Source organism: Mus caroli, unplaced genomic scaffold (assembly GCF_978045245.1).
Source record: "Mus caroli unplaced genomic scaffold, Mus_caroli_1 scaffold_18, whole genome shotgun sequence".
NCBI lineage: Eukaryota > Metazoa > Chordata > Mammalia > Rodentia > Muridae > Mus > Mus caroli.
The window spans coordinates 87518962-87762754 of NW_028227273.1; the positions used below are offsets into that span (position 1 = coordinate 87518962).

Genomic DNA, 243793 nt, shown 5'->3' on the forward strand with positions numbered 1-243793 from the left:
CTCGAGACACGACTAGTCAACACCAGCTCAGAGAAGAAAGCACTGGCTTTTATGATCTGATAAGGCCTCTTGCTTCCCTGGAGTCTGCCAGAGACATTGAGTTATGTCTCTGGGACAATAAGGGACCCAGAGTCAGTCACTCTATGGGCCCATGTGGGATCATGTTAACCAATATACAGGAGCACTCGTGTGTGAGCACGAGCACATACACACACACACACACACACAGATGGGAGTGCTCATCCTTCCAAGGGTGAGATGTGAAGGTGGCCACTCTTCACATCTGTATTTACCACTGCACTGGAGCCCCCACACAGTATAGTAAGGCAAGACACAAAATAAAGAGATTTGAAGCCAGCTGCTCCCTAGGTGGCTGCTCACCATGTTGACCTAAAGCAACAGCAGCAACTATCAAACAGCTTTTATCCTCTAAAGTCTCTTTCCTGCTGACTAGGCAACTTTGATTCACAGTGTCTCCTTCCCCAAACATTCCGAGCCAAGCCTTACTCTCTACCATGCAGGATCATGTATAAGCTGCAGAGTCTGGTCACTCCCTTGAGTCTCATAATTCTGTGGGACTCCCCACAATGCATAACTATGTCATTGAAACGATGTTTTTCCTGTTAATCTGTCTTTTGCCATTTCAATTCTTTCGCCAGCCACAGAACCTGTAAGGGACAGAGGGAGCATTTTTTTTTTCATGTCCCACACAGGAGAGGGATGTAAAAAATACTTATTTAGAGATGATATGATTATGGAAATAAAAAATAAGTCACAATCAGGATTAATGAATAAATTCAGAGAGATAAATAAAGGCTAGAGAGAAGGCTAGTGGTTAAGAGTTCCTGTTGCTCTTACAGAAGACCTGGGTTCAGTTCCCAGCACCCACATAGTGGCTCACCACACTTCAGAACTCCAGTTCCAGAGAATCGATTTTATTCTGACCTTCTCAAGCACCACACATATATGTGGTACACACACACACACAGATACAACATTCATACACATAAAATGAATCTATCTAAAGAAATTTTAAATAAATAAATAAATAAATAAGTAAATAAATGCATCAAAGCCACAAGCTACACAATGTTTAAAAGAATAACTTGTATTTCACATACCAATAACAAAAACTTTAAATGAAAAATAAGTATAATTACCATATACAATAGGATCAAAACCATAAATATCTGGAAGTAAGTCTAAGAAAGCAACATACCCAGTCTCTCTGCTGAGAAGTGCAACGTTTCTCAGAAGGACTGAAAGCCCAACTGAGGAAGGCATTCCTGTAAGCCTGTGAGGCCACCTAACTAGACCACCCTGTAGGCAGAAAGTAAAGTTTATTAAGGGACCAAACTGCTGGGCTGCCCAAAAGAGCAAAGGACAGCAACTGGAGAGAAAACAGCATTAGGAGGCAGGATATAGATCAGAAGAGCCTTGGGGGCTAGCCCCGGACTCTGATCAGGGGTAGGCTGTTTGGCTTAATCAGAAACTACATGCTATGCATTCCCGCCCCCATGGGCCATTGTGCACCAGTGGTCTCAGGATGCAGAGGAGCTGGGAGCAGGAGCTCTCTTGGATATGAACAACTCGAGGGCAGCTCGTTTGCCAAGCTATCTAGTACAGCTCAAGTGGGGGCTGGGGGGGGGGAGGAAAAGGACAGGGAAGAGGTACTGCAGTGAATGCAGGGACCTTCCAAAGGTACCAGCCAGATTAGCAGACTTCGGGTCACAGGATTTCTAAGAAGCCCGTTCTCTGGCAGAGAAATAGAAGTTTAACTGGCTTTTTCATGATGTGGCCTTTGTCTCTATGGGTGTAGAAGCTCACAAACAACCATTGGGCTGAGCACTGTGTCCCCAATGGAGGAGTTGGAGAAGGGACTAAAGGAGCTGACTGGTTTGCAGTTCCATGGAGGGAGCAACAGTGTCAACCAGCTAGATCCCCCCCCCCCCCGGAGCTCCCAGGAACTGGACCACCAACCAAAGAGCACACATGGAGGGACCCAATGGCTCTGGCTGAAAATGTGGCAGAGGATGGCGTTTTTGGATGTAAGTGGGAAGAGTGGACCTTGGGCCTGAAGAGGTTCGATGCCCTAGTGTAGGGGAATGCCAGGATGGGAAGTTGGGAGTGAGAAGTTGGGTGTGTGAGTATTCTCATAGAGGCAAGGGGAAGGGGCATGGAATAGGGGGTCCTGGATGGGAGACCTGTAAAGGGGATAACATTTGAAATGTAAATAAAGAAAATATCCAATAAAAGAAAGAAAGAAAGAATAGCATAAAAATAACCTAAATTGAACATACCAACAACTAAACATTGCTGGCATATGCAGGAATTATAATTTTTGTTTGGAGGGCCAGATAGTAAATACTGTGAATTTTGTCAGGCATATGGTCTCTGGCACAATCATGTTCACTTCTGCTTTTGGAGCAGAAAGTAGCCAAAATAATACATAAGCAAACAAACATGATTTCTAAAAAGATTTGCCTTCTAAACCTTTCTACAAAGATCTGTTTATTGTTATCGTACGAAGGTGTTTTGCCTACATGTATTTAAGTGTACCGTGTATATGAGGTGCCTTTGGATCCAGAGTACAGTATCAGAGTCCCCTGAAGCAGGAGTTCTAAACAATTGTTAGCACCATACCAGTGCTGGGAATTGAGCCCCTGGGTCCTCTGGAAGAACAGCAAGGGTTCTTAAGCCCAGAGCCACCTCTCCTGTCCCAATATGATTGATTGTCTTTTGATAAAACTTTGCTTATAAAATAGCCAAGTAGCCAGGCATAGTTTGATAAGCTTTGATCTAAACTTACCAATCAAAGTAAATAAAAAAATATAATGCCAAATTATATGCTATGTCTAAAACAACCACTCACAAGCACATACACATAACCCACCTTAAATATTATATAGGCAGTTTAAAAATGAAAAGATAGAAAAGATATACCACACAAATACTAACCAAGAAAACTTCAAATAGCTACAGGTAATGCTTTGTATATAAAATGTCCCCCACAAATCCGACGTTTGCTTTTGTTTTGTTTTATATGATTTATTTTATTTTTAAGCATGTGTATGTGTGTCTATGTAGGTATGTGCATATGAGTGCAGTTCTCCTGGAGGCCAGTGATGTCAGATGCTCCTGAAGCAAGACTTACAGTTCTTGTGGGCCATCCTGTATGGATGCTGGAAACAGAATCCAGGTCCTTTGCAAGAACAGTGCCTTGAAACTCAGTACACTGAGACTCACACTCTGAATGCTTGGTCTCTAGCTGATCAGGCGATAGAAACCAGGGCGTGGGACCCAGCTGCACAAAGCAGGTCGCTGAGAGCATGTTTTAGAAGTTACACCTGGTCCCTTGTCCCTTTTGTCCACTATGAGGGGAGGAGTCCCTACCACATCCTCTTGCCTCACCACTGGCCCAGAACCAACAGAGCAACGACAGAGAGAACTGGGACTCCCTCTAGCTTGTTCTCTCAAGTATTCGGTCAGTGCTGTGGAAAGCTGACCAACACTGTGTTCACATCCAAGAGGATTTCTAGGCAAGAAAGATTACCAGAGCTAAAAAGCAGCGTTGCTGTTGAAAGCTGTTTTCCAATGTCCCTCTCATTTCCGAGTGTCTTGTGACTCACTGTGGTCATGAGTTCCTTGGAACTTGAGTATCTTTTCAAGGATGTTTATTCAGTCCACACCACAAAAAAAAAAATAGACACACGGCTTCTCTCCAGCAAAGAGCAGGTTTGTCTTCAATTCAGTTATGATGACCTTTTGCCTGCCATAAAAGTTTGTATGGGCTCCCTAGCCCCAGGAGTCCTCCCCTACAATGAACTATTACATGCAGGTGTTGGTTTGTCTCCTCTTGGGGAACTCAAGGAACTGATACAAAGCTGACATCATAGTTGATCTCTTGTGGCTGATTAAGACCACAAGAGATCAACTTTTCCCAGACTACTGGTGTCTTTTCCAGAGGAGAGCCCCACACCTTCACTGTTCACACAAGTGTTAAAGTCACCAATGTGCTAATAGCTACTGGAACCCACTTGTGCCTAAGACAGCAGAGCTTTAAATGTGTCTGACAAAGGACAGAAAGGAGAGTGGATAGTTCAACACCCCTGTCTGAAAGTTGGTAAGGACACCAAACTGAAAGCCTCAAGTCACCTAATGTGACATTTGTATAGTTTTTCAGCCAACCCTTTCTTCCCAAGAAACATTATCCAGGACAGACCATTAGACAAGAGCCATACTGTATTTCAAAAGAATTGAAGTTTTAGGAAATGTGCCAAGAGAAAGACCACTTGAAAATCTCCAAACAAAGTTTAAGCTGTCCTAGGACATCTTAGAGGTACCTGCACCGTGTGTGGGTTTAATCTGCACAAACTTTACAAGGGCTGTAGGCATGGGCAAGAAATCACACTGACACTAAGAAAGAGGGTTCTCTGTACACAGGCCTGTCTGCTAAGACAAACTACTTTACTAGAGACTTGTCCCATGTGGAGGAATCACACACACACACACACACTAACTTTCCCTTTTCAGTCTTAAAAACATTCAAAGAGAACAAGCTAAGAAATTCAAAGGAGGAAGGAAGAGAGGGAAGAAAAGGACAGATGAAGAGAAGAAAAGGAGAGAGGGAGGGTCGGTCATATTTTGAAGGTTATATCTACCTCTGGCCTCATTCTCTCTGGTCCCTCCCCCCCCTTAAAATTATTTTTTACAGTGTGTGTGTGTGTTTGTGTATGTGTGTATATGTGGTGCATGTGTATGCATATGTGTGCATGTGTGTATGTGTACATAAGTGTGTGCATGTGTATATGTGTGTATGTGGGGTGTGTGTGTGTGTGTGTGTGTGTGTGTGTATGTGTATGTATGTAGATCAGAGAACAACTAGTGGCAGTTCTCTCTTTCCACTGTGTGGGGGCTAGGCTCAAACCCAAGTCATCATGCTTAGTGGCAAGTGCCTTTCTTCAATGGCAATCCAGTGGGCCATACTTTCTGTTTTCCAATCGACTAGTGGCTATGGGAACAGCCACTAACTCCCACAAACTACCTCTTCATAGACTAAGCAGCTCTACCTTGCTATCCCTGGTACTAAAACCATCTGAAGCAGTGGGCAAAATAACCCTCTCCTCTCTGGTTGTTTTTATTTTTGTTTTTGGTTGGTTAGTTCATTTGGATTTTTGAGACATGGTTTCTCTGTGTAGCCCTGGCTGTCCTGGAACTTACTCTGTAGTCCAGACTGGCCTCAAACTCACAGAGAACCTCCTGCCTCTGCTTCCCAGGTGCTGGGATTAAAGGTGTGTACACCACCACATGGCAATCTTTTTTTCTTCAGTTGTCCTGGCTTGATGATACAAATAAAAATCAGATAAAGTGTAAGACAGAAATAGTCTTATGTATCAGTAGCCCTCGTGAGCACAGATGCGAAAGGCAAATTAAATACAACAACATAAAGAATTATATGTTAAGTGGGATTTATTTCAGAGCAATATCTGAGAACCAATAAATATCTGCACAAAGACTCTTATCAATAACTTATGCAAAAGAGACTTTTGACGGGGTTTAACACGTGATCCTTAGTGGGAACTAGAAAGGAACTAAGCCCAATAACCACATCAATGTGTTGGAAGTTTGGTCCTCTTCGTTTTTATTTTGACAGGTGGGATCTTTAAGCGGGAGGGTCTTAGATTCATTGAGGCTGAAGCCTCAGAGGGCTTTTGGGCAGATGACCTCTGCTCGGTGAAATATTCAGTGGTGATGTTTGAAGGTCATCATCACCTCAGGCCAAGCCAACACAGCCTCCCAAAAGGTGAGTTAAATCAACCCCTTTTCTTTATAAAGCTAACTACCTCTGGTATTTCATTATAGTAATAAAAAACAGACTAGTTAAAAAGAAAAACCAAAGATCAGACTAATACACACAGTTACATAGACCTATAACTAACATACTAAATGTGAAGGCTGCATGTTTTACTCTCCATAAAAGCAGGAAGGACAGATGTCCAAGTCACCTCTCCTAGTCAACATCACAACGTGTTCTATGATGAAATAAGACACTAAAAGTGAATATAATTTATAGAGATCAGAAAGTAAGAAATAACACATCCCATTCACAAACAATGTAATTGTGTAAGTGGCAAGTTCCCTGGATCCCAAAATCCTTCCAGAATGAACTAATCAGTCAGTCAAGTTTGGAATCTACATTAAGGCCAACACTGAGAAAATAGCTGGAGAGATGGCTCAGAGGTTAAGAGAATTGGCTGCTCTTCCAGAGGTCTCGAGTTCAATTCCCAGCAATCACATGGTGGCTCACAACCATCTATAATGGGATCTGGTGCCCTCTTCAGGCAGGTATGATTGTATACAGACAGCACTCATACATTAAAAAAAAAAAAAGTAAAAATGCATAAATAAAATAAAATGACCCAATGTAGTTAAGACACTAATTCTTGGACTAAGAGTGTAGGTCTGCAATGATGTGTGCTAGAACCAGTGTCTCTCAACCTGAGGGTCACAATCCTTTGTGGGTTAAAGGATCCTTTCACAAGGGTTGCCTAAGACCATTGGCAAACAGAGGTATTTACGTTGTGATTCATAACAGTAGCAAAATTACAGTTATGAAGTAGCAAAAATAATTGTATGGTTGGTGGTCCCACAGCATGAGGAACTGTATTAAAGGGTCACAGCCTTAGGAAGGCTGAAGATGATTGGCTTAGATGAAAGATACCTTGGGCTCAATCTCCAGAACACAAAGAAAAAGATGTTGGTTCCCATCTAATTGATCTATAAACCAAGAACTTCTACAAGGTAGGCCTATATTTTCTATGGAACGTTGAAGGAAGCAAAATATACAAATAACTGAGAAGAAAACCCAATGGAACTCAAGATGATGTGGTGCTGGAAAGGGGCAGATACACAGATTAATGGAACAGAGCAAAAATCCCCCAAGTAAATACACACAAGACGGAGTCAATGGAGTTTTCACAAAGACACAGTCAATTCGATGGAAGGATGATTTAATTAACTAAGAACGTATCCAGAATAGACAAAGAACTCTCAATTCACACACACACACACACACACACACACACACACACACACAAAATAAAAAACAGTGAGTTAATTTGATTTCTGTTGCTGGGTTAAAATCAAAACCACTTAGGGGGGGAAAGGTTTATTTCATCTTGTGGTTTGCAGTCCATCACAAAGGGAAACCAAGGCAGAAACTCAAGGCAGGAACCTGATAGTAGGACCTGAAGTGGAGACCATGGAGAGATGCTGCTTACAGGCTTGCTCTCCAGGCCCCCATTCAGTTTGCTTTCTCATACCTCCCAGAACCACCTGCCCAGGGATAGTACCACTCAGTGGGCTGGGCCCTTCCACATCAAGCAACAATCAAGAAGCTGCACCCACAGACTTGCCTACAGGCCAATCTGATGGAGCTACTTTCTCAACTGAGATTCCCTCTCCTCAGATGACCCAATCTGTGTCAAGTTGGAAAAAAAAAGTGTACATATACAACAACAACAAACAAGCAAACGAACAAACAACTCTAACCAGCCCAGCCAGTTTTTTTGTTTTGTTTTGTTTTGTTTTTGGGCAGGGTTAGAGTGTGGGGGTGGGTTTGCTATGTTAGTGACAGAGCCCAGGCCTTTGCCCATGCTGGCATGAACCCTACTACTGGATGACACCAAAAGCTCTCAACTTGACATATTTTTAAATAATGTAAAAGGCTCAGGCAGGCCCCTCACGAGTGAGAATAAGTCCATGGTGAATAAGCACGTGACCTAGTACTGAACACCATCAATGTTTCTCAAAGTCAAGAGATTCCAGTGTCAGTCATCAAACTGTTGAGGTTTGGTCTGTTGCTCTGTATGCGAGACCTGGAGGTATAGGCCTAGAGTGACTTAGCAAATGCTTTCAAGCTTTTTTGTTGTGGTGTAAATCTTGTTCCTTGGTTTAAGACTATTGGCTAAATAAAGTTGACTATAGCCAATTACTGGAGGGATTAGAGGTAGATGAGTTTGAAATAATCTGGCTGGGGAAAGAGTTGAGGAGAGGAGGAAGAAGAAGTGGTGTGAGGGAAGCTGCCATGAGGGGAGATGGACCGTGAGCACATGGCCAGGAGAAACAGCAAGTCAAGTGTCTGGGGTACTCTGCTGAGGAAGTAGCCTGGCTAGCTCATACTCTTTTTTTTTTTTTTTTTTTTTTTTTGGTTTTTCGAGACAGGGTTTCTCTGTATAGCCCTGGCTGTCCTGGAACTCATTCTGTAGACCAGGCTGGCCTCGAACTCAGAAATCCGCCTGCTCTAGCTCAGACTCTTTTTTTTTTTTTTTTTAAAGATTTATTTATTATATGTAAGTACACTGTAGCTGTCTTCAGACACTCCAGAAGAGGGCGCCAGATCTCGTTGCGGATGGTTGTGAGCCACCATGTGGTTGCTGGGATTTGAACTCTGGACCTTCGGAAGAGCAGTCGGGTGCTCTTACCCACTGAGCCATCTCACCAGCCCTAGCTCAGACTCTTAATCTCAGGGTTGTGAGTTCGACCTCACATTGGGCACCAAGTAGTAATATGACCAATATAAGCTTATCCCAGACTTGCTTACAAATAAATGAGACTCACGCTATGGCTATTGTATTTGGCTTTGACTATTATTGTGGGGTCACCCCTAATCTACCCTTCTAACTGCTGGCTTGGCTACCTCCCCAGCAGTGTTCCACAGATACTTGCTGTTTCTCCTGGCCATGTGCTCATGGTCCATCTCCCCTTATGGCAGCTTCCCTCACACCACTTCTTCTTCCTCCCCTTCTCTAACAGTTAAAAATAGTTGCTAGTGAGGACCCAGAGTGCAAGTGTTATAGCTCTGAGGGGAAAGGTATCCTTGCAGCCAAGAGCTAAAAAATACCACAAAATCACAGCACACAACAAACCTCACCCAGTAGATTTCCTGGGAGGGAAAACCCCTGGAGGGTGGCTGCCTCTGCTCAGGTGAGAAGCAGCAGAGAATTGAGCAGAAGACAGGGTCTATGTAGGATTCCTGGGGAAGGAGGGTGAGACTTTCAAGGGTGGAGATTTCCAGGACGGTGATTGGTGGAATTTCAAGTTTTGAGCTCAGGGCAAGCCCAGGGACTGATAGGATTTCAAGCTCAGGGACTGCTGGCTTTTCAAGTCCTGAGTTTGGGCTTTTTTCTCCATAGGGTGTGGAGCTTGGCTACCTGCATCTGGAGGGGCTTGGTCTGTAGTGCTCCGGTGATTGGAGGGAGGGAGGGAGGGAGGGAGAGAGAGAGAGAGAGAGAGAGAGAGAGAGAGAGAGAGAGAGAGAGAGAGAAAGAGAGAGAGAGAGAGAGAGAGATTCAAATTTCCTTCCAAAAGGGAATAAGCAGTTATAATCACACTGTAGGATATTACTAAGCAAATGGAAGGACTATTGAAACAAGAAACAGTTTAGGCAGATCTCACAGGTATGAACAAAGGCAGATTCGAAGTAGGCACTGTAGATACTTTAGAAATATACTTTGTAAGTAACTGGAAAGGGGCAAAACAAAGCAACAAACAATTGATGAGTGGTTTCCAAGGGTTACAGGTAGGAATGTCCACAAAACCATGGCACTAAGGAGTTCTGAGTGAGGGAATGTTCTGAATTCTGATTTGGTAATGGCCACACTGTTTTAGGTGTATATGAAATTTCATAGAACTGTACATTTCTCTTTTCTTGTTTGTTTGGAGACAGGATTTCTCTGTGTAGTCCTGCCTGTCCTGGAACTCACTCTGTAGATCAGGCTGGCCTTGAACTCACAGAGATCCACCTGCTTCTGCCTTTTTTGGGTTCAGGGTGGAAGCTGAGAAAACTCCCTTCAAAGACAGAAACTCAAAAACGAAACCTTTATTTTCTGCACACTGGCAGGGAGGCAGCCAGTTTGGGATCTGAACTGCATCTCCAAAGGGGGTCTGTACAACATTTTTATAGAATGGGATTCTATCAGGGTTGATCAGGGTGGGTTGTTGCATTGCATTGATCAATCATATTTTGACCCAAGGGGTTAAACAAGGAAGTTAACATTGGTGACTTGGCCTTATCTGGTTCACCTGGTTTCAGGGTCCTTGAGTCAGTGTTTGCAGTCAGGTCCCCTCCTGGACTCTGGCCCTGGAATTTAGAATGATAAGGGAACAAAGGAGCGGGCAAGCTGCGTGTAGTCAGTTAAGTCAAGACATGCAGCACACTTACGACTTTGTATGCCTTAGTTTAGACACTAGGGATAACAGCAACTTCCCCTTCAGACATGAAACACCTGGGGCTGGTGAGATGGCTCAGTGGTTAAGAGCACTGACTGCTCTTCCGGAGGTCATGAGTTGTTCAAATCCCAGCAACCACATGGTGGCTCACAACCATCCGTAATGAGAAACAATCAAAAACTATGGGCCTGAGCAAGTGGGACTAGAGCAAGAGGGAGAAAGGGAAGAGGGTTAAAACACAAACAAACAAACATGAAACACCTGAAGAAACGGGATAAAAGAGTTGGGGTCTGACACCTGGGAACACCAACTCAGTTTTGATCCTGCCAGAAAGATGAAACTCGCTCCTAGATGACTGATGGTAGTAACCTAGCTCCCCACACTTTCTAAGTGCTAGGACTAAAGTCTGTGCACCACCAGCTGACTGTGTGTTTTCCAAAGTCAGTGTTATTGTAAAGTTTCAGAAACAAGGTTAGGCATGCGTGGACTGGGACAGTTCCGTGTGTAAAGAGATTGCTCTCCAAGCACGAGACTCTGAATTCAGGTCCCTAGAACCCATGTAAAATGTGGGTACGGTGGTGCATGAATGCAAGTTCAAATCCCCAGCACTACATAAGAAGCAGACCTGATACTCTAGCACTAGTGGGATCTGAGACAAGAGGGTCATTAGGGCTTCCTGGATACCTGCCTAGCTCCAGGCTCAGTGCGAGACTCTTATCTCAAGGGAATAAGGCAGACGGTAACTGCACTGAGACAAGACAACAGTGTCCTCTGGCTTCCAGCCACACAAACACTCCAAAAACACCTAAAGACACACTCACTCCCTGTAGTAACTTTTAAAATCTGTACTTTCACCAAAAGACTAGATGAATGTTCACAGTACCTTTATTAACAGCTCCAAACTGAATATAGTTCATCAAGTTCATCAATGGTACAATGAATTAACTGTAGAATGTTCACATAATAGAATCAGCAATAATCAACAAAGTAGGGGCATATAAAACATGGCTGATTTTAACAGGCAGGCTTACTGAGTAAAAAAGTGAATAAAGCATATGGCTTGGCTATAATTACTTAACATTTAAGGATGTACAAATAAGAAGGCAGGGCGGAATAATGGTTAGCTCTGGGTGATGGTACTGGCTGGAAACAATCAAAGGGGAACGTGGAATGTTTTAATGGTCCAGATACTGGCCTGACGTTTACACAGCTGTCTTAAGATCTGTTCAGTTTAAATTGTGTGTCAAAATACATAAATAAATAAAGATGGGTGAGTGGGTTTGTTGCCCGACATCCTGTTCCTAAGTATTTCAAAGCCTCTCTTACAGAACAAACTTAAGTGTTCAATAGGTAGCTGAGAGGGTGGGAAGTCGGAGGGTAGACTATAACTGAAGTGAGGGAGAGGTAAAGGCGATGGGCACGGCCTGCTATGTGGCATGACGTCACAGGCTGGAGGAGAATGAAGTCAGGTGTGAGATGTGCAGGGGCCCAAGGCCTCTGTCCGTTCACGCTCTGGAGCTCGAGCCTCCTAGAAAGGCCTGGAATAGCGAGCCGGCCGGGCCGCTCCCAGGGTGGGGAAGGGCTCGTCCTTCCGGCACCCGGGCGGGGCACGATCCCACCGGAAGTGCGGCTCCACCCGCGCTACAAGGCGGCCTGGATGACGCAAGGCTGCCGGCGGCCTACTGTCTGAAGAGAAGCCCGGGAGGCGGGAGTCCCGCCGAGCACGAGCCCAGTTCTGCGCTTGTTACTCACTGACAAACCAAATTGCCGCCAGAGTTTGCAGCGGCGGCTAACAACTTCCGGACCCACGTCGGGCGGAAGCAGGTGTGCAGTGGGCGGGGCGGAGGACCATCACCTGCGCGCGCAACCCCGCCCGGCGCAGGAGCGGAACGGCCCGAGTCCTCCCGCCAGCATTTATACTGCGCTATTTTAGTCGCGCGCTCTGATTGGCCAGCCATGGTGACGACACGCCTGGACGCCGAAAGGTGGAGGAGAGATTGGGCGGATGTGGGCTTCCGGCTGCCGGGTAGGGGCGGCCATGCGGCACCACGGTACCTTTCTGGAATGTGGTGCGGAACGGTCTCTGTGTGAATGTGTTTTGATGAGAAAAATCCTGTGTGTCGCCTGGCCCTGGCAAGAGCCACCCTCGCCCTGCTGGGAGCAAACAGCCAGGTGGCAGAGACAGGAGACAAAACCTAACCCAGACCTGAGCCCAGAGCTTCCTTAAATCGCCTGCCCGCGGTTTTCTGCCATCCTGACTTGGCTCTGTGGTAAACCAGCCGTCTAGTTTCTTGGCCTCAGCGTGAGCAGTTGCAATTGCGAGTCATTCCTCATTTCCCTGGCTTGACATGATGCTTCCCTTAGACATCACATGGTTCTCATTTCCATCCCGTTCTCTTACTGTGCTAAGAGCAACCAGGGACGTTTGGTGAAGCTCTGATAGGGCCTGTCTATCAATAGGAGGCATTCTCAGGGTACAAGGCATGTGACTACCTTTCTCGGACATGTGGTTATGAAAGAAGTGAAGTACCCGTGTGAGTCACCAAGTATTCTTTTTTTTTTTTTTGGTTTTTCGAGACAGGGTTTCTCTGTGTAGCCCTGGCTGTCCTGGAACTCACTTTGTAGACCAGGCTGGCCTCGAACTCAGAAATCCACCTGCCTCTGCCTCCGGAGTGCTGGGATTAAAGGCGTGCGCCACCACGCCCGGCTAGTCACCAAGTATTCTTAGGATACTTTAAAAGAGCTGGCGAGATGGCTCAGTGGGTAAAACCCTTGATGCCCAGCCAGGAAGACCTATGTGAATCTCTAAATTCCATGTCACTGTTAACTGTATTTGTATTCCAGGGCTCTAAGGGCAAGACAGAAGAATCCTGAAAAACCCCAGAAGCAGCTAGTTGAAGGCGCATAGAGCCTGCATATTTTGGCACAATTCTTAGGGTAGTGTGAAGGCAGTGTCAAGTTATATATACTAAGACCTTTTGACTTCATGTGCCTTCAACTACTACAATGTCGTTTCTTCCCTTGTTTGGTTGGTTTTGTTTTTTGTGGTTGTTTGTTTTCATTTTTTGAGACAAGGGCTTTCTAGTAAGCAGTGCAGGCTAGTCTTGAACTAACGGAGCTTCACCTGCCTCTGCTTCCCAAAAGGTAGGATTAAAGGCGAGTACCAACATGCTCATTGTTGCCTTACTTTTCTGTGTCATTTCTTGGATTACAAAATACCTAGTTGCAGGCTGTGGAGATAATTAAGATTTAGGTGCCAGCACCCTCATTGGGCAGCTCACAGCAGCACCACTGTACCTCTAGTTACAGGGGATACAGTTGCCCTCATTTGGCCTCTATTGGCACATGCATACAGTGGTCCATGTGCATGCAGATAAAAAAAATTTTTTTAAGATTTATTTGTTATATGTAAGTACACTGTAGCTGTCTTCAGACACTTTTTCTTCTCGCTCCACCCCTCTGGCCCCTTATATGTAGCTGTTTTCAGACACCCCAGAAGAGGACATCAGATCCTATTACAATTGGTTGTGAGCCACCATGTGGTTGTTGGGATTTGAACTCAGGACCTTCCGAAGAGCAGTCAATCCTCTTAACTGCTGAGCCATCTCTCCAACCCCAATAAAAATGTTTTTAAACTTAAAAACAAACAAACAATTTTAAGTAGTTTTGCTATGAGTTTAAAACTTTGATCTGTGTTGTAAAGACATTGTATCCCTTGAAATAGTCTGTTTAAAAAATTTTTTGCATGTTATGTGTATTAGTATTTTACCTGCACGTGTGTATGTGGACCACATATATGCCTGATTGCCTCACAGCCCACAAGGCATCAGATCCCTTGGAACTGGACCTACAGATGACTGTGAGCTGCTATGTAAGTTCTGGGAACTGAACCTAGGTTCTTTGAAAGAGGAGTAAGTGTTCTTAACCACTGAGCCATCATCATCTCTGCAGCCCATCTTGAGGCATTCTTCCTACCTACTTAATGAATAAATAAAAGCATCCTTTGTAATAGTAATTTAGTAATAAAATAGTAATTTTCTGTGCCTGTGCTAGCTCTCAAATACTGACACAGAGACCTTATATTTATTAACAAGCTTCAGGCACTAATAGCTGGCCAGATACTTACCTATTCTAACCTTAATCTCACCTGACTAGGCTACCTACTACCCACTCACGTGCCCTGTTACTTGCCATCTTAGTCTTGTCCTGGCTACTCCTGCTCCATCAGTGTCCTTATAGCCACTGCCCTGTCGACTTCCTTATGCCAATGCTATGGTGAATTCTCATGTTCAATCGCTCTCTCCCTGTGGTCCTCACCAGAGACCCCTTTCACTGGGATCGAAAGTCCCACCTCCTACCTCTCCTGCCCAGCTATTGGCTGATCAGATCTTTAGCTCTTAAGGAAGTTGGTGTCTGGGTTTGGTTTGGTAAAGCAAATCCAAATCCAAAATAGTAGGTCATCTTCAGTGTTCACTTATTTTCCACGGAAAATGACAAATTCATCACCACCCTCTTCAGTGACTGTTGCTACCACAGAGGTTACAGACCTTCCTGTGTTCTCTCTAGCCAGTATAGCACTGTCTCTGTGAACGTCAGAGATTGAAGCCAGGGGGTAGAAAATGGCCTCACCATGGGGCATCTTCTTTTTCTCTGGTCAGTGTTCTGTGTTCCCTTGTCTTACTTGGAAACAGTCTAAGGCTGGCACAACAAGAGCTGAGGTCAAGAAGATATTGTTTTGCTGTTGATTTAAGACAGAAACTGAGTGGCCATACCATATTAAGTCTATAGAACAAAGTTTTTTTTTTTTTTTTTTTTTTTTAAAGATCTTGGTTTCTTGTGTGCTTTGGAGACAGAGCTGTTTGCTGAGAGTGATCTCAGATCTGCTTAGGATTAGGAACTAGGAAACAAATGGCTTGTAATAATAACTTTCAAATATTCTGCTGTGCTTTCCTCCCGAGAGCTACCTGACAGAAGTTACAGGCTCAACTACAAAAAAGCAAGCTGAGGTGGGAGCTGCCTGGAGTAAGGCCTGTGTTCAACCCCAGCCTCCTTCTGTCTGATAATGTGTGGGTTTCCCAACCCCTGAATTTCCATTTCCTTACCCATAACTTACTTTACAGAAAAGACTGACTGAGCCATTTGATGTTCCCAGATTAGTGAATGACATGAGTCGGCATTCAAAAAACTGTGAGGTCTTTCTTGTCCCTTCCCCTGAATCATCAAGAAGAGAACACATTGAATCATGATGATCACATCTTTATTGCTCCTTCCCAGAGATACAGTCATTAATTGTGCTGGTTCAGAGTCAGGCAGCAATTTGTGTTGACATAGTTACCATCCATCAGTTCAAATGTCCTGTCTGAGAATTTAACAATGATCAACCCAAGAACCAAATAGCAGCTTCAGGCTTAAATGTCTGTCATTCCTTTGACAAATGACTTTAGAAAAATCTATCCAGCATTAAACATTTGCTATTTTAAATTAAAAATGATCTTGCCATTGTCTTAGTGTTCTGTTGCTGTGAAGAGATTCCGTGACCACAGCAACTGTTATAAAAGAAAGCATTTAATTGGAGCTGACTTACAGTTTTAGGGATTTAGTCCATGGTCATCATGGTGGGAAGCATGGCGTCACACAGGCAGCATGGTACTGAGAAGTAGCTGAGAGTTCTAAATCCAGATCTGAAGGCAGCAGGATGAGAAAGCAATGCTGGGCTGGCTTGGGCGTTTGAAACCTCAAAGCCCACCCTCAGTGACACACTTCCTGCTGCAGAGCCACACCCACTCCATCAAAGCTATATCTCCTAATCCTTCCCAAGTAACGCCGCTCCCTAAAGACCAGGCACTCAAATATGTGAGCTTAGGGGGCTATTCTTAGTCATATTACCACAGCCGTTATTCCTTGATTTGTGTCTGGATGCTATCATGACCTGGTAATAACTTGGGAATTGCCGTTTTTCTTTCACTGTGTGGATCCCAAAGATAGAACTCAGATGTTGGGGCAGTACCTTTGCCTGCTGAGCCCTCTCACATGCCATATTTGTTATTTTTTAGTAGAACTTTTTGAAAACATTTTAGCCAAAGAGCCTGGTTGACAAACTGTCATGAGGAAAATCAAGGCTACCTTTATGGTAGTAAGTATGTTTTCTTTCTGGTCTGTGGTTCCAGCCCTAAAAGCCTCATGAATGTTACTCAGTCTGACAAGATAAGTACAGACAGAAGGAAACAAAAATGTCCTAAAACAACACAAAGCAACAGACAACAGGAAGCCGGTGTTTGTTTGTTTGTTTGTTTGTTTGTTTGTTTGTTTAGACAATTTTTTTTCCTGTGTCACCTTGCCTATCCTGGAACTCACTCTGTAGACCAGGCTGGCCTCGAACTCACAGATCCACCTGCCTCTGCCTCTGGAATCCTGGGACTGAAGGCATGCCCCATCACCGCCCAGCCAGAAAGCAGATTTTAACAAAAAAGATGTTCTTTTTTAGTATAAATATAAACACACACACACACTTCAGAGGATATTTTTCCCCTTCAAAGCTATTGAAATTTCTTGTCAAAAGATTTTTGCATAAGAGATATAAAAGATTATTTTCAACGCTGCTAATCAAGGAGACTGAAGTAGCAGATTGTAAAGCATGCAGTATATGAATGGGCAGAATGAACAACGGGCGGTAGTAGAAGTTACTAGCAAACGTGACAAACTGGAGATCAAGTTATACCTTATTCTTAGTTACTCCATACTCACAGATCTTTCAGACTGTGTCTTGTCCTAAGTGACTCCATTTCGTAAGAGCAGTTGGCTCCATTGTGAGAATGAATGCAGAGGCCTAGTAACTGCATCTGGCTTGTGTATATTAACAGTCACTGTCCAGCACAAACCCTGAGGCACAAACTGATAACATGTTTACACAAATAAAGATAGTACCAACTATTAACAGAGTAAATCAAGAACACACAGGTATATCAACACCATATCAAAAAAGCCTGGCCAGTGAGTTTATTGAACATATCAGGCCAATCAATACGTAACTCCCTCAACGTATGAAAGGAAACACAGCTAATATTGGTTTTGTTGGCATCCTTAACCTATTGTCAGACCATCTGATAACAAGTCATTGGATCAACAGGTGGCAAACTTCCTGATTCTGCCCTTGGGGCTTCAGCTAAACACACCCAACCCCTCAGCCCCCATTTGATCTAAGACTACTTGAATTGTGGTTGGTGTATGTGGTGGTTTGAATAAGGTTGGCCCAGGGAGTGGCACTATTAGGAAGTGTGACCTTATTGGAGTAGGTGTGGCCCTGTTGGAGGAAGTGTGTCTCTGTAGGGGTAGCTTTGAGATCCTCCTCCTAGCTGCTGGTGAAACAGTCTTCTCATGGGTGCGTTTGGAACAAGATGTAGAACTCTCAACTCCTTCTCCAGCACCATGCCTGCCTAGTCCCTGCCATGCTTCCACCTTGATGATAATGGACTGAACCTCTGAACCCGTAAGCCAGCCCCAATTAAATGTTGTCCTTTATAAGAGTAGCCTTGGTCATGGTGTCTATTCACAACAAACCCTAAGACAGTAGATCCAGAAAGCTATGTGGTTGGATCTCATGTTACCATCCCAACTAACCAACTGTAGCGGCCCTCTGCTCTCTATTCTTGTCTTCAGTCAGCCCATGAACCTCACAACAGTGTTTGTTTTTACAATCTTGCTTTGTAGTTCCAGCTAGTCTGGAATTCACTATGTAGACCAAGTTGGCCTCAAACTTAATGAAGATCCTTGTACCTGATTAGAGGTATGTACCGCCATATCTGTCCTGAAAGAGTTTTAATTAACCTTTTTGTAAAGCCATTTTGTGACCTACTTCTCATTGTGTGGAGTTTGTGTAATCTCAGAGTTAGTGTTAGGATTAGAATTATTGTCAAGTCAGGAGTACATAGTGAGTTAAAGTCAACAAAATTGATGCATCTTTTGAATTTTTTATTGTTCTGATACAGGGGAAAGACAGATGTGCTCATCTATGTTCCTGACATTGCTCAGCCCAGAACACAAACCATTAGCCTCCTGTGACAGTTAATCTTGGTTGTCAACTTGATTGAATCTAGGGTTAACTGTGGGAAGGTCTAGGGGTTTCTGGAAGATCTGATTGGGTAATTACAGGGAAGATTAAGGGTGAATGTTAGGTACCCCAGAATAAAGAGATCAGAGGGAAAGGGGGAAGCGTTTTCCTGCCCATCTTTGCTCCCTTCTGGTAAGTGCATCTACCTTGTTGCTGTATCCTTTGCTGCTATGGAGATCCAGTTTCTTAGGTCTTATAATGTGGGCTAAAGATCTGGAGCTTCAGAGCCAAAGTGTGACAGAGGCATCCATGAGCTGAATAACTACGGAGTCTCAGCTTCTCTGGCATATAGGCCAATCAAAGGAATATCATTTTCATAATAAATATACTATAAACCAATCTAATAAATTCTCCCATGTATGTATACTCAGTCTACAAATTCTGTCCCTCTAGAGAAACCTGACTTGTGCATTATCCAACTATGTTTTAAGTGAACTGAATAGAGACATATAAAATATTAACTAAGCGGTCTGAATGCAAGTGAAATAATTTTTCATGACTCAGCCGTGGAACTTATGTAACATATATTTAACACCCAAATGCTTATTTGGATCAGTTGATTCCACCAGATGAGCAGTCAATTGAATAGAAAAGAAATGAGACAGGGTCACTTTCTCTACTCCAAATGCATACTTTTGGTTTTGGCCATCATGCACAAAATTTTTATTTTAGTGATGAGAAACTAGCATCCACCATATAATAACTGACCAATTATTAGCCATAAGAATAGCAACACAAACAGGGTGTGAAATAAAGAAGATGCCCAATGCCCATATATCTGAATGTACTAATCTTTATTTTCCTTTTGACTCCTGTCATTGTAGGTGGTAATTAGGGTACGGTTGACTAGGGTTATTTGGTTGTCATTACTCCAACCAAGGACTGCTGTTGAATACCCTATACTGTTACCCCCCAAAAGCATTGCTTATTGACAAAACTGAGAGGACACATTGTAGCTAGAGCTTGATTTATTTTTCCTAAGCAAAAGGACACAGCTGTCACCTCAGTGCCCAATCTACGTTTTTTTTTTTTTTTTCAAAGTTCATGTGTCTGTGTATGTGTGTACAACTTGCAGGACTTGCTCTTCTTGTTCTACTATGAGGGTCTTTGGGTTCAATCTCTTGTTATCAGGCCTAATGACAGTGTTCTCATTGGGTCATTGAGTCATCTTGTCAATTTCTCTGATCTACATTTTAAGTGGACCCCTTAGAAGTATCCATTCATCCTACAAAGGATTCTTGGTCTTGTCTTTTCCTATTTCCCTGGTACATTCAAACAATGTGACTTGAGGCTCATGCTATAGAAGGGGGAGGATTGTGTTCTACCAGAGATGAGAGAGATAAATAATAACACATGGAAGAATGTAAGTATATGTACAAAGTTGAAAGGATGAAGGCAACAAATGGAGATTATAGGCAACACCACTCACAAGGCCTTAGGATCCTGGAGTGTCTCCAATGAAGCAACCCAACAAAAAATGGCTTCAGGCCTTCACTAAAAGTCATTTGACCTAATCCTGAAGGCAATGTGTTATCAGAAAGGCCACTTCCTGGAGACTGGCTTTTATGGTGAAGGAGCGGATATGATATGTCTTCAGAGCAGTGCTGTTCTCTCTAATGCCTTCCCTATGGGATTTTGTTTCTTTGGTTTTTTCCATAATGTCCTTTTCTCTCTACCTTAGGACTAGAACTTGAGGTAATTTTGTGGGGCTTGAGGAAAATCATTTGATAGAAATCATTATTCCTGAAGAGCAAGCAAATGGGCCAGCAGCACTGGGGAGAGGTACCACATTAAATATGGGCAGTTCTAACACTACTGTCTAAGAACTTCAAGTTGAAGTTTCTTATTTTTACAGACATTACAAACGGCAAGACGATGCTCTCTGTTGGCACCTATCCAGGAACATCACTGAAGGTTTTAGCTGTAGAGGTGACATTCCATAATACCACAGTCACTGAGGGAGCACATTCTAATACTAACACTATTGGTTATACAAAGACAGGGTTCCTTTTAAAAAATAACAGTGGAGCCTGAGAGATGCAAATTATGGAATGAACACCTGACGAGGATTTGAAGGGAAACATTTATGTCGCATACAGATTCTCTAAGGACAACTGCCTGTGAAGAATATATGACCCATAACCCATCGCAGTGAAAGTCAGAAATGCTCAAGAACACTCATGTGCCTGGCTGGTTATGCCTTTAGGAAATTGTCTTAGCAGTTCATTGATAGGGAGAGTCCATCCCATAGTGGGTGGTACCATGCCTGGATAGGTAGTCCTAGGCTGTGTGAGAAAACTAGGTAAACTTGGGAGGGAGAAAATGCATCAGCAAGCAGTGTTTCCCCATGGTTTCAGCTTCAAGTCCTGTTCTGATTTCCCTCAATAAGGGACTGTGACCTGGAGTTGTAAATTGAAATAAACCCTCCCCTCCTCTTAGTTGCTTTTAGTCATGGTGGTTTTTTGTCATGGTGGTTTTTTTTTTTTTAATTTATTTTTTTTATTAGGTATTTTCCTCGTTTACATTTTCAATGATATCCCAAAAGCCCCCCATACCCACCCCCCCAATCCCCTACCCACCCACTCCCCCTTTTTGGCCCTGGGGTTCCCCTGTACTGGGGCATATAAAGTTTGCAAGTCCAATGGGCCTCTCTTTCCATTGATGGCCGACTAGGCCATCTTTTGATACATATGCAGCTAGAGACAAGAGCTCCGGGGTTCTGGTTAGTACATCATGTTGTTCCAACAATAGGGTTGCAGATCCCTTTAGCTCCTTGGGTAATTTCTCTATCTTCTCCATTGGGAGCCCTGTGATACATCCAATAGCTGACTGTGAACATCCACTCCTGTGTTTGCTAGGCCCCGGCATCGTCTCACAAGAGACAGCTATATCTGGGTCCTTTCAGCAAAATCTTGCTAGTGTATGCAATGGTGTCAGCGTTTGGAAGCTGATTATGGGATGGATCCCTGCATATGGCAATCACTAGATGGTCCATCCTAGTCATGGTGTTTTAACACAGCAACAGAGATGAAACCATAACAACCAGGAAAAGTACAAGATAAACTTAGAATATCTTGTAGAGCTAGAACATCAGAAAGCTACCAAGTGATGGAGATGAATCAGGGGACACAGAAGCCAACTTAAACAATGTGAGTTCACTAGCCAAATCTGAAATGGTCCAAACGTTAAAATATATCATGGGGACTGGAAAGATGGTGCAGCGGTTGAAAGCACTTGGTGCTCTTGCAGAGGACCCAGGTTCTGTTGCCAACACCCACTTGTGTGCTCACAACCATCTGTAATGTTACTTCCAGAGGGTCTAATGCCATCTTCTAGCCTCGATGGGCACTGTATAAAACATACATACAGGCAACACTGATAGACATAGAGTAAGAATAAATAAATATAAAATATAAACAAATATTTATATATGCAGCAAGAAACTATAAAAACATTTAATAAAATTGGAATCTATGAGTCCATAGTAAGATGATGATAACAGATAGATAGATAGATAGATAGATAGATAGATAGATAGATAGATAGATGATAGGTAGATGATAGAAAAATAGATGGTAGATAGATGGGTAATAGATGATAAATAAATAAATAAATAGATGATAGATGGAAGATAGATTAATAGATGACAGGTAGAAAGTAGATAGATGCTAGATGGATGAAAGATAATAAATAGACAATAGATTATAGATGGATGATAGATAATAAGTAGATGATAGGTAAATAGATAATAGATAGCTCAATCTTACAGTAGCATGCCAATCAATGTAGATAAAAACTGTCCAGCTACTGGGTAGACACAGCACAGTCCCTCGATAGCACAGAAATCATAGATGAAGCAGAACTCTGGAAACCATAAAGCAGCTTCTGACAAACACACGGTTTGCCAAGAACCAGAAGGAAGGAGCGTTACAGAAGCTGCAGCCCCACCTATGGCGACAGTGCTAGGCATAGCCCCTCCTGGCCCTGGTCAATCCCGTGGACGTCACAATTCCCAGTGTTTCAGGAGCGTTAAAGTTCAATTTGTCCACATTACCCATGCTGAAATACAGAAGCCCATCACATCCCGGTGCTTCGGTGCCCACCTCACAAATGTCTCGGGCTCTCTGGCCAGTGCCAAGGCCAAGAATCCTGAGTCCCGAGAAGACTCTGGGACAGAGGGCTTCAGCTTTCCATGTGAGGGCAGAAAGACTGGTGTTTTCCTGGGCTGCTGTCTACACAGAGTTGCTATCCTGAAGTGCTTGCTATGTGTGTAGATAAACCTGCGCCAGGACCTGTCAGGAAAAAGCTATGAGTAGTACTGATAACCGGGTGGATGGAGTCCTGGTCCATCTGACAAGCTACAATAACAACACGAACCCTGCCTGGGACGTTTCCACTCAAACACCTCACTTCAACCTAGGAGGAGACGTCAGACAAGCCCAAAGTGAGGCATGGTCTACAAAAATCACTATTTAATGAGTCTCAAAGATGCTAGTGTTCTGAAAAACAAGGGGAGATCGAGGGTCCTGGTAGGCTGAATGATGCATTCGGTGAAAAGCCAGGGGTCTGGTGGTTTCATTAAGCAGTTAGACCCATTGATTAGGGGATCATGTTATACATGCAGAGAACACAGAGTCAAGAGAAAAACAGTGGGAAAAGCTGTGGACTTCTACACTGGAGCCCGTGCAGTCATTAGGAGATGGTAGCAAGATGACTGGCTTATCAAGCATTGAGGGCAGTGGTTCCCTTATCTGTACAGTGGCGAGTATCACCTATGACCCCCAGTGGATGACACACTTGGGTGGGTGGGTGCCACTGATCTGGGCATTCCATAAATTCTCTCCAGGGAGTCCCTGAACTCTTGCCCTGATGTTTCCTGATCATAGTCCCCTTCAGATCCTGCCTCAGTTCCTATTGCTGGTGTCACCGTGGCCCACAAAGACAACTGGCCCATTAGTTCCTGGTGCTCTTGTTCCTGCGTGGTTGTGTGGTGCCAAGCAATGGACGTTCCCCAGCTGACCCCATTGTACCTTTTTTCCTTCAGTCTTCCCTCTCATCTCCATTCCAGCCAAGCTAGACTATGCCACGCCCCAAGGAGGTCTTGTTCTTCTCACCTCTCTGCCTTCACAAGATCCTCTCTTCCATGATGTCCCTTCCTCTCATCTCTCTCTGGAGAGAGCAGCTCAAGTCACCTTCTTGCTTTCTCCCTTCTCATAGCCTGTCCCTTAGGCCCTCTCTGGGAGCAGAGTCCTCTGCTCCCACACTCAGTTCCAACACCCTTTCTGTGATATGCTCCCTGCCGATCATTTCAGAGTGACCAGAAGGCCGCCAGAGGCAGGACTCACATCCTGCTCAAGCCTGTGAACCCAGCACACGGTGCTGTGTCTGCTGTGTCTGGCTCTCTGTTGTTTCTATTGGTCACCCTGAAGACACTGACAGTAGCAATAGGTCTTCTATTTACAGATTGCCAGTCCCTTGTGGTTTGCTAAATGTATCACCACACTCCGGGTGAGAGGAGGAACCGAGGGAATCCCCTTCCTTCAGTGAGATGACATAGTTTTTGGGTACAAGTCTTGAGGGACTAGAGATGAGGAAGTTCACAGGTGGGAGGGGCCCCAGTAAACTTTCTTTTCTGAAGCTACTGTGGGAGTGTGTACAGGGAGTGTTCTCTTAGGCAGGACTCCCCAGGAGGGTGAGGCAGGTGTGGGCTCTCTAGGAAGGCACCAGACCAGGAACAACCACTGACAGAGGGTAGGGCTCTGTGCTCAGCAGGGAAGAGTGTAGGCTGCTCCAGCTACTCTGTCTGTCTTTCACTTGGGAAACCTCAGTGTGCCTGGCCAGTTACTGAAAGGGGTCAGATAAAGAACAGGAGCGTCAAGTAGAGAGAGAGCACAGTGATCAAAGCATCAGCAAAGCTCTAGCATGAGGGCTTGCGTTCCATCCCCAGAGCCCCTGTCAAAAGCCAGACATGATGGTGCATGCCCGCCATCCAAGTGCTGGGGAGATAGTGACAGGAGGAGCCCTGGGCCTCCCTGGCCAGCTAGCTTAACCAAATCAGTGAGTCCCGGGTTCCAGCAAGAGTCTATCTCAAAGGACAAGGTGCATTAAGGTTTCAATCCTACACGGAGAACTAAGGGATGCTGAAGTGAGGAGAAACAAGTCTTTCCCAGGAAAGAGAACAATTGGGTGTCCAACACCGGGTGGTCAGCCCTGAAAATACACATACAGATAGTGTTATACAGACTGGGCAAGTTGTAAGAATACACTTACACACACACACACACACACACACACACACACACACACACACACATATGCGCGCACGCACACATGCAACAACAATAAAGACGGCATGAATTTGAGAGAGAACAAGAAGAGATATGGAACAAGGAGTGTTTGGGGACAAGAAAGGGAAACAGGAAATTATATTACAATCTCAAACAATAAAGTAACTAAATCCAGGAGTGGTTATGCACACCCTTAACTCTAGCACCCAGAAGGCAGAGGAAGGTGGATCTCTTAGTTCAAAGCCAGGCTGGATTCCATGATGAGTTCCAGAACAGTCAGGAATATGTAGAGAGACCCTGTTCTCAAAAAAAAAAAAAACAAAAAAAACCAAAAAACAAAATATATATATGTGTGTGTGTGTGTATGTATATATAATTAAAGTGTAACATTTTAAAAACTTAACAAAATATAATTTGTACTTTTATTTTTACATCCATTAAAAATTTAAAACCTATTAAGCATTATATTACCTATTTGGTTTTCAACATCAAAATAAATATCAACAATTAAACAGGTGAATGGCCCCCAAGGCAGGACATCCAAGGTTAACCTCTAACCTCCACGTGCACACACATACAGACACAATCAAAGAATAAAAGAAGGAGAAATTTTGGACACTGCCATCCACCCAACAGACTCACAGTTTCAGGTACAAATACATTAAAAAAAAAAAATGGAACATTGCCAAGTGACTGAAAGATCATTTGCCTTGCCCTCCTGAACAGGAAGAAAAATGTAAGGATGAAAACATGCCAGCAAGTTGGGGAGATAAATCACTTCTGTTTAGATTCCTGTCGTGCCTTCAACTGTCTGGCTGCTCCTCCCCGGCAGGGCCCAGCTGGTACTCGGTGTTGCCTGATACCTTCTGGGCTGGTTATCTGTCAGAGGGAATGTTTGTGAGATTGCATCTGTCCGCCTGCCCTTCTGTTGCCAGCCCCTCAGCACCCTAGTCATGTAGCTAGCTAGTTCTTGCTGTCTTGCAGAAGGGTCAAGCTGGGAAAAGACATTAGATAGCTAAAGAGTCCTGTCCAGGACAGAGCAACTTAGATTGTTCTGTGGCCTTTTGTTCTGTGTGTATTGGTTGGTTGATTTGTTTTGATTTTGTTTTTTAAGGCAGTGTCTCAGGCAGCTCAAGCTGGCCTCAAACCTACTACACAGGATAGCCATCTCTCCAGCCCTCTTTATCCAGTCTTATAGCAGGGTGCAACACAAACCCTCCTGTGGAAGCCTTCCGAGCCACCATGGTACTCACTGATCAAACCTCCCATGCCCTCCTTGAGCCCTTTTGATACTCAAAGATGAGTCCAAGGTGCAAAGCCTTGGCATTGCATGGTGGAGTTACTAGACCCTCTGTGAAATACATATATCTTGGTATGTACATACATGTATGTGTACATGTGTACACGCGTGTGTATGGAGGCCACAGGTCAGTCTCCAATATCTCCTTTAATTGTTGTCCATTTTGTTCCTTAAAGATTTGTGTTACTATTGATGGTTTGAGACAGGATCTCACTATGTCCCTGCCTCAAAATCTGTATTTGCTTGCATCTGCCTCCTGAGAGTTGGGATAAATGTGTGTGTGTGTGTGTGTGTGTGTGTGTGTATAGGTGCACCCAGAGGCCAGAGGTGTTAGATCCCCTGGAGCTGGAATTACAGGCAGTTGTGAGCCAGCCAACATAGGTGCTAGAAACCTAACTCAGGTCTTCTGTTAGAACAACGTCTTAACTACTAAGCCATCTCTCCATCCCTTCTGCCTTGTGTCTTAAGACATGGCCTTTCACATTTACCTGGAGCTAGCCCATTAGACTAGGCTGGCTGAGCCCTATAGATCTCACTGTCCCCACTTCCCCAGCCCCTGAGTTGCATGCATGGCACCGAATGTTGCTTTTCACACAGGTTCTGGGGCTCATGCTCTGGTTCTCATGCTTGCCCAACAAGCAGTTTACTGCATAAGCCATCTCCCCAGCCCTGAAACCCACATTTTAACAGGACTCCAGAAGGGACCGACGCACCTCATACACAGAAGTCTGTTTTCCTATACACCAGAGCCCTGAACTACCAATCCTCTGGTTCTGAAACCATTTGCTTGTAGCTTCTTGGGTTTTTGTTTGTTTGTTTGCTTTTGTTTTTAAGGAACCCTAAGTGGAAATTCTTTTTCTGTGAATCCTAAGTGTTCCATGATTGCACACTGGCTAGAGCAGCAGGAGGTCCTCACCCTCAGAGTGATAGATCCCAAATCCATAGATGGTGGCATGCTGTCAACCAGGCCTCTCAGGTCCCACTTTACTCTATGTCCTGAAGGCACAGCTCAGAGACCAGCCGTTTTTATTATTATTAGTAGTAGTATTTTTGTTTGTTTGTTTGTTTGTTTGTTTATGGCCAGGGCCCTCTGAAGTACAACCCCAGGTTCATGGAAGATGTCACACTCTGATTTTCTTAAAGCCAAAGGAACCCAGGCCTTATCCTGGAATCTTCCCTAGGGTTAACCTTCCTGACCCACAGCTCAGGTGTCCCAAGGGCACTGAAGGCACCTCAGTACTTCTTGGCAGCACAGCCCCACTGAACCGAAGAGGGAGCCACCTCCTGCGGGCTCTGGAATTTCAGAGCTTTGTATAAAAGACTTTATGGGAATCCTGTGGTCTCTGCCAGGCTGCTGCCTGGTCCCTGCCCCATTGTGCTTCTCCAGAGCTGTCACTACCTCTTAAACAGCTCTCTCTCTCTCTCTCTCCTTTTAATCACTTATTTAACATGTGCACTACCTCTTAAAGAAAAACTATTTGCTCTTTCTCACTTCCTGAGAGAAGGGTGGGGCCCACCGACTGCTCTTTGGCAGTTGCTGTGATTTAGTGTGGGAGTTAAGCCTTCTGCAGGCAGGGGAGCAAGTTGTGCTCTCTCTGGAATGCTGGTGTCCATGCCTCCAGAAGGGTTTGCTGATAAAGGAAAGTGATGGGGGGCATAGAGTGTGTGAGCGTGTGAGTGTGTGATATACCCAGTGCACCTGGAGAGAGAGTGTGCTGTAATGTTAATGGTGTGTGTAAGTGTGTGTTTTGGGGGGATATATTATGTGCCTGACCACTCCCCAATCCCCCAGTCCCCCATGCCTCCAACGCCCCACCCCCTCCTTCCCTTGCAGTAGGATCTTCTGTATTTCTGGCAGTCTTCAGCAAGGGCAGAGAATAGAATGCTCCCTTTAATGATTGCCAGTTCCTCTCCTCGGGTGCAGCCTGGGGCTTGCCCTTCCAGGAGCTGGACTCTTGGTAGTTACAGTTGGCTTCACAGTACCTTTTATGGCGCCTGATGAAGTTCAATCCCAGGCTTTTGAGGATATGCAGGGGTGGGTCTCAAGTCAAGCCCAGAGAAGGTAATATCCACCTTGGTACCATTTCAGATCAAGACAAGGTGAGTTCTGGGGCTGAGCTGGGCATCTGCGCTGCTTTGTGGTTGCAAGACCTTTGAGCCTTGGGTCATGTGAACCATCAGGCTCATCCCTGGACAAAGCCAAGGAGAGCACAGTTACAAAAGGCGGTGTCTTGATGACCATTCTGAGTCAGTACTTCTTTTTCCTTCTTGACTGGAGAGGCAAAGACCTAAAAGTGTTAGGAATTTAAATTCTGGACCTTGCCAGTCTAGAACCCAAACTCAGCTACCACATACAGTGTGTATAAGAACTTATTATTTGTTCTTCATATATAAAAATATAGTAGAAGTACACACATACACACACACACACACACACACACCCTGTGGTACGTAGTGAGAGTCAGAAGGATTCAGGAAAGAGCTTAGAACCGTCTATGACTGTTAACCTTCACTCTTGGGAGATATAAACCCAAGTCCCACAGTCCACTGATACCCTGTCAGAGCAGGTATTTTCATTCTCTGAGGCCCAGAAGGCAAAGTTCATCCACAGATTTCCCTCCACAGTGGAAAGGAAGTAAGAGCTGCTCACATCTTCCTTCCTGCTGTGCTGGCATCTTTCCAGATGACGAGCAGCATGGCTAAGCTCTGCTCCAGGAAACACACACAGGGCCTGAGGGAAAGATGGCGACCCTTGGGGGCCTGCATGCTTCCCTTATGTGTGTGTGGTGCTGGGAATGGAACCCAGGGCTTGCACGTTAGCTGAGTAGGTAGTCTATCACTGCAATATATCCATAGCCTAAAACTTCCTACTTACAAATTAATTTCATAAACCTAAACCTAAGAAGATATCCATGTTCTGAATACCTGAGATGTTTCTACTGATATTTCTATTTAAATATATGGTTTCATGAAGGCAGAGTAAGACAGGACCCTAAATTAAGTCTGTGGAAAGATTTGTCTTCTTGTAATACCAATCACCCACTTAGAGTCTCGGATCAATTAAAACAAATTCTTGGAACTGGAACACACACATCATATTAATCATTTGTGCTTCCTCTCTTTTAGCTCTCCAATAATTATACTACTTCTCTATGTGTCAATTGTTATGTTAGAGGATGTAAGGATTTGAAGATGTAGTACAGAGATTAACAATAGTATGTACCATTTTATATTGAGATAAAAATCATCAAAGAGGATTCCAAGAGATGGTTCAGTGAGAGAGGATGCCAAGGCTGGTGATGTGAATCCAATCCCTGGAACTATGTGGTAGGTGGAGAGGATGCATGCCTGCAAATTATCCTCTGCTGCACATGTGAACACAACCAACATAGATAAGTAGGTAGATAGATAGGTAGATAGATAGATGATAGATAGATAGATAAATAGATAGATAGATAGACACAAACACACGCATAGATAGATGATAGATAGATAGATAGATAGATAGATAGATAGATAGATAGATAGACAGATAGTTACACAGTCACACACAAAATTAAAAAATAACTACACACGCAAACACATACAGCATAAATAAAGGAAGAAAGAAATGAATAAATAACTATACACCCGAACACACACAAAATAAATAAATAAACACACAAACACACATAGTAAATAAATAACCACACACACAAATGCACACAAAATAAACAAGCAACTACACATATGGACATACATGAAATAAATATATAAACAAACAAATAAATATAATTTAAAAGCAACAAAAGAAGAAGTTAGTGGCAGCAGAGAGACATAGCCCAGCACAGATACCAGCAGCTTGAAGAATCTCCATCCCCCTTAGGGATCTTCACTCAGAAAAAGATAAGAGCGTTTGTTGTTTAGACAGGGTGACATATAGGGGATGGATAATAAACAACCCCAAGAAATGGGTGTGAGCTTCGAGAGAGTCATGCTTAGGTGTCTTTACGATGGCTGTAATTTATTGTGGTGTTTCATTCTTCCAAATGAAATTCTCTACTAGGTATCTAGTTACCTTTGTTTGTTTACTTACATAGTTAGTTAGTTGTGTGTATGTTTGAGTACAGCCCTGCCACGTGTGGAGGTCAGAGGACACTTGCAGAACACAGATCCCTCCTTCCACACTATATATGGGACTTGGGGATGAAACTCAGGTCTCTGGGGTTAGCAGCAAGAGCCATTATCTCCTGACCCATCTCACCACTCTGATCCTGTGGCTTTCAAAGTTACATTCCTCCAAGGATGTAAATTACAAGGCTTAAAGATTAAGCCAAGTTTAAAGTTTAAAGACTAAGTGAAAATAATAAGAGCTGTCTTAACTATGTTTCTTCCCTCAGTTCCTTTCTGTAAATGAAACTGTAAAGTGGTTTTCGTGAAGAGTACTGTTTACGTTTAGTGATGTAACCCTAACCTTGAGCACATAGCACTAATACAATAAAACTTGAAGCCACAAACATTCTCCCCTGAAGTAGGAATAGCTCCAGTGTTTTTAACAGCCTCCTTTGAGATACCCTTAGGCAAACACACATTATCTCTGTAGGCTGGCCTTAGTTAGGGTTCCCATTGCTGTGATGAAACACCATGACCCAAAGCAACTTAGGGTGGAAAGAATTTGTTTCATCTTATAGTTTATAAATCCATTGTCAAGGGAAGTCAGGGCAGGAACCTGGAGGCAGAAGCTGATGCAGAGGCCATGGAGGAGTGCTGCTTAATGGCTTGCTCAATCTGCTTGCTTATAGCATGCAGGACCACCAGCCTGGGGTGGCACCACACACAGTGAGCTGGACCTGCCCACACCAATCATTAATCAAGACAAATGCCCCACAGATTGCTGTGAGGCCAGTCTGGTGGGAAGACTTCCCGACTGAGGTTCCTTCTTCCTAAGTGACTCTGGGTCATGGTACAAGAGGTACACGCACCCTGATCCCAGGGTGAGGGGCTTCACTGTCATCTCCTAAGATAAGCTCGCCCTCACTGTCCAGAGGCTCAAGGCAATGCAGATTCGGTGATTTAAAAGCTCGGAGAAAAATCTATCCCATGCAGGCCACAGCCAGACAAGACAAACAAGGGGGAAGAGGTAGCCTGTCTCCTCTAGCAGATAATTTCTATGGTGGTGATGTGAATCAAACAGAAGAATTCAAGAATAGAATAGTATTCCCTTTCATAGACCCTGTTTACTATCGAAAATTCGTGTAAACTGCATGTACTTCTTGTACCAAGAAAACGCACTCCGCTTTCATTAAGCAGAATGAGCACTCTAGTTCTTTAGAGGAAAGGAATTGTTGCCACATAAAACCCATCGCCTAGCAACCAAACAGGGACTCACTCATCACACCTAGTTTCCAGCCAGAGTCCCACTGCCCCACCCTCTTACAGGCCCATTCCTGTTAACTTAAAGTACTAAGGAAGCTCTTTTAATTGGATCTGTGGCTGCTGTTAGGTTTTAGTTTAAAGCGCCAACCAGCACAATATCCTGCGAGTTTCTCAGCACGCAGTCACACAGGGCCTCTGGAAAAGCCAAGGCATAACCAGGAAGGAGGACCTTTGGGCTGGATTCCTTTCTCTGTCTTTTTCCTGTTCCCAAAGCCTGTTGGGTGGTTTCACACTTTGCTCTTCAGCCTTGGGGCAAGGGGAAGAGTCCTTCCTCTGGCTTCCTTGCTTGGTGTGAGAGTGGAATCCCACCATAAACTGGGATCCTATTCAGAGGCAAAGCCCAAGTCCCTTTGGGTATGGCATACACATCATCACCTGGTGCTAAGTCAAAATGAGTAGGCTGCCTCTCCCTTTACAATGTTATAGGTAACAGCCATTAGATACGATGTTTGCTAGCAAGTTGCTAACCAACATTCTATAGAACAGAGTGTATCCAGCGATGTGAGTCACAGATAACTTGCTTCACCCCGTGAACCTCACACTGGGTGTGCTATTTGCTGTAGGTTGACTCAGGCCTTAACCCTTCCAAGCCTGGGAAATTCCACTCATCTTCTCTTTCCACGAAGTCTCACACCCGGCTGAGTGGCCCCGCAGATATCCGTAGGAGGCAGAAACTCCCAGCCAGGCAGTGCACAGCTTCCTACCTCAGAGGGCTTCAGCTTTTAACAGGGGCCGTGATGGAGAGAAAATGCACGTTAGTGGTTCAGCCATCAGTCCCAGCAACTGAACATTAAAGAAAGCATGACTTCCAATCTAGCCGTGTAGGCAGTTTTAGATTCAAGAAGAGTTCAGTATTCCCTGAGATTAAATGACCTTCCCCACCCATTTATGATCTCTTTGCTGTGCTTTTCCTCGTGATAGGCAAGAACTCTACCACTAGTATACCTTCAGCTTTAATTGATGTTCTTATCACCATGGCGTCATCATTGTCACGTGTGTGCATGCACACCCGTGTGTGCACGTGAGTGCAGGATGTGAGTGTGCAAGTGAGCATGCCTGTGTATAAACGTGCAGAGACCATAGGTAGGCATCAGATGTATTCCTTTGTTGCTCTACGCCTTATTACCTCAAGACGAGAACTCTCACTGAACTAGAAGCCAGCCGCTTTGGTTAGGTCTTCCGACCAGCAAGTGTCTGGGTTAATAGACACGGATAGCTATGCTCAGCCTTTTTATGTAGGTGGTAGGATTCAAACTCAGGCCTCATGATTGCAACACAAGATGCTCTTATCCACTGAGCCATCTCCCCAGCTGCTATTAATGTTTTGGTTTTGATGTTGCCAGTTGTTTGTTGAGCCTGTTGAGTCAGGCTGACCTAGATGAAACTCACAGAGCCCTGCCTGCCTGTGCCTCCTGAGCACTGGAATTAAACGCATGAGCCACCATGCCTGGCCACCATGCCTGGTCCAGTTTTTAAAACAGATGCTGGTGTGCAATTTTCTTGTCAGCTCCTAAGGTCTCAAGGCCTGACTGTCAGTTGAGGCTGTGAGGCCTGTACATTCCAGTCTGCATATATTCCATCAGAGGGTGAATGAAGGCTCTCCTGTGTAAACAGACGCAGCCTCAATATGAACGCTCCCAGCCCTAGTCACTGAAGACAGATTCCCCAGCTTCTTTGTGATGTAACACCTTGGGATTTTCTTGCAATCTTAGGTTCCCTGTGAAATATCAGATTGTCTGTCTGTCTGTCTGTCTGCCCGTTTCCTTGTTTGTTTACCACAGTGTTTCTCTATGGAGTCCTGGCTGTTCTGGAGTTTGCTATGTAGTCCAGGCTGGCCAAAAATTCACAAAGATCTGCTTCGGCCTTCCGTGTGCTGGGACTACTGGCGTGTGCTCCCACACTCAGATGCTTTTTTGTTGAAGAATACAACTCAACCCATAAAGGTTTGGAAAATCTTTCTATTTTGGTTGAGCCTTTTCCAGAAAATGAACAAAGCTCTGAGCATAGTCAGAGGGGATTCTCTGGTCACACTCCATTTTCCAGAGTGTAGCATACAGGGAGCTAACTTTTGCTACTAACTAGATCCCTCTGGTACCCACTGCTGTCACCAGTGTGCATAGCTGCTCCCTACCCCTCTTATGAAACAAACTGTGTCCCACCAAACCCCACTAGGCCTATGCTAAAAGTCCTACTACCAATTTACCTCCAAATGCGACCTGTTAAGAGATGGGGTCTTTCTAGAACTCATGGAGTTTAAAGCGAGGTCATAAGAGTGATTCTAATCCAATACGGCTGCTGTCACAGAAGGATGACTTTGGACCTGGAGTCACAGAGGGACGAGAACGTGAGGAAACAGGGAGAAGACATCCATCTCCAAGGTAAGAAGAGGGACTTGGGAAAGACCGTTCCCTCAGGAAGAGACACTGCTATCCATCTTGGACTCCAGAGTGGTGGAACAAATCTCTGATACTTCAGCTAGCTAGCCTGTGGTACTCGGTCACAGGAAACGCCAGCAAATGAGCACCCCACACATCCTGTGTTTGTTTGAATTCATTTATTCAGCAGCTATGGTATGCCGTGGTATATCTGAGCATACAGAGAGAAATAAAATGTTTGCCCTGCCCTTAGGATGAGATGGGGTGGAGGAATATTGATCCTGGACTCTAGGCAAGAGTTAGAGTAGCCAAAAAAAACGGTACAGTATCAGTGAACTTGGGCAGGGTCAATACACGAGTGTCATTGTAGAAACAAACTTTTCTTGGTTTAAATTTTTATTTGGAGAGAGGGGAGGCACCGGTTTCACAGTGCATAGTAGGTGTCAGAGGACAGCTTGTGGGAAATTGGGTGTCTCATTCTACCATGTGGGTCTGGGAGGCTGGGCTCGGATCATTAGGCAGTAGACCTCTTTACCCACTGAACCAGCTCATTGCCCCCAGCTCCAAAACGTTCACAGAATTCTTTTATTGTTGTTGTTGTTGTTGTTGTTGGGTTTTTGAGACAGGGATTCTCTGTGTAGTCCTGGCTGTCCTAGACCTCTCCCTCTCTCTGTAGACCAGGGTGTCCTCAAACACAGGGATCCACCTGTCTCTGCCTGCAAAGCTCTGGAATTAAAGGTTTGCACCATCATCCTTTGCTGGAGTTGTTTACTATTATGAAAGTCTCTCTGTGCAAATTAAATTTCTTCACTCACTGTCTGGATGTTTCCTGAATATTCTATTCACTACAAAAATCTCTTATACTTGTCTTTAAGAAACTCAGGCCTTTCTTTTAGGTAACTAGACCCTACTTGACTGGTGACAAACTTCCCTGTTACAGGCTAAACGAAGGATCTTCAAAGCCTTAGTTTTTACGTTTTAATTCACTGACTACTGAATGGCACTGTTCTAGCTTTTGTTTCTATTGCTGTGATAAACCCTTCTAGCCTTTGAAAGCAAGAGAGGAAAAGGTTTATTTGGCTTACTCTTCTGGACACAGTTAGTCCATCACGGATGGGAGCCAGGACAGGAATTTGAGAATGAACCTGAAGGCAGAAACCATGAAAGAATGTTGCTTGCTGGCTAGGACCTCCTATGGCAACCAACAGTGAAGGACAGCCCCACCCCCATCCCCTCACCCCATATCTATCCACAGGCCAACCTGATGCAGAAAATTCTTCAGTTGAGCTTCCCTGTTTAGGTGCTTCTAAATTCTAGCAAGTTGGTATTTAAAGCCAGCTTCAATCATCACAGGCTTTGAAGGGACTGCAAAAGTGCACCTTTCTACAAGGTCTTTAATTGACACCCCAAATGTTTAGCTTGCTGTGCTCAGATAAGGAGAATTATGAGTCCAGAGGCCCTGGCCTAGAAGCATTCCCATTCTACCATAGCACACACATAAGTGTAAACAAAGACTACAGGCAGCGAGAGAAGTAGGTAGGAGCAGAGGAATGGGCAAAATGCTTATCATCTGCACACAACCAATGAAAATTGATGACTTACACAGTTACCCCAACTCCCCACCTCTCAGAAAAGCCTACAACAGGAGAAGGAAGTAGAACGAGACTTAATCTACCAGTTGTCCAGTAGCAGAACAATAAATTTGATATTGGGTCTTTCTGACCTTTGAAGAAGATATGAACTGGCAGCTCGGGAACAAATAGCGTCCCCATCTTGTCATGCCCGAGTACTCGATTCTCTTCTGCTCACCAGCGTCTCCGCCGGGGTATAATTCTTCTTGCACTGGACAGATGGTCTTTTACATTCATTTCGGCATTGAGAGATGAGCTGGAGTTCCCTAAGTTCTGCCTTGATTGAATCTGCCCTGGTTTCTAACTTTCTTAAAACTACAAAAACAAACCATAAAAGTAGGGGTTTTGTTGTAGTTATTGTTTTTGTTTGTTTTTTAAACAATGTTTAAACTTTGTAGGGGTTAAGGCATGTTTAGAGTTTGTAGCCAGTCAGAAAACTATGACAAAAAGCTAAACTTTTTGCTTGGCTTTGGTGTCCATATAAAGCAGTTATTTAGAAAAATCTAGAAAGCAAGGCATGGTGGCAGAGACCTGTAATCCTGATACATGGGAGGCAGAGGTGGGAGCATCGAGAGCCACCCTTGGCAGATTAGAGGCCAACCTGAGACACATCAGGCCCGCTTAATGTTCAACTGAGCTTTCCACCATATGGCATTCCTTGGCATCAACAGGCTGACAGCTTACTAGTTAGGAGGCCGTTTTTTTGGAAAAACAAAACAACAGCAGAAGTGAGTCTCTCTGGAATAGCTAAGGAAAGCCACTCGTCTGTGGAGGAGGGATCCCATTGACCTTCTCATTGGCCAAAACTGGATCACTTGTCCAAAATTAGAGCTGATCTTGTCTTCAGCCCACAGAGTCCTTGGAGAGAGACTGGTGGGTAGACAGTCCAAAGCAAACACTATTTCAGAAGAAGGAAAGAATGTTGGTCAGTGAAAAGCAAGAACATCCATGCATAGCAATGAGGACTCAGGACCTCTGTGGTTTGCCATTTTCTCCTCCTCTTCCCCATCCATTGTAAATTCCTTGAAAGAAGAGGATGGTCTCCTCTCTCAGTTCTCTGTGTTGAGCAATACCTTCCAAGCACTTAGCTGGCTCTGTTTGACAGGCTCTGGAATGAATGCTGGTTAATACCAGCAGGAACAATTACTCACAGCAGTGGAGAGATGTGTTCTATTTAGAGGCCACTCACTTTCAATTGAAACCACTTCTAAGGCCCTTGGTTCTCTTCAAGGAAGAATGAGTGCCTTAAGTGTGGTCTTAGCGTAATCTCATATCTGTAAGTTATAAGGCTTGTCCATCTAAACTTGTCTGTAGTTAGCACCCACCAAAGCACAGGGCAATTAAATATGCCTGTTTCGGCATTTCACAGCAAAAAACAAAGAAAATAACAATTAACATTAGGGAATGATTTATTTATGTAAAAAAGTATACAACACAAAATGTATCATCTTAATTATTTCTCTGTGTGTGTGCACATGCACACATCAGCACATGTGAATGCATGCATGTTGTGATGGTTTGCATATGCTTGGCCCAGGGAGTGGCACTGTTGGGAGGTGTGGCCTTGTTGGAGTAGGTGTGTCCCTGTGGGTGTGGGCTTTAATACCCATGTCCTAGCAGCCTGGGAGTCAGTACTCTGCTAGTAGCCTTCAAATAAAAATGCAAAACTCTCAGCTTCATGCACCATGCCTGCCTGGATGCTGCCATGCTCCCACCTTGATGATAATGGACTGAACCTCTGAACCTGTAAGCCAGCCCCAATTAAATGTTGTCCTTATAACACTTGCCTTGGTCATGGTGTCTGTTCACAGCAGTAAAACCCTAACTACAGAGGTCAGCCTTGAGTGCTGTTCCTTGGGCACTGTCTTCCATTTTTTTTAAATACAGGATCTCATTTCTTACCAAATGGTCTAGGCTAATGTCCAATAATCCCCAAGGATCCTCCTGTCTTTTTCTCCCCAGGGTTGGGTTGCAAGTGTGTACAACCAACCACACATAGCTTTGGGTCTGAGGAATCAACTCAAGTCCCTGTGTGTAAAGCAAACACTTTACCCATCTTCCAGGTACCATGGTCTGACTTTTAAATGTGGATCCTGGAATCAAATTCAGTTCCTCCAGAACAAGCTAAGAACTTTCCCAGAGGAGCTATCGCCCCAGCATCCTAGTGTGTCAGCCTAATTATTTTAAGTGCACATAACAGCAAGAATCAGCATTCACATACTGTGTTGCCCAGATTTGTAGGACTTTTCATCCTACAAGATTGATTCACCATTAATCAATCCCTTTCTCCTGCACACCCCTAGCCCCTGTAGACAACCAATCATCAGAGAGTTTCACTATGTCAGATACTGAAGTGGACTGGGAAGTAACAGAATTCATTCCCTTTTTATGTCTGAAGTGTAGAGAAAATATCTGGTGTCTGGATGGATGTGGCACCTGTCAGTAACAAATTAGATGGTATATGGCTTAGGCAAGAAATAGGAGGTGGGATATCCAGGAGGCAGAGAGGATTCTGGAGTAGTGCCAGGTGTGGAAGATTCTCTCAGGGAAGATGTGATGAGCTGGACACATGGTACCTGAACACAGGTAACCATCCACGTGGCAAAATGCAGGTCAGTCAGAATAAATGGTTATTTTAAATTATGATCTAGTCAGAGAAGAGTCTAGCTATATGGTCAAGGTATTTGTAAATATATTTTGAGTCTGAGTCTTATTTATGGGAACCTGGGGCTGAGATGAAGAATAATATTCTCTCTCTCTCTCTTTCTTACCCCCCCCATTTATTTAATCCATTTAGATATTAAAGGACATTTTGATCATCTCAAACTCTAGTTATTATCGTATTTCAGCTATTTTTCTATTGCTATGATAAAACTCCATGACCAAGGCAGCTTATAGGAGTTTATTTGAGCTTATGGTTCCAAAGGGTTAAGAGTCCATCATAGCAGGGAAGCATAGTAGCAACCAGCAGGTGTGGTGGCTGGACCTGAAACAAAGGGCTCATATCTTGAAATGTAAGCAGGAAGCAGAGAGCAAACTAGGAGTAGTTGAGACCTTTTACTCTCAAATCCCAGCCCCATTGACATACTATCTCCAACAATACCACTCTTCCCAAATCTTTGTCTTAGTTGGTGTTCTATTGCAATGAAGAGACACCATGACCATAGCAACTCTTATAAGCGAAAGCATTTATCTGGGGCTTGCTTACAGTTTCAGAGATATAGTCCATTATCATCATGGTGGGGAACATGATAGCATGCAGGCAGACAGGTGCTGGAGAACTAGCTGAGAGTTTTACATTCAGATTCACAGAGAGCAGGCAGAGAAAGAGAGACACTGGGACTGGCTTAAGCATTTGAAACCTCAACACACATCTCCAGTGACACACTTTCTCCATCAAGGCCACACCTACTCCAACTAGGCCACACCTCCTAATCCTTCTCAAGTAGTGCCATTCCCTCATGACCAAGTATTCAAAGATGCAAACCTATGGTGGCCATTATTATTCAACTACCACAGCTTTTCTAGACAGCAACACCAACTAGATACCAAGTATTCAAATGCTCAAGACCTCATTTAGACCAAGATACTTGGGGATTATATAAAATATTTTATGGCAATTTAAAAAAAATGTTTATGGGGAGATACATATTGTGGAGGTCAGAGAACAACTTGTAGGGACTGGTTTTGTTCTTTTACCACATGAGTTCCGGGATCAAACTCAATTTATTAGGCTTGGTGGCAAATAGCTTTACCCACTGGACCATCCTTCCAGTGTATATCTATATAAAACTGATAGCTACTTAACTTCAACCATATACAAAGGCTCTGTCCCTGTATATCTCTCCTCCCCACTACTGTTCATATCACAAATTATATATTCTCTTATTTTGTACTTATTAACTTACCTTTATAGAGCTATATTCTAATGTTTAAACTTCATTTTTTTGACTACCACAAAAGTTTATTTAGTAAAAAACTTCATATGAAAATGTACATGACTCAGTTCTACGCCAAGTTAAACAGGCTCTTGGGGGAGAGATGTGGCCTCCCCTGCTGAACAGCTATTGTTTAGACTCTTTCAGAGGCTTCTGGCATGATGGTGCTGTTTCTTTGCACCCATGGTCATTCTGCTGCCCACAGTTACCATCTCCTCACACTCACAAGTCACGAGATTCACAAACAGATCAAAGCCCCCACCCCATCCCCTATCCCATCCCTCATTCACATCTGCCACCATTTAACTTCAATGCTAAGTTCTTGTCAGGAGGGCGAACCTTGCTCATGGCAACTCCCCAGAGGGCTCAGCATGGCAGTGGCAAGGGGTGTTTTAACTTTTAAATTCTATACCAGAGGCAAGAGTGGTTTGTATGTCACTGTTGCAGTCTTGCAGTGTGTGGTTTGGTATCAAAGTATAATATTTATCCTTACCAGAGAACTTCATAATTCACATGATTTCCCATTGTTCTGCAAGTTTTTCTTTTACAAGAAAAGAATTGACATTTTCGCTGGGTGGTGGTGGTGCACACCTTTAATCCCAGTGCTTGGGAGGCAGAGGCAGGTGGATTCCTGAGTTCGAGGCCAGCCTGGTATACAACGTGAGTTCCAGGACAGCCAGGGCTACACAGAGAAACCCTGTCTCGAAAAACCAAAAGAGAGAGAGAGAGAGAGAGAGAGAGAGAGAGAGAGAGAGAGGAAGGAAGAAAGAAAGAAAGAAAGAAAGAAAGAAAGAAAGAAAGAAAGAAAGAAAGAAAGAAGAAAGAAAGAAAGAAAGAAAGAAAGAAAGAAAGAAAGAAAGAAAGAAAGAAAGAAAGAAAGGATTAATTGGCATTTTCTGTCAACCTTTGCAGTACTCACAGTCCCAGTATTTGGTAACAGAATGGAGGGTGGGCTGGGGTGGAGGTCGGGGGGGGGGGGGAGGGGGATGGAGGTATTTTAATTGATGCTGTTATCACTGTCACAAGGGTCTAACCTTTTCTTTCAATGTGCATCATGGAGGCTCTTGCTAGATTTTTCCAGAACTTGAAGCCTCACAAACTTAGTCCCTGAACTCAGCAGGGACAAACACCAGCCTTTGCATATTCAAAAGGCGGAATTGCTCAGAACCTCAAATGAGCTGTTGGCTCTCTGTGGCCACAGGCATCTGAGTCCTGTCCAAATTTGCAGTACTCACAGTCCCAGTATTTGGTAACAGGATGGAGGGTGGGCTGGGGTGGAGGTTTGGTGTGGGGGGTGGAGGTATTTTAATTGATGCTGTTATCACTGTCACAAGGGTCTAACTTTTTCTTTCAATGTAGAAAGTGAGCTTGGCTGGAGCAACCCTGGCATAGGTCTCGGCACCAGCTCATTCACTCCAGAAACCACTCGGAAGACTTAGACAGGAGGCTTGCTTGCTTGAGTTCTTGAGTTGGAGGTTGGCGTAGATAAAACAGTAAAATTCAATCTCAAAAACAAATAAGTTAAATAAACAGAAAGAGAAGAGAAGGAAGAAGGAAAGGAGAAAACAGAAAGAAAGAAGGGAAAGGAAGCCAAGGATGTATTGTGGCCCAGTTGGTAGAGTGGAGCTCAAATGGAAAACCCAACTTTCTCAAAGCTGAAAGCAACTGTGTTATGCAGACAATACAAAAATTTGTGAGTGATTTTCACTTTAGTTTGTTTCAGACTTCGGTGTTATGAACAATATAAGGTTTGATGATTTAAAAAAATGTATTGAAACAGTTTTTATAAGAAGTATCCAGGTCCACTTGAAATACCTCCATGGAGCTGGGGAAATAACTCCCGGGTCCATTGCTCGCCTAAGATGGAAGAGGCCCTATGTTCAATCCTTGACACCAAAGTTTGAATACGGCACTGAGACATTATGAACTTTACAAGTGTGGGAACCTACTAAAAGTTATACTCAACCCTGGATGCCATCCAAAGCACAACTGAAGACTAAGGTATTTCTTAATCTACAAACGAAATGCTCCCTCCCCAGCGCCTCTGCGCTTATCATCCCATCGATGAAATTATGGGATGACTTTTGCCCAAATTATTCAAGCTTCTGACCTTAGAATCCGACATTTTTACAATGCTCTGTTATGACTGTATAGATTCTGTAGTTCACTAGACCAGATAACAGTGTGCCCTGTAATGAGGCTCTGCCTTATCTTGAAAAATGCAAACACAACAAATAGGCATGGAGTTAGAACATGGACATTTTATCTTTTGTTTTTATTGAGGTCTCCATGTATAGACCACCCTGTTCTCTACTCCCGTGCTCAAGAGATCCTCCTGCTTCAGACACTAAACAGCTGGCGCTCTAGGAGGCTGGAAGCTGACGGCCGCCATCAGCATGTGAGGGACCTGCTGGCGCTGGCTTTCCTCCCAAGCTGCTTGCCTAAACTTTGTCCCTTTCTCCTTATCCGGCTGCATCTCTCTCACAACAGAAGGGGACTTGGAGTGCACTCTTTATTGCCCTCAGGAATGTCAGCTCTTTACTCTCTGACCTCATCATACTTTGGACCTCTCTCAGGTTGTTTATGTACATCTGATTCCCAGCCCTTGCACCGGATGGAAAATTTAAATTCAGTAATAAACTTCCCACATCTCCAGATGTATTTATTTTGCTGTATAGTAGTATTTGGGAAATCTGTGGTTCCCAGGACCATATTCTTGCCTCTGGTGTGTGTACATTTTTATTACATTTACTTATGGAGGAACACAATCACCCCAAGCGTGTGGAGGTCCAAGGACAACTTCGGGTTCTTAGTTCTCTTCTTCTACCCTGTAAACCCCAGGAGACCCTCAGGTGACCCGGCTTGTAGCAAGCACCCTCACTGCTGAGCCATCTTTCCAGCCCCCCGTATAAGACCATTGCTACCACAGGAAAGTGTCTTCGCCAAGGTGTAAGAAGAATCTATGTAGGGTCAGAGTCTGTGCTTAGGGAAGGAAAAGCCTTCAAGGAAAGTGAGGATCCTGGGTATTAAGGAAGCTCGCCCAGCTAAGGGTGGCCCGTAGCAGATGGACACTGAGGTAAGGGTGGTCTGTAGCAGATAGACATTGAGCTAAGGGTGGCCAGTGGCAGATGGACAGACATTGAGCTAAGGGTGGCCAGTAGCAGGTGGACAGACATTGAGCTAAGGGTGGCCAGTGGCAGATGGACAGACATTGAGCTAAGGGTGGCCAGTGGCAGATGGACAGACATTGAGCTAAGGGTGGCCAGTGGCAGATGGACAGACATTGAGCTAAGGGTGGCCAGTGGCAGATGGACAGACATTGAGCTAAGGGTGGCCAGTGGCAGATGGACAGACATTGAGCTAAGGGTGGCCAGTGGCAGATGGACAGACATTGAGCTAAGGGTGGCCAGTGGCAGATGGACAGACATTGAGCTAAGGGTGGCCAGTGGCAGATGGACAGACATTGAGCTAAGGGTGGCCAGTGGCAGATGGACAGACATTGAACTAAGGGTGGCCAGTAGCAGATGGACACTGAGCTAAGAGTGGCCAGTAGCAGGTGAACAGACATTGAGCTAAGAGTGGCCAGTGGCAGATGGACAGACATTGAGCTAAGAGTGGCCAGTGGCAGATGGACAGACATTGAGCTAAGGGTGGCCAGTGGCAGATGGACAGACATTGAGCTAAGGGTGACCAGTGGCAGATGACAGACATTGAGCTAAGGGTGGCCAGTGGCAGATGGACAGACATTGAGCTAAGGGTGGCCAGTAGCAGATGGACACTGAGCTAAGAGTGGCCAGTAGCAGGTGGACAGACATTGAGGTTTACCCCCTTTCTTCAAGCAGTAATTAGTAAATCTGCAGGTTACCCACCCCCTTCTGGCTGTATCAGTAAAAACCGAAGTGAAGCAGGACAGGGCTCTGAGCACACTTTGGAAACGTACCGTCAGGGTTGGCAACCAGTGAACACAAATATTAACAGCTGGCATTTGCATTGGGTTCTCTGATAGGGCAGATTTTATCACCCCACTCAACAGAACAGGACTGTAGTGGAGGTCACCCAGCCACTCAACGACAGACTCAGGTTTCTGATTCTCTGATGCTAGGCTGTATCCATCTCTTACCCCTTTCTGCAGGAGAAATTCTGTCTCCTTGGAGAGCCAGGATGGCTGCAGAGCTGGAGAGTATACTTTGGTACCATCTTGAAGTACAACCCTGAGACACATTCCATCAGAAGAATACCTGGTTCTCTTGCCTCAGTTTCACACACACACACACACACACACACACACACACACACACACACAGGAGCACACAGACACACACATACGCAAATACACACACAGGAGCACACACACAAACACACACACAGGAGCACACAGACACACACATATGCAAATACACACACAGGAGCACACAGACACACACATACGCAAATACACACACAGGAGCACACACACACACACAAACACACACACAGGAGCACACAGACACACACATATGCAAATACACACACAGGAGCACACAGACACACACATACGCAAATACACACACAGGAGCACACAGACACACACATGCACATGCAAGCACACACATGTACACACTCACATGCACACATGCACATGCAGGTGCACACACACAGGAACACAATACACTCACATGCACACACATGCACACCTATCTCACCTCTGAGAATAGACTGTAGGGTGTGTAGTTCCTGCTTGTCCCGCCTTCACATTCCCACAGAGCCGGCCAGGATTCCATTCTGTGGGAGTGAGAACCAGAACCTCACTGCTGTCAGAGTAGGGACAAGCCTGTCACAACCTTGGGGATGAGAAACCATCTCTGGGGCTTGCTGGCCACTATTGTTTTCTCTGGGAAAGCCTAGCAGCTCAGGTATTCTACAGCTGCCTATTTAGTATCTATTAGAGGGAGTGACAAATTTACTCACTGACACGTTGTGACCAGCCGTACGATATTAGCAAACATTATTCACGTCAAACAATGGATTCTAATCAATGCTACAATAACTCCAGGCATTAGGTGGTAGAAAAGACTGCTTAGGGACCCCCGCTCAAGTGTATCCAGCAAGAAGGCAACTCTACATCTGTCTCGTTCCAAACCCACCTCGATGCTCAGAAGGCCCTAGACTTACAGAGCACAGCAAACTAAAACCAGACTGTGCGGTGGTGAGGGGTGGATGGGGAGACAGCTCAGCCAGTAAACCTGACTTCAGCCCCTAGAAGTCACACACAAAGGAGCTGGGCATGGTGGCACACACTCAGAATCCCAGTGGCAGGGAGGAAGAGACAGCCCTGAGGCTTCCAGGTCAACCAACCTAGTCTTCTTGGTGAGTTCCAGGCCAGTGAGACACCTGGTCCAAAATCAAGGTGGATGGAGGCTGAGAAATGACACCCAAAATTGTCCTTTAGCTTCTACACACACGTGTATACATGTATACAGACAAATACATACACATATATACACACATACAAATGAGTAACTATCAGATGTGGGTTTGTGTTGATGGTGTTACCTCCAGGACATCAAGATATGAGTGTATTTGGAAACAGGGTCACTGCAGATGCTAATGTACGGTAAAGTCACACTAAACTGAGTTCAGTCTGTAGTCCAACTGTGCTGACATGCAGAGACACATATCACAGTGAGCCACACCGGCAGTGAGTGATCGGCGTGTGGTTGGCAGAGGCCAAGCGACTTCTGGGATTCCCAGAAGCCTGAGGAAGCGAGGGGAATTCTCTCCTTCGAGTTTCAGAGGGAGTGTAGCAGATACACCGACTCCAGACAACAAATGTCTGTTGATGAAGACTTTCTGCTTGTGGTGCTCTGTTGTAGCTACCCTTGGAAAACAGACGGGAGGCAAACACGAAAGAGGTACATAGAGCAGCAGGAACTTGGGGTGAACAGGAGGACAGGCTAAAGTGGGTGGCAAGATCTGGAAGGGAGGAAAGTTTTTTCTTAGTACTCGTCTCAAAGAACAAGCCAGATCCTGGATAGGAAGAGGCCAGGTCCCAGGAGACGCAGAGCACCTCTAGGTAGGAGAAAGGCCCAGAAAGAGTAGAGCAGCTAGACTTTCACAGTGGCTGATGAGAGGGAAGTTTGTGTGACTCCGACAGAGGAGGGTCGTGAGGCTGAGAGACAGAGGGTGACAGTGGTCACAGAAGGCCTTGGGCTTCCCACAGAGGACTCTGGTCAGGACTAGGGAGCCAGTGGGTAGTTGTAAAGCTGACTGCTCCTCAGCACGGCCTGGTACCTCCTCTGGCACCTGCTCACTGTTATCAGCTGCATACTAAACTGCCTCCTCTGTTTGCAGGGCCTGTCTTCCTCTTCCTCCTCCCCCTCCTCTTCCTTTTCCTCCTTCTCTTCCTCCCCATCCCCTTCTTCCTCCTTTGCTTCCTCCTTTCCTCTTCCCCTTCCCCTCCTCCTCCCCCTCCTCTTCCCTATCCCTTCTCCTTCCCTCTCCTCCTCCTTTCTCTTCTTTCTCTTTCCCCGGCTCCTCCTTCCCTGCTTCCCTTCATTAGGGGTTGAATCCAGCACCTCACGTTTGTTGGTCAAGCAGTCTATCACTGAGCTATAAGTCCCAACAGTAGGGCCTGTCCTTCTTGAAGCTTCTGTCCTCCTCTGCTAGACACAATGAAAATGACTAAGTTTAATTCCAGGAGGACTAGGCTCCCTGCCTCTGCTGTGTTGCAGTATGGTCCAGGGGAGGGCACTCCAGTTATTCCACCAGTCTTCTTCGAGGGACCACATAGAGTCCTGCCTCTGCATTGGAAGGTTTGACCTTGGCCCTGAGCCTATACATTCAGCCCAAGGGACTCAGTGCCCCCATCATTGAGCCTCTAGCCACATGCTTCCATGTCTGTGCCCTTTGCATACTGAGGAGGCCTCCTTTCTAGGACTCTCTCCTTCCCGCAGCTCTGCCAGCCCTGGGCCTCTCTAGCTCCAGGGGGCAGGCTTCATAGCAGGTCCCATCTCTCCCCAGCATTGCCCTGCTAGCCTGCCCCAGCAGCCACTGGCCAGTGAGATGTTACTGGAGGTCTGGTAGACACACTGACAGATCCAAACCACAGCTCTGCCTGCTGAGTCCAGGGTGTTCTCAATAATATGTCACATGGAAGCCATGCCTGACCTAAGTGAGACACGGAAGGAATAGCTGTGGGGTTAAATGAATCGATCAAGAAGAGGTATGTGAAAATGAACATGATTGCCCAGGGCAGAGGGACCAAGAATCTCAACATATCCTGTTGTACCCTGTCGCCTTGGAGACACAGACGGGGTGAAGTGGGAACTTAAGAGGCTGGCTCTGTCTGTGATGGTGAAATACGGAGGGCTTTGCTGATTGACAGGTGAGCTCCCATCTTGGCTCACTTGCCCCGACCATGTGTCTAGCATAAGTTACTTAACCTCTGAGCTCCAAGAGATAGTTACTATCCACCTCATAGAGTGTTGGAGGAGAGCAAATGAGGAACAGGTGACCTTCTGAAAGGTCGCGCTGATCTGCAATCAGGGCATGAGTCATGAGGCACAGGGCCCTTACGCTGTCCTGATTCCTGGAAGAAGGAATAAAAAGTAAGCCAGCATTGCCCAGGTTCTCAAAGCCCCAGGGCACCTGGGGACTGGAGCTACCTGGCACACATCCTTGTGTGAACAAGAAAATAAAGTTCCCATAACCAGGACCATCCAGTGCCATGCTCAGAGCTGGCACTTAATAGGAATGAGGGGTAAGAACAGGAGTGGGAACGTAAAGCCAAAGCTGGGTGGCCCTGATGCATGTCACAGTGCTAAATCCCAGGTGTCCGGTCCAGGGTGGCTGGCCAGGGGTCAACATGGCTCAAGGTAAGCGGTTGGGGTTGGGTCTATGGCAGTCCAGAGGAAGAGCAGTGGGGGCGGGACTGGAAAAGCAGAGATAGACAGGAGTCTCACATACACAGGCGAGTCTTCAAACCCACAGCTGGAAATGAATGTGCACGTCTGTCTTCCTGCCCACATCTGTGCTGGGAGTAGAACCAGAAGCCCACAAATGTGTTTTTCACACTTACTTAATAAAAGTTAAAAGCTACCAGGGAATCAGTTTGTCCCGGACCTCCCCCCGCAGGGGTCTGAGAGGTTTGTTTAAACAGGACCTCCAGAGGATCTCTATTGAAAAGGAGGAACTCATGAGGAAGAAATTCTCCCAAACAGCTTCAGACAACCCTCAGCAGAGCCACGTGCTGAAGATGTGAGAGCAGAGATGGAGAGCCGGAGGGCAGACACAGGGGAACTTCAGATGCCGTGGGGGGGGGGGGGAGACACTAGAGCTGGATGGGGTGACCTAAAGGACACACAAAACCCATTGCCATTACCATTTATACAACCCAAAATACGTGCATAGAATACAATCTGTACAAAGTATTTATCAACAAAAGCGCAGTGAATGATCACAACACAAAGAGCTCAATTCAATCTGAATAGGTGGGCTCTTTGAGAAGATATCCATGGAGATAAACATTCATAGGTTAGTCATATTTTGTGGTTGTCGGATCTGTTTCTCAGAGGTGGGTCTTGCTAGGTAGCCCAGGCTTGTCTCCGACACCCGTCTGCCTCAGCCTTCCACATTTGACTGCAACATCTGCTGTTTGCTGAAAATTCTTCGTGCTATGAGGAGTCCCAAAGGAAAAGTGACCAGTGGTGGGCTAGACATGCTGCCTGGACATTCTCTGTGTCAGACACACATCTGCCTTGACTTAGAGCATCTCTGATGTCACTAACAACAAACAGAAAGACTTGAACCAAGTGAATCTGGCCTTGTAGGATTTGAGAGCAGGTACTGTGTTTACAGAAGCGTCCAGTGGACAGAAGGTTGGTTCCTGAGTGGTATTTTAAGAATGGAAAGGCAGAAGAACTGGAGGTGCTCATCCTAATTAAACATAGAAGATGACAGAGAACACAGAGGTATGGAAGGGCCCTGGGAAGACAAGTTTAGATAAATCAGAGATAGGAGACTCCGACATACCAGAATATCTGGGTGAGAAGCCTTATTGTTAGAGAAAGCCTTCGAATCTTGGCACATGCCGGTAGGATTTGCTGAAGGTGGCAGAGGCAGGAGGATCACGGGTTTGAGGCCAACCTGGGCTACACAATTTTGGGGGCTGGAGAGATGGCTCAGCAGTTAAGAGCCCTGACTGCTCTTCCAAAGGTCCTGAGTTCAAATCCCAGGAACCACATGGTGGTTCACAACCATCCGTAATGAGATCTAACGCCCTCTTCTGGTGTGTCTGAAGACAACTACAGTGTACATACATATAATAATAAATAAATCTTAGAAGAAAGAAGAAGAAGAAGAAGAAGAAGAAGAAGAAGAAGAAGAAGAAGAAGAAGAAGAAGAAGAAGAAGAAGTTGAAGTTTCCATTTTTTTTTTGGAAAACCTTGGTTGAGCTATGACCTGGACACAACACTTGATGGGTTCTTTTCTTCCAGCTCCTGTGTGACAAGCCAGACAGAGTGTGTGTTGCAGTTTGAAGAGGCCTCATAACTAACACCTCCCCCCTGACATCTCCTTTTCCATCCCTGCTCTGAGACATGGCCCTAAGGCTGTACTGCTGATAAGGCTGCCATGGGGAATTCGTGCAAAGGGACAGCCTCGAACTGAATGGCAGAGCAGATGAGGGTTCCTCCTACACAGCAGCAGCCTCCATCTCCTGCATTGCCTGGCCAGATGTGGCAGAGGGCTGGCGCTATGGCAGGTAAGGCTTGGGGCCAAGCAGTGCTGGAAGGGGCTAAGTTGGTGCTGGCTTCTATGGGTGCCTGGTGAATCCTTCATATAGCATCAGGAGAGGTCCAGCATGCTGTCCTGTTAGGTTTTTTCACAGTAAACAGTTCATGTCTCTGACAGGAGTGAGGTCTCCCTCAACTACAGGGTCTTCTCTGTTGTGAGTTCTGGGAGATGATAACCAGGCTATAGAAACTCTGGAAAGACTCAAGGCTGTCAAGTCCCAGGACCCAGTCTGCCCACATTCCTATAGGCTTCTCCACCTATCAGTTGCACAGGTCCTATCTATGTCCAGAAGGCAGAACAGTAGGATATTTGGGGAAACCATTCTGAGATGTAAAATAGCCTTTTGATTGTGAGTGAGTGGCTCTTTCTTTTTAAATATGCACATATATCATATCTACATATATATCACTCATAAACATATATATGAGAGTAAGCAATTTCTTTCTTTCTCTCTTTTTCTCTTTCTTCCTTTCTTTCCTTTCTTTTACTTAAGCAGTCTTTAATGAAAGCTGTGTATGAGATGTCTCTACTCCTGCATCTTCTCGATCATTTCTTCCTTGTATTTGCCCTTCTCCTTTCCTGTTTGTCAGGACTTGGCTTTCTTCTCCAGGATCTTCTTGCAGTCCTTGTCCAGCTTTAGCCTGGTGATGCCCACCTTGCTGGGGTGGATGCCCACATGGACAGTTGTGCCATTAGCCTTCTCTCATTGGACTCATTCAATGAAGATGATGTATCTCTTCTTGTACACCTAGACCACCTTGCCAATCTGCTGGCCTTTGTAGTGTCCACAAACACCCTGAACTACATCATCCTCTCCTTCCCTTCTTTCTTTCTTTCCATCTTTCTTTCCTTCTCTCTCTCTCTTTCTTTCTTTCTTTCTTTCTTTCTTTCTTTCTTTCTTTCTTTCTTTCTTTCTTTCTGTTTTTTTCAAGACAGTGTTTCTCTGTGCTAGCCCTGGCTGTCCTGGAACTCACTCTTTAGATCACTAGACTGGCCTCGAACTCAAAAATCAGCCTGTCTCTGCCTCCCAAGTGCTGGGATTAAAGGTGTGCGCCACCACTGCCCGGCTTCATCATCCTTTCAAATGGGCATAGACTGAACATTATACTTCTTTGTCTCAGCTCTTTGGAAAGAAGGGAAGATATGATCTTCCTCTGAATGTGAGAAGGTGCATTGAAATACTGTCTGTGGTTCTTGCTTCAGTCAGAAGTCATGAGGGGATTGAACTTCATTTTGGCTGCTGTAATCCAGCCATTTCCACAGAAGGAAAGATATATATATATATATATATATATATATATATATATGTGTGTGTGTGTGTATGTATGTATATGTGTATATATGTATACACACATATATACATATATGTACATATATACATATATTTCACTCATTCACACATATATGGTGTCTAGTGTGTGCACCACATGCATGCCACAAGTATGCATAGTGAGAAGGTGTCAGGTCCCCTGGAACTACAGTTACAGGTAGTTGTAAGCCACCATGTGGGTACTTGGAACCAGAACCCGGGTCCTCTGCAAGAGCAACAAGTGTTCTTAACCACTGAGCCATCTCTCCAGCCCCAACTTTTATCTTTAAAACAAACAAAACAAAACAAAACAATTTTCAAAATTAAAGCCAGTCTCAGGAAATGTATACCTATGGGCCCCAGTCTGCTTTGGGTGGGTCTAGAAGGAAAACATGCAGGTTCTAAAAAGCCTTGAGACGAAGCAAGCTGCCCCAGTGTGGTGGAGGCCCTGCCATCAAGCTGGAGTACTGGGTAATCATTCCATCATTCCGTTGGCTCTTTGAGCAGGTTTCTTCACTCTGCAATGAGACAGATGTGTGGAATGTGCAGCAGACATGGGAACAATACCCACTGCTGCCAGTCGGAGGATACCAATCTATCTGTTGGCAAGGTACTCTTCCTTTTGTAGAGCAAATGAGGGGTTTGGGCTGACAGCCAAGGTGGAACCTGCTAGGTTGGAAGACCCATGGGCAACAATTCAGGCTACTGTAGATCACAGATGAGGGGAAATTCCGTCCGTGGATATCCCTGGTTCTAAGGCCTAGAATTACCAACAGTCTTTATTCATGCAGAGAACGGAGAGTCTATGTGGATAGGCCAGCAGCCAGCCTGTCGTATCCCTACCTCCCCAAGTCCCATGAGGAACAACCCCTGCTAGTGGTGTTGCCTGGGAGTACCAAGCATGCCCTGAGAGACAAATGTTGGACCCAGTTCATACAACAGATGCTAAATCTGGGCTGTGGAGCATAAGGCAAAGGATGTACATGCACATGTCTGTGCACATGCTTCATCTGGCCTGAAGAGCATCGTGATGGAAAAACAAAACCAAACAAGAAGGTTCAACTCACTGCCAATATTTAACAATTGAGAGATTTCATATATAAAAAATTATAATTTGGGGCTTTTTGACTTGGGTTATCATCAGCAAGACAGGGCCCACATTCCAGCTGGACCACAGCCCTCCCAGTTATCCTGATTGCCCAAGTCCCAAGGGCCTTCAGTCTGCCACATCCTTGTCTGTCACTAGGCCAGGGTCTGAAGTGACTGCCAACACTCACAGTTAATGCTGGGGCAAGGGCCAGCCCCAGTTCCTGGACTCTTTGGGCTCCACCACCCACTGTTCTGCATTCCTGAATAAGATCCCCAGGGTCACCTGAGGGCCCAGTCTGAGGAATTGGTTTGGAAATAGAAATCAGCCAAGTGACTGAGCCAATTTCTTAGAAATGCAGGGGGAAACCTGGTAAATGCCAAACAGCCAAAGTCCAAATTGCAATGAAGCATTAACTTCAGGGTCTTCTCCTTGCAGCCCATTGCTTAAGGAGAGACCATGTAGCTCAAGAAACTGTCGTCAATGAAATATGCGGTCATATGTAGTCCTGTTGCAGCCTAGGCCAAAGCATCACTTAAGAGGTCATGAAGATGAAGGGAGTCATGGCACACTCAGTACACCCCTCAGAATTCTATTTGCTGACGTGTCAAAAAGATTTCATTTTAAATTAAAAAAAAAAGGAAACTGGAAATCTCCAAGTGTATATGTATATCTCAGGATCCAGACAGCTGCAGGGTTAATGAGCCATCGTCGCTGCCAGGAAGAACACTCACGGCTCTGTGTTTGATTCCTATAACAGATCTTTACTATGCTCTATCTCATACGAGGCTCCATCCTAGGCGTTGAGAAACCAGGGCTTGGATGGCCTTACCTTGGGGGTAGGGCAGACAGACAGAAGAGACTCATGATTTAGAAATGCTTAATTTTTTTTGTTTTCAACTAAACAATAAATAACATTTTAAAAATCTGGCAAATAGTGTATTTCACCACATAAATTCAGATTTCCCCACATAAATTCTGAATCTGCACAGTAAAGACATGACATCTTTAGAATATTAATCGTCCTTGTGAGGGCTAAGTAGGCTTTATCTAGACTGCCCCTTTTCTTAAAATCTGAAGATAATGGGATGAAATATTAATGTTCGTTAAACCTATAAATAGTGGGTACCTATCTGTTGACTGACTTTCCTCCTGAAAATTTAAAACATCAAACAGGGTTTCTCTGTATAGCCCTGGCTGTCCTGGAACTCACACTGTAGACCAGGCTGGCTTTGAACTCAGAAATCTGCCTGCCTCTGACTCCCAAGTGCTGGGATTAAAGGCATGTGCCACCACCGCCCAGCAAAACATCAAAATCTTGAAATGGCAGAATAGGGGCTGGAGCCATAGCTCAGCAGTTAAAATGCTGGGTGCTTTTCTGAAGGCTCTGGGTTTGATCCCTAGCGCTGTGTATAACTCCAGTCCCTGGAGGTCCAACATCTCCTTCTGACCTCCAAGGGCCCTACCTGCACACAGAGTACAAACATGCATGCAGCAGAACACCACCCATGCACACAACAACAAAAATAGAAAAAAATATCTTTAAAGGTGAAGTAATACATTTTCTGATACAGAGAGGGTCTATACCTTTGTCCTGGGATGTCACCGCTGTGACTGTTGATCCAGTCCCAGACTGTGCTGCAAGCCCCAAGGAAGAACAGGCTGTGTATATGAGCCCAGGCATTGTTTTCTTAATTGGTATCTGCTCTGCATCAACTTCTGCCTCTTCATGACCAGCTGTCCCGCCTTTTACCTGGTCTTCTAGTCTGCTGTGCCCCGGGGAAAGCAGAGCACCAAGCCTATTAGAACTCAGTGATGGGGCTGGGACTATAGTTAAGTTGGTCGAGTGCTTGGCTAGTACACCTGAAGCCCTGGGTTTAATCTCTAGCACTTCATAAAACCAAGTATGGTGGCAGAAGCCTGCAGTGTTAGCACCTGAGATGGTGGGGGGTGGGGGTGGGGGCTGGACAATCAAAAACTCCAAGTCAATCTCAGCTGTACAGCGAGATTAAGGGAAGTCTGAGCCTCAAAACAACAGCAAAACAGACAAAACACAAAATAAGGGAGGAGGTGGCTTAATGGGTAAAGCACTTGCATGGATGTACAAAGGCCTGGGTTTGGATCCTCAGAACCCATGTAGAACTGGACAGAGTAACACACATCTATGACCGCAGTGCTTCATGGAAAGATGAGATGGAGAGAGGGGAGCCCGGGAAGCTCACAGGCTAGCCAGCCTGACACAGGCAGTGATGAACAAGGTGAGGCTCAACCTCTGATAGAGATTGTCTTTCCTTCTTCATGTGTGAAACATGGCACAGGAGAACACAAAACCACATACATGTTCACACACAAAGGCACAAAAAAGAAGTAAAGAACTCAATGAGAATTGTGACGCGTGGACTTTAAGGGGAACCTAGAAAACCTCTAAACACACATGTAAATTACTGTTAATATTTTGGTTTGGGGCAGTGCCTTGGGAAGTCAAGGTGGTTAAGGGGAAAGATTTCTAGGTAAACCATGCCATGACTAGTCGTCTTCCTAGCAGACAGACAGGATGGGGCAAGGTCTGGGAACCCAGCGTTGGCAGTGTCTGCTCATTTGCTTATGATGCATTGCTTGAACATCTACAGAGCCCCAGGCGCTGCCCTAGCCAGCAAACCAGACAGACAGGAGGGCTGGCCTTTGTGGGGCTCCAGCAAATAGGAGCCAGTAAAGCAAAGCAACTTCTAAGCAACTGTGGGCTGGAAGGGGACACTGTGGATAGGAAGCTCGCTGGGAAATGCTCCCAATATCCAGGCCTTTGGATGAAGACCTAGAGGACCAAACACACAGAGCTGCTAGACATGGCTGTTTGCTGAGAAAGGGTAGGGGAAGGCTTGAGGAAAGAGGACCCCTTTGAAACAATTAAGAGGGGAATTAACACTGAGGAAACCAGGTCAGAGCTGGAGATATGGCTGAAGGCGTGGGAACAGAGGAGATGACCTAGGAAGGCAATGTACTCAGATAAGAACCTGATCTGTGTGTGTGTGTGTGTGTGTTTGGGGCTCAAATGTGTCCAGGGTGAGGTAGGGAAGTGTGTCCCCTGGAATCAGCAAGCCAGAAGTAAATGGCAGTCTTGACAAGAGAAATCTGCTAGAAGAATGAGCAGTTTTCGTCCAATGGCTCCAGCTTGCCTTCTTGTAAACTGAGGGTATCCAAACAGGTACAACTTGGGATTCCTTCCTTCTTCTAGTTGACCCACAGGTTGAGAAGCTAGAAGTGTTTCTTTAATACAAGGGGACAATGATTAAAAGACAAAAAAAAATATTTACTATTGGAAGATATGCTATCTGGGAGTTATTAGCCATTATCAATACTCTTTTACATAAAAGATATTTATGTAAACTGTTAAAACAGCTATGCACAACGTTCTTCTTAGTGAGCGGTGCTGTCAAAGCTGACCCCAACGCGCCTTGGCTCACTATCCTGGAGAACTCCTTACCGAGCTTTTTAGATGTCGCACACACTTGGACAGAGTCAAGGGTCACCCACCCTCTCACCCAATTATTTAGAATGGACCCATCACCCTTCCAGAGGCAGGGAAGGAAATCCCAATGCTATCAGGAATTTAAGAGCAGTTCAGGGGACTCTATAAGACGTGTTTCTCCATGGCACATGTTAGCTAATGAAACGCTTACCCTGGGGTTATATTTGAAAGAAATATTTCAGTCCTAGAGAGGAGGCAATAAAAGACCTGGGGTAGGCCACCTTGACAAAGTTTTAACACTGTTGGATTTCCCTAAATGCCTCATCTCCTTATCCCCAGAGTCCCCTGTCCTGAATTTTTATCCAAGGTTAACCAAGGTTGGCCAAGGGCACTCTATAGGACTTTGTTTCTCAATTGCTTATTGACTGTCCTTTCAAAGCTAGAGATTGCCATACTCTTTGATGACTTGGTTTAATTGGTTCAGATAACCTGGCACCTGTGTGGAGACAGGCTTTCAAGGGGGTTGATAGACTAGAGGAAATGACTTTCTCAAAGTGCCCGTGGCCAGGGCAGTCCCTGTCTGCTTTGGGTTTAACCTTGTCCCAAGAACTCCGAGCAAGGTGTGAAGAGCCTGGTTCCTGAGGAAGACACGTGATCATGCTCCCCAGCCTGAAAAGCAGACAACCTAAGATATGGATTCAGCTAGAGTAAATGACCAGACAAATAGCTACTGGGACAGTATCCGTGAGTCCTGGCCACACTGCTTTCTCTTTGCCTTCAGAGGTACCTGTTATCCTGATATCAAAACAGTGCTTTCAGATAGAGGTAAGAGCCTCACAAAAGGTAAAGAGACGTGCAAGGTATGTAAGACTCGTCAGGGTCCTTCTAGTAATATATCCTAAGTCAGAGGTTCTCAGACTCACATGTGTATCACAATCACCTGGAATGGGGGTATGGGATGGCATGTCAAGGGCACAGATTTCCAGGCCACTGTCCTATGACAGTCTCATAGACTGCCTTGGAATTCAGACTCCAGAAAGTGCTGAGTTGAGGGGGATTAGGTCAGATTAAAAAACAGATGACACAGACTGGAGAGATGGCTCAGCAGTTAAGAGCACTGACTGCTCTTCCAGAGGTCCTGAGTTCAATTCCCAGCAACCACATGGTGGCTTGCAACCGTCTGTAATGGAGTCCGATGCACTCTTCTGGTGTGTGTCTGAAAACAGCTACAGTGTACTCATCTAAATAAAAATAAATAAATCTTTTAAAAAAATGACACTTCCCCTCTCCTGAAAAATCCTTCTAAAATACTTTTAGGTGTAATATCTGTGGCTTTATTGGAAAGAGGTTTTACCCTGCACAGTAACATCTAAGTGTAAGTTTTAGGGTTTATAGTATGGGAAAAGTACATATATGGCTTTGTAATGTTAATTTATGCAACAAATAATATACATATGATGAATATGCATAAGTGTTCTGCAAGTTACTCCAGGGAGAAGATGGCAGCCAGGACTGTATGGCTCAGCCAGTAACCAGCTGGGAAGTGGTGGCGACGGAATGCAGCTTTTGTTTGCTTCTAAACCCTGTCATCTTTTTATTTTTTACTACACTACACAGGCTATTTTTCAAAACTTCCTTTGGAGGGTAAGGTTCAGGAAAGGAAGGCCCCAGGCCACTGCTATTTCAAACATCCACTCAAGAAGACAGTGTACTGTAAACGGAGCTCAGCGCTGGACGGAGCGAGGCCAGCGCTGGATCAGACACATGGAATTCTCCAGGCATCTGAGGAATACAGCAGCCCAGGGTATGTTCAGAGTATGTCCGGTGTGGGATGCTCTTGCTGTAGGTGATGTGAGTCTCTTCCATAATTTCCTTCCTATCCACTATATAGTTTATTTTAATAAAAAAGAAGTGTATCTTTCAAGGGAATAGATTCTGCTGATGAGAGGTCACTTCATCCATGGCCTTTGCCAGGCCCTTGAAGCACCTAGACAAGCAGACTGGAACCACGTGACCCACAGCAGGCTGGGTTAGTATTTACCTAGCACGGCACTAATTTCACGTGTGTATTTCATTGAAGTCTACATCTGTGTAGATGTTGCTCCTTGGATCCCTGTTCTACAAATTAGGATTACCGGATCCCAAAGGAACTTTTCCCATCCTGGAATGGATATACTCAGTCCCGGAATGGAGTTGTGTGCATGTCACATTCAGTACATCTAATCCTCATTACAACTCGTGGAACAGGTGTCATAAGATGGGGCAATTTTGCAAGTAAGAAAACTAAGGAATCAACCCTTCCAGTGCAGTTCCCCAAAAGAAATTCAGGAGCAGCTCGTATCTCAACCCTCACCCAACTTCAACCACCTGAGGCTTTCAACCCCCAGGTGGGGCTTTGAGAACCAAGACTTTAATTATACCCCAACAGATTCCACCAGTGCTACAGGAAAACATTGGACTGTTCCGCGGGGAGGGGGAGGACTTTTAGAATTAGTTTTTAGGCAGACTTCAGAGACCACTACCTGTGGAGCCTTTTGCTACAAATTAGTTCTTTTAACTAAGGCATCCCGGGCAGGGGTCTTCCACGCGCATGCCTGTTTCAGAGGCCGCGCAGGCCACGTGCACGGAGACCCGGGGCTGTGACCAGGGTGAGACCCGGCAGCCCCACCCACGAACCTGCCCCGTGGCCGCCGCTCCAGCACGTGGGAGTAGCATTTCGGCGACTCCGCTCCGTGCAGCGCGGGGCACTTGCACCTTCCCTGCGCGCTCGCCTGCCGCAGCACCGGACTCCACGGAGTCCTGAGCTAGGGCTCGCGGAAGGAGAGAGGTCCCGGGTCCCGTCCGGTCCGGGTCCCGCGGAGCCGCGGCCATCTTGGCGGGCTCACCTCGCGGGTCGTGCGCTCAGGCTAGGGACAGGGTGCGGCCCTGGGACCCTACCTCGCTGGGGATCGGGCTGGGGGGCGGGGGGGGCACGCACCGGAGGAGTGCTCCGTGTGCCGCCACGTGCGCTCCAAGGAGGGGAGTGATGGAGGGGGCGACCGCCTGTGCGCGGACTTGGGAGTCCCCACGCGTGGGGGACAGTGGAGCTGAGCCTCCAGTGCAGCTCGAGCCGCTGCGTGATCCTCCGTCCCGGGGTGGGGCACCCTTCCCGAAGCCAAGGCGGAGCGCGGGCTGCGTGGACGCGCGCCCCCCCTCCCGGCCGATCCCAGTTTGTGAAGAAAAGGGGCAAAAAGAAGTGTTCAAAGATCCCGGAATTGCGGTTTGGCTCTGGGGCAACGGTTGCTACACGAAGTGAAACCTGCGGAGCGCCCGGGCGCGCGCGCCGCGCCCCGCCCCGATCGGGCGTGACTCATCTTGGGACCGCCCGGTCGGTTCTTATACTCGGGACTGCGGAGCGCGCGCAGGGCTTCCCTCCGCCTGCTGGTCCCGACGCGTCTCCGCCGTCGCCTCCGCCGTACAGCCGAATAGCCGAGGACCCACGCAGAGCCACCAGCCAGCCAAGATGCCCAAGCCAGTAAGTTGTCCCTGTTTCGGAGCGGCTGTGTGCCAGGCCGGGTGTCCCCAGGGAATCACCTTGCACTGGCTGCTGGGCAGCTTCTGTAGAACCCAGTTCGTTTTCTGGTGAAGGGCCTCTTCTTACCTGTCGACGCCTTTGTGGCACTCTCTAGTCCCCTTTGTGGGTGGTTCTTTTTCGGTCGCTAACCAACCCCCTACCGGGTTTTGGGACTGCTTTAAAAGTGCTTAGTGCGACCTCCAAGTTTCTTAACTGGTGCAAGTCGCACTGAAGCTTTGGTGGCTTCTCACACGACCGACACCTGCTCGCCCAGTTCCTTCGAGCGACCGAAACCACTTGCAGCCCACACCTTCCTGGGCGGTTTGAAGGGCATTTGGGAGAAGAGAGGCTTTGTGCCTGGGATAGCCTGGTCTCAGCCCCTTTCGCGGCGGCTGGAGAGGCGCGGCCGGTCTAAACAGGGTTTTTTGCTGGTTGCAGCAGGATCCCTATCTCGGGGAGGGTTAGCCGTGGACTTGAATTGCAGATGAGGCAGTACCAGAGGCTTGATAAGGAGGCTCACTGGGCACTGGTCGTGAACTTGGGCTAATTAACGTGCAGCGAGAGCTCGCCTCTCTGTTCTTGAATCTGATTCTGTTGAGATTGCTGGCGGGACAGAGTTGGGGGGGGGGCAACTACAAGGCAGGTCCTCAGTATATGTATTCCACCCGCCTTTACAATGTGGAGGGGTTTGGTGATTAGGTGGAGGGAGAAATTATGATGTCTTGTTTAACTTTTAAATAGAGATGGAGAAAACAAGACTAATAAAACTACAAAGAGTTTTCTTAATAAACTACAGAGTTCATGTCTAGTTCTTAGAGCATATATCTGTTTTTACTACTTTTACGTTTTTGTGTTCTCTGAAAGGACGTGCTTCTCTAGAAATTGTGTTTCTGTTTCTATCAGTCTTAAGCCATTTTCTGTCATGTCAAAGAACTTACTCTAAAAATGATAATAGACCCAGACATCAGTACAGTTTTTGGCCTAAGTTATTCATGGGAGGGTATTTTAACCTCACACAAATGCATTTCAAACTCAAAAGTGACTCATCCTAGTTCCACTATGCCTGTGGTATAAAACTGGCCCAGGATGTGTTACGGTGGCGATGCAGCAGATGCTGGGGGTGGTCAGTACATTAGTTCCGGGTGTGGGTTTTTTTTTATTATTATTATTAAAATATTCCGAGGTGGTGGTCAGGTGCTGGCACTGTCTTCAGTTGCTCCTTGTTTCTCCCCTCTTTACAAACTGTAACTTCTTTATTCTTAGTTTTTAAAATTATAAGCTATACACAGCTTATAATTCATCTTTATAATCCAGTTTTAAATGTGTAGGTTAGTGGCATAAAATATGTTGTTGATCAACCATCACCGTCGTCCATTTCTCCAACATCACTATTCTACACTGATTCTCAGTACTCGTACAGCACAAATCTGTTTCCCCAGACTCTGGTGGTGACCAGACTCATCTTCTTCTGTGTATTGAGTAGGGACCTCACGAGGACAGAATCTGGATATTTGTTCCTTCCGGTTTCCACTAGTATAGAGTGTTCTAATCCCAGACACTCCACTATGTCAAAATTGCCTCAGTTTTAAGGCTCCCCCCCCCCCCCCATGGCTGGTATGTTTTGATTTCCTCCCGTTTTAAAGGTCTTCTGTGGTAAGAACTTTGTTAGGAAAAAGTAAAGAACTCTTCAGGTGTTAAGGAAGAAGGGTAGCCATGGTCTGTGTGCCTGTCAGCTTCAGTAACAGAGTAACTTTTTTGAAGTCTGTTCTACAATAGCCAGAGTTAACAATTTCCAGACTTTGCTGAGAGGACTCCTCTTAGGTGCAAGGTGCATACCTGCGGGAGGAAATCCCCAGCTGCCCCTCTGCCGGTGGGAGGAGTGAGAGGTGGCCTGCTAGATTGAGCACTGGAAATAGCCATATTGGCCACCTCTACCACTGTTACTTGGAAACTGAATTTGTTTGTTGTTGTTGTATGTGTGTGTATATTTTTTTTGGGGGGGGGGCTAATTGGGGTTTGTTTATTCCCTGCCTGGATAAATGTTAAATGAAGCGTCCACCAGCAAACTCCTTAGGTATGTCCTTTAAACAAAAGGTTATTGATTCTATTTAAGCCTGAAGTGAGAATTTCCTTGTGGTCTGCATGGGTGGGATGCTTCATTGGACTAAGGGGCAATCCCAGCTAACCACAGATACACCTAGATTTTGGCTTTTGTTTTTGTTGTTGTTGTTGTTTTTAATTAATTAATTAATTTACTTATTTTGGCCTTTCATGTGGTGGTTGGTTTCTTCTCCGGGCCCAGTTAGATGACTTTGTTCATAAGACAGCAGGTAGAAATGACATGACATTTAGACCCCGAGTATTAAAATGTCGGATGTTTTTCATTCAGCAAGCAGTGTGCCTGGTGCAGAGGGGCAATGTGGTTCTTTCCCGGTGGAGACTCACAGTCTGGTTCTTCAACCAAGACACAGAGCTTAGCACATTAATGTGCCTTCAAAGAAGGAAATGTCTCCCAGAAAGAGCAGAGGTTAAGAGACCCCTGGGTGTGGTGTGGTGGTAAGGAAACCGGTTGGTGGCCCTCTGGAGAAGCCTAAATTTTGTCTTAATCGTGCTGGGAGGAATTGGGGTGGGGGTGTCTGTCACATGAGGAGGGACAGCGGTGGCCTGTGACTGCTCTTGATTTCCGTGGTCACTTTGACACTCCATCTGATAGGAGTAATGGACTTCCAAGGAAGACATGGGTGCTCTGGAGGGCACCTTGGCCTCTGCTCATACGGTGCCCGGATTGGGGGCCTCCTTGGGGACACGGGTGGGGTTAGCACGAGGAGCTGGTGCAGGAAGCAATTGCACAATCCTTTCAGGCAAGGTAGCCCGGAGCTCCTCTCCCCCTCCCTTCCCGCTGCTCTCCAGAACCTGCTGTCCTGGTCTGGTGGGAAGCTGCAGGCAAGCCTTAAGAGAGAAGGGTGTTGCCTTTCAAGCCACTGTGATCTCAGATGTCTCCCAGCTTCACCGGAGAACTGCCTGTCTGCCGCATGCATACACGCACACACACTCACACAAAAATGCTTTAACCAGGCTCACGTCCAAAGTGGTGCACTGTGAACTAAAACTTTTCATTTTGCCCTGCTAAGGACTGGACTTGGGGCTCCGTGCATGCTAGGCAAGTGAGTCAAGTTAATTTCTGAGACAACCTTTGGGAATTCTCTTTGGGAATGTTGCCTTTCACTTGAGATTTTAATAGGGACAGATTTTAATAAATATACCCATAGGTATTATTTATTAAGTGCACGCACGCACGCACCCCTTCATTGAGAAGAACACGTGGACATACTGCTCCTCTCCCCCCTTCACCCAGGGGCAGATGGTGAATTAGGTGGCTAAGGTTTTGTCTCATGGCAGCGGGAGAAATGCTGGCTAGGGTTACCGATGGGCCACCATCACACAATAAGGCATGATGAATATTTATAGCTCATCCCGGAGTTCAGCAGACATTTGCTTGAGTTCCTGTGAGAGGTGTTGAGGCGCCGGATGGTAGGCAGAGAAGTAGCCCCTGTCGTTAGGATTCCCAGACTGGTTCAGGGCAGACAGTAATCGCAGTAAATGCTGAGCTGTGGCTCTGGCTGTTGTGGGAAGGAGTGCTGAGCAGTCAGGAATTCAGAGCAGTTCAGGAAGAGGGAGGTTCCAGTTGGAGCCTGCTCGGCTGTAGAGGCAATCAGGATGCTGTGCCGAGTCAGCCACGCTCTGGCATTTTAGGCTTAACTCGGATTTTGACCTGGAAGGAGCAACAGGATGGTAAAAGTGGGGAAAGAAATCCCCCCCCACCCCCCCCACCCCACCCCCGTGATAGATTGGACACACTGGGCGCCAAGGGCTGGGTCAGGTGGCCTTCCGGTTTCTGCCTTGCACAGATGAACGGGTGCTGCAGAGCAATGATGGGGGGGGGGCGGGGGCAGTGGCTGAGAACCTGTACATGTTAATAAAGTTGAAAAGCAGTTTTTATTTTTTTTTATAGTCTGACCTCAGCCTTACTTTGCCATTTTGGACTCTGGCTTGTCACCAAGGTGGGAAAGGAGGCTAGTAGGAACTCCTAGTTCCAGGAAGACAATGCTAGCTAGCCCAACAAGGCTGTAAAGCAGCACCAGAGATGGCTTCTCTCTGCATGGGGTTCAGGGGCTGAGTGAGCTTAATTTGGTAGTGGCTCTTGGTTTTCAGAGGCGGGGAAAGCCCTTATCCCTGTGAAACTTTTCTCTGGCTATTTCTTCTTCCGCTTCTGTCTGTTGCCACCCTAAACAGTAACATTGTGATTTCTTAACAAAGTGCGGACTAACTTGACTAATGATGTTTAGACCCAGAGGGAGGAAAACAGCACCACCTAGCGAATTGTAACACCTTTTCTTCATTTTTTTTTTTTTTTTTGAGATGGAAACTTCTGTGACTCTTTGACCTTTTAGAGAGCGACTTTTCTTCCTTTTTAACATTAGTTACGAGACAGATTCTTGACTCTTCATTTTTAACTTGCACTATCACTTTTGAAATAAGAACCGCTTATGGAAGAGACCAGAAGTTTGTAGCATCCTTCCTAACGTGCTTACTCTCCTTTACTTTTGACTTCCGGAGTAAAGATTACTGCTACATCAGTCAGATAATGATGGAGAGTCCTCTTGTAGCCCAGGCTGCCTCACTGTGTAGCAGAAGACAACCTTGAATTTTTGCTCTTCCTACCTCCAGCTCCCAGGAATTGGGGTTTCAGGTTGGTGCCAGCGCATCCAGTCTGTGATGTGCTGGGGACCAAGCCCAGAAATCTGGGATTGGTAGGCAAGCACTCTACCAATTACGCTTTGTCTAGAGTGCTTGTTTGAAGAACCAAGCGGTAGTGCTGGCGATGCATGGCACCGTGGTTTAGAGCACTTGCTGCTCGTGGGGAGCACCTGGAGATCTTTCCCAGCATCCACCACGGCAGCTCAAGTCTTACAGGAAATGTGACCCTCCCCCTCTTCCGGACCCCTCCAGTATTGTGTGATATGCAGGCAAAACACTCATTTATATAAAATAAAGTTACAGGACCAAATAAAACCATTGTTATAATGTGACTTAGAAACTTTGACTAAGATATTTGTTATATTTTTTAATAAAACTGCAGAGAACCACAACAGTCTTGTGATGTATACTGCTTGCTGTTAGAGAAGCCATTTAGTACCTGGGGACCTCAGTTTGTCATCCAGACCGGAAAAAGTGCAAAAGATGCTACCTGGGGTAAACTGAGGCAAGGCTTTGTGACGTGCAGACAGCTAATCTTAACATACCATAAGCCTTGTTAATCCTGTGTGCACTTCTCCGTGTAAACTGTCAGCAGAACTGACCGCTCAGTTAAGCACAGCCCTGACCCTCGTGGGGAAAGAGCCACAGAAAATGCCCAGTTGTCTCCCACATCTGCGGTTGTCAGGATCCCCTGGGAATTCTGCTTCCTGTCTGAGTAGTGAGTGGGCTTGGTGCTGGGGTGTGCCTGGGAGGAGTTCTGTTGGAGAAGGTGAGTATAGGCAAAGGTCACAGTGAGGTAGGACAGCCAGCGGGGCCAGGGCAGTTCCCCATGTTGGCTGCTTGCTAGGGGGAGGGCTAGGAGCATTTCTGGCCACAGGCTGGTTCCGTTTTTATTTTATTTCATTTTTTCATTCACTAAGGAGCTTTTATTTCCTACAGATAGATGGCAATGCTGTTTCAGAGGAGAGGAAAACTTTAGGAACACCCTTTTATTTAGTATATCTGAGAGAACAAAGTTTAAAATTCTAACTTCAGCTTCAACTCTCTCTGATGCAAATAAGCGTGGGGTGGGGTGTCACGGGGTGGGGGGGCACACAGCTCAGTTTGGGCTTAGCTTATTTTCTCTTTTTGTGAACTTGAGGTCCCTTTCCGCAGACAACTTCTTTCTGTTGTTGTTGGTTTTTTTTCCTTTTGCCTGGGAGAAGGTACTGCAACAGTACTGGGAAGGTGGGAAGGTGGGGTGGGGCTATGCTTGTCCGGAGGATGGTGGAGGTCTTTCTTTGTCTGTAAGGAAGGGACAGGTTCTTTTCTTCCTATGGTCTCCCAGCTGAGATTTTTTTTTAGGTTTTTGAAGCCTTGTTTTAAAACACCAAATAAGGCCCTTAAAGCCTGAGCTATTTACCCTCCAGCCCTTTACAGAAAGAAGGGCCAGGCCCTTGCCTCCAGGCTAAAGGTAACTATTGTGAGGGTTTCCTTAGACTTGTGTCGATTTTATGACTTGGCCAATATTTGGAAGGTGAACCACTCCTTTGTCTCTAGTTTTTACAAAACCATTCTCATAAAACAAAGAAGCTGTTCCTGGTCGGTTCATTCTAAGTCCATCCTGTGTCCTGAGCAGAAACTCCTAATGGGAAAAGTGTCACAGGGCGCAAGCAGGGTTGAGGTTTAACAAGGCTGGTGCCAGCAGCTGCCCTTTGTTTCCTAGGGAAAGTGGCAGTATCTTGTGTCACCTCCTAAGCCATTGTCTAATGGCAGATCTTTGGCACACACTGAGAGCAATTTGTACCTGATATTTGAGTTGGAAAGAGACTGCCGATAAATTAGTTGCTTTTTTTAATCATTGAAAATTTAAAAATTAAACCTAGCAGGAGTGACCCCGACCCCTCACCCGCCTTATTTATTATATTTCACAGACCTTGGCTATCCCTTTTTGATGTTTGATAAACTGTGTATTTGTGCCTTTCCTGGCTTTACAGTGAGGTCACACGGTTCAAACATCAACAACAAAACACCCAAAACATCATCTGCTTCCAGAAAGACCTTTAAATGCTTGCATTGTTAGCTGATTCATAGAGGGTGGTAGAAGGTACAAAGTTGCCTCTCTGGGTGATTCTACTCTCTCTGTGCCTTTAAACAAGAATGTGCCTCCTACTTGTAAGGGCTGAAGAGATAGAGAAGTGCGTGTCTGTGTGTGTGCGAGTGCATGTGTGTGTTTATGTTTCCCATGCTCGTCCTTGTGCCTGGCCCTGGTTGGTGGGTTCTACTTGCAACTACAGAATTCTCATCTAATTGAAAGTTTTCCCATCCCATGATGGTCTTCTTTTTTTTTTTTTTTTTTTCCGTCTGATTTAGACAGCCCGATGAACTAGAAAGCAAATCATGTTCACTGTTTTGGCTCTCATGGTGAATACTGCTCACACCCCTCCAACACACAGTGCTGGCGTTTCGGGTCCTGGGAACACACTGGCCGACAACAGAGGGCCTTCTAAGATCGGATGGTTGTTGCCTCCGTGGTTGTCATGGTTACCACATCATGGCCGACCGGTTTCCATTTGATGTGCAAACTCTCATTTCCTGAATGTGCTCCCACCAACCCTTAGTGGCCAAAGTCTGAGGAAAGTTAGCACGGCCCAAAACAGCCTCTGCAGTGGTTCCCTCTGCTCCCCCCTAGGGAAGCATCTGTCTGCTCTCAAGGTTGATACGTTGGGGGTTGGAGGGACAGAGATGTGGAAAAGCAGACGGCCATTGCATATAATCAAGCATTGCCAAGGTGTAGAGTTAACTTTTGTTTTGTTTTCTTCCCGAGACAGGGTTTCTCTGTATAGCCCTGGCTGTCCTGGAACTCACTTTGTAGACCAGGCTGGCCTCGAACTCAGAAATCCGCCTGCCTCTGCCTCCCGAGTGCTGGGATTAAAGGTGTGTGCCACCACGCCCGGCTTAGAGTTAACTTTTATTATTAGTTTATTCTTGGGTGAAGAGTTAAATCGTGGGGCAGAAGGAGCAGAGTGGGCGAGGTGTGGTCGGTCGGCTCGTGCTGTCAATGAGCCCTTACAGAGAGAACCCTGTCTTGATTGACATGCCTCTAACTTGGTCTTCACATAGATTTGGTGGTGAGTGTTCGTCAGTATCTTCCTGGTCCGCTGAGACATGGCCATCATTTCTCAAGTGCTTTAGGTCAGGGATGTTGGTTGAGAAATGTTTGCCTGTGTCTCCATGATGGTGTCTGCAGATATCTTCTTCAGTGTGTCTTGGCACAGGATCCAGCCTTCTTCGTCTTTATGTTTGTGAAGAGAAAACTGATCTAGAGGCGACATGGTCAGCACAGTTTAGCTTGGTCTGTCTTTATGGAACAGGATGCTGTTAGCGATCTCACTGAGATGCTGAGGTATTGGGCATGCATACTGCATCGCTGTTTGGATGAACCTCCTCAGTGGCCTTAGCCAGGGAGGGAAGGTTGGGACCACTGTGTGCCTTCCTAAGAAGCGGGCTGGAGAGGAAGTAGTGAGTAGCAAAATGTATTAGATGGATTTGGACAGACCAACCATTAAAGGACCTGTGGGGCTATGTGCTGAAGTTTGTGGGTGGATGGGCTTTGAGATCCTTAAAATATACGAAGTTCATACCCCCCCCTCGCTGTCTCTCTGTCTCTCGTTCTTTTTCATTCTCTCATTCATAGTTTCTCTCTCCCCTCCCCCCTCCCCAATAGATAAGGCATTAAGTGGTAAAGGGAGTAGGTGGTATTAAAATAGAAGGGAAGTGTGCTCAGAGTCTCTGTGCAGCTTCCCTTCTTTCTATTGTGTGACTGTGCCTATTGGAAAGTTTAGTTCAATGGCTCGGTGCGTAAAGGAGCTTTACCATCGAGTCTGAGGATCTGCATTGAGTTCCATCCCCAGAGCTCATGTGGTGGAAGGAGAGGATGCCCTCGGATGGCCATATCCAAAGCACACACATGAGCACGCACATGCATACACGCAGACACATGTGTAGACACTGGCATACAATATAAAATGTATTACAGGTGTGGGAAAGGGGAGAATGATTCATTCACCCTGTCTCCTCACAGGATGTATGCAAAGTCCAGTTGGAAACCAGGTGAAGCCCCTGATTTGGGGAGCCTGTGCAGAGTCTTAGTATGCTGAGGCAGGGGTTCTCCACGCGGCCCTGAAGTGGCGTCACAGTGCCGTAGGTCACCTGTTTATGGCCGATGAAATGAACAGTTGATGGCATTGCAGCTGGGCCTCCGCCCTCCCCTCAGCACACCTGCTTTTAAGGCACTCCACATGGAAACCTACAAACGAACTCTTGGGTCCCGAAAGCTAGCCCACGGCTAGTCTATCCTTACGGGATTTGGGGTGGGGAGGAGGTGTTGTGGCCCAGGACGGTATCTCACTAGCAAGTCTGTGGGCCTTGAACATTGGAAAGGAACATAATAAGGTAGGAGGTATCTCCTGAGTGGAGAGCTTATGCGGCCATTTTAGGAGGTGTGTGTCCTGGTGCTGTTGGCAGGGTGGGCAGGAAAGGGGCGGGGAACACAACTGACAGGGGTTGGGAGTGGTTAGTGGTAACAAGAGCTGAAAAGTACCTCCTATCTTCTTACCCCCAGTTAAATACTTGTGTACAGAGTTTGGTTTAACCTAATAGAACCTCAAAAACAGAGACATTTTAAAAACAGAAGGCTTTTGGGTTGTTTGTTTGCATGCCGATTGTTTGTTTGTTTGGAAGAAAGTTAAACTTGGACTGGAGAGATGGCTCAAAGGATAAGAGCACTGGCTGCTCTTTCAGAACTCCCCGGTTCAATTCCCAGCACCCATGTGGTAGCTCACAACCGTCTGTAATTATAATACTGGGAGATCTAATGCTCTCTTCTGGTGTGCATGCTTACATGCAGACAAAACACCCATATTAAATAAATAAACAACAAACAAAAGCAAAAACTGTTGGAGGTCAGACTGTAATTGCTGAAGGCAAAAGGAAAGACTTTATCGGCTAAGATTAAAGATCTCGTATCTAAGTCTCTCATGGGAAAATGTTCCTTAAACTGCAGAATAGTCCTGCTTGTAATGGCCTTACCTGTGGGCAGCTTTGTCTCAGAAGTCAGTGGGTCTGTATTCGAGGCGTGTCCCTAGAACAAGGCGGTCTGACCTTCTCCTCCCATTCCTAGCTCCTCCTCCTCCTCCCCTCCGTTGGAAAAAGGAATAACTTCACAGACTTCTAATTTTACAAAGAAAATAAAGCAGTCCAGGTGGGTTTAGTCTACAGGCCTTTCATTTCCTACGTGCTGTGAGCTGAGAACCAAAAACCAGTGTAGCATGTAGCAGCCATCTTGTCTGTCCCTACGTCTGTCTTTATGGGGATCTCCTCGGTGTGTATAATTATGCAGGTATTTCAGTGAGCTACATCCTAGCTGAAGTGTGTGCAACACAGCTCCTGAAACCAAAAGCCGATGTCTCCACTTCCAGACTCCACTAAAGAGAAAGTGACCTTGAATAAGCAGTTATTTATTTAGTCTGCCTTGGTGGACTGAGGGTGTATGTTGGGTTATCTGTGTTTCTCCTTAGTACAGGTAAACTCCTTTGGCTTTTTCTCTCTCCTAGTCTGTATGAAGTAGTCTCTGAGAATTCTTGTTTGATTTCTTTGGAAATCCCGGGCTGAAAGAAATGGGTACCACCGTACAAGCACACACACAAAGTGTGAGAAGTTACAGATGCCAGGCACCAGGAGCAGCGGCCTACGATTGTTAGCAGCCCAGAAAGTGTCCTTCCCTTCTGTGGGTTCTGCCCACAGGCCCTCCTGCTCTGGTAATGGGCCGGGGGGAGCAGTCTCTCTGCTACCCAAAGGTCTGTGGGAAGGGCTCAGCACACCCTGTTCCCAGCCAGGTTTGGAATAGAGAGGTTCAGAACGGACCCTCTTCTTACCGCTCAGTAAGTTCCCTTCTGTTTGTAAGGTCAGATTTTTTTTCCCCCTGATCATAATGAGTACAAACAGGACTGGTTTGTCCACTCTTTGTGTATGTTAAGTAGCCTTGGTCTGACAGGAAGTGGGTCTGGGGGCAGGAAGTAGCTTACTTTCTGAGGCAGAAAGGCGCTATTGAGAAGAACTTGAGACTTCATTGCGTGTCCTCAAAGTTACGGGGAAGCATTAGCCCTTCCAAGCCCTTAGCCGCTCTCTGGGATTTACTAATGGGCTTTTCTGTCCATTGACTTAGATCCAGCCTTAGAAATCAAACACGGGTTATACAGAGAGAAGAGCGTCAGAAGTTGAGAGCGTTGCCTAAGGCATCTGGGTCTCACTGCCCTCAGTCACTAAAAAGATTTGACTCTCAATCCAGGAAGGAGATGCCTGCCTGCTGCCCAGGAGGCTGAGGCAAGTGGATTGGGACCTCAAGGCTCAACTATGTACTTAAATAGACTATTTTCTCAAGTGAAGAGACAGGTGGAGCAGTGCGTGCAGATGCAGAGATACATGCAAGTGATCATGCACGTGCATGGGGTGGGCTGACACACACGCGTGCACACACACACACACACACACACACACACACACACGAAGGCTAGGAATGCCCAGGCAAGAAGCAGTAGCAGTTACAGTCACCTATAGAGTAATTAACCTGGTCTCTGTGATAGTGAAAACATATGCATTATGTTACAGGGATTAAAACTGCCTTGGAATAGTTAACAGGTAGTTTTCAGGCCCAGCATCTGTGCCAGTATATTAAGAATTTAGTGTTTATATTTAGTCTGGTGGCGGTGGTGTCGTAGTGAGGACAGTTTGGCAAGAGGCTCAAGGAGAATGTTGTACTAACTTTCATAATTAAAGATACCCACTGAGTTCCTTCAGAGTGCACCTGCCATCTATAAAGTGAGGTGAACGCCCACCATGTTTCTGGGAAGCCAGATCAGCCTGGCTGCGCGCAGCCGGGCACACGTGTACAAGATGGTTTATTATGCTTTAAAATATTGGGGGTTAGCCGGGCAGTGGTGGAGCACACCTTTAATCCCAGCACTTGGGAGGCAGAGGCAGGCAGATTTCTGAGTTCGAGGCCAGCCTGGTCTACAGAGTGAGTTCCAGGACAGCCAGGGCTACACAGAGAAACCCTGTCTTGAAAGACCAAAAAACAAAACATATATATTGGGGGTTGGAGGGTGCCCATCCTAGTTATGCTGAAATAAACCATAAATATCCAAGTATCCCAGAGTGAAGGTGTAAGGTGTTTATAGACAGCCATGAATGTGAACATTAGCAGACATGAATCATGAAAAAAAAAAAAAAACAAACCTTAAATTTGACAACTTCCATTCAGCTAGACCTGCTTGCAATTAAAAGTCAAAACGATGACTTGAGACTCTTATTTGATTTAAAATTGATGGCCAACATTTTCTGAACACCGAGGAAGGCAGGGCATAGCGTGAACTGGAATCCCACAGAAAGAGCTGCTTGCTTTTTCATGGAGTCAAGCTGGCTCCTTTGGCTTTGACTTCTGAGGTCACCTCCTTGCTCTTCCTTACTGGTTGATGCTGGGGCAGACTCTAACAGGACTGGCTGCACTAAGACAGAAGACAGAGAGAGGCAGGAGCATGGTGACGTTGGTCTTAATTCATGCTGCCATTAGGAGTTCTTCTCACAGCCTTGCTCCTTGACCTTCTTGCTGGTGAGCCACAACTGTCCCCAAGAACAGAGTCTTCAGCGGAATAGCTGATGCTGGCCTGTGCTCCAAACATTGCTACCAGGTCTCCATGGTCAGTGGTGGTTCCTGGGAGAGCTGAGGAGAGAACAGAGCTGCAGAGCACGGCTTTGGCCTCTGGAGCTGCTCTCTGCTTGTGTGACAAATGGATTCTTGTCAGCTCTGACATTATTATTATTACTACTACTACTTAGGCAGTAAGAGATACATGTCCAAGAATTGTGCCATCATGTGGAAACTTTATTATTTTGAGACCATGCATCCTAGCCAGACGCCTTTATAGGCTTGCTGTAGAGACCATGATGAGCAGATTTTACTGCTTGCCTGACTGACAGTTTTGTGGTAACGGACCTACGGCTGAGTGAGCTTCCTTTTACATCTGGCCGTCTTCCTACGCGTGCTGATCAAGCTGCTCTGAACACTGTTAGGCAAGCAGTACGCTGGTGACCAGATCTGACTTAGAGCTCCAGGGAGCCTGGTGTCCATGACCAGGCCAGCTGTGTGTGTTCATCATCATCCTGGAACTTCGGGTTCTTCTCAGGGCTAGTTCATCCCTACTGTGTGCTTATCCTGTTATTTCCACCTTCTCCACACACCAGCAAGAATGTTCCGGAAGCCTGGCAGAAGGGCTTGTGCTTAGATGTATACCAGCCTGCCTTTGAATGCCCAGAGACAGCTGTAGCTGTGGTTGGGAGCCCTAGGGGAGAGCCTCATTTGCTAATGTAGGAGTGACAGACCTTATGTGAATATGATAACTGATAAGTTCCGGAAATAAAGGAGCCCTTGGCGTGGAACTTCTCTCTGAGATACCCTTAATATTTTGGTTAACTCTGGTTTAGCATAGACTACAACTGCTTAGACTACTGCTTGCTTTGGCCCTCTTCAGAAGGAGGGATAGTTTGGTAAATTTTTTTTAAAGAGTCACTACAAATGAATGCTTTCTAGAAACAGTGACAGTATAAAACATGGTCCTGGGAGTTGGCCTTGCAGCGATTTTCTAGACTTTATGAGTATATAAACGGTAGTCAGCCCCGGTGCAGATGTAGGCAGTCATCTTGTTACAAATGGAGGCTTTGGGGGCTGGGGTCCCAGGTCAGGGGCCAGGGGTGACTCAGCAGGTCTAGAGGTCCTTGTCTACAAGCTTGGCTGTGTAAGATCACACTCTAAAACCTCCATAAAGGTGGGTAGGGAGAGCCAGTGTCAGCATCCTATGACACTGTGCTGGGTCCAGGCACACAGATGTACACACTAAAAGAAAAAAAAATTAAATTTTAGTTAGCCTTTGCTGCGACAGCTTCCAAAGGGGCAGAAAGACCTTCAGAAGAAAAATCCAGCAGACGCCAAGGCCACAGACGCCATTCACCTTCTGCGGGCTGCCTTTGCCCACCTTAGCTGAGTCCCAGAGTCAGGCTTTTCAGGCAGGGTGGTTAAAGTCTGCTAAGTTGCTGGGGTGACTTTACAGAGTTCAGTTATTTGCTAGCATTGTGCACAGTGGCCACTGTGTCTTAGCAGATGCTACAGGATGGCAGTCAGTGGTTTGTGTCAGAGATTACAAGGGACCGGGATTCCTAGGCCTAGACTGTGGGCCCCTCTGTTACTCCCAGGGCCAGGCTTTCCAAGCAGGTCATGATTAGCAGGCGCTTTAGTCCCAGTTAAAGGATTTGTGGCCTTCACTGTGTGGGGCTCTTTCCCATGGCCACGTGTTGTCATTGGCTTCACCCCTGAGCTTGGCAGAGTAAATTTACACATAGCCCTGCTATATCTGGAGCCTGGGAAGCAAGTGCCTTATTTATTGGGCTAACACAGGCTACAAGGTGGCTTACATCCCAGAGGAACACCACAGTGTTGAGGTGTAGCTGGCCATACTTCTTAGACCATTAGGAAAGGTTATAGTTCCTCTTCAGGTCAGATAGCATAAGACGTGTATTTCTGATATCTCCTTCAGCAGGAACAGGCCCTTAGGGTTGAGGATCTGTTAACATGAGAGAGTGGTTCGGAGTGAGATTCAGAATAGGACTGAATTCCTGCTTCTGTTTAGGGGGAAAACCAGAACCCAGGGAGAACCTGGTCCTCATTCTGCCCTGGGGCTGCAAACCACAGCTTAACAGCTCGAAGCTCAGCCCTCAACCCTGTTCTGCCACATAGGGTAAAACCAGGTCATGGTGGAGTGACCTCACACATTGTCATGGTCAGGCCAGGCTGTGTGCCGGCTAGAGCCCTGCCTTCCCAAGGACATGGAATATTTCCATTTAAAACTCAAAACAAAAACGTAGGCTTAGTTACATGTTGAGTTTTTGAAAATTAGTCTCCTTTAATCTTTGTCCCATCAACTGACCATACATAGTGGGCTTGAGTGACATTGCTTCTTAGCTGCCCTGTTTGAGATCATCAAAGCAACAGCGAACAAACTGACAAAATGTTTACCCAATAATTGCAGTGGATTAAGGAAGCGATGGTATTTGGCACTAGGAGAGGATGAAGTACTAATGCAGGTACAACAGATGATTTGAAAATATGCTAACTGACAGACAGATTTCTTTTCTCTGAGACGCCCAGGATAGGAAATCCTAGAGCCTAAAACGTAGGCTGTGGGTCATCAAGACTTGGGAGTTTAAGAATGGGGGTGATGCTGACAGGCACAGTGGTTTTCCTTTAGGTGGTTGAGAACATTCTAAAGCTAGTGCACACCTGGAATCCTAAGACAGGAGGATTGTAAATTGAAGCCGGCTGGGCTATGTAGCAATATTGCTCTATCTCAGAAAGAAAGGAAAACAAAAATCTAAAACTTGACGGCAATGTTTGTTGTGTAATTCTGCGAATGATAGAAATCCCAAATTGCACATTACAAATGGGTGAATCTTACGGCATGTAAATTATATCTCTTTAAAACTCCTAAAACACAGACTTAACGTGAAAATGAAGGTAAACACTTGTCTCAGTTTTCCAGGCCCGAAACAGCAGGCCAGTGTTTGTCTGAGGGAGAATGGTACTATGTCCACTCCCTATGTCGAGCATTTCCCGGCCTTTCAGAGGTCATCCCCAGTGTTTGAAGGTTGTTAGAAGTTGCTGATGGGTCACCCTCAGCGGGGCTGTGGGCAAACAGCACCTACATTTGCCTTGATAAGGGGAGCTGGGCTCTCAGCACAATCCTGGGCCCAGACTGAGCTTTGAGCCCAGGCAGGTGTGATAACCAGGCACAATCTTATCACTGCATCCCCTGCCTGAAATCCAAACATTCCAGTGCCACTGATTGTATTTCCTCTTCATTCCTGATACGTGAATATAGAAGAAAAATCACTGGAGATGTTTGACCCGCAGTGGCTTTGTGTGTGTGTAAGCTCAGTCTAGAATGTACTCCTCTGTCAGAAGTTACAGTGATATTTGCGCTAACTCTAATAAGAGTGAGTGAGCGCAGACATGAGTGCTGCACATTGAGACTACGCATGGCACACAGCCTTAATCCCAGCACTCGGGAGGCAGAGGCAGGTGTGGATCTCTGCAGTTGAGGCCAGCCTGGTCTACATACGGAGTTCCAGGACAGCCAGGGCTACGTAATAGAGAGACCCTGTCTCAAACAGAACCAAACAAGCAAAAAAGTGAACAGCTGTGGGAGGAATCTTAAGCTAAGGTAAGTCTCTCAGTGACATTACCCAAAGGAAACTCGAGTGACAAGACGGATTTACCAGAGAAAGCTGGGAGATAACTTTGCTAAGTCAGCCTCAGCATTTACACTCAGAGGGAGTGGATGGTTAAGGTTTCCTTGTCAAGTCTGTCTTTTTTCTTTTTCTTCCTTAGACCCTTAGACGTTTTAGATGACATTTTGATAAGCAAACTATAAAGACCCAGAAGTGTGTGTCTTGAGAGTGCATTCTGAAAAGCCATGCATCTTTGAGATGCCTCTGACCAGCAGAGCCTGGGAATTCTAGCCTGCAGGGTCATGGAATCTCACAGCTTGCTTTATTTAGCTAAACAAAGGAACGAAAAACTTACTCCAGACTCACGTGACCCTGGCACAAGGTCCCACCCCATGGATTCCTGTTCTCTTTAAAAGTCACATACTGTCTGGAGAATCACACAGCCACTGACATGGCCAGAAGACTCAAGACAGATTGCAGACCTTATACCTGGTGAAAGTCAGGGACTCCCACTCTGGCTGGAAAGTGGGGTGTGTCAGAACAGAGATGCTGACTTTTCTGCCCAGTGACTGGGGCACCGGCAAGGATGAGGCTGGGTTTATTTACCTTAACAGGGTAGCTGCTACTGGTTTTACTCAAAACAAAACCAAGTTGGCTGTTTAGGTTTTTAATCTCCATGGCACAGAAGCAGTTTGGCCTGCCCTGTGCTGTGTCTGCCCAGAAAGATCATCCTGAAAATTGAAGGAGGTGTTCTCACTGCCTGCTTCTGGCCTCCATTGTTACTTCCTTATGGTCAGGTGATATTATTGGCTGTCCTGTGCTCTATCTGCATGCCCCTAAGAAAGAAGGCAGGCCATCTGCACCCTTACTTTCCACCCCACATTTCTAGACAGACCCCATTCCTCTGGACCAGCCAGCTGAGAACATTGACCTAACTTGCATGTAGCCTTTCAGACCTGAAAGGGGGCAAGGCTCAGGGCTGTCCTTTTGCAGCTCAAGTGACTGAGGCCAAGGACAGGGAGAGAGCATCCTCTGCTCTGAGATAAAGGACAGTCTTTGACATCTTCATTCTTGCCAGTGTCCCAGTGATGCCTTTATTTAAGCTGTGCTCAGAAACTCTTAGCTTGATTTTAAGAACTAAGAATGCCTGAGCCAAGCCCAGTGGTGCACACCTGTAACCTCCAGCACTCTGAGGGTCAAAGCAGGAGGACTGTGAGTTCTAGACTGACCTAGGCTATATACCTAGACCTTTTCTCAAAATAACAAAAGGAAGAAACAAGTTCCTAGACTCTTGGGACTAACAGGGGGGCATCTAAGAATTGATTCCAGGGACGTTGCTGAGGCCCAAGGGAGAGGAAGGGGCCGAGGACACAGGATAGTGGAAGGTCTAACTGTGCTGTCCTCATGGTGACCACAGATCCCTGAATGAGCCCAAAACATGGGAGATGCCCACCATAGGGCCAGGCCTGGAAACTCCTCAGTTTTGGGAACAGTAGATTTAAGCCAAGTGACCCAGTGCTTTGAGAAGATTTATTCAGCAAAGGTGGGCGGAGTCAGGGTGACCAGGCTACTGTTCAGTCCTGATACTAAACAATGTGTGCATTTTGCAGTTGCAGTGTGAATGCTTGTGAAATGCTAGTTGTTGCTTTTCATTAAAAGCAAAAACAAAACAAATAGCTAATTTTTTTACTGGCCGGTTTCATTCTTGTTTCTTAGAAATAAAAAAAAAAATTAGTTCATCCCCATTTTTGGTTTTAGGCAGTCTGTTTTTTAAAAAACAAACAAACAGACATACCTCCGGCACCATGTTTGTGCCGGAAATGAGAAACTGGCCCTTGCCACCAAAATAAAAACCATTCACCTAAGTTGTGCTACTGCCCGGGCATGAAACGTACACATGTTTATTAGAAACTCTCTTTCCTCAAGGGGCCCGGATACCGCAGCACCCCACTAACTTGGCTTGTATCCAAGATAACTTCCTTTAGAAAGGATTTTTAGGTGACAGACATTTATTGGGTTGGTGAGGGTATGCTGGTGCCCCTGCTGTGCATATGGAGGTCAGAGTCCATTTGGGGGGAGTCTGTCCTTTCCTTCCGTCATGTGAGTATGAGAGATCAAACTGAAGTCAGGCTTGGTGGCCCTCGCCCTAACCTGCCAAGCCATCTCAAGTCAAGATAAGTTATTTTGAAGTTCTGACATTAAGTAGCTGTGGGAAGACTCCATTGTTATTAACCTGAAGAATGCTACACATCTGCATAGATCTGTATGTTTCTGTTTTAAGTTGCGTAAGTTTATGAGTGCCTGCTTGGGAATTTTACCATCTTAGAACCCTAGTCTGAATTGTCTTACATGAGCCTCAGTCACCATTGTGAGAGGCCGGAGAGGCACATGTGTAACTTTACTCTCCACTGTCTGTCCATCTGCCCTCCCCTCGATAAGGACGAATGCTTTATGGTATTTTGGCAAGTCTGAGATAAATCCTACTTTTGGGGGGTGGTTGTTGGGGTTGGATTTTAAATGACTAACTGGTACTTGTGTGTGTGTGTGTGTGAAATGCACATGTACACAAGTGTATGTGCTAAAGTCAGTATTGGCAAAGCTAGGCTAAATATCCAGGACCCCCAGCAGTAAAAGCTCTGAGCTACACCCAGCCCTTCAACATTGCTACTGACATGCAAATTATCAAGACCATAAGAACTGCCACTCTTCCTTCTCGGTGGCAGTTTGGATTTTGAATTTGTGAGTCAACTCTCCTCCTGTCAACAGGGCCACTTAGCTCTCCTTTATTTGTGTGCCACTGTTGCCATTCAGGCACCAGATGTATCCAGATCCTCCAATTTCATTAAAAACCATCATTTACCATGGAAACCCAGCACCGGGGCAGCACAGGGAAGCTGGGTTTACATGTGTGTCCTCAGTTGAGGTCTGATTTCTCCCAGGCTCCTGACTGTGGATATAAAGTCTCGCTATGGCTAGTGAAGGTTGCACTAAATTTGATGAAGTTTATGCTGCATCGCAATATGTTCATTATTAAGGATTTATAAACTGAAACCCACCCTGGTGGTCTTTCTAAACACAGAAACAGTTTAGTGTGCGGTAGAGTAAGGTGGTATGTGCTGTATTTGGAAACTGGTCGGTGGTGCTTTTAGATCTTTTGGGTGATTTGTAACACTTGTGCTTAGGAACTGGCTGGCTCTGAGGGATACTGAAATGTAAGGGTCTGGAAATCGCTGAAGGAAGACCCCAGACTCAGCATGCAAAAACAAAGAATATTTATTCTGCAGAAACAACCAGCATGCGGGGGTCAACCATGTTTTGAAATGGCGACCCCAGACAAAGATGTGCAAGCCTTCTTATAGGGAACCAGGAGAACTCTCTAGAAGGATTCAATAGTGTAAAATTTCATTGGTAGATGCTAGGGGGGTCATAGGTGTTCAGTAGTCTGCATTCCCATGTCATGCATGTTTAACCATAGCATGAGCTAGGGCTGCCCAGTGCAGATGGCCCCTTCTGAGATAAGATGTTTCCCCATTTTTGTGATTATTCCCAGGCTGTTCTTTGGGAAGGGGTTTCATGATCTTGTTCTGGATTTTATGGCCTATCCCTGGGGCTGGTGTCTTATGGCCTAGTTTGAAACTTATGGTCTGTTCCTGGAGCTGGTGCCTTATGGCCTTTTTTTCGAAATCAGGCCTGGTCCTTAAGTGGAGACAAATGGGGTTTATGCTGCCCTTTCAAAGGCTTTGTGGGATGCTTTGGCGTGGTCTTGTGGAATGATCGCTGTGTGTCTGGATGGCAGCAACACCCTTGGTGGAAACATTGGTACATCTGTCGGTCTTTAGTATCAAGATTGTGGAGACAACACTGTGTGTGTGTGTGTGTGTGTGTGTGTGTGTGTGTTACTATTGACTTGGTGGATTTTGGTTGGTTGGTTTGGTTTGGTTTGGTTTTGGTCTTTTGAGACACTGTTTCTGTATCCATGGCTGTCCTGGAACTTGCTCTATAGACAACACTGGCCTTTAACTCAGAGATCTACCTGCTTTAGCCTCACAAGTGCTGGGATTAAAGGTGTGTACCACCACATGTGGCTTAGGGAAGATTCTTAAAAACCTGGTGTATGCCCAGATCAGAGCTAGGGATTGTCCTTTTGAACTGAACAAATATAGCCTACATTAGCAGAAGTATTTATAAAGCTACTTGCTTACCTTCCAGAGCTGTCTGAACTTTGGCTTGAATAAAACCTAATCAGAACCCTAATATGACACATCACTGGGTGTGGTGGCATACGCCTATAGAGCTGGCAGAGGCAGGAGGATTGCCCATGAGTTAGAGGCCTGACTGGTTTGCATGAGTTCTGGGCCAGTCAGGGCTATATAGTGAGACCATCTCAAAACAGCCTCCAAGAGGAGGTGGGTATTACATCTTAAATTCTTAAATAGTGTGCTTCATGTAGTTTTCAGAATGGTTGATATCAACAGTGTGTGTGTGTGTGTGTGTGTGTCTGTGTGTGTGTGTCTGTGTGTGTAGATATGGATCCACATATTTGAGCAGATGTGTATGTGTGCGTGTGCCTGCTAAGGCTTGGAGTTGATGTTGATAGTCCTTCCTTCATTGATGTTTACCAAGGCAAGGTCTCTCATATAATTCTTCACCCATTGAACCATCTCCACAGCCCTTGCAGCATCTTTTTTGTGGTAATCACTGGCTTTGGCATCTGCAGATTCCCTACATTTAGAAGGCTTGGCCCCGGATATTCTCTCTCTGCCTCTGTCCTGCTCTGTTTGTTATGCCAGGGGGTAACTGAAGACCTGCCAACCTGATATAGGGATATTTCTCCAGATTATGCTTTTTGTTTGTTTGGTTGGTTTGGTTTGGTTTGTTTTTTCTTGACAGGGTTTCTCTGTGTAGCCCTGGCTGTCCTGGAACTCACTTTGTAGACCAGGCTAGCCTTGAACTCAGAAATCCGCCTGCCTCTGCCTCTGAGTGCTAGGATTAAAGGCGTGCGCCACCACGCCCGGCTTAGATTATGCTTTCTTACTGGCCTTTTTTTTTTTTCTTTAAATTAAGAGTATGGCTGTCAGGAAATGACTACCATTTTAAGTTTTAAAAATCGTATTAAGACATAACAGCAAGTTTCTTTGGAGTAAATTCCAGTTCTTCAACTTGTAGATAGGCAGAGTCAGTTTGGGCATTCTGGAGACTCCTGCCTCCTGTGCACTAGTGATTCCAGCTAGCAAGCCTCCTGATCTGGGATGGGTGCTAGAGAATCCCTTGGCTTGCCCAACCTTTCACATTAGGGGCAAATCTTTTATTTTTCCTTCTCTTCCTTCTTCTTGGATCTGAGATGGGGGTCAGATGGGGGTGGGAGGGTTGGATGGGTCCTCACTGTATAGCCCTGGATAGTGAAGCTGATAGTGGCACTTGCTCTGTAGACCAGGCTGGTCTCAAACTCAGAGATCTGCCTGCCTCTGCCTCTCTAGTGTTGGGATCACATTTGGTGCCTGCTCCCTGCTGTTGTGTCCTGGCTGGATACTCTGCCCCGTGGGCTAAGAACTGGTTCACTCGGTCCTGTCGTCATGACACGTCACCTGTGCTGGAAAGAGACCCCTCTGGTCCTGTCGTTGTCACCCATCTCTAAGCATCACAGCTGCTGTGGGCTCTGGTCCTTCTCTGTGGGAGGGTGATACAGAAGAGCCAGTGAGAGGTTTCCTATACATAGTAAGCCTAGGTTTCTCAAGCATGAGATATAAGAACTATCTTGACTTTTTTATTGAAAAAAATTTTAAAACTATATATAATATAATGTATTATATAATTTTTATATAAACTATAATTTTTGTATAATTTAACTTAAATTTATTATGTAAATATATATTTGTTATATAAATATATATTATATGCCCTCTGTAATACATAATTTATATTTATATAACATATAATATATGTGTATTATATATTTATATATAATATATATAGTGTACATATAGTGTGTATTTATATGATATATTATACTACATATCATATATAGTATTTATATCCTGCATGTATGTATGTGCACCACATGTGTGCCTGGTGTGTATGGAGGTCAGAAAAGGCCATCAGATCCCCCAGGACAGGTTCTAGATGGTTTTGAACCACCATGTGGGTGCCGGGGAACTGAACCTGGGTCCTCTGCAACTGCCACGAATGCTCTTAACTGGTGGCCAACTCTCTAGCTCCAACTAATTCTAAACAAAAAACAAAACCAAAAGAGCCAGAGTAGGAAAGTTCTAAGGCTCTCTGAGGCACTGCCTCACCTCGGTGTATCCTTGAGGGAAGAGGAGGGGGGGTGGGAGTAGGGGGGCTAGGCACCATTCTAATGTGGTGTCCCCTGCCGGCCTCTTAAGTCTGTCTGAGCTGGTGTTGATGGACCATCTCCATTTATGCTTGTCGCAGTTTTATTTTTAGATGTCCTTTTCTTTGTTTCTGCTGTATAATTAGCATTTTAAATGGCTGCCCGTTGCCCTGTCCTCTTTTGATTTTGAAGTTTATTCATTGCACCGTTTTTTTTTTTTAATATCAGTTACTAATGTCCCCAGACTGCCAGGCACATAGCCCCTCCCCCCTCCTTGGCGTGGCCCTCCTGCTGGTACCTCAGCTGTCCTGTCTCCCTCCCCTGGCTTTTGTGTGTGTGGGGGGGGGTCATGAAATGGTGTACGGGAAAATGTATTATTCAGGATCCACACAGATGTGCTTTGTTGACATGGCGAGACTGCTTTTGAACCCCAGACCCTGTACTTGCTGAGGCTTTGTGATTCCCAGTGAAAACAGATGTTACCCTACTCCTGAGCAGCTCTGAGTCTAAGTGGGAGGGTGAGGAGGCCACCATGGGAAGATGCAGTAAATTCAAGTTTCTTTTCCCGTTTTCCAGATCAACGTCCGGGTGACCACCATGGATGCCGAGCTGGAGTTTGCCATCCAGCCGAACACCACTGGGAAACAGCTCTTTGATCAGGTCAGCCTGACTCTGGGAAGGGAACTGACCAAGCCCTTAGGAGTCTGTAATGGACCAATCCTTTTGTCTTCTAAGCAAGTTACCTTGTTTTGTTACAAGGGCCTTTGAGAAAGCAGAAACACCTGTGAAGTCAGATCTTTCTGTTAAATATTCTTTGTTGATAGCATTCACTTGATGCTGGGCTATTCACAGCACCACTCCTTACCCCAATACAATTTTGTCAAATGGCTCAGCCCTTCCCAAAGTGGACTAGAAAACTTTTCTAGCATTAGCAGCTGCGTGTCACAAGTCAACAAACCCTTTCTGCGGAGGGCCACACAGTTAGTCTTTCAGGTTGGAAGGTCTGTGCTCTGTTACTGAAAAGCGGCCACAAATCCATGAATTGAGTGAGCTTGATGTTGTCAAATAAAAGCTATACGGGTTACCGAATTTCCCCAACCTTCCAAAACAAAACAAAGAGAACGGAATACTTGCCCTGTGGCCACACAGATCGTCCACAGACCAGATTTGGCTGCCACTGTTGTATTTAGAATCCTCTTCTGCAGTTCAGACAGAACAGCTTTGCCTAATACAAGCACCGTGACAAGGGCACGGCACAGCATATTTGACACAGGGAGTGGTTCTCACTACATCAGCCCTGTGGTCCCACTCAATTTTGTGAGGACACAGAATGTCCCGTATTCTGTTTCTGACAAAGCACAGCAGGCAGCCAGCTCCAGCAGGCAGGTCCGCTGTAGTGTGCTGGCTTTCTAAAGCAGCCTTCCCAGAGTTCTGCATGACTATCGCATAAAGTGGGGAGCTGGGCGCCTCTCCGTCCCATCTCGTGGCAGGGCTAGGAAAGCTCCTTGGCTTCTTGTTCTCAGCCTAACTTCGTAGACTAAGTGGGCCCAGACAGTGGCAAGGAATGAGCTGGAGATGCCTGGGCAGTACTGGCCAGAGCTCACCCTTGGCACGGAGGCCCTCCGTGGGGTCCACAGAGGGTTTTCTGGGAGTTGACAGAGCAGATGCATCTGTGTCCCCATGCCTCCTGAAGCCTGAGGTAAACGGTAGAGATGAATGAGCTAGTTCTAGAGCGTAGGAGAGGGTGTGGGGATACACACAAGGCCGGAGATGAGTCACACAGCACCTGACCTGAGAGCTTGCCATCCCAAGTGGCCCCACTGCCTCAGGGTGTGGCACTCTGCCTTCAAGGGCCCGACCCGAAAATGGGAGCCCCAGTGCTGGGGAATCCTGGGAAGGGAATTCCAGCAACTTGGGAGGTTCCTAGTGGTACAGCCCATGCTCGATCCAGTCTCTTCTGGAAAGTCAGGGCAGGGTAGTGTCAGGTGGCTCTACAGCAGAGCATCGGGTGCCAGGGCATGCCCAGACCTGTTCTGCAGGGCTTGGTGCGGATCTGGGCTGCCGGTCACCATTGTTTGAAGGTTGTTCTCTTCTAGTGAGATCTAAGAGATTCTCTGCTCATAGGGTGAGGCTGGATTAAGGATGAAATCTAAAGGTCACCTCTGAAAAGTTCCCAGGAGAGGCTGTGTCCCCAAGTCCTGTGTGGCACCATGTTCAGGGCCTGAGACAGAGCAGTGTCCTGGCCCCCAGCGTTGGCTCTTAAGCACTTCAGTCCCTATCTGACTGCTTTCCAAAGCAGAGCGGGAAACCTGTAGTGTGAGTGGAGAGAGGAGACCATAGTCACAGAGCAAGGTATGGGAAGCTTGCTCCTACCTCTGCAGCAGCCTCTTCCCTCCCAGTCCAGGCTGTAGCCTGTCACTTGACTCCAGCTGGAGAACCATATGGAGCAAGAGCTGGGATTGGATGTTCTGTGGGGACAGGAGGGATGGGACAGCACTTCAGCTCCTGCTTGGGGTTGACTGAACCTGACATCCCTATCCTTACACTTCTGAAGCCAGTCACCCAAACCCTTCCTGAGGCAGAGGTAAGGGCCAACCCCCAAGCTGCTGAGACACTCCCTTGGGTGAGGCTGAGAGATGAATCATAGGCCCTTGAAGGCAGTGGGAACGGACGGACGGCTTTATGGAGGCGTGGGATTTCCCCTATGGGGAGGACCTGTGATCTATGGCATGGTTTCAGAATGTACTGAGGGAAGGCTGTGGAGAAGCCCAAGCTTTAAACACACTGAAGACCATTCATTGGGAACAGTAAGGAGGGGGTGGCAAGTCAGGGCAGTGGGGGCAGCTTTTCTCAGAGAGCGGTGGCCTTGGCTGCACAGCAGGCTCACAGACTGACATGTCCGTCCACACAGATGCAGAGGACTCTTGAGTGGTCCCTGGAAGCCTAGAGCAGAGGAGAGGGAAGCCAAATGGACAGGCGTCCTTACTAGCTGGTCAGGACTAGACTGAGGCTGCAGCTGGGCGGATGGGTGGAAAGAGTGCATTAGAGCCAGCACCTGCTTGGTGTGTGTGAAGGCCTTCCCTGTGCCACCTTATGCCACCTTGATAAGGACTGGCTTGCGGATAAGAAGTCGGCAGGAGTGGACACGGAGTCCCTTCTGCTCTCGGCACAAAGGGCATGGGTTACACAAGGCCCCGGGAGCAGAGGAAGAGGCCGAGTTTCCTTCACCCCGCACAGTGATAAAATCTTGGATGTGGTGTATCCCTTCTGTTTTGTGGGGTGAGCAGAGAGAGGGGATGAACAGGGCACATGGCAGTTAATAAGCAGAGAAACACCACAGGAACTCTGTGAGAAAGAATATTAATCTTTTCTAAAGGTTTAAGATTGCTTGACATGGCATTTAAAATTATAACATCTAAAATTTAGGACTTAGTTCTTTTTATTTTATTTTTTTTTAATTACGTGTGTGCACTTGTGCAGATGCCTGCATGTGTGTCCGCGTCAGGTCCCCTGCAGGTGGAGTTCCAGGCTGCTGTGAGCCTCCTGACATGGGTGCTGGGAACCCACAGAGCCAGTCCCCTGCTTCCGAGACTCCGTGCAGATGACCAACCAGTCACTGCTTCTCCATCCTAAAGACCTTAACTCGTGAGGACTGCCATTGCAGATCTTTAACAGCAGAACACAGGAAGCTCCCCCTCATGTTGTCCTTGCTGTGGTCTTAGATTGCAATCTTAGCATAGCTAGGAGATTTTCATGTTTCTGGAGGTCCTTGGCACGAGAACAGCCAAGTGCCCTCTGCCTGTCACACTCTTAGAACCCTGGAACCAACCCCACCTGGGGACCCTGATGCTGGGCGGTGTACCTGGACATTGGTGAGGTGGACTGTTGGTTCTGTGTGCTGGTCACAGCCTGCTTGCAGCCTGAAGTAAGAGGGTGTGAGCGGGAATTTATATAACGTCCAGATAAGCCTGAGTCTGGCCAGCTTCAGGCTAACATGTGTCATTTGTGCTGTGACCTAGCATCTGTGAGTCACAGGTTAGGGTCGAGACTGCCTGTTCCTTGTACCAAGAAGTCTCTGGGGACTGCTGAGCACGAGGAACCTCCTGCTGGTTCCGGTGCCTGTGTTTCTCACGGTGGGCCTCTCTCACACAGGTGGTAAAGACGATTGGCCTCCGGGAAGTGTGGTACTTCGGCCTCCAGTATGTAGACAATAAGGGATTTCCTACCTGGTTGAAACTTGATAAAAAGGTAAGTAGGGTTAACTATTTACAGGCTATTAATTGGGAGCTGGTGTGCTCTGTGGACATTGAAACCGGAATGCTTCAACAATGCCCGTGTCTTTTTGTTCCTTGTTATTTGTGTAAAGATTTTTGTAGACAGAGAGGCTGCCCACTTCCAGGAAGAGAGACTGTGGATTAGATTAGATCTCAGCTAATTTTAACTCCCCTTCCTGGCTCCCCTGTTGGGGCAGGTAATGGCTAACTGCCTCGCTTTTAGTTGACCTTAGTGGGTTTTTTTTCCATGAGATTAATCTAGAAATCATGAATCACACAGCATATTGTCAGAACCTGCCACTGCTTTCTATGAGTCTGCAGTAAATTATCTTCTAATTCCAAAGCTTGTGTAACTGCACTCTCTGTAAGGAGGATGAGGGTCAGTTCATGGTCCAGCGCCAGACCGGCTTCAGGGAAGGACATGGGGTCATTCCAAATGAGTTCTCCGGGATTGATAGCGTGGTCACAAGAAACGAGGGTGAAGCAAGCCAGTTTCCAGCGGAGTGTGAGTGTGTAGGACTGACTGACCACCTCACACCCTACAGCGATGAGTTTCAGGGCTAGGGAATGTGGCTGAGTTAGAAGGGTGCTTACCTAGCATGCACAGAGCCCCGTATAAACCAGGCATGGTGGGTCATGCCCATAATCCCGGGACTCAGGAGGTGGAGGAGAGAGTGTCAGAAGTTCATGGCCATCCTCCATAAAGCAACAAGTTTGAAGCAAGCCTGGGATTCTCATGAGATAACATGTATCTCACATGATAACATGTATCTCACATGATAGCAGTGATGATGGGATGACAACCCTGAGTCACTGGTGCTCAGGAATGGCCTGAAGTTGGCACTGAGAACCGTCCTCCGTCTGGCAGGTCTCCGCACAGGAGGTCCGAAAGGAGAACCCTGTCCAGTTCAAATTCCGGGCCAAGTTCTACCCCGAAGACGTGGCCGAGGAACTCATCCAGGACATCACACAGAAGCTCTTCTTCCTGCAAGTCAAGGAAGGGATCCTCAGCGACGAGATCTACTGCCCCCCAGAGACAGCCGTGCTCCTGGGCTCCTACGCCGTTCAGGCCAAGTTCGGAGATTATAACAAGGAAATGCACAAGTCTGGGTACCTCAGCTCCGAGCGGTTGATCCCTCAGAGGTGAGCCGAGGCTGGCCTGGGTGAGAGCGAGCAGGTGATTCTGTCAAGGTGACGTGCTCCCTTAGGCTGGGACGCTGGGACTTTCCTAAGCGCTCACTTTGGAATGTTCTCAGCCAGCGGGCTCCCCTGATCATTAATTCAGACCCAGCCAGGGTACCGTGTCCCTTTCTGACTTGCCTGCTTAGCTCTGCCTGGTACACAGTAACCTGACCTGGAAAAATCTGTCCTTAAAAAAAAGAGACCCCCTTTGGAAGAAAAGGGTATTTAAAATAATCTTTCATAACTTCCAGTGGGAATATGTTCTTTGAAAGGCTAAATCTTCAGGTTTATGCTCAGTAGAAACAAAAAACCATGATTGTCCCATTCAAAAGAACAGTAAGGGATTGAAGGGGTGGGAAGTGGCTTCGTGACTCACATCTCAGTCCTTAAAGGTGACAGTCCTGCATCTCTCCTTCCCAATATCCAGAGTCATGGACCAACACAAGCTCAGCAGGGACCAGTGGGAGGACCGGATCCAGGTGTGGCACGCGGAACACCGAGGGATGCTCAAGTGAGTGCCTGCCTTTTCAGTGTGCCTTCTCTGGGACTGCAGGTAGCTCTTCCAGTCAGGTCAGTCAGTGATGTTAGGTCTCATGCTCGGCGAAGTCTAAGACGGATGACTGGGCTTGCCTTGGGAGAGGAGGATTTCAGTTTTGTGTTTTAAACAAGGCCTGGTGTTCTTGCCCGGGGAAAGAAACAACCCAATCGAAGCCTCAAATGCTAGCTAGCACTAACCACCCTTTAGTGGAAGGTCCAATGGCTGACTCTCATTTGGCTGAGGGTAGCACTGGTTGCCAGTGAATCCGGGTTTCTGTCTCTGGTGGAGGAGCTCTAACTAACTTGATTATTAAGGTCATTGCCTTAGTGTAATATGCACTATATATAATGTAAGCACGGGCTGCAGGTGAGGAGAGCAGCAAAGCTTGAGGGAGAGGCATGGGGCTTTAGAATACTCAAATGGAGACCCCAGTCCCTGCCTGTGGCCTTGTACACAGCCCCCACTACTTCCTTGTAGTTTGGGACTCTGGAACTGTGTGCCACAGGGGCCAGGAGTCTTTGTGAGTCCTTTCTTGGGAACCCTGGTTGTTCTGTGAATGCGGAAGTCTGAGTTATCCCTAGCAAGAGAATAAAAGGGGGGGGGGTGAGCCTGTCTCCTTAGAAACCAGGGCAAATCAGTAGGTTCTTTCTGAACTCACGGGGCAGATGAATTACAGGGCTCAGGACAGCACAGGCCCCGCCCCCTCTCTCGGAGCTGCTTGCAGGCTTAGTTCGTCCCTGCTGCCTTTGGTAGCTCCAGGCCCTGCCTGCCCATCCTGTATGCCGTGCCTCCCGCTCTACTCTGCATGACTGGCCTCCATTTCAAGAATCAGCAGAGACTTGTGTGTTCAGGTGTGAATGCTGCTAACTATAACACCTATGCTTTCTTTCCCATTAGGGACAGTGCTATGCTAGAATACCTGAAGATTGCCCAGGACCTAGAAATGTATGGGATCAACTATTTCGAGATCAAAAACAAGAAAGGAACAGACCTTTGGCTTGGAGTCGATGCCCTTGGACTTAACATTTATGAGAAAGATGACAAGTGAGTTGAAGTTGATCCCTGATTTTTTTTTTTCTTTTTCTTTTTTAAGCTGTGGAGTAGCAGGCCTGGAAAACAGAGGAAGTGCCAGTCCTGTGTGTGTTAGACTGTGTGGTAGCATCCTCTTAAGTGGTGACCTGGAAGTTAGCTAGTTAGTTAGATGTACCTTGTACATCTGTTCTGTAGCACATGGGACCTGTGGCAAGGAAAGGCCCCGAGTGCAGGACTATAGGACCCTGACCCTGTGAAGCAGAGCTTGGTAGCTCCCAGAGGCCGTTCCCCCTCTACAGCTGTTCTAGGCTCTTGCCTAGCTAGGGTGGACTCCTGGCTCAAGGCTTGTGCTAATCCAATCAGGAACGTTGATAATGCCACCAGACACTCCAGGATTCTGTAAGCAGCAGTCTGCATGTGTGAACAATTAGCTAAATCCCCTGAGACTGCAGAAGGTGTCCGATTGCTTCACAGCCATTACATTGTCTGTCAAGCAAGGTCTGAGAGCGGAGTCGGAAGAGCTGCCTGGCACTGGGAGCCTCTTGTCAGCTAAGGATGTTTGTCTCTGAGATGCCTGCTTCCCACCAGGGAAGATCATCCCACTTCAGCAAAGGAGAGGTGGTCCTGAGCACAGCATAGAAGAAGGGCTCTGGCTGAGGAGCTGTGAGACAAGAATGTCCCAGGGTCTCGATGTCCCCGTTAGTAGGTCTTATCTGGGAAACCTAGAGGGAGGCCTGGAGCCCAGGAACGCAGCTGAGTCCCGTGAAGTGTGTCAGGATGTGCAGCTCTGCTTCATGTCCTGTCAGCTCCCCAGATCTCATCCTGTCCCCATGGTCTCTCTGGAGCCATCTAGGAGAGTGGCCCTCCTAAAGGACATATACATAAAGACTCCAGTTAGTGTGGCCAGGCATGGTGGTGCACACCTTTAATCCCGCACTCAGGAAGGCAGAGAGAGCTCTGTGAGTTCAAGTCTAGCTAGGGCTGCAAGGTGAGATCCTGTCTAAAATACAAACAACCCATTCAGAACATCCCAGGAGCCCTTAACCCTTGGGGAACCAGAGGCAAACTGTGGGGGGCTTGGCTGCTTGCTTGTGTGTTGCAATGTTGATAGAGAGTCTGGGGGAACTCTCAGAGCCAGGCCTGGAGTGGAGCCTGGAGCCTGTGAGCCATCACCATGCGGAAGAGCTGCCTGTGGAGTCAGAAAGTCAAGAGAGCACCGGGCCCTGGGCCTTGTGGAGATGCATGTGGGAAGCTGCCTCTGTCCCGTAACTCGTAACTCCATTTTTGAACAGCCAGATTTTGTAACAAGCCCTGGCGAGGGCTATCCAAACAGGTTTTTCCAGCTGTAAGAAACAGCCATAGGCAGGAACATGCTGATGTCAGCCCCTAACCACCTCAGCCTGCAGAAACATTCTTTCTTCTTTTTTATTCCAAGTAAAATTTGAACTGTGCCCTACTGAGCCCTCCCCTTGCCTCCCAGCCAACTGCAGTTCTCCCAGTTCTTCCTTATTTTCTTCTGGTAGCAGGAGGCAGCTCCGCTCCCATCACCATCCCCTCTAAAGAAGGCACGCCCTGTCTGCGGAGGAAAAGCATTTAAGTGGACACTGAGTCAGTTAACAGCACAGTTCCCTCCAGTTTGCAGTAGCTGTAGGAAAGTGTTCTGGGCTCCGAGGGGCCAGAGCTCTAGGAGCCCGGGTGTTAAATTGCATCCTTCACCAATAGAACTAATGGTGGGCATTGGATATTCTTGATACATTGTTAATAGGAGTAATCCGATACACAAACAAACAGATATATCTTATCATGGCTTTTTTGAAATTAAATGGGCTCTGGCTGGGACATGTCTCCTGGGGACCCCCTTTTCATGCTATATGTCACACAGTTCATTGGAAGCCTAGGTACTGAAAGCATTTGTCTGTCCTCTTTCTTTAACCCTGGGCTTGGAAGGAGGAGGGGGAGATAGGCATACATAGTCCCCCCACCCCCACCCTCCACTGGCACCATGCACGCAAGCCCAGCCAGGCTGGATTATGACCCCTCCCGACACTCCCATACCAAAACCGACACAAAAATAAATGAACTTAGCACACAAGGTTGGCCTTGGACCCTTAGCCTGTGCCAGCACACCCATCCCAGCCCCTCGTGTTACCCCATCATGAAGTGTGGGCAGCAGTCCTGGCTCCAGGCTTCACGTCTCTGAGAACGAGCATCCTGGAGGAGCCTTGTGGACTGGTTGGAGACGACACTCCATCCGCTCAGTCACTGAGATGCAGTGCTTCCCCCGCCTAGAGCTGGCGGTGTCTCAGATGAGATGTGCCTTGCTGTGAGCTGCGGCATCTGTACTCGTCCTAGTGAAGCACCGCAGTGGTCTCCTCCTTGTGATTTTGGGCTCTCTGTTGACTTTTAGAAAGACTTAGGCTTGCATTTCCCACACAGTCATATTTGAGTTTTGCACAGTGGGTGAGTGCTTCAGGGTCCCCCATGAAGCGTGTACTATTGGTGGGATGGTCCAGCCACTACCATGTCTGCCCCTCACATTGTAGTTGGTAAGTGTACTGTAGGGAGAGTCTACGGAACTGGATTTACTGACATTTCCAGCTATTGGCACTAATGTCCATGGATGGAACTTTTAGTAGAATTATTACTTTTTTTTTTTTTGGTTGTTTTTGAGACAGGGTTTCTCTGTGTAGCCATGGCTGTCCTGGAACTCACTCTGTAGACCAGGCTGGCCTTGAACTCAGAAATCAGCCTGCCTCTGCCTCCCAAGTGCTGGGATTAAAGGCGTGCACAGTGGTTAAGAGCACTGACTGCTCTTCCAGAAGTCCTGAGTTCAGTTCCCAGAAACCACATCATCTCACAATCATCTGTAATGGGATCTTCTGCCCTCTTCTGGTGTGCCTGAAGACAGCTACAGTGTACTCATATACATAAAATAAATAAATCTTTAAAAAAAAAAAAAAGAAAGAAAAGAAAAGAAATGGCAATCCGGGGGTAGTCACAAACATGTTAACTAGAAGGGGCCAGTTTCTCTCTCTTTCCTCAGACCTCGGGAGTAGCGCGAACTCATGGGTATTTGTGAGTGATGATGCTCATTTTGCTACTGAGGTTGTTTGAGGTTCAGCTCGTAGGGACCTTGGCCTGGTATCTGTGTTGCTTACATCTAACCCCATTGTGCAGAGGCTAACCTTAACACTCTCACATCTCAAGACGCCTCAGTCCCATCCTGTGCACACCCAGCAACCAGCCATCTCCACATAGCCCTGGTTCCTCCTGGTGGTGAGTCCCACCTCTCCATCATCAGCCTCCTTCTCTTCCTCCTCTTCTTCTTCTTCTTCCTCCTCCTCCTGCTCCTCTCCTCTAATTCGAGGGCTTACAAGTGGCCTAGGTTACCCTAGAACTCACCACTCTCCTAACTCAGCTTCCCAAGTGCAGGGTTCTAGACACGCACTGATATGTCCAGCTCTTCTCCCCACCTTCTAAGTAGGTGACACATTTGGGGCAGTGACAGTATCAATCCTGTGCCAGTCAGTCTTCTGGGTGGATCCCGCTTACGTCACGTGTGTGATCTCTTTTTAGGGAGAGGAAGAGAGAATCCCTGCAGGCTTTCATTTTCCAACTGGCTAAGAATCAAAGGAAGCTCCCTCACTCAGAACCGAGTCACAGCTCCCTAGCCCCGGCGTTCTGATCTCACCCAGAACCGAGTCACAGCTCCCTAGCCCCGGCGTTCTGATACTACAGTTAGCTTATGAGTGGCTAAGGATTGAGCTTTCAAAGTTGCCAGGGCCGTGTTGGGCCCGGCCTTTGGAAAACAGATGCCTGCTGAGGTTGGACACCGGCTTTTCTAGGTCAGAAACTAGTGAGACCTGTATAGACAGATGCTGCAGGACAGAGCCTGGACTCCTTGGTTTTAGGAGTTGGAGATGTTGACCTGGCAGCCGGCCATGTGGCTGTGGGTTGAGTAGCTCTCTCCTGATTCCTAGTTCTTCTGAAATCAGCTCTTGGTGTCTGGGGCAAGTGCCCTAAAAGTAGCTGCCTGGCATCACTATGCTGCCTGGCATCACTATGCTTTGGCTCTTCCCTGTGAGGGGGACAAAGGTAGAAATGGTGACAGGGTCAGTCCGTAGCTATATTTCAAGTGTTCTTAGACCTGTCGACAAAGCCATACTGCTGAAAGTTCTGTATCCCACGGGTGATGGTGAGGTGACAGAGCACACTGCATCTGAGTGCCATGAGCTGTGGATTGAGTTGGGTCGCCACTGCAGTGCCCACGAAGCCCTGCCATGCTTACAAGCCCTCTTGCGCTCTTCGGAGGCTGCCTTGTGTTTTTGACCCAGCTTTTGCTTCCAAAGCAAGAGCCACCCTGCCCCATTGTGTCTTTAGCCACTGAATCCCACCCCCCAGACTCCAGCCTAGCTGTTATCCGCTTGAAGTAGAACCCATAGGAAATGACAGGGTTTGTTTTGTTGTTGTTGTTTCTTTTATTATTTTTTTTTTTTTTAGTTTAGGTGTGTGTATATGACAGTGTGTGGGTGGTAGAGCAGATGTGCGTGTGCAGAATCCAGAGGCCATCAGTTGCCCTGCTTGATCATACTCCCCTTTCTTCCCTTGAGACTGGGTCTGTCATTGAGCCTGGAGCTGATCTGGTGGCCGCTGAGACTCAGCAGTCTTGTCTCCACAGCTGCGGTGCTGGGTAGCGATGCTTTTTATATGACTTCTGTGGATTTGAACTCTCAACTCAGGTTTTTCACACTTGTGCCAAGAAGGCTGTTGCCCACTGAGCCGTCTCCTCAGCCCAGGAGAGCTTTTGATGGCAGAGCTTGTGGTTTGAGAGTTTGTCCTTACTGCCGGATTGCTATTACTTCTGGTAAAGTGCTGGAGAGTAGGCTGGAGACATGGACAGCATCCAGCCAGGTGGGAGTGTGCGCCTCCATAGAATGAGAGCCAGGGGTGTGGAATCCAGCCCCATCCCTGCGCACCTCATGGATCAGTGGCTTCTCTGTGAGGAAGGCCCTTATGGAAAAAAAGGCATGTTTTTATAAAGCGAAAAGGAACATGGTACTTAACACTAAGCTGGCTTATGTCACAGTGGGAAGCCGAGGGGTCTGGGGGACAGGGGACAAGGAAACGTGTTGACAGCCTTGGAACTATGTTGAAGGTGTAGTTCTAGAGCTGTGAGTAGACTCTGCTGACATATCTGAAGAGAGCTCTGGCTGGCTGACAGGGAATTAATCAGACCAGAACAGCAGTGGGGGCTCTGGCCGCATGAGAAGCTGGGCAGGGTAGGCATGTGGGAGAAGAAGGTCAAATAGGACAAAAGAGCATTCCAGCGTAAGAGTCAGTGACCCAGGGTGATGCCGCACAGCTGCCTGATGCTGAGAACTAAAACCTGGCTGCACCATTTGGTTGAATCTGGGAGGGTAAAGGCTGTTTAAACATGGTGATTTTATTAATTATGTCTCCTGGACTCGCTTTGTATTTTAAATGTTTAAAGGTCTGCTAAGGTCTTCCGGTCCAAGAACATGTGAGTTACACACTCACATCTAACCAACTGCTGCTTTTCTTTTTATGACCTCAGGTTGACCCCGAAGATTGGCTTCCCTTGGAGTGAGATCAGGAACATCTCTTTCAACGACAAGAAGTTTGTCATTAAGCCTATCGACAAGAAGGCACCTGTAAGTTCAAGCGTAGACTGGGTCATCGCTTCCGGTCTCCCAGCCAACCGGGTTTTCAGGAGAAAACTGAGGCTTCCTAGTGTCCCGAGCACACGGTGTTGCTCAAGCTTCCCCAGAATGGGAGCTCAGACTCCATGTGACTGACCACGGCTGTGGGAGGTTGCTATGGAGACCAAATGTGTCCATCCAAAGCTCAATGATGTAATCTTAAGTCTTCATACAGAGAAAAGGGCAGTTCTCATTGACCTTGACCAAGTGGTAATAAGTGCTTCCCCAAATGACACACTTCTGCCGTGGCACACCCGGCTTGCCTAATGCTCGTGTGGGTAGCCAGCCTACCCCTGAAACCAGCCTGTGGGTGGAGCTTATGCCAGTGTCTCATCGGTGGCTGGTTGGAGGATAGACAATGAGACCTTCAAATCCAAAGGACCAGTGTCTATACTGCCTTGGGTTTAGGAGTTAACTGTTCAAAGTGTTTCAGAGCATGGTGGGTCTCCAGGGGATCCCCTCTACCTCTTGCTTCCTGTCTACGATGGGCAGCCCACCTTTGTCCTGTGGTCACGCTGGCCTATCTCATGATCTTCATTCAGGCATGTACTCTGCCCACGTGGGCAGCAGAGTGTGAAGTAAGCTGAAAGGACCAATGTACTGTGAAGCTTTATCTGGGTTTTCTTCTGTCAGCATTTAAACTTTTAGTTGATGTTGGGCCAGAATACTGAAGACAGACAGACACAACTCTAGCAGGGTAGAAATAGCCAGAACTCACTTTTCTTGGTTTTGTTTTTTTTTTTAGTGTAATTTTTAAAGAGCTTCCTCTGGCTTGTACCACAGTTATAGATTGGGAAAGACTTTGGGTCCCCGAGTCTTCTTGTTCCCTAGTTACAGTGGTAAGCCTAGAGAGACCAGCATGGACTGTGTCCACACCACGATGCCTGCTAAGCCTCTTAGGGCTGAGCACCCCTTGGCAATGGTAACCGCACTTGGAGCACACACGTGGGCGGGGCTGTCTGTCGGAACTGTAAAGTCAGCAGGTCTCCGCTTCTGAAAGTATTTTCTTTATTGAAATGTCTCCTGCTGTTTGTAAACCTGTGACTCCCTCTCCACTCACACAATTCTTTAAAATCAAGCTGTTTAATACAGACTCAGGCTCCATGGTAACGACTCCCATTAACATGCAGTCCCACCAGCAGAGGGTCATGACAAACCCATATTCTGTGGGCAGTGAGGTGGCACAGCTAGAGAGGCAGTTCTGAAGTAAGTCTGGAGAGATTGCTTTCTGCTCCGTGTGGAGATTGCGTCTTTCTTTTTTTAAATTCAGCTTACAGTAGAAGTGGCCTTTGAGGCAAAACTGGTGAAGAATGCATACATGTATGTTGGCATATATTTTAACTTTCTTTGGAAAGCCAAAGAATGCAGACGCAATCGTGGCTGATCTGATTGAATTAGTGCACACATGTTCTCTATCAGGCAGCCCGGTGGGAAGCTTCCCTTAGAGAAATGGTTGCCAGGAAGATGGTTCAGTAAGTCAAGTGCTTGCCCTGAGGCTGGATGCCAGCAGTTCCGGAAACAGGTGCAGTTGGGGGGCGTGTGTGACCCCAGTGCTGAGGGAAAGTGAAAGGGGTACAAGGCTCATCTGTGGAGCTCATTAGCCAGCCAGTCTAGCTGAATTTCTGAGCTCCAGGTTTGAGGAGACACCCTGCCTCAAAAAAATAAGGTAGAGAGCAACAGAGGAAGACACTGATACACCCCCTCTCCGACACACACACACACATCGCCCATGCACCCCAGGAGCCCGGTGTTCCAGGACTGACCTGTGGCCACAGACAGTCGCAGTTCTGCATTGTGGTGGGAAAAGTGATGAGACCAGGCAAAGAGGAGGATTCTCACGGTGAATCTAGCAACACCCTTCAGACAAAAAGTGACGCTGTGGGCTGAGGGGAGGAGAGGAGGGTAGCCGGGCCTCTCAGTGTAGGCACAAATGCAGCATTAGTCCGGGAGCTGAGAGGTGACAAAGAGGCGGTGACACTCCATCCTTCCCCAGGGCTGAGGAGTGGCCATGCCTAATCCCAGTATTTTACTTTGGACTTAAGCAAACCACATTTTTAAGGTTAGACTATAATATAAAAGACAGCAGAAACCCTGGAGGTAAGAAGGTGTAGGGTTTCTTTTTTGTTGCAGCCTCCGGAAGGGAGCCCTGGGAATGTATAAAACTTCTCTAGAGGGCAAGGCAGGAGGCATTGTCTTCCCTGCCCACTCATGCCAGTCTGGGCCCTCGTCTGACTTTTAGGTGGGCTCTCCGACCTCATTTCCCTTTCAGCTAGTCCAGGCAGCCCCCTCTTTCTTCAGAACAATAGGCCCTACCATTCCTTTAGCCCTCAGGGGAAGGCGGAGAGCTCTCGGTGGCTTTTGAACTGTTCGAAGATTTCCGGACTCTGTCTAGCTGTTTGTTCTGGGCAGCCTTCTCAGGAGCCCCTCTGACAGACCCATGATGGTCCTGGAATTGGACTTTGACCTCATGGGAGCTTCCTGGGAGTGTGCCCATCAGGATTTGGGGTTCCTTGGGGTCCTTTTTCCCTTGCTCTTCTGTCTGATGTTTTTAGGACAAGAGCTATCTGTCCACTATAAAAACCTCCCCTTGTCTCTTTTTTGCATTAAAATGCTCTCTGAGGACTTGAACTCACAACTCTAACTTGGAGTCATAACTGGCTGCTTTCAAAGGCGTAGGAAAAATTCCTTCCCCTCACCCACCCCGCTGCTGATGGCTAACTCTGGAGTGTTTTCTAATAGTTTCTGTGTCCATTTCTTGTAGGCAGGGTTGGGGAACCTCATGTTAACCTGTAGTTCTGACTCGAGTCGCTGTGATTGTTGTTTTCCAAAGGGGAGTTTGTGCGTACTTGTGAGTCTCGGTGGGACATTTTGGGGCTCTGTGCCTTTGAAGCCATGAAACAAGGTTGTTCCTTCCTGTGTAATAAGAGATAGGTGGGCAATAAAAATTCCTGGTTCTCCTAGCGCTGTGGACTCCTCCCTGGGAAACCTAATGACTTAATAACCAGTCTGTGAAACCAGAAGGGAGCCCCGCCCAGGAAGTTAGGGGTTCCAGGAGGCCTCATGGAGACCGGAAAACTAAACCACCACCGTTTTGGGGTTGGGAGGAGCACCTGCCTGCTACGTTAACTTCACCATCCCTCCAGATGGCTGGGGAAACCAGGAGGTATTTGCAAATAGACTATGTCTCCCCTCTGTAACCTAAGCTAATCGTGGAAGGAGCAAGAAGTTAGGAGACAAGAGTTTCCAAATACTATTCTCTGCCCTCCTCTTTGAGAAAGAAACTGCCTTCATTGTGAGCACATAGGCAGCTGGCCCAAGTAGCGCCTGTGTGTGGCAGCCAGGGTTTACTGTCCCAGGTACTGTTAACGCACTGTCCCAAGCCCCTTGGGAATATTTTCCAATTTAGTCTTGTGGCATTCCCACTATACCGTTGCCCTTGTTCGGTGACCCTGAGGCTGAGTGATGGAGCGCAGGATGCTTGAGGGTGTGTGTGGAAGCGAGCTCAGGGCTGGTCGACATGGTTGGTAGGACTGGCACTGTAAGACTGTGGTGCATCCCTGGCTCAGGAATCCAGAGCAGTGGATGGAGGTCAGGGCAGTCTGTGGCAGCGTGAGAGGGGACGGGAAGCTCAGAAGTTAAGGTGTAGCATACAGGAAGGAACAGGAAAGGACGGGTGGTGACAGGCTGCAGAGCTGGAGAAGCAGATACCAAAACATGGTACACTGGGAAGCCAGCGATAACCAGCTCTCTCAGTGCAAGAGGGGCCTCTCTAGTCTGAGCTTTAGCATGTGCACACCCATGCTAGGCACACAACACATAAACCACAATATACAAGCGGGTGTACACACATGTACATACCCAGGGCCCCCTCCCACTTGACCCACTGAGCATATATTCTATATACAGGGAGTGCACCCCCTCTCCTCCATGGCCTTTGGCCTTTTAAAGAAGGTTGAGAATCTCTTGCGAAGTGCCGTCTTAGGAAAGAAGGTCGTCGAGGGAGCCGAAGCCAAGGCCGCCCTGTTCTGTTTTGTAGGACTTTGTGTTCTACGCCCCGCGCCTGAGAATTAACAAGCGGATCCTGCAGCTCTGCATGGGGAACCATGAGCTGTACATGCGCCGCAGGAAGCCCGACACCATCGAAGTGCAGCAGATGAAGGCCCAGGCTCGGGAGGAGAAGCACCAGAAGCAGCTGGAGCGGTGAGTGGCCAGGGCACAGTGCCAGCAGGGACCCCAGGATCAGGGACCCCGGGCTGGACAGCTGCATCCTCAAGTGTCTGCTCAGCAGCCCAGTTGGGATCAAGCAGGGACTGTCCCCATGAACTGGTTTGTCATCCAGACACAGGCTATGGCATCCCTTTGCTGGTGGTAGCAGACCAGCAGCTGCGTTTGCAGGTCCGAGCCTCACCCTTCCCTTGTGCCTCTTCCTCTTCCCTGTACCAGACAACAGTTGGAAACCGAGAAGAAGAGGAGAGAGACGGTAGAGAGAGAGAAGGAACAGATGCTCCGGGAGAAGGAGGAGCTGATGCTGCGGCTGCAGGACTACGAGCAGAAGACCAAGAGGGCGGAGAAAGGTCAGGGGCTCCTGCTGCCTGCCTTCCCCACCCCCACCCCCGCAGTCACTCTAGAGAGTCAGGTTGGCCCACAGCCAAGAGGGAACTTGTTCAAGAGTGCTGTCTCTGTTTGACACGATCCCATAAGACAGAACAGAGCAATTGCAGTGCCATCTTTGAAATTAGAAAGCGGTCTGTCAGTGCCTGTCAGTAATTCCACCCCCCCACACACACACACACATGCACTTGCTAAGAATGTTGAACTTCAGTGAGATCGATATCACGTACACAGCTGTCACAACCAGCTTGTGACACCTCTACCATACATCCCAGGGTCATAGGTGCAGCCCTGCCCTCTGAGGACATTTTAGAATTACAAGAGAGATGCTGTCTACTGGGGCGTGAAAGATACCAGCAGGACGCCGGGCGTGGTGGTGCACGCCTTTAATCCCAGCACTCGGGAGGCAGAGGCAGGTGGATTTCTGAGTTCGAGGCCAGCCTGGGCTACAGAGTGAGTTCCAGGACAGCCACGACTACACAGAGAAACCCTGTCTCGAAAAACCAAAAAAAAAAAAAAAAAATACCAGCAGGCCATTTCTGTGTCCCAAGTCAGTGTCCAGGCGAAGAGCCAGGGTGTCGTTTTTGAGGTGCAGCAGGGGTCAGAGAGGTCAGGCCTGGCCCCAGGAACCAGGACATCTTAAGCAGCTGCTCCTCCATGGTCTCCAGCCACACTGAGGAAATGAGCCCCGAGCTGTCCCTGCTCACAGCCCAGTGACTCAGTCCAGGACTTTGTGACTGTGAGGTTGGCTTTCACTCAGTCTCCTTCAGCCCACTTGGGGTGAGACTGGAACTCTAAGGCTCACTTCCTGCCTGGGAGTCTGAGCAGCGCCGACTCCATTTTCTCTGCAGAGCTCTCCGAGCAGATTGAGAAGGCCCTCCAGCTGGAGGAAGAGAGGAGGCGAGCCCAGGAGGAGGCTGAACGTCTGGAGGCCGACCGCATGGCCGCCCTGCGGGCCAAGGAAGAACTGGAGAGACAGGCCCAGGATCAGATAAAGAGCCAGGAGCAGCTGGTAGGGATTGCCTGGGGTTCAAGATGCTGAATTATAGAGAGGGCTGCTCCCGGGGAACCCACCAAGTGACAGCTGCCTTTCAAAGCTTGCAGCTAGTGCTGTAAACAGATCTGTACGTGTGTGTGCGCGCTGCTGGACCTGTCTGAATCCTCAGGAAGGTGGATGTGGGTGCTTGAGGTCCCAGAGACACGGGGAGGTACCCAGAGGGTTCCCTGGCCGTGAAGAGGGCGGGGACACAGCTCATCACCAGGAAGGCCATTCATTCTTATGGGGGAATGTTGTTCACCAATGGACTCTGCCAGAAGGATTCTGGACACCCCTTTACCCTCCCCTGCAGGCTGCAGAGCTGGCAGAGTACACGGCCAAGATTGCACTGCTGGAGGAGGCGCGGAGGCGCAAGGAGGACGAGGTAGAAGAGTGGCAGCACCGGGTGAGTGAACCCCAGAAACCAGGCATGGCCGTGGGGTGCATCTTAGGAGGGTGCAGGCCACACCACAAGTTTCAGGAACCTCTTAACAACCCTCCGCAGATGGCTTCTCAGTTGAGACAGAAATCCCCCAAGGAATGGCCTTGACCCTGTTCACGAGGTAGAGCAGCATGCAGGCACTGGATTAGCAGCAGAACAAAGGGCCCACTCCTTCCTTCCCCTGTCTGTATCCCCATGTCCCACGCTCTTCAGCCGTGATCGGGAACTAGTTTTGATTCTAACTGCTTGGGTACCCCCTGCAATGGGGTCACAGACCCTGAAGCAGGATGTGACAGTTGGAGTGTACTGGAGAACTTTGGAGGTTTCCCGACTAGCGCGACAGCCCGGGCTCCCAGCTGTCTCACTGAACGCTCGCTCGCCTTTGAGCCTGCTCCCTGCGGGGCAGCGTCCGGTGTGGCGGTCTGCTTTGTGTTACTGACAGTGTCCGTATGTAACAGCTGACCTCTTGAGTCCTCTCAGAGGCTGGGCTTCCCTGTGTTCCTGTACCCCCAGGACATTAGAGGGTCTGGGTGTTCCACGTGTCCTTCTGCTCCTAAGGGCCCTCTTCTGGGTGTGCCCTGGGCCTACGTCTCCCATCCGTAACTTACATGTTTTCTAACCCACTGCAAGCAGAAAACTTAGGATTGGGGGAAAGTGCTCATTGTAGAAGTATTAGTTAAAGAAGGCAGGTCAGACTGACCTAGAAAGGGGTGCAGGTGGATAAGACTGGGTCTGGGCCCCTGGCTGACACTCTTAAGAGCAAGATCCATGCAGACCTACTCCAAGTGGTAGCACTTCCAGTAGCTGGAGAACAGAGCCGATGAGCATGTACCAGGATTATAGGCAGAGAGAAATGGTTGTGCTCTCGAGTGTCTAGGGTCTGGAATCTTGAGTTTTCTGATTGCAATGTATGTGCTCCAGCCAAGAGCCAAGGGGAGGCAGAATTCCCCGGGCTCCTAGCCGGCCGGCAGACCATTCCACTTCTTCCATGATGGGCTGTGTAAGGGTCCTCACTTGACCAGCATTCTCCTCTCCAAAGGCTAAAGAAGCCCAGGATGACCTGGTGAAGACCAAAGAGGAGCTGCATCTGGTGATGACGGCCCCACCGCCCCCACCACCCCCAGTGTATGAGCCCGTGAATTACCACGTGCAGGAGGGACTGCAGGACGAGGGAGCAGAGCCCATGGGCTACAGTGCTGAGCTCTCCAGTGAGGGCATCCTGGATGACCGCAACGAGGAGAAGCGGATCACAGAGGCAGAGAAGAATGAGCGCGTGCAGCGGCAGCTGCTGGTGAGTGGGCAGGGACAGCGACATTATGCAGGGCCCCACCCCTGGTACCTTCTCCTGCCCTAACCTAACATAACTGCATACCCCAGTCATTCCACAAGGAGTGAAACCCTGACCTCACGTGGTAGGCAGGCCAATAACAGATAACTTGCTTCCTGTTTCAGACCCTGAGCAACGAGTTGTCCCAGGCCCGGGATGAGAACAAGAGGACCCACAATGACATCATCCACAACGAGAACATGCGGCAAGGCCGGGACAAGTATAAGACGCTGCGGCAAATCAGGCAGGGCAACACCAAGCAACGCATTGACGAGTTCGAGGCCATGTAGAGGCCAGGCTGGGACCAAGGGCGGAGGGCACCTCACTGCAGGCAGGTGTCACACTTGGCTCTTTAGTGTTCTCTTAAGTTTAGAAACCCCCTTGCTGTGATCCAGTCCCTTAAAGAGCAGTTACGGGGCCTGCGTTCTGCCCCGAGACCAGTGGGCTCCTCCCTGGTTCCTTCCAATTGTACCACATAGTGCCAAACAGGTCAGATTTAATGACAGTCACCGAATCACTTCCTGTTTGGATCAGGGATTCGGAGGGCTGGCCCTCATGAAGCAATATTCATTGTCACTGGGACAGCACTGTGGCTCATGGGTGCCATACTTTCTCTAGTTTTACAATGAGCTCAAATCGATTTGTTCTTGATTTTTATGAAGGATCCATCTCTGTATGTTGAGGGGTGAAAATGATTTTGAAATTTGAGTCTAAAGCATGCCCCATGGAGTCTCCTTCCTCCTGACCGCTGGCTGAGTCTCCAGTGGTCCTTCAGAGTGTACAGTACAGGACTCTCCAATACAAAATTCTCATGCTTATCTGTTAGCATACATTGTTGGACTTATATATCTAATGATCTGCTATAGAGGATAGTATTTATATATAAGCGATGATATGGGTTTGTAACATTAGTTTTAAAAAAGGGAAAGTTTTGTTCTGTATATTTTGTTACCTTTTACAGAATAAAAGAATTCAACATTAAGAACCATGTAATCGAGACACTTGATCTGACACAGGGCAGTCGGGAAACCGATGACTGCAGTAATCACCACTGTACAAAAATGTTAGTGGGTTTTGTGCACGTAAAATGCACACTTCCATTTCCTGTCAGTTTCTTATTTGAAAAAAAATACACACCGAGAGCATCCAGACTCCAGCCCTGAAGGGACGCTGGCCTCTTTATTGTGAGCAACTTGTTCCCGTTTTCAGTTTGTCTTCCTTCCTTTTGCGGACTAGCCTCCTTGGTTGTGATGTCTGTCCTGTGCGGGTGAGTCCGCACCAGATTTACACACAATAAAAGCTCTCCAAGGCCTTGTGTCTGATTGATGGGGGACCGGGGGCGGGGGGGGGGGGTCTCTCAGATTTGTCCTCGGGATTCAGGAAGCATGCTCATCAGAGAGTCGTCTTCCCCAGCTCCCCTGCACTGGGAGGTTTGCCACCCGAGAGGAGGCACACAGCATTCAACCTACTTCTATTTTCCTCTGAAATAACATATAACAAAGCTGAAAACTTGGCTGTTAATAAATGCTGGGAGTTACAGTTACAGGACGATGTTGAGCGTTTATTGAGATCAGAACATTTCCACATCTGTCTGTTGACAGTAGCCTCCCCGACTGCCTGGGTAGCAGTAATTGTTCGGTGTCCTAGCGACACACATTACTGTAGCCAGTTAATGGTGATCCAGTGTGTCTGATTCTGCCATGATCCCACTTCCTGTTGACCTTTGTGAGTTCGCAGTCGCCTTGGGCTTCACCTCAGTGTAGGACGAGGGTCATGTCTGTCCACAGGTTGGGGCTGGAGAGGACTCTGTGCCACTGAAGCTTGGACTGTGAACCTGAGTCGGGACAATCCACAGCACCTCCCTCTGCAATGAGAGAGTAGGTGGGGGGGGGGGGGTGAGAGAGATGGCCACTTTGTGCTCCCTAGCTTTTAAGAAGCAAGTACCCAGGAGGAGCCTGTTCTTGCCCTCAATCTGAGACTTCCTAAGAGACACCCCACCCCCGCACAGGTAGCATCACCCCCAAAGCCTAGGGTCCCAACTTGTGGGTCAGGACCCCCTTTGGGGGCCAAATGGCCTTCTCACAGGGGCCGCCTAAGACCACTGTAAAGCAGATTTAGATACATAGATATTATAATTCATAACACAAGCAAAATTACTGATACGAAGTGGCAATAAAATACGGTTGGGGGCCACCACCACATGAGGAACTGTATTAGAGGGCCACAGTTAGGAAGGCTGAGAGCCACTGCTCTAAAGCAAAGGGAGGTGGACTCAGGCATTCAGTTCTTCCCCGTGAGTCACAGAGGTTAATTCTGAGACTGGAGGTGGTCTGAGGGTCCTGTTTTTTTCAAGGGATTTCTGGGAGGACTTATTTGCTTAGAAGACATTTGCATTCCAAGGAATGCAACCTCCAGTCTTGTTCAGTAATTCTCAGCTGGCAGTCATTGAGGAGACCAGGCATACACTGTGTAGGAGAGCCCTGCTGAGAGCTGAACCTGCCCACTCCCAGTAGGAGACTGGCCATACGATGTCAACCACCTCCTGGTGAGCCACAGTGAATGGCGCCCTTGTCCGTTCCCCTTGATCATGCTCTTCCAGGTGTATGCTTGTCTGGGTTCAGATATTTTCCTTACGAAAATAATCCTCTTATGATTGACACGAGGAACAAAAGCAAACACTGTCCCTTGCCTGTTGTGAGGCCCCGAAGCTTTTGTTTCTTTAGCTGAGCCAAATCTGATTGAAATTGCTGAAATACTTGGCTGTATTATCACTCTCTGCATGCAGAGTTAGACCTTGACTTGGGGATCCCCATTAGGACAGGACAGGACAGGGCAGTTTCAAAGCCAGCGGAATTGTTTCCACTTCAGAAGTCGGGATTCGTGTCGGGCAATCACGAAGGGCATAAAACCTGTGGCTTTTCACTGAGCCTCAGAGACGGGCCCACAAAAAGTGAGCAGACTTACTTGAACCAAGCCTGGCTTCCCCGAGCAGACGGTCGTTCATACCAAAGATGGCCTGGTCCCAGACAGTCAGCTCCAAGGTGGACTGTCTCAGCTGAGAACTGCTCACACCATTGAACACAAAGGAGTGTTTCCACTGGGGACAAGCCTGCTTCTTCAGGACTGGGGACTTCACACGCAGCTTTTGTTGGTTTGGCAGGGTGAGACAGCTGAAGAGGGAAATGGGAACCCTGAAGCCACAGTTGAGTGTGTAACCTCCTTCCCCACAGGCCCCCATTCTATATGCTGATCTAGGTTAGACCCCCCCCCCCAAGCCTGTCCATGTGCCTTCTCCCTACAAAATTCCCATTTTCCATTAGAGCTGGGTATTTAGGCTGAGTTGGAATTCTGTGGTCCTCAGTGTGATCGCCTCATGGCCACGCCACCATTAAAGCTAATGCCTAGGGACCAAGGCTCTGTATACACATGGCTTCATTGTGCCCCATTCTCAGGTAAATGCGTTCAGAAAATAAAAACTTGCCGCAGGGCACACACAGTCTTTCAGTGCTTCAGTGACTGGAAGGTTGCCCCTCTGATTATTCATGTTTTCTTTTGAGGACACTAGTGTGCCTGTGGTGACTAAGAATAGCCAAGAGTGACCATATGGTACTTGGTACAAGAGGAGGTGTCGAGCTAGGGAAATGGTTAACAGATTTCAAAACCAATGGCTGATATTTCAAGAAGTGATAAGGCCTGGGTTTCTGGTCAAAGTGTGTTATTCCTAGCCGAGCCTCATAACCAAAACCAATTTCTTGGAAGTTGTGGTCCTTAAAAACATGCTACATTCCATTTCTTTTTAATCTCTTTAGGTTTTATAATCTGTTTTGTGCGCGTAGCACATAAGAACTAGTGAGCATGTTGGTCACAGCTTAACTAGCAGGAGTTGGTCCCCTCCGCTGTGTGGTTGGTTCCCTCCAGAGGACTGGACTCCATCAGGCTGGGTGAGTGCTTTCATCCTGGGAGCCTTCTCACCCACCCTATTTTAGATTGTCATAGGAAAGCTAAAATAAGATGAATCCAAATGGCCTATCCTTTTCAGTGGCCTATCCTTTACAGCTTTGGGGCCATGTTCAATACATACTCACCAACCCATCTGATACCTACCCCTTAACAAAGGAGTTTAAGGTGCCATCTGACCTCACAGGTAAATTCTTGGCTCCCAACACAACCAGACACAGTTGACCATTAAGCGCTAGCTGACCTGTTCGGGAAGGAAAGCCAGAACTGGGGTTAAGCCTATTTATATGTGCGTATGCAGTATCAACACCCAGAAGATGGTAGCTCCCTGAGAAGCTGTAGCCTCCAGGCTTTAGGAGAGCTTGCAGAAGAGGCTCTACTCCCACAGCTCCACCGGCTTTGCCCACACACTACCTTTAGTCCACAGCATGCAGAGAGAAGGGAAACATACGTAAAAATGCTAGGACAGTGGCCATGACACAGAGAACTTGGGGAAGGCAGGGGTGAAGGGTCTCGGGGGGAGGGGGTGTGCAAGCTGACTGTAGCTTGGGGTTTAAGAAAGGAGCGATAAACTGCTGTTCTGGTGTGTTCCTGACCCTGAGAGCTTGGATCAGAATGTCCTACTCCTGCCAAGGTCACCACACTGCCCTTGTCATTCTGAGCTCTCTGCATCCTTCTCTACCCTCATAGCATGTGCAGACCTTGCATTATCTAAGTTAAATACTGGGAAGCTATGCCCTTGACCCACTCCATCCCAATCTCTCTGAGCCTCCAGCTCCTAGTGCCCCAGAAGCCCTCTTGGTTCCTAAAGAGCCAAGCTGACCTCTGGATGGCTGCTTTTATCTACAGGGCCACCAGAGACTGGCAGTCTACACCTTAGAAAGGATGAGGTGTGCACTGGAGGCCTTGTCCTGCTCACCTATGCTCCCTTGAGTCATGAGCTCCAGTGTGAAGGATCAATGGAACTGTGGGAAATCATTTGCCTATCTCAAACTCTCTGCCCTCCAGGCTTTGGGGACAGTGACACAGACAGATGTTCATGGGGCTTGAGGTCACCAACCTTCTTGGGCCTCCTGGGGCTTTCTTGGCCCTGTGGGAAGGACCAATTTGGCTCGAACAGCAAGTTCTCCATTATTCTGAGGAATATTCTCTTCGTATTTCTCAGCCTATGGGCGAGAGGCAGAGGTCAGAAGCGGGATTCCTCCCATGGTACCTCAGAACCACCCAACTCCGTCCATAAATGCCCCAACCCCCACAGACCCTCTCAAGGCCTAGGGGTAGGGTGGCTACACTTGTAGACTAGTCTTCTACCTATACTGCCACCCCTGCCACCCTCACCCCTCAGCAAGGGAGGACCAATTCACCCCTTCAGAACGTCAGAAGCCACCGGGAACAGCAAGCCTCCAGAAGTCCTGGACAACAGTGGCTTGAGGACAATCAAAACCCCATTTACCAGCTCACTCTCAGAAAGACTGGAGCTACCCTTCCATACCAATGTCCCCTTCAGGCACTGAGGGCAGAAAGCACTGAAGACTTGTGTCTGAAGCCATAGGCGATATGTAGGCTGTGAATGTCTAGCCCCTGTAGAGACACCATTCGATCTACAGAAATGGCTTCTCTGGTCATGAGTGATTTTGTCAGGAAGTGGATGAAAAGCCCAGAGAGGGGACGATTCTGAGTCTGATGGATCTTCCATCTCAGTTGTGGCGAAGTCTACTGGGAGGGAAAGGCATGCCTGCCACTATCAGAAGAGACAAGCTGCCATCAGGGCTCCCGCACTCCTGGAAGCCTGCATGGGCCAGCTGCCACCTTCATAGAAGCATCCAACAGGGTGCCGACTGGTCAGGGACCCTCAAGGTCTAGGAGCCAAGTCCCAGTCCCTGAATGCCCATGGCCGGAGCTCCGTGGCAGGCCTGTGGACATTCACTCCCTGTTCAATGATGCTACTCTCGGCCGGCATCAAGTAGGGTGACTTCAGCTTGGCACTCTGCTGCTAGCCCATTCACCAGAGGCTGAGTGGGGTACCCATGGATGTCCTAGCCAGGTTCATGCTGCCAATGGGGCGGGGGCGGAGTAGAACATGAATGAGCTCACGGTGACTGGGCATGCTCAGCCCCTATGGTAGTTTGAGTGGAAAAAATGTCACTCCACTGGTTCAGAAATGTAAACACTTGGTCCTCGGTGGTACAGTTTGGGGAGGTTTCAGAACACTGCGGATGTGGAACTTTGAGGACAAAGAGTGTCACCTGGGGTGTACTATGAGAGTGTGAACCCTCAGCCCACATCTAGTTTGCCCGCTCTGCTTTCTGTGTGCCCTTACTGCCATGGCTCCCCACCATGGTGGACTATCTCTGTAGAATCAAACACAACAAACTCTTTGCTTCTGGTCAAAGGGTTTTATCACAGCCACAGAAAAGTAACAAAAGGACACACCTTGGCCCGAAGAGGATACCATCTGGCATTCTGTGCCGTGCTGTCCTCAAAGTCCCACATGGCCAGTGGAAGGATCACCTCTCCGAGGAACACCCTCCGGGCCAGGGTACCCAGGTGCCACACAGAGACCTGCAGCCTCCGGGTCATCAGCTGGCCAGGGTCCACCTGGTACTGCAAGGACAAGGCTGTTAGCCAGGTCTCCTAGAACCACCCACAGGCCTGCACAGGCTGAGCCCTGAGACTCGACTGCAGCCAGAGCCCAGATGTAGCCAGGGTGGCCCAAGCCACTTGGATCCAGTGGTCAAGATGGACCTCTTTGTCTGCTTGCCAAGCAGCTTGTATCCCCCCCCCCACAGCCCTGTCCTCAGCCCCTCCCACCCCTAGTCCCACCAAACACCCTTTCCTATTTCTCAGAATGTGGCCAGGATGGAGGTCTTTGCCTAGTTGGGACTGCTGGCAATCGAACCAAGAACTGTGTCAACACAGGATTTGCCCTTCCGAGAGGCCACCCTGTACCAAGCCAGGATTAGCCCAAGATACTAAAGCTCAGACTTGATTTCTAAAAATGAAGTGGGCCCAAGATCAACCCCCAGCACCCACACAGTGGCTCACGACCATCTGTAATGGAGTCCGATGCCCTCTTCTGTCAGCTACAGTCTACTCATATAAATAAAATCGTAAATAATTTTTTAAAAATACAGTGGGACCATAACTAGATATAAAAGACATGTTTGACACTCATCAAATCCTAGGATCTGTCCCCAGTACCACAGTAAAAAAAATAAGCAAGCAAGCAAACAAATAAATCCATCCTCAGTACTGCAATAAATAAGCAAATGAATGAATGAATGAATGAACAAGTGAATGAATGAATGAATGAATGAGCGAATGAATGATTGAGCAAATGAATGAATGAATGAGCTTTCATGCCAATATGTTTACCCTGGATAGAAATGTATGTGAGAAGAAAGTGGGAACAGAGATCAGGACTGTAGGTGACACATGGCCCTTCTGCAGGCTGTGCCACCACTTGAGGCACTCTGCCTCAGCCTCTGAGAACCTAGATTCTAGTCTGCACAACGTGACTTTTCTGACAATGAAATCAAAGGGCGAGCTGCTGGGGCCCTCGTCTTGTACCATGCGTCTTTGGCCTCCACAAGCACAACTGAGGTCAAGACCATGAATCATTCATTGAAGGAGGGTGTGGTCCTCAGCCTGGAAACCATCAGCGGTGGGTGGCACTGCCACCCACACGTCCAACCCTGACCTCCCAGGGTTGACCTTTGCACCACGCTGCCTACTCTAGGGTTGTGGCATGCTGTGAGTGCGCGTGCACGTGAGTGCGCGCTCTAGTTGGATTTTGTGGCCTCTTTTCCACTCTCCGCACCTTTCTTTCCCTTTGAGGTACAAGATGGTAAGGAGACAGAAACTAGAACACTGTCTGCATTTGCAGACAGAGAGGGGTGGTAGTGACAGGTGCTGTCCCCTTCTGGCTGGCCTTCTCTTCTCTCTGGGATCTATGTGGCTATGTGGGTCTAGTCACTCTTAGGCCATGTTCCCACACCACAGCCCTTGGCAATCTCACTATGTAGATCAGGCTAGCCTTGGACTCCTGGAAGTCATTTGTCTTTGCCCCACATGCTGGGAGTAAAGGTCTCTGTCACTGAGCTGGCCCCCTGCTCCATTTCTCTGTCAGCCGACCAACCATATTCATCCTGCTAACTCAGCCTGCCTCCTCCTTCATTAGTCAGTTAAGCCCTGACCACAGAGCTGTGCTCGCTGCCCTGCCCTAGCTATTCCAAGAAGAGTTAGCTATGGGGCCATGGTAGAATGGGGCCACAGTGTCGCCTGAGGGCCATTCCCCAAGCGCTCACTCTGAAGGCGCTTGTTGGACTCCCTGAGACACCGAGGCATTTCTTGGATCCCCGATGGCTACTCACCCCTATCTGATGAACGGACTTCTCTCCCCCAGTAGCTTAACTTACTGCTCAGACAAGAACTGGCTTCCATTGTGTGATGCTCTCCAAAGCCCATACCAGTGGCCTGAAGCTGCTATAGACTATGGGGTCTGACATTATCAGAGAACAAGAGCAGACAAGGACCAAACACTCCAATCTACTGTCTCTGTCCCCTCAGATTCCTGTTCTGAGAGTCTCAAAGGGAGTAGAAACCTCCCTGGAACCCAGAGGAGACCCCCAAGAAACATTCTGCCCAGAAAACTGTGACAATTGAAATATCAGAGGCTCAACTTTGTGTGTGTGTTTGTATGACTGCGTGTGTGTGCACTGAGTACAGTATGTGTATATAGTGTGTTTGGGGGGGGTGTATAGTATATGATGTATGCAATATGTCTGTGGTATGTCTGTGTGTTGCAGTAAGTATTTGTGTAGGTGTGCAATGTGTGTGTGGTGTTGGGGGTGGGTGGGTGTAGTGTATGATGTATACAGTATGTCTGTGTGTTGCACTATGTATTTGTGTAGGGGTGTAATGTGTGTGTGGTGTTGGGGGTGGGTGGGTGTAGTGTATGATGTATACAGTATGTCTGTGTGTTGCACTATGTATTTGTGTAGGTGTGCAATGTGTGTGTGGTGTTGGGGGTGGGTGGGTGTAGTGTATGATGTATACAGTATGTCTGTGTGTTGCACTATGTATTTGTGTAGGTGTGCAATGTGTGTGTGGTGTTGGGGTGGGTGGGTGTAGTGTATGATGTATACAGTATGTCTGTGTGTTGCACTATGTATTTGTGTAGGTGTGTAATGTGTGTGTGGTGTTGGGTGGGTGGGTGTAGTGTGTGATGTATACAGAATGTCTGTGTGTTGCACTATGTATTTGTGTAGCTGTCTTCTTTCCTTGGGTTTACAAACCTCCTGGATGCCAAACCCAGGCGGAAGTAAAGTTCCAGTTCCCATCACTTTTTTCAAAGATTGAGTTGGGACTCACAGTGTAGACCAGACTGGTCTTGAACTCACAAAGATCCACCTGTCTCTGTCTCCCTAGTGCTGGGAGATTAAAGGCAGGCACTACTATGCCTGACTGCAGGAGTTTCTTCAAGAATAAGTTTGTCTGTGTTAGAACACTGTAAGATTAAGTTAAAGACATTATCCTTTCATATTGATCTAATAGATTCTCAAAGACCATAAGCTATTTCTAACAGACTATAATTGTGGTTTCTTTGAGATCTTGTGTGTAATTTAAATAAAGCAAGTAAGACTTTTAAGTTTGAATTGTATAATCAAATACTTATCTAAAATACCTTATTAGACTTACAATGACTATTTCAATATCAACCTAATATGTGCTGGGAAGCACATATTCTCAAAAGTCTCTCAGCGAGCGATCAGCCTGCAGACCCGGCTGCAGGGATTTGCACGTGGGTGGCCAGCAGATCGGAGTCTGTGGGAACGGGTCATTTCAGGCCCTGCCCACACCTGCTGAGTCAAAATCTGTAATTTAAAAACAAACCGTGGGATTCCTAGCCCCTCCACCCGCAACCTTTCCAGGACAGCCTCTCCATTGTGAGTTCCTGCTAAGCTTATGAACTCCCCAAGTCTAATTTCCCGTTGGCAAGAGAAGATTCTAATTCTACCCTCAGTGTGTACATGAAGCATCTGGCCAGGGCAGAGACCAGGAAACAATGGCTATTATTATTATTTAATGAATTCAAGGCACTGTTCCAGCCCCCATATGGCCCCTGACTGCCACCTTTTGCCAAGAAAGCCAGACAAAGCCCTCTTCCCTTGATGGTGCCAGACAGCAGGACTTTCGAGCTGCCAGTCCTGGCTGGGGTTTCCTTAGGTCCAGGCTGCCCATGGGTGAAGCAACCATAGCCCGTGTTGGGACTTCCTCTAATGAGATTCCAAGGCCCTGGCTCTGCTCTAAAGCATAATCCTGTTTCTTAATAGCACAGAAAATAAAAATTCAAATGATTCCTTTATAATTTTTGTCTTAACTTTGTGTTAGTGTATATAATGTGTCTATATAATGTCTGTCTGAGGGCTGTGTAGGATGGGTATGTAGGATGGGTGTGTAAGATATATATCTACACATGCAGTGAATACATGTGGGTTCAGGCACTTGTGTGGGCATATATGAAGGTCAGAGGACGGTCCCATCCTTTATCTTCACCCTCTGCCTTGTTTGAGATGATGGGGTCTTGCCACTGTGTCACCAGGCTAGCTGGTTTGCCTGCTCCTAGGGACTCTGTCTCCACCTCCCATCTCTCTGTAGAACATCTAGATCAGAGCAAATGGGCACACACCTGGGTTTCCGTGGATTCTGAAGACTTTTACCTACTGAGCCATCTCCCTGGTCCTGTCATTTGTTCTTTTATGAAAAGGACATATTTCTCATAAAAAGAAGAAATCTATTGGCTTTCATCTATTCCAATAAAGAGGCACTTCTGGGAAGACTGGAATCCAGCAGCTTCATTCCCAGAATCCTCTGCTCATGAACACTGCTCTGATATTCAGGCAAACGTAACAAGACAAACCAATCTTTCAAGTTGCCCTGTGCCCAGGTGTTAGCTTGAGATGTGCATTTTCTTAGAAATCATTAATCCAAAGCTGTTTTGAAGTCCAGCAGAGTCCAAAGGATGGTGTCTGCCTCCTGTACTGACTGACAGAACCCTGAAGAAATGTATGTGTCTGCAGTTCTGTGTAACTGACTCAAGCATTACAAAAAGGCATGCTGGACTCTGACCCTAGACCTAGCCCAGGTGGGGAGGACTCAGGAATGTTTTCCCGCCTGGCACGTACCTTCAAGGTTTCCTCGAAAGTCGGGTCCAGTGTGTTCTTCTGGACTCGTGTCTTGCGTTTTCCCTGAGAAGACCTGTCAGGCAGCAGGTAGGTCTTGACATACCTAGTGGGCAGAGGCAGAAGGACAAAGGGAGACTCAGCATGGGGAGGACAGAGTTCAGGGGAGCAGAATGTAGCACCAGTGGATTCTCTGCCCTGCTTCCCTGCAGGACCTTAAGTTGATGGGCAAGGTTCAGTGCATTCTGACTTTGTGTGTGTGTGTGTGTCTTAGTTAGGGTTTTACTGCTGTGAACAGGTACCATGACCAAAGCAACTCTTATCAGAACAACATTTAATTGGGGCTGGCTTACGGGTTCAGAGGTTCAGTCCATTATCATCAAGGTAGGAACATGGCAGCATTCAGGCAGTCATGGTGCAGGAGAAGCTGAGAGCTCTACATCTTCATCTGAAAGTTGCTAGTGAAAAACCGACTTCCAGGCAACTAGGATGAGGGTGTTAAAGCCAATGCCCTCAGTGACACACCTCTACTCCAACAAGGCAATACCTACTCCAACAGGACCTTCTAATAGTGCCACTCCCTGGGTCGAGGATATACAAACCATAAGAATGTCTAGTGTCTCTCTTAATTGTCCTAAACATTATATTGTCATTATCATCATCACCACCACCACCACCACCTTTACACTGGTTTGCAAGCCCCAGAGCTCTTCCTGTCTCTACTTCCTTATCCCTGGGATTGGAGATGTGCATCAACATCCACAGCTATTTACGTAGATGTTGGGGATCCAAACTCAAGTCTCCTTGCCTGCAGAGCTGTTTACTGACTGAGACATGCCACTATAGGCCAAGTGCTGTGTGAGAAACTCCTGATTCACACAGCTTCAGCCAGGTGTTGCGCATGTAACCTTGCAGTATGTCCTTAAGGCTGCAGGTCCTTGCTGTCTCAGGCTCTGCTTCTAGAATCAGCCTCTGTTTCTCACGTATTGTTTGATGACGAGCAGAGAACCAGATGTCCCAAGTATGTGCTGGGGGCCCTCTTTCCACCTCCACCCATTGCTACCCTTGAGCCCCCAGAACTGAGGAGCAGAATGGAAACTCAGGGGCCTCAAAGACTGAACTTCCTCACTAAGGATCCTGCTTTTTAACCTGTGCAAGTAGAGCCTCTTGGCTCTGCTCCCCTGTGACTTGCTTTTGTCCCCAACACACTGAGTCTCATCCCCACTGCTGATGGAGCCTGATCCTTCCATTTCCAGCATGCTTTTACTGTGTTAGTTATCCACATATTGCATTAGTTACCACGACTCTTTAGCCTCTAAAGATTCTCTATGTCTTAGTTTTTGCTATTATAAATAAGTCTATATTGGCAACACATGCATGCAATGGCACAAAACTAGAAATGGCAGGGTGTATGCTAGTAAGCACTTTCCCCTGGGCTAAATCACCAGCCCATAAGTATGCTGTCGGTTTTAATAGATCAAGCCAGATTCAATCTCTTTAAAATAAAAGGGACTATTTAGAAGCCAGGCTTGGGCTTGGTAGCACATGCCTTTAGTCCTACCACTTGGGAGGCAGAGGCAGGCAGATACCTGTGAGTTCAAGGCCAGCTCGGTCTACAAAGCAAGTCCCAAGCAGCCAGGGCTGTTACATAGAGGAACTCTGTCTCCAGAAACACACAAGTCAGCAAATAAAACAGAACAAAACAAAAAAGAACTATTTGGTTTCATTCCTGATATTAGTATTTATCTTTTGTTTTCTTTATCTTGATAAATAGCTATAGGTTTTCCAATATCACTAATTGTTGCAAAGAGCCTACATTTGGTTTTCTATTTATCTATATAATTCCTATCCTTAAAATGAATTTGCCCTTTCTCAAGAATTTTGAGGTTAAGGTTTAGATAATTAATTTTCAGTCTTTTTCCCTTATAAACATAAATATTACTTTGGCTAAATGTATCAAATTTTGAAGTGTGAAAGTCAGAGGGTGTTTTAGAATCAAAACGATTCCAGATCCCTGGGGTTATGGTATTCACAAAGGGACAAAAGCTGACACCAGGTAATAAGGGGATCTTTATGAAAATTTGTAATCACTGTATAAATTTGTATTTTGAGGAGTAGGCAGGGCTGAGGAGCTATTGAAGGCTTCATAATGGAGAACAGTTTGATTAGTTCATCAATCCATTGCTTCTCCTACCATCATTTGCAAGCTAGTAATTGAAACCATTTAGAGGGGGAAAGTCCTTGCCTTAAGCCATACCAGAAAACTAATTATTCTACTTCTGAGATGATCTAAGTACAACATACACACACAGAGAGAGAGAGAGAGAGAGAGAGAGAGAGAGAGAGAGAGAGAGAGAGAGAGAGAGAGAAACGTTGCACTTGGATCCTAAGTCCTGAGTCCAATTTCCAACAACTACATGATGGCTCACAGCCATGCATAATGGGATTTTCTGGCATGCAGGTGTATATGCAGATAGATCACTCATACATAAAGAAATCAAACTTTAAAAAAAAAGACTTAAAAAATTTATCACACCAAATTCTCTCCAAGAAAAGTCATCACAAATAACCTAGAAGTAATAGCTAGAATAAGTCATGTGAATATATATATATATATATATATATATATATATATATATATATATAACAGATGCAGAACCTCTCTCTCTCTCTCTCTCTCTCTCTCTCTCTCTCTCTCTCTGTTTGTTTTTTGTTTTTCGAGACAGGGTTTCTCTGTGTAGCCCTGGCTGTCCTGGAACTTACTTTGTAGACCAGGCTGGCCTCGAACTCAGAAATTCCCCTGCCTCTGCCTCCCAAGTGGTGGGATTAAAGGTGTGCACCACCACTGCCCAGCAATGCAAAACTTTTAAAACCCTCATTTAAACAGGAAATCCAGTCTATTTAAAATAGGGTTTTAAATAGAGATGCGATCTAGCTCAGCAGTGGAGTATGTGCCCAGCATGCATGAGAAACAAAGTCATAAGGCAGGAGATGGACTGAACGTAAGTCTAGCAATCGAGGATATGCTTTGCATACATGCATACATGAGGTCCTGCATCAATCTACACATGCGTATGAACGCAGGCACATGCTTGCACACACATGTGCCACACCACCTCCAGTAGGATCTGTGTGACAAGTTCCACAGACTGAGGTGGTTGACCTCAAAAGGGGGAGGCCTCCTGGAACCAGTTGTGGAACTCTTTGCTGGAGAAAAAATATTGAGCCATAGTTCTCATGGCAATCTATCTGTTTTGTTTTCTCTTATTCATCTTATTATTCTTCTTATTTACATGTTCCTGGTAGCCTAGGCCAAGATCTTAAATGAAAATAATGGGTAAGAAACCATCCCTAGAGATGGGGCCACTAACATGACCTTATCCCCAGGGAAACCAACGCTTTACTTTCTAAGTCATTTACAAAACTAATATGATAAAAACTTTCCCAAAAATAAAATTTTATATGGCTATACATGTATAATTAGAGGTGGATTTTGGTATATGGTAAAGAAAGCCTTAATTAGAAAGAATTAAAATAGTTTAAATTTTATAAAAAAATCAGGCACTAGATGTTAAATAATAATTGACCATGGGGCTGGAGAGTTAGTTCAGTGGTTAAGAACACTGACCATTAAAAGTTTATTAATCTGCTCCTGGAAATATGCCACTAGCCTTGGATGTCAGCCCCCACTGAATACATCCTTTTAGAATTGTTATATTTTTTTAAAAAGAATTGTTATATTTTGATGATTTATAATGATGTTACCTGTTCTGTTTGTGATTCACTGAATATATAGTTTCAGAGTTGTAATGCTTGGATGATTTTTGTGCTTTATTGTGCCAAGTGATTTTTATTGGTATCTGTGATTGTTTCATTGGATATAGTTTCTAAGAGATGTTTGGTTTTTGTAATGTATAAAATCCCCTGCTTGAGAGCTGCAGAATACACTCAGATTCAAACGGCCTCTGTGTTTGTTTCTCTTTGTCACTGCCAAATCCTTTACCCACCTAGCTTCAAAGACCCTCATTCCAGGGACCCCCATACCCGACTGGGGTGGTCCATGGCAGCTGGCACCCAAATGTGGGACTTGAAACAGGTAAGCTCTCTCTTTCTACTTTTTTTCAAAATACTTTTTCAGGTAAAGAATAGGATCTCGTCAAGAGTGCTGCAGACTCCTTGATAGAGAAACATTGAGTTAAAACAAGAAGGTAAAAATCCTGGGGCATTCACTGTCCAAGAACAGAGGCTTGTTCCTGGCAGTATTGAGTCATATGCTAGAAAGTAGAGGTGTTACAACCTCAAAGAAGAGTTTGTCAGCATTTTATGACTTTGTACTGAGTGTCAGTTCATGGTTCCCAGAGGAAGGAAGCTTTTCTTTAGAAAACTGGAAAAAGGTAGGACTAGAGATGAGGAGAGTTCATGAATGCCATGGCCCTACACAGGTCCCGGTTCAAGCATTCTCATTATGGATACAAATTACAGCCCTCCTTTCAGAAAAACCAGAAATGGAATCCTTCGCAGAAGAAGCACCCTCAGAGGAAGAGGAAAGGACAAAAACTAAATCATATAATACTTCCTCTCCTATTGCTAATCTCCTTAAGGCACAGCCAGGAGATGAATGGACAAGTGATGAGGAACAACAAGAATTGGATGATGAAGCAGAGGAGTATGATCTTGTTAAAGAAGGGGATTGTTTTCATCATAAAAATTCCTAGGACAGAAATAGATGACATCTTTGCCTTAGTTGCTGCTGCTCCTGCTTTTAAAACAAGATCAGTCAAGCTCGAAAGGAAAATGCCAACCAATAGGGGATTCTTAGGGGCCATGAAAGAAGCCAGGCGAAAGGGAGATTTGGACTTCTGCTTCCCAATAACAGATTTTGAAGGAGAGACATCCCAATGGGAACCTCTTCCTTTAAAAACTCTTAAAGAACTACAGTATTCTGTTAAGAACATGGGTCCAAGTGCTCCATACACTTGAGAGATTGTGGAAATGTTGGGTAGCATGTGGCTAACTCCTTATGATTGGCATCAGACTGCAAAGTCCACTCTTAGCCCAGGACAGTTTATAGTATGGAGGACAGAATATGAGGATAGAGCAAGGGAAGTGGTTCAGAATTTAGCCGTTAAGAAAAAGGCGGATAAACCTACTATGTCAATGCTCTTGGGTAGAGAGGACTATGCCTCCCCTGAGGAACAAGTTGGTTTAAAAGGGGAAGAACTGGAAGAAGTTTCTAAGATAGCAGTGGCTGCTTGGTGAAGGCTCCCTCCTGCTGATGTATTAGCAGGAATCAAACAAAACAAGATGAACCATATGAAGATGTTATTGCTAGATTGGAAGAAGCACTAGGCAGGATGCTTCCTCCCTCTGAGGGCTCTGACATATTATTAAAACAACTTGCGGGGCTGGTGAGATGGCTCAGTGGGTAAGAGCACCCGACTGCTCTTCCAAAGGTCCAGAGTTCAAATCCCAGCAACCACATGGTGGCTCACAACCATCCGTAACGAGATCTGGCGCCCTCTTCTGGAGTGTCTGAAGACAGCTACAGTGTACTTACATATAATAAATAAATAAATCTTTAAAAAAAAAAAAAAAAACAACTTGCATGGGAAAATGCCAAAACTCTCTACCAAGAACTAATTAGATCAATCAGAAAAACAGGGACCATGCCATATTCCATCAAAGCATGTACAGATGCCTCACCAGCCATGGTCCTGGGTAGAGCCTATGCTACAGCAATGCAAGGGCAACATTTTAGTGCCTATGTTCAGAACTTAAAAGGAGGAAGAAACCAAAAGGTTTCATGCTTTTCTTGCGGCCAGCAGGAACATAGGAGCCTCGACTGTGAAAAAGAAGAGCAGATGTCAAAAAATAAAAATAAGAAAAACCAACCTCCGTGGTTATGTCCTTGGTATAAGAAGGGAAATCATTGGAGAAATGAATGTAAATAGAAATTTCATAAGGATGGAACCCCTCTGGAAGAGGAGACAAAAAAATGGGGTGAGAGGCATGCCCTCTGTCCCAAAATTAAAATAGAAAATAAAACAAAACAAATAAACAAGAAGGGCAAGAAAGGGAGACAGAGGAAGGTAAAAGCAAGCTGAATCCTCTGGCCTCTGAGTTTAACATCTTGAGTTTTACCCAGAGCAACATCAGGAAGTGTAGGATTAGATCTTACAGTAGATAAAGATTACATACTCTCTCTTTATGAGGGAGTGTAATTAGTAGATACAGGATTTAAAGGGCCACTATCATCTGGCACCTTTGGTCTTATAATAGGGAGAAGTTTAAATTGTAAGAAAAAATTTGAAGTACTTCCTGGAATAATTGATTCAGACTTCCAGGGAGAGGTAAAAATTATGATTAGGCCATTAAAAGAAACAATACAACTACATAAAAGCCAATGGGTAGCTCAGATAATACTACTCCCTTATATGCAACTCCCCAACCCAATACTAAAACAGACTAGAGGAGATGAAGGGTTTGGCTCCATAGAGGTGGCAGCTTGGACTCAAGAAATTACTAGACAAAGACCCTTAAAAACTATAAAAGTAGTTGGAAAAAATATCCAATGACCCAGGAGCAGATAGGTCTTGCATTGCAGGAAAAGACTGGCCTGGAACATGGCCTGGAGTTCATATAACCTCTATTCTGGTGGGATTGAGGCTAGCTCCCAATGTAGCTCAGAGTTCAAAAATCCTGAGATGGGAATGTGAAGATAAAGTGGGTACTTTTCAACCTTACATTACTTCCTCTCTGCCATTCTCCTTATGAGGAAGAAATATCTTAGGGGACATGAAAATAAAATTAACCACAGATGAAAAATGGAATGAGCAGCATTTTTTATAGGGGCCACAGATGCAGATAAAATTTCATGGATCAGTGATGAGCCTGTGTGGCTGAATCAGTGGCCCTTAACTCAGGGAAAGACACAGGCTTTAGAACAATTAGTAGAAGAAGTAGAAGAACAACTGCAATGAGGACATATTGAAGAATCTAACAGTCCATGGAATACTCCTGTGTTTGTCATTAAGAAAAAAAATCAGGCAAATGGAGACTCTGACAAGATCTTAGGCCTGTTAATAAGACAGTGTGTGATATGGGAGCTTTACAGCCAGGACTCCCATTCCCAGTAGCTGTTCCAGAGGGTCATTATATTATAGTTATAGATTTAAAGGATTGCTCTTTACTATAAAATTACAACCAGAATACATACAAAGATTTGCTTTCAGCATTCCCTCTGTTAATTTTCAAAGGCCATTTCAAAGGTATCAATGGAAGGTTCTCCCCCAAGGTGTGAAGAACAGTCCTATCCTTTGTCAAAAATTTGTAGATCAAGCTTTAAGATCCATTAGGGCTAAGTATAAAAAGGCTTTTATTTTACATTATATGGATGATATTCTTATAGCAGAAAAAAAAGGATTTAACTGAATTAATTTTGAAAAATATGATTGAGGTATTAACCCAGCATGGACTAATTATCGCCCCTGATAAAATTCAACATAACAGGCCAATAAATTACTTGGGAAAAACAATTCATAATGAATATATCATATTTCAAAAGTTGCAACTTAGGATTGATAAATTAAAAATACTCAATGGTTTTTAAAAATTATTGGGAAATATTAATTGGATTAGACCTTATTTAAAAATTACCACAGGACAGTTGCATCATTTATTTGAAATTCTTAAAGGAGATCCTGATTCCAAGTCTAAGAGACAGCTCAAAAAAGAAGCCTTAAAGGTGGATTTCTGAGTTCGAGGCCAGCTTGGTCTACAAAGTGAGTTCCAGGACAGCCAGGGCTACACAGAGAAACCCTGTCTCAAAAAACAAAAACAAAAACAAACAAACGAAAAAAGAAGCCTTAAAACAACTAGAATTGATAGAACAAAAGATGCAAGATGCAAAGGTAAAACAAATAAATTATTTAAAACCATGGTCTCTTATTATACTTAAAACAGCTTATACTGTTTGGCTATGCACCCCTACTGCATGGCTATGGCAAGAAGGTGTGCTATAATGGATTTATCTCCCTCATATTCAAGTAAAAATGGTATCTTCTTACCCTTTTATGTGTAACAAATTAATTATTAAAGGGAGAATAAGATCCAGGGAATTATTTGGCAAAGAAATGCATGAAATTGTTATTCCCTACAATAAGGAACAATTGGAGTATTTACTTCAAACTGTGGATGGTTGGGGAATAGCATTAGCTCATGATATGGGACAAATTAAATATCATGTACCTCAATGCCCTATATTACAGTTTGTAGAAGAAACTGAGATAATCTTGTCTTCTAAAATAGCATTGGAGCCTATTTATGATGCCCTCATGGTATTTACAGATGGGTCATCTAATGGAACCTCAGTTGTTTATATAAAAGATAGACCTGCAATTAGCAAAAGAAACTTATGCACAGCAGGCGGAGATTATTGCAGTTATTACTGCCCTTGAACACATACCTAAAGAGTTTAACCTTTATATAGATTCAAAATATGTAGTTCATTTATTTCCTGATATAGAGATAGCTCTTATATCTGGAAATTCCAAAATTATATCACTCTTGCTTCAGTTGCAAAATATAATTCAATCAAGAAAAGGAAACATTTTTATAGGACATATCAGAGAACATACTGGCCTGCCAGGTCCATTGGCTCCAGGAAATGCTGTGGCAAATTTATTAATGAAGGACCACAAGATTGCTAGTATGGTTGAACAAGCATTGGAAAGTCATGCTTTCCATCATCAGAATGCATTGGCCTTGAGAAGGATGTTCAATTTGACACGAGAGCAGGCCAGACAAATTGTGAAGGATTGTAAACATTGTCCTGATGCATATCATTCATTGAAAATGGGAGTTAACCCAAGGAGCCTTAAACCTCAAGTTTTGTGGCAAATGGACATAACTCATATCCCAGAATTTGGAAAGTTGGCCTGTGTACATGTTACTGTAGATACCTATTCTCACATGGTTATGGCTACTGCTAGAACTGGGGAGGCTGTGAAAGCTGTCATACAACGTCTTATTATGTGCTTTTCCTCCTCAGGTGTGCCAAAAAGAACTAAAACTGATAATGCTCCAGCTTATACTTCTCAAGCTTTTGCAAAGTTTTGCATTCAATGGGGCATAGAACATACAACAGGAATTCCATATAACCCCCCAGGTCAGGTGATCATAGAAAGGACTCATCAAAATCTTAAGGTACAACTTCAGAGATTAAGATCTAGCGGTCATTACTACTCACCTCATCAATGATTAAGCCATGCTTTATTTATCATTAATCACCTTAATACAGATGATAAAGGCTTTGCCCCTATGCAAAAGCACTGGGCTCCCCTACAGTTACTGTTACTCCTTTAGTAATGTGGAAGGCTCTTTTAACAGGCACATGGGAAGGGCCAGATGTGTTAACCACCTCAGGAAGAGGATATGCATGTGTTTTTCCACAGAATGCAGAGACCCCAATCTGGATCCCAGGCATACTTATTGGACCCTTCCACCAGAAAACCTCTATCAAGAACCCAGAAGAAAAAGAAGGCAAAGGAAGTAATGAAGAGAATGAAGAGGCTTGATCTCCCTTCTCCACGGGTGGCTTTGGCTCCTCCTGCAGTGTCATCTAGCACAGGGATAGATCCACCCACTTGGGGACAACTGAAGAAACTCACCCAGAGAGCACAACAAATAATCTCTGATATCGGGAAACCACCATCAGTAGAAAATATGCTATGCTTGCTGTGGTTGCCATGCAGGTATGCTGTGCCTCTGCAACCTCGTCTTGGGCTATGTTCCCCACCCTCCACTTCTTCATCCCATGGGTTGGAGAGATGATGTACATATCAGAGTCATGACTCTGAGCTGCTAGGGGGACACGCTGATTTTTCCCCCCATTTGACTTCCTCTGTAATTAAAATGAGGGAATGTCAGATTCTGCCCCAATCTGTGTTACTTTAAAGGGAATACCCTCCATGGGTTGCCTTCCCATTAGTTATAGAGCTTTTCTTTCTGATGGTTCAGGTAGATCCTGTCGCCCCCCCAAATCATAATGTGGGAGCTTTCAATAATGATTTTGAATTATAATTATAATGAAACTTTTATAAGGCCAAAAGAAACTATGCCTCTGAAAGAATGTCCACAAGAACATCGGGACAATGACAAATTGTGGGTATCCTTGTTTTCAGGTGATAGTCCAAGATGGCTTAAATGAGGGTTTAGTTTTTGGGCTTCAGTACATGATCCTTGGAAAACTCAAGAAAAAGTTTATGATTATTCCATAGTCTCTCCATTTTATGATTATAGGAAACAATTAACTAATGAGTTACAGCTCTTTCATGGATATAGGCCTGATACATTTATAAATGAGTCTGTTAATAGATGGTTCACTTCAGGATGGGTGGAGCCTATTTATGTCAGTCATTCTCTTTCACATAATATTTCTAATGTTTTTTGGGGGATTATTTAGACTTTTTGCTGCAACTAACATGGTTCTTTAAAAAAAGCCTAAGGAAGCCGGGCATGATGGTGCACGCCTTTAGTCCTAGCACTTGGGAGGCAGAGGCAGGCAGATTTCTGAGTTTGAGGCCAGCCTGGTCTACAAAGTGAGTTCCAGGACAGCCAGGGCTACAGAGAAACCCTGTCTTGAAAACAAAAAAAAAAAAAAAAAAAAAAAAAGCCTAAGGAATCTAAGAGCACTCCTTTGGCAATTATTTCTTGCCTAAACTATCCTTATGGTATACTCGCTGGCCAGTCCTCAGATTTAAAAATTATTAAAGTAAAACGATCTTATCAGGTCAGCTGTTCCAAATGTATTCTAACTAACTGTGTTGATTCTATTTCAATTAAGAATTATTCAGTTGGGCTGGTGAGATGGCTCAGTGGGTAAGAGCACCCGACTGCTCTTCCGAAGGTCCAGAGTTCAACTCCCAGCAACCACATGGTGGCTCACAACCATCCGTAACGAGATCTGGAGCCCTCTTCTGGAGTGTCTGAAGACAGCTACAGTGTACTTACATATAATAAATAAATAAATCTTTAAAAAAAAAGAATTATTCAGTTATTTTGATATTACAAAGACCTTCTTATGTTATGCTTCCTGTAGATTTAAAAGAGGATGTTGCGTTTGATGATGTAGCCTTACAAATGCTTAAGAGAGTTAGTGAGCTAATAAGTCCAGAGCGTTTTGTTGCAGCTTTAATTGTAGGCATTAATACTTCAATTAATATTACTCTAATAGCCATTCTAACTTCACTTATAGTCTCAACAGTCACCTTAGTCTCTGATATAAAGACTGCACATTTTGTTGATGACTTAAACAAAAATGTCTCTTTAATACTTGCAAGGCAACAAATTATAGATCAAAAATTAGAAGTAAAATTTGATGTTTTAGAGAATGTAGTTTTGGTATTAGGACAAGAAGTGGAAAATATTAAAGCTCAGCTTTCTGCCAAGTGCCATGCCAGCTTTCAGTATATTGTATAATGCCATTACCTTATAATAAAAGTCATAATTGGAATTTTACTAAAAATCATTTGTTCAGAATTTGGAAAGACAATGATATCACTCATGAGATGGCTCAATTACAAGCCCAAATCTCTGCTATGAGCAAAGCCCATGTTGAATCGACTGAGATAGAAGATTTGGCTCACTCTATTAGCTCTGGTTTACGGTCATTGAACCCTGTTAGTTGGCTACATTGGATCATTGTTGTCGCCGTGGCTCAGGAATAATAATTCTTCTCCTCCTTACTTTCCAGTCATCTTCCGACTAGTCTTTCCCTTCATCTCTACAGCCAAAAGAGATACTTACGAGCTTTGATTAAAAAATAAAAAAGGGAGAGATGCCACACCACCTCCAGGAGGATCTGTGTGCATACACACACACAAGCAAACAACAAAACCAAAGCCAACCCAAACCATAGCCCAACCATATGAACAGAAAGAACCTTTGCTCATCTCTTCTAATTCTCACCTTTCGATAAATAGTGATATTTCTTTTCATGTCAGTAGGGACATTTTTTAAAAATGTTTTATGTGGGGCTGAAGAGACAGCTCAAGGGTTAAGAACACTTGCTGTTTCACAGAGGATCTGGGTCCAGTTCCCAGATCCCACACAGTAACTCCAGTTCTATAGGGTCCAACACCCTCTCTCCTGGGATTTTGAATGAGAACGGCTCCCATAGGCTCATATATTTGAATGTTTGGTCCCCAGTTGGTGGTCCTGTTTGAGAAGGATTAGGAGGTGTGGCTCTGTTGAAGGAGGTGTGTCACTGGGGGCAGACTTTGAGTTTTCAAGACTTGTGTCAATTCCATCTTGATCACTCAATCTCTCTCCCTCCCCTTCTCCCTCCCGCTCTGCCCTGTGGTTGTGGGTCAATATGCGAGCTCTCAGCCGTTCCTTTACTAGTCCATCATAAAGGCTAACCCTCTGAAACTGCAAGGCTTGGTCATAGTGCTTTATCATAGCAATAGAAAAGCCGTTAAGACACATGGGCATGGCACACATGTGACACACATACATACATGCAGGCAAAATATCCATACACATAAAAATAGATCTTCAAAAATTATTTAAGAATTGTGTGAAGGAAGATGATAATTTTTTTCCTGTATGAAATCAAACTTCCAACGCCCTTTTCTGAAGGTCACCCTTCCCCACTTATTGGCTGTAGCGCCATTGACTATTTAATGCTCCTAAGTTTCAGCTCCTCTGTTGGAACTTAACTGCCTCATGAGTATATTTGGAGGTGGGCCTTTGGGATGTGGTTAGGTATGAGAGTGGCCCTCGTGAAGTGGGATTTGTGTTCTTATAAAGGAGTCCTCAAAGAGCAGCTCTTCCCCCTTTCTCCCATGGATTGCTGGCACAGATGTCCATCTATGAACCAGAGAGCTGGTCCTCACCAGATACCAGCATCCAAAATGGTGAAGACAAATGTCTGCAGTTTCAGTCTCCAACCTTCTGTTACAGCAACTCAAATGCTCTAAAACACTCCTTGAGCATCAGTGGTGGTTTGAATATGCTTGGCCCAAGGAGTGGCACTATTAAGAAGTATAGTCTTGTTGGAGTAGGTGTGTCACTGTGGGCATGGGCTTTAACACCCTCATTCTAGCTGCCTGGAAGCCAGTATTCTCCTATCAGCCTTCAGATGAAGATGTAGAACTCTCAGCTCCTCCTGCACCATGCCTGCCTGGATGCTGCCATGCTCCAACTTTGATGATAATGGACTGAACCTCTGAACCTGTAAGCCAGCCCCAATTAAATATTGTCCTTATAAGAGTTGCCTTGGTCATGGTGTCTCTTCAAAGCAATAGCCAGACTCTGATTCTATTTTGACCGATCTTTACCCTTGCATGAACAAAAAAGTACTAGCAAAGTACCACAGCTGTGTGATGCCAAAATTTCAATTAAAAACAAACAAACAAAAATCCAACTGTAACAACAAAAGAAAAATGCAACAACTTACGGATTGCACTTTCTTTTCTTTTCTTCTCCATAGGCAAGGTTCTTACAGGTCTTGATGCATATCTCTAAAGAGCAGCTTTTAACGCAGTAATGAATGGCAAATTCTATTTCTCCAGTGACATTCGCATTGTCAAAGTTACCCATCTCCGTGCAGGTGCTGTTGATGCTAATTAAGCTTCCCTGAGATCAATGGCAGACAGAATAAATTACTTCACAGTTAATAAATATTTTGCAATTCCGCTTCCATGATAAATCACAATTCATGTGAATATACATCTGACTCATGTTAAACTGATAAATGCATCCCCTTACATCTTGCTAACCTAAGTTGCCACCTGCTGAATCCTAAGGCAATGGAGCATCCTCACCAGGCCTTGTCTCGTTGCCTGGTGATAAAGGTTACCCCATCAAAGTCTTTATCATGAGTCACTGGGATGAAGCAAGCGAGCTCATATGCCATTCTGTTAGCGTAACTCTCCTGCTAGGCGGTATCCATGGCTGGAAAGTGTGTGTAAAGCAGCAGACAGTGAGGCTGAGGGGCTAAGGCTGGCAATCAGAGAGAACTGGGCTCCCGGGCTGGGCTGGCTCTGCCTCTCACTGGCTATGACAAAATCTAACAGAGAAAGATAGTGTTAATCTCAAAATTATGAAGAAGACTATATGAAATGTCTTAGTGGATGGACTGTGCTGCAGAGATAGTGATAAAGCATATTTAAATTTTATGGGCACCAAAAAAAAAGGAAATTACTGCCAAATATTAGAGTAAACTAAGCTTAAATGACACATGAGGGTGTGTACGTACCATAGGGTGCCTGTGCCTCAAAGATTAAGTCATCTTATCACTATTAAATTTACTTAACTGCCCCATTTGTGAGCAGTCCATCTCAGCGTGTTGACTTTATAGAAACAGTGAAGCCTAAATAATTTCTCCTTCTCATACCCAACTGGCTCCTCTGTACTCTGAGAAGAAACTAAGAAAGCCCATGGTGGATGGCCAGAACTGGCAGAGAGATAGGAACCAAATCAAATTATCTCAAAGGTTCTGGAACCTGAATTAATCAATGCCAAGAATATAGCCAGAATGCAGAAAAATGTTGTCTTATCAAACCATGTGACTGCCAGAATGGAAAACAACTTTAAAACAGTATACATTCAAGGACACACAGGACGGTGCAGCAGCAAGAACAATCGAGAGTTAAAAAAAAATGTAAACTGGGGAGATGTGGAGAGAGGTTGTAAACTAAGAGACAGAAGAAATGGAGGAACGGCAAAGCTAATGAATGCTAGTACTGAGCCTACAGCTCAGCAATAAAGAGCTTGCCTGCAATGCAGAAGGCCCTGGGTTCTGTGCTCAGGAACTCTCTGCCGAGGAAATCAGCCCAGGAGGAGCAGTACTGTGCTCTCTGTATAAAGGTGCACACCTCTCTAGAGGTGGCTGCTGGTTCTCACACCTGGGACTCAGTTCTGGTTTTACCCAGAACAGAAGCTTCAAGTCTTGAGCAGCAAATCGAGTCAACATGAAGGTTCTGGCCCAAAAGAGCCATGACGTTTGGCGGCCTGATTCCTGTTAGTGTCCCTGACACTGTCCGTCTTAAAAACAAAAGCCAACTCTCGTCAAAGTAAAGAACACGCACACACGAGTGTCATGGATCTCACTTGCCAGGGACCCCCCCCCCCCCGAAGGCCACAAGGTCATCAACTATCACTACAAGCAGAGTCCAGAGCCTGGCCACCATGCAAAGGTAGAAAATCTATGAGAATTACAGCTACTGGATTTTTTTTTCTTTTAATTGATAAATTCCAGTAACCCAGAACACATGGAAAAGTACTACAAAGTAGGTTATCGGGTGACAGGCAGACTTTTACCCGGCTGGCTGTGCTGTCTCCAGCAATTTCCCTCCTTGTATTAGCCCTTCCTTTTCCTGTCAAATACAGGCTGCTTCAAAACCACCTGTGAGTTAACTTCATTTTTCCCTATGGTTTTGTTAGATAGTGACTACCAGCCCCTACAAAATATTCTACCTTATTTTACTGTTCACACAGTTCAAAGCATTTCATGTGCTAGGAACCACAGTCTGCTTTCTGTTTGGCTGCTGCCAAAACTAAAACAATTATAAGCAACGCTGCCCTGGACATCCAGAGGTGCACATTTGGGGCAACATCCAGGGCACTCTTTAAAAATATTTCCTGTCAGGGCTGGAGAGATGGCTGAGCAGTTAAGAACACTGACTGCCCTTCCAAAGGTCCTGAGTTCAATTCCCAGCAACCACATGATGGCTCACAACCATCTGTAATAGGATCTGATGCCCTCTTCTGGTGTTTCTGAAGACAGCGACAGTGTACTCCTATAAATAAAATAAATAAATCTTTAAAAAAATTCCTGACTATTAAATTATTCAAGAGATCCTACAGAGGTAGAAGTGAAACACAGAGGTGAGAGGTGTGTTGAGCAAGCTGTGGCAGAAGCAGGGAGAAGACACCTCAAGGTTTTTGGAGATGTGTGTGTATCGTATGCGTTTATCTCCAACTGCCCTCCAGGGAAGCTGTCGCCATTTTCATTCACCATGTTTCCAGATGCCTGCTGCCCTGGGCCCCCGCTTTTTAAATGTTATGAACATCATCCCAAAATAATATTTTGCTTTAATTTTGCCCTGATTTCACTACTTGGGAGGTTGGGTAATTGGTTCTATTTGTTGTCCATTTCATAAGCCTTTGCTAGCCCAACTTTTTATTTCTCCAGAAAGGGCAGGAAACATCTTTGGACAAGAAATAACAAAGCAGTTACTTGCCTTATGGAAAAGTTTGAGTCCCTTAGGCAAACACTGCTTTGATTTAAAAGATGTTTTGTTGAGACAACAATTTAGTCTCACCATCATAAATTTGAAGGGTATACACAAGAAAAAAATCAGAAGGGTTGAGAGTGGAGCTCCTTATTGAGTTTAAGCCAAGAAAAACGATCCTAAAAAAAAAAAGGCCCATCACATTGTCTCTCTGCTCAGTGTAGTGGCCCTAACTTCTCCTAAAACACCTTCTGAAATCCATTTTCTTGTATAATGTTTACAAATATGTATAGATACGTGTTCACGTAAAGGCACGTATGCCGCAGCACACACATGAAAGTCAAGAGAATAACTGGGTGTTGTTCCTCGTCTTCTGCATCATTTATACCAGGCTAGCTGGCCTTGAGCTTTGGGGTAGTCTCCTGCCTCCACCTCCCATCTCACTGTAGGGGTATTGGCATTATAGACACATGCCACAGCCCCTGGCTTCTATAGGGCTCCAGGGATTTGAACTCTGGCCATCAGGGATATAAGTTTTACCCACTGAGCCATTTCCTCTGCCCAACCTTAATTCTCAAAGGTTTTCCAGGCAGGGGTCAGCTATAAGGAGAGGAGAAACAAGGATGGCACAAGTAAGACAAACCACTTCTTACAAGAGCTCAACAAACCTGTGGGTCATATCTGATATCCTACGATCCCTGGCTTGGTTGACCTCAAGACCCGAAGCCCCCGTAGGACTCTGGCAAACCATCTGACCTCCAGACTCTCAGGTTGCTGAGTTGTAAGGTGGACTGGCAGTACCTGCCACGGGGTCACATGACAATGTATGGGATGAGAAGCTACCGGGGCAGGCTTTCAGAGAGCATGATAGCTGTGATGAATGATTAACATATAGTCTGCTAAGTGCTTACCAAGGGTCACTTGAGTGTCAGACACTGCTCAGGGGACTTGGGAATTACACGCTAGTGAGCAGCTGATGAAAGGCAGGAGAGTAAAGTGCATCTTACATAGAAGACGCTAAGCATATGAGAAACTTTTTATTTTTTTGGTTTTCTGAGACAGGGTTTCTCTGTGTAGCCCTGGCTGTCCTGGAACTCACTCTGTAGACCAGGCTGGCCTTGAACTCAGAAATCTGCCTTCCTCTGCCTCCCAACTGCTGGGATTAAAGGCGTGCGCCGCCATCACCTGGCGAACGGAAACTTCTTACTGAGTCTTCTAGACAAAACAGAACACTGTCTTCACAGTGTGGTCTACATAGTAAGTTCCAGTCCAGCCAGGGCTACATCGAGAGACTCTATCTCAAAACAAAACAAACTTTAAAACTATTCCTAAGACACATCGCTGCTTTGCTTCCTGCTGCTATGATAAAATCCAGAACCTAAGGCAGCTCTAGGAGGAGAGGGTCTACTTCAGCTTACAGGCCACAGCCCATCACAAAGAGCATAGGGAAGGAGCTTAAGGCAGGAACCAGGAGGCAGGAACTGAAACAGAGGTCACAGAGAGGCACACTGCCTTATGGCTTGCTCAGCTTGCTTTCTGAAACAACCCAGGGCCACCCACCCACAAAGGACTGGGCCTTCTTTGGTCATCTATCAAGAAAATGCCCAACAGACTTGTCCACCGGCCAATCTGATGGAGGCGGTTCCTCAACTGAGGTGCTCTCTTTTCAGATGACTCCGTTTTGTATCAAGTTGACAAAAACAAACCTGTACAGTTATCAATTACTTTTTGAAGGTATAAAAATGTTTTCAACAAGTTAATAGTTTTTAAAAGGTAAAAAGCAAGCCTTAACATATTTCCAGGCTTTCCCTATCCCCAAACCTAACTGAAGATCTCCTGGAAGCCCTACTCTTACCCTCTGACCACAAGACAACAGTCTAGGCCTTTCCTTGTGTCTTATATCTATTGATACCACTATGACCAAGACAACATATGGAAGAAAGTATATAGGGGCCTCACAGTTTTAGAGGATAAGCTCATGACCATCATTATTGGAGAGTATGGCAGGAGGCAGGCAGGAGGCAGGAGGCAGGAGGCAGGAGGCAGGAGGCAGGAGGCAGGAGGCAGGAGGCAGGAGGCAGGAGGCAGGAGGCAGGAGGCAGGAGGCAGGAGGCAGGAGGCAGGAGGCAGGAGGCAGGAGGCAGGAGGCAGGCAGGAGGCAAGAGACAGGCAGGCAGGCAGGCAGGCAGGAGGCAGGCAGGCAGGCAGGCAGGCAGAGAGTTGGAGCTGTCGCGGAGAGCTTACATGTCATCCACAAACAGGAGGCAGAGGGAACTAACTGGGAATAGCACGGGTTTTTGAAACCTCAAAGCTCAAGCCCACTCCTCCTCTGACCAGGCCACACCTCCCAATCCTTCCCAAACAGTTCTACCAACAGAGGACCAAGCATTCAAACATATGAGTCTATCGGGGCCATTTGCAGTCAATGTACCACACCTTGTCTACTAGGCCAGCCGGATCCTGTCTGGTTGGTTCTCTTCCCTGGTACTAGGGACTCAGCACAGACTTATGCTGTGTGCATGCCTGTGCTCTGCTCCTGAGCTACTTGTGTGGGCCCCCAATATCTTGATAACCATACATCTTATAGAGACAGTATTAGAACAAGACTCACATGTCTCAAGCCTCCAGAGAAGACAGCGCTGTGTGTCGGACTGGACGGGGGAGTGTCTTGCTTCAAAACAGGGCCGGGAGGGTGTTTGGGATCTTCTTGATGGAAAGCTTTCAGCATATCAGGTGTGCTGGCCTTCTGGACAGAGTAAACACAAACATCCCGATCAGACTGAGAGTTCAGTAACGACCCAGCTAGCAGGCAACCCAGCCTGCATATGTGAACTGCTCTCTTAACACACAACCTTCTAGTGACTGAGTCGGGAGACACGTGTTTGGGTCAATTTACACACCCCATACACCAGCAGGGCCCCGAGGCAGAGTCACTGGGGATGGTCATGAACATTCAGGTGGGCTGTTTTGGAATACAAAAAGTGTTAAAGAAGTTTAAATTCTGCTTTTAATAATGATCATGACAGGTAATCATGGTGGAATATAGTATTCACACTGACTAACAATTTTACTTCTAACATGCACATAAGGAGGAAAAAATGCATCTTTAAATTGTATTTATTCCTTGTTTCTTTTGCTAGTAACTGATATTTCTTCTGTAATGATACAGCTGTACTTCTTAGTGCTAACCACTAACCTCAGGGGACGGCCTCAGTGGAAGCCAGCTGAAGTAAAATGAAATGGCTAAGCTGGTCCCCAGTTGTTCCATGCTGAGCGTAGTCACAGAGGACATCTGTGCAGTGGTGTCTACACGGCAGGGCTGTCTGTCCACAGCCCCTCCTGTGTTTCTTGCTGGGGTCTCTCAATGCTCACAACCCAGCAGGCAGCCTCTAGGCTGTGACTGCCTGGAAGGCTTCTATTCTACTGGCTCACACAGCAGGGGAGGGACATGCCAAGGTTGCCACATGACACCTGCACTCAGAATGTCAAAAGTGAGGCCTGAGAGAACTTGGGATACCCCACAAGGGGCACATATCACCACAAGTGAAAAAAATACAGTGTCTCTCATGGCTGGGTGAGGGGCTGGAGCATTGGCCTACCCCTTCTGACCACATGCCCTTATCTTTAATGGAGACAGATTCTACAGAGCTGCTTTAAAGATAACATTAAATAGCAACATGGCCTCTCTACAGGGGACAATGTCTGGCTTGTGGTTAGCCTTTGGTCAGTACCACCATCAGATCAGCTTGATCTGACTGCTAAGTGCCGTCCTTCTGGGGTTCCCTCCCTTGAACACCACTTCTTCAGGCCTTCACCTGTGTCCTCACAGGGGAAACTGCAGCAGCCTAAGACATTAGCAACATTTAAACCCAGGTTCTATTCCTGGCACTGCCTTTCCCTAGCTATGAGCTACAGGATGTATTGGTTGGCCAAGGAGGAAAGCTCAGGTTTTTTTCATGGTCATGGGAGCAAGTCACCCTTCCGTGATACACTAGGCTATGAAGGCACCGTCTGCCTAGGACAAAGTGCTTTGGAAATGGACCTTATGCTAGCCCTGAAGAAAAGAGGTTGGCTCCAGGGACGCCACTGTGAGCAGGTACTTGTTTGCACCTGGGAATTTCAAAAGCCCTGCTGAGTCCATCCCACATGTTAGAGACGCAGGCCACTGGGAAAGTACCAGCATCTGCAGGCCCTTATCACCAGAAGCTCAGCAGAGAGGCCCCAGAGCCTCTGACTCTCATTCCCGGGGAAAACTCCACGATATGGGAGTCTGTATTCCAAGAGCCCCGTGACTCTCCTCCAGCCACAACTTATACCTGGAGTAGTTACTCCAGAGCTTAGTCTCCAAACCAAGATGAGACCAGTTGAAGCACAGCATCCTCATCTCCAGGAGAGGCCCGGACCTGTCTAAGCCTCGAGTCTCTCAGTGTAAAACCGGGATGTATTTACTACCCATTTTGGAAGGGTTGACCGTCATATAAAGCTCTGTGTGCAGAGTCTAGCACACTGTAACAAATGTGATGTTTAGGGAATCTACCTGCAAGACCGGGATAGCAAGTTAAAGGCAAGTTTCTCACTGGCTGCATACAGGATTCCATGCTGGACAGACAGAGACCCCTACTGTTTTTGCTTTTATCCTTCTTGGGAGCAGGTGGAAGGCCGCAGACAGAGGCAGGTAGTGAGATATCTAGAGTAGGGGGTTCTCATCCTTTTCCGATGCTGTGACACTCAGCTGAAAGGATCCAGTTCCTTTAACACAGTTCCTCATGCTGTGGAGACCCCCCGCAACACACACACACCCATAAAATTATTCTTGTTGCTATTCCATAACTGTAATTTTGCTGCTGTTATGAATCATAGTATATGTTCGGAGATAGAGCTTTGCCAAAGGGGTCGAGGCTCACAGTTTGGGAGCCACTGCTGTAGAGTATGTTCCCAAAGGAAGAAGGTTAAGCTTACCACAGTCAAAGAAGGGGGGGCAGTCTGGGGACATCGTGGATGGAGCCTATAGCCACAGAGGAGGGGACATGGGTCCTGTAGAGCTCAACAGATCAAACATATTGGCCTGCCAACAGGTCACCTAGGTTGGATTAGAACCCAGGCACTATCTGGAGTTGGGTACACCTGCTTTTGGCATAACCCATATGGCAGAAAGCAGAGACGTGGCTTTCCTGGCGGCTCTCCTTCCCCAGCGAGCCCTCTTGCTTTCGATCACAGGGTGGGAGCGAGCTTCCCACTTGCCCGTGCATGTGCAGGGTTTGTTTGTCTTTCCACCAGAGGCCCAGGCAGAGCCTAACCAGAGGTCTTCTAATTATGAGAGGAGACTTGCGGACCCCAGGAAATGTCAGGTCAGCCTGCAGGCAAGGCTTGCTTTTGGTGTGGCACTGGAACCAGAGAGAGGCAGCCTTGGGAGCTTGGGTCAGGTTAAAGCCTACCCCTGATATGAACAATTCTCTATGGTGACCTTGAGCTGTTCATGGTGACCTTTAATAATTCTTCCTTTCCTTTTGTTCCAGGAAGAAGAGCCTCACATTGTTCCTTAGGTTGACTTCCAGTTCCTTGATTCAGCCTCCGGCATTAACCTGCCCAATAACTGGGAAGACGGGCATAAACTACTGCATCTGACTGAGGTCTTAAATTCTGTGCCTCCTTTGACCTGGTGTGCCTGAATACAGACTGTATATAATTAGGTTTTCCTGGCTGATTAAGGCTTTCTATCAAAAGAAAAGTAAATGCAGAAAAAAAAAAAAAAGAAATAGGCCAGAACACTCAGGAAAGATGGCATGAACGTGGTCAGTGGCCTCAGTGGTCTCAGCGCCTACCCTGGAAGTGACGTTGACCGCAGTGTCTGACTGGCTCCGCCTCTCCGTGTGGCCCACACACTGCCTGGGGTCCATGGCCAGAAGATGCTTCTCAGAGGTCATGTCATTCTGGGACTTGGAGAGCTCTAGGAGACAAGGGGGGACAGTCAAGAGCAACAAGCTTTGCCAAGACCAGAGGGAGCCTTTTTTGGGTTTTTTGTGGCCCCAAAAGGCCACAAAAAAGATGACTATACAAGGGTGGCAGATATGGCAGATCTGCAGAGAAGAAAGGGCTCCAGGGGTGGCAGTGCCAGAGGAGGAGGGAAGGCTGGACCCTTCCAAGGTCCACACTGCTCACGTGCTCGTGGGTAGCCATCGTCGGGGTGGGGTTGATAGAAAACCTCTCACCCAGCTCCCTGCATCCCAACCCACCTGTAGGATCAACCGCCTGTCCAGACACAAGCAGCTGGCTTTTTAGGGGTTCCTGACAGAGACTGTTGACAAACTACTTTCTCCTGTGACTATTGGAAGGCAGTAAGATTTGAGATGGCCCAAAGGTTGCTTCAGTAACTATGCCCTGGAAAGGTCACTTCAGCTTTGGATTTCTCAGTATGACAGTTTCCAGCCATTTGGCTTCTGTGGGCTATGCTGGATGGGGAATTGTCTTGGGGCACACATTAAAATGACAAAGAACAAGGTGGGGTGGACCCTAAGCAAGTGAAAGCCCCAGCTTTCAGCCAGACTCTCCCTTAAATTCTACCACCCTTCTCAAGAGGCCCCCTCAACTATCTCCATAGCTGCACTCTCTAGAGAGAAGATTTGAATTACCTATGCTATTCTAAAGTTTTTCCTTATCCGTACTACATAAGAAACAGGTGACGTTATTTTTTAACTCTGCATTTTATTCAACATTCAGTTTACTAAGATAGATCATGAATATTAAAATTACTTGTGAGATCATTCACCAACTACACCAAATCTCTGAAACCCATACCTAGGGTACAGCTCCCTCCAGCTACACTCCTCGTAGCGGTCCTTTGGGAACTCATGAGCATCACATGCTCCTGCCAGCCCCCTGTTTGCTGTCCACACATGGTTACATTGCTGGGAAGAGCTCAGACTTCTGCTGCCTGCTGCTGTACTGCTGTCTGCATCATCCACACTGTCCAGGAGAGCCTTGGAGGTCTTCCTTCCCAGACCTGCTTCTCAAGCCCAGAGTTTGCCAACCTCACTTCCTAGCTTCCCTTCTGAGAACCACACCACCCTAGCAGCCTCAAGTCTACTACCCAGAAACATCCTGCTGGCATTGGTTGATGCTAGCAACTGGAAAAGACTAGCATACAGTAGAGAGGACAGCCATCGGCAGCAGCCTGGATGTGACGGGCACAGAAGGCCATTATGTCTAGCTGTTGGTAGGAACTGTCTGTCATCTGTCTGTTCACATTATCCTATCCCGAGACTGTACCTATTTGGTCCATTACAAGGTCATGACTTAAAGTAGAGGAAAAAACTGAGAAGTTTGGAGTTCTAACAAGTAGGTTTCTACATCAGTCTAATGGGCAGAGGGGAGGGAAGGAGCAGAAAGAAACAGAATGCTCTCAAGGAGGAATCAAAGCCATCTTCCTCTGCTAAAGGTGCCTAGCGGGTGGCCATTGTGAGACGTTTATGGGTTTTACAAAGGACTGGAATTCCTCATTTCTTCCAGCTACTCTGGGCAACATTGGCAGCCAGAGGGTGCCACTCCAGGTCCTTATTCTCAAACCCTGTGGTTCCAAACCAACTTTAGCATCCTTGGTTCTCAGATCCCTCTGGCCTCTTCACAAGCCCATCCCTAAGGGCCCCTGGCACTGATCTACATTTCTCTCCACTAAGGCTATCTTCTGTACCCACTTGTGCAGGCTCGGGCAGGTGGCTTTGGATGTCTCTGTCTTTGGCTAATGACAAGCCAAGGACCAAGGCTTTGTGTTACAGTTGACTTTTTGTATTTGAGGAGAGTTGATTCCCTCACGCCATCCAAAGATCGGTTCTTGCTACCTACCCAGATAAGTCTCACCTGCTGGAGAAGCTGTGTACAGAGGACTGCATCATGCTGACCTCTGCAGTTAGGGCTATTTGTACCCAATGGGCAAGCATGCTGTGACACAGGTGTCCTGCCTCTTTGGATTTTGAAGGCTGGGGGGGATCTCAGTGTTGGGATTATTTCTGAGGGACCAATTCCATTATAGCGTTGGACAGAAATGTAAACTAGAATTCCAGAAAGAAGTCTCGCCTGTGTTAATGAATCTGCAAGGCTGACTGGCTGCTTAGAATTAGTCTGTGATTGTAGAGTTTGAATGTTGTAGGTCCAGAGCCAAATTATCTTGGGCTATCTTTGGATTCCTTAACGTACACTCATTGCCAACCTCCTTGTGTAATCTTCCATCCGTCCTGTGACTATGAGGTTAGTCCTTTTGGCATACATAAACAAACTCCTACCTTCCATTGACCCAAAGGCTAAGAATGCCATCAGATCATTTCTGAGGCCTTTAACAGATCCCCCAGTTGGCTGTCACCCACCTGTCTTCATGTCTCTGATGAATTTCAAAAGTGTTCTTGATTTATGGCTTTCCTCATGTTATTACCACTGGCTTGCATAAAGCTTTTGTCACATTTGGCTGTGGTATTTGGGGTAATTAGGGAAGCTCATCTTTGGCTCCAGAAAAAAATAAACAAAAACCAAGACCCTCTCTCTTGTTTCCTCTGAAGTGAGAGCTGTGCTTTTATTCTGATGGAGAATTCATAAAAGCCAAATTGGCTGGGGCAGGGGACTGATTTAGAGGCTGCCGTGGAACCAGCACCAGCTGTCACAGAGGGGCAAATAGACCCATGAAATTCAACAATTTCCTCCTCCTGAAAGAGACCCAGGACAGCTCACTGCTTAGCTCAAGAGTGGGGCTTTCATTTCGGCCGTCTGTGTGACAGAGCTCTCAGAATACAGACAACTCATTTAAATCAAATGGCACAGTTGGCTCTGAGCCAGCAGCAACGCACCCATCCGTAGGCAGCCACAGAAAGGGCACAGCAAATGGAAGACAAAGAAATAACAGAGAAAGAGAAATGTGTGCCCAGGGTCCATTTGGACCTGCTTTAAACACTGCCCCAAGTGTGAGAAGCAGAAACAGGTGAAAGCAGAAGAAACACCGAAAGAGATCAAGTGCCAAGGCGGGGCAATCCTGGGTTAACTGCACCGCAGATGCGGGAAGATGGGGAATTACTAACTACCACCTGCAGAAAAGCTTTCCAGGGAGAAGAACAGACAAGTAGAAGGTACTGGGTTCTGGCAGCTAGAAAGACGCTGGTTTTGGATTCCTAGCAAGGTAGTTTTGTTTCCGTCCCTCTGGAATCCTTTGTGCTGCTGAGCTGGGCAGGTTCGGGCAAAACAAGCAGGAGTCAGAGCGAGGCTGACAGACTGAAATGGAACCTGCCCTCCACAGGGAGCTAGAGGCTGCTCCATTGACCCCCGGTTGAGGCTGCCTGGGCTGACCTGCACAGGGCACGGTGGAAGAACAAATACAACCTGAGAGTTACTTACTTCTCATCTGGGTGGTGACAGACAGAAACAAGTTTTCCACAGACTTATTAAATCCTCTGAAGTGGCCAAGTTCCTGTAACTAAAATAGAAACAGGAGGCTGTGTGATTATGTCACCAGCGGTCTTTGTCCTACTGTCCCAGGCTGCCAGCCTCCAAACACTGCAGGAGTGGGAAGGCGGGCGTGGGTATATGCCTGTGTCTGGAGGGGAAAAGCCCCCAGGAAATAGGCATCCCTGGCACGCTGCCACCTTTCTCTGGGTTTTGCAGCCCCATTAAAGGATGGAGCATTATCAACATGCAGTTCACAAGATAACTACCTCTTACATGTAATGACTGACATTTCATTGGCTCAAAGATGGTACTCGGCTAATTACTCCTTCATCTTCGAGCCCTACCCAACTTCCATGTAGAAGGCATAGAATGCAGACGACATGGGGGCTGACAGTACTATAGGAACAAGGTGACCAAGCTGAACACAAAGAGTTCTCTCCCCAAAAAGGGAACATAATAAAAGGGGTAACAGTGACTTTGTCGAGGTCTCATCCATCCATCTACCCACTCACGGGCCATCCATCTCTCGGCTCACCTGCTGTCTATTCATGTGTCCACTATTTATTCATCTGCATCTATCTACTCCAACTCATCTACCCATCTGTCTACCTATCCATGCATTCATCCAATGTCCATCCATCTATCCATCTGTCCATCCATCCAGCCAGCCAGCCAGTTTCTACTTGTCTATCCACTGCCTCCTCAACACTCCATATACTCATCTATTTACCCACAAATCCATCTATCCATCTGTCTGTCCATCCATTTACCCATCAGTCTGTCTGTCCATCTGTCCACCATCCATCCAGAGATCATTTATTCATACTATCCATTTGTCCACCTTCTCACCATCCATTCATTCAACTATCTACCCACACAACAATCAGTTATCCACCCATTCACCAAAAATTTATCTTTAGAACACAATTATAGGAGAAAACAGATAGGACCAGAGACACCCCAGGGTGTCTGTGAACTTGGGAAAGAGTGAACACGTTTTTGTCTCTCAAACAAACATATATATTATCCCGTGTAAGACATAACTGATCCCTTTGATGCACAGATTGATGAAGATAACCAAAGCCATACAATTCCATAGCATTCAGTTTCCAAGGACACACAGACACCATTCTGCACCAGGGACAAGGACAGAGAAAGATATATTTCTGCTTCTCAGGTGGAAAGCCAAGAGAACTCCCCGAGATCTCACAGCTAAGTTCTTTGGGTGGAAATGGTTCTGGTCCCCCTGGAGTCTACAAATACTAAGATATATTCTCATTCCAGCAAGCACAGCCCCCATCCCCACCCCCAACACACAACACATGCCAGATGCACACACACTTCAAGGCACAGGACAGAAGAGGCACTGAAGACAAGGATCAAGACAAGATGTCTCGGGGTACAAGCAGAAGGAGCCAGCTGAGACTGCAGATGGTCCCTGGCCACAGAAAAAAATGGAGATCACTTCTCCACCTCCAGCTCCAGCAAAGTCAGAGCTGCACACTACAAGGCTGTTGAGCCAACTCTCCAGGATCCTAGCCCGGCCTTCCTTCCCTGAGTCCCACCCAGGGACTCAGAGAGACAAGTTACCCTGCTGGAGCTGCTGCACTGGCTCTCACTGAGAGGTGGTGGTGTCGGAGGGACCACAGAGATTTTGCTGCCAAGGAGAAACACAAGAATAATGGGTTATAACTACGCAAGTCACTGGCTTACAGATTTACAAATGTTTGAGTTTATCATTCAAGCTCTTAGCTTGAATGTTTGCATCTAATATTCTTTTCTTTTAAAGAAAATAACATGGCAGCTTGGCACCTCTTCTCTGTTCACTGTGCCTGGGTTTGGGCACAAGGATGTCACCACCTTCAGCCCAGGCATGGACTTTTCCAGCACACTCTGAAGCCACTAGGGGACCTTGGCTCCCCTTGCCCGCCCGCCCCCCACCCCCAGCTGCTCTCAGACCCAGACTTTGTCTATGGAGTCCTAGTTGGACTACTGCATTCTTAGTGCTAACCACACCAGTATAAGAGGCACAATGTGAAAAGAAAAACAAAAACCCAACACTTTGAGAAAAACTGGAGGCATGAGCTGAAAGAAGTAGGAACACATGTAGGAAGGGAAAATAGGAGTGGAAAGTGGTGTGCTCGCACGCCTGTAACATCCGTGCTGGGGGGGGGGGGGGTTTGTGGCAGGAAGATTGCCAGCATCCGTGGCCAGCCTGGACTACACATCAATGACCAGACCATGGAGCTACATGGCAAGACAAAGCGGAGGAGAAAGGGAGAGGAAGGAGGTTGAAGGGGGAGGAGGAGGAGGAGGAAGAAGAAAAGGAGGAGGAAGAGGAGGTGGTGGAAGAGAAAGAAGAAAAAGAGGAGGAAGAGGAGGAAGAGGAGGAGGGAGAAAAGGAGGAGGCAGAAGAGAAAGAGGAGGAAGAGGAAGGAAAGGAGGAAGACGAGGAAGAGGAAGTTCTATGTTCTAAGACTCGATAAATTTCATGAGCACCAAAAAATGTAGCACCCACGGGAACTCTCGGGGCAGTCACTAAACTCAGCAGAACGGGTGTGTGACCTGCCGCTTCAAGGCTGCCAGGGATTCAGAATTCTGTGCAAAGATGTGAACCTCTCTCAAAACACTGTTTGACAGCCAGTAGGTATTTTTAACTTCAAAAATGTATTAGGTCCACGCATTAACCAGGGAAGATGCCAGAGAAAGGAAGGAAGAGTGGAAGCGACTTCTTGGCCAGATGCACTGTCAAAGACAGTATTTTGCTCTTCACAGCATCTCGGGAGAATTTGAAGGGGAAGAATATTACATGAAACGCATGCTAGCTAGAAGACTCCTCAGGAAAACCCAGAAGCTCCTCTCAACCTTTTCCAGGAACTTTACCATTTAAAAAGTCCTGAGCTGGGCGTGGTGGCCCACGCCTTTGATCCCAGCACTTGGGAGGCAGAGGCAGCCGGATTTCTGAGTTTGAGGCCAGCCTGATCTAAAAAGTGAGTTCCAGGACAGCCAGGGCTATACAGAGAAACCTTGTCTCGAAAAGACAAAAAAAAAAAAAAAAAAAAAAAAGTTATGTTCCTGAGCAGTGACCTCTGAAGGTCCAGGACTTGTGGGTTCTTTCAGGGCGTCCTCTGTGTTCCTGCTGCTGATGTGGGTGGGACACTCAGTCCTGCACTCACCTCAGCCTCTGATAAGATTGCAGGAGCTTTGCCCCAGCGGTCTCGCGTCGGCCTGGGGGAGAGACAAGCCAAGGGCAGTCAGTACCGAGAACAAACTGTAGATGACATACACCCAGGAATCCATACACTCAAATTGTTTTAATATCACTTTGAGGATGACGAAAATGCTCAAAAATCAGATGGTGGAGGCTGGGTGACATGGCTCAGCAAGTAAAGGCACTTGCCACCAAACCTGCCAACCTGAGCTTCATCCCCTCCCCCCAAATCCACATGGCACAGGGAGACAAAGACTCCCGCAAACTGTTTCTGATCTCTACACATGCACCTGGCACACACGTGCGCACACACACTATTAATAAATTTAAGGCTGGAGAAATGGCTCAGTAGTTCAGAGCACTGATTCATCTTCCAGAGGACCTGAGTTTGATTCCCATCACCCACATGGCAGCTCACAACCACCTATGACTCCAATTCCAGGCTATTCAGCACCTGCTTCTGGCCTCCGTGGGTACCCATGTGGAACATGGACTTCCCTACAGACAAATCACTCAAACACATAAAAAATAAACAGAAAAATATAGATGGTGGGATTATTACGTAACTTCCCATCCACTGGACAACCGTTGGCTTGTTAACAGCCCTGGCAGCGCCCCCGCCCCTCAATCTGTCGTGTCTGGGAATGTCTGCTTCAATTAGAAGTTGATGCTGAATGAGATTTTCTAAATCTGGGTAATTCGAAACAGTCCTTCAAGTTCCTCAGAGCCTTCCCCTAGGAAATACCGCGTAATTGAATGTATCCCTCAAAATGCCCCTTGTGACGAAGACTTAACCTAATCTCTTTAAAAAATGTAATCTCCTTAAGTCTAGTCAGAGTGACCAATGCTTTGCTAAATCAGACTGCACCAGCCACAGGAGCCCTGTTTGTTTCCTGATGTGTTAAATCCTCCCAAATAAAATTCTGCCTGACCACGGTTTGTGACTCAGGGATTCTTGGCTACCGGCATGGGGGTGGGTTAGGGTTAGGGAGGCCTGCAGCACAGCGGTAGGCTTGTAGCTCAAGGAGATGTCTAGAGCCTTTACACAACCCAATCCATCAGGCCACACGGCTCTGGGAGGTCAGGGTAGCTCTTGTGTGGTTTGGAAGATCTTAATTCACTTCATAGATGTGAGTGTCAATGCTATTTAAGGACACACAGACAGAGCTTAAGGACATAGGGGCAGAGCAAGATGTTGAGAACACCGAGAGGGAGGGGGACGCTGGGAGGGGCAGACAACATCTAGAGTTAAGCCCTGGTGTCAAGCTCCAACCCTCAAAGCAGGATACAGCCCGAGCTCCAGGTCTTTAGCTGGGCTGGCCCCAGAAGGGGCAGGAATCCTTAAAATCACAAAGGATTTTTGTCTTGTTTTGTTTTGAGACAGCGGCTTGTGTAGCCCAGGCTACCCTTGAATGCACTACATAGTCGGAAGAGGTCTTCAACTTCAAATCCTGGTGTTCCCACCTCCTAGGGCATGTACCGCTGACCCTGGTTCTATGTAGTGAGTATTCAAACCCCAGCTTCCTACATGTGAGGCAAACATTCTATTCAACTGAGTCTTATCCCAACCCAAATGTTCTGAGTCTCCATGCCTGTGCATGTTTTGGGGCTTCATAAAAGAACTCAGGACCCTAAAAGCAACCTACATGCAATACTTCTCCAGTACAAACAATAGGCCTCTCCCAAAGGCTGGAAGTTAAACTAGAAAACCCAGCAGGCAGTGCCTGGAGTCCCCAGCTGCCTGGATGGCAATGAGACAGACAACTTCACAGCAGGATGAGGGTGGGCACAGAGGCAGGGGAGAGCTAGGAAAGGGGAAGAAAGAGAGAGAAGAAAAATGGCAACATTGTATACCAGCCTGGCTGCCGGGGCACATAATGTTCTGAGCACCTACTCCATGGTCCGTTTACCTTCCCTTAGGCTCTCTTACCCGTGTGTCCTTGGATATCTGTAATACCTGGCCTAGAGGCAGGAACCCCAAGGCACTGTTGTCCCCCAACCCCAAATCTGATGCTGTCATTCTGCCACCTGAACCACAAGCCCCATAAGGTGTCCCCATGGAGTTTTTGTCTTGCCTGGGTTCCTCCACATCTGCATCCCTTGCTTTCCCTTTCTGCTTTCTTATTACCTGGTTTCCCTGGGCCATACCTGACCTCTGTCTCCGCAATTACTGTCACCTCCACCTCGTTTCTTTGGGCTACTTCCCCAGGCAGTCCCACCTCAGGATCTTTTTCTCAAACCCTCTAACCCCCAGCCTGGCTTCCATAGTGCATGTTCCTCCTGCGGCCACTGACCGTGGTCTTCTGCTGTGTGGCTAGCTCTCTGCTGCCCCCTGCTGGCTGTGGCAAGCTGAGGCCCAAGACAGAACAAGAAGTACTTCCGCTCTCCAGGGTAGGAAAGATGACTCAGTGGTTAAGAACACTTGTTGCTCCTGCAGAGGACCCAGGTTCAGTTCTCAGCACTTACATGGTGGCTCACAACCTTCTGTAACACCAAAGGATCTGATTCCATCTCCTGACTTCTGTGGGGCCCAAACATGTACGTGATACACATTCATACATGCAGGCAAAACACTCATGCACATAAAATAAAATACTTAAAAATAAAAAAGCCTCTTAGCTTACTGTTGTGTTTTATAAAAAGATAAAAATGAAAGGGGAGAATATGTTTGGTAGATGTGTGGTCAGGAATGGGGGAAGGGGGTTCCTTGGCAGGCCCATGCTGAGAGACCAGCCACAGGACAGACATATAGAATAGTTTATTCAGGGCATGGCAAGGGAAGCTGAGAGGGTAGTAGAGGCAGAGAAAGGTGGAGGTGGGGTGGGGATGGAGTAGAGGAGTAGAGGCCGTCCATGAGCACGTGGAGAGAGAGGGGGGAGGGGATGAGAAGACAGAGTGAGGGCAAGAAGGCCAGCAAGCTCGAGACAGCAGAGGGGGCAAGCAGCCCCTTCTATAGAGAGTCAGGCACACCTGCCATTGCCAGGTAACTGTGGTGCAGAGCTCAGACAAAATGCTAACACTTACAACATAAATCTGCCTCCAATCCACGTGTAGGGAAATGGGAGGCTATGCAGAACCCCAGATGCCCCTTCCCTTGTAGATCAGAACCTCCAGGGTGTGAGATCCTCAGGTGAGGGTGACTGGGTGCACCCAGGGATCTGAGGTGTGCTGCCTGGCACGGATTTTCTTCTCTCCCGTTCACTACCATTTCCCTGAGCTTTGCTTTTAGGTTTTCAAAAACACTAAATATGCTGTCATTGTTGTTGTTGAAGTTTCTAATTCCTGTAGTCCCCTGAAGAAATGTGCACAGATAACATTCCCAGGAGTTCAGAGAGAAATAGGACTGGAGAGACCTGTGTCCTGCCCAGCTGCAGGCAGGACCAGCTCCCAGACAGCCAGGGCTCCTTGTGAGACCATGTGGCTGATCATGAGGGCAGTTGGAGAATGTGCAGGCACACAGGCACACACACGCGTGTGTGCACACACACACACACAATTTTTTAAAGATTTGTTTATTTAATATATATGACTGCTCTTTCTGCATGTTCACCTGCATGCCAGAAGAAGGCATCAGATCCCACACACACACACAATTTTCAAACGTGACAGTAATAATTTCACTTTGGTGATATTACTCTTCCCATTTTCCCAAGTAAATACCCAGAACCACCCAGAATGAAACTCCGGGGCCACAGCTTCCTCTGAGGGGTAGGGAGTACCCTGCATTCCTAGACGCTTCCCACAAAGCCCACTCTGTTCTCACCTTAAAGAATAGACCCTGGGGGAAACAGAACTTCTGCAGGCAGATACAGAGAGGAAGCCACCACAGTCCTTATCTTATAAAGGGAACTTGAACCCAGGCTGGACCTCCAGGAAGTGAAGACAAAATGGAGGTAGCTGTGTAGCAGTGGAGGCAGGGCTGGGGTAAAGCTTCTAAAAGCCGAGGACAAGCAGGGGCTGCAGAGATGAGGGAATGTACGCTCTCACGGACACCTTTGTCATAGCTTTCTACGGCTAAAACATCAAACAACAACCCTCCCTCGCTTGGAGCTGTGAAAGTGACAAAGGCCACAGTGCTTTTTTGTGGCACCTTCCTCTCCAGGTTCACCTGCTGCCACTACTGTCCCCTATACTTGGTCGGGCCAGGTGAGTGTCCCTGACACACAGTGCCTAACCCGTGCTTCATACTCCCCCTAAGCATCTCTCACTGGAGCTGGGCCTTGTCTGTATCTCTCGTTCCTGTCTTTCTAGAGGTTTGTTTACAGAGACATGCTGACTGTTGTGTGCTGTTTTAACTGTCAGCTTGTCACCCGGAAGAGAATTTCAATGGCAGAATTGTCTAGATCACCAGGCTGGCCTCTGGGCACATCTCTGAGAGACTGTCTGGACTATGAATTGATGTAGGAAGAGCCAGCCCATTATGGGCAGTGACATTCCCTAGTTTGGGGCCCAGGATTGTATCTGATGGAAGAAAGCTAGGTATAAAAAGCAAGCGAACAAGGACGCATTCAATTCTCTTGACTATGGATTCGCTGCGGCCATCTGATTGAGTCTTGCCCTGACTTCCCTTCAGTGACAGACTGTGGCCTCAAATTGTGAGCCAAATGAATTCTTTCCTTGCCTAAACTGCTTTTGGCTGTTGTTACCACAGCAACAGAAATGAACCTGGACAATGAGCGACTGTCGTTATACGGCTGGTCACTCTCACACAATGGCTACTGTATAGACTTGTACTTAAGTCCCTGTGCCTTCCCCACAGGAAGCTGTATGTCTGCTCATATACGCCATTCGATTGAGAAATCTGAGGATATGACCGTCTTATTCATCTGAGCTACACAGAAGGCAGCTTTCCATGCAAGAATGGTGCTGTGAACATAGTGTTGATAGCAGCCGACGCCATCTGAATAGTAACACGAAGGCTTGTTAAGTCTGCCTGACAACTCATAGGAGGTAGCCCAAGACAAATCCAGAAGCCATGAATCTGGGGGAAAGGGGAAGAGGATGGGGGATGGGAAGGGTGGGGAGGGGAGGATGGGGGAGGATGGGGGAGGAGAAGGGTGGATGAGGATGGGGAGGGGAAGGGTTGGTGAGGATGGGGGAGGACTTTACAGACTTGGGAAGGAGAAGGAAAGGGCCAGGAGGAGAGAAACCAGGATGCGTTATGCACATCTGTAAAATTGCCAAGGGGGGTGGGGTGAGACCCTGCTTTTCGATACAAACATTGTCTTTGATACAAACATTGGATAAAAGCAGAAAATGTAAAGGCTGGTGTCTTAGTCAGGGTTTCTATTCCTGCACAAACATCATGACCAAGAAGCAAGTTGGGGAGGAAAGGGTTTATTTGGCTTACACTTCCATACTGCTGTTCATCACCAAAGGAAGTCAGGACTGGAACTCAAGCAGGTCAGAAAGCAGGAGCTGATGCAGAGGCCATGGAGGGATGTTCTTTACTAGCTTGCCTCTCCTGGCTTGCTCAGCCTACTCTCTTATAGAACTCAAGACTACCAGCCCAGGGATGGTCCCACCCACAAGGGGCCTTTCCCCCTTGATCACTAATTGAGAAAATGCCTTACAGTTGGATCTCATGGAGGCATTTCCTCAACTGAAACTCCTTTCTCTGTGATAACTCCAACCTGTGTCAAGTTGACACAAAAATAGCCAGTACAGCTGGGGTCTTTATCTACTGATTGTGAACTCTGACGTGATCATTTCTGCTCTACCCAGCTTCACTGGGCCAGTCTAAAGTCCCTACAGTTCAGGAGCCTGACAGGCAGGCGCCCAGCATGCCTGCCTGCCGGGAACAGTGCTTCTAAGACTCGCAGTTCACTCTGAGTCTGCAGTCCTTCCTTTTAGAAAGAAAAGGAGCAATCAAAACCAGGATCTTATCTTTTCTTTAAAATAAGAAATAGAGCATTTTACTTCTTGAAACTAAATGTTATTTCATTAAAGATACTAATAGGAGAGTGGACTCAACACAAACTATTGGCCATAGGTTCAAAACAGCCTTTGCCTTGTCTGATGACTGAGGTAGGTGGTATTCACTAAGTGAATAGTGTGGAGGGACACAGGCACAGTCTTGAATTCAATATCACACATACTTAATGGAACCTATCTCTTTAAAGATCGTATCACACTTAAACGTTTTGTGTTTTGTATTTGTGTGCATGTGTGCGACACATTTTGGGAGTCAATTCTCTCTGCAGAGACTGGAGACCAAGCATAGGTCACCAGACTTGGTGGCTGGGCCATCACACCAGCCCAACTTATCTTTTGTCCTTTCTATAAAGGGGATGGAACCCGGTGCCTGTGTTTGCTGGGTAAGCATCCTGCCGCTGAGCTACAGCCCCAGCCCCCACATCTCTCTTCACTAATGTGTCTGTGTGCTTCAAACCCACACTGGTCTGCTTCTGTCTTCAAACCATTGTAACCAGGTGGACACTGACTAAGTTGCCTGTGTTGAATAAGACCCTCAAAAGCTATATCCCGGCATGGTAGCACACGCCTTTAATCCCAGCACTCAGGAGGCAGAGGCAGGTGGATTTCTGAGTTCGAGGCCAGCCTGGTCTACAGAGTGAGTTCCAGGACAGCCAGGGCTACACAGAGAAACCCTGTCTCAAAAAAAAAAAAAAAAAAGACCCTCACAAGCTGAATGTTTGAAAGATTAAACCCTGCTTGCTACTAGAAAGGGGTAAATATTTCTGTCCTCCATAATGACCAGAAGCAAAGTCCTGGCTAGTAACACAGTGAACCACAGAGACACAGCTGACGGTGTGTGGAGGACCAACCTTCCTAAGTCGTTCTATTTACAGTTATTAACAACAGAGTATGTCTGAGTAGATTGTTTACAAGTAACATTTACCCTCTTTTAACTTGAGAAGGAGTAGTATTAAATATTAATGTTACATATTAAGTCCTGATGTTGCTTTCTGATACTTTTGTCTTTGAGACAGGATCTCACTGAAACCACAGATACACAACAGATACACTTAATGCTTGACTTTCATCTAATACATATATACATACATACATACAAACAAATGTGTACATATACATGCATGTATATATACACAGACATACATGTGTATACATATATACACACATGTGTATATACATTAACATCCATGTATATATACACACCTACACACATATATACACAATACATGCACACATGTATACACACATGAGTATACACACATACTTTTTTTTAAGTCAATGGGTCAGGTAGTTCTGGCTGGCTTTAACTTCACCCTGTATCTGAAGATACCCTTGAACTTCTGATCCTCCTGCCCTGTACCTAAGTGCTGGAATTACAAGCGTGCACAACGGTGCCTCATTGTATATGGTGCAGAGGATAGAACCCAGGGCTTTGTGCACATTAAACAGACAATACAAACTGTGTGTCCTGTTTGTAGAACAAATCAAAAGCACCATTGGCACCACAGGAAAATGTGCACTTACAGCAACCAGCCACAAGGTGGTGCCAAGAGTAAAGGTGGATCTCCAGTTTCTGATTTGCAATTACTAGTGACCTAAGAAAAGGTCCACCACAATTAACATTGCCACTTTACTAGTGGCACTTGAACCCACAGTGTTCATAAAGACCGTCCTGGGGAGCTGCCCAACACAACCCTGTCCAAGAGCCACTGACCCCTGTGTTTCACTGAAGTGGAACTTTAGCGTGTGAAGCCAGCAGCTGCAAACTTGGAACATTTTCAATTGATGGTGAAGCCAGGGTCCCGGAAACCACATTAAAAAACTTCTGCACACACAACCAAGTACTGCAGACAGCAGATCTACTGAGAACACTGCCAGGACAGCCAGGGAAGTTCCCCAAAGACACTTTAAAGTTGTGAGGCTCTGGACACAAGATTCTAATGGCCCTGAGAAGCCTCCAAAGCACAGCTACAGAACCAGGGCTGGCGAAATGGGTCAGCAGAGAAGAGCACCTGCTGCTCTTGCTGAGGCCCCGAGTTCAGATCCCAGCACCCACATCAGGTCTCTCCAGTCCCAGGGGATCCAATACTCTTCTTCCAGCCTCCACAAACACCACATATACAAGGTGCCTGCACATACACTCAGGCACACACATGAAATAAATTATTTCTTTCATAAAAACCATGAAATTAATTTAAAAGTTGTAGTGTATCACCAGAGAAAAGATAATTCAGCCAAAGGAACCAGATGTGTTTTGTGCCGAGTGGGGAACTGGAGCTCATTTTTGCTAATTCTTAGACTTTTATTTATCATGCGTGTGGTACAATGTATATACATACTATAGGCCCAAGAGGGGGTACATGCCTTGCACACTCATGGTGTGCACACTCATGGTGTTGGCTCTGCCACTCCCAACCATGTTCTCTTGTGACAGGTTTTCTCACTGAACCTGGAGTAGACTGGGGGCCAGGAAGTCCCAGCAACCCCCACCACGGTCCCGTGGTTACTGGCACATACACAGTCAACACTAACTAGCTTTTTAATCAGATCTGCAGATTTGAACCCAGAACCTCATAATTGAGCAGCAAATGTTCTTCCCTACCAAGCCGTCTTGCTGGCCCCCTTGAGTCTTTTTGAAGGTTGGGAGCCTGGTACAGGAAGTGTCACCACGATCCAGCTCTAGTACTCTCTATTATTACTTGCATCTGGTCTACTTTAGTGGAAACGTTGGTAGCATTTATTGTAAATGGCTCATATCTGATAACCATTAAGGGAGAAAGAAGTCAAGCACATACAAAGGAAACCTGTGTTGAGAGTGTACTGATCCATGGAATTGCAGCTAAAGAGTGCTAAAAAGAAAGAGCATCCAAACTTAGCCTGAGGTGGGAACTCATGGCTGTAACACCTGCCTTTATCATCAAATAGTCCTGTCTTGTCTTGCCCTCTCCGCCACTCTAAACAAAGGATGGGACATTCTGAGGGCGGATGAGACATGGTCATTGGAAACCATGTAGTCCACGATGTTTAAGTACCTGGAAAACATTCTTTACGAAGTACTATACAGAGAAATGCCAGGGTAAAATTAAAGATAAGCTTCTCCCAGTTACTGGAATTACCCTATGAAATTGTCTCCAATCATTTTTAAACCTGTCTCGTGTGATTCAGCTAAATAAGATTTTAATACATTAACTTAATGTATTAAAATAACTAAACACATTAAGATTTCTAGTACACTCTAGTTTAGTGGGGGTGGGTGTCACAGGACAACATGTGGGAGTCAGCCCCCTCACCCCCATCATGTGGGTTTCTGGGATTGAATTCAGGTTGTCCAGGCTGTTAGGCTTGGCAGTGAGCATCCTTCCCCCAAAAGTCATCTCACTGGTCTCTGGGTTTTAAAATGTGAATATATGTACAGGGGCGAGCACAAGCCCACGTGCACACATGGGGGAGGATGCAGGGGGAGGGGAGAGCACAAGCCCACGTGCATACATGGGGGGAAGAGGATGCTGGGGGGGGGAGAGCACAAGCCCTTGTGCACACATGTGTGTGTGGGGGTCGGGGGGGGGAAGAATACTGAAGCAACAGAATATTTGCAACTGTTTTCTAGGTGAATTTGCTATGCTTTCAACATTTCCCCTCTGCCTTTTCCTCCTCTTTCTCCTCTCCTTCTCCCCTCCCCCTTACCCCTCTTCTTTTTTTGAGGGGGGAGACAGAACCCAGGGCCCCAGAATGCCAGTCAAGTATTCTACCAAGCCTTGTCCCCAGGCTGCCTCTCACTTTCAAAATTTTAAGTGAACACACAGTACTTATCGTCAAAACAAAAAGTGCAAATAGAATTAGACATCATGCTTCAGAGAGGGCTACCCTCTCTGGGAAAAAGCAGCCGGCCCACCCTGCCAGGCATACTAAAATAACTGACCTTCCTAGAAGGTATTCGGGCAAAACATCAGAACCCTTTCAGGTGTCCCTGCCTCCAGCCAGCCATTCTGTCCCTAAGAAATCCGGCCAAGGGAAAGACATAGAACTGCCAAGCTCCCTGTACAGGATGTTCAACCAAGTGACCTGCCCCATGAGGACCAAATGAGCCGGAATAGTCGCTGGCAGTGGGGAGAAGGGTAAATGAATTGTCACTATATCTGATGTATAAAGTCATAGATACACTTCAGAGATGTCTGCGGTGGTTTGAAGGGGAAATGCCTCTTGTAGGCTCATGTGTTTGAATACTTGGCCCACTTGGTGATGTGTTGGGGGACAGAAAGCTATGGAAGCTTAAGGAGGCAGAGCCTCGCTGGAGGAAGAATATGGGCTTTGAGGGTTAATAGCCTGGTCCCAATTCCTGTTTGCACTCTCTGCTTCCTGTGCATGGACACAACATGATTAGCCAGCTTACTGCTTCTGCCACTATGCCATGCCATGCTTGCTACCTGGAACCATAAGCCAAAATAAACTTCTCCCCCTCCCTAGAGACAGGATTTCTCTAATTGTGCCAGCTAGCCTGGAGAGGCTCTAAGACAGAGAGCCTTCCGTCTCTGCCTCCTGAGAGCCAGGATTAAAGGCATGGGCCACCACCACCACCTGGCCAAATCCCTTCATCTTAAGTTGTCTTTGGTGTGAATGAGCAAGAGAAAAGTAATGAATACAACGTCATCCTGCCCAACTTTCATGAGTTGATTCTTGGCTTCCACAATCAGGGTCACAAGGGTTGAACTCAGGTCATCAGGTTTAGCGGCGAGTACCCTTCCCACGAGCCATCTATAGGGCAGGTTAAAACACTTCATCAAGGTGATCTTTATCCTCTCGGATGCACTTTATAGAGCGCTGAAGGGAAATAGGAAGGGAACTACTGCATTCTTTTTCTAGTTGAATGTGAAGACTAGAGTCACTATCGGGAAGTTCCTGCTTTTAAATCTTAACACTACTATATGTATTGCCAGAGAATTGATGAACGCGAGTATTCTATCAGTATAAAGAAGAAAACCAAAGGTCAGCTGTTGAGCTTACTAAAGACTTTGATAAAGATTCAAACTCTGCTAGGCCAATCCCATAAGTGTCACTCAGACATCTTCATTGAGAATTCTGGGGACGTTTCTAATGCCTATGTGTCTGTGCACTTGTTTGTAAGGGCAAATTATGCAACCTAAAGAAATTTTAAGCTTGGAGGTCTAAATATGAAGTTGTACTTAATAAAAATTTTTATACCCATATGTGTCAAAAATGTCATCCTGCCCCTGGTACTCAGGTCTCCTTCATGTGACCCCAGCGTATTACCTCTAGTATAACCCCATCCACTGACCTTTTAAATGGAAATTCTACTTGATCTGAGTTGCATATGAAGTCCTTACAGCCCTGGTTAACAGACCGAGGCAGTAAGCCTTGGGGACAACAATTACATCAGGCAAATAAGCCCTTACCAAATAAGTAAGCCAAAGACACATGGTGGCATTAGCCTCTAAGCTTGTCCCCACCTGTGAACCCCGCTCTCTATCACTGCTTACGGGTGACTGCTTAAAGTTCTCTCATTTGATGTTGTACATCGGAGGCCACCTCGGTTCATGATGCAGAAGTAAAAGCCAGCCTGATTGTCTCTAAAACTCTGTAATTTCTTGTTTTGACAATTCCAAGACCATGAACTTTTATTTTTCTTTCAACTAAAAAACGTAACACCAAATATTTTAAAACTAGGAAGGATCATTTTACACGAGTTACAGTTTTAACAGCATTTACCTGCAGTTGGAAATTTCCTGGCTCGTTCTTCAAAGAACCATTCTCCGGTTTTGATTTTCACGTTTCTGAAAAGCAAACAGAATCATCTGTTTGAGAGTGGTGCTTCACTCTCTGCCTCCAGGTGACTTAGCACTCACTATGCAGCCCAGCCTCAAACTCACCCCTGCTTCAGCTTCTCAAGTGTTGGGATAATATTTTGTAAACAATAGCATTATTTTTGTAAGTGTGCTTTGCCTGCTTGTATGTTGTGCATCATCTGCATACCTGGTATCTTCAGGCAATAGAGTGCCAGATCCCTTGAAACTGAAGTTAAAGATAATGGTTAGCTACCTGGCTTGCCCCTGGCCTCTCTATGTAGTCCATGGATATCCAACCTTTTGGCTTGAGGAAGAATTGTCTTGGGCCACACATTCAGAAGTATCCAACCCAAGGTCAGCTTTGAGTGTGACCCAACACAAAATTCTAAACTTATTAAAGATATTTTGAGATTTTAGGGGGGGATGATTTTCTTTTATAATTTTCAGAATGCTCAAACACACTGTCCTAGCTTGCTTTCGGTTGCTGTGACAAACACCTACCAAAAGCAAGAAAGGGTTTGTTTGGCTTACAGGTTATAGTCTACCATCAAAGGAAGCCAGGGCAAGAAGTCAAAGCAGGAAGAAGTAGAGACCACAAGAAAGAATGTGCTAACTGGCTTGTTCCAGATGGCTTGCTCAGCCTACTTTCTTAGATAATACAGGAGCACCTGCCTAGGGGATGGCACTGCCCACCGTGGGCTTGGCCTTTCCACTTCTATCATCAATCAAGAAAATGCCGGGCAGAGCAGCCCACAGGCAAAGCCAATGGATGCAGTTCTTCAGTCCATGTTCCTTCTTGCAAGGTGATTTAGTTTGTGTCAAGATGACAAAAACTAACCAGCATGGGGTCTTTGTAGATGACAGGCGTTGTGCCTAGATATCACATAAATGTATATACATCCTCTTGCCACACAAGAGCCACAGGTTGAACAATCCTAGAAGGTCCTGCCCTGCCTGACGGAGGCTGGAATTTTAAACATCAAGCACCTGGCGCTCCATCTGCTTCTAGAAGCACCAGCATCCATCCTTACAGCCTTCAACCCTGCTAATGCCCAATTAGCAAACGAGAAATAGCTGTCGAACGTGCTTTGCAAATTCCAGCACACCGATATTTCCTGAGGGGGAGGCCAGAGGAGCTGAGCAGAAAAGCTATTTTGACCTCACTGCTTTGATCAAGCAGGGAATTAAATAGGCACTTAGGGGGTCACGTCTTTGCATCTGCAGGTGGGGAAGCAGTTATGTTTATGCTTTATGTGCTGAGAAAGTTCACACGAGGCAGCTCCAGAGACGCTGAGGATAACTTTTTCATCATTCAACTGACAAGAGGTGGAAGATGGGTCTGTGTCCTCAGAATTCTTTGAATGCCTGAAGCAGCACGCTCTGCAGGTCTGCTCTCTGGCCAAGGCCCTGATGGCAAAGAAGCCTCAAGAACACTCCCAAAGAGACCCTGGAGGCTTGGCAGGTGCTCAGGCAGCAAAAACTCCAACTGTGAAACAGAGTAACAGGTGTCCTGTGTGGGCAGGCCGGTCCAGCCTGGTCCAGCCTCTAACTCCGGCTAAGAGCAAGTCTGTCCATTCCCCCAGCTGAAAACTTCCCTTCAAACAACCTTGGGTGCTGAATCAAATCAGTGTGGGTTTGTTTTGTCTGTCCACAAGCCCAGCTGAGCTGCTCTTGACCGTGGCACAGGAAAACAGACCGGATGTTAGCGATTAAATCCTAGGCGACTATGAGAAACTGGACACTCGTGACGAAGATGGAGCAATGATTTTATCAATTCCTCTTGCAAAACATTCCCCACTGTCCCCTCCCTAACCTCAGGGCCTCTCTCTGTCCCTTATGCCCAGAGACACACTCACAGGACCAAGTGCAGTAAGAATAAATGAGTATTCCTGTCTCCAGGGAGTGCCCTGAGTAAAGAGGGATGAGGTAGGCTCCAAAGCTGTGCTTTGGTGCCTTCAAAGGGGTTTGTGCTACCAAAAGAACAGTGCTAAGGACACCAGACAAGCACTTGTGTGCTTAATTTATATGTAAGTGTGTTTTATCCCCATGTAAGTATCTGCAGTATGCACAACCCAAGGTTTGAGTAGACAGCAAAGAGCAGCTGGCAAAACGCCACAGACAATATCTGCAGGGTGTGGAAGACCTGGGAGCCGCCATGCTAAGCCAGCCTCACCATGGCAACTAGAAAGGACTAGCAGGAAGCAGCTGCTGTGGCTGCTGCCTCCAGGCAAAAGAACCCCACACAGCAGGTAATCCAGGCTGGAGTGAGGGGCAGGAGGCAGAGTGCGGGGGCTTTGGGGCACTGACCAGGCCCAAACACAGGGATCACTGTACGTAAAAGAAGATAGAAGGCAGAACTAAAAGAATTAAATCAGCTAGGTTCACACTGAGTTGCTTCGGTTCAGTTGCTTTCCCTGAACACAAAAGACGACAAAGACATAAAATGCAGAGGGGAAGATAACACACATGAATGAAGTGTTAGGCCAAGCTGCTCACTGAAACTCTCTCTCTCTCTCTCTCTCTCTCTCTCTCTCTCTCTCTCTCTCTCTCTCTCTCTCTCTCTCTCTCTCGCCTGGGTTTGGAGCCTAGTGGTAGAGCATTTGCCTAGCCTGAGCAGGGCTCTAAGTTCAGCTCCCAGTACAAGGAAGGGGGTGGGGTGGGAGAGAAGGAGGGGAGGGAGAGGGTAAAAGAGAGAAGGGGTAGGGAAGGGGAGGGAGAGGGGAGAGAAAGGAAAGAGGAGGACAGGAATGGCACAAATGAGAAATTGGAATAATCAAATTGAAAAGAAGTAAAGGGTGCTGATATAGAAACGGGCAAACTCAAGAAGCTGAAACACCAAAAGTTGAGAGGGTGCCTCCTTGGTCCATAAAGATCTGCTGGAAAAACCACCTTCACCAGACAAGCTTAACTGTAAGGACCGGAAACTGGGCATTTTCAGGGCATAAAGAATAGTGGTAAACCAGGGCCCAATGCCTCTGTAATATTACATTCCAAAAGACAAGAAGATATTTGTTACATTTCTTGATTAAAAGGGCAAGACCCAGGACTAAACACCCAGCGAGGTCACTCAAATCCACTGACTTGGAAAATGCAGCCTTCAGCAGTGGCTGTGTGGCGAGTGGGCAGTTATGGGAACCAGGCAGACCCGACTGCTCTCTTATGAGAGGGGCACTTTGTTGGTTTCTGAAGACCATTAAGTATGCATTTGAATCAAAAAGAAATTCCAGAATCTAACCCCACCATTGGCCAAACACCACAATGTAGGAGGGATTTCAAAGCATATCGGCCCAACGTCAGCTTTATGACCCGGCAGAAAGACCAGGGCAGCATAAAAGAGACTCATTCATGACAATACTGAAATGGCTGCATGAGTGACCAGGGCAGAGGCTGAGGCATCTGGAGCCAGTACTTCGCTTATGTCAACTGCTGGTTTGGGAATACACCCTGGTCTGTCTTGTGAATATGAATATGTTATTATGGAAATCCATATGAAAGCATTGTCTACAGAAATACCCACCCCCACCTGCCCAGACTCTCAACTCCACCCCTCTGTGACCTTGAGTGCTCACTAGGTAGCCCTTGACCTGATTATCATGCAAGTGCTAGCCTGGGCAAACAGTCTCTTTGCATGGTGACTAGCTTCAGCTGAATGAAGTAGATGACAACCGGGAGAGCAAACCAAAGATGTAATTAAATAAAAAGCTCATGAATTCTCTAAAGGGCTTCAAGCACACTGACCACAAACTGAGCCTGGCCTTGAATAGAAATGGTGCCACGCCCTCCGGTCAGGTCTGCTTGACAGGCTGAAAAAGTCTGTAAGCACTCAAGGAGGAAAAGAGTTTCACGGAAACTCACCTCCTGGAGCTTTGGCGTTCTCATCTACCCATATACTCATACCCTATTCCCGAGTTAGTCTGGTGTATGGATCTACGAGCTCTCTTTTAGTATTTTATTATAAGTGCCTTTTAAGATTAAATTCTGTTATAGTTAAGTCTCCCCAGTGTTCCAAGGTCCCAGAAGCCTGCGAGCTTAGAATCCTGTTAGAATGCTTAAGGAAGTTAACCTATTCAGTAACTAATTAAGCATTACAGAAGACAGAGTAGCTCAGAGCTGGTCTACTAAGGACAGTAGCTAATTGCACCCAATCAAGGGAATAAAAGAGCCAGGGAATCCCACTGAGATAGAAATCTTCAGTACAGGCTACATTGCATATTATAAGTAAGTTGGTAAATTCTTCTGACAAATGGAGATTCTCCAGTTACTTAAAAGTTACACTCATATAAGAATTTAGCAAGGCCTAGGAATTAGGGGGGTTGTGATATTGCATTATTCACGAGGCCTGCTAAGATCAGAACCCCCTGGTGCTGGCCTTCACAAGGTTCAAAGGTATAACACTAGAGTGTGAAATCCTTGCCTGTCACTAAGCTGACCCTAGGCAGGACTGCTTTATCTTTACTGTAAACATCTACCTGGTTCCTGTAAATCCTTTTGAAGTCATTCCTTTGTTTTGTATCAGGTAACTTCAATGTACCATGCCTGCTGTGACTTCCGACCCCTTGTATTTTCTGTACTATATAAGACTGGTGTTCACTTTGTGACAATACATTCAGATTCTACACAATCTCGAGTGTTGGTCTGTCTGTCACCTGCCGACACTTTGCCCACCTGCCCCAGAGACCCGTTCCACGCAGACAAAGGGACCCTGAGGGTCTGTGGCAAAATGGTCACTGCAACCACGTTCTCCCTGTGCATGCTGGTATGAGCCTACTAATCCTAACCACTCAAGAGGTGGAGGCAGGAGACTTGTGAGTTTGAGGCCACCCTGGGCCTGAACTACCTAGCAAGGCCCTGTCTCAAAAATGCATTCTCTTTATTAAGCACCAAAAAGGTATTCTAGGGTTGGGCTCAGTGGGTACAGTTGGTGCCGAGTTTGGATCTCTAGAAGCCACATAAAGTTAGATGTGATACCTTGAGCCTATAATCCCAGCACTCCCGAGGACGGGTCAAATTCTCAGGAGCTCAGAGGCCAGCTACCCTGGCATACGCAGTAGTGAACGTTAAAGAGGTCCTGTTTCAGACAAGGTGGAAGAATGGAAGACAGGGCTGGAAAGACCCCTCAGCGGTGCATACTGCTCTTCAGTTTCAGGTACCCATATAGGGCAGCTTGCAATTATCTGTGACTCCAGCTCTGGATCTGATGCCCCGGCCTCTGAGAGCACCAGCATTTGCATGCACACACTCCACCCCAGACACACACAACAAAACATAAATCTTTCAAATACAAAGGGAGAAGGCGAGGACCAACACCTAAGGATGTCTCCACTGATCTCCTTGTGTGAACACGCTTACACATGTGTACACATACATGAACACGCACACTCCCACACACAAAGATATTCTATCATTTTGGATTTTTGTTTGCTTTGTTTGTTTTGGCAGTGTTGTTGTTTGAGACATGATTTCTCTGTGTAGTCTTGACTGTCCTGGAACTTACTCTGTAGACCGGGCTGGCCTCGACCTCATAGAGATCTGCTTACCTCTGCCTCTGAGAGCTGAGAATGAAGGTATGCGGCTCCACTGTCCAACAATTTTCTACCTTTTTACTGTCTGCTTTGTCTTCAAAACTTCAAAGAATATTAAAAATCTTTACTTTCTTTTTATACATGAATAAAATATCATGATCCTGTAAATAATGTCCCTGCTCTCAATCCAAGCATACACATGAAGTGACCTGTGTCGCACCGTGAGAACTGGACACATAACACTGCCAGTTAGGAACTCTTCCTGGCTATGTCTGACTATGTGAAGTACTTTATAGACGATCCCTGACTTGTCTATACCTCATGGGAAACACGACGGTCTGGAGACAGAGCTCATGGAAAGTCCCAGGGTCCAGCCCCAGCCTGCTGCCCCCAAGAAGTGAGGCTCTGGAAAGGAGGTCTCTGCTCACAGTGCTACCAGTGGGCTTGGCATTTAAAACAAACAGTGGGCGGTGAAGACACTGAACTCTATCCTCAGCACCAATTAAAAGCCTGCTTGCATGTGCCCGGCTGTTACTTTCCTGTCTTTTCAGATGGCTGGTCCTTCTTCACAGAAGGACTACATGCACAGACAAAGAGCGAATATGACATCTCGGACTTTCACAGTGGGTCACATGCCTTTGTGGGCTGAAAATATAAACAATGGAATTATGGGAATACCGAGGGTTGGTCTGAAATCTATAGGGTTCCCCCCCTAGCTTTAGGAAGTTTAACTTTAATACAAACCATAATTGTTGCAGGACCTTTGTTAAAATGTCACTTGATTTTCAATAAAACTTCCCCCATGCCATGCAGAAAACCCAACATGCCATCCCGTAAGAACACACTTATGTCTGATCCAGATCCCAACTCAGCAGGATCTGGTGATACAGGCCTGGACTTGCAGCTATGGCAGAGGCTGATGCAGGAGAATCACAAGCTTGAGTCTAGACTGCTGCGTAAGTACAAAGCCAGGGAGGCTTCTTAACTAGACCTTGGCTCAAAATGTAAATATAAGCACATAAACTCATGGGTATTACAGCCTGGTGACGGGCACTTGCCTGGCACACGCAAGGCTCCACTCCCCAAGTCCTAATCTAAAAAGTGATTTAATCTAGGGCTCAGAGGGTAGTATACTGGCCACGAAACAAACCAAACCAAACCAAACAAACAAAAACCCTTAAGTACCGGAATTCAGCTCCCTGCCACCCATATACATGTTGGGTGGGTGTGGTCACTCCATCTATAATTCCAGCATACAGAGGTGAAGACAGGGGATCCCTGAAGGAATCTGGCCAGCTAGAAGAGCCCAATTGATGAGCTCTAGTGTCAAGTGAGAGACCCCCCCAACTCAACATATAAGGTGGAGGGAGATACCTGACATCAATCTCGGCCCTCCACGCACACACACACACACACACACACACACACACACACACACACACGTACACACACGTGCTACAAAAGAAAAGGCATTCTGAACCAAACGGAGTCCCTTCTAATACATTCCAGAGTCTTATGGCAATCGTTTCTGCTTATATAATAATTCAAGCCTGGGAGGACGCCAGGTCAGCTTTCTACTAAACTCTCTCAACCCCCTCTCCTCTGCCATCATGATGGTGCGTCCAGGACACTGGAGCAATCCAGAACAGACCCCCCAGAACATCAGTACCAACTGCTGTAGTCTGAAACTCTCCATCTCAAACTCTGTGTGCTGTGTTCTATGTGAACTTGACACAGGCTGAAGTCATCTGAGCTGTAGATGGGCTGTAGGCAAGCCCATAAGACATTTTTTAACTACTGACTGATGTGGTAGGGTCTAGCACATTGTAGGTGGGGCCGTCCCTGAACTGGGGGGTGGGGTGGGGGGCCTTGGTTCTATAACAGTGGTTCTCAACCTGTGGGTCAGGACCCCTTGGGGAGTTGCCTAAGGCCATCAGAAAATACAGATATTTACATTATGACTAGCAAAATTACAGTTATGAAGTAGTAACCAAAATAATTTTATGGTTGGGGGTCAATACAACATGAAGGACTGTAAAGGGTCAAAGCATTAGGAAGGTTGCCTTGAACTTGTGACCCCCAATCCCTCAGCTTCTGGAGAAAACAGAATTACAAGCCCACACTTGCAGACCATTCCTCTTGCTCTGTCACCACAGTCTTCCACCTCAGACCACCAGATGACAGCCATAACCTGTTGTGGCTTCTGTGGATCAGAATTCACGTTAACAGCCATCCCCAGGACCCAGGACAGAAGCTTTCCATTGCCTCTCAAGACACTGTTTCTCCAGGGCTGCCTAATCCCAGCAGGCAGACGAGGATCAATAAAGAGGAGCCTAGGCTCCAGGCTCCACAGGGCTTCACAGCCTCAGGCACCCTGCCCTCTGCTTCTGCATCCCCTCCAAAATGTGGGCAGCAGTAAGCACCCTTAAGGTGGGTTGGAGCTTTAAGCAAGGCTTAAAAGGACTTTCCCACCACTGTGGTCTGGAGCAACTGGCAGCTCTGAGTCTGGCTCCCCATCTCTCCCAGTTCTGAGCTCTTGGTCTCTTATCAATCAGCAGATCTCCAAGAGAAAACTTGCCCTGAAGGAAGAAGTCGGCTGCCAAATATCTGGGGCCTCCAGCAGCTTACAGCCAGCACACTTCACTGGCCATTTGCTCTGTAGAAATTTAAGTTGTATACCATTCTTTAAAAAGAGAGTAGAGACCTGGGACAGGGGAGACTCCCAGGAGTCTATGGGGGTGACTCTAGCTGAGAATCCTAGCAGCTATGGATACGGAGACTGAAGTGGCCTCCCCCTGTAGCCAGGCAGGACTTCCAGTAGAGGGAGGGGACATCAAGCCACCCACAAAACCTTCAACCCAAAATTTGTCCTGCCTACAAGATGCACAGGGATAAAGATGGAGCAGAGAGATTGAGGGAACAGCCAACCAGTGTCTAGCCCAACTTGAGACCCATCCCATGGGAGAGAGCCAACCCCTGACACTATTAGTGACACTCTGCTATGCTTGCAGACAGGAGCCTAACATAACTGTCCTCTGAGAGGCTTCACCCAGCAGCTGATAAACAGATGAAGAGACCCACAGCCACACATCAGGTGGAGCTCTGGGAGACTTGTTGAAGAGTAGGGGATAGGATTGAGTGAGCCGGAGGGGCCAAGGACACCATGAGAAGACCTACAGAGTCAACTAACCTGGGCCCGTGGAAGCTCACAGAGACTGAATCACCAACCAAAGAGCATGCAGGGGTGGGCCTGGGTCCCCTACACACTTGTAGCAGATGTGCAGCTGGGTCTTTATATGGGTCCCCCAGCAATTGGAGCGCGGGCTGTCAGACCATTGGCTCCCTTTCCCCCATCTGGAGTGCCTGGCTAGGCCTCGGGGTGAGAGGATGTGCCTGGTCCTGCTGGGACTTCACTTCCCAAGGGAGCAGGGAGAAGGGCTGAGATTGTGATGTAAAGTGAACAAATAAATTAATAATGATAAAAAAAGAGTCTCGCCGGGCATGGTGGTGCTCACCTTTAGTCCCAGCTCGGGAGGCAGAGGCAGGCGAATCTCTGAGTTCGAGGCCATCCTGGTCTACAAAGTGAGTTCCAGGACAGCCAGGGCTATACAGAGAAACCCTGTCTCGAAAAACCAAAAAAAAAAAAAAAAGTCTCACTCCTGCATAGCCTGGAACTTACTGAAACCCACTATGCCTGTCCCTTCTTTGTATACTTTTAATTGACACCCCCAAGTCTCCCTCTTTCTGGATTTAAAAAATCTAGTTCCCTCATCCAGTTCTTTTTTTTTTTTTTTTTTTTTTTTTTTTTTTTACTGAGGGAAAAAACAAGGGAAATGTGGTTGGAATCAAGACCCTTTCCTAGGTCCCATGTGATACAGGGAGATGGCGGACAGCTAAGCTATGCAGGGTGGTGGCCCCAAGAGGACAGAGCTGGAGCAGGAGCAAGGGGTGCAAAGAGAAGAGAGAAAGTCCCACTTGCTGCAAATTAGCTTCTAACATGGCTTCCTTCATGAACCCACCTGGAGTGACGCAATGATTGCAGGTTATTTTGAAAAACATCCTTATTGTGAAATAAGGAAGCTGGGGGTTATAGACTTGACGTCTGTGTGTTTAGCGGGTCAGGTTACAGTGCTGGGCAGGATGCCCTAGGGCAGAGATTTCAACACAGAGCTCCCTCCTAGGAGAGCACCCAGCCCAGACCTTCTTTCTTGATCTTTAGTTTGCAGTTAACTATTAGAAGGGCTTGTTTAGGGCCTGTATCAGGGTTGACTGTAGACATCCAAGCCAGGTGGCTGACTGATGGAACTTCCTGGAGAAAGTTCCCCTCTCTAGGCCCACACCCACACCATGTGGTCAGGGTAGCTCATGGTCCTGCTGAGGGGTTTCTCTTGAACTAAGAAAACCTGAAGGATGCCTTACTCCAGCCATCCCAGGAAAGGGGGCAGGTGACCCAGGACAGGGCCATAGGTGCTGTGACAGAAGGGACAGGGCAGAGCATCTTGCACCTTTGCTGGATGCCTGACATGCATTAAGCCTTGCAAAGGGACAGAAAACCAAGCATCAATGTTAGGGTATCCAGGCAGACAGCCCTCCTGGTCCAGGAAGGAAAGCCAGGCTTATGGTGCTCTGTGAGTGTATGCATCTTCCACCATCTGGTCTAGAGGCCTCTGACAGGAGCAGTAATGCTTTACAAGCTGTTCTCAGACCAGTGCCTGCTCACTCTCTCTTCCAGTTCCATGTTCTCAAGACACCTACGATATGCTCTCACATGGAATGGTGGGACTGCAGGTCCAATGTGCTCTTAGTTTTCGAAATGGCTTGTTGAAAGACACCATGTCTATATTTAAAAACCTCAGTAGCAACCAGGTGCTACAACGCACACTTTTAATCCCAGTACTTGTAGGCAGAAACAGGTGGATCTCTGAGTTTCAGTCCAGCCTGGTTTATAAACTGAGTTCTAGGCCAGCCAGGGTTACATAGAGATACCCATCTCAAAACAAAACAAAACAAAACAAAATAAAATCTCATAAGAGATGTCTCACTGGTTAAGTGCACTGGCTGCTTTTCCAGAGGCCCTGGGTTCAATTCCCAGAATCCACAGTGGCTCACAACAATCTATAACTTTAGTTCCAGGGAACACAATGCCCTCTTCTGGCCTTCCTGGGCATCAGGAATACACACTATGCACAGACAGACAGACAGACATGTAAAATATATAGCAGTAGACTCGGTAAATGATCAATAGGTACCATTGATTTCTGTCTTTGAAACCACTTCCCTCATTCAAAACACAATCCCAGAAAGCGACTCAGGACCTTACTTGCATCCCTGCAGTTATTCCCTGATACTTTCCTGATGGGGATGAGGGCTAAGAAAACCAAGACATCGGGTTGGGTGTACAGTGGCCCCAAAATCTCAGCTCTTGAAAGAGGCTGGAGGGTCAGGAGCTCGGGATCAGCCTCAGCTACACATCTTGAGTTTGAAGCCAGCCTGGGTTTCATGAGACCCTCTTTTAAAATAAACAACAACAACAATAAAAACTAAGTCAATAATCAAGAAGTCCAAATAAATGACAAGTTATGGAACAGTCTATCATCAGTCACCAAACATTCATAAATAAAGATGTCTTATGTTTGATGGCTGGGTATGATGGCACATGGCTTTAATCCCAACACTCCGGAGTCGGATCTCTGTAAATTTGAGGCCAGCCTGATCTATGTATCAATTTGCAGATTGGCCAGGGATATACAGTGAGACCCTGTCTCCAATAAACTTTACATAATAAAGCCATTTTTAAAATTAAAATATCTCCTTTCCATCTGTAGCTTATGCAGCCTGGGAATCTATGAATCAGACTTGGTAGGATGGCTTTCAGGAAACACTGATGACTGAGGTGTGCTGGGCCATCCCTGAGTCCTGGGTCAGAGGAGAAACAGAGCGAGCACTATCACACATACCGAGCACATGCACACCCGACCCGAGATGCTTACCTGTCCTCAAAGCAAACCGTGCACTTCCATGCACGAGTCCTCCGCAGGAACACGCGGCACTCGGAACACACACGGTGGCTGCAGCCCTGACACACGGCCCCACGGTTCAGCAGAAGGCCCAGAGCCCGCTGGCAACGTGCACAGCACTTTCCCTTGTACTCCTGGCTAGAGCTCTTCGCCCCCTTCCACCGAAGATGCTGCAGGTGTGACTTCAGTTTCCTGTGACCCAACAAGTTGAATAATGATTGGTTGGTGTAATGATTTGTTTTCATTGCCAGCTTGGCATAACCTAAACTCATTTGGAAAGAGCCTCAACAAGGATCGTCTACCTTGGGTTGGACTGTGGACGTATCTGTGGGAGATTGTCATAAATTAATTAATGTAGAAAGACCCAGCCACTGTGGGTGGCACCATCCCCTAGACAGGGCATAAATTGTATGAGAAGGAGAAATGGAGTGGGGCAAGCAAGTAAGCAAATATACATTGTTTCCTCTCTGCTCTTGGCCACAGATGTGACGTGTCTGGCTATTTGAAGTTTCTACCTGGACTTCCCTACAATATTGGGTGGTAACCTGGAATTATAAGATGAAATCAGCCTCTTTTTCCCTCAAAGTGCTTTTTTTTCCCCCAGGGAGATTTATCATAGCAACAGAGATAAAACTCAAACAGATCTATGAAGCTAAACTACAGGAGCCTCCACAGCGCCTTACGCTAGTCTCTCACCTCAGCTGTCGAAGCCTGGGCTCAAGCGAAACAGTGTAGGTCCCAGAGGCAGCTCAGGCTCTGCCTGCCCTTTCAGAATAAAACCTTCCATACCAGTGGTCAAGACACTGTTACTATTCCAAACAGCTATTCTATTCTAAAATCCAATAAAGTTCCATTTTTCTCGGTCTGTTATTATCCCAGTAAATCAGAGTTTACAAGTACTTTTAAAGGGTTTTGAAGTAAAGGCAGGACCAGGCGTGGTGGCTCCTCCCTTTAATCGTGGTGCTTGGGACAAAGAAGCAGGTGGATCTCTATGAGTTCAAAGTCAGCCAGGTCTACATACACTGGGAGTTCTGGGACCTCTTAGTGGAAAGAGAGCTTGTCTTAAATAAATAAATAAATAAATAAGCAAGCAAGGGAAAAAAATTGTATTTTGGGCTAAGCAGACCATTTCCTTCTTTAAGAATGTTATTTTACGTGTGTGGTATTTTTTTCCACGTAGATGTTTAACATGCATGTATGTTAGTTCATCACGGGCATGCTGTGCCTGTGGAGGCCAGAGAGGGTATCGGGCCCCTGGGCCTGGAGTTACAGATGATTAACCACCATATGGGTGCTGGAATCAAACCCAGACCCTCTGGAAAAGCAGGCAGTACTCCTAACTGCTGAGCCATCTCCCCTGTAACTCTGGAGAAGTTCTCCTATTAAAAGCATTCCTTTGTACCCCTGCTTGGTGCAGAGACTGAATGGTTTCTTGTGTGCTAAGCATATCTATGCCCAACCATCTGCTTGCTTTCAAATATGCCTAAAAGCTGGGAGCTGACCTTGAACTCTTTTTTTAAATTAAAAATATTTAGATTTCTTTCAATCTTGTGAATATGAGTGTTTTGCTTGTATGTGTACATGTGCACCACATGAGTACCTGGTACCTACAGAGGCCAGAAAGGGCATTGGTTCCCCTGGACCTGGAGTTACAGATGGTTGTGGCCCATCCTGAGGGTCCTGGGAATTGAACTGCAAGACCAAAATGTGGCCTTAACTGCTGAGTCATCTCTCTAGCCCTGACTGACCTGATCTAATCCTCCTGCATCTACCCGCCACGTAGTGAGATTTCTGGTGTGCCGGAATAAGGAAAAACAAGCTATATGTATTTACAGAGGGAACCTCCCAGCTAACAGGGAGGTTCTGACCATGTCCAGAGCTGCCAGTGAGCACAAACAGCTCCTGCAACCCAGCCAGGCCAGAAAAGAAGCTCCTGTCCATAAAGGGACAGGGAACAGGCTTAGCAGGTTCACCTTCCTTTCTCTAAGCCAGCCTTAAGGCAAAAGCGAACAAAGAGAAGACAGAAATGGATTCTCCCGGTTTTCTGTTTCTGACCCCCAACCCCCGATTTGTGCCTTCAGGTACCATGGAAATCAAGGTGGGGAACCTTAACTGGAAGTTTTCCCTTGGGGGGCTGACAGAAGCCTGGCAGTGTTTCTTTAGTAGCTCCCACAAACATCACAAAGGCTCCTTTTTCCAAAGAATTGTGAGATTAATTTAGTTCTATTGCAAAGACAATCCCCATGCCTACACCTTCAATGGGCTTCACGTGGGTGAGAAGCTCAGCCCTGAGCTGGCAGTCACAAGAAAGCCAAGGAGCAGAGCCAAGGCTCTAAGCAGAAAACTCCAAGCCCTGTTGGACCGCCCCGGGTCAAAGCGCAGCCCCAGGTGGAAGCGCAGCTTACCGGACCCTTTCCTCCTCCGTGCTTTGAACAGTTTGATCACGATATAGGACTCGGAGAATGATGTCCCGTTCCAACTCCTTGAAGGACTCCAGGTCCACTTCATGGGCCATTTCTGATAGAAGGGATCCACTGTCCTGTGGAGAAGCCGGAGTCCAGCCCCTCTCTGGTTTCAGTGGTGACTGTGTTTGACGTGTGGCTCTTCCTTCCTTCCTAACTGGGTCATACTCCTTCAGAGAAGCAAAGCCCACGAGGCTGCCCCACGGCTGGAGTCGCTTCCACCCGGAGAGTGTTTTCACTGGGCTCTGCCAGATGAGACAAGCGCGTATCTTTTTCTGAGGTTTTGCCAGAGATTGTTATAAATGATGCATGGCTGCTGAGCAGATAATTTCTGTAAAGCGCTAGTAATCTCCAGCCTGAGGAAGTTGACAAGCAGTCATGAGAGAGCCCTAAGACTTAGGGCAGCAAAATTTCCCCAGAAAAATATGTCCAGGTCAGTAGAAGTGACAGAGTCCAGCCTGGTTAATGCCTTAAAACCTGTTAAAAAATAAAAATAAAAAAAGACAAAGAACTAACAAGAGCCATCATTGGTTTGCCTGGCTGCACACCTGTGCAACGTCACTCCAGAGGTGAGACCACTGGGGACAGACACAGCTTGGCGTTTTCAGCTATGATTTTCATGTATCTTTCAATACCTTGTATAATTTCTAAACTTAGACATTCCTATCAAAAATTTGGATCTTCAGTTGTGAGAGGACAGAGACCTACGTTTAATGTTAACATCTATTGTTTAATGTTAGCCATTCTATCAGTGCAAATATTAGAGAGTTCACTAATTTAGTTACATAGACCCAGATGGTCTAGCCTGCTGCATACCAGGCTGAATGTATGAATGTATGTATTTATGAATGATATAGCCCACTGCCCCTGGTGTGAACAGAACCATACAGGATTAGATCAAGCATGAGAGAAAGGGGGTACCACCCAAGGTGTGCAGGGGTTGGTGCTAGCCCAGTGGTTGTCAACCTTCCTAACGCTGCCACCCTTTAATATAGTTCCTCATGTTGTGGTGATCTCCAACCATAAAAATCATTCAATTGCTACTTTATAACTGAAATTTTGCTACTGTTATGAATCACAATATAAATATCTGATACATAGAGATCTGGTATGTGATTTCCAATGGGGTCACTACTCACAGGTTGAGAACCCTGCGCTAGAGCAACAAAACACAGCAGGTTTCCTTGGTGGCCAGTTTCTTTTGTCTAGAAGAAGAAGAAGAAGAAGAAGAAGAAGAAGAAGAAGAAGAAGAAGAAGAAGAAGAAGAAGAGAAGGAGGAGGAAGAGGAGGAAGAGGAGGAGGAGAGAAGAAGAAGAAAGGAAGAAGAAAAGAAGAAGAAGAAGACAAACATGATAAAACAACTTGTTGATCAGCAGGCCAAATGGCTAGTTCTGGGCCAGCAAAGGACCCTGTCTTAAAAAAAAAATCAAGGTGGGTGATGTGCAAGGAGCAACAGCTGAGGCTGGCACCTGGTTTCCATATGCTCGAGTATACACGTGTACCTGCACACATGTTCCTGCACACATGTGAACAAACATGCACCACACACACACACACACACTCACATACACACACACACCAGTAAAAAGTATGGTGTGGTGGGGCAGCAGAGGTGCAGTGGTGAAGAGCATTCATTACTCTTCCAGAGGTCTCAGCACTCACGCTAGGCAGCTCACAACTGCCTGTAACTCCAGCTCTGGAGGTCCAAAGCCACCTTCTGGCTTCTATGGGTACTATATTCATATGCACAAACACACACGTAATTAAAATAAAAGTAAAAATATAATGTATTAAATGCATAAACATGTATCATGGTCATTTAGCATTATCAAATGTCCTTCATACATAAGAAAGTTATTATGCCCCACCCCAGCCATGCAGTAGGTATGGTTGTAGCAAAGCCACCACAAACATGCAGAACAAGATAGGAACCTCCCATCTCTGTGATAGTCTTATGGGACCATTGTGTTACATATGTGTTCTGCAGTTGTTCACTGAAGCGTCATTACAAAGCACACAACTAACTCCACACCACTTTAATTGAAAACACATTAGCGCAAGGATGTCCTCAGCTGTCGGCTATTATTTTTTACAAGTATCGTCAGAACTCAGAAAGAGTGCCATCAATTAGGGGAATATGCATAACCACAGCAACCTCAACCTATCAATTATTTATGTCCTGTAATAGTGCTATGAGCATCATTAGGCACCGGGCCCTGCTTCTGCTTAGTTCAAGCCAAAAGATTCTGCATGCCTCCATCCACCAAGAAAATGTAGACAATTCAAGCAGTATGCTTTCTGTAACGCCATTTTGATTTTCCAGCCTAGTTCGTCCCGTAGTCATGAGGGTCCTTTCTGTACTTTGATGACTTTTGAATTCATGGATGATCAACAGACTCCTATGACATCACTCTCTTTCGACAAATACTCTTAACCCTTTATGTAATCTGTGGTAGTCTGGGGAGGCCCACACAATAAAGTACATTGGTACCATACTAAAGTATTAAAAATTGTTACATAGTAGCTTGTGTATTCATTGATATGTGAGATAATTAAGGTCCAGCAGTGATGTAATTATTAACAATGTCAAAGTGGCAGGGATAGAGACAAAGCTTTGCTGTCTCTAAGGCAAATGATGTCACAGGAGAACACTTGGGATTTCTGTCGGGAACAAAGTTACAGGTCTGGCTGATTTCACCTTGGCCTTTGCTTTCATTCACGGTGGAAGGAAATGCTAAGTTTTAGTTAAAGAATAATGGAAACAGGGCCCAGAGAGGTCTCTCAGTGTTTAGGAGCACTGGCTGCTCTTCCAGATGACCTGAGTTCAATTCTTAGAACCCACATAATGGATTACAACTATCTGTAACTCTAGTCCTATGGGGTCCAATGTCCTTTCCTGCCTCTGAGGGCACCAGACACACAAGTGGTATGCAGATATGCCCATGTAATAAAATATATTCTTAAAAAGATTAATGAAAAGAAGGATGTTGTTTCCCACAGACCAAGACAGGCTAAGGACTGTGGCCTAAGAAATTACACGTTTATTGATTTCATTGTAAGATGAAATTAAGGTAACAGTTGTGGGGGTGGCATGAACGGGAAAAGCTAGAGACCTGAAAAGGGGCTGCTTGGCCTCTGCTTCCCACCAGTAAAGAACCCTTAGGTGCCTGCTCTGTTCCTAGCCAGGCATCAGGAATCACACGGCAAGAGGGACTTCAGGAGCAGCCACCCAGCATGTCTGTGTGCCACAGCCTCAGGTTCTCCTGTTCCAACTTCCCAGATGCAGAAGCGAACTAGCGGATCTCTGTTTCAGAACTCCGTGTCTCCATGGAAAGGGAGAACAACAGGGAGATCGTGGTGGTAGCTGTGAGATGGCTCAGTTCATGAACTGTTTGCCTGGCAGGTAAGGACCAGTCTTCAATCCAGTGTCACACCTTGTAATCCCAATCCTAGGAGCTAGGCAGGAAGTTCCAGCTTAGCCTAATCAGCAAGACCCAGTGAGAGACCCTGACTCAAAAGACAAAGAGATGGCACTGGAGGAACAAGAGTGGAAGATGGGGCTGGAGAGATGGCTCAGCAGTTAAGAGCACTGACTGATCTTCCAGAGTCCTGAGTTCAATTCCCAGCAACCACATGGTGGCTTACAACCATCTGTTATGGGATCTGATGCCCCCTTCTGATGTGCATGAAGACAGCGACAGTATACTTACATACTTACATATATAAATAAATCTTTAGAGACAGAGAGAGAGCGAGCAGAGGATGATCTCTGGTCTTCATGCACACGAGCATGCAAATGCACCTGTGCACACACCCACACACACCTTAGAACACAGTGTGACCAATGCTACAAGGAGCAAGTTAGTGTTTGCGCTTCCCAAGCGTAAGCCTCTGAGTTCACTTCTGGCTGTCTTCTATTTGTGAACAGCCTGCAGAGTCACTTGCTGGTTTGCTTGAGTCTCAGTTATTTTAAATAAACAAAGCACTGGATGAGAACAGTTCCTGTGGCTGGATGTGTTCTTCTCTGGCTTGGGTCTCCAGCTTCTCAGTAAGGTAGGGTCCCAGTGAATGCCATCCTGGAGGGATAATGACAGCCTTTCCACAAGAGGAACCTGGGCTCCTCGATGCTTACCCAGAAAATATGCATTTTAGTCATGTGCATTTCAGGAATACAACTATCCATGAAACACTATTCCCTCCCCATCCTGGGCCGGCCAGGATCAAGGAGTGGGAACTACCCTGTTCAAGAAAGAGAACACTGGCTCCCCCTTGTGGCAGTATAGTGGAGTTCCCCTGCGCAATCTAGCCATCTTTGTTGGGCGTTTGTAGAGCACCAGACACTATTCTGGGCACCTCCATTTGCTGTGTCCTATGAGGGGATTATAGCAAAAGCATGTAAAGAGGAGAATAAAGTCAGAGAGACGTCACCATCAAGGAAAAGAGGCTGAAATTTCTACCAGGAAGCTGGAGTGAAGCAACTGCCCATCAGCATTAGCCGGACCTCTGATCTTCCTTGTCACCAAGGCAAAACACAACACAGCAGAACACCTTCAGGGTGCATACAGTTCAAACAAACCAAAAGAAATGCATAGGGTCTTGGTCCTCAAGCTGAGGGTCACTGAGTCAGCCGACCACACCAACAGCAGTTTGAAAGCAGATGAAAAACGATGACCCATATCATTATTATACAAACTCAAAGCCGAGGACGCAACACAAGATTTCAACTCCAACTCATCAAAAGAGCTTCAGCTTTAGCCCGCATGGATTTCTGGTATTCCAAAAGACAGAGAGGCAGTGGTTTGGATAGTGGTTTGTGAGAATTCCAAATCCATTTCGCCGTGGTTACTCTCAACTCTTGGGGACTTGGATCCCAGCTTCTCTGTACATTCAGCCAAATGGGAGACTTTATCCTCATTTCTATAGAATTTTAGTATCTCAGATACTTGGTGAGCATGGAAGGTCAGTAAAGCCTTCTGTTTGAAATGTGTCTTGTTTTTGTTTTGTTTTGTTTGTTTGTTTTTGCCTTAGAAGGCTGTCCTGGCTAGTTTTATGTTAACTTGACATAAGTTAGAGTTATCTGAAGAAGGAAGCCTCAGTTGAGAAGATGCCTCTATAAGATCCAACTTTAGGACATTTTCTCCATTCGTGAGCAAAGGTGGGGGGAAGCCTAGCCCACTGTGGGTGGGGCCATCCATGGGCTGGTGGTCCTAGGTTCTACAAGAAAGCAGGCTGAGGAAACCACAAGGAACAAGCTAGTAAGCAGCACCCCTCCACGGCCTCTGCACCAGCTCCTGCCTCCAGGTTCCTGCCCTGCTTAAGTTCCTGTCCTGACTTCCTTCAGTGATAGACTAGGATGCTATGATGTGGAAGTAGAAGCCAAGTAAATGCTCTTTCCCCCTCAACTTGCTTTTTCATCATGGTCTTTCATACAAGCAGTAGCAACCCTAAGAGGGTTGAAAAGACCCTTTCTAAACATTATCCCAAGGTCATTTATGACAAGAGTTAGTGGAAGGCAGGGTTTGTAGTGTGCACCTGACATTTCACACTCAGGAGTCAAGGTCAGAAGGCTCTCAAGTTCAGGAAAAACTGCACAGAAAGTCTCAGAAAATCAAAAGGATGGACTAGCAAGCCAGTGGGTGATTGCTCTGTGGTTGCCGGTGTCTTTTCATCATCATGCCGCTCAGAGGCTTAGGACATTCTGTTTACTATGATTGAACACTGGAACTTGCTACAGGCTTTCCTTGGGGATTGTACTACCCCTGGTTTAGAGATACGTGTACGCTTCTGTTATCGAACTGTGCTGAAATCCCTTACATGGGTTGACTTTCTTACCAACTTATGGGGAAAACCGCACAACCTGGCGACAGAAGTTAACTCACAGAGGGATGCCGTGCATAATCAGGATTTTCAAGGAAAGCGGCTACTGTGTACACTGAAGGAAAAAACTTTGACCATTATTTACCATCCGAGAAAGACATCACCACTTACAGGATTTGGGTCAATAAATCACAGGCCAGCAACAGTGTGTGCGTGCGGATACCATCAGCCACAGATGTCTGGTTACCTCCTCTGTCAGCTGATATTCTTTTTTATAGAGAAGTTCATGTCACATCATTATAACACATACCTATTTTTTATTACTGTTACAATCATTATATAAGTTATGCTGTGCATACACTAACTCCAGGAGAGAACGGGAGGCACAAGGCAGTTCCTATAAAAACTGGTTTCTGAACTTATGAACTAGTCGACCCCCTCATTGCCCAGGTGGCTTCTATATTAATGCCATCACTCTTGTTCACTTTCCAACTTGCCATTGGTTTGGAGGAGATCGGGGCAGAGACGAATAGAGAATCGGTTGGTTTGGAGCTTATAAACAGTTTTCTAAGTTAGTTTGACTATGAACTAAATTCTGCCTGATTTCTGGGTTGTAACGAAGCTTGTAGTTGCTCTTTCAATAGCAGTCACTTAAATGACCTCCGGTGTTTATCTACATCCTCGGAAGCTTCCTCTTGGCTAGGTTGGCGCTGGACTTTTGGGAGTCGTTTGCCAATGTGGAGATTCTACAGTGGAATTCTTTTTTCCAACTCACTCAGAATCAGCTCCTGTTGGGCCCAGCAGCATCTCATGCAATCTCAGCTGCTTGGGAGGCTGAGGCCTGCCCAGGATAGTTGGTGAGGCTTTGTCTGAAGACATAAAACAGTGGGCTGTGAGCACAGTCCTGGGTAACATGCTCGCCTAGGATGCATAGAGCCTGGCTGATGAAAAAAAATATTGAAACTACTCTTGGTTCATAGTATCCTTTCCCCAGAAACTTCTTTCCTTGAAAAATTGCTAATAAAATTCTCCCTAGTCAATACAGGTTTTTCTATTATAGTCAGAAAGATGAACAGGCCCATCAAAGAAGCCAACACTTACAGTTTTAGCAAGAATAAGAACGTGGTCACAAACTTGATTTCTGGTGACATGCACTACCAAGAAATTTTAAAAGGACTTTGGGGTTTTTCAGGTATTTAAAAAAAATATGGATGAAACAAACATACTTCTTCTCTTGGATGCTTTTCAGTTTTGTAACATTTTTGAGTGAGCGAGAGGAGAAAGTGAAGTCTCATGTACCACCCAAGGGTGGGTTTGTGCTTCTCCATCCTCAGTGCTTCCTGCTCCTGCCCTCTCCCCATGAAGTCATCTAAGACCCGTTCAGATGGGGCCAGAGAGATGGGTGGGTGGGCAGTGCTTTGTGTGAGGACATGAGTTCAGATCCTCAGAGCCCACGTAAAAGCTGAACAGCACTCTACAGTGAGGTGAGGGGTCAGAAGACTCCCCCAGAAACTTACCGACATTGAGAGCCTCCTCAAACAAGGTGGAACATGAGGACTGGCACCTGAGGCTGCACTGAGACCTGCACTTGCACGCGCCTAGCAGAAATGGCTCTTCTTCGAAAATCAACCCACGCCACGCCCCTGCAACCACAGATTATTGACCACATCACATTAGATACTCTTCCATATTCTCTCTACTCTTCCTTCTGGCCAACTAAATTCCGTTTACTCTAAACAACTGAGGGCAATAAGAGGCTACTATCCTGTAAGTAGCCCTGTTCTGTCCCTCGCTTCACCGCTGAGGTCTTGAGCAACTTACAGAACTCCACCCACCCAGGACTTAATGTTGTTACTCACAAATCAGAGTGACACCCAGGGTGTTCCTAGGCCTTTGACAGTGAAGTGTGGATACAGATAGAGAACACGGCATGCTGTATGGCAGGCAGGAAGTGCCGGCTGATATTAGGAGGACTCACAGAACTGCTGGGTGTTGGCTAGATGTATATCAACTTGACATGAATTATAGTCATTTGAGAGGAGGGAACCTCAACTGAGAAAATTCCTCCACAAGATTGGGCTGTGGGGAAGGCTGTAGGGGCATTTTCTTAATTAATGATTGATAGGGGAGGACCCAGACCATTGTGGGTAGACCATCCCTGGGCTGGTGGTCCTGTATTCTACAAGAAAGCAGGCTGAGCAAGCCATGTAAACCAGTAAGCAGTACCCTTCCATGGCCTCTGCATCAGCTCCTGCCTCCATGTTCCTGTCCTGACTTGCTTTGGTGATGAACAGCATCGTGGACATGTAAGCCAAATAACCCTTTCCGTCCTCAACTTGCCTTTGGGTCATGGTGTTTCACCACAGCAAGAGAACACTGACTAAGACATGTTAGTCTTGGAAGGGCCATACAGGGTGCCAAACGCTTCAGTCAGTTTTTCCTTATTTCTAGTCAAAACCAATCACCCCTTCACCTTTAGCCTCCATTCTTTCCACTCTGTGTTTCTCCATAGCGAGCTCAGTTTCATTTCGTGCTGGCGTGTTTCTCTCTAATGGGAGTCTCGGGTTACAGTAGGAGGTACCCAGTGCCTGGCTTGAACTGAGAAACGTTGTGTACACCAAGACTGGAAGGTTTACTAAAGTCAGAAGCAGGAGGCAGCAGGGCAGGAGAGAGACAGTCAGGGATGGGAATATGCAGAAAGCTGCAGTGTCAGAACTCTGAAGCACACAGGCAAACCTGAGTCACTCCTAAACTCGAAACGAACTCTAGAAATGATCACAAGCCAGTGATCTCATACAGACTGTCACAATGGCACAGCGAGAACCCCAAGACCTCCCAGACCCAGTTTTCTACGATGTCTATAATCCTGTTTGTTCAGGAAGGAGAGGAGCAACAAGGGAAGCCGTTTCTCTGGGGCTGTGTGGCGCAGGGCACTGTGTCTGAGGGGCCCCTAGACAGCCACAGCCCTCCCACTCAGGACCTGGAAGCAGCAGACCACGCCCACCTGTCATACAGTGTCTTTCCTATCATGCCTCTAATAAAGTTTCAGATATAAGTAAGCATTAGGCATCAAAGGTTAGTAATACAGAGGTTACCATAGTAAGTCATTCCATTTCTGTTCCCACAAGCACCCTGACAAAAAGCAGCGTGGGATGGGAAGGGGGGACCCACATTATTTGGCTTACACAGTCCATAACAGAGGGGAGGTCAAAGCAGAAACTCACAGCCTCAAAGAGAAATGAATGTAGATCTGCCACCAGCTCCTACTCAGTTTTCTTTAACACAGTTCAGGGCCCAGCCAATGAAACAGTCCGCCCATATCAAGGTGGGCAGTCCCACATCAATTAACAATCAAGGGCTGAGCCCTGTGGCACATGCCTTTAATTCCAGCACCAAGGAGGCCAAAGCAAGCGGATTTCTGTGAGTTCAAGGCTAACCTGATCTACTAAGCAAGGCCAAACCAGTCAAGGAGGCTACCAATAAAATAGGCTCCACCCAGCAGCTGACTCAGACAGGTGCAGACACCCACAGCCAAACAGTGGATGGAGCTTGCGGACTCTTAGGGAAGAATAAGAGGAAGGATTGCAGCCCCTAAGGGGGCAGGAACTCCACAGGAAGAACAACAGAGTCAGCTAACCTGGACCCTTGGGGCTCTCAGGGTCTGAACCACCAACCAAAGAACATACACAGGCTGGACCTAGGCCTCCCTGCTCATATGTAGCAGATGTGCAGTGTGGTCTTCATGTCGGTCCTGAACAGCTGGAGTAGGGGCTGTCCCAAAAGCTGCTGCCTGCACTCGCGCTGTGTTCTACTAGCTGGGCTGCCTTGTCTGGCCACAGTGGGAGAGGAAGTGCCTAGCCTCACAGAGACTTGAAGTGCAGGGAGGGGGTGGGGTGTACCCAGGGGGAGGGCCTACCTACTCAGAGGAGAAGGGGAGGGGGGATGGAGGAAGGATTGTGGGAGGGGGTGACCAGGATGGGGGCAGTGAGCAGGATGTAAAGTGAAAAAGTAAATATATATATATATATATATATATATATAATTTGAAAAAAATCCAACAAAGTAAATAGTCGAGACAATCGCTCTCAGGCAGACACAGAGGATAATCTGTTGGGGTTAACTCTTTAGAATCGCTCTTTTCAAGTTAGAAACCAACCACCACACAGGCCACAGTAAATTATTTAGAACATGTGAAATGCGTACTTCTAGAATTAGCCATTTCAAGTTTTTGAATTATGGTTGCCCTGAGTAACTAAAAATGTGAAAGATGTAACCATGGTTCAGGAGTGGACTGACTGTGTTTCTGTTTTGTCTGTGTAGCCATATTGGATCCCAGGGGAAGGGTGGGCTACAGCATCCGGACCGTCTGCGCACGGGACGTGGTGCAGCATCCGGACCGTCTGCGCACGGGACGTGGTGCAGCATCTAGCATCATTTACTGACCTGCTGCTGCCAGGTGTGAGGAATTGCAAAGGCAAAACCAAGTCGGACCCAATCTATATTCCAGAGGCCAGAAAAATAGCGGGCAAACAAACCACTCACACTCCAGGAGGATGGTTGGGAAAAGAAAGCAAGCTTTAATGCACACTGGGAGGGAAGAAAGGGCTGGAAGAACCAGGGAGGGCTGACTAGGGCACAGGGGTGGTGTCTACGATGGGGAAAGTCACACAGCTATAGAGACTTCATATAGAACAGCGGCCTGTCCTGGCTTCATTTCTGGGGCTGTGATAAAATATCCCAACCAAAGCAGCAGAGAGAAAAGGGATTGGTTGTAGCTTACAATTCCAAGTTCACTGTGGGGAAGCGAAGGCGGGGTCTCCAGACAGCTCTACAGTCGCACTACATCCATAGACAAGACAGAGAATGAGCACATGCAAGTTTGCTTGCCTGCTTAGTTAATTAATTCATTTTGTGATTAGCTCAATCCTCCTACTTTTATACAGTTCAGAACCCCCACCCCCACCCCTGTCTAGGATGGTGGCACTCACACCAACTAGCTCAGTTAAGGGAATCTCTCACATACATGCCTCCAGACTGTCAAAATGCAGACAGTCCCTCACTGAGACTCTCCTGCTAGGGAATTCTAGGTTGGGGTGAGTTGACAATTAAAGCTAACCACCATGCAGTCCCAGAACACTGTCTCCTCTGGGGATGTCGAAGCCATCTATGCTCTGTGGCCTTTGCACAGTGACAATATCAGCAAACCTCACACTCTGGGACAAAACCTGTCCCTGTGGTTGACACATGCCTGCAATCATTCTTGTTACAACGCTGGTTGCTGCCCTGGGCCCGGCAGCCGACCTTGATTCAGGCATCTGGAGCTGCTGGCAAGGGGGCCAGAACAGGAAATGGAGAGTGGAAAGACAAAGAGGGTGAGAGGGGGAGGCCGTCCCTGTTTGTAGCCAGGCCCTTGCTTCTTTACCTACTGATGGGTGTTTTGAGCTGGCGGCCACTGAACCAAAGGAAATAGATGTTGGTCCTGTGTTGTTTGGGGGCAGCACACCAGCAGAATGGAAGTGAGCAGGTAGCAGCCTGCGTGCTGAGAACACACTGTCCCACCCCACCCGGCTCTGTTCCCACAGCCTGCAGGCCACAGCCGCTCACTGAGGAGCCTCAAGCTGTTGGAGGCTGCAGCTGTTCCACCACAGCTTTTTTTTTTTTTTTTTTTTTTTTTTTTGAGAATCTTCTCAGCTTCAGGGTGGGACCACAACACTTCTGCCTCCAACACAAAGGACAAGCTGAGGTGACCAAACAGACCTTCACACTGTCCCTGAGAAATTACACTCTTTATGTTTCTTTTTTTTTTTTTTTTTTTTGGTTTTTCGAGACAGGGTTTCTCTGTGTAGCCCTGGCTGTCCTGGAACTCACTTTGTAGACCAGGCTGGCCTCGAACTCAGAAATCCGCCTGCCTCTGCCTCCCAAGTACTCTTTATGTTTCTTGTGTAGCTTCTTTCTCTATGAAGGTTTTTGATAGCCGAAAAGAACGCGCGCCCACCCAAGGCAGAAGAGGAATAAAGAAGAGCGGCTATCTCTAGTTCCAGCCAGAACTGGGCTCCCATTTACAGGCTTCCAAGATTTTACATAAATGAACATTATCAGAAAGCCTTGCACAGGAAGGGAATTGTGTGCTCAAAAAGTTTATCTTTGCCGATTATCATTAATCGTTGGTGGGTTTTCTAGGGAAGCCAAGCCCTGGCCAAGGTCCCGTTTCTTTAATGTTTATTTTGACAGTTTTTACAAGGTGGGACAGCCTCAGATCCCTTAGAACATAGTCCCGGAAGGCTATCCCAGTGGGACAGAACCATGGCTCTCTGTGAGAGTGCTATGTGTGCTCCTCATTTTGGTGGATCTGTGCTACCCAGCTTTCCCCTGCACCTCCCATGGTCTTGTAGAATCAGAGTAAAAGAGAGAAAAAAAATCAGGATTTTCATGGTTTAAACTTGACTTCTTCACACAGAAGGTCAAAGAAGTAAAAATTAACACAATATTGCCATAGCAACCACAGACTCCTGTCACTATGTTTTTTGTTGTTGGGATAGCCACTGTTAGTTTAGTACTCCCTCTACGCCCGGCAGTTTAGCAAGTATGTTATACACTAAAGGTCTCTGTGGCAGGCTGAAGTCAGTGTACCCATTCTACAGATTTGAAAATGGAGGTAGGGCATTTGGTAATTTACCTGACGTCACACTGGGACTCTGAAACCTGAATCTTTGTCTGGATACAGAAGTTGAGAAGTTATAGTCTCCAATTAATTATCTTGTCGGAATGATTTTTTTTCCTCTATCAACTCTACTATCAATAAAGATCTAATATACACTTTCCTTTCACAACTTATGTCATACTGAGGTATCTATTTGGGATTGAATAAAGCTCAATTAAGAGAAATTTAAGGGTCTGGTGGTTCATGCCTTTAATTTCGGTACTCAGGAATCAGAGGTAGGTGGATCTCTGTGAGTTCAAGGCCAGCCTGGTCTACCTATAGTGAGTTTGAGGCCAGCTTGTCTATATATAGTGAGCTTAGGTCAGAAAGCTCTACAAAGTGAGAACCTGTCAAGATAGAGAGAGAAAATAGGGTTTAAAGTAGGTCCCAGGCAATTTTACTTCTTTATTGTAAAATTATATTTATCTTTCATCTTCAAACTAGAGGTCAAGGTTGATGAAAACAGCCTAAATCAGTGAAGCTGACTCAGAACAAAACAAGTGGTGTACATAAGACCTTGAAAGCCAAGGAAGCCAGATGATATGCTATTGCCTAAAAGCTCATGCCATGCGGCTTTGGTATGCTGTCTCCTGTTTTGTTCTTTAAATCTTAAGTTACTTTCCTGATTATTTCCTGATTAGAACATCATTACTCTCTCTCTCTCTCTCTCTCTCTCTCTCTCTCTCTCTCTCTCTCTCTCTTTCTCTTTCTTTTTTGAGACAGGGTTTCTCTGAGTAGCTCAATCTGCCCCAGAACTTGATTTGTAGCCCAGGTTGGCCTCAAACTCACAGAGATCCACCTGTCTGTGCCTCCTGAGTCCTGGGTTTAAAGGCGAGTACCACCACTGCCAGGCTCATCATTACATTATCAATGTCTCCTATTCAACACAATCACAAGGCCTGCTATTCCTGCCATCAATCTAGGGACAGCTCTAACAGCTGAAAGACCATGAGCTCCCATGTAGACTCTGGGCTTCCTCCTACCTTAATCTGGAGCATGTCCTGATGAGGAAGTCAGTTCCTTCACCATTGACCTGTGTGTCTTCTTCCTGCCTGCCAGGCACTGGCTGAGGCTGATGGTTTACATGGCTGTCCCAAGTGTGGTGGTGGCTAATCCCACGTCACCAAGGACCCAGACAGCGGAGACGTCCTAATGCTACGCCAAGGAGCTCACATGAGGATTTTACACTGCAAGCTAGAAGATAAGAGACTTCGGTGAAATGTCTCGTCCTTCCCCACAAACGCCCAGCAGAGCCCAGGGTGTTTCCTGTGTGTGACCTCAGGTACATGACTAATGACACCACAGAGAACAGCTTCTCATGGACCGTCATGGGCATTTCTAGGGTAAATTTTTTTGAAGGCTGACATGCATGCAGGAGAGTATGTAAATCATATGCATATTTGTCATGTTCTGAATGGCTGTCCCTTCTCAAACTTATTCAAATGTAACTGCCATGGCATTGGGTATCAGTGGTGTGACAAGAAGGCCACAGGGTCTCTACTCTCAGGCTAGATTAACAGTAGCATCCTGGGAGTGGGCCCACTGATTCAAGAGTGGGTTTCTTATATTTTTGGTTGTGAGCCTAGCCTTCAACGGATGAGACATCTCTCCAGCCCCAAGAGTGGGTTTCTTATAAGAAAATGAGTTTGGGTGCTTTACTCCTCCTCCTCCTCCTTTTCCTCCTCCTCCTCCTCTTCCTCTTCTTCTTTCTCTTCCTCCTCTGCTTCCTCCTCCTCTTCTTCTCCCTCCCTTCTTTCCATCTCCACCTCTGCTATGGGATGCCTTCCCTCTGTATATGACCTAGACGCCAGTATCAGGACCCTGAACTTGCCCACCTCCAGCATAGATACTGAAGGTTGGGATGTAGTAGGGAGACTAAAGTAAGAGGGTGAGCTTTGGGGGCTGTGGAGATGGTTTGGCAGATAGAAGACTAGCTGTCTGTCTTAGTTAGGGTTTTGCTGCTGTGAACAGACACCATGACCAAGACAACTCTTATAAGGACAACATTTAATTGGGGCTGGCTTACAGATTCAGAGGTTCAGTCCATTATCATCAAGGCAGGAGCATGGCAGCATCCAAGCAGGCATGGTGCAAGCAGAGCTGAGAGTTCTACATCTTCATCTGAAGGCTGCTGTGAGGAGTCTGGCTTCCAGGCAGCTAGGATGAGGGTGTTAAAGTCCACACCCACAGTGACATGCCTACTCCAGCAAGGCCTCATCTTCTAATAGTGCCACCCCGTTAGCAGAGCATATACAAACCACGACACTGTCCAAGCGTGGTGACCTGAGTCTGGACTCCCAGTACCCACAGAACAGCCAGGTGCAGAGGTGTCATCCAGTGCTGGGGAGGAGCGAGTAGAGAGAGGCAAAAGAGTTTGGGTACTCTCTTCTTCTTCCTTCTCCTCCTCTTCCTCCTTCCCCTTCCTCCTCCCTAGGCAGAATGGCAAGCTCCAGGTTCAGTGGGAGACCTGATTCAATAAGAAAGAGTAATAGCAGGTTATGCTTATGCCTACTTCTGCCTTCTACAAATGCATACACGCGCGCACACACATACCACATGACCACAAATAAATACATTAAAAACTGGAGTAAAGGGTAATACCAATCTTGAGCAATCTCAAGCAAATCACTCTGTCAATCTCCACTTCCTGGTGAGACTCACTAGGCTTGCCTCCTGGCCTTGTAGCCTGCTCCCGTTCAATCGCAGTGTTTGTGGTGTGTCTGTTATGGGCTGGGTACCCCCACAGGGGTTGCGATGGAGAAGCTCTGGCCCTAAAATAAAATCCTCAATAAATAGAAACTTGTATTTATTGGATAGTAGAACTATAAGCATGAAGTGCTGAGTCAGCCCATTTAGGAATATTTGAGAGAAAATGCTTTGAAAATGAGAATCGTTACCTAAAATGTAGACACTTCAGTCTGCTTGGCTGCATAACAAATATCACGGAAGGGGCAGCTTGCATAGCAACTTCTTTTCTCACAATTTGGGAGCCCAAGGTTAAGATATGTACGGGCAAGGCTGAGTGAGGCCCATTCTGTTCTGGAGGCCCACGCCATTGCTTACTGATGGCCAGCTCCTGTGTCTTCACGTGGTAGTCTACAAGTACCTGTCTGTGTCCTGAACTCTTTATATGGACACAAGGCATGTCTAATGAGGGCTCACACACAGGACTTCATCTTAATGAAACCTTGTTAAAGGTCCCATCTCCAAATAGTCACCCTCTGGAGTGTGGATGGATTTTGGGGTAGGGGACATGATTTGGATCACAACAGCAGGATACATTAAGAGACTATAGAACTTCATTTTTAGCCGGGTGTGGTAGCACACGCCTTTAATCCCAGCACTCGGGAGGCAGAGGCAGGCAGATTTCTGAGTTCGAGGCCAGCCTGGTCTACAGAGTGAGTTCCAGGACAGCCAGGGCTACACAGAGAAACCCTGTCTCGAAAAACCAAAAAAAAAAAAAAAAAAAGAACTTCATTTTTTAAAAATTGTTTTTACATTCTCTTTGCTCATAGCCCAGGCTAGCCGCCTGCCTCACCCTCCCAAGTGCTGGGGTTACGTGAGTGTGCCACCCATGCCTGGGTTATTTCTAGTCATTTAAAATTTTTATTTATTCATAAAACAGAGATTTGAAGATTGGGTTTATTATTTTTTTCAATTTTTTATTAGATATTTTCTTCATTTACATTTCAAATGCTATCCCGAAAGTCCCCTATACCCTCTCCCCACCCTGCTCCCCTGGGTTTATTATTTATTTTGAAAGATCTTATTTTTTATTTATGTGTCTGCTGAGGCCAGAAGAAGACATCAGCTCCCTTAGAGAAAGGGTTACAGGATGAGAGCTGTCTCATATGTGTGCTGGGAGCCAAGCTTTTCTGGAAGAGCGGATGGGTTCTTAACTGCTGATTCATCTCACTAGGCCCTCTCTTTATTATTAAAAAGCAAAAAATTTAAACTTCATTGCTATTCAGCAAAAGAGTCTATGTCCGAGTATATCGTTTAAAAATATATCTTTGGGTTACGAAAGAAACTTCCTGTGATAGGGGCACAATAAAGGGAGCTTGGAGACTCTCATCTGAGGCTCCCAACTACAATGAGCAGCAGGTCTCGGTGTTGGCAGAGACAGATGTGTAGAAGCTGAGCAGGTAGATACAAACAGAGCAGATTAAAAGAGCGGTGACGTTGACTTGGCCACAGGATCATCAGGTGGATGACTGAAAACAACATTAGCCAGGCACTAGCCTGCCAATGTGCTTCTTACCATGAGAGCTCCCAACTTTCGTTCAGATAGCTGATCCCCAAGGAGAAGCAACCAATGCGCCATACTGTTGGAAATCATTCTACAATTTGTTCCTAGTCAATATTTGTTTGAAAGTTTCAGTTTCTATAGTGTGAGCGGGAGGGAGGGCCAGGACCTCTTTCTTCCCCTCGGAGACCAGCTTTTGTTCCTTTGTTTGGTTTGGGTTGTCAGAGTTTAGAGAGAGGTTAGGTGGCTCTGACAGTTTGCTTTGGAAACCACATCCCAGAGGGCTCAGAGACACGCCCTGTTACTTGGAGACTGAAGAGGAGCAGCAGGCGGGGCCGAAGGGTGGGCGGAGCCACTAGTGGAGGGGCCGGTAGGAGGAGGAGCCTTTGATGGAGGGGCGGGGCCCTAGAGCGTAGGTGGTTATTGGTAGTGGTCAGGGTCCCCGGCGCGGGGGCGGAGTGGGCGTGGCCTGGGCGCGCCTGCGCAGTCCACTCTACTCGGCCGGCGAAGGAGACGCGCTAGAGTAAAGATGGAAGACTTCCAGGCCTCCGAGGAGGTAACCTCGGGTTGGGCCGTGGGAGGGAGGGTGGCGGCGGAGATATGGGTGTGGCGGGGCCCGGTCTGGGAAGACACAGCGTCTGCTCACGGCCACCTGGCCCGAGGCTGATGAGCCTAGGTGGCGGTTCCCAGCGGCCACTCCGCGTCTTTCCCGCGTGGGCGGTGCCCGCAGTCCGCGGAGACGGCGCCGAGCTGGTGTCTCGGTGGGGTTCACGGCGTCGGTAGGATGACATCACTCCACCCCTTCCGCATTGCTGCAGACCCCAGCCGGGACCGAGGTTGGGAAAGGAGGCATCCTGCTGTGGCATGTATAGTGACACAGGCGCACAGGGCCAGCTCCGGGTGACCGCAGTGGGGGTCTGCTGCCCAGACTGTCCGTCTGCCAAGGACCGACATGCGAACAGAACCTGCCTTTGTCTCGGTGCCGCACCTTGTCCTTCAGTGCGACGCTCCCTCCCACCCAGGCCACAGCGACTGGGTACATTTCATTTCAGTTTACGATAGTAACGGAATCTCTCATTCTTGTGGGGGAAGAATGCAATGCCTCTTAGTGCCCTAGCCACTCGCCTTGATGATATGTTGTCTAAATGTTTTTCCCTTCGTGCTAACATGCATCTGAGAAACAGCTGAATGGACGCCCGTTAAAGAATAGTTGCTCATTTTCTTCCTGAATAATCTTTGTTGAAACTCAATAAAATCCCACACAATTTGTCAAAAACAATAATAATAAAACCCTAACACTTCCTCTTTTGACATTTCTAACGTGTCAACTAAGGATATTCTGAGGGAAGAGTAAGACATTTGCATTTATCAGAAACTTTCAGTTTTGGTCTATTTTCCCAACACACTTTTCGGCAGTCAGGATCATTCAGTTTGAACGTTGGTGGAACACAAGACAAGACTCAAGCCACGATTCAGAAGCAGCAGCACAGGGGATGTTTGGCCAGACAGCGATCTCATGTATGGCTGAAGACTGGCTTTTATGGTAGTCACAGCCAGCTATGGCCATGTGAAGAGGTAGCCCCGACAACCACGTTCTAATTCCAGCTTGTACATGTAGATCGGCTGAAGTGAAGTGTCCAGACAGTGGTCTGTGTGTTACACAGTGTCAGCAGCAGGAGGACGGAAGCTCTCCATTGTTTACCCAGCAGCCCTCTCAGCTGAGTCTTTTCTACCTGCCTCTAGCTCCCCAGGTTTCCCTCAGCTCATTTCCCTTTCTGGTAGCAGCTGGCAGTGCTCCCTGATTTCAATATAATTTCTCTTCCGTTATTTTCTTACTCTAACTGTATGGGATGTGACACTAGGGCTTTGCTTTGTGGCTTAGGATCACTGTAGTCACTTAGGAAGAGCCTTTCAGTCGACTTACCCTGGAGGGTCACCACATTTTCACTCTTTCAGTGATTTCGGCTTTGTTTCCAACTGACTTCTTAGAGGGTCTAGCCAGGGAAATGGCTTTGGGTGGTCAATTCTCATTCTCCTGAAGAGGAAGGGGAGATACTCAATACTAGAACAGGGCAGGGTCCACTGTGGTCTGCAGTAAGGGAAGTCTGTTCCAAACAGGACTGAGTGACTGCCGAGGGGGCCGTGCTATCCTATCCAGGGCCTGTCCAGGGCTAAGGCTATCCAGGGCCTGTCCAGGGTTAAGGCTATCCCAGAACTTGGAATAGTTCATTTGTCCTCATGTAAGAAGCATACGGCAGGCCAGTGTTTTCAGGAAACCCTCACACCCTCAAATCCACTATTGTGTTAAGAGGAGACTAAGAAAACTACTTCGGGCATCACCTTGTTGCTGGCAGCCCTCAAGTCAGCCGATGCTTCGTCCTGAAGTAGTTCATTGGGGTTAAGAAAATGATGGGCACACATGAGCCTTTTACGTGTTAAACATCTGAGTCAGTAGCTTTACAGTGGTGACTTACGCTGCTTCAGCTGCTTTGTATGGCAGTGGAGTGGCTCTGAATATGGCACCTGCACTGGCTAATGGTGCTGACAGCCAGCTGCAGGGGAAGGAGAGACAGGATTCTAGTTTGAAGTGACACCTGGCTTGCAGTGTGACACTCAGCTGCTTCACACCTCTGGGCTCTGAGGTTCATCTGCACAGTCGACAGCCTGATTTCTAAGTCACGTTCAGTATCTCATTGTGTGCTCATTGATGCTCTGCAGAAAGCTCTTTTAAACCAAACTTACCTACATTTTCTTCCTTCACAGACTGCATTTGTTGTTGATGAAGTGAGCAACATTGTAAAGGAGGTAAGAGGAAACACGCTTGTTTTCCAGGCGTTTGGTTGATACTGTGTGTCTTAGAGTTACGATTACTGTGATTTAACACCATGACCACAGCAATTTGAGGAAGAAAGAAGGGTTTATTCTGCTTACACTTCCACATCACAGTTCATCACCAAAGGAAGTCAGGACAGGAACTCAAACAGGGCAGGAACCTGGAGGCAGGAGCCGATGCAGAGACCATGGAGGGTCCTGCTTACTGGCTTGCTCCTCATGGTTTGCTCAGCCAGGACAAGCCTAGGGATGGCACAACCCACCCTAGGCCAGGCCCTTCCCAGTCAATCCTTAATTAAGAAAATGTCTTATGGGCTGGAGAGATAGCTCAGCAGTTAAGAACACTGACTGCTCTTCCAGAGGTCCTGAGTTCAATTCCCAGCAACCACATGGTGGCTCACAACCGCCTGTAATGGGATTAGAAGTCCTCTTCTGGTGTGTCTGAAGGCAGCTACAGTGGACTCACAACATAAAGCAAATAAATAAATAAATCATTAAAAATTTTATTTAAAAGAAAGAGGAAATGTCTTACAACTGCAGTTTCATAATTGCGGTTGCCTCCTGCCAGTGACTTGAGCTTGTGTCAGGCTGACAGAAAAGGAGCCAGCATAGCATGTATGAAGGAAAACGCTATGTGAATTAAAATGGAAAAATCTCAAGAGCTGTTGAGCTTTCTGTGTTTTGACATTTCAAACATTTTTACATTATATCTAAGTAAAATGACTCCTATATTACATAAATTAATAACCTGAATCAAGAAGTCTTAAGTGGCGTTAGAAAGTGTCGAGGCAGATTCTGTAACCTTGCAGCATGAAGACTCGTGATGCATGCATAAATGTCTCCAGTGCTTGTGAAGAAGAGCAGCTGCAGAGAAAATCTAACAACGTCTATAACTCAGGACCTGAGATACAGCTCGGGGTTATTCATAGGTTTTTCTTACATTTTAAAGTACATTATTGATAGCAATCATAGTACTTCTCTTAAACAAGGTGGACAACAGGCCCAGGGAATTGGACACTGTGGGAGTGTCTGGCCGCAGCAGAGCTTAGGAAGGAAGGGTTTATTTTGGCTCACCGTTGGAAGGGAGACAGTCCACCATGGTGGCAGGACTGTGAGGTCACCATGCATCTTTATGTCTGGGAAGAATTGTCTAGATTAGGCTAGCTGAGGTAAAGACCCACCCAGAATGTGGACGAACTGTTCCACAGGCAGGGAGGGCCCCAATCTGAAGCCAAAGGAGAAAGTGTGCTTAGCCCAGCAGTCCTGACTGCAGCTGTGATCAGCTGCCTCAAACCCAGGACTCTCCCACCATCATGGACTGGGAGCTAGAACCCATTTGAGGTTCCCTGAAGTAATTTTGGATCGACTACAATATAAGATTTTTGATGCCCATTATTGAAGTCAATAATGCTAGAGTATTAAAGAACCACATTCTGTTTTGTGAGAAGTATTCACAATCAAAATGATTTTCTCACTTTTATGTACATTACATTGTTCAACATCCAGTGTGACTTTTCTGGTGCTTTGCAGGGAGTGTAAGTTTGCCTTTTATTGTTTCTTCCATGCAGTGTTTCCAGTGGAACAGGTGGGAAGCAGAAAGGTGGATTAAACCAGAACTGGCAGGAATAGAGTGGGTTTGTTAGGGCTGAGTTTTGCCTCCTATCTCCGCATCCACTTACTCTGCGTTGCTAGGCAGCAGGTGGCTGGAAGTGCACATCAGCAGTCCATAGGGAAGCATGAGGTGACAGCATTTTTGCCCTGGCTGTAGGTTTGTTCTGTCCTCAAGCTGTTTAAAAAAAAGTATTAGGTAGTTGGGATGAGTAGATCCAAAATTAGTTTTCCTTTCTCCCTAAACACTGGACTTCATAGCGCACAGAGGGGGTTGCTCTTCCTCCTTTGACAGTCTTCATGTCTAGCCTTACCTTTACTAAAGCCAGTCCTCAGCCTAGAGTGGGCAGGCGGGACAGAGGAGCTGGGTCAGAGCCCCAAGTCTGGAGGTGGAAGCCACAGTGTATCTATCCCTCAAACGCTGTTGCTGCCCTCAGCGTGGAGTGTGTGGCCCACTCCTTCACCATGTGCAGTGAGGGCCCCTGTGTCTGCCTTGTCTGTAGGTAATCATGAAACCTTCTTTTCTAGGCTTCCAGAAGGTTAGCAGGGGTGGGGAGGGAACTGTTCAGAGCCACACTGGCATCTGGGAGAGAGGATACTGGAGAAAGACACAGGGTGTCACTGATATTACAGGGACAGGACAGTGAGCTGTGCTATCCATGAGCCCTGGAATTCAGGGGGAACACTGCTGTAAGCTCCAGTGTTAAAGGTTCAGTTATCTGGAAAGTGTGGTACAACACAACCCACACAACGAGGCCACAAGTACTACAAGACTGGGCAGGTTGTACAAACATCCAATAAAATGTCATCTAACATACACACATTGTATGTTTTATGGTTTGGCTAAAATGACTAGTATATGTGTAAGAAACTGGCAAAATAAAATATTTTTTCTGCCTCAATAAGAAAAAGTGTTGACTGTTAGAAATGAACAGCAGCACAAACATTCAGTCCATTGTTCAGTGGAACTGTTGAGCCCAGCTGACAGGTTCTATAGAGCACACATCTACAGGCTGTGTAAAGCTCCTCAACATGGGATGCAGTGTAATGCTGCTTAGCAGAAGCCACACACGTAGAGGAGCCCTTGACTGAGCAGAAGCTCGCATCTCCTGAGAGTTCTGTCATGGCCCATCATGTCGCTGACTGGTGAGTGGGTTCTCTCCATGACCTCTTGTGCTTTTTTCCCCCTAGGCTATAGAAAGCGCCATCGGTGGTAATGCCTACCAGCACAGCAAAGTCAACCAGTGGACCACTAATGTTGTAGAACAGACTTTGAGCCAACTCACCAAACTGGGGAAACCATTTAAATACATTGGTAATGGATTTTCGTCTTGTGTATTTTGATAGAGGTTCTCTAAATACTGATCTGAGGTGTGTCTGGTGCTGGAAGAAAGGTCACTTAGCAATTGGTTGTCGAACTTCCAAGAAAGTTTCTCCAGGACCAGGTCCCTTGGGTAGTAAATGTACCATGCGCCTTGCATGTCAGGCTAATGCCAGTGTCTCAGGGATTATGTCACAAGAGTTCACAGGATGTCTGATCAGACATGTGGAGAACATGTTAAGAGAAAGGAAATAGGTAGTTTGTCAAAGTGAGACAGCACAGTCTGCCCCTTATATTGTGACTTTTTCTAACACGTTTGTTTAATTTAAGTGACCTGTGTGATCATGCAGAAGAACGGTGCTGGGTTACACACCGCAAGTTCCTGCTTCTGGGACAGCTCCACAGACGGTAGGACTCTCACCTTCCTAGGCAATGTTATTTTGCCCATAGCTCCGTTTTTGGTGATCTGCAGCGCTAAGCAGTGTTTTGAAGAGCACACTTAGATGTTTCAACATCAATGCATTTCTGTAAGTCACCATTGCCTGGGGAGTGGTGCACATGCCATCTCTGTGAGTTTGAGGCCAGCCTGGACTACACAGTGAGGTCCTATCTAAAAACAAACAAAATCTCAAAACATTTTGGGGGCACTTGCCCATTTATAAGTAAAATTAGGCAATAAAGTCCCTCTCTGTATGTCAGGCATGCAGTGCAGTGCTGGCATGGTGGGACCCGAATCTCTTGGGCTGCCTCATTTCCTGTGCCTGTCTCTGTCCCCCACAGGAAGCTGCACAGTCCGATGGGAGAACAAGACCATGTACTGCATCGTTAGTGCCTTCGGACTGTCCATCTGACCACCTTGCCAGCCTCAGCCTCGTGGTCCCAGCGTTTCCAGTCCATCTTAACCACCAGCTATGTTGGACAAACCCCTTCCTCCTAAGTTGTTCTGTGGCACTCTCAAAAAAACCAAATGACTCCCCAGTCACAGGAACCACATGACTTCAGCCAGATTAGCAGCCACCTGTCATCTGAGACAGGCAGTACCACTTGTCTTAACTGTCTTCTCCAAGGTGCTAAACACTCAAGTCTGCTGGTGGAAACAGCTCTACTTTCTGAAATGATTCAGATACACTAACTTTCCATACTTTATACTTTATTAGAATAATAAATTATTCAAAATTAAAGTTTTTGTGTTCCTTGTAGCCTGGAGCATCACCCGAGAATGAGGTTGAGAAGGGAGAAGGTTGCTTTTAGCCTTCTGCATGCTGACATACGTGTATACCTGAGCTGATGGTCAGACTCAGGACAGTACACAGCCAGCTTTGCAGGTCATGCTTGAAGTCACGGGCCTGTTTCTTACTGTGATGGCGAAACCTGCTGACATTGGCAGAGCTGAAGAGAGGCCACAGACCTCACGGGCGGGTAGGTACTTGTGACATGTGGCCTCTCGCAGAGATCTAGAAAAATGGCCGGTCTGGGGAAATGGGCTACATCAGTTTAGCTCTGTTTAATTTTTTAATTACATTCGTGTGTGTGAGAACGAGTAAGCATGCGTCCCATGGCACACCTGTGGAGTTCAGAGGTCAAAGGCAGTTTGTGGGACTTGGCTCTTTCTCCACCACTGGGTCCCAGGAACGAACTTAGGTAGTCAGGGTTGGTGGCAAGCCCCTCTACCTGCTATACCAGCTCACTGGCCCACCAGTTTACTTTTGTTGCACTCACTGACAGCCTCAGGTGGCACAAACCAGGAAGCAAAAAGAACAGGAGGAAAGCTTTCCCTAGCAATCTGGTAAACATGTCTGCCCTCTCAGTAGAGGGCGAGATGAACGCCTTGGTCCTCCAGGATGGGAATAGGCCACTTCACCTGTAGGACAGGAACCTAGCCATGTTGCAATCCTACATTCCTAGTTCCTGCTTCCTGGACGTGACGGTTGTGCAAGCCAGTAAGCTCTGACCTACACATGCTTGGCCCAGCGCTGTTCATCTGCTGCTTTCAGACCTAGGCTCTTGGAATTTTAGTAGCAGCAGCTACATATTTAGAATTTTACAGCTTACAGAATGCTTTCAGAATTGCTGTGTTCTTAACAATGCTTAGCTTGGGTATCACAAAGGGCCCACAGTTTATCCAGTTAATTTCAAGTCATAAATCCTAGTGAGAAGGGACCCCAACAGACTAGGTTGTTGGCCGCTCTGGGGTGCTCCTTGTAGGCCACCTAAGACACTATGATTGGCATTACCACTTGGTGTGTGTCTGAAGGAGTGCACACTCATGCATGGTCTGGTGTGTGCCCAGTTCCAGCATATTTCCTGAGATGGGGTCTCTCACTGAACCTGGAGCACACTGTTTGAGCTAAATTTGCTGGCCACCAAACCAGTGGGATACATCTGTCTCTGCTCCGTTTTCCCAGCCCTGGGGTTACAGACACACACCACTGTGCCCGCTTTTACATGGATGCTGCAGCTCTAAACTTGGGCCCTCATTCTCACATTTATAATCCACTGACCTGTCTCCCCGATATCCCTGGCTGAAGAGCCTTGCTGTGGTCTTCTTTCTAAAGCATTCATATAAAAAGCTAGTAATACATAAAGGATTAAAAATTAGAAATATAGTAACATCGTTGAACAAGAGACAGTGTCAGAATGAAGCTGATATGGTTTGTTATGGATGAGAAATGTCCCCTACCCGTGTGTGATGGTTTGAATATGCCTGGCCCAGGGAGTGGCACTGTTAGAAGGTGTGGCCCTGTTGGAGTATCTGTATCACTGTGGGTGTGGGCTTTAAGACCCTCATTCTATCTGCCTGGAAGCCAGTATTCTGCTAGGATCCTTCAGATGAAGATGTAGAACTCTCAGCTCTGTCTGCACCATGTCTGCCTGGATGCTGCTATGCTCCTGCCTTGATGATAATGGGCTGAACCTCTGAACCTGTAAGCCAGCCCCAATTAAATGTTGTCCTTATAAGAGTTGCCTTGGTCATGGTGTCTGTTCACAGCAGTAAATCCCTAAGACAAGGTGTGTGTTAAACACATGCTCTTCATCTGGCAGTGACATTTGGGGATGATCTGGGAACTTGGAGGTGGAGCTTGCTGAAGGAGGGTTCTCTAGAGTCACAGAACATACAGATAGTCTCTATATAGTAAAAGAATTTATTGATGACTTACAGTCTGCAGCCCAATTCCCAACAATGGTTCAGTCACAGCTGTGAATGGAAGTCCAAGGATCTAGCAGTTATTCAGTCTCACACAGCAAGCAGGCAAAGGAGCAAGAGCAAGACTCCCTTCTTCCCATGTCCTTACAGCAAGTATCCCTAGTACCCACTGCCTCTGCCTTGTTCTGGTCCCTTCCTGTCATTCTGCTTTGAGTCCTGGCTACCAGGAGGTGAGTGACTTGGCCACACTCTGTAGGCACTGTGTTCCTCATCCCGGGCTTATGGTGGAGGGAGCCAGCCATGGACCGGTGAGCTAAAGTGACTCTCTCCTCCTGTGAGGTTTTCACCAGATCTCGGTCACAGCAACAAAAAATCTCATACAAAATCTCAAAATGTGAGTTTTATTGAGTTTTTCATAAATAAGCATTTATTCCTTGACTGACTGTTCAGACAACACTGGTGCACTGATGGTCCAAACAGTGTTCCTTCTGGACTTAGAGGCTAGTGTTTTTATTTAACAGATATTTACAGACATTTGTAAAAAGGTAGTTTTCAGGAGCAGAAAATCCCTCTGTGTCACACAATGGAATTAATCTGTTCTGTGTCACAGGACAGATCACAGAATGGTAGCACCTAGCAGCACCCGAGCCACCAAGAGAAACATTCAGCAAGGCTTCTGACGACATCCATTTTCCTTTGGCCTGAAAAAAAAAAAGAAAAAAGAGCCACATCTCCCCAACCCCCAAAGATCTAACCACTAAGGCAAACGCTCAAATATACAATACATATCAAGCCTCATAGCTGTTCCTCATGGAGGGACTTAGTTCTCTCTTTTGTGGGTGCTTGTGTTTTCCTATAAAGATTAGTAACCATATTTGAACCTGTTTATCCTAACTGTGCCTTCAATGGTTCAGCACTCGAGGCTGGTGAGATTTGCTTTATAAACTGCCCATCTGCAGGCTGGCTTTACATACCTAAACTTACTTCAGTCTGTAACTGTACAGAGAGCGCCTCACGAGCCTCTTCTCTAGCCTTTCAAACGGGGCTTGAAGGCACCAAGTCACTGCTGCAATGATTTGACAATAAATCAAGCAGATTGCTATCCACAGGGATAATGAAGCTCTCACCGGGAATCTGGGAGCCATCATCTTCCAGGTTCCCCTGGATTGGACCAATATAAAAAATACCCCAAAGTCAGTAGGATTCAAACCGTTACCCTGAAAGAACTAGTCAGCCCTTTGAACTTATAATTTAAGTTTACAAAATTTTAATCCCCTCAGAACAAAACAGTCGTCTGGTTACTATCAAAAGTCCCAGCGGAGTTTAGTGTTAACCTCACCCCTGAGCTCCTGCCTACACACTGAAGTCTTAGTTCTGTAAGCAGAGCTTTGCACAGCATCTAATACATGATGCACACGACACTAGGAGTGCTGCTTTGTAATTCATATTTCCACAGAAAAAAAATATTCCCTTAGTTTTACGGACACTAGGATCAGTTTATAATTATACTATAGGGCAGTTTTTAAAAGTTCTGAAGTCTGTACCTAAATGCTTAAAATATCTTACACTGACTGATAAATAGTGTTATAAACCATGGAGACTTATTTATAATGATGAAAACATGTAAACTCTCACATATTAGAACATCTTGGGGTCAGCACAAGCCAGCGGCCATAAGATGGCAGCTGCAGGGCTCCACTGCAAGGGAAGGGCTGCTAACAAACACCCTGCCGGTGTCTCCCCACAGACTCAGTGATCACAGCAAGTGCAAAACTCATGTAAACCCGTTACCTCGCAATGAGTTTCCATTCCAATGTTCATAGTTACAAGTTGTTTTGTTAAAAAAAAAAAAACCCACTGCACATGGAATCCATATTAAAGTATGACGTTTAAGAAGACAGGCAGGATGAACCTCTTCCATCCCTGGAGTCAGTCCGGCCCACACGGACAGTAACCTGCAGCTCAGAGCCGAAATCTGAGTCGGCGCACAGACCAAGGAGCATAGTGTTGTTGCCTGAAGAGGGATCTACCGGAACTGGGCCTCTGGATTTGCCAAGACAGAGGCAGGCAGGATGCTACCTTCACCAGGTGTTCGCAGAGACGCTGTGTGGGGAAACTGAGGATCGGGAAGGAAGGCGGTGGCCCTGAGGACTTCCAATGCTGAACTTCAGTGCGGGTGACATCCGTTTTCCACAGAGCCACACTCCAAACCCAGAACAACCTTGGGGCGAGTCCCTTCATCTGCAGCTGTCTCTATAGCCATTCAAAATGTCTTACTTTCTCTTTACTTTAGTTCCTAATGTTAAAACAGAAAGTCTTTCTGGCAATAAAGAATTTCTAATTACAGTTGTATTTCATGTAGCTTTGATTAAAAAAAAAAAATAATAGAGCTCTCCGGGGGTTTCACACTCAGTGAAGATGCAGAATTTTTGGTCGGGAAGGGCCTCCTCATTTTCCACCTCCAGCACAGGGAGACCCAATCCTAACTGTACACAGACTCTTGAAGAGCACCATGACACAGGACCTTGCCCACAGCGCTACTGGCCTGTAGCTGCCTGGGCTTCCTCCAGGCTATCAGCCCACTCTGGACTCAACTTCGATAGCAATTCTGCTGGGGGGTGGGGGTGAGGGGGTGGCAATGATGGACGGGAACCTGGCCACCTGCCATTCCTGAAAATGATATTGTATGTGGCTCACCAAACACAATCAAAGCCTCACTGCAGATGTTTGAGTCAGCATACTGACCCCACCATGTGCTGGAAAAGATGGAGGCAGATCGCCCACCTGAGGCAGGCACAGCTTAGACTTCCCTTGAGGGTAGGGCACTCAAGAACGATGCCACAGAGAGGAAAGAGTCATCGCTGCCACGCTGGGACCTTGATCATCAGGCCTCCCACAGACTCAATTGCTTTTTAAAAAGGAAAGAAAAAGTACATAATTCTTTTTATTAAAAATGGGTAACTTCTCCTCATGACTGCATATGGGCTCCATCGCACCTGATGTCGATGTACAGGATATGCCTTTGAATTCTCTACCAGGCAGCCCCTCTTCTTAAATAGTGGGGTTGCCCCCACAGCAAACTCCACCCCACATTTCAATCCATTTGGGTTTTCTTTTAAAAATATGTAAACAAATAAGGAACAGGAAACCTTTGCTTACAGAGGAGTCCAGACACAAACGGATAGAAGGGGCCAGAATGCGTCACTCAGGCAGGCCTCTGGCCCCCTGCTGTCCCATCTGCTGCCCGGGGCTCAGTCACTGTCCGACTCTTCCCTACACTTGGCACGGATGGCCTGGCCGTTCTGCAGGGGCATTTCTTCATAGTCACTCCTGTGGTAAAAGAGACCTGTGACCCTCGGCCACTCTGGCAGCTCTTCTCTGTACATGCACATGCGTGTGGCAGTCAGAGGTCTGCATCGGTGTCTTCCTCAATGGCTTACCTCCTCAGGGTTTGAGACAGGGTTGCTCACAGGACCCGGAGCTCACTGATTCTGCTTGGGTGGCTGCCTGGGAGCCCTAGAAGCCTTCCGTTCCCACCTCCCAATGCTGGGGTTACAGGCATGTACCACGGGGTCTGGCTTGTGCTGTTTTATGAGTCAGGGTCTCACTATGTAGCCTTGGCTGGCCTTGAACTCATAAAGATCCACCTGCTTCTGTTTCCTAAGTGCTGGGATTAAAGGCATATACGACCACACCCAGCTCAGAACCTGGCATTTTATGTGGGTGCTCATGCGTAAGTCACTCTACAGCCACCATCTTGTAGCCCTTGGCTGCCTCTTTGCCTTCATACCGACAGCTATCCTGGAGGAACTCACCTCATGGTCTCCCTCTTAGGGTCAACTAAAAGCCCATTCTCTCCAACTTGACTCTCAGCACCCCAGAATAGTTGTGTAGTTACCACACCCTGCAGGCATTCTGCAAAACGGAATGCTACTAAATCCACATGAGGGACACAGAACTAAGCCATTAACAGTCTCCTGCCATGGAGATAGCTTTCAAATACTGCGAGTGAGGACACATGCAGAGCCAGGCGGGCTGCGCGAGGTGATGGCGACTTACCCATAAATCACATCATCATCAGAGTCGTTCAACATGGAAAACGCAGGGTTATCCTTCAGCTGGGACTCTGAAAGACAACCAAAGCCTTTTTAATGAAAGCATTTTGTGTTATTAGTCTAGGGGGGAGTCTGATGGATCCCAAGCCCCGTATGGACTTGGCCGAGGCATTCTGTGAGATTGCATACTATGGTTCCAAACACCATTTAGCTGCCTTTTGCCTCTGTCCTAACAGAAGGCGCACTGAGTCGCAGTGCCCTACACCTGGGGAACACCTGAGCCAGTGCGACCCAGAGCCACCGTGACTTACCGTACAGGGCATTCTTCGATGGAGAGTACACAAAGGCCAGCGTGTACAAGTAAAAGTTCAACAGGCCATAGAAAGACAGGAATTCCGCTGGTGTTGACGGTCAAGGGAGAAGCATGGGTTTGGACACACAAGCCCTTTGCCTCCCATTCCCTGGCAGCCCTTTCCAGGATAAACCAGATGGGGGTCCACAGCCCAGATGCCATAAGGGACCCTCAGGGGCTTAGTGCCGTCTAGGTTTATGACTCCTGAAGAACAGGAGGGATTGAGGTTTGCTGACATAAGAAATGCAAACCTGAAGTGTCCTTACCTCTTCCACACTACAGATCCCGGAGCACCTAACAGCTGGAGCTCAGTCACAAGGGATACAGCAGAAGCCCCATTCATCCCAACACACCTGCTTTCCATCAACCTGACCTCAGACAGTGAAGGCAAGAGGAACAAGCTATGGACCGGATGTGGGCATGGCAGAATCAATCAGAGCTTCAGCGCTGTATGAGCCTTCCCACAGACTCAAGCTGACACCATGGTGATGCTGGCACCTCGCTACACCTGAATGAAGCTTAGAAGGTGCTGTCAGCACCCAGGACTCCAATCCCTGGCTGGTCCAAGGTGTGCGCTCAGGATGTCTGTCTGTCTGAGGGAGTCAACAGCTCTGGACTGACTGGGGATTTGAGTCTGCAACTGTTCAGTTTCTCAGGAGTGCCCACGAGAAGCAAGCAGCAGGGCACTGAGAATGGTCTAGTGTGGTCATCCTTTTGGATTCAGGCTGTGCAGTGACTCAGCCCTGCTGTGTGTCAGTCTCCTACCTCAGAAGGAGGACGGATGAAACTCACCCTTCCCAGGGCCAACAGGAAGCCAAGGAGGGCAAGGCATGCTTGAGGCCTGCTGAACACAGGTCAAAAGGGGCTGACTGATCCCCCTCATAAAAGTCTAAGGCTAAGGTGCTAGCCATGAACACAGGGTGGCTCCAAGGCCCAGTTCTCCGAGACAAGGATATAGTTCTGGTAGTGAGCCGACAGTTCTGCTACGAAGTTGTCCTGCAACACTTGTGCTCCAAACCGTAGGTAGAGGATGACGATGCTGAAAGAGAAGGGGGAGCCACCATGTAGAAACACAGAAGGGCTTACCTCAGTAAGACTTAACAGGAAACTTCTATACTTCTATATGCACACTATCTGACACCCCACCCCCAGTCATTTTTGCTCCAGGGAAAAGCAAAACAAACAAACCAATGCAACCAAAGAGGAGCGTAGGCCTACGCTGGGCAGCTTTAGCTTTTAGGGAGTAGAGATCAAGTCTAACCAAGTTGTCTCTTAGAACATAGTCCAGCAAACACTGCCTGGGGGAGGGCTTTGTGGATGGCTGCCACCTGCCCCAACAGTGGCTTCTCCTTGATGCCTGCTGACTGCTCCCACAGGGCCCTGTCCTCAGCACCAAAAAGGTCTCTAGGCACAGGCACCCCTCAGGAAACTTCACAATTGACTGTGAATGTGCAGGGTTTGGTTAAATGTGGGTTAACATGCCTCACACGCCTGGGCATTTATGATGGAATGTTTGTAACCAAGGCCATTCTAGCTTCCTCCCCACATCCCCTGAGTCAGGGTTTCTCTGTGTAGCCCTGGCTGTCCTGGAGCTTGCTCTGTCGACCAGGCTGGCCTCGAACTCAGATCAACCTGCCTCTGCTTCTGCCTCTGCCTCTGCCTCTGCCTCTGCCTCTGCCTCTGCCTCCGGAGTGTGGGGATTAAAGGCGTGCGCCAGCACCATCCGGCTGTTGTATAACTGATCAGGAGCTGCGGCTCCATTGACTCACGTGTTTTGATGATTGTCCCATAGGGAGTGGCATTATTAGGTGTGACCTTGTTAGAGGAAGCCCAGGCTCAGTGGTACACAGTTCTTTTCCTGATGCCTGTGGTACAACTCTGAGATGTACAACTCTCAGCTCCTTCTCCTGTACCACGTCTGCCGCATGCTGCCATGCTGCTGCCACACAATAATGGACTAGACCTCAGAACTGTAAGCCAACCCCAGCTAAAGGTTTTCCTTTGTAAGAGTTGTAGTGGTCATGGTGTCTAATCACAGCAACAAAACCCTAAGACACCAGAGCTCAGACTTTGTGGATATGTGTGGCCACAGACACCCTGAATTAACTCCATGCAAGGAGATAACAGGGAGAATGGAAAAGCAGTGTTAAGTCATCATGAAGTCCTGGGGCTGTGGAGAGGCTTGAGGCCCATCATGTCGCCTCGAGGACGTGAGTTCAGGTGCCTGGCACGTAGGTAAAAGCTGGGAGTGTGGGAGTGGCAGAGGGCATCTGTAAGCATTGGGAAGTGAGCTGGGGCATGCAGACACTGAGACTGTCAGATAGCTAGCCTAACCTATTAGTGAGCTCCGGGTCCAGAGAAAGACAGAGAGCTGAGCTAACAAAATAGCTCAGCAGGTTACGATGCCTGTGGCCAAGCCCGACAACCTGAGAGCTGTCTCTGGATCACACATGGAGGAGTGAGCAGAGAACTGACTCCTGCACCTTCTCCTCTGACCTCCACATACACTTGTACCATCCCAACACACACATTAGTTAACATTAAACGTGGAAAATGGAAAAGGAAGCTACTCATGTTAACCCTCTAGCTCCAGACACACACATGCATGCACGCCCAGACACATAATGCATGCACATCCAGATACGCACACATGCACGCACACCCAAGCACACTCAGGCGCACACATACATGAACCCCACATACATGAACCCCCCCGCCCCCACACACACCCTCCCACAGTGAAGTCTTACCTAATAACAAGCACTACAAAGGTCAACGCAGTCAAAAACTTTAACCTGAGATCTGAAAAAAGAAGAAGATGCAAATTCCACTTCACCTCAGAGTTTGACACACAAAAACAAAATCAAAAACAAAAACCAGTCCACCCCTGGGCAGGCCCTCACCCTTGCATGCTCTAAGTCTGTTCTACTGTGGCTGGGAAAGGCTACGTACAGCAGGGCCAACACAGTGATTTCTGGCGAAGGCCTCTCAATCGTGTGGCTCGCCCCGGTGAAAGACAGTGTTATTAATTATCCTTACAGGTCCTGAGCAGCTCACATAGCTCTGTGGCACCAGGGGCCACTGAATTCTACTTTAAAGGGTTCTCTCCAAACTGCTAATCCTTCTTGAGGAATCTCATGGCTTCCTAGGGCCAAGGGCTTCTGGGGGTGTGGGCCCTGGTGCCCTATGCTTCCCAGCATGGCACTCACCCACGTAAGGCATATGACGGAGCTCGGAGCATGCTCGCACTATCAAGAATAGAAGGTATAAAATGTACACAGCAGCCACCACCATGAAGAAGACCTTCATGCCCTGGAAAAAAGGAGGTGGGTGAGGTTGAGACTAGGCTTTCGTGTGTCCTCTAGCACCCCCACAGCCGTCAGCCCAGAGCCTTGGGTCACCCACACTGCCACAGCATCAGGAAGGGCCCCTCAAGCATGGGCACCTCATGTCACGATCACATAGACGCAAGCACCTCTGCCTGGCCTAGAACCCAAGGCCAGAGTGTGCTGAGCAATTGCTAGCGGCTGATGACTTTGCCTGGGGTGGGGCCTGACCCTTGTGCTACTGAGGACAAAGGTCATGCCAACGAGGGCTGGACCCAGCTGGTCCTCATACAAGTCCTTGACTGTTCTGGGCCTCAGAGTTCCTGAGAAAGGAGGGGCTGAATGGAATGTTCTATGAGACCTAAAGCCTGGGAGCATTCCCTTCCAGTCTGAGAATGGGAAATCCCTTGCTGAGGGTCAGAGGTCAGAGGCTCTGGTGAGAGCAGGTTCTAGATGATGTGTGTCCTCCTCACTGAGCCCGCCTGCCTACGAGGCTCCCGTGGGTAGGAGTGTCTACACCTTTCCTCATCTCTCTGAAGCAGAGCCCCTCTCTCATGGTCACAGCATCGAGATTGGGCCTGCAGGTCAAAGATCAGGGTTCAGCTCCTGCCGTGGAAGAACCCTCAGTCTGGCTGTTTCCTCATGGGGGGGGGGGGGGGGGCAACACAGCTGTTCCCCCACCCAGCAGTCTTTGATCCCTGCTGTATCCTTCAGTAAAGGGCGTGGGCTGCCCTCTGTTCTTAGGCCCTTGAAGCTATATCCCAGACAGCCTGGCTGGGAAGGGAAGGGCTCGCTGACAATTCAGGATGCAGCCCTGTCTGCGACATTTGGCCAAGAGCTCTACATGCCTTGTGTGATGAAAGAGATTCCATTACTGCCCCATTTCACAGATGAAGAAACGTAAGGGGCTTAGTCTCCAGTTGGACCTGTAGTGGCCTGGGCTGCCTACCCTTGCAGTCTAGCTCCTAACTCTGCAGCCTTCCTTCCTGCCTCAGTTTCCCACAGAAATGATGAACCAGGCCAGACAAACACAAAGGCAAGAGCAGACTAGTCTGTCACTAATTCCTCTAAATGTTGGACTTTCGCTGACCACAGGCTGACTCTTCCTCAACCCAGCCTCCACCCAGAAAACCCCTTTGAAGCTCTGCCCTGCCTACAGCTGGCTCCAAGCTCCCCACCCCGCAGTACTGACCCCCCTTTCTGAGCTAAGCTCCTCCTAGGACACCCCACTCTGGCCCCTCACCCCGGAGTCTTCCTCCTCTGGTTCCCCCAGTACCTAGCAAGACCAGCGTTCTCCCTCAGTCTATCGCCCTCACTGTGTGGCAAGGACTTGAGCAAGTGAGCTATCTCCCCAGATACCCCATTCCTGAACTTTCTATATTCCTATCTAAACAGCCATTTAGAAGCTTGTGCCAACAGTGTGACTAACATTACAAAACCAGGCACTTCATAAAAGAAGATCAGCACGTCTGGAGTCCTCACGGATGCTGCTTACCTGGAAGTTTCCGGTGTCAACCCGGTACTGGTACATGGGGTCATTTAATTCATTAAATCTAAAGGGTGATGTTGAAAATACAGATTAATAAGAGCGCTTACTCTACACTTCACACTTTCTCCGACTTGGGTTTATCTTTCATTTGGTTTTTTTTTTGCTTGTATAGTACTTGCTATAACCACTGGAGGATTTTAAAACAGCAATCCTGTATTATACATTGAGAAAGCATCCAGCACTAAGCCGGCAAGGGCACACACCTACTGTGTCCATCCTCACCAGTGTGGCGAAGGGGCAGGTTATTTATCCCTTATGTAGCTAAGGCTGATCTTTTGCTTTTTACATTGTGTTTCTGTGAGTGCTGTGTGCACATGAGTGCAGGTGACGGTGGAGCCCAGAGCTGTAGGCTCCCCTGGAGGAGCCATAGGTGGTTCTAAGCCACCTGACATGGGAGTTGGGAGTACACTTGAGTCCTCTGGAAGAGTACGCGTAATGGAGCCATCTCTCCAGCCCCAGGGGCTATTTCAATGGCATACCCAGACATGTGAGATAGACGAAGGCAAAGCAAGCAAAATAGATAATAAGTAACTATAAAGTGCATGAGCTTAAATGTCAGAATTAACATTGGCATGGGACCTGAGCTGCAGGGAAGTAAGTGGCATGTGGCAGGGATGCCGCAGAATTCGTCAGGCCACGGTGGCACGAAAGGCACATGAAAAGCCACAGACCAACCACGCTGGTCAGGGGCTGAGTAGGGTCTCTGAGGATCTGGGCAGTGATACACAGGCCTGGAAGCAGTTAGTCACAGGAAGGGATGTGGGTCTAACTAGGATCACGGCAGTTTAAGCAGGGTCAAGCCTGAAGCTCTGCAAGGATCAGAGCGTCTGAGGCGCATGAGGGGATTGCAGCATGTCTGCTGTCCCAGCAAACCGAGTCATTTCTTGCTGAAGAAGGCTAAGATGACACAGGCGTTGTCACTTTCTACTTAGGTTAGAAGACCCTTTTAGTGCAAGCCACACAAGCCCAGCCCAATTCCTTGGATCCAGCTATGTGACTGTGCTGGGCAGATGCTGTCATCTGGGTGAGACGGCAGGGCAGGCAGACCCAGCCTGCCCTCTGTCGTCAGCACTTTCCAGGGCTGATGTTTCACACCCAGAAGTGTTGCGTTACTCACGTCTGCCATATTCCCAGCGTGACAGAAGCCAGCCACAGCAGTCCAACGATGAAGAACTTAGGCAAATAGAAAGTTAAACATTTTCTTTCTCCCTAGAAAAAAAACAGTAGGAAAAAAGTAAGATAGACAGCAAACAGTGTCTTACTCTAACAGAATACATGCAGAAACCCCAAATGCTTCCACACAGCTTGTCCCTGCTATGCAGTGTGGGCCAGAGACGGTCTCGTGGGACCACATTCTGAAGCTCTGTCTGTCTGCTTACCTGGACCCGTATCCCATGATACACGCACAGCCAGAAGAGCAGCAGGGCACACAGGAACAGAGACTGGAAGAAGTCGTCCAGCATCCCTGGGAACCAGCTATTCACCAAGAAGGAGAGTGGGAAGAAAGGGTCTGGAAGGGAGAAGGCAGAACACTGTCAAGACCACCGGAGGCTGCTAAACAACAGAGCCCCCGGCCACTCTCAAGCTTAGGGCTCAATATCAAGATTTCCCCTGGTCAGAGCTCAAGGGCAGGTAGCAAACCATTTTGTTTTCTGGATGTCTGAAAGGCACAGAACAGATTGCAACAGTGATCCTAACAGAGAGCCATCTGCCCCTGTGTCAGCTCCTCCTGCAGCCCGAGAATCTCCCGCACTGCAGCAAAGGCCTTTTGGAATGGGGACAGAGGAAGAGACAGAGCACGGGCACCTCAGCCAAGTTCCAAGACTGCTGAGCCTGCAGCTCGTGGAAGCTCTCATGACCGAGGCAGTTCATGTCTCTTCAGGATCCAAGCATCTGCCGTGGCCTGCGTGACATGGGGCCCAGGAAGAGCACCACGACATACTCCCCCAGGGACTCCCCTCGGGCACTGCTGGGGACTCTGGGACCAGGCCACCCTTTACAATGCCTGCCAGCTCACAATCCGAGCGGGAAAGATTGGAGATAAAGACGGCACCCACCATTGTAGAGCAGCAGCAGGGCCAGGAGGACAGACATCCACTTCTGCTCGATGCCCCAGTCCCTCATGGAGAACTTGCGCAGGGAATGTACAAACAGGCACTGCAAAGCAAACAGCCATTGACTGCCTGCTGGGCCCCAGCAGGGTGAGTCTCACCAGGTCAGGGAGGTACCAGGCAGGATCCACTGGGCCAGTCACTGCTTAAAATGACTAACGAGGTCCCATCAGTGATAGTGACAGCCAAAACAAAAATGGGATTGTTGCATGTGGCCACAGGTGACAGGGGTCGCACCCTTGCGTTTCGGCTTGGGCTGAGAGGCAAAGGCATGCCACCCAGAGGCATGTATGCTCTCAAACAGCTCCACATGTGTGCAGAGCCCTTGGGAGGAAGTTCTGTAAACAGCTCTCACACACTGTTCAGTGTGTTATATGTAGGGCGGTTACCCTTTCTCCTTGTCATCTAACATAGACTAATAATCTCCTGCCTGTTCTTCTCCCAGCACAGGTTGTCTACTGAGATTCAGGCCTCTTCCCCATTTAAGAACATATTTAGGGCTGTGTGCATCAATCTTTAGGCCCCAGGAGAACCCACACACCAGGTAGCTCTCAAAAAAAAAAAAAAAAAAAAAAAAGCCATGCAGTGGTGGCACATGCCTTTAATCCCACTACTTGGGAGGCAGAGGCAGGCAGATTTCTGAGTTCTAGGTCAGGCTGATCTATAGAGTGAGTTCCGGGACACCAGGTCAGCTGGGGCTATACAGAGAAATCCTGTCTCAAAAAACCAAAACCAAAACAAATCAAAAAATTCTGTGAGACTTGCTATGAGGGAGGCCAGTGGTCCACTTCATTCTCCATGGCCTCCAGTCAAGGGCCCAGGGCCCTGTTTCTACCACACTTCCTACACCTTCACCACATGCCTATGTGCTGGTCTCCACGGCGGGTCTCTAAAACACCATGCAGCTGGAGAGGCCATCTCCACACGCCATACAGACCTAATGCCACACTCCCCGTCAGCACCAGGTGCAGAGCAGCTGACAGCGGAACGGTGTCATCAGCCACCAGGTAGCACGCTCTGTCTTTACAGCTAGGCTTTCTCAGTACCCTTCTGTGCTCTGCCAGTTTCTCCAAAGTGAGTGTGGGCACAGACTTCAGGTCCCAAATGAACCACAAGCTTGCATTTGCAGAATCGTATCTCTGCAAGCTTTCAAAAGCCCAAAGACTCAACTATTCAGGACAAAAGAAAGCCACATCTGCACTGAGACTGTCACCCCAACAAGGGCAGCTCCCTTCTTTTTTTTTTTTTTTTTTTTTGGTTTTTCGAGACAGGGTTTCTCTGTGTAGTCGTGGCTGTCCTGGAACTCACTCTGTAGACCAGGCTGGCCTCGAACTCAGAAATCCACCTACCTCTGCCTCCCAGCTACGTGGTGTTTACAGGAGTGAGGATTCACTGGACACCAGTGGTCAGCAATGGCTCTCACACTACACAGGAGAGAGCACAGAGTGACACCTCATTCAGTCTGCAGCACAGCGCCCCAGTCAGCCCGCGGCAGCTCCGAGTTTGGAGCTTACAGAGAGCAGCACCACCCTCAGTGACCGCGACAGAGCCCCTCAGGCAAACGCTACTCACGATCACGATGAAGGTGAGCACCACAAACACGAAGCGGAACCAGATCTCCAGCCGGGAAAACGCAGGGCTGTATGTCTTCCACTGAAACGGGGAAATGCAGGGGCGGGGATGGGGACAGACTGTGTGAGCACGCCTGTGCGCAAGACACCAAAAGGCAGATCTGCACCTGAAGGGGCGACACCTGACTACCAGAAACAGTTCTCCCATGGTGAGGGCTTGGGCAAGACACAGAATGACAGCGTGCCCAACGATTAGTAACAATTACCGACGAGGTTAAAATGCTGCTGCTTCCTTCTGTCGTCTCACACGTTGTAACAAATTTTACTTCTATACTGAAGAACAGATCCAAAATCTTAAGTATCAACATTTTTTGAAATGGTTTTAAGTGGTGAATCTAGCAGATAAATTATCATCTGAATTACTAATTTTCTATCAAAAGTCAACCTTCACTAGAAAACACCAATCTCTACATGCACAGAAACAGACTTGTGTGTAAGATCTGAGTGTGGGAAGAATCTCCTAAAATACTTCAGTAAAAATATGTGAGGACAGAATCTGCAGCCTTAATTCACAGGCAGCTAGCTAAGCGTGGGCTGGCTGAGCGCACCCTGGCTTCTCCAGTGTCCGGGCTGTTTGATTAAGTGATTCTTGAGTTCTACAGACTTACACTGGTTTTCCAAGATCAACTGTACAAGACCCTGATGCATCAAACCACCTAACAAGGGAGTCACAGAAGCTGGCTGCTGGCCGCACCACACACTCACCGTGAAGTTCATATCCTTGATGGGCTGGTTCAGGTGCTCAAACCCCACAGTAACCCTGTACTGCGTGTAATTCAGGTAGCCAAGGTGGGCCACGATGATTTCTGCACATTTCTGAAAGGAGGAGGTCCACGTCACAAAAGCAAATGAAGAGGACCCCTGCCACCCACAGCCCGGAGTGACTCATTTCAACAACAGATGAGCCAAACTGGAGAACTCGCCGCCAAAAGCTCAGAGAACACCAGCAAGCTGCCAGCCAAGGACAGTTCCTAGAAAGCAAGCACCTAATGGGCCTTTCGTGACTTACAGTGATCGGAATCAACCTCCAGCGGACAACTGAATACATCACCTGCATAGAAAAGCTAACTTTGCAAGAACACAAGCCTGGCCAGTCGGTAATCTACTACTGCCCAGGAATAGCAGGCTTAGCCACCACACAAGCACCACAGTCTACATGTCTTGGGCTCGCTATGCAGCGCTGTGACCACACAGAGTGTACACCATTGCTGCTTCTCTTCACTTTCAGCTTGCTGTTTTCTGCACTGATCTCCTTCCCTCATGCCTCTCCTCCCCACAACAGAAGCCAAGAAGGCTGTGGGTGGCAGATGTGGATGCTGTGCAGTCTACTGAGTCCCCTGCTCAGTCCTTCAGGATGACTTGGGGCCCTACTATGTAGCAAAACCTCGATGTCAGCACACACCAGCACACTTTCCACGAGATGGCAACATTTCTTACACATAGAAGAATCTCTTCCAATTTTCATGGGGCATTTTACCATTTTTAAGGATTAATTTATTTTTATTTGTGTGTGCTAGCACGCATCAGATCCCTCAGGGCTTGAGTGACAGGAGGTTGTGGACCCCCCAGCTATGGGTGCTGGGGAGTGAACTCTGCTCGCTGGACAAGCAGCAAATGACCTTCATACAACCCACCTCTCCAGCCAGAGGCGTTCTATTAAGAGTTACAGCGCCGGGCGTGGTGGCGCACGCCTTTAATCCCAGCACTCGGGAGGCAGAGGCAGGCGGATTTCTGAGTTCGAGGCCAGCCTGGTCTACAAAGTGAGTGCCATGACAGCCAGGGCTACACAGAGAAACCCTGTCTCGAAAAACCAAAAAAAAAAAAAAAAAAAAAAAAAAAAAAGAGTTACAGCTTGGGTACTGGAGAGATGGCTCAGAGGTTAAGAGCACTGACTCCTCTTCCAAAGGTCCTGAGTTCAAATCCCAGCAACCACATGGTGGCTCACAACCATTTGTAGTGGGATCCGATGCCCTCTTCTGGTGTGTCTAAACACAGCTACATATAAATAAAATAAATCTTAAAAAAAAAAAAAAGTGACAGCTCAAGCTGGATGCACTATCACAGGCCCACAGTGAAGCAACCTGGGGATGTGGATTCCAGGTTCAAGCCACGCTCTGAAAGATTACAAAGCACCCGGCAAAAGGATGGACGCGTCCTCACCACCTCAGGGGCTAGCGGTTTTATTTCTGTTGTTTTTGTTTTTTTATATCAAATTAGCAACAAAGGCTAGGGAGGAGGTGGCTCGGTGGAGAACATCGTGTATGAGGTCAGCTTTCTCACCTCTGCCTCCTTATGCTGGAGTAGAGACTGAATCCTAGATCCTTAAAGCAAGGCTGCCTATGGTGAGCTCTGGGTTCAAGTGAATGAACCTAACAATATCTAAAGCCAGAATGACTGAGGGAGACACTCAATACCAAACTCTGATCTCTACATGCATGTACACAGCATGCAGAAATGCACATGCATACAGTTCATACATGCATACAGAGAGATGTAAAAACCCTAAGAGGGGGACGAATATCCATCTAACACAAAAAGTCCTTGTTTTCTTGAGGTGGGACCATTTCCCTGCAGCAATAAGGGGAGTACAGAATGGATAACTAGGAGAGGCGCTCCCAAATCCTGACAGGTGTAAAGTGATGCAGGCTATCCACAGTGCATCCCAGGAGCAGGGAACCCCCCCCTCCACCCCACCCCAGGAAGCCCACTCTCCTTGAGAGTCCTGTGGGCTGGGGAAATGCCTCCGACCTGCCAGCCAGGGTGACCAGTCACAGCAGCCGGGGGACTAGGACTCACTGAGCAGCTGTGTGCCCCATTCTGGTGGACAAGGGGATCTTGCTCATTCCTGCCTGGGGCTGCAAAGATGCCTTTGGGACTTCCACACATGCCATCCTCATTGCTCAACAGAATTGACTGTGTGCCTTCTGCACACAGGATGGTGAGGACACAGGGGGACCTTGATCCTGGTGACTTTCCCAGAACAGACAGGAAGAGCTTAATCCCCCACAGATGAGAATATATTCCAGAAATGGCTCAGGCTGCTTGCTCAGATGGGAGGAGAGATGGCGGCTGTGTATGTGTGGCCGCCAGTTACTTCTCCAATGCCATCTTGTCTGTGATAGCCATGGCTGGGGTTGCTGCGGTGGAGAAGGGCCCCTCATTCGAGTTCTAAACCCTTTGACTCAACAGGAAGGAAACAAGAGAAGAGGACTGGCCAGTGCACAGTCATTCCTGTTCAATGCTCCCCTCGCCGGGAGAAATCAACTGTATTTTTACTGTTGGCAACTCGGCAGACTGCATGCCGATAAAGCCACACACAGGCTTCTGGATAAAAGAACACCAGAGGGCTTCTGGATAAAAAAACAGCTTAGATCCTGTTCCTTCCACTTAGCATCTGTGTCAACCTGGACAATTGCTGTGACCTCTTGAGGCCTCTGTTTCTTCTTTTATAAAATAGAATTTGATAGTAGCTCCTACCCTGTGGACCTCCTGTGAGGATTTAATGAGTGGCACAGAGAAGGTCCTCAGCATGAGGCCTGGCAGCCCATGCCAGCATCCCTTGTTTAGAGAGTCCTCTCCTCAACGCCCTGCCTGTTCTGACCCTCTCTAAGTGCTCCTGCTGCAGGAACCTGTTGAGTCCCAATGTGGCAGTTGCAAGGATCGGGGTCTGAGTTGCTGGCTTCTTCTTCTTCTTCTTCTTCTTTTTTTTGTTTTTTTCTAGACAGGGTTTCTCTGTGTAGCCCTGGCTGTCCTGGAACTTACTCTGTAGACCAGGCTGGCCTCGAACTCAGAAATCTGCCTGTCTCTGCCTCCCAAGTGCTGGGATTAAAGGCATGTGCCACCATGCCTGGCAGAGTTGATGGCTTCTGAAAATATTGTATCGACAGATAAAGGAGTGAGAGTTCATTCTTATGCTGGATCCAGTGGCCACCACTATATCCCACCTCGGAGGCCACACGCTATATCCCACTGTGGAGGCCTACAAAAGTAGTCCCTGACCCCAGGAGGCCTAGGCACTCTGTCCCCGTCCACAGAAGGATCAGAGCTTTCAATACCCAGTATAACCAAGCCAAAGCCATAGATATCAGGACTAACCCTAGAACAGAAGGCAGAGGTTCACCTGAGACTTGGTCCTCCATTGCCTACGAACAGCAATCAGCAGGTGCTTTATGGGCTCAGGGTTTGTGGATGTGCATACGCATGTGCATGTGTGTATGCATGTTTGTGTGTGTGATTATGTAAATTAAGAGGCTTCTGTGCCAACCAACAGAGGACTCGGGTAAAGAAACGCAGCACGTATACAAAGCGGAGTTTATTAACAGTAAGGAAAATGACATCATGAGGTGTGTGAAAACTGGATGTGGCAGAAAGCCTTACACTCAGCAAAACAGGCCAGACTACAAACGATAAACGGTGCCTGTTTTATATGTGGGACCTAGACTTAAAATTTATGTACCAGAGTTTCCATGTGTGTGGGGGGCTGTGACATGGAAATACCTGTCAGGGACGGGAACATAGGAGCCGAGACAAATGACAGGAGTGAGGGGGCGGTGGGAAAGGGGATGAATGCGAGCCAAGTGTGTGTGCAAATTGCACGTGGACAAGCAGGTCTATGACACACTTGCGGCTCATGACTGACCGTGGAGACATCAAACACACTCACCCCCGCACATGTGAGGGTCCTCGTCCGGTTGTGAACCTTGTTATGGATGTATGTTGTGGTTCCATCTTGAGACACACCATCGACCTTCACTGTCATGGTGAAGCTGGTTTGGATAGATGTTTCTACAAAGAGAGAGAAATCTGTTACCTGAGACCACATCAGGCAACTCGCAGCAGCAGAGCCTCCTGCCGACAGGCATACACAGAGAACCTGGGAAGCACCCCGCCCGCTCTCCATGCTGAGAAGCCTCTGCTACCTCCCACCATTGCTGAGGAGCCCGTGCTATGTCAAACCTGCATCAATGACCCATCTGTTTCACCTCACATACAGGTGCAGGGCTATAAATTACCCCTTTTCACTCTTCACAGAGATTCTTCAAGTTATACCAAGATATAAACAAATCTCTATTTCTTACTAAAATTTGTCTAATTATATTCTTAGTATAAAACAGAGAACTGAGCTGTTGAAATGGCTCAGTGGATAGAGAAGCCTGTGGCTAAATCTGGCCAACCACCCCAGTTCTACACCAAGAATTTATTTACATGGTAGAAGAGGATCAACTCCATCCAGCTGACCTCTGACCTCCACATACATACACACACACACATATACACACTCTCTCTCAAATAAATACATGTGGTAGATTTTAAGAGAGAGAGAGGTGGGGACAGGGTGGGGACATTTTGGAGAGATTGTGTGGCATTTCCAAGGCTTGCTGCTTGGGACTAGAGTTCAAATCCTAGCACCTGCATACACGTGTCCCACACACGGCTATGACCCTAGCACTGTGGAGAAAGGAGACAGGAGGATCGCTGAGCCTTTCTGGCTTGCAGGAAATGTGAGCCCCAGGTTCAGGGAGAGGTCATGTCTCAAAAGAATAGGCAGAGGGTGACAGAAGGTCCAGATGTCCTCTTCTGGCCTCTGTGTCAGCAGCAGGTACGCACCGTCTCACTCACATACACACAGATATTTAAACAGCAACAATAACACAAAGGAGGCTTCACAGAACAATTAAAACCCCACTCAAATAACCATAGTTAACATCTTCTGCGTCCATCCTTTCTCTAGACCATCATCTAAATACATACATCCTGATGTAAAATTTATTTTTGCTTTTTCTCACTTTTTTTTTTACTATGATCAAGGGATTGTTTTCTTTCTTGGATTACCTCAGCTGATCAGAAACCACCCTCAGTTCTCACTAGAATGAAATACAGCTTGTGTCACAGAAGATGCAGAGGCTAGTCTCTGTCAGCAACGGTGCCCCAGGACTGGACTGCTCCCCTCTCTCACTGCCGACTGAACAGGCCCAGCACGTGCAGTGGTAGCCCTGGCTTCTACCCCATGATACTTCCTCTCCCCGCATCAAACTGTCCACACGGATACCAAGTATCCCTAGGGATCCAAAGCTTGCCTTGGGGTGTCAGGATGTGGTGATGCTTTCTCAGCTGCCCACACCCTACAGACATGCACCCTGGCTCACCCTGGGACACATTTTTCCTAATGTAAGGCGTGGCCATCTTCCTACATGGACCTGATAGCATGTGCACAGACAATGTAAAGTCTTTTCCGCCTCTTTGGAATGAGAGTTTACACTAAAAACAACAAGCCACCCCAAATACCTTCTGAGGGCTCCAGCTCCACAACGCATGTCAGCCATAGTTGTTGGTTATATGTGGACAGTGGGTTTGAAGGTATAACTGTCTTTAGCTGAAGCAGAAGAAAAAAAAAACCCAAAGTAATCACATGACCTGTTCACACAATCCCTGAATACCTCATCATAAAGTATAAAACAAACACTCTGCACACAGCTCAGCTCGCAAGCCCTGACAGAGCTGGGTCGGCTTTCTCTTGCAGAGCACAAGGAACGAGCTTCCTACAGAGGCCTGGCTGCACTGCCTTCGTGCGGTGGTACAAGACAGCAGAGAACTGTCCATGTTCACAGTATCGTAGTCTCTGTAACCATCTCTGTAGTATGTGATTGGCTGTGGACATCGCATCTGTGTAAGCTGTGATAGGCTACAGATGACACATCTCTGTGGTGCTGTGATTGGGGACAGACATTGCCGCCTGATGTCAACCTGCCCGCGGAGTAAACTGAGACAGCTGGCCGTGTGACAATGGTCATCTACAGTGTCTGTCTCCTGTAAACACAACAGTGGTTTCCCATGGCCAAGGCTGTGGAGGAAGCTGGTGAAGGTGCCACAGCCAGAATTATTTGAACGCTTCATCTGCAGAGGTGAATGTCTTGTCTTGTTTTCAGGCTAAGAGTCTCTACCAAACTTTCTGGGACCACACTTGTCTGAAAGCCATTGGAGAGTGAAAACTATTAGACGGGAAAGTTGTCTTTCTGAAGCAAAATGTTTTTTTAGAAGCTCTGAGTTCCACGGGATGGCCGTTACTCTCCCTGTCAGAGAGAGAGAGACCCTGAGAGGCAGGGACTATAAGACCCACAGCTGTCAAGAAACCTCATGGTGGTGCCTCTTCAAATCAGACCCTCTGCCTCAGAGCTCAATACAACGAGGAATGCAAAGAGGTCTCGAAGGCTGGCTACCCAGAGGTGGTTCCAGGGTGGCAGTGGCAGAGAACTGTATACTCTAAAAATCGTAAGGGATCCAGGCACTGTGACAAATGCTAGCACTCAGAAGGCAGAGGCAGGTGCAATTTTGTGAGTTTAAGGCCAACCTGATCTACATATCAAGTTCTAGGCTAACCAAGAGACCAATGCCTCAAAACAAATCAGAAATTGTAAGAAGAGGCCCTAATAGGTAGGCAGGCTGGAGACAGGAGGAAGGACAAACAACAGTGAAGGCACACGTAGCATGGCACTGTGAAGACACAGGAGCATATTCAGCTACAGAAAGGTTGTGAATGACACAGAGAGACCCTGTTGCATACTTCTCCAATTGGAAGGACTTGTTTTTGATAAAGGTGATGATAAATCAAGGTACATTTAAATAGGGGCCAGCAGACTTTCATTTAAGCTGCCCTCATGCAGGGAATCCCAACCAACAAAGAGAGCCGCTGCTATTGGAACTAACAGGGAACAGGTCTTACCTTAGACAAACAGAGAGAGCTCAGCCATTAAGTGCTTCCCATGCAAGCAAGGGCACCAGAGGTCCACGCCCCCACCCCCACCAGGCATCCATCAGGCCAGGTGGCGCACAGTTGTAATCCCAGCTCTGGGGAGGTACAGACAGGAGGATTCCTAGGCTCACTGCCCAGCCAGCCTAGCGGGCAAGGCCAAGTCCCAGTGAGAGACACTCAATAAACAAACAAACAAACAAACAAACAAACAAACAAACGACATAACAAAACCCAGCTAATGGCTTCTGAGGACCTACCCTGTGGCTAGCCTCTGGCCTCCACATATATGTGCATGAGTGCACATATACAAATTAAGCTTTTTAAAGGAAAGGATCAGATGCCTAAGTCATCATTGTGCCATCACAGGGAGTGCAGCAGGGTATCCCACAAAAGCAGTCAGCATGAGTTAAGGACGTTTGGAAGTGAGCTGTAGTTCTGTCAGGGGGACACAGTGTCCTTCCACCACCATCCCCTCTAAGACACCGAGGACCCTAACAAGGGAATTTCAGCGGACAGGACCCCAACTGTGAAACAAGAACTGTGTGCTGGCGGAGCAGGCTGAGCAGTCTATCCTCAGTAGGCTCTCATCAGGGTGAAGTGTGTAATGAGCACCACCCGATTCTTACAGCACAGTACCACTTACCTTTTTGCTACTACTCAGTGAATAATTAGCAGGCAAAGTCTCGATCACTCTGGGTCCTAGAGCAACAAAGAGAAGGGGAGTGAGGAATTAAAGTGGATAACTTACTGATTCTGTAATCAAATTAAATGCAAGAAAGACTTACACATTAGACAGAATGTTCTCTCGTACCTGGCCCCATTTTTAAAAAGAGATTTTATGTAACCAGGTCAAATAGCCAAACACAGTACACGCTCTGCCGTGTGACACAGCTTCCATGCACATTAAGGTGGAAAGACCAGCAAGCAATGTGAGATCGCCATAGACTTTCCCCAACGCTCTCTCTATTGTACATGGCCCCAGTGAAACATTACTAAGAAAAGAAGACTAGTTAATGAACTCCTCCAATTAACCTAGTTGTCTAGAAACACTAAGCAGGAGCGATTAAAATACATACAGAGCCTAGGATTTTAAGCACATTGTAGAGTACGATTCAGCAGGACTCAGTAATCTGTGCTGTGTAGACACGGTCACCCATCTTGTAAAACTCAGTCTGCACTACTAAGCTCCCCGCTGCACCTCCCTGTGCCTGGCAGGCATCTCTGTGTACCTCAGCTAGGTGGGATCACACCGTATTCATCTGATTGTGACTGGTTTATTAAATTTACTACAAGGTACTCATGACTCATGCAGTCATGTGTCTAAGTTGTCTAATTTTTTCTTTTTACCTTTTTGTTTGCACATGTGCCATAGCTGTGCACATCATGGATCAGAGGACCATGAGAGGTAGTCGGTGTCCACCGATGGAGTCGGGGGATTGGCAGCAAGCAGGCCACTGGCTTTACCCACTGAGCCATTGCTGTGTAATATATTCTTGCAGGGAAGCTCTTTAAACCACTGGTTCTCAACCAGTCTGTGGGCTGTGAACGACCCTTTCATAGGGGTCACATATCAGATATTTACAGTAGTAAAATTAGTTATAAAGTAGCAAGGAAACTAATTTTATGGTTGGGGATCACCACAACGTGAGGAACTATGTATTAAAGGATAGCAGTACTAGGAAGGTTGAGGGCCACTGCTTTAAACAGAAAGGTATATAGCTTGAAATAGCTTCAGGAAGTCCCTGAAACTGACCAGATTCACTAGGCCCCTCCCTGACAGATAAGCAAGATTTCTCCTCCTCCTCCTCCTCCTTTGGTTTTTTTGATACAGGGTTTCTCTGTGTAGCCCTGGCTGTCTGGAACTCACTTTGTAGACCAGGCTGGCCTCGAACTCAGAAATCCACCTGCCTCTGCCTCCCAAGTGCTGGGATTAAAGGCATGTGCCACAGCCGGGCGTGGACAGAGTTCCAGGACAGCCAGGACTATACAGAGAAACCCTATCTCGAAAAACAAACAAAAAAAACAACAACAAAAACAAACAAAAAAAGAAACTATAAGGAGAAAGCGAATGTTAACCACATGATACTACTTATATGCGATATTTGTTCTACCCTTTCTCTTCAACCTGTACGTTATCTCTGGTTAGAAAATAAGGCTTCTGTAGACAAAATACGGACTGTGTCATATTTGTGCATGTGCACACGTGTGTTACGGAGTATGTGTGATGCACACATACAGGGAGGTGTAACTACCTATGGAAATGTGTGTGCAGAGCCCAGGGAGAAGAGCACTGGGTGTCTTCCTCTCTCACTTCTGATCTTGGTCCTCTGAGGCAGGGTCTCTCCCTGAACCTAGAACTCACATTTTCCAAGGAGGATGGAAGTCAGTGAGCCTCTAGTGATTGCTCTGTCTCCATCTCTCCCCTCCAGCAGTAATGGGGATGCAGGCAGGTGCCGGGATCTGAACTCAGGTCCTCATGGTTTCTCAGCAAACGCCCTTAACCTCTGAGCCATCTCTCCAACCCCTCATGTAGTGTTTTCAGTCTAGTCTAGCTCTGCATTTTAATCGGAGGATTTAATCACCTTATATTTAGTTACTCATTAGGAGGGATCATGCCAGTTCCTCTATATTTCTGTTTCCTACACATTTGTTTCCCATCGGCCCCACAGCTTTTCTGTTCCTCACTTGACACCCAAAGTCATAGTCTGACTGGAGCTTCTAACAGCTTAATATGACAATACATAAATACTCTGTCTCATCTTTCATGTTACAACTGTGACATGATCTTTGTGAACAGATATGCACATACAGACAGACACACACACACACACACACACAGACACATACACAGCTTGCACATCACTGGGGGAGGTGCTGAGAATCAAACCCATGGCCTCGAATGTGCTAGGTAGTCAAGTACTCTTCCACTTATTTGTTATTTTATATCCAAACCAATAAAATAATGTTAACAATTAAGTCTCTTACACAGGAACCAAAGTGTGGACTTGCACGCTTACTGTAATAGCAGCTTTCATTCTCATTGTAAACATGCAGGCCTTCAAGCAATGGGAAAATGAGAGTGGATTTTCACACTGATATCAGAATGACATGAGCTTTTATAATTACTAACGTCGCCTTTCCTGGACTCGCTGTGTTTGAACCCGCGGCTCTGCCTGCAGCACAGATGTAGTGGCAGCTTCTCCTTTGGCCCTGTGGCTTTAGCTTCCTGGGGACATCTTCCTTTCACCCCCACTTTCTCATCTAGAGACCAGGTCTTGCTACTTAGCCTTGCCTGACCTCAGACATCCAAGTTCTAGGAATTCAGGCGTGAGCCAGCACACTCAAGCTCCACCTCCTGCTTGAAGAACAGTTTTGCAGCAGGATTCCTGGTTGAGAACTCTGAGCATTTTCAGTGCATCAGTTTGTCTTTTGCCTGGTACGACTGAGCTGAGACCCCTGCTGGCAACCTCACCAAGGACTGCCTGTCTGTTGTGAGTCCCTCTTTCTTGCTCTGGTCGGGATTCTGTCTGGTGTAGGCTGTAGTGTCTTGGTAGGAGACTCTGAAGTTAGACTACTGCAGCTCATTAAACTTCCTGCGTATTCACCTTTTGTTCAGATTGGCAACTATTCTCCGTGCCCTCCTGCCTTCTCCTGAGACTCACAACCTGTGTATGGATTACTTGCCGGTGGCCCAAAGGCCCTGGAGGCTCTGTTCAATATCTCCGATCACTTCCATTCTGCTCCCCAGACTCAAACATGCCAGTCAGCCTATCTTCGGGTTTGTAGGTGCTTCCCTTTGGCCTGTTCCAATCTGATTCACCCATCCAGTGGACGTTTTCATTCACTATGGTACTTTTTAGGTCCAGAATTTCCTTTTAATTTCTCTTCCCTTCCCAGCATCCCCTAATGCTCTCTGGATCTTTCCACATCTTCCTCTTATTCTCTATGATGGCTATCACAGCCTCTGTTCTGTCTAGCAGATCTGTCACATGGTTTCAAGGATAGAGTCTGATGTATTTGTAATTTTTTTCTTTTGGCGAGCCGTATTTTATTATTTATCAGTCGGTTTTGTCTTTAAAGACAACGCTGTGGCACCTGGAAGTCAGGGTCTACACAGTGAGACTCTCTTTTTAAAGTAAATTAGAAGAAAATCATTCTCAGCTCGGGATGCCAATTCTCTGCTGCCTCCTTGGCTGCCCCAGCTTGCTGCCAACAATCCTCCATCCAACTCAGACCGTGCTGGTGTTGTGTGTGGACCTTGACCGGTACAAGGTCATGTCTCAGAGGCACCTGCAAATCCTGTGAGGATGTCTCCATATAAGAAGAGCTTCCCAAGCGGACTGCACAGCTGTCTCTGGCTTCTCGGAGCCGGCACCTGAAGAACCCGGACCCTAGGCTAACCAGTCGCTCTGGGCCTCAGCCCCCACGTCTGCAGAGTAAGGTAGTAACAGTCCCTAATCCACCCCTGCTCTCCAATATAGCACTGCCACATAAAGTAATTAAGACGAGAGTGTTAACAACAGTTAACTTCACGTGTTAATCTCAGTGGGGCAGAGGGTGCTGATGGCAAGGTGTTTGGTTAAACATGGCTGTCACAAGTCTCTGAGGGACAACTGGGTAAGATTCCCATGGTGCAGCCAGTTGACTGAACAAAGCAGACTGCCCTACGCAGGGGAAGTGAGCAAAGAGCTGAACAGATAGCTAAGGAGAGCTTGGTCTCCCATCTTCAGTAGGAACCTTAGTCTCCTGTCGTGAGACTCAGCCCTGAACTGGGCTCACACAATCAACCCATTGGGTCTTGGGCCCTGGACCCTGACTGGCTCCCATTTGCTGACTAGAGACCTGCAGATGTCTTAACATCCCGAATTGCATGCTCCAGTTCCTTTACTTCACATAGATATAAGAATAATATCATATATGATTATATAATATATGCTATATCTCATTATATTACATATCTAGCAATATATTGTATCTAGTAATAATACCGACAATTATTTATAGTGTAATTCACTTACACTTTAAGATAAATACCATTGTTTGTAATGATTATATTATATATGATTGTATACAGTAGTGAGATGTAGTTATAATGTAGTGGATACACATGTATGCATATATATGTGTGTACATACATATGCACATATGTATCCCCTATTGTTTCTCTTTCTCTGGAAGATGCACAGTAATCTGTGCATGAGAGGGTGAAGAAACTCTCGTGTCCCATGCATTGGCTGTGGGGCACCAACTTCCACCTTCATCTCAAAGGCTGGATATAGTCGGGGGGTTAGAGACATAGCTGCTTGAGGAAACAAAAGCTGGCTAATGTCTCACAGAGACGGCACGCAATACTGATGCCTCCCTACCCGTGTGAAAGGGCAGGTGAAGATGCAGGTGACAATGGGTGAGCCCTGGTAACAATTATGATGGATGTAACGGCTATGACTTAATCCCTTAGTGACTTAACAGCAAGGAGAAGTTGTCTGTAGTCGCTATGGTGACAACTGTGCCCTTTTCATTACCACAAGGCAAGAAGCATCTTAATCTCCCACCCTCGATTTCTGAGACACAAACACCCCTGGGATTTATATCTAAGGCTTAATGCAATTCACGCTCAGTGTTACATGCATCTGTGCACCCATCACTCAGAAGAGCTAACGCAAACCACCCTCAATGAACACACTAGCTTACTTAAAAAGAAAGGAAAAGAAATGAAGGAGAGCACTCTCTGCCAAAGCTGGCTTCTGCCGCCCATGGTGGGGCAAGACACAGAGCCCCAGCCCCTGAAACCTTGCGAAGACCATTCAGCTCCCGTGGCTCTGTTTTATGGCTATATAAAGGGAAGTTGGCGGCTGGGGAAACAGCCCAGCGGGCCAAGAGCGTGAGGTGCCAGTATGAGGACTAGACCTGACACCCTGGCACCCAAGCAAACACTGTGCAGGAAGAGACCTGCCTAGATGCCAGGGCTCAGAAGGCAGAGTGGTAACCCCAGAGCGAGCTGACTGGCTGGACAGGCTGAATCAGTGAGCTCTGGGTTCAAGTGAGAAATCCTGCCTTAATATACAAGGTGACAAATAACAGGGGAAGACATGTGACACCAACATCTGGACACACACAGACACACAGATACAGGCACAGACATCAACATCTGGACATACACAGATATAGGCACAGACATCTGACACCAACATCTGGACATACAGACACATAATACCACCACCACCCACCACCCACAACAACAACAAAAATAGGCTAGCCTTTCCAGAGGATGTGTCAGAGCTACAAATTATTGGGCAGTTTCTAATGCCCAGTGATTTTCACACGGTCCTGGAGCTTGGGGTCACCAGACCAATCTCCCTATACCCCCAGTCTCATTCACCTAGATCTTCACAAGGCCTGTATCCCCCTTAGACAGTGGGCTCTGGATTCCCCAGGACATAAGACTCTAGAAATGTTTCAGTGGGTTACAAAGCAAGTTCAAAGCCAGGTTGGCTTATTTAAAAAGGAGGAAGAAGAGGAGGTAGTAGAGGAAGAGGAGGAGGAGGAAGAGGAAGAAGAGGAAGAAGAGGAGGGAGAGGAGGAAGAGGAGAAACACGGGAAGAGAAAATAATAATAATGAATTTGTTATTATTATTACTATTATTATTAAAATAAATGGCAAGTAGCAGCAGCTGCCAGTCCGAGCAAACTGATCCAGGGCCCTGCTGCTGTGAACAGCAATGTTGACATTACCCTGCATGCCTGCTGGGCCTCCCAAGAAGACAAGGCGCAGGGTACGACCACCCTCTGCCCTGCGGGCTCAGAGAGAAGGCACATCTCCCTTCACACTGAGGGCAGGTGGGTTGAACAGATCCTAAGTGCTGTAAGAGGAAAAAGGATTAAAAGGCAGACTTACCCTCGATGCCGACAAAGACGGTCAGTCCAAAACAGATGAAGAAGACAACAAACACAAGGACGAAGTGGCGCTTGGAGAGAGTATAGAGCCGCATGGGTGCCAACCTGTAGGGAAGAAGCCGGGAGTGAGGACAGTCAGGGCCCTGCCCACGCCAGTGCCACCACCCAGGCTGCACGAGGCCGGCATCTCCCCAGCACAGTGCTGGCCTCGGAAGCACGCCGGCTCCCAAGCCAGCTGACCACCCCTAACTGCTGGCCTTGGTCACCTCTGGAATGGATCATTCCTGTACGTCAGAGCCACCGCCACTCTGGCCTGCCTCCTGCAGGACAGATAGACTCACTTCATGTGGTGGGAGAACGAATACTGTGGTTCCCATGCCAGGGAGAAATGTCACCACACCACAGAGGTGGCATAACCTTTTACATAGCCTACTCGCAGCTGCCAGAGGAGAGCCATAGCTCAGACCAATAAGGAGCCTTGACTCCCTGCATCAGAGAGCTATCACTGAGAATCCCAAGGACCAGAGGCACTAGCCATCTTCATCCGGCCTCAAGCTTAGGCTCAGGGTCCCTCATAGCTTGAGATCCGGCCGAAGACCCCCAGCCTGGTGAAGAGCAGCCCAGCCTTCCCAGAAGCCTGCTTCTGAATCCCTCCCTTCATCAGGGGCCCACAAGCTTCTGTTATCTACAGGAATACTGAAGCCGTTCACAGGACTGACTCTAGTATACACCTACAGATTCCCTCAGAACAGAGCATGGCGCATGGGGGACACTGGAGAGATGGCTCAGCAGTCGCAATCACATACTGCTCTATCTAGCAAAGGACCTGAGTCCAGTTCCCAGAACCCACACCAGGTGGCTCACAATAGCCTGTGACTCTAGTGACAAGAGATCTGAGGCCCTCTTGGCCTCAGTGGGCAAAATAGCACATACCTCTGACCCCTACTCCCCAAACATATATGTGCACACACACAATTTAAAAATGAAAATACATCTTTAAAACAAAAAATTCTTCCTCAGTGTTCCATGTTGCGTTATTAGGCAAACCAAGAGGCCAGGGTCTGAACTGTGCTCCAGTCAGCTTCACTAAAAAAAAAAGCAGTGTTGATAGGAAGTGGCCTACCTCACTAGAGGCATAAAGAGGCAGCCGTCCCCCTAGGGAGGAGCTAGGGGCTCACTTTCAGCCTGGTACTTGACTTGGGAGCTGAAAGCAACAGGAAATCTGAATCAACCCAGATAGAGGCGTGGCCTGGGAACACAGAGAAAGGTTGACTTGTGCTCAGGGTACACACCCACTCCCTTCCACGAGTGCCTGCAATTCCGGATAGCAGGCGGGAAGTCAGTGTTGGGGCTGGGCGGTCTCCGCACAAAGGTGAGGCTTGGGAGCCACCGCCACTCTGACACGTGGCACTGCTAACCCTGCAAGGCCTGTGTAGCCACCCAGCCAGTTCTCAGGCTGGCTGACTTTCAGATTGCTGGCTGTCTACGCTGTTCACTTGGTGAGAGACCAAGTGGAGCCTCCAAGGCATCCCTGGGACTGCATTCCCCGAGAGGACCCATAAACCATTCTGTTGGCGTGATAGAGAAACTGGTCAATGTGCTGCTGGCTCAAATTTGGGCCCTGAGGGCCTCGGGCTATCAGCTGGAACTGGCCTCTGGGAAGGGGCCAGATTTCTTTGTAAAACACAGCTCTCTCCAAAGGGCGGTAAGAGAGAGTTTATTCTGAGCTAAAGGTGAGTGACCGTGGACCAGGTACTCGGATTCATGCTGCTTTGATGATGATATGTCCCATCATGGGAATGGCTACATCAACTTTTATCAGTCAAAACATTTACCAAGTACATCAGTGGGGCCACTAGGCAGGCAGGTCACAGCATAACAGGAAATCCCTGCTGTCGGCTTCGGATGCCATGATGATATTCTTAGCTTTGGGATTGGTGGAGCCTAATGGTCTGTGTCTTAGTTAGGGTCACGATTGCTGTGATGAACACCATGGCCAAAGCAGCTCGGGGAGGAAAGGGTGTATAATATTGTAGAAAGTGGTTTCCACTTCCACATCACTGCTCATCATCAAAGGAAGCCAGGACTGGAACTCACACAGGGCAGAAACCTGGAGGCAGGAGCTGATGCAGAGGCCATGGAGGAGTGCTGCTTACTGGCTTGTTCCCCGGGGCCCAGTCAGCCAGCTTTCTTATAGAACCCAGGACCACCAGCCCATGGATGGCACCACTCACGCTGGGCTGGGCCTACCCCCAGTCACTGATTAAGAGAATGCCCTACAGCAGACTCTTATGGAGACATTTTCTCAATTGAGGTTCCTTTCCCTGATGACTCTAGGCTGTGTCAAGCTGTATACAACTAGCCAGTACAATCTGTTACTACATCGAAAAAGTTTCGCCCGACAGTTAAAAGGAAGTCAGAATGGACACAGAGGTAGGTGGTAAATGGCTAACTGGAGAATTTGAGCTCTGAAGGAAATTCTGGCTCTCAATCGGCTGTGCTCCGACTTTCACAATCATTTTACAGGTCCTCAGGATAGATGTGGCTTTCCCAAGGGCTTTGCAGTTCACACTCTGGGTTTACAGGGAAGCTGAGATCTGGGGCTGATGGGCCTGCCCAGCTTGTCACTGCTACGCTCTCTGGCAGCACCTATGGCTTCCCTGGAGGGAGGAGGCCTTAGGAAATAGGACCCAGTTAATCCCCGTGTAGAACTGAGTCCTGGCAGGAGAGCAGTGTCCCTCTCGTCTCATCTCTGTGACCCAGCTGTCTATTTCTTTATTCTATGTGTTTGAATATACGTTTGTTTTAATGTTGTAAATAAGGGAAGGTTTCCAGGCAACTGCATAAGACATTTCCATGTAGAAATCAAAATTTATACAAAGCTAAATGGACTGGGTGGCAGAAACAGTGCAAACAGAGTTAGCTAACAGTATCTCACCCATATTAATGGTGCCAACTGAGAAAAATGTGCCAGGTCTCCAGGAGACACTGGGACCGGGGAGGCTGGAGAGGGCCATCCAGAAACTGTGGTGTCTTTGCCACTCTCCTATGGATTGAAAATGGCTTTCAGAGATCTCAAAGCCATTGTGAACTACAACTGCACTGTATTCAGTGGCCTGGTCCTGTTGTCAGACATCAGCAACAAGGAGAACTCCTTGGCCAACGGTTAAAAGCAGAGGCTTAGAGGCAAAGAAAAGCAAAGGAAGGTTAGATTTTAAACCTGGAATTAAAAGTGTATCATTTGGCCAGGCACCATGGGGCACGCCTTTAATCCCAGCATTCTGGAGACAGAAGCAGAGAAGAATATCTCTGTAGGATCGAGGCCAGCCTGATAATATATATAGCAAGCATGAGGATAGCCAGGGCTAGAGAGATCTCATCTCAACACACAAAGACATCATTGATACCCTAAACTCAGTCACTCAGCAGATGAGAAAGAAGCACTTGATGACATGGGTCAAATGTAAATAACATGTGCCTCCCCTCCCCGCCTCCCAGGACAAAAGCCACTTTGGCTCAGTTGGCAGAGGAAGCATGAGGAACCATGTTTAATACCAGTCACTCACATAAAATAGCCAGGCGCAGCATTACACCTGCAAGCCTAGCGCTGCGGAGGCAGAAACAACTCTGGACTAACTGGCTCGAGTACACATATGGGCGTGCGCATGCATACACACACACACACACACACACACACACACACACACACACAGAGGCACCCGCCAACATTTTCCCTTCCTAGGTGTTCCACCGAGGTGCTGGGCACATGGCCCAGTGCCTAAAGAGCTCGTTACACAAGTGTGAGGCCCAAGTTTAAATCCCCAGAGCCCATGTTAAGGCTGGCGTGGTAGTGGCTGCTTAACTTGACGCTGAAGGGCACAGTCAGATAGATCATTGGCACTCAGCAAGCTCTGGGTTCAGTGAAAGGCTGTTTCAATTAACAACAACAAAACAAACAATAAAGTGAGAGAGGCAGAAGACAGAAAACATCCGATGTTAACCTTGATCCTCCACATCTCTACACACATACATTACACACACACACATTTTTTTAATTAAAAAAAAAAAGCCTCCACTTAAACCCAAGCAAAAGCAATCAAGCCACCCAAATCAGTGGGAAGAAGACACAGGATAGCAAACTAACCCCTGAGCTTGGGAGACGCAGCCCCAGGGAGCCACCTGTACTGGGCTCAGCTGGGCACTGGGCTAAACAGGATAGTCACATGCAAAAGTGTCCCGTCCATCCCAGCCAGGGTTCTCCCAGCTCCCAATCTGAAGGGTTTGACAGCTGAGAATCCTCAGCTTATCCTTGATAAACTCTTTGAGTCTATAACTTACAAGCAAGAGATGCCTCGGTCCCAAAGCCGAGAGAAAAGAGCAGTCCTTTTTCAGAACAGCCATTCCAGTCACAAGAGATCGGCCTGGTGGACGCGTCCCAACTGCCCATCTCAACCGGCTGAAATGTCAAGCTGGCTGGAAAGCCTGTTGTCCTTCAGGGTCAGAACAACCAAAGACCACTTGTGCAGCTGCTACACGCAGGCCTGTGAGGTAAAAATCAGAGGCCCATGCAGTTCTGCCCACACTCACCTCCACTCTGTGGCTACCAAGACCTTGAAATTCCCCCAGCTAGGGATTCTGGACGCCACACACCGTGAGTCGTCTGCACACTGGCTGTCTCCCTTTTCTACTGACCCTCCCCACCACCTTCAGGAACCACCCAAGGCTCTGCTCACACCTAGCCAACTCTGAAGGCCTGTCTCCAGGCATTTCCACTCAGCAGTTCTACATCACCTCATGGTCAAGAGGCTTAGAGCCAAACACTAAAACCCCATCCTCACTTGCTACTTCCTGCCTCTACATTTATGTCATACTTTTCATTATGTTTATTAATTTACAGCGGGCAGGGTGTGCACATTTGTGCACATGCCGTAATGCACACATAGAGCTCTGAGACAACTCCTTCCACTATGTAGGTCCTAGGAATTGAACTCAGGGAAAGGTGAGTCCTAACTCCCAAGCCGCCATCCCCAAACTACAGGCAAGCCCATGCACACACTCCCCTGATCTGAATTTCTCTTCTCTCCCAGCCGTGCAAATCCTACCCCACGTTCGCTCTCACCTTCTCATGACACACTGCAGCAGAAGCTCATCTCTCATGGCTGCCCACATTGTAACCACTACAACAGGGGACTTACTACAACTGTGCTTCTGTGACACAGGCCTGAACACAAAATATCACCTGGCCTGCACAGACACCAGGCTCAGCACATGGTAGAACTCACAACTCAGCTACATCGGAGGTTTGAGTGAGATGTGCCGCACAGACTGGGGCTTTTGAGTACTGGGTTTCCCAGCTGGCGGCACTGTTTGGGCAGGTGAGGACGGAGTGTGGGTGTGGGAGTGTGTGCCATTGTGAGTTGTCTCTTTGCTTCCTACTTGCAGTTTAAGACCCGAGCTCTCAGTCTGCCACTCCTCACCTGCTGCCACACTTCCCCACCATCATGGTGAGGATCTTTATTGGTCTGAAACTGCACACCCAAATAAACCCTTCCTTCTGTAAACTGCCTTACCCGTGGTGTCTCATTGTAGCAACAGAAAGGCAGCTAAGACAGTCTCATTGGCCATTTCCTATTACTATAGTGTGTAGTTCACTTAAGCCAATGTGAGATGCTAGGGAGTAAGAAGGGATCCCTGCTTCTCCAGGGCGGAGGACTTCTGTGACCCCACCCCACCCACTCCCCAAAGGCTCTCTGCTGTCCTTTATGGCATGGAGTTTCCTTCTCTAGGTCTGTCAACCTCTCCTGACTTGGGATCTCACGAACATGCCCTATACTCCTGACCAAGCTGGGGCTGGCACATCCTTGGAAGATCTTCCAAATGCAATGAAACAGGCCATTCCTATGGATGCTCTGAGCTCTGTCTACAGCCACAGACTCATCTCCCAGAGGAATACAACATGACTTCATTGGAAAGCCTACCCCATCCCCAACTGCAGCCGTAATCAAAACTGTCCAAGGCCTGCTGCCCCTCATATGTACAGCCATGACCGCTTCGCAAGGGACTGCTTCTACTGAGGGGAAGTCTGTGGAGACACCGAGGCACACGGGCAAATCATCAACAGGGCTCTCTGCAACACAGGTGTCTACCAGGACACACCGGGCTCTTGCTGCTCCCTGCATCTTGTCTCTGTCCACACCTCAGCTTGTCCCGGCTTATCTCAGGACAAGTTAAGGAGGAATTTCCTCCTCCATCTCCAACTAGCCCTCAGTCCAGACCCCCATGGAACTACCCACTTGCCTGATCCACTCAGGGATCCAACGAGAGACCTCAGTATGACATGTTTGACCCAAATCTCCTGGTCCTCTCCATCATCTACTTTACAGCCTTCTTCACTTGAGGTCCTAGTTGCTTAAGCCCGAATCGTAGATGCCACAAGAAGTCTGGTGTGGAGGTGGAAAGTCACATCTAAAGTCACTGGAGTCTGGCCTTGTTGGGTTGAGCCTGGCCATAAGCCACCGACTTTTGAGGAACTGAGATCACGTTCCCACTGCAAGCTAAGCCACTTCCCACAAGACCCTCTATTAAAGCCAAAAGCCTCCAATGAGCACGCATGCCCCCCCCAACTTAAAATACTAAGGCCCACAGGTCTGAGAGTCCATCCCTATCTGCCAGCATCTTTCATGTTTTCAACATTTGACAGTTATTAGGCATCCTGCCAGCAGGACTTGCCCTTCCCACTGCCACTGGCTGATCTATTAGAGCCAGCCCCCAGGTGCCTCTCCTGTCTTGGGTGAGACACCCCAACCACTGTGAGAGGAAGTGCAGGCTACCTCTCAGGACTGAGGCGTTTACTAGACGTGACCAACTATTTGTCTGCCCTCCTTCCTCCTCAGCCCAGAACTGCCTGCTGCTCACAGTATGTGTCTTATACATGGCAAATCTCCAATCACTTCAGGGTACCAAAGCTCTACTTTCTCTGCCCCGGCCTATCTTTTTCTTGCTCTGGGTTCTACTACATTCTCTGCTCTGCTAAACAGTCAACCCAGGTCTGGTTTTAGTAGCATCTGTGGCTGGTTTTGTCTTCTACATCAAAGGCAAGCAAAGCAGCTCTGTGACACTTTGGCCCAAAGGCTCTCTGACCAACATCCACGCCACAGTCCTCAATGGCTGTGCTCGCTCAGCAGGTGCATGTAGCATCCTGACGTGGCCAGCTGGAAAGTCCAGTCTCCATTAGTCTGGCTGAGTGCCTCTGAGTCCCTGCCCCCACCATGATGCCCACTAAGCATTTCTCTCTGCCACACAGGCTCCTCAGTCCATAAAACGGTACTGCAGAGGGCAGGGGACGAGAGCTAATGACTGTCCAGACCTGGAAGTAAACGACAAGGAGGGACTTAGCTGAGTGGAGAGTGTGAGAAAGCCCCTTCAGGGTGCCCTTGCTAGCCATCATCACCTTTACAGTACCCAACAGCAGCCCAAACCGTCACCTGCAAGGAACACACGATGTCACCTGGCCTGCACAGACGCCAGGCTGGGCACATTCAAAACTCAGCTACTGTGGTGGTTTGAGTGAGATGTACCCCAGGCACAACCCGCCACACGCCTGTAATCCCAGCATCGAGGAGGCAAAGGCAGGTAAATTTTTGGAGCTCACTGGCAGCCATTCTACCCAAATCTGTGAGCTGCAGATTCAGTGAGAGACCATCTCAAAGTGCAAGGTGGTGGATGCCGGAGGTGGAGGAAGACACCTCCGGAAGAAGCGCTAACCTGTAGCATTGCATAGTATGACAGGTTTACCACTCAGTCAAATTATACCCAGATTCCCCACTTCGGTAGAAAAAGGGTTTTAAATCTACCATCCCACTTCACATTCCAGTGAAGAGTCAATTTTTTTTTTTTTCACAATGGCATAAGAACAATCTCTTCTTTGGCTCAGTGTATTGGCTTTGTGCCCAGAAGCCTGGGTCCCCACTTTCTACCATGCAAGCGACATTTTCTCCTTCCTCTATAGGATAGGGAAAGCCGAGTCCTTAGAAGGCTGTTGTTACAGGTTGTCAATCTACAGAACAAATGTAGAACGCAGTGAGAAAGCAGCTGAATCTGGATCACGGTCGTTATCACTTGCGAGGTCTTGGAAGGGGAACCTTCTTTTATTATGATTTATTTATAGTCCGTGCCCCCCCCCCCCGCCCCCCGGTGGTGTAGCCTTGGCTGGCCTGGATCCTGCTCTGTTACAACTCTCTGGCCTCAAACGCAGAGAGACCACCTGCCTCTGCATGTTCCCCATACCCAGCAACTTGTTTCATTTTTCAAGCAGAATTTTAATTTGTTGCCCAGGCTAGACTCAAACACCTGGGTTCAAGAGACCCTCTTGCCCTAGCCTCCTCAGATATGACCAAGAGCTCCAGGCATGCCCCACCATGCCCAGATTTTCTCCTTATTTTTGAAAATACAAAACAGAACAGACCAAAATTTAGACCTTAGCATATCTCTGAAGATCCACTGTGCAAAAAACCTCTGCACCTTTAGCCCCAGCCACTGAGAGGGAAAGCTGTTATTTCCTGTGTCCCTTCTTGACACCAGTCAGCTACCTGGGGAACTAACACTGGGCACAGGTATTACCAGGCCATTTTGTATAAGGGGAAATAGGGGGCAGGTTTCAGGTCAGCAGGAGGTAGGGGTAGGATCTGAACCTACGGTGTACTCCCATCATGTGAAAGGCTAGCTTTGGGAAGGGTGGTCTACCATCCCCCTCATGACCTCTCTACAGTCACCTTTTAAATGACCGACATTTGACAGGAAACTTCTGCAGGGGTCGGGGGGTCGGGGGGGGGGCTGAAGGTTGAAATTTCAACCAGCTAAACTACAAACCATTGGGCAGGCATTCCGTGGCCATTCAAGGCCTAACAACCTCACCACATTTTAACAGAGGAAGGCTCAGTAAGAAAGCATGAGATCAAGTGTATTCTTCCTGGGTCGTAAGCCCAGTGGCTCACAGATGCATGCTGGTTAGGTCATCAGACACCCTCTCAAGCCAAACAGGAGGAGGAAGCATGTCAGACATGGGTCAGCCCACCTGCATGTGGCCAGTGGGCCCAGGCTGAACAGTCCCAGAACCCAGGGTGAAGCTGGATTACCCAACACCCTTGACGGAGCACACAGATGTGGGCTGCTGTCACGAGTGTGGGCTCTGGAGCCTGGCCATGGAAGCCACCCCCTCAGTGAGGCTTGAGTTATCCAGGCACTCGCTCACCCCTATGCCCGTTTCCTTTTTCACATCTGTAGCTTGGCGTAGTAGAGAAACTCCTTTCTAGGAGGTTATCAATGAGAAGCCCAGAAGAATATAGGTATAAAGGAACACGGTAGGGGCCGCAGAGACGCCTCAGGAGTTAAGCGAGCTCACCACTCTTCCAGAGGACCCCAGTTCGGTTCCCTGCACCCACCCACGAAGCTCACAACCACCTGTAACTCTAGCTCTGGGGAGCCCACACTCTCTTTTGGCCTTTTTGGGCTCCAGCACACACACACACACACACACACACACACACACACACACACACACGGCGTATTCTCACACATAAAAATAAAAGAGATACAACAGTCTCTACCACAGTTAACATTTAAGAAGTTTTCTTTAATTTTTTTAGACATCATTTTGATTCATAAGAAAATTACCCTACTCTTGCCTACCAGATCCCAAGATCTGTCTCGGAGACAGCAAACGCCCAGGGCTGCCCCACGATAAGTAACAGGTCGTTACAAAGCTGGAGTCTGCAATCTCTCCCAGTAACCTTTCCTAGCAATGGCTTTCCCATCCCGGGTCTAGTTCCTTATCCAGTAACCCAGACTTCTGGGTTGCAGATCTGGTCGAGGCCCAACTCCCTCACATCCTCTCTGAGGAGGGGGACTTTAGACTGGCAGGCAGATCCAGGCTTGTGAGTACACCCTGAAGCGTGGAGCTGCTATTTTACTCCAGAACCTTAACTCCATTCCCAAGAATGTGAGGACTATTTGTAAGTTATGCAGAGATCCCCAAGGCTAACTCACCTCCAGCTGGCTTCTAATTCACCTGATTCGGGTATTCCATCACTGGCTGAAGTAACCAAAGTCAAACTTCTATGCAAGTACGAGGAAAGGCTTCCCATCGTGGACTCTTGCACTGAGAAAACGCTTCCCAAATTACCCTGCTGCCTCCAGAACCCCTAAATGAGCCTTGGAATTGCATCCGGTCGCCCCGAGGCCACCTACCAACCTCCACGCCCGGCCATCCAACTCCCGGCACGCCCTCACCGCTACCTCGGTGCACACCCCAACGACAGCTGTGTCGACGACAGCTTCAGGGATGGCGTCCCTGGGGTTTGAGTTTTCCTCGTTAAAACCTCGGCACTTTACAGAAACCACTCGGGTCCCAAGTCAGCAGATTGTAAAACTCATATAAAACTCAGCACCCGAGAGATCTTACGAGAGAGCTGTGCCAGCTCCAGCGTGCCCACGTCACCAAACGCCACCGAGAAGCGCGTCGGGGGCAGCTGGGGACTCCGATCGCAGCTGATGTGTGTGTGTGTGGGGGGGGGTGGGGGTGTCCAGCTCCAGCTGGCGGATGCGAGAGCCCGGGCGCCCCCACCGACTCCGGACGCGGAGCAGCCCTCTCCGCGGGTCCCCGCTGAAACCCTCGCGCGCCCTGAGCTCCGCGGCGCGCGTGAGCCGGGGACCCCTAACTTCGGGCCCCGGGACGCTCCGCCCCGCCACTTACGGTTCCATCTCCGAGCCTCGGGTCCCCGGCCCCCGCCGGATCCCCCCGAGTTCGCCCGGCGTCCCGCAGCCGCCGCCGGAGCCACCAGCGAGGCCAAGCAGCCGGCCGCGGAAAACGCATCAGAGCGCGACTGCGCGGTCACGTGCGCGGAAGCCGCGGACCCGCGGGGCGGGGCAGCCTCCCGCAGCTCTCGCGCCGGACACCTGTCACGTGGGTAGGCGTCCGGGCTAACCCAGAAGCGAGGCCACCGACCACCGAAGGGTACGGACCCCAAAGGCCTTGGGTCCAAGTCCCCAGACACTCATCATGGCTGCTCCCTCTTTTCTTCCCCTCCGAAGGAGAGGGAAGTATGCAAGGCAAGATTAGTATCTGTCGAAAGTTTACTACTGTGTTAAGGCGTTAACATGTGCCACGCCACTGGCACGTCTCTGGCAACCATTAAAACGAATGACCGCGGGTTTCTGGTACATGGCAACCCAGAAGCAGAGGAAGCATGCCCAGTGCAGCTTCTCACCCTCTGGCCTGCAGGGCTTAGGCTCAGGTCTCCTTTATTAAGTGAGCGAGTGCCCTTCTCCTTTGCGGCCTTCAGCTATCGGTGGTGCAGGAGTTGTTCGCATCAATCCCAATCTACCATAGTGAAACGGACGCTATATCCCTGTATTCCACCACCTTCCCCTGTTTTGCCACTGTTGATGGGCCTCCTCTTTCCAAGATTTGACAGCTAGCATGGACAACACTGTGCACATGAGAATTAACCAAATGATTCAGGAGCTCCTTACTAATTGACTACCAGTTACCAGCCTGCCTGCTTTCTAAAATTTGAGAGAACTGAGGATCAAAGACAAGAAGGCAGGGACCAGTAAGAGCTCTCACCTTCTGACCAGGGTGACCAGTGGCTCTGCTTGGCCTAAGACTTTTCATCATATAAGCAATGAAAGTCCTACATCCTGGAGACACTCCCTCATCTCCCAGAGCCAGGCAAGGCTCAGATCACATTCTGAACCCCTGGTTTTTATTATTGTTGGTTGCTTCTGTCAGTTACCCAGGTGAACTGTCTTAACATTTAAAAGCACATCTTTATCTTGGTCCTCTCAAGGACAGAAGCAGGGAGAGCGGTCTTCATGTTAACTTCATCAAGAATATGAAAGCTTGAGAGATGACACAGGCAGAGAGGTTCTGAGGCAGCTGGAAGCTTCACTTCACATAGCTGATTGTGTGGGCTACAGGCTAGTGACAGAGAAACTGCCAGAAACAGAGTCCAGAAGCAGTTTCTTGGCCCCGTCCTGTCTATCACCCGCTCCTCATGGGTTAAAGTCTAATCTACACACCCGACAAGGACTCTTCGCGGCAAACAACCTGGGCCAGGGCCACAGGTACCGGGCAGCTCAGGAGTGACAGACAAGCTCCCCTGTCAGGCAGCACTAAGGGCCAGAGTGTGTGGTGGCAAAGGCTGAAACCATGTGAGTTTTCACCAGGACAAGGGAGGCAAAGTCGAAACAGGGACAGCATGAGTCTGGACAGAGTCAGATCGGAGATACTGACCAAGGGATCTTGCACTAAGAAGCCAAGGTTGCTATGGAGATGCTAAATAAGACATCTGGGAATGACTGCTGGTCCTCTGGGGCTTTCAGGAGGCTCCAGCAGAAGGTCTCCATGGTAACCTCAGTGAGCGTCTACCTGAGTTCCTCCTGCTGAACAGGCAACCTCAGCTCAGGATGGGACGAGACCGGGGTGATGAGACAAAGGGGCGGAAGAGCAAATGAGCGCAGGACAGTGGGTCACAGAATGTGCTGAAGTGCGATCGATCGATCGACCGGTCGCTTGGGGAGCTTTAAGAACCCTCAACCCAGTTAAAGCAGATCTGAGGTGCAGCTTAGGGATGGGTGCTTTGTTAGCCTCCCTCCAGGGCTCGGGTGCATGTCCACTAATCTACCACAGCTCTTCCTGGGACCAGCTGCATCGCTGAGCTCCGGTTCTGAGAATATTCTCTGTATCCTGGTAAGAAATCCTCTTTTTGGCTAAAGCTAATACTCTTGACAGCAACAATCTTAGATGCAGCACTGCTGGCTCTGCAGAGTGGTGGTGAGTGACACTAGCCATCCATGCCTTAATGCTGGGGACCCTGGCAAAGCTACAGCTCACTGCAGCGGGAAGGGGCAGTGTTCTGCTCTGCAGTTCCCTGCAGGAGGAAGCAGGAGTTTACTTTTATATAGACAGAAGCTTCCAGTCTATACAGTGGCCGTGACATGACCCTGACCCTAACAGGATCTGCCCTTTCCAGAACCTCAGAAAGTCCTCCCCACCACCAAACAAACAAACAAACCATGGAGCTTCACCCTAGACTCATCACTGCAGTCACAGATCAAGGGACAAACTGTGGACCATACAGTTAGCTCACTTAGAGGCTAAATCCCTACCCTGGCATCCTGCTGAGGTTTGGTGGGAAAGCTCAATGGGCATTGTTTGCTATGCCAATTGGGAGACAATGGCTAAAGGGGCTCTTGGCCGTCCATGGGTGCACGAAGACAACAGAGACAGACATCACTGCTTCCTCAGTCTTCCCAAGTGCTGTTTGGCTCCTTCATTCCACAGGGAGCAGAGAAAGGCAGGAGTGCCCACTGGCTCCCACCACCCCCACCCCCAATCATAGAGGCAGCACCCACAACCAGGGGTCTCTGGTGGCAGGAGACAGGGAGAGGGATTGAGAGCAGGCAGGCACAAGCGCCTGTGCCTCAGGCAGGTAGTCTGTCCTCAGTTCAGTAACAAACTAAAGGCTGCTCAGTTAGATCCTAATGTCCTATGAACTCCCGAGGAAGAGAAGGCTGAGGTGGGTCAGACCTAGGCACATGATGATCTATCCAGCTACAGGACCCAGGGTCATGAAGAAGTCCTCTGCTGTAGCCTTGAACACATAGATAGATAGGGGTCTTGCTCTTGGTTTCCTGGCTCTGGACTAAACCAAACAACTCCAGTACACTAAGGATACAGTAGGATGAAGAATAGAAAGTTCCAGGGCAGGCATGGCAGTGACTTGGGCCAAGCAAACCCAAGCAGTCATGGTGGACTTCTGTGAGTGCACCTAGAGTACCAGTGGTGGGATTAGAGTTGTGTCCCTGCACACAGGGCCTAAGGTGGTAGCTTGGAGAAAGCTTGCTTCCCATGCCCTTTCCCTGAGAGGCGTCCTTATGGTGCAATGCATCTGTCTGTCAGGATTTACCTTTCATACCTGGCTCATCTGGATCACACTAAAGTAATCATTTAAAGTCACAGAGTCATTCTGGATAGTATTCAGGGGTTTCAGGATAGGAGGAGAGATGCTACAAAATATTTTAGAAAGAGACTTGGGGGTGCAGTGATGACTCAGTTGATACAGTGCTTGCCATGCAAGCATGGGGACCTGGATTCAACACCCCCTACCCCCAAACCCACAGTAAGCCGACAGGCATGGTGGGGTTGTGTGACCTCATCATGGGGAAGGCAGAGACCAGCCAGCCTGGCAGAGGTGTTGATCCCCAGGCAGTGAGAGATCCTGGAGAGAGAGAGGTGTGGGGAGGAGAGAGCTGGAGAGACGGCTCAATGGGCAAGGGTGCCTCTAGGCACACATGGGCACTTGGGTTTGGATCTCAGAACCCATGAGGAAAGCCAGGCAAGAAAAAACATGAAGCTGAGTGGGTAGGGAGTGGGAGGGGCCTAGGAGGAGTTGGGGAAAGGGAAACCATGGTTAAAATCTATTGTACGGAAATTTTATTTATTTATTTATTTTATGTTTTTCCAGACAGGGTTTCTCTGTATAGCCCTGGCCACCCTGGAACTTACTCTGTAGACCAGGCTAGCCTCACACTCAAAGGACTACCTGCCTCTGCCTCCTGAGAGCTGAGATTAAAGATGTGTATCACAACCCAGTTAATTTTTTTTTTAATTAAGAAGTTAATTTAAAAAAGAAAGCCAGGCATGGTTGTGCAGGCCTCTGCAACCCCTGCACTGTGAGATGTGGAGATGGAGAATTGCCGGAGCTTCCTGGCTTCCAGCCTAGCTCCAGGCTCAGTGAGAGAGTAAGATGAAGAATGAAAGAACAGGAAGTCCTCTTCTGGCTTCTGTGAATGCATAGTGTGCCCACATGTGGGGCATTGGGCTATGCAAAGACAGTCTGGTCTCCAGTCTAGCTGAGATGTTGAACCCCAGGACCCGGTGGTGATAATTCACCTACATGGGGCAGAAGGAGTTCTCTCATGTCTCCTGGACCCTGGCTCCTGTTGAAGTTACCGCCCCCCTCAGTCCCCAAAGGAGAAGCATGGTTAGTAGTCATGTAGGCAATGTCCCAAGCTTCTGACCTTCAGGCTAGACTCCTCCCCAATTACCTAGCAACAGAAAAGATAGTAGCATACTTTAAGAGGGGCTGTTTGGCCCCTCCTCGATCTCTCACTCCTCTTGCTCCTCTTACTCTCTCTCCTTCTTGGTCTCTCCCTCTTATTCTCTAGCCTTTCTTCTCTCTCTCCTTTCCCCTTCTCTCCTCCTGGCCATGGCCAGTCTCTCTCTCTTTTCTACCTTCTCTCTTTCCCCCTGACTTTCTACAATAAAGCTCTAAAACTAGACTGTCTCTGTTCATCAAGGCCCTCTGCACACTCTCGCCTGTGTGGGAACCTCTCTCCCTCCACCCTCTCTCCCATAACCCTGGGGCTACAGGGTGTCGCCCGGGCCCTCTGGTTTCAGGGGCTGCCCTTTGTCCACCCCCCCACCCCCCGTCCCCGTCAAGTGGGGTTAGTGGCCACCCGGGGCCGAGTGAAAATCGTCTCGCAGCCTTCCCGTGTCTGCCTGCCCAGAGCATAGGAGGAACTCTGGCGGGATGTGGGCTATCCTCCCTTCCCCTTCTTTCCTCTACAGCCCCTTATTAGTTCCCACAGCCACGTGCATGCGTATGTGCATGCACACACATTCACCACTACCTCCCTACACAGTTTAGAAATTAAGAACACCCAGCATGTGAGGGGAAGAGGAAGGCAGATCTTTGAGTTTGAAGCCAACCTAGTCTACATGGTGATTCCAAGCCAGCCAGGGCAACATAGTAAGACCCTATCAATCAACCAACCAACTAATCAATAAATAAATAACAATTAAAAAGAGAGAGACACCAAGGCAATCTCTCATGCCTATGATACTAGCACTGGGGAAGAACAATCATGCATTCAAGGCCAGCATAGACTGCAGAGTCACAGGCCAGGAATAAATAAATAAATAAATAAATAAATAAATAAATAAATAAAGTGCTCACCATAAGGCTCTCACAGAAATAACAAAAGCTTGATTGAACCACCAAGAGGTCTGGTGAGCATGCAGCTTCTGCTGCTGTGACTGCACTCAGCCCAGGCTAAGGACACGAGCTGAAGGCATCGTGGATGTATCTGCAACATGGCACAAGCATCATGGATACAGCATGAGGTAAATGGAAAGATGCAATGTAAGATGGTGAACGTTGTAATCCCAGAAGGCTCAAGTCATCTCAATGCCACAACAAAAGAAAGAGAACCGCAGAAGTCCTGAGATGACTCAGGGCAGGTCCGGAGGTCTAGGTCAGAGGTACGAGGGTGCTAAGGATCCTGCCCCATAATAAGTTACAGGGAACCTCTGCCCAGCCTCTCCCTTTGACCTGGAAGCTGCCAGCCAGGAGATAAGAGTCATTAATGCCTGGTTCCATTACTGTAGTTCTCCCTGATTCACACACACACCCTGGCTAACGTCCCTCTGTAACATATATAACTCACACACACAGGAGCAACCCCAGGTCCTCTTAAGGATGTTGGATGGTGCTATTTGCTTGAAACAAGTGAAGGGTCCACTTTAATTCACACAGTAACAGGACGAGACCATGCTAGAGAGAGTCTGTGAAATCATACCAGTGGACAAAGAGGAAGAAGAACCAGGGCACGAGGAGTTACTGGAACCAAGGGACAAGAATTCGAAGCACATCCCATCTCAGGGTCAAATCCTTCCCAATCAGGCTAATGCCTGGAAGGAACCCAAGACTTGCACTTAGATGCTCACTGGGGACCTGGCTGGGGCAGAACATGTGCAATAAGTTGATAGAGAGGCAGGGGTGTGGGCTGCCCAGCCAGCACTTCTGGGTTGATGGTTGGGGTTGAGGAGGAATTTTCTCTTTGGTGGGAGCCCCTCAAGAGACCCTGCAAGAAATTGGGAAGGGTGAAGAGACTGGGTGTCATCATTTAGCAGAAAAGAGAAGTCTCTGTGTCAGAGGACAACAGCCATTTTGGTCTTTAAAAGTCACAGTTTATATAGCAGATGTTGAGATGGAGTTTTGGGCTCTAAATGGCTAAAAGTACGTCAATTTGGGATATATTTAAAGGAATTGAAAATGTGAAGAATTTGGGTTTGGAACTTCAAGCTTTGAGCTAACATCTTAACCTGATACAGAGGAAAGACAGCAAGAGGATCCTGTTCAGTAAGATGAGCCAGGCTGGGAGAAATCCAGACATATTGGAAAAAGATAGTGTGCTTGTTCCCAAAGGAAGTGGGAACAGGAGTCCCTGTTGAAGGAAAATTGAGACATGTAGAAATCATTGATGGACCAGGATCTCAGAATATGAAAGGCGAAAGCCTGTGGGCATGGGCTGGGCTAGCTGTGGATGCATTATACACCTTGTCCTGGCATCCACTGACCCCTCGTACATGTGCCGCCTCAGGCCCTCTGGTGCATGGTTCATCCAGGCCCTAGACCTTGCTGAACAGCAAGATGGCATGAGCTGCCTCCATCACTGAGCCACATGTGGACAATAACTCATACATTTCAAGTCACCCAGTAAGCTGATGAAGTTATCTTTCTCATTTTGAAATGATGGAGACAGGCAGATTCTAAAAATCACATTCTTAGCCAGTGAGATGTCTCAGCAAGTAAAGGTGCTTGCCACCAAGCCTGATGACCCAGGACACTGAATCTCACAAATGCTCTGACTCCTCCACCCTCCCCACAGATAGATAGATAGATAATAAATATGCTTTAAATATATATGAAAATCAGTTTCCTTTCATGAAAGAGGAAGAGGAGGGGTCGGAAGGGGGCAGGGGGAGAGAGAGGGAAGAAACATTACTAATGAAAAACTACAATGAAGTGTCCCCATAACTTGAACCCATGAGATAAGATGACCTTCGGATACACAGCTAACTCAGTCACTTAGGCTAAAGTGGAGACATGTTTCTGACTTAAATAGAGGCAGGCTTCTCTGACTTTAAACTTGATATTGTATTGATCCAAGTTGTATTGATCCAAAGGAGGCAGATTGACCTGGAAATGTGTAAACAAAGGACCAGCCAAGGTCACTGCTGACAGTGGCCACTGAGTGCTCTCACCCTCCCACCCGTGTGTGTGAGTGTGTGTGTGTGTGAGTGTGTCTGTGTGTGTGTGAGTGTGTGAGTGTGTGTGTGTGAGTGTGTGTGACTGTGAGTGAGTGTGTGTGTGTGTGTGTGTGAGTGTGTGTGTGTGTGTCTGTGTGTGTCTGTGTGTCTGTGTGTAATGGGTTCCAGGTGATTCTGATGTGCAGGGAGGATCCTTGTTAACAAGTCCCCATGGCTTTGATGTCCTGTCCTCCAAGATCTGTTTTCTCATAAGTCTGCACTGGCCAGTAAATGCACTGGTGTTTCGACATTCATTCACTGTTCCGTGCTGCAAAACCATCCCCGCCACCCCTCCTTCTGTGCAGTGCCTACAGCAGGCCAGCAAGACGGAGGCCAGGATGCGCTCCTGGAGGAGGCCTCAGTATTGTTTAAGTGTTGCCTCTAGAAGTTGCTGCTCTCACCAAGAACACTGGAGCCAACTTCATCACCTCTGTATTTTACAAAAGGAAAATGATAGAAGAAATGAAGTGCAAATTTGTAGGGGAAATGGAAAATTACAAATGGCTCAGGGCTGAGCTCCAAAGGAGCCTGGCCATCACACCCATGCTGTGAACTAGCTGCTGACGGGCCCACATCCATTACCTCAACCGTCTTCCTTACAGAACCCCTGTGGTTTGGCAATCTACCCTTCCTCCTTCTTCAAGGATCTACACCTCAGGGGAAGCTCCCTGTGCCCTCAATTCCTAGAGTGTGCGAATGTGGCCAAGACTAATCCCATCTTTGCACCAGTGTGCCCAGGAAAGGCAATCGTGACTGACTGATGCAGGAGTGACTGACGCAGGAGCTAACTTGCTTTTGGGTTCTCTGCTGAAATGTGAAACATGAATGGAGAAGCATATGCCTGCAGATGCTCACCTTAATATGTCTCTATAGCATCACCCAGACCAATGTGCAGGGTCACCTCTGTCTCTCCAGTTCTGCGCCCTCTGTGATCACCACATCCTGGCTTCAAACCCCGCAATCAAGTCATTTTGTTTGATATATGTGTATATATGTGTGGTGGTTTGAATATGCTTGGCCCAGGAAGTGGCACTACCAGGAAGTGTGGCCTTCTTGGCATAGGTGTGGCCTTGTTAGAGGGTGTCACTGTGGAGGTGGGCAATGAAACCCTCCTCCTAACCACATGAGAGTCAGTCTTCTTGGCGTTTAGAACAAGATATTAAAGATATGACCTTACAGTATCATAGCCAGTTAGCTCAGTTTGCTAGACCATGGTGCAGGTAACAAGGTATACTCTAGCTTCTTCAGCCTGACACTGGAAGGTTCTTGTCACGTGCAGCTGTAAAGTGTTCATCAGCACAGAATATTTCACTTCGTAGTCCATGCAGTGCACTCCTCTGCTCTGCTGTAGATGAATGTTTGGCTGTTCCATCTTGGGAACATTATACAGTACTGATATCAGTACAGACCTGCTCTGATACGAACGGCTTCCTGTGTCTTAGTGGACTCCTGTCTGTGTCTCTATAGGAGACACCACACTCAGGAGGAAACCCCGGCTAAGCTTATACGCAGCCTTTGCAGAGGCTGCCAATTGTCTGCAGAGATGACACCCACTTGCACCCCATCTGAAGTATACGATGTTACAAGTCCTTGTGAGCATGTCTGTCTTTGCTGTTGCCATCGGTGGGAAGCACACTGGATTTAAAGCTATTCTTTCTTTTTTGAAGAGATTCATGGAAAGCCAGCCACTCCTCCCCATGAACACGAATGAGAAGCAATCCAAGTGGCTATTATCCACTCCCACCCCCGGACAGCAGTTAATTGTAAAGAGAAGTGGTCTGCCTCACCTTCAGCTGACCTATAGTGGTGGTTGTCATCTCTGGCTGAGTACATCTCTGGGGGAATCTTCACACGAAACATCTTTGTGGAAATGACAGCTAGTGGCTTCACTTTTCTGCTGTGATCCCATGGTGGAATTCAGTGCTTCCTCTAAACCCAGGGAGCTCTCAAAGGCTTGAGCTTTAGCCACGGATTTCAGCTCCCCAGCTTACAACCTTTCCACTTTCCCTTTCTTGGCAGGCAATACATTGTCATCTCTCATCTGTGGAGATGGTTGTCAGTCCTCTGAACACATGGCTGCAGCTTCCACGAAGGGCAGATTTTGTAACTGACGGCACACAGCCACCGTTGGGAGACAAGTCATTAACAGTTGTGGTCCTTCCTTACCTTGTTAGAGAAAACTGTCAACATGTGAGGTTAGTCCCTGGTCCTCCAGGGGATAAAAAAGGACCAGTGCGCGTTAGTTATTAATCACGCGTGAGGAAACAAAGATGGTGAGAGGAGAAGCTGCTAACAGTGTTGTAGCAAGTCCGCCTGCCAGTGAGGCAGACCCAGCAGCTGTAACTGTAACCAGAACATTCCAGCTGGGGCTCACAGGGATAGCCCACTGATATACAGGCTCAGAGGAGCACCTGAGGAGAGTTCAGTGACCTAATAAAATACTTCCCTGCTACGCAAGTCTCTGTGGTTCTCTGCAAAGTGCTTTGCCACATGAGACAGTATAAAGTACCCTGCCGTCCACTTTCTCTCACGGTGGGGGGCAGCTTTAATCACTGACCCTTTCTGACTGTGGCAAATTTGTCTTCAGAATCTAACTCAACGGACAGAGAGTCACTTGCTTGCCATAGGACAGGCAGCCAAACTGCTTATCCACTTCCCCCAGTGCCCTAATCACTTCACATTACTGTTCTAATGCAATCTGTATTCACTGGTGTGATGGGTAATGTTAGCTGTCAGCTTGACAGAATATAGAATCACCTGGAAGAGAGGCCCCTGGACAAGCCTGTGGGGGCGGCATGTTTTGGTTATGTTGATGGAAGTAGGGACCTCTGTCCACTGTGGGCAGCACCATTCCCTTGTCGGTATGTTCATACTGTATGTCTGCTTTAAGTTCTTGGCACTTGGATTTCCCAGCAATCATGAACTATACCCCTAAATTGTGAGCTAGAGCAAACCCTTCTCCCTTCAGCTGCTTTGACAGGGTGTTTTTATTATCATGGCTGGTCTTGGTTTTATAGATTAGGTTTTCTAATCAACCTGACCATGCCTAAGATCATGATCTTATGGCTCCAGGCATGTGGTCCTCTTCCTCCTTCTTCTGTAACTTTCCTCCATGCTGCCCCATTCAGTGAGCATCTTATTCTTCTTAAAGTGTCTCCTGATTAGTTGTGCTTGCTTTCATGACAACATGAAATTCCTGGCTTCTGTAAGCTCCTTAATTTAGCCAGGAGTCTTTCTTGCTCACTGACAAATCCCCCACATGTAAAACAGGCACAGGGGATACTGGGTAACAGCTGAATGTGTAGATAGAATGACCCAATTGCAGATTAACCACGTGAGTGACTTATTCTCTTTTCTGCTACCTGCCTGGGGATCTTGGTCCTATTTGCTGGCTCCTTCACCAACGCAATATTCTCAGTGGACATGGAGCAGAGTGGCGGGGCGCATGTAGGAAAAGAGATGGGCGATTATCTTATGTCAACAATGCAATCTGAAACATCTGAGAGCTTCTTTACCTTCCAGATCTCCCAGGAGGCTTCACTGGTGGGATTATGGGGCTCACAGGGTCTTGGCGCCACATTTCAAGATACTTTTAAAATTTATTATTATATGTGTGTGCACGTGTGTGTATGATGTCTGAATCCCTGGGACATGTATGCCACAGCATGTTTGTAGAGGTCAGAGGATAACTTTTGGAGTTGGTTCTCTTAAGACAGGGTTTCTCTGCATAGCCCTGGCTGTCCTGAAACTCACTCTGTAGACCAGGCTGGCCTTGAACTCAGAAATCCTCCTGCCTCTGCCTCCCGAGTGCTGGGATTAAAGGCGAGCACCACCACTGCCTTGGAGTTGGTTCTCTCCTTCTACCTTACATGGGTCCAAGGCCAACTCAGGCCACCATGCTCGCAAAGCAAGGGATTTTACTGGCTCGGTCCCCTCGCTTGCCTACACTACATCTCTTTGTAATTGGCCTTTCCATTCAGTAACAACTTTCATGGTCCTGATCCTGCCCGAGGAAGCTGCTGAGCCTTTGGGGAGATTTACTTGTGACCCAGCTTTTGGAGAACCGTGTAACTATGAGCCCAGCACATAGCTTGCCACTCTTTACCACCAACTATGTAAACTGCTCATACGTCAGGCTCCGCACCTACAGAAATCTGGTCCAAGCTGTCCATTTCACGGATGAGGAAGCTTGAGATACAGCTCAGGTAACTTTCCCAGCTCACACAGCTGGCCATTAACATAATCACCCAAGGCCTGCACTTCTGGACCCAGCAGAGTCCTTTCCCTACAGCTTAAGGCATTAGGTATTCAAGGCCTTTGACTGCAGGACTCATTTCCCTACCAGAAAGCACAGCACAGGGAGGAAGGGAAAGGTGCCCTTCAGCAAGCAACCCAAGCATCCGCGGGCTCCACCTCCGCCCCTCCAATGCAGGTGAGGGAACAAGAGAGCTCAAATAAACCCCACCCACAGCTTCTCTGGACTCTCATATGTGGCCGCTACATGCATCTTCACTGAAAGAGTACGAGCTGGGGTTTGAGACCATGTACCCAGGTCAGAGTACCCCAGCAGAAAGGCGAAGGACCGCCCCCATTCTGATTAGCTTTGGTTTGTGTGGGGGAGGCAGAGATGGGGAAAGAGAAGGAGATAGGCTCCTCAAATCAGGGTTTGGCCAGGCCCGGTGGCAACAGCTAGGCAGCAGGAGTGGGAGAAAGGGGAGCACGAGGGAGGAGCCAAGCAGGAACGAAAGCTTGGTGTTCATAAGGCTAGCCTCTCTGCTCAGGGTTCTAAGATGGAGAAGGACCCAGATGCATGGGGTCGCCTTGCACCCTGAATCGCGCGCGCCTTCCCGAGGCTCAGCGTTCCGGGGCTGGGGCGCGGCGGTGGGGACACAGAGCTGGGGCCCCTTGCGCCTACCTGTAGTAGCGATCATCCTTGAATGGCGCGAGGTCCTCCTTGAGCTCGCGGTACGCCTCTTGCAGCCGCCGGCACAGCTGCTTGAGGCCACTGCAGAGCGGCGGCTCGAACGCAGGGTACTCCGCGTCCATGCCCGCGCCGCGCTGCGCTCCGCCCTCGCAATCGCCGTCCTCGCCCCCTTTCCGCCGCCAGCTCCGGGCACCCGAGCCTTCGGCGCGATTGGGCGGGACCGGTCAGGGGGAGGAGCAGAGGCTGGGAGCTGGGGAGGGGGCGCGCACAGAGGCTCCGGCTCCACCTCGCCACCCCAGGCCCGGGCTACCGCCCGTCTGCCAGGGAACCCACCCAGGAGAGGGAGGCCAAGCACTAGATCGCCAGTCTCCCAGTGCCATCCTCGCTGGGCCCGGTACCGAGGGGAGAAATTGGAAGAGAAATGAGGGAAACCGGCTTGAGGTCCGGCCCAGGGGCATGTTTTGTAGGCAATGTTCAAGTCTGGGAGCGGGCAACCATGTTCAGCACCGCGGACAGATCCCAAGGCCCACTTCCCTTTCTGGTTACAAAACTCAAAATGCCTTTAAAACTAAATCCCTGGGGCTGAGAGATGA

At 47.2% G+C, this 243793-nt stretch overlaps 4 protein-coding genes and 1 pseudogene across 6 annotated transcripts; 2 read left to right on the top strand and 3 right to left on the bottom strand.

Moving 5' to 3' along the window:
* Positions 1-49580: 49580 nt before the first annotated feature.
* Positions 49581-50286, bottom strand: LOC110284134 (ribosomal protein uL24-like; annotated as a pseudogene).
* Positions 50287-58300: 8014 nt separating this feature from the next.
* Ezr (ezrin) lies at positions 58301-102360 on the top strand. The gene is made up of 13 exons (XM_085833329.1): positions 58301-58430; positions 81451-81534; positions 85027-85122; positions 86017-86291; positions 86758-86841; positions 87766-87912; positions 93476-93572; positions 97657-97820; positions 98064-98194; positions 99083-99243; positions 99581-99673; positions 100749-101000; positions 101162-102360. Exons 1-13 carry the CDS (start codon positions 58419-58421, stop codon positions 101324-101326), a joined length of 1761 nt encoding a protein of 586 aa, XP_085689455.1. The 5' UTR covers positions 58301-58418; the 3' UTR covers positions 101327-102360.
* A 106-nt stretch (positions 102361-102466) lies between these two features.
* On the bottom strand, positions 102467-167236 carry Sytl3 (synaptotagmin like 3). The gene is made up of 15 exons (XM_021186111.3): positions 166729-167236; positions 164297-164515; positions 152708-152772; positions 141015-141066; positions 139429-139495; positions 137788-137866; positions 134238-134362; positions 131027-131161; positions 125637-125815; positions 112181-112283; positions 107427-107597; positions 106054-106159; positions 105141-105237; positions 104001-104206; positions 102467-102900 (listed from the first exon to the last, which is right to left on the bottom strand). The coding sequence occupies exons 1-15, from the start codon at positions 166836-166838 to the stop codon at positions 102791-102793; spliced, it is 1824 nt and encodes a 607-aa protein (XP_021041770.1). The 5' UTR covers positions 166839-167236; the 3' UTR covers positions 102467-102790.
* A 16766-nt stretch (positions 167237-184002) lies between these two features.
* On the top strand, positions 184003-190491 carry Dynlt1 (dynein light chain Tctex-type 1). 2 transcript variants are annotated; one of them, XM_021149132.2, is made up of 5 exons: positions 184003-184104; positions 186312-186353; positions 189180-189303; positions 189640-189717; positions 190090-190491. In XM_021149132.2, exons 1-5 carry the CDS (start codon positions 184078-184080, stop codon positions 190158-190160), a joined length of 342 nt encoding a protein of 113 aa, XP_021004791.1. In that variant the 5' UTR covers positions 184003-184077; the 3' UTR covers positions 190161-190491. The 2 variants fall into 2 exon arrangements, with proteins under 2 accessions (XP_021004791.1, XP_085688893.1); XM_085832767.1 differs by lacking the exon at positions 190090-190491 and having other exon boundaries at positions 189640-190049.
* A 2350-nt stretch (positions 190492-192841) lies between these two features.
* Positions 192842-243348, bottom strand: Tmem181 (transmembrane protein 181). 2 transcript variants are annotated; one of them, XM_029471511.2, is made up of 17 exons: positions 243192-243348; positions 220124-220227; positions 213872-213927; positions 211764-211851; positions 210142-210263; positions 206184-206294; positions 205420-205500; positions 203794-203893; positions 203116-203246; positions 202854-202945; positions 201683-201740; positions 200071-200173; positions 199612-199663; positions 197818-197900; positions 196821-196910; positions 196514-196580; positions 192842-195784 (listed from the first exon to the last, which is right to left on the bottom strand). In XM_029471511.2, exons 1-17 carry the CDS (start codon positions 243320-243322, stop codon positions 195706-195708), a joined length of 1548 nt encoding a protein of 515 aa, XP_029327371.1. In that variant the 5' UTR covers positions 243323-243348; the 3' UTR covers positions 192842-195705. The 2 variants fall into 2 exon arrangements, 1 of the variants encoding a protein (XP_029327371.1); XR_015045813.1 differs by lacking the exon at positions 243192-243348 and adding an exon at positions 230873-231006 and having other exon boundaries at positions 196821-197900.
* Between the last annotated feature and the right edge of the window lie 445 nt (positions 243349-243793).

What these genes read in the sequence shown, in the direction of transcription:
- Ezr (XM_085833329.1), top strand. An exon ending in CTATCGACAAGAAGGCACCT is followed by an intron (nt 93,573 to 97,656) that starts GTAAGTTCAAGC and finishes TCTGTTTTGTAG; the next exon opens with GACTTTGTGTTCTACGCCCC. An exon ending in TAAAGAGCCAGGAGCAGCTG is followed by an intron (nt 99,244 to 99,580) that starts GTAGGGATTGCC and finishes CCTCCCCTGCAG; the next exon opens with GCTGCAGAGCTGGCAGAGTA.
- Sytl3 (XM_021186111.3), bottom strand. Translation starts at nt 166,838, where the DNA reads ATGGCCCATGAAGTGGACCTGGAGTCCTTCAAGGAGTTGGAACGGGAC. An exon ending in CTTTCGAGGAAACCTTGAAG is followed by an intron (nt 107,598 to 112,180) that starts GTACGTGCCAGG and finishes TTGTCCTTGCAG; the next exon opens with TACCAGGTGGACCCTGGCCA. An exon ending in GCCCCAGGAGGCCCAAGAAG is followed by an intron (nt 105,238 to 106,053) that starts GTTGGTGACCTC and finishes CTTCCCGAACAG; the next exon opens with GTCAGCTAGCGCTTAATGGT.
- Dynlt1 (XM_085832767.1), top strand. Translation starts at nt 184,078, where the DNA reads ATGGAAGACTTCCAGGCCTCCGAGGAG. An exon ending in ACTTCCAGGCCTCCGAGGAG is followed by an intron (nt 184,105 to 186,311) that starts GTAACCTCGGGT and finishes CTTCCTTCACAG; the next exon opens with ACTGCATTTGTTGTTGATGA. An exon ending in GAAACCATTTAAATACATTG is followed by an intron (nt 189,304 to 189,639) that starts GTAATGGATTTT and finishes GTTTAATTTAAG; the next exon opens with TGACCTGTGTGATCATGCAG.
- Tmem181 (XM_029471511.2), bottom strand. Translation starts at nt 243,322, where the DNA reads ATGGACGCGGAGTACCCTGCGTTCGAGCCGCCGCTCTGCAGTGGCCTC. An exon ending in TTTGTAGTGCTTGTTATTAG is followed by an intron (nt 197,901 to 199,611) that starts GTAAGACTTCAC and finishes CTTCTCTTTCAG; the next exon opens with CATCGTCATCCTCTACCTAC. An exon ending in GTCGGCTCACTACCAGAACT is followed by an intron (nt 196,911 to 197,817) that starts ATATCCTTGTCT and finishes GACCGTCAACAC; the next exon opens with CAGCGGAATTCCTGTCTTTC.